This window comes from Elephas maximus, chromosome 13 (assembly GCF_024166365.1).
Source record: "Elephas maximus indicus isolate mEleMax1 chromosome 13, mEleMax1 primary haplotype, whole genome shotgun sequence".
Classification (NCBI taxonomy): Eukaryota; Metazoa; Chordata; class Mammalia; order Proboscidea; family Elephantidae; genus Elephas; species Elephas maximus.
Window position 1 is genome coordinate 23084775 of NC_064831.1, and position 243793 is coordinate 23328567.

Sequence of the window (243793 nt, forward strand, 5' to 3'; positions counted from 1 at the left end):
AATCGATAACAGAATAATCAGAGAAAAGAAATCAAACACTTGGAAACTGAACAATAACTTGTTCAAAAAAGACCAGAAGGCAGTAAAGATGGAATTTAGAAACTCATAGAATCCAATAAGGATGAAAACACTTCCTATCAGAACCTTGGACACAGTGAAAGCAGTGCTCAGAGGTCAATTTATATCAATAAATACACACATCCAAAAAGACGAAAGGGCCAAAATCAAAGAATTATCCCTACAACTTGAACAAATAGAAAGAGAGCAACAAAAGAAGCCCAGAGGCACCAGAAGAAAACAATCAAAATTAGAGCAGAATTAAACGAAACAGAAAAAAAATTGAGTTAAAAAGACCAAAAGCTGGTTCTTTGAAAAAACTAACAAACTTGATAAACCATTGGCCAAACTGACAAAAGAAAAACAGGAGATTAAGCAAATAACCTGAATAAGAAATGAGATGGGTGATATTACAACGGACCCAACTGAAATTAGAAGAATCATATCAGATTACTACAAAAAATTGTACTCTAACAAATTTGAAAACCTAGAAGACATGGATGAATTCCTAGGAACACACTACCTACCTAAACTAACACAGAGGTAGAACAACTAAACAGACCCATAAGAAAAGAAGAGATTGAAAAGGTAATCAAAAAACGTCCCCCCCAAAAAAACCCTGGCCCGGGTGGCTTCACTGCAGAGTTCTACCAAACTTTCAGAGAAGAGTTAATGCAACTACTACTAAAGGTAATTCACAGCATAGAAAAGGACGGGTTACTCCCAAATGTATTCTACGAAGCCAGCATATCCCTGATACCAAAACCAGGTAAAGACACAATGACAAAAAAAAAAAAAAAATTGCAGACCTATATCCCTCATGAATACAGAAATCCTCAACAAAACGCCAGCCAATAGAATTCAAAAACATATCGAAAAAATAACTCACCATTACCAAGTTGGATTAATTTTATGGAGGGATAAATAAACATTAGAAAAACAATTAATGTAATCCATCAAACAAATAAATCAAAAGATGAGAATCACATGATTTTATCAATTGATGCAGAAAAGGCATTTGACAAAGCTCAACACCCATTCATGATAAAAACTCTCAGCAAAATAGGAATTGAAGGAAAATTCTTCAACATAATAAAGGGCATTTATGCAAAGCCAACAGCCAACATCCTCCTAAATGGAGAGAATCTGAAAGCATTCTCCTTGAGATCGGGAACCAGACCAGATAAAGGATGCCCTTTATCACCATTCGTACTCAACATAGTGCTGGAGGTCCTAGCCAGAGAAATTAGGCTAGATAAAGAAATAAAGGGCATCCAGATTGGTAAGGAAGAAGTAAAAGTATCTCTATTTGCAGATAACATGATCTTATACACAGAAACCCCTAAGGAATCCTCCAGAAAACTACTGAAACTAATAGAAGAGTTCAGCAGAGTATCGGGATACAAGATAAACATACAAAAATCAGTTGGATTCCTCTACACTAACAAAAAGAACATCGAGGAAGAAAGCACCAAATCAATACCATTTACATTAGCCCCCAAGAAGAAAAAATACTTAGGAATAAATCTTACCAGAGATGTAAAAGACCTATACAAAGAAAACTACAAGACAGTACTGCAAGAAACCAAAAGAGACCTACATAAGTGGAAAAACATACCTTGCCCATGGATAGGAAGACTTAAAATTGTAAAAATGTCTATTCTACTAAAAGCCATCTATAGATACAATGCAATTCCAACCCAAATTCCAATGACATTTTTTAATGAGGTGGAGAAAAAAATCACGAACTTCATAGGGAAGGGAAAGAGGCCCCAGATAAGTAAAGCATTACTGAAAAAGAAGAACAAAGTGGGAGGCCTCACACTACCTGATTTTAGAATCTATTATGCCACCACAGTAGCCTAGTACTGGTACAACAACAGATACATAGATCAAAGGAAAAGAATTGAGAATCCGGACATAAATCCATTCACATATGAGCAGCTGATTTTTGACAAAAGCTCAAAGTCTATTAAATGGGGAAAAGACAGTCTTTTTAACAAATGGTGCTGACATAACTGGATATCCACCTACGAAAAAATTAAACAAGACACATACCTCACACCATGCACAAAAATGAACTCAAAATGGATCAAAGACCTAAATATAAAATCTAAAATGATAAAGATCATGGAAGAAAAAATAGGGACAATGCTGGGAGCTTTAACACATGGCATAAACAGTATACAAATCATTACTAACAATGCAGAAGAAAAACTAGATAACTGGGAGCTCCTAAAAATCATACACCTATGCTCATCCAAAGACTTCACCAAAAGAATAAAAAGATTACCTACAGACCGGAAAAAATTTTTAGCTATGACATTTCAAATCAGCACCTGATCTACTACAAAAAGACAACCCAATTAAAAAATGGGCAAAAGATATGAACAGGCACGTCACTAAAGAAGACATTCAGGTAGCTAACAGATATATGAGGAAATGCTCATAATCATTAACCATTAGAGAAATGCAAACCAAAATTACAATGAGATTCCATCTTACTCCAACAAGACTGGCATTAATCCAGAAAATACAAAATAATAAATGTTGGAGAGTTTGTGGAGAAACTAGAAAACTTGTACACTGCTGGTGGGAATGTAAAATGGTACAGCCACTTTGGAAATCGATTTCATGCTTCCTTAAAAAGCTAGAAATAGAACTACCATACGATCCAGCAATCCCACTCCTTGGAATATATCCTAGAGAAATAAGAGCCTTTTCATGAACATGTACATGCACACCCGTGTTCATTGCAGTAATGTTTACAATAGGAAAAAGGTGGAAGTAACCAAGGTGCCCACCAATGGAAGAATTGGTAAGTAAATTATGGTACATTCACACAACGGAATACTATGCATCAATAAAGAACAGTGATGAATCTGTGAAACATTTCATAACATGGAGGAATCTGGAAGGCATTATGCTGAGTGAAATTAGTCAGTTACAAAAGGACACATATTGTATAAGACCACTATTATAATAACTTGAGAAATACTTTAAACAGAGAAGAAGATATTCTTTGATGGTTATGAGAGTGAGGGGAGGGAGGGAGAGAGATTTTCAATGGTTAGACAGTGGATAGGAATTATTCTGAGTGAAGAGAAGGATAACACAGAATACAGGTGAGGTTAGCACAACTGGACGAAACTAAAAGCAAAGAAGTTTCCTGAATAAACTGAACACTTTGAGGGCCATTGCAGCAGGGGCAGGGATTTGTGGACCATGGTTTCAGGGGACACTAAGTCAACTGGAATAATAAAATCTATTAAGAAAACATTCTGCATCCCACTTTGAAGAGTGGAGTCTGGGGTCTTAAACTCTAGCAAGTAGCCATCTAAGAAGCATCAATAGGTCTCAAGGTACCTGGAGCAAAGAAGAATGAAGAACACCAAAGACATAAGGTAATTATGAACCCAAAAGACAGAAAGGACCACATAAGCCAGAGACCACATCAGCCTGAGACCAGAAGAACTAGATGGTGCCGGCTACAGCCGATGACTGCCCTGACAGGGATCACAACAGAGAACCCCTGAGGGAGCAGGACAGCGGTGGGATGCTGGTAAAAAAAAAAAAAAGAAAAAAGAAAAAAAACAGACTTAATGGTCTGACTGAGACTAGAAGGATCCCGGAGGTTACGGTCCACAAACCTTCTGTTAGACCAAGACAGGAACCATTCCCGAAGCCAAGTCCTCAGACAGGGATTGGGCTGGGCTATGGGATAGAAAATGATACTGGTGAAGAATGAGCTTCTTGGATCAAGTAGACACATGAGACTATGTTGGCATCTCCTGTCTGGAGGGGAGATGAGAGGGCACAGGGGGTCAGAAGCTGGCCAAATGGACACGAAAATAGAGAGTGGAGGGAAGGAGTGTGCTGTCTCCTTAGAGGGAGAGCAATTAGGAGTATATAGCAAGGTGAATATAAATTTTTGTATGAGAGACTGACTTGATTTGTAAACTTTCACTTAAAGCACAATAAAAATTTTAAACATATATAGTAAATACCAGAACAAAGTAAAAAAAACACACAAAAATATTTCGTTGGACTGACAAATACAAAGAAGTCATGAAGCCATATGAAATAAAAACTTGAGAAGAAAAAGCCTCCATAATTAAGCCAATCTGATTTCTGCAAATTGTCTTTCAACGAATTGGCTTTTGGCAAATTTGTCATTTGGTAAATTAGATGATTTCACTGCAATTTACTAACTGAGTCATCTTAGTCTAGTTACTTAACTTTTAGGTCTTGTTCTATTTTGTATGTTTTGTCTATTTGCTGCTAGGGTTAAATGAGATAAGTGAAATAGTACCCACAATACATCAGCTTCTCAACAATTTAGTCGCTCTTCAATTAGAGAAACATTATAGAGACCATGACAATAATAATATTTAGTACATGCCCACATTACTAACCTTAAGGTGAAGACTGATATAATAGATGCTAAAGTAGAAAATTTAAGTGTAAAATTATGTGTGAAGGAAAATAGAGAATCCTAAAAAGTCTTGTAGAGTTTGGTTCTGGCTTGGCCCTGAACCATAGATAAGAATTCCAACAAGGAAGGTGGAGTTAAAGAAATCCTATCTTAACAAAGTCAATGTTAACAAAGGCCATGGAGCTAAGGAAAAGAAGGAGAAGAAGAAAAAGGAGGAGGAGAGAATAAAAACAACAAAAGAACAAGTTAGCAAATGTGACAAAGATTCCTCTTTATCCCTCATTATCTGATTCTCCCTTTCTTTCATAGTACAGTGATACCTGTGAGAGCCAGAACTCAACAGGACTGCCTTATTTTTCTGAATCTCACAAGTTTTCTGCCTTTGACAGGGCACGGTCTTACTTTTCTTTCACTCCTTTTAGTGGAAAATACTTTAGTTTTCCTTCTCTGGCAGAATTTTAACTATGCATATATTCGACTAGCATAAAGATGATATTTTACAGTGTTCTCTGCAACCAGATAAGCCAAGTTACTAAGTTTTACATGGTGACATATGAAGGGAAATGGTATATGCAAATTCCAGGATGTTTTAAAGGAAGGGAGTGTGCCCTTCTTCCTCACTTCCTCTTTCATGCTGAGAGGGGTGGGAACGTGGTGATAGGTCACAATCGGTCGTGCTGAAAGGAGCAAAACACTTCAGATGGCAATGCCTGGGTTTCTAAATTACCTCATGGCCATCTACAACCACACTGTTATGTGACAATGTCCCCCCAAAAGATACGTTGACGTCTTAAACCCTGTACCTGTGAATGTGATCGTGTTTGGAAATATGTTTTTCTTTTGTTATGTTCATGAGGTCATATAGGAGTCAGACTGGACCCAAGTCCAATCCCTTCTCAGTGGTGTCTTATAAAAAGGGAAAACAGATTTGGAAAACATACACAGAGGGAAAACATCTTGCGAAGACCTATCTACAAGGAACACCTGTGGTTACTTACAAGGAAGGACAAAGACTTGATGCTTAATTTGGACTTCTAGCCTCCAAAACTGTGAGACAATAAATCTCTGTTCTTTAAAGCCACCTACTTGTAGTTTTTTCTTTATGGTAGCACTAGGAGCTAAGACAGACAGAGTAATATGGTTTTATATTGGTTCAGGCAGTTATCTAGGTTCTTTCTTACACAAAGACAGCTCTACACTGTAATTAATAGTACGGATTCAAGAACGTTAGTAGTCTGATATGGCTGCAATATAGGATGTATAGGGAGACATAGTTGAAATGAAAGGATAAGGGTGGAAAGTGAAACCCTGAAAGGCTAGATTGAGAAGACTGTGTGTAATGTTCTCTGTAATGGAAAGCCACAGGTTGTGTCTGAAAGGAGCACAACATAACCAAATATGTATTTTAAGAAATAAATAAATGAGTAGAAAACGAATAGTGTATAGATTATAGGAAGAAATACTAGACTAGGTCAAAGGCCACGTGCTCTGTGACACAGACTTATAACCACAGGAGGAAGAATAGGAATGAAGAAAAAACTCCTGATGTGGGGACAGAACTGATGGCATTGTGTAAGTATGTGACTTTAGTAAGAGAGGAGTGTTTGTGAGCAAGAAGGATACAGAAAAAATAAATGTAGTCAACACAATCTTAATAAAATTAAGAAATGTGAAAATGTACAGGAGTAATGGTGTTGTCAGGCAACAGTTGGATGATTTTTTTTTTTTAAGTGTTAAGTTCTAATCAAGTTTAGGTGACCAGCTGGCTATTACAAATCCAAGCGTTAACCAAGAGAAGATTCAGAGCTAAGTACCCACATTTAGTGCTGCTCCAAACAAGGATAGCAGTTGAAATTTTGGTAGTAAATAAGGAAGACCATACAGAGTGAAACTAAGGAGAACAGAAAACAGAATCACATTATGCCTTTCTTCCTTTAAATTATTTTAGCGTTTTGCTCTTCTGACAGGATGCAGGATGAATTTAACCATAAGATTCATCTTACCTTAGAACAGCATGTTGTTGTTAGTTGCCTTTGAGTAGGCTCCTACTCATGATGACCTTAGGTACAACAGGTCAAAACATTACCTGGTCCTGTGCTATCTTCATCATAGTTTGTATGTACGAAATAGATCAGAAGGTCTTCCTCCCTAGTCTGTCTTAGTCTCTAAGCTCTGCTGAAACCTGTCCATCATGGGTGATTCTGCTGGTATTTGAAATACTAGTGGCATAGTTTTCAGCATCATAGAAACATGCAAGCCACCACAGGGCGACAAACTAACAGATGGGTGGTCAATACCATAGAGTCTGTGAAATAATCCAGTAACAGAATGGTACAGTCATGAAAAGGAAACCTGGTAGTGAAATGGTTAAGCATGCAGCTGCTAACCATAAGGTCAAAAGTTCAAGACCACCAGCCACTCCATGGGAGGAAAGACCTTCGATCTGCTCTCATAAAGATTAGAGCCTAAGAAACCCTATGGGTCAGTTTCATTCTCTCCTATAGGGTAGTTAAGAGTCAGAATTGACTACACAGCACACTACAACTAGAGCCATAAAGAAGCTTGAATGATATGGGTCAACCCAATTTGTTATGTAAAGAGACGGGGCAAAGTGACTTGCCAAAGGAGGCTTCACTAAAATGAGAGAGGATTTCCCAGTCTCAGGGCAGCAGATGGTAATTTGATGTCCAATAATTTCCAAATCATACTGAAAATAGTCTAAAGGTTTTTCCCTTCCACTTTACTTCTTTATCTCCTAAAGCTTCTTCCAGTTTCTTTCTCCTTCATAACCACTGGGACCCTGAAGTTTGTTCTTAAGAATCAGTAATATTGAGGTTCAGCTAGGAAGATACCCTAACAACCACCTTTTGTTACTCTTCAGTTGTATTGGATAAAATTATTTATACAATATCGTTTAGTTTATTCCCATAATTAAGCTTTTAATTGAATAAACTACCTTCACATTTTCTCAGGTTAAAAGATTAATGGAGGGCGGGACCAAGATGGCGGACTAGGTGGACGCTACCGCGGATCCCTCTTGCAACAAAGACTCGGAAAAACAAGTGAATCGATCACATACATAACAATCTACGAACCCTGAACAACGGAGAACGAACAAATACGGGGAGGCAGCGATTGTTTTCAGAGCCTAGAGCCAGCGTACCAGTCAGGTGACTTTCGGCGCCCGATTTGGGGCAGAGCCCAGGGGGGCAGACAGCACAAACAAGGGGCCCAGCCCTGGCCCCCGAACTCATTCCGGGAGGAGGCCCAGCCGGTTCGCGCGGGCGGCGTGGCGACGCAGCCGGTGGGAGAAGTGCCCGGGAGACAGTGACAGGTCTTGGAGCGGGGAGAGCAGCGTCCCAGCCGGGAAGCCGTCCCACTGGGATTTTGGCAGGGGCGGGCACGGCATAAGCGCGGGGAGCTGCTCCACCACCCCGAACTAACCCCGGGAGGGGCCCAGCCGGTTGGCGCGGGCGGCGCGGCGACGCAGCCGGTGAGAGAAGACCCCGGGAGGCAGTGACTGCTCTTGGAGTGGGGAGAGCAGAGTCCCAGCAGGGGAACCGTCCTGCCAGAATTTTGACTGGGAACAGGCACGGCATAGGCGCGGAGAGCTGCTCCACCCCCTGAACTAGCCCCGGGGGGGGGCCCAGCCGGTTCGCACAGGTGGCGTGGCGACGCAGCCGTTGGGGGAGGTCCCCGGGGGGCAGCGACTGGTCTTGGAGCAGGGAGAGCGGCGTCCCAGGCGGGACGCGCGGTCGCAGCGCAGGCACGGGGAGCTGCTCCGTTCACCTGAGCTGACCCCGGGGGGGTAGCCCAGCCGGTTCACGGAGGCGGAGCGGCGATGCGGCTGGCGGGACGGGGAGTCCCCGGGAGGCAGCGACTGATTTTCGAGTCGGGAGTGCACCGTCCCAGTAGGGGAACCTTGACGTTGGATGCGGGGCTGGCAGTGGAGGATCTGACCATGACTCCAGCGGGCCAGACCCCCCGGGGGCAATCTCCACACAGCCAGCACACATAGGCGACGCGCCCCGCGGAAATCTCAGATATAATAGTCATTCCAAGCAAGACAAGCAACTCTGGCTATATTCTGAGGTGCTACTCTCCTATCTCTCTGATCCCTCCCCCACCCTCCCCAGGCGGCTTCATTAACATCTGAATAGCCTGAGCCAGAGGGAGAACTCTGATGGAGATCTGACTGCATTTTCTCTTTAGAGGATTTTCTGGAAAAACTATTTCCCAGTGATGGCTCGGAGACAGCAGTCCATATCATACCACATAAAGAAGCAGACCATGACAGCTTCTCCAACCCCCCAAACAAAAGAATCAAAATCTTTCCCAAATGCAGATACAATCCTGGAATTATCAGATAAAAAATAAATAAATAAAAAACTAATTTACAGAATGCTTCAAGACATCACAAACGAAATAAGGCAAACTGCAGAAAAAGCCAAGGAACACACTGATAAAACTGTTGAAGAACTCAAAAAGATTATTCAAGAACATAGTGGAAAAATTAATAAGTTGCAAGAATCCATAGAGGGACAGCATGTAGAAATCCAAAAGATTAACAATAAAATTACAGAATTAGACAGCGCAATAGGAAGTCAGAGGAGCAGACTTGAGCAATTAGAATGCAGACTGGGACATCTGGAGGACCAGGGAATCAACACCAACATAGCTGAAAAAAATCAGATAAAAGAATTTTAAAAAATGAAGAAACCCTAAGAATCATGTGGGACTCTAACAAGAAGGATAACTTGCGGGTGATTGGAGTCCCAGAACAGGGAGGGGGGACAGAAAACACAGAGAAAATAGTTGAAGAACTCCTGACACAAAACTTCCCTGACATCATGAAAGATGAAAGGATATCTATCCAAGATGCTCATCGAACCCCTTTTAAGATTGATCCAAAAAGAAAAACACCAAGACATATTATCATCAAACTTGCCAAAACCAAAGATAAACAGAAAATTTTAAAAGCAGCCAGGGAGAAAAGAAAGGTTTCCTTCAAGGGAGAATCAATAAGAATAAGTTCAGACTACTCAGCAGAAACCATGCAGGCAAGAAGGCAATGGGACGACATATAGAGAGCACTGAAGGAGAAAAACTGCCAGCCAAGGATCATATATCCAGCAAAACTCTCTCTGAAATATGAAGGCAAAATTAAGATATTTACAGATAAACACAAGTTTAGAGAATTTGCAAAAACCAAACCAAAGCTACAAGAAATACTAAAGGATATTGTTTGGTCAGAAAACCAATAATATCAGATACCAGCACAATACAAGGTCACAAAACAGAACGTCCTGATATCAACTCAAATAGGAAATCACAAAAACAAACAAATTAAGATTAATTAAAAAAAAATAATACACATAACAGGGAATCATGGAAGTCAATAGGTAAAAGATCACAATAATCAAAAAGAGGGACTAAATACAGGAGGCATCGAACTGCCAGATGGAGAGTGATACAAGGCGATATAGAACGATACAAGTCAGGTGTTTACTTAGAAAAATAGGGGTAAATAATAAGATAACCACAAAAAGGTATAACAACTCCATAACTCAAGATAAAAGCCAAGAAAAACGTAACGACTCAACTAACATAAAGTCAAACACTATGAAAATGAGGATCTCACAATTTACTAAGAAAAACGTCTCAGCACAAAAAAGTATGTGGAAAAATGAAATTGCCAACAACACACATGAAAAGGCATCAAAATGACAGGACTAAAAACTTATTTATCTATAATTACTCTGAATGTAAAAGGACTAAATGCACCAATAAAGAGACAGAGAGTCACAGACTGGATAAAGAAACACGATCCATCTATATGCTGCCTACAAGAGACACACCTTAGACTTAGAGACACAAACAAACTAAAACTCAAAGGATGGAAAAAAATATATCAAGCAAACAATAAGCAAAAAAGAAGAGGAGTAGCAATGTTAATTTCTGACAAAATAGACTTCAGACTTAAATCCACCACAAAGGATAAAGAAGGACACTATATAAATGATAAAAGGGACAATTGATCAGGAAGACATAACCATATTAAATATTTATGCACCCAATGACAGGGCTGCAAGATACATAAATCAAATTTTAACAGAATTGAAAAGTGAGATAGACACCTCCACAATTATAAGGAGACTTCAACACACCACTTTCGGAGAAGAACAGGACATCCAGTAGGAAGCTCAATAGAGACACAGAAGACCTACTTACAACAATCAACCAACTTGACCTCATTGACTTATATGGAACTCTCCACCCAACTGCTGCAAAGTATACTTTTTTTTCTAGCGCACATGGAACATTCTCTAGAATAGACCACATATTAGGTCATAAAACAAACCTTTGCAGAGTCCAAAACATCGAAATATTATAAAGCATCTTCTCAGACCACAAGGCAATAAAACTAGAAATCAATAACAGAAAAACTAGGGAAAAGAAATCAAATACTTGGAAACTGAACAATACCCTCCTGAAAAAAGACTGGGTTACAGAAGACATCAAGGAGGGAATAAGGAAATTCATAGAATGCAACGAGAATGAAAATACTTCCTATCAAAACCTCTGGGACACAGCAAAAGCAGTGCTCAGAGGCCAATTTATATCGATAAATGCACACATACAAAAAGAACGAGCCAAAATCAGAGAACTGTCCCTACAACTTGAACAAATAGAAAGTGAGCAACAAAAGAACCCATCAGACACCAGAAGAAAACAAATCATAAAAATTAGAGCTGAACTAAATGAATTAGAGATCAAAGACCTAAACTCCAAGTGGATCAAAGACCTAAACATAAAGACTAAAACGATAAAGATCATGGAAGAAAAAATAGGGGCAACCCTAGGGGCCCTAATACAAGGCATAAAAAGAATACAAAACATTACCAAGAATGATGAAGAGAAACCAGATAACTGGGAGCTCCTAAAAATCGAACACCTATGCTCATCTAAAGATTTCACCAAAAGAGTAAAAAGACCACCTACAGACTGGGAAAGAATTTTCAGCTATGACATCTCAGACCAGTGCCTGATCTCTGAAATCTACATGATTCTGTCAAAACTCAACCACAAAAAGACAAACAACCCAATCAAGAAGTGGACAAAGGATATGAACACACATTTCACTAAAGAAGATATTCAGACAGCCAACAGATACATGAGAAAATGCTCTCAATCATTAGCCATTAGAGAAATGCAGATTAAAACTACGATGAGATTCCATCTCACACCCACAAAGCTGGCATTAATCCAAAAAACACAAAATAATAAATGTTGGAGAGGCTGCAGAGAGATTGGAACTCTTATACACTGCTGGTGGGAATGTCAAATGGTACAACCACTTTGGAAATCTATCTGGCGTTATCTTAAACAGTTAGAAATAGAACTACCATACAACCCAGAAATCCCACTCCTCGGAATATACCCTAGAGATACAAGAGCCTTCACACAAACAGATATATGCACACCCATGTTTATTGCAGCTCTGTTTACAATAGCAAAAAGCTGGAAGCAACCAAGGTGTCCATCAACAGATGAATGGTTAAATAAATTATGGTATATTCACACAATGGAATACTATGCATCGATAAAGAACAGTGAGGAATCTGTGAAACATTTCATGACATGGAGGAACCTGGAAGGCATTATGCTGAGTGAAATTAGTCAGAGGCAAAAGGACAAATATTGTATAAGACCACTATTATAAGATCTTGAGAATTAGAAAAAACTGAGAACAACACATACTTTTGTGGTTACGAAGAGGGGAGGGAGGGAGGGAGGGAGAGGGTTTTTTATTGATTAATCAGTAGATAAGAACTGCTTTGGGTGAAGGGAAAGACAACACTCAATACGTGGAAGGTCAGCTCAGCTGGACTGGACCAAAAGCAAAGAAGTTTCCGGGATAAAATGAATGCTTCAAAGGTCAGCGGAGCAGGGGCGGGGGTCTGGGGAACATGGTTTGAGGGGACTTCTAAGTCAATTGGCAAAATAATTCTATTATGAAAACATTCTGCATCCCACTTTGAAATGTGGCGTCTGGGGTCTTAAATGCTAACAAGCGGCCACCTAAGATGCATCAATTGGTCTCAACCCACCTGGAGCAAAGGAAAATGAAGAACACCAAGGTCACACGACAACTAAGAACCCAAGAGACAGAAAGGGCCACATGAACCAGAGACCTACATCATCCTGAGACCAGAAGAACTAGTTGGTGCCCGGCCACAATCGATGACTGTCCTGACAGGGAGCACAACAGAGAACCCCTGAGGGAACAGGAGATCAGTGGGATGCAGACCCCAAATTCTCATAAAAAGACCATACTTAATGGTCTGACTGAGACTAGAGGAATCCCGGCGGCCATGCTCCCCAGACCTTCTGTCAGCACAGGACAGGAATCATCCCCAAAGACAACTCATCAGACATGAAAGGGACTGGTCAGCGGGTGGGAGAGAGATGCTGATGAAGAGTGAGCTAATTATATCAGGTGGACACTTGAGAGTGTGTGGGCAACTCTTGTCTGGAAGGGGGATGGGAGGATAGAGAGAGAGGGCAGCTGGCAAAATTGTCACGAAAGGAGAGACTGAAAGGGCTGACTCAATAGGGGAACAGCAAGTGGGAGTACGGAGTAAGATGTATGTAAACTTATATGTGACAGACTGATTGGATTTGTAAATGTTCACTTGAAGCTTAATAAAAGTTAATAAAAAAAATTAATGGAAAAAAAGAAAAAACTAATTAAAAAATTATATTCTGGTCTCAGAAATACAGCTGAGGCAGCATGATCCATGGTAATTTTGAAATTAATCCCACAGAGTTTCACACATGCAATAGTTTTTCACATTGCTATTCCTTGTATTTCTGTCACAAGACATCTACTACAAATAATACTTAGGGAAATCAGTCAAGGGCTCATTGATCTTTGTAAGCAGTTAGATCCACATTTCTCAGGCACATTCACTCTTTTGGGCCACAAAGCAGGAAAGATAAAATTGTCCTTTAGTGTGTGAAAAAACAAAATAAATCCATGGACACATAACAACCTGAGAAAATGATTAAACACTGCAAAGGAGAAAGCACAAGATAAATCTGAAAGCAACAGTGCACAGTAAAAAGATCATAAGTCTTGGGATGAGTGACAGATTCGATCCCAGCTTTTGTAGAGCATGTGACCCTGGAAAGTTACTCTCTTTGAGCCTCAGTCATAAGATGGAAGTAACAGTACCTGTGGGTATTTCCATGAGGAGAAAAGCAGATAGCAGCTGATAGGAGATGCTCAATAAACTTCAGGTCACTCTCACAAGCTTGTTTTAGAAGAGCTGCTAATATAACAAAGAGCATATATGAAGAAAAAAATGTATATTTCTAAATGTTCCTCACCTTCCTGGATAATAGTAAATGTGTAAGAACTCAGAAGATAACAGACATTGTCAGGAATGTTCCATCAACCCCTTTTGCCTAATTCATCAGAAATAATTGATAATGTTTCACAAGTGAATTGGTAAGTTGCTGATCATTGCTCTGCTGCTTCTGGAATTCAGTCCAGGATCTTCCTCCTAACTGTTTCCTAACAAAATCCTAATCGTTGTCCCAGGCTCAGCTCAATCTCGTCCTCCTCAATGCCTATATTCCACATTTCTCCATATATTCCTTCTCTGAATACACTGACAATTCACGTACTGTTGACGATTCATGGACTGCCGTATACTACTGCCTATATTTTTCAAACAGATTACCTCATATTAATATTTATTGTCTTAAAAAAATTTTATTGTCTTAAGATTTTATTTATTTACAATATTGAAATGTACCAGCATTTAATACATTATGGGACTCAACGATGAACAGGTCGTCTCTTATATGTATTTTTACGCTGTTCATAGAAACAACCACACCTCCTAGCATGGAACCAAGCCAGGCTGTAACTTTGGTTTTTGCTTTTGTCCTGCTCTATTCACTAATCTTATCTGGCATTTATCTGACATAGCCTTTATCTGACAAGTCCTTCTCTTGCTTTCCTTTGTGTTCTTGTGCAATTTTTTTTCCCAAAAGAGTAAAACTGTATTTTAAGGTACTGTAGAGGGTATGTGCTTCCTACATGTAGTCATTATATACTGGGATAGGATTAAATTCATGGTAGAGCTGATTCTTTTCAACTTGGATTAGCTTTTCTATGGCTCCTAAAACTGGAATAATAAGATTTCTATTAAAAAAAAAAAAAACTCTACTATGAAAAGAAATGTTTTCACAAAAACATCACACAAATATATCAAAACGTAAATCCCATTTTATGGATTACCTTATTAAGAATCAGGGATATAAGTGTTTTACAGAGCACAATTCATATTTGACTCTTTTGAGTTAAGAAGGAGAAAATAATTTCCCTTTCTACTAGGTCTTAGAGTTTACCCCTCATATTTTCTAGATATCAGGTCATACTAGCAAAAAAAAAAAAAAAAAAAAAAAGCTATTTCCTCTACTTTAAGTTAGAAATTTTTTCTGTGTTGCATTACAGGAAAGTTTAGAAATGATGAGATTGTAGCGGTCAGCTTTTCAATTCTTAGAAATTAATTAATTAAAAGGAGGAAGAAGTTCATAGAAGGTTTACTCCCTAAAACTCATTCATTTATACCTCAAATCAATTAATTCATTTGTACCTCAAATCACTGATTTAAGTTGTATCCACCTTGTGAATTGATTGTTTTCTAGGTAAATTTAACGAATATTTAAAGAGCTACTATACATTAACAACAATATTCAAGTAATGTGTTTATTAAGGATATGACTGTAATGTAATTACATTCACCACTAATACATGAAAACCCACTGCCATCGAGTTGATTCCAACTCACAGTAACCCTATAGACAGAGCAGAACTGCCCTGTAGTGTTTCCAAGGAGCACCAGTGGATTCCAACTGCCAACTTTTTGGTTACCTGCCTAGTGCTTAAGCACTGCTCCACCAGAGCTCCCACTAATACATACTCATTGTTTAAAAAGAAAAAAAAGGAAAGAAAAGAAAACAAACAAAAGAAAGAAAATAGCACAAGAAAGTAAAAATCTCTCATAACTGCATCCCCTGAGGTAAACTAGTCTAAATACTTTGGTGTACAGCCTCCAAGAAAACCTTTTATCTATGAAGATGGACACGTATTATACAAGCCCACATACACAAACACACATGCGGATATATATATACATATACCTTTATATGGATGCATACAGTCTTTTTATAAAAAGCATCATGGTATTTTTACACTTCACATGTGGTGAAATATTTCTGTCTCACTATATCTAAAACTACACATATTTTCATGTCTGCATACAAATCTGTCAAATGGATTTGGCATCATATATTTGACTAATCCCTGGTTGCTGACTACTTAGGTTGTTTCCAAATTTCTACCTATAAAAACAATGAGGACCTTGTACTTATGCAATTGAGCATATATATGCATACCCCAAGGATATTTTATTAGAAGTAGGATTACTAGGTAAGATATACATATCATAAAGTGTGCCAAATTACAATGCCACCAACTGAGTGCGTGGGCCTGTTGCAGATTTTGCACACACTTCACAATGGGCATTACCAATCTTCATATTAGTGTTAATTTGACAGATTATTCATAGGTTTGTTGGGCACTTGTTTTTACTTTTTCTTCAACATTAATTTGTTTTTGCCATTAATAGTATAAGATAAATTGCTTCCTGTCACCCTGAGTCGGAATCAACTCGACGGCAGTGGGTTTGGTTTTTCTTTGGGTTTTGCTGAAAGTGAGGAAAAGCAGAATGGTAACAAACACTGCTGACGCTGTCTCAGCACTGGCTAAAATTCCCAAGGAGATTATTTGCTGGATTAATATTGTGGAACCTGAAGAAGGAATAGCAACAGAGCCTCGATGAAAAGATTTAATTCTTATAAAATGCTATTTTTTCATAAATATAGCAATTTCAATGAACATTGGTGTGGGAGATTGGTCATTTTGAAGTTCCACTTTTATAAATACTGGTTTGTCTATTTGTGTCCTTGTCAAGATTTGGAGTCTTACCAGGAGCAAATCTCCATACACTGGGACAGTGGTTCTCAAAAGTTTTAGACTCATGGTCATTCTATACTCATAAAAATTAACAAGGACCACAAAGACTTAAATGCTAACAAGCGGCCATCTAAGATGCATCAATTGGTCTCAACCCACCTGGATCAAAGGAGAATGAAGAACACCAAGGTCACACGATAACTAAGAGCCTAAGAGACAGAAAGGGCCACATGAACTAGAGACTTACATCATCCTGAGACCAGAAGAACTAGATGGTACCCAGCTACAACCGATGACTGCCCTGGCAGGGAGCACATCAGAGAACCCCTGAGGGAGGAGGAGATCAGTGGGATGCAGACCCCAAATTCTCACAAAAAGACCAGACTTAATGGTCTGACTGAGACTAGAGGAATCCCGGCGGTCATGGTCCCCAAACCTTCTGTTGGCCCAGGACAGGAACCATTCCCGAAGACAACTCAGCAGTCATGAAAGGGACTGGACAGTGGGTAGGAGAGAGATGCTGATGAAGAGTGAGCTAATGATATCAGGTGGACACTTGAGACTGTGTTGGCATCTCCTGTCTTGAGGGGGGATGGGAGGATAGAGAGAGTTGGATGCTGGCAAAATTGTCACGGAAGGAGAGACTGGAAGGGCTGACTCATTAGGGGGAGAGCAAGTGGGAGAACGGAGTAAGGTGTATATAAACTTATATGTGACAGTCTGACTTGATTTGTAAACGTTCACTTGAAGCTCAATTAAAGTTAATTAAAAAAAAAAATTAACAAGGACCACAAAGAGCTTTTGTTGGTATGCTTTATATTTATCCCTATTTACTAAATTTGAATTAAAATGAGATGTTTTAAAATACTTATTAGTTAAATTTAAGATAATAAATTTATCGCAAGTTAACACTAATAACATTTTTTATGAAAAATATTTTCTTCAAAACAAAAAATATTGAGAAGAGTAGCACTGATATACATTTTTGCAAGTCTCTTTAATGTCTGGATTAATTAAAAAAAAAAAAGACAACTGGATTCTCATACATCACTTTGGTGAAAGTAGATGAAGAAATTTGTCCTCACATAGAAATGTAGTTTAAAAATGGCTAGTATTTTGACAGGCTTTTTAGATAATTGTGGATATTATTCTTTGATATTACATTAAAAGTTGGCAAATCATAGCTTCTTAAAGTTTAGTTGCAATGTGGGATCTGGAATTATACCAATGAATGTTTTGTACTTTGTTTCATTAAAATTCACTGGCCTATCCTACACTTTGAATCTTCTGTTGTTGTCCTTATCATCAAGCCAGTTCCTCCTCATGGCAACCTTATGGATAACAGAACGAAATGTTTCCCAGTCCTGTGCCATCTTCATGATCATTGGTATGTTTGAGTCCATTCTTGCCATTGTCCAGTACTACAGCAGACAATACTGTGTTGTGATCTATAAGGTTTTCATTTGCTAATTTTCATACATAGATCAACAGGCCTTTCTTCCTAGTCTGTTCTAGTCCAGATACTCCATTGAAACCTATTTTAGTCCAGAAGCTCCACTGAAACCTCCACTGAAGCTATACTGGTGGCATACCTTCCAGCATCATAGCAACTTACACAACACCACAGTTTGACAAGTTGACAGGGGTGGTGGTTTGAATCTCTCACCCATGCATAATTTTGTAATACTATGCATTGATCATTTGAAAATTACTGGTTCACTGAGTTGTGAAAATCTTCCAAATTTTCACTCATTTCATTTTACAATATCAAAATATTAACATTTCTTGATACTACCACTGATTTCATTGCAGAAGTCTTTAATTACTGGGAAGGTGATAACTCACAGTAGAGATACAAGTTTTCCAAAATTTTACTTTTAACTTAAGAGCTTCAATACTATAATTGGCACCAAAAACTTTCAGTTGTTTTTCTTAAACTGAGACTTACTTTGTTGTTGTCAAGAAAACATTGGGAGGGAGGCGGGGCCAAGACGGCTGACTAGGTAGAACTACCACGGACCCCTCTTGCAACAACGACTTGGAAAAACAAGTGAATCATTCACATACATGACAATCTACAAACCCTGACCGCAAACACAGAACTAAAGAGTTGAACTGAGTGACAGGGGAGCGAAAAGCTGCACCCTGAAGCAGCAATTGCTTCGGGAACTGGCGTACCATGCCACAGCCTTGAGTCCTCATGGTTCCCTGGTGCCAAGTGGTGGGGCTGATTGCGGCTTACTGAGACAGGGCAAGCATGGGACACAACCCTAACCCCTAACCCCCTGGGGTAAGCACAGTAGAGACTCAGCCAGCACAAGCAGGCTGCACGCTGATGCGGCTGACAAGAGAACGAGCAACCACGGGGAAGCAGCGACTGTTTTAAGAGCCTGGAGCCAGAGTCCCAGTCAGAAAACCTTGGCGCCAGGCTTTGGACTAAGCACAGATGAGCTGAGCACGGCTTCCTGAAACAGCACAAGCATGAGATACAGCCCTAGCCCCCTGAAGTAAACTTGGGGGAAACCCTGCCAGCGCACGCAGGCAGCACAACGACATGACTGACAGGAGAAGAAATCACCGGGAAGCAGTGACTTGTTTTGGAGCCTGGAAGGCAGCATCCCAGCCAGGAAACCTTGGCGCTGGGCTTTGGACTAGGAGCAGAGGAGCTGACCAGGGCTTCTGAGAAGGCACAAGCACAAGACACAGACGTGACCCTCAGAGGCAATCTGGACCTAGCCAGAGCACACAGGCTACAGGCCCCTCAGGAATCTCAGATAAAACAGTCATCACCAAGCAAGATAAGTAACTTTGTCTATATTGCTGGGTGCTACTCTCTCCTATCTATCTGATCCTTCCCCTCCCTGCCCCAGGAGGCTTCATTAACATTGGAATTTCCTGGGCCAAAGAGTGAAGTGTCCTGTGGGTTTTTTTTTTTTTTCCTAACCCATTCTCCTGCTCTGAGAGAAGCAGCTACTAACAACCCATGGATGAAAAATCTTTCCCTGACTTCCCTAAACTGGAATAAAAATACAGAACCAGCTCCAGCCAAGCATCTGAGATCCACAGTCTTTGGCTTTCATCCCTACAGGAACAAGGTGGCTATTATAACGCAAACACAATTCTGATAGAGATTTGACTGTAATTGTTTTAGCGGAGCACTGGAAAGATATTTTCCAGGTCTGGTATCTCTACCTATTAAACAGAGCCCTCACTGATCCACAGTGCAGGAACTGAGGGCTGAAGCTCCATCCAAACCACCTAGCCACCTGCCAAAGGGATCTGAGGATACTGAAATCTACCAGTCTGTAGAGCAAAAAGCACCTGGTGCCTGAGATACACCTGCAGAGCCCACCCACCAAAGTGCTTTAGGAATAGAGACACACCTACCTCACTGGCACATGGGAGAAGGCTGTCAGCCTCCTGACCTCTTTGGACTGTGACCCCTGATGCTACTAGAATTTGGTGCACACAACTATCACCACTACTCCTCTAAGTTAATAGGTGACACTCTACACCAAACACTTGGTGATCCAAAATCAGAATACCTAAGCTGATTCCATTCAAGAACAGTGAATGAACTCTTAGGCTTATATATCTGGTAACAGCCCAAACCAGCTGCTAATAGGACATAAGTGATTCAAAGGTTACAACAATCAAGACAGTGCAATCTAGTAGCCCATCTAGGTATATTGAAACAAAACAAGATAAGATTCAGTAAGCAAATATAAAATAAATCATTACAATACCTTAGAGATGGCTCAGAGACAGTGGTCGATATCAAATCACATAAAGAAGCAGACCATGATTACTTCTACAACTCCCCAAATTAAAGAATCAAAATCTTTCCCAAATGATGATACAATCCTGGAATTGCCAGACACAGAATATAAAAAAACTAATGTACAGAATGCTTCAAGACATCAGGGATGACCTCAGAAATGAAATAAGGCAATCTACAGAAAAAGCCAAGGAACACACTGATAAAGCAGTTAAACAAATCAAAAATATTATTCAAGAACGTAGTGGAAAAATTAACAAGCAGTAAGAATCCATAGAGAGACACCATTCAGAAATCCAAAAGATTAACAGTAAAATTACGGAATTAGACAACTCAATAGGAAGTCAGAGGAGCAGAATCGAGCAATTGGAATACAGAGGGGGGGAGTTAGAGGATAAGGAAATTGACACCATTTTAGGTGAAGAAAAATCAGATGAAAGAATTAAAAAAAATGAAGAAACCCTAAGAATTATGCAGGACTCTATCAAGAAGAATAACTTGCATGTGATTGGAGTTCCAGAACAGGGAGGGAAAACAGAAAATACAAAGAGAATAGTTGAAGATCTGTTGGCAGAAAACTTCGCTGGCATCATGAAAGATGAAACGATATCTATCCAAGATGCTCATCGAACCTCATATAAGATTGATCCAAAAAGGAAATCACAAAGGCATATTACCATCAAACTTGCTAAAATCAAAGATGAAGAGATAATTTTAAAAGCAGCCAGGGATAAAAGAAAACTCACATACAAAGGAGAATCTATAAGAATAAGTTCAGACTTCTCAGCAGAAACCATGCAGGCAAGAAGGCAATGGGATGACATATATAGAGCGCTGAAGGAGCAAAACTGCCAGCCAAAGATCATATATACAACACAACTCTCTCTCAAATATGAAGGTGAAATTAAAATATTTACAGATAAACACAAGCTTAGAGAATTTGCATAAACCAAACTAAAGCTACAAGAATTACTAAAGGAAATTGTTTGGTCAGAAAATCAATAATATCGGATACCAACACAACACAACGTCATAGAACAGAACATCCTGATAACAACTCAAATAGGGAAATCAAAAAAACAAAATGAGATTAATTTTAAAAAGAAAAAAATGCTCAAAACAGGGAATCATTGAAGTGACTATGTAAAAGATTACATTAAACAAAAGAGGGACTAAATACAGTAGGCATAGATCTTCCATATGGAGAGGAAAACAAGGCAATATAGGATGATACAAGTTAGGCTTTTACTTAGAAAAATACGGGTAAATATTAAGGTAACCACAAAGAGGTCTAACAATTCCATAATTCAAAATAAAAACCAAGAAAAACATAACAACTCAGCAAACATAAATTCAACTACTATGAAAATGAGGAACACACAATTTACAAAGAAAAACTTCTCAGCACAAAAAAGTAAGTAGAAAAATGAAATTGTCAACAACACACACAAAAAGGCATCAAAATGGCAGCACTAAACTCATAAAAAAAAACTCATACTTATCTATAATTACGCTGAATGTAAATAGACTAAATGCACCAATAAAGAGACACAGGGTCTCAGACTGGATAAAGAAACATGATCCATCTATATGCTGCCTACAAGAGACACACCTTAGACTTAGAGACACAAACAAACTAAAACTCAAAGGAAGGAAAAAAATATATCAAGCAAACAAAAAGCAAAAAAGAGCAGGAGTGGCAATATTAATTTCTGACAAAATAGACTTTAAAGTTAAATCCACCACAAAGGATAAAGAAGGACACTACATAAAGATTCAAGGGACAATTGACCAGGAAGATATAACTATGTTAAATATTTATGCTCCTAATCACAGGGCTGCAAGATATATAAAACAAACTTTAACAGAACTGAAAAGTGAGATAGACACCTCCACAATTATAGTAGGAGACTTCAACACAACACTTTCAGAGAAGGGTAGGACTTCCGGTAAGAAGCTCAATACAGACACGGAAGATTCCAATTGCTACAATCAACCAACTTGACCCCATAGACTTATAAAGAACACTCCAACCAACAGCTGCAAAGTATACTCTTTTTTTCTAGTGCACATGGAACATTCTCTAGAATAAAATAGATCACATAAAACAAACCTCTGCAGAATCCAAAATATCAAAATATTACAAAGCATCTACTCAGACCACAAGGCCATAAAAGTAGAAATCAATAAGAGAAAAATCAGGAAAAAGAAATCAAATACTTGGAAACTGAACAATACCCTGCTCAAAAAAGACTGAGTTACAGAAGACATTAAGGAGGGAATAAAGAAATTCACAGAATGCAACGAGAATGAAAACACTTCCTATCAAAACCTCTGGGACACAGCAAAAGCAGTGCTCAGAGGTCAATTTATGTCAATAAATGCACACATACATAGAGAAGAAGAGTCAAAATCAGAGAACCGTCCCTACAACTGAAACAAATAGAAAGCGAGCAACAAAAGAATCCACAGGCACCAGAAGAAAACAAATAATAAAAATTATTAACAAAGGTAAAAGCTGGTTCTTTGAAAAAATTAACAAAATTGTTAAACTATTGTCCAGACTGACTAAAGAAATACAGGAAAGGAAACAAATAACCCGAATAAGAAATGAGATGGGCCATATCACAACAGACCCAACTGAAATAAAAAGAATCATATCAGATTATTATGAAAAATTGTACTCTAAAAAATTTGCAAACCTAGAAGAAATGGATGAATTCCTAGAAAAACACTACCTACCTAAACTAACACAATCAGAAGTAGAACAACTAAATAGACCCATAACAAAAAAAAAAAGAGATTGAAAAGGTAATCAAAAAACTCCCAACAAAAAAAATCCCTGGCCTGGACAGCTTCCCTGCAGAGTTCTACCAAACTTTCAGAGAAGAGTTAATACTACTACTACTAAAGGTATTTCAAAGCATAGAAAATGATGGAATACTACCTGATTCATTCTATGAAGCCACCATATCCCTGATACCAAAACCAGGTAAAGACACCACAAAAAAAAAAAAAAAAATTACAGACCTATATCCCTCATGAACATAGATGCAAAAATCTTCAACAAAATTCTAGCCAATACAATTTAACAAAATATCAAAAAATTAATCCACCATGACCAAGTGGGATTTATACCAGGTATGCAAGGCTGGTTTAATATTAGAAAAACCATTAATGTAAAACAAAAGACAAAAACCACATGATGTTTTCAATTGATGCAGAAAAGGCATTTGACAAAGTCCAACACCCATTTATGATAAAAACTCAGCAAAATAGGAATTGAAGGAAAATTCCTCAACATAATAAAGGGCATCTACACAAAAAAAAAAATTTTTTTTTTTTTTTATACGAAGCCAACAGCCAACATCACTCTAAATGGAGAGAGCCTGAAAGCATTTCCCTTGAGAACGGGAACCAGACAAGGATGCCCTTTATCACCGCTCTTATTCAACATTGTGCTAGAGGTCCTAGCCAGAGCAATTAGGCTAGACAAAGAAATAAAGGGCATCCGGATTGGCAAGGAGGAAGTAAAATGATCTCTATTTGCAGATGACATGATCTTATACACAGAAAAACCTAAGGAATCCTCCAGAAAACTACTGAAACTAATAGAAGAGTTTGGCAGAGTCTCCGGTTATAAGATAAACATACAAAAATCACTTGGATTCCTCTACATCAACAAAAAGAACACCGAAGAGGAAATAACCAAATTAATACCATTCACAGTAGCCACCAAGAAGATAAAATACTTAGGAATAAATCTTACCAAAGATGTAAAAGACCTATACAAAGTAAACTACAAAGTACTAGTGCAAGAAACTAAAAGGGACCTACATAACTGGAAAAACATACCTTGCTCATGGATAGGAAGACTTAACATAGTAAAAATGCCTATTCTACCAAAAGCCATGTATATATACAATGCACTTCCGATCCAAATTCCAACTACATTTTTTAATGTGATGGAGAAACAAATCACTAACTTAATATGGAAAGGAAAGAAGCCCCAGATAAGTAAAGCATTACTGAAAAAGAAGAAAGTGGGAGGTCTCACTCTACCTGATCTTTTAACATATTATACAGCCACAGTAGTCAAAACAGACTGGTACTGGTACAACAACAGGCACATAGACCAATGGAACAGAATTGAAAACCCAGATATAAACCCATCCACATATGAGCTGCTGATATTTGACAAAGGCCCAGGGTCAGTTAGTTGGGGAAATGATAGTCTTTTTAACAAATGGTGCTGGCATAACTGGATACCCATGTGCAAAAAAATGAAACAGGGCCCATACCTTACATCATGCACAAAAACTAATGCCAAGTGGATCAAAGACCTAAACATAAAGACTAAAACGGTAAAGATCATGGAAGAAAAAATAGGGACAACCCTAGGAGTCCTAATACAAGGCATAAACAGAATACAAAATATTACTAAAAATGACGAAGAGAAACCAGATAACTGGGAGCTCCTAAAAATCAAACACCTATGCTCATCTAAAGACTTCACCAAAAGAATAAAAAGACCACCTACAGACTGGGAAAGAATTTTCAGCTATGATATCTCCGACCAGCGCCTGATCTCTAAAATCTATAGGATTCTGTTAAAACTCAACCACAAAAAGACAAATAACCCAATTAAAAACTGGGCAAAGGATATGAACACGCACTTCACTAAAGAAGATATGCAGGCAGCTAACAGATACATGAGAAAATGCTCTCGATCATTAGAAATGCAAATTAAAACTACGATGAGATTCCATCTCACTCCAACAAGGCTGGCATTAATCCAAAAAACACAAAAAAGTAAATGTTGGAAAGGCTGTGGAGAGATTGGAACTCTTACAGACTGCTGGTGGGAATGTAAAATGGTACAACAAATTTGGAAATCTATCTGGCGTTTCCTTAAAAAGTTAGAAACAGAACTACCATACAACCCAGAAATCCCACTCCTCGGAATATATCCTGGAGAAATAAGAGCCTTTACATGAACAGATATATGCACACCCGTGTTTATTGCAGCACTGTTTACAACAGCAAAAAATAAAGCAACCAAGCTGTCCGTCAATGGAAGAATGGATAAATAAATTACGGTATATTCACACAATGGAATACTACGCATCAATAAAGAACAGTGATGAATCTGTGAAACAGTTCATAGCATGGAGGAACCTGGAAGGTATTATGCTGAGTGAAATTAGTCAGATGCAAAAGGACAAATATTGTATAAGACCACTATTATCAGATCTTGAGAAATAGTTTAAACTGAGTAGAAAACATTCTTTCGTGGTTATGAGAGGGGGGAGGGAGGGAGGGTGGGAGAGGGTTATTTACTGATTAGATAGTAGATAAGAACTACTTTAGGTGAAGGGAAGGACAACACTCAATACAGGGAAGGTCAGCTCAACTGGCCTAGACCAAAAGCAAAGGATTTTCCTGAACAAACTGAATGCTTCGAAGGTCAGCAGAGCAAGGGCAGGGGTTTGCGGACTATGGCTTCAGGGGACATCTAAGTCAATTGGCAAAATAAATTCTATTAAGAAGACATTCTGCATCCCACTTTGAAGTGTGGCATCTGGGGTCTTAAATGCTAACAAGCGGCCATCTAAGATGCATCAATTGTCTCAACCCACCTGGAGCAAAGGAGATTGAAGAACACCAAGGTCACACGATAACTAAGAGCCTAAGAGACAGAAAGGGCCACATGAACTAGAGACTTACATCATCCTGAGACCAGAAGAACTAGATGGTGCTCGGCCACAACCGATGACTGCCCCGACAGGGAGCACAAGAGAGAACTCCTGAGGGAGCAGGAGAACAGTGGGATGCAGACGCCCAAATTCTCATAAAAAGACCAGACTTAATGGTCTTACTGAGACTAGAAGAATCCCAGTGGTCATGGTCCCCAAACCTTCTGTTGGCCCAGGACAGGAGCCATTCCCGAAGACAACTCATCAGGCATGGATTGGACGGGGCAATGGGTTGGAGAGAGATGCTGATGAGGACTGAGCTACTTGTATCAGGTGGACACTTGAGACTGTTGGCACCTCCTGTCTAGAGGGGAGATGGAATGGTAAAGAGGGTTAGAAACTGGCAAAACGGTCATGAAAGGAGAGACTGGAAGGAGGGAGTGGGCTGACTATTAGGGGAGAGTAAATGGGAGTATGTAGTAAGGTGTATATAAGTTTATATGTGAGAGACTGACTTGATTTGTAAACTTCCACTTAAAGCATAATAAAAATTATTTAAAAAAGAAAGAAAGAAAACGGCCAAATAACCCAAGAGAAAATCACCCTAGCTTGTCAGTTGTTCCTTCAAGTAAAAAGGTGGTCTATGAAATAAGTGGCCAACTCAGCTCTTAATCACAAAAGCTTTTGTTAGAGGTGCCCATCATATATCCATATAACACAAGTGCTATATACCTTTCATGCTTCACAGAATATAAACATACATCTGCTCAAGTGTTGATATTCAATAAAATCAGTAATTTTTACTAGTTTCTGCTGTGTGTGTGTCTGTGTGTGTGTGCATGTGTGCGCACGCATGGGAGCCCATGGCAGTGATGAATACAATGGCCACTCTAGACAGTTTGACACAACTGCCTTGACTCATGCCTATGGTTACTTTTGCAGGTTAATGCAAAATGTCACCAAAGTAGAAAAGACAAACAAAGCCTTGGTATTATTATGAACATAGTTTCGACTGAATGTATTTCTTAAAAGAGCTCAGGAGCCCCCGGGGTCCTCAGACCACACTTTGAGAATCACTGGGTTGTATGTAATGCTTCTGGCCTAGTAGCACTATTGACCGTATTTATCTTAAAACAAATAAGTAAATGAATGAATGAAAATTTTATGCTGAATTTCCATCCCACAGATATATGTAGCAAACAATCTTAAAAAACGAGCATTCTTTTATAGTAGCCTCTGCTGCTGTTAGTGGTATTATTGGAAGAGCATTCATCTCTGCTTGCTTTCCTTTATTACAAAGATACAGATCTTCATTGTCTTTGCAATCCATTCATAACGTCAGCATTAAAAGTGGGCATCAGGTGGCTGTCAGTGCCAAGAAAAATAGGGTAAAATTACAAAAGCGGGGGGGGGAAGCACTATGGGACTAAAATAACTACTAAGTTGAAGTGCTTTCATTGTGAACAGAGACTGATGAAAAAGCTTTATTCTTTACGTAAACAAATAAGTAAACAAAGGGGCTTAGCCCAAACCCCCCCCCCCCCCCCCCCCCGCAAAATGAAGGGGCTTAGAGAGTTTTCTAAAAACAAAACTAGCTTGGAGTTCATACTGTTTTTGTTCGGCCTCTCCCAGATACTAATATTGCATTATTTCTCTTATAATAAACCACTCTGTCAGAGAAAAAAAAGAATTCAAAGCTTTAAATGCTTTCTAAGAAACTTTCCATGGATTTCTTTTCTCTAAGACTCCCCACATCTCCTGGTACAATGGTATGAGTTTTACTCTCTCTCTTACTTGTTATGGTTTCCTTTATTAAAAATAACAATTTTTCAGGGAACATCTAGATCAACTGACATAACAGAGTTTATTAAAAAAATGTTCTGCCTCCCATTTTGGTGAGTGGTGTTTGGGGCCTTAAAAGCTAGTGAGTGGTCATCTATGATTCGGCAATTGGTCCCAACCCACCTGGAGCAAAGGGGAATGAAGAACACCAAAGACACAAGGAAAACATTAGTCCAGTAGACAAAAGGGGCCACATAAACCAATGGCTCCATCAATCTGAGACCAGAAGAACTGCATCGTACCCAGCTACCACCAGTGACTGCCCTGATAGGGAACAAAACAGAGTCCCTGATGGAACAGGAGAAAAGTGGGTTGCAGAACTCAAATTCAAGTAAAGACCAGACTTAATGGTCTGACTGACACTGGAGGAACCCCAGAAGCCATGGCTGCCACATTCTCTGTTAAGCCAGAACTAGAACCAATCCCAAAGCCAACTCTTCAAAGAACAGACTGGACAATACGATATAAAATGACACCCATTAAGAGTGTGCTTCTTAGTTCAAGTAATACATGAAACTAAATAGGTAGCTCCGGTCCGGAGGTGAGATGAGAAGGCAGAAAGGGACAGAAGCTGGTCAAAAGGACATGGGGAATCCGGGGTGGAAGGGAGGAGTGTGCTGTCACATGATAGGGAGAGCAACCAGGGTCACATAACAATGTGTGTATAAATTTTTGTATGAGAAACTAGAGCTGTAAACTTTCACCTCAAGCACAATAAAAATAATAACATTTTAAGTATATACTTGAAAGATATATAAGCTAAACTAGTGGGCTCAATAATGTATCAAATCCAGGTAATTAAAGAAATTAGGTTTCTGTTTCTCTTCCCAGAGTTCTGGTGTTCCTGGGTGGTGCAAACAGTTAGGGCATTCAGCCGCTAACCAAAAGTTTGGAAGTTCAAGTCCAACAAAAGATGCCTCAGGAGGAAGGCTTGGTGATTTGCTTTCAAAAAATCAGCTAATGAAAACACTGACGCATGGTTCTACTCTGACACACATGTGGATGCCATGAGTTGGAATCAATTTGATGGCAACTGGTTTTTTTTTTTTGTTTTTTTCCCCAGAGTTCTACTCTTTCCAACCCTATTACCTCAAAAGGATGAATGAAAGAAAATTTAGGAAATGGGACAAAAACATAGAAAAAAAGAAGAGGAGAAGAAAGTCCAGCTGCATAGTGGCAAGTACTTTTCCTTATTACCTTCTGGGAACTGTGCTGAGGTCCTAGGATGTCACCTGAGATCATGAAGTATATGAGTGAAGAGGATTTTTACTTTGAGAATAAGTTAAGAGGATTGTGGTTTTTTTTTTGTAAAAGGATATAGGAAAGACATTTTTGTTATATATCAAGGTTATCACATCCTTTTCCTGATGTGTTATTTTTCCTGGGAAGCAAAGGGTCTTCTTGACTTAAAGTTGGGTTTAATTTGAGAGTAGGGGTGTTTGTGTTTTTATATATTTATCACCTTTGCCTTCTATATAGATCAGAATCTTGGGAACATTATAAAGAACTGGGCCCACTGAAATCTTCAAAACTGGATCTTGGCCTGTATTACAATGAATAAGAAGGGAAGGTCTCTGGCTATTTATTTAATATATGCATTGTCTGGGTGAGAAAGAAGGACCCGCCATTATAACCCCATTTCTTTGACTGTGAAAATAAACCCTGCTCCAGGTATTTCTAACCAGTGTTTGTCTAGTCAGTTCTGACCCATGGTGGCCCCATGTGTATCAGAGAGAATTGTGCTCCATATAGTTTTCAACAGCTGGGTTTTTGGAAGTAGATAATCAGGCCTTTCCTCCAAGGACCCTCAGAGTGGATGTTATGGATTGAATTGTGTCCCTCAAAAATATTTCCAGTATTGTGTGTCTGCCCTCCATTTTGTGATTTGAAGTAATTATCCTCTATTCTGAGATCTAATGTAATTATCTTCTATTTTATGATGTTTTGTAAATCCTAAGTGGTAACTGACTCGATGGCAATGGGTTTTGGTTATATGTTAATGAGGCAGGATTAGGGCGGAGTCATCATCTTAGGAGAGAGTGTCACTCAAGTCACACCCTTACTCAATTCACACCCTTATCCTTACTCAAGTTGCAGCTTTATTTTTAGTCACATCTTTTATCTTACAAAGATAAAAGGAGAGAGAAGCAAGCAGAGACAGGAAGCCTTACCAACACCAAGGAAGAAGATCTGGAAGTAGAGCACATCCTTTGGACCTGGGGTCCCTGTGCGGAAAACCTTATAGACCCATTAGACAGAGTGCTATAACACCGGAGATGGTGCAAAACAGCAACAAGTGGCAGCAGAGAACTGGCAGTAGCAGAGGCAGGAGACTGGCAAGTGACGGTGCAGTGTGTGTGCTGACACAGAGTGAGAAAGCTGAGCGCCATCAGGCAGGAGGCTTGCTGGCTGAGTGGGGTGCCTCTATGCACTTGTCAGCACAGCTAGGCTTGCTGACCCACAGAGATATAAGGCTGAGCACCTTTTGGAGGAGGCTTACTGGCAGAGTAGGATGACTGTGGGCACTTATCAGTGGAGTTGAAGAGATGGTAACACTTGCCCAAGTCAGGCAGGGGCTGAGCCGGTGCAAAGGACCAGGTTGAGGGCCCAGGGGCCAAGAGAAAGAGAGTGGCTTGGCTTCAGGGATGGTTGAGAAGCGGCTCTGACCAAAGAATTGTATTCTGAATTGTAACCTGTTGTACCAAGCACACGGAAATCTCCAAGGAATGCTGGGCCCACAGATGGTGAAAGGAGATAAGAAACTTCCCCCAGAGCCCAGAGAGAAGGAAAGCTTTCTCCTAGATCTGGTGCCCTGAATTTAGACTTCTATCCACCTAAACCATGAGAGAATAGATTTCTGTTAAAGCCATCAACTTGTGGTATTTCTGTTATAGCAGCACTAAATAATTAAGACAGAGGACCTGAACCTCCAACCTTTCGGATACCAGCCAACCATATTAAACATTTGTACCATCCAGGGACTCCACTATAGCCCTGGAATACAACAATTAACCACCTGTACTTTTTTTACCTCAGTGACAGGAGTAGAACACAGCCCGATATTCTCTTAGTCTCCTAAGATACAATAATTTAAGTCTAGATGTACAATTCAGTAAGAGTCCTCAGCAAGTGAAACATTAATATCACAGGGCTTCATATTTCTATTTTTGTTTTCTGTGCAGCAATATCCGTCCTGAAGAAATATAGTATCTAAGCAGTTAAACTAGTGTATCGAATTTAAATCTCAGAGCTCTAAATATCTGTCAACAAATAGGGATGCATTTTCCTTCGATTTATGAAATGCAATGATTCTTGACAGTCCCTTTAATGCATAACCACTAATTCTAATTTAAGGAGGGCCTGCATAATGATAGCTTTAAAATATTTGCAGACAATGGCGGTGCTTTGAAAAATAATCAATAATCGCTTTTACTAGACTAGTGGCTCCAACATATGCCCATTGCTTGATTTTAAGGCTCAGGAACCGTAAGAACCATTAGTACTCTTTACAATAAAGACATAGTGACATTTGGCTGTTACGCTAACATGATGGCTCTCTTTCAGCATTTCCACCCCTTCTGCATGAACGCAATGGGAAAAGAGGTTTATATTGTCAATCAGTAAAACATTCCTAACATCCACAATGAGCTCAGCTCTGGGCTAGTATGTTAAGACATGAAATGGAAATTTAAAGAATACACTGTTCATAAAGAAATCACAGTCTAGTGGGGAGCAAGATTAGTACCTAGTAAATAATAGCCATCACTCATTGAGTACCACCTGCATCCAGGGTACTTTACTAAGTATTTGACTGATTTAAGAGTCAGAAGTCTTTGGTACAAATCCAGGGTCTTTCTGGAAATAGCTTCATGACCCTTAAATAAACCACCTCATTTTTCTGAGGAGGTTAATTTCTCTGTATATTACTAAGTGGTTTAAATAAATGGTCACTAAATTTGTTCCAGAGTCCCTTGATGGTGCAAATGGTTACGTACTCGAATATTGGCCAAGAGGTTGGCAGTTCAAGCCTGCCCAGAAGCTCCCTGGAAGACAGGCCTGGTGATCAGCTTCTGAAAGGTTACAGCCTTGGAAACCCTAGGAAGCAGTTCTACTCTGCACACAGGGATGGGGTCACCATGAGTCAGAATCAACTCGACAAATTTCATCCAGCTTCAATGAGTCTATAATTCTACACTACAATTAAAGTAATTTGAGTGCTCTTGAAGTCACTGGAACAGTGAGGATTACAGTGAGCCAGAAAGCTTCCTAGTGGATGAGAACTTCACATCTGGTATTCAAGGATGAATCTAATTTCTTGGATAGACAGAGGAGTATTTGAGACACTCCATTTAGGAAGTGCACAGCAATATAAGGCTTTGGAGGTTATATTCCACCCTCCTCAGACTGTAAATCGCCTGAGGGCAGTATCTTATCCCCAAGTACAACATCCAGCACCTCAGAAGTACTGAAAATATTTATGGAAAGAAAGGGGGGGAAAAAAAAAGACATACTGACTAGGGAATATAGTCTATTAACCAGAGTTTATATGATGTTAAGGGAAGCACTTACAAACTAGATAAGATTTATATTTGATAAAACAATAATAAATGATTTCTCAGGGAGCATGATAAAAGCCAGGATCAGGCATGTCTGTCCTGTAATCCAAAGTCATTGTGACAGTTTCCTCCAGATAAGAGTAAATGGCGCCAATATGACTCCATTTCTTCACTCATCTGATCCCAGAACTCCAACTCCTGAGCATACCCCTGCCTGTGCCGCCATTCTGGTTTGAAACTCTGAAATTCCCTTTAAATCAACACTGCACCCATGTCCCCATTTTGGATGGATACCTCCGATCTCAGATCCGCTCACTCAGGGCTCACAAGAACTGCAGGTGCCCCACCTCCCCCAAACGACCCTGCCACCAGGAGTCATCCTTGCAGGCTGCTCCAGGTGATGTGCTCACCATCCTGGCCTGGGTCCCAATCTCAGACTAATGTGACAAGTTCAGGTGTGTGATTAGGTATGTGCTACACGGCCAAAAGTAATCATTCCTTGAACTTCATCTCACATCCTCCATTGGATACCTTCTACATGCCAGGTACATTACTGGACATCTTACTAATTTAAGTGTCCCAAGTTCTGGCCATATTGCTTTTCTACTACTACCACATATTCACAAAATGCAAAGGTACTTCCCAGTTTCATGAATCACAACGATTGTTCCATTTTCTAAATCCATTTACCATATATAGTCAGTGACATACCATTTCATCTTTAAATCTTTAGTGTGTTTGTCTTTTTTCTCCAAAAATATTTTTAATATGCCAGACAAAGGTGAATCTGGGTTTTGCTTCACCAGAGAACTTGGCAAAAGGCTAGGTACAGGGAACACACCTGAAAAGTACTTGCTGATTATGGAACAGCACAGTGTACTCAGTGAATGTATTAGTAACCTGGCTGCTTTACAGTCGTAAGCATTTCATCTTTATCTAGATAAGGCAAAATAAAGGAATAGTCAAGAAAAATGTCCCTATCTATGAGCAAAAGAAAATGAATTAAAGCACACAAAAGGAAGTAACTTTCAACTTTTACTACTAGTTTTATAATAACATCGGAATCCAAAATAAAAATGGAGAGAAAAAGAAAAATTTAAACTTAATGCTTTCTTAAGTGAGAGTATGAGGACATGTTTCCTAAGACACTTACTGAAGCAATGGAAATTAAAAATAGTAACCTCTCATTATTTTTGTGAATAAAAAGCAGCCTATACAGATAAGAGGAGCTCTATAAAAAAAGTGGCACAGTGGTTAAGCACTAGGCTGCTAATTGAAAGGTTGGCAGTCAAATCTACCAGCTTCTCTACAGGAGAAAGAAGTGAAAGTCTGCTTCTGTAAAGATTATAGTCTCGGAAACCCTATGGAGCAGTTCTACACTGTCCTACTATGAGTCGGAATTGACTTGACGGCAATGAGTTTTAATGTAGTCAAGAAGTCACAATCTCTACAAAACTATCAAAAAAAATCATATAAATGATACATACATCATCTCAACTTCGATACCTGATATTATGGATTACATAATATGACATGCAGCTCAAACCATTTAGAAGGGTAAATTCTGAGTAGCTTCCAATGTGGAATTGTAGAAGGCAAACCAAACTCTGTGAACCTGACTTATATTCTATAGTTTATATGCTTGAAGAGAATGATATTGCTACAAAAATATGAAATTGAAATAAAGATAACCTAATTATGTCATAAAAATTGTTTACTAAATAAGGATAAAGTTTAACAGATGTCATGTTTCATATGCGAACAGACATGTTAATTGCTTATAGTATATGTAAAGAAAGAAAATGCACTTGGAAGAAAACTTGCATTTATTGAACACTTTCTGTATACCAAATATGGTCTTACAGATTTTTATAGAGACAGTATCATATTATTCAAATTTCATCAATAAAGTAATTGAGGACTAAGGAGGTTAAACCATCTGTCTAATATCACATAGCTAACAATTAGTTCTTATCATGTTTCTAGCAATACGATGAACCTTTCTAATTTTTTGATTTTACAAAGTTAATGGATTCTTGACAGCTCCCTCCAAAGAGACGGTTCTTCCCCATTTGGAAAACATAAATATCTTAATGAGGCAGACAGAAGAAGATACCAAGGGCCAGAGCTTAGGTAGGACTCCACTCCTTTGAGTGACAGGCAACTCCAAGTCTATTATCACTCAGATAAGTAGGAAGGCAAAGCAGAGTGTTTCTTACACAAGGAGGGCAGAGTCCATTCCACAGATGTAGATTGAACCTGGCAGCATGAACAAACCCTAAAGTATATGATGCCACCTTAATGATTACCTGGAAATAAATAGTAGAGCTTAGAGAAAACAGAAAGAACTATAGCTTCCCTAAAGGGCCTGGCATACTCAAAGCAGGACTTCACTCTGTAAGACTGCTACCATTTTGGGTATGAAAACACAAATTCATTGTGAGTAAATGCCTATTACTGTCCATTAGCCAATATATTCTGCACCACATAAACTTTTAGATAGTGACAATCATTCTGGGATTATTTTGTAAAAGTGGTGATCTTTTTAAAGAGTCTAATAAGATCATGTTTTGGCCAAGACAATGAGGACAGATCAGAAGATGAGAAAATTTAACTTCACATCCATTTCACCCTGGGTTTTAGAGTGGAAACTATTCATGCAGCCAAAGATTTGGCTATGGGAAAGGCCTCATTCATCCTCACAACTAGCAACTGCCAGGGCCTATGGAGCTAAAGGCAAACAATAGTGACCTCCAGGCCAGGCCAGCTCAGTCCATGATCTTCTATGTTTCTCACAATGAAGAGTCCGGAAGTTCAATCTGGCAGATGCATTATTCAGAAATTGGAGTAAGCGCTGCGAGACAAAATTTGGAGGACCTGAATTATAATTTAACTATAGTGTCAATGTCATTGTTGTTGTTAGCTGCTGTCAAGTTGGCCCCTGACTCATGGCAACTCCATGTACAACAAAGGGAAAGACTGCCCAGCCCTATATTATCTCCATGATCAGTTGCGATTGGACCATTGTGATTCATAGGGTTTTCACTGGCTGATTTTTTAGAAGTAGATCACCAGGCTTTTCTTCTTAGTCTGTCTTAATCTGGAAGCTCTGCTGAATCCTGTTCAACATTAGGCAGGTGATGGCTGTACTTGAGGCCCATTGGGTAGGGATTGAACCTAATCTTCCACATGGAAGACAAGAGTTCTACCACTGAACCACTCTGTCCCCACAGCATCAGTATCCTGATTTATATAGGGCAATTCAAGATGTAACAGACATTGCAACCCTGTTAACATAAAGCTAAATGCTGCCTAAAACATTTAAAAGCTGACTTACTAACCAAAAGGTTGGCAGTTCAATCTACTCTGAGGTGTCTTGGAAGAAAGGCAGGATGTTCTACTCCTGAAAGATCATAGTCACTGAAATCCCTGTGGAGCACACTTCTACTCTGAAACGCATGGAATTGTGAATCAGAATCGACTTGATGACAACTGGTTTGGTATTTTGTTTGTTTGTTCATACTGGACAGGTATTTTTAAAAAAACAAATCCAATCAAACAAAGATATTTTGTCATCCTGAAATGATTTTGTGAGTATGAACACAGCATTTGCTTCTTCTCATTGAATATTTTTACTGACAGTTGCTCTGATGGAGCTAAGTAGTTAACAGTTAAAAAGCTAAAAACCAAACCCGTTGCCGTTCAGTCGATTCTGACTCCTAGTGACCTTAAAGGACAGAGTAGAACTGCCCCATAGGGTTTCCAAGGAGCACCTGGTGGATTCCAACTGCCAACTTTTTGGTTAGCAGCCATATCTCTTAACTACTACGCCACCAGGGTTTCCAGTTAAAGGTTAAGTTCTTTTTATTCTTTATCTTCCATCCCAAGGTATATGTGAATCTTTAAGATACATAAACTAAAACTCACTCTACTTACAATGGCTTCCAAATAACTGTGTGCTTTACCACCCGCTGATTGCTCTAACTTCTTTTACTACCCTCCTGTTCTCTCACTATGTTACAGCCATAATAGCTTTCTTCCTGATAGTAACCACACCAAAACTTTCCTAATTCAGATCTTTTGTACTTCCTGTTTACTCTACAGGGGATGTTCCTTTCCCACTCTTCAATTGTCAAGTAACCAATTCTCATCTACCTGGTTTCAGCTCAAATTTCACCTCCTCCAAGAGGCCTTCCTCATCCATACGACATGCAATAGCATATTCACGTAGTTCCTCCGTCAAATGCACCTATTGATTCTCATCAAAGCTCATTCCCAATCTACAATAGTGCCTTTACTGTTGGTTTACTATTGAAAGCACCATGAGGGCATGCGCCTTTCCAGACTTCCTCACCACTCCCTCCTCAGTGTTTGCAACAATCCTTGATACAAGACAGAAAGATAACTGGATTCTGTTCAGCATAGGAAAAGCCTGACTCCACGCCAACGCAGAGCCCACAATGTGCACATTATACATGCAGTGGCCATCCTCACTTCTCTTTTCTTTATGTTCTTGGCACTTTCACGGTTCACTGGTGAGAAGACTGGCAAAACAAAAGTAAAAAAAACTAGGGCATACTGACTCACAAAAAATATTTTTTGACACCTCAAATGAGCTTACTTCCCTTTGGTGTTTTAGACTTTCTAATTTAGAGGACATTCACTGAAGAACAGGAAAATAAAATAAAGGGCTTTGTCCTTCAGCCGTGTCATTATCTGAATTTGTGAGAATAATAATTTTTATCCCCCTCTATTTCACCTGCAGAATTTAAACATCAGTTCTTATCTCTTCGAATCCAAGATGGTTTTTCAGCATTCATAATTATAAACATTTTAAAGCCAAATAAAATCCTTTAACCTCATTAAACCACATGAAATCAAAAGAAAGGTGTGTGAACTAAGAGAAGTGGCTCAAATCAAATAGGTCTTTTAAGAAAAGAAATATTAAATTCTTCAAAAGAATTATAAGAGACTTTTAATGACACTAACACCTCTATCATCAAAAAGCATACAAATCAATCTGCCTGAATTTCGTTAGAAAAAGAAATTATTTGGTAATCTACTCTTTCCGCCAAGCAGTAACATATCATTCATGTGGTGACCTGGTCAATATGCTTGCATCTTCTGAGGTTACAGATCATCTTCATTATCAGCAAGGAAAAAACCAAACCCGGTGCGATCGAGTCAATTCCAACTCATAGCGACCCTATAGGACACAGTAGAACTGCCCCATAGTTTCCAAGGAGCGCCTGGGGGATTCAAACTGCCGACCCTTTGGTTAGCAGCCATAGCTCTTAACCACTACGCCACCAGGGTTTCCCAGCAAGGAAGAGTTGATAATAAAAAATAAAATCTCTAAATCTTCAGAGCTCTGTTTCACTTGTCAATTACTTTTTTTTTTTTCTTATTGGGGACTACTCTCAGATCATTGGTGGCATAGCTGTTAAAACATAGGGAAAGCCTTAAACTGACTGATGTTTAGACTTAATATCCTAGAAAGGAAGCTTATCATGATCTTCACATTAAAAATTCAAAAGCCATATGCTGAGAGATGAAATGTAAAAAAGATATAAAATATTCAACTTGGGGTCAACATGGAAGAAACCATTTCCAAAAGGTGAAATAGCAAAGATGAAAGTTATGCAGATGTAGGTTTTGCAGAACTGTTACAAAGATGAAAGAAAGACAACTTATAGTTTAGTACAAGAAAGGGAATTACAAAGATAAAATCATAACCACTAGTAGAGAATTCACAAACAAAATCTCTCCTGTCATTGCTCACATTTGCCTACTTACGTGTTCCTCTCATTCTAATATCTAATCGTTTTTATATCAATTTTATCATCATTAAAAACATGCTTCTCTTGCTCCAATGATTGTCTCTGATGTCTAAAATTTCACAAAAATTATATTTTTAAATTGTCACACAATAAGTTGGAAGAGATAAAAGAAAATATTTAGTTCAGCGTTAGTTAGGTGTCATCATTCAAGATCAATAATCTCAGAATTGGTTAGGTGTTCTATATGGCCAAACAAACACTATATAGTTTATTTTAATGGCATTCTATTAGTACAAGTAATTTTTTAAAAAATTATTTATAGATGCTGTGATTATCTACCATTTAATCCAAGAAAAAATAGAGGCTACTTAAAAGAAAAGAAAAATGACCCAACATGAGTCAAGTTGGTAGTTGAAAAATAAATACAGGCATTTCTGTTATAATACAATAAACACGTTCCTGAAAATCCTCCTGTTTTGCAAAGCTACATTTTTTTTTAATTGAACTTTTGATGAAGGTTTACAGAACAAACTAGTTTCTCATCAAACTGTCAGTACACATATTGTTGTATGACATTGGTCAACAACCCCATGACATGTGAACACTCTCCCTTCTCAACCCTGGGTTCCATATTACCAGCTTTTTTGTTCCCTCCTGCCTTCCAGTCCCTGCCCCAGGGCTGGTGTGCCCCTTTAGTCTTGTTTTGTTTCTTGGGCTTATTCAGTCTTTGGCTGAAGGGTGAATTTCAGGAGTGGCCTGATTACTGAGCTGAAAGGGTGTCCTGGGGCCATACTCTCAGGGTTTCTCCAGTCTCTCAGGCCAGGACAGAGATTTAGAATTTTGTTCTACATTTTTCTTCAGCTCTATCTGGGACCCTTTATTGTGATCCCTGTCACAGCAGTCAGTGGTGGTAGCTGGGCACCATCTAGTTGTACTGGACTCAGTCTGGTGGAGGCCATGGTAGATATGGTCCATTAGGCCTTTGGACTAATCTTTCCCTTGTGTCTTTAGTTTTCTTCTTTTTTCCTTGCTCCTGCAGGGGTGAGACCAGTGGAGCACTGTAGATGGCCGCTCACAGGCTTTTAAGACCCCAGATGCTATTCGCCTTAGTAGAATGTAGAACATTTTCTTTATAAACTGTTATGTCAATTGAGCTACATGTTCCCTGAGACCCTGGTCCCCACAGCCCTCACCCCTGCAATTCAGGCCCTCAGGGAGTTTGGATGAGTCTGTGGAGCTACCGTGGCCTTGCCTTCTACAAATTGTGCTGGCTTCCCCAGCATTGTGTACTGTCTTACCCTTCACCAAAGTTACTGCTTATCTTTTGTCCATTAAGTGTTTTCCCATCCCCACCCCTCCCCTCCCTCATGACCATCAAATATTGTTTCTTTTTGTATGTAAACCTTTTCATGAGTTTTTACAGTAGTGGTCTCGTGCAATATTTGTCCTTTTGTGATTGACTTATTTCACTCAGCATAATGTCCTCCAGATGCATCCATGTTATGAGATGCTTCACAGATCCATTGTTGTTCTTTATTGTTGAGTTTACTGCTGTCATTTTATAGTGCTTTTTTTGTGTGTGTGTGGTGTTGTTGCCTTTGCTCCTCTTACTCTCCTGTGCTGAGTTCCTTTTGTTTGTGGATTTCTTTTTCATTTCTTTTGTTTTTGTAGACTCTGTTTTTATTGAGACTGTATGTTTTTCTTCTTTATTTTGATGAGTAGGTTTGTTAACTTTCTTTGTGGTTACCTTGAAATTTACCCTTATCTTCCTAGGTTTGAACCAGTCTATTATTACTTTGTATCACCTTGCCTTCCTCTCCATTAGAAAGTTCTGCACCTATACCATTTATTCTTTTATTGTTCTGACATTGTTGTCATTTACAGATTAATCTCTCTGGTTCCCTGTTGCAATTGTTTTGGTTTTGGATAGTCCTTTGAAAGTTAATTTTCTAGGTTGGTATCTGGCTGGTACAATCTTGCCCCCTAGATTCAGGCTGTGGTCTGATGTTGTTTGTTCTCAGACTGAAAGACTCCTTTTAATAATTCTTATAAGTTTGGTTTGGTTTTTATATAGTCCCTTTATTTCTCTTTACCTAGAAATGTCCTAATTTCACCATCATACTTCAACAAAAGTTTTGCAAGATGTATTATTCTTGACTGGCAATTTTTTTCTTTCAAGGTTTTATATATGTCACCCCATTACCTCCTTGCCTGCGTGGTTTCTGCTGAATAATCAGAGCTTAGTCTTATTGTTTCTCCTCCGTATGTGACTTTTGGTTTTTCTCGAGCTGCTCGCAGGAGTTTTTCTTTGTCTTCAGTTTTAGCGAGTGTGATTATGATGTGCCTTGGTGCTTTTTCTTTGGGAGTCTTTCCTATATACGGTTCGTTGAGCTTCTTGGATGGTCAACTTTTTATCCATGATGTTAGGGAAATTTTCTGTCAGCAATTCTTCAATGATCCTCCTTGTGTTTTCTCTCCCTGTTCTGGAACTCTGATCACTTGCAAATGTTTGTTTTTGATTGTATCGCACGTTATTCTCAGGGTTTCTTCATTTTTCTTTGTTCTCTCTAGTACAAGTAATTTTTAAAGTCATATTATCACTAGAAAGTTGATAGTGGGTCTATATGCAAATTTTTATGTTGTTAAACAAGAAGAGCTGAGGTCAACTACAAAGCTATCTTGGAAGAAATAATAAAGAAAATGGAAGCGGGTAAACCCCTTAAGAAATAATGGATAAGAATTTTGCAGATCCTAACGGGTTAATTGGTTGTCAAATTGTGTGCTGAGTAGAACAAATTTTAAAAAACAAAAATCCATTTAAGTACATCACTGTGAACTTAAAGGTAAAAATATCTAGAGAGTAAATACTAAATGCACAGAAGGAGGTACCAAAAAATTACACTTCTCAACAATAACATCTGATGATAGAAGATAAATGTGTAATTCCTTCCAAGTTCTAGAATTTTAATTCTAAAAATCAATATCTAGGCAAGCCATCAGACACATATAACAGGATAATTAAAACCTTTTCAAACATGCACAAGCTGAGAGTTTACTTTCAAAGCACTCTCCCTACTTTCAAAAGGAAGTCACTCTTACTGGGTGTATACTAGGAAAAAAAAAAAAGAATGAAAACAGAGAAGATGAAAGCCAAGGGGTTCAGGAACCAAGCCTCCAACTCCCGAGAGTGAAGGGAAGCCCCAGGCAAACTGCAGTGCAGTAAGCTTAGAGACTACAGATTTCAAACGGCAGCAGGAGAACAGAAAGCTCTAGTGGGTTGCTCTCCAGGCATAAAGTGGAGCAGTAGATTATATGAGCTGTGACTGGAATAACTTAAGTATATGATAAAGTCACAGTGTAAGGAAAAAAAATAAAATGACTAGAAACTCCACGATGTTTTTTAAAGTTGTACGGGGTGGGGGGGGGAAGTAACATAAATACAAATTAGTCCAAATTAGAACATAAGTGAACTTGAAGAAATATGCAATGCATTCTGAGCAGTAGGAGCTGAGATGATTAATAGCATTAAACACAAAAAGAAGAAAGAAGGGAGATACAGACTCCTAACGACCCTATGGACAGAGTCCAACGGCCCCACAGGGTTCCCAAGGAGCAGCTGGTGGATTCCAACTGTCAATCTTTTGGTGAGCAGACGAATGTTTAACCATTGTGCCACCAAGGGTCCACGTCAGGAAAAGGCAGTGACAAATTGTTTTTCATCGTATATTACTGGAAGTTTTGAACATATGCAGATACACTGGAAAGAAAAGAATTCCAAAAATAAACAAAAAATGCACATCTTTGAAACAATATAAAAGAATCCTACTTAAAAATGAAAGGAAAAAGAATACGAAAATAATTGAATAGGTGATGATGGGCAAAGGCGAATATCTGTTGTCTACATTGCTGATACTCACAATATACAATTCTCCTGCTCTGGACAAAGGAGAATGACAGTCTTCACTCCTTTGAAGTAGGACACGGCACATGAATATTTGCAGTTAGTGGCCTGTAAGCAAAAGTGGCATGGTTCTCGTCTGGTCCACTGCGTTTAATTGCTAGATGCTCAACTATCTACCTAACCCCAAATTCTCCTGTCACAGTGATCTTGGATAAATAGTTCACACAATTAAGTGGGTAAAAATCTCAAGACAGCAATGAAAATTGTGCAAAAGACCTTTGCAAACAATTCATGAAAGAAGAAACATAAATGTGTAATAAACATTAAAAAAAATTCATATATCAAAAAAGGACTTTTTCACTGTCACCTGTCTAAGAAATGTTTTTATCACAACAATGATGAGGGTCTGTGAGTCAGAATTTCCAACCGTTGACAGGATTATAAGCTGGTACGAATTTCCTTAACATATCATACTTCATCGTATCCTTGTCAGAAGCACTTAAGTAAATGCTGCATAGCTTTTGATCCAGTAATTGCACTTCCATCGACAGAAATGAGGTAAATACATACACAAAAGGATTTTCATTTGCACAATATTTTATAAAGGATAAAAAAGGATTCAAACAAAATCTGCCAAATAGGAGACGGTTAAATAGGATGTGATTAAATTATGGACATGAATATTACAAATTCATTTAAATTAGGTTTATGAGCAGCTTTAATGGCATCCAAAAATGCTTCAGGAATAATATTAAGTATAAAAAATTGGGTAAAGAAAATACCTATTGACAAGTGATTATTTCTTGGGTATAATTATTGATAACTGAAATTTTCTTCTGTTTTTTTCCAAGTTATCTACCTTAATATGTCACTTTTGTAACTAGAAAAAAAATTATAATCAACTTCAGAAAGCTTTTACATTCATATTGGAAGAAAATTTAAATAAACCTGTATGCTGAGTTAGTTTCAAAAAAAATCAGCATATATTATATTAATAAGAGTCCTTAAAAAAGACAGACAAATAAAAACATACAGAAATGGAGGGGAATAAGATTAAACAGTGCTTTGAAATTTGAATTTGACCAAAAAAAAAATTTTGGTTTGTAACATATAAATTTACTGAAATTAAAAAAAAAAAAGTAAATGGATACTAAATTCAAACTTCGCATCTGTAAATCAAAAAAAGTATCAGGGCCTATATTAGTATCCACTTAGATACAATAAAAGTATGGCAGAAGGAACTTGACAGTCAACCCTTGAACGAGAACAGAGTCCGAGGTCCATGAAAGAGCCTCCTCACAAAATCTGCCTTCATCCTGCTCAGGCTAATACCGGGGCTGCCTTAGGTGTCTGCTACATCACCCATCTACAGTTGAGCGGCCAACTATTGTTTCTTTTTTTCCTTGTTCACTCTCCTCTGCCTTTATGAGTTTTGGAGAAAAAAGAAGCTAAGCCAATGTTTAGAAAAATATTTACTTTTAAATGAAAAATCTGAGTATAAAAAAATTTTAGGGCAGCAGTTCTGCAGATATAAATTTAATTCTGTTTTCACCCAAGTAACATTTTTCTGTTCACCTAATGATACATTAAAATTATTTTTTTAAAAAATGATGCCTAGAGACTTACAGAAGTTTGATGAAATATATCTTATAAACCTACCCTGAAGGCTAAAGCATCCTTCAATTATAATGTTCATTGAAAAGCAGTGCGTTAGAAAATGCCTTCCAAAGCCCTTACGCATTGTTTGTCCCCATCAAGAAGCCCACATCGAGCTCATAGCTACACAAAATGAAGTTGTCAAAGATTTATGCATGTCTTTGATATTTGATAAAAAATACACAGTGGATGTCATGTACCACAAAGCAGGCTGAAAGTGTTTATTGATGCTAGCAATATTTTAGTACTTTATTTTGCATCCCAGTTTAAATCAGATTTATACCATAATCGACTCAATGGCACTGGGTTACTGGGTTTTATTTTGATATTCGGCTTTAGGTAGAGCACATAACTTGTTTTTAAGACTGTAAATTAAAATATATATTAGTTAATAAAGCTATGAGTAGCTGAGATTCATCTTTATTGTATATGAATTGCAGTCTTTAATTTTTTTTTTTTTATGGACTGTTAACATTGAATCAACTTCAGAGTGATATTCAAAAGCCAAGTCACAATCACAACCTACTGCTTCAGCATTCACATTTAAGAAATATGCAAAATGGCAGTCCTTTTAAGTGACATTACTGCTATGATGCAAGGGAAGGAAAAAAAAAGCAAATTATTTATCCCTCTGGACTCAGCTAATACTCAAATTCTGACATCCTCTTTTATTGATCTGAGATCCCAGTAACATAAAAGCACAATTTATAAATAAATAGCTCACTGCTCAGGAAACAAGTATCTTGCATAACTTTACATTCCTTTGCCTGTAATAGAGTTTTAATCTTCTTTATTTCATTTCCTGGAAAAATTCCCTGTTTTTAACTCCATGAGGAATATTTACTTAAGAAGTAAATTTGATGGCATTTTAAATCAATGAGGAAAAAAATGGATTTTTCAAAATGTGTGCGACAACTAGCTAACCCTATGAGGGAAAAAATAAAGTGGTATCCCTACTTTAGTGTTTAGACCAAATAAATTCAGATCAATCAAAGATGTACCTTGAATCATGAAGCCAAAATAGCATGAGTATTAATATTGCAGTAATTTTTTTCTTTAAATAATCTTTAATGGGAAAAGCTTTTCTGAGCAAGGAGCAAAAAACCTGAAGTCAGAAAGCAAACAATTAACTAAATAAAATTTAAAGAATATGTATACAAAAAAATCATAAACAAGCCAAAAGAAAAATAATAACCTAAAATGCTGCAGCACACACAACAGAGTGTTACTTTAACGTATGTATCAATAAATAATTTTCATTTTGCTTGGGTTCACAATCAATGCCTATCGAATCGGTGGTCAAGAAATCAAACGACACATTGCATTGGGCAAATCTATTGCAAAAGGCCTCTTTAAAGTATTAAAAAGCAAAGAGGTCACTTTGAGGACTAAGGTGCACCTGACCCAAGCCATGGTATTTTCAATCACCTCATATGCATGTGAAAGCTGGACAATGAATAAGGGAGACTGAAGAATTGACACCTTTTAATTATGGTGTTGGTGAAGAATATTGAATATACTACAACTGCAAGAAGAATGAACAAATTTGTCTTGGCAGAAGTACAGCCAGAATGCTCCTTAGAAGCGAGGATGGAGAGACTTCATCTAGCATACCTTGGACCTATGAGGTGGGACCAGTCACTGGAGAAGGACATCATGCTTGATAAAATAGAAGATCAGTGAAAAAGAGGAAGACTCTCAATAAGATGGATTGACACAGTGGCTGCAAAAATGGACTCAAACATAGCAACGATTGTGAGGATAGTGCAGGACTGGGCAGTGTTTCTTTTTGTTGTACTTAGGGTCATTGTGAGTTGGAATCGATTGGATGGCACCTAACAACGACCACAACTTCAATAAATAATATGCCCATAACCCAATAGAAAATTAGGCAAAGCTATGAGCAGAATACACATACACAGATACACACACACACACACACACACAGAAATGCTAATGAGATGTTAGGAAAGTAATTTGATAATGGATATTGGTGAACACTACACAATATGTTTAATGTAATTCACGTCGTTGAACTGTACACATAAAAACGTTGAATTCGCAAATGTGTTATTTAGTAGAAAAAAAGAAATTTTTACCAGTCAATCAAAATTTATAATTGTAAATTTAAACACTGAGATAACACTGGCAACGCTTTACAAAGTTTAATAGTGTATTCAGCCCATGAATGAGGCAGAAACTGTCACACTTATGCACCCGTGGTAGAATTGTAAATTATTTTGCCTTTTTGGTATATAGAGCAAATTTTTAAATGCATACATCTTTTGACTCAGTTATTCCACCACTAAGAACCTATTCTACAAAAACATTTGCACAAATAATTTAAAAAGAGGGTCAACAATGAAAGTAACCATCAACAAAGGACAGGCTAAAAAATGAAAGAATACTATGTAATAACCACAAAAAAGAGGACTATCTCTGTGTAGATATAAGAAGCTCTCTGAAAAGAAATCAAAGTACAGAATAGTGTATATGCTATACTACCAATGATGGTGACTATGTGAGAAAAGTGGGAAGACATTTTTTATTATATGCCCTTTTTTTGAAATTTACTATATGCCTGAGTTATTTTCATAATGACTATAAATCTCAAAATACAAAGGTCTTAATTACTTAAATTCAAAGTTTCTGCCTATTTTAATTTCCAAAATCTCCTTAATACCAAAATCCATAGTTAACAAATATTTTAATTCTTTTATATAATTTTATATGTTAAAGCTGTATTTGGAGTCCCAGAGCGGTGCAGATGGTTAACATGCTTAGTTGCTAACGGAAGGTTTGAGATTGGAATCTACCAGGGGTACCTCAGAAGAAAGGCCCAACAATCTACTTCTGAAAAATTGGTTATTGAAAACCCTCTAGAGCACAGTTCTACTTTGACACATGAATTGGAATCAACTTGTTAGCAACTGGAAAAAGCTGTATTAATTTTCTAATCAAAATTTTCCACTGAAAGGCTCAACCTGTTACAATAATCAAAGGTTAGATGATATAAAATCTGTCTTAACGTTGCAAGTAACAGTAACCGGGAGTGAGTCTCAGATAATTCAACATAGCTATATGATTCAATATTTTTAAACATCTTTGTAAAACTTAAAATGTAAAAGTTCTTTATTAACAAGCAATAGATAGCCTTTATTATAACTAAATAATAAAGTTCCCATCAAATTTATTTATATAAAAATTGTCCAGTTCTGACATTGAAAATCTTTTGACAATGAAAGAAAAAATTAAGGAAATAATATGCAAAATAAGATATAAATTGTCATCTCTAACATCTGATTCAAAATATTGAAATTATTTTTGACACATAGGCAATTCACAATATAATGTCATTAGTTTCTCACTTGGCCACCCAGTTTTTCAACAATGTGTTCTAAATCAGTCTATAAGTCATTGATTTTTAAGCTTCCACTAGCACCTTTTTTGATATTTTCTTACAATTTTTGGAATTATAAGTTATGCTCTTATGATACTTTCACTTGAATCTAGTTCCAAGGTATAGAATAATATTTATAAATTACATAGCAACAATGACTACACTATACATTCTAATATAATAAGAAAATCAACTAGCCTACCTAGATTTAAGTTCTCCTTTTGCCATTCAAAATAAAAAAGACTTTGCACCTGTGAAAAAAATTTCTAATACAGAAGCCTTGTCTTGTTCTTTATCACCCCAGACATTACTAAAGTGATTGGCATGGAACAGGTATCCACTAAAAGTTTGAGGAAAGAAGAAAACCCTGTGACACTTTTTTGGTGCATAGGAACAACATAGATATAAACACTTAGAGGATATAAATATTTAACTTTGATGAAATGTCTTCTACCTCATGTCTAAATCCAAAGTCTTTATATTGTCATTGTAGAGCTTTGCTTTAAAAGATTAACTCGGATCCAAGTGTTTACTACACTGAAGACTTCACATGGCTTCTGTTAACTGCAACAGGACACAGCAATCAGAATAAAGTCAACACAGAATGAGGTAGTGAATATTTTATACACTACCAAAAATTTTAGCCCATTTGTAGGACTTCCTTATTTTTACCCATTCTCAGTGGCTATATGAAAGAAAGAAGGAGGGAGAGGAGGAAGGGAGGGAGGGAGGGAGAAAGGAAGAGAGGGAGGAAGAGAGGGAGGAAGAGAGGAAGGAAGGAAGGAAGGAAGGAAGGAAGGAAGGAAGGAAGGAAGGAAGGAAGGAAGGAAGGAAGGAAGGAAGGAAGGAAGGGAGGGAGGGAGGGAGGGAGGGAGGGAGGGAGGGAGGGAGGGAGGGAGGGAGGGAGGAAGGAAGGAAGGAAGGAAGGAAGGAAGGAAGGAAGGAAGGAAGGACGGAAGGAAGGAAGGAAGGACGGAAGGAAGGAAGGAAGGAAGGAAGGAAGGAAGGAAGGAAGGAAGGAAGGAAGGAAGGAAGGAAGGAAGGAAGGAAGGAAGGAAGGAAGGAAGGAAGGAAGGAAGGAAGGAAGGAAGGAAGGAAGGAAGGAAGGAAGGAAGGAAGGAAGGAAGGAAGGAAGGAAGGAAAAGAGTCACCTCATTCCCAAAATGAAATGTAATCGCTAGACAAGTAATTATTTGAAAATTTTTCAGACCTTTCACACCTTTGCGGGAGAAACTCGTGAGGGAGAAGTGAAAAATGAGCCAACTAACCAGCAGCAAGATGCAAACAATCCAGGGAAGTTGCACCGAACCAGTCCCATGCCTAGTGTCGTCTTACACATACACATGAAATATCTGCCATCACTTTAATTTACTTAAATGTGTCCACGGTGGGAGGGGTAAATGAATAGTGTTAGATGTAAACAATAAGTAACAGAATCTACATATATATTTTTAACTTATGCATGATTTTCAGTTCTTACTGTTTATCTGTTGAATTTTATGCAGAGAGTTTGTGGATCCAGGCATACCAAAATTCTTGTAATCTGCATGTTCAAGAGTTTTTTGTTTGTTTGTTTGCTTTAATGATAATAAAATAAAACTCATCTCTAGTGTTAGCTTGAATGGTTTGCGATTGTATTAATGAAGCTTGTTATTTTGGAAGCTGTGAGAACGGTTAGCTATCTTCTCTCCCATGCCCCTAAATGCATAAAGCCAAGTATTTGTGACTAATATGCACTCAGGGGAATTGGAATCACTGAAATTAGCACCATGAGTCACTATATTATATTGGGCAACTATTATCATTTAACCCTGGCAATTACATTATAAGGCAGGTACTACAATTACACTTATTTTACAGAAGCAACAGGATTAGAAAGCTTAGCTGATTATAGTAGGTCACACAACTAGTACATTTTGGAGCCAAAATTTTAACCCATGTCTGCCTATTTCCAGAGTCTTTGGATGGTATAAATGGCTTGCACTTGACAACTAATCTAAAGGTTGGCAGTTCAAACTCGCCAGGCAGTGCCCTACAAGAAAGACCTGGTCGTTGTCTTCTGTAAAGATCACAGCCAAGAAAAACCCTCTGCAGCAGTTCTACCCTGTAACAGATGGAGTTGCCATGAGTCCAAACTGACTCAAACGCGAAAGGGTTTGGTCTGGTTTTGTCTGCCTGTTCTAATGTAATGCATTGCCTCCTGAAATCAAGAAAAGGCTCTGGCCTAGGAGCCAAAAGGCTTGTTTCCTAAATGAGAGGTCCTCCACAAATTTAGAGAACCTCAGAACACTTACACTATTGTTTGCTCATCTGGAAATGAGTATATTTTTAACTCCATAGTCCTATAAACTTTACAGAGCTATACTGAGGATCAAACAGATATGAAAGAAGTTTAAAAAGTTAAAATCTTCCTTAAATGTGAAGTGATAACTTCCATTTTATTCTTTTCTCTTTCTCTGAGCAGGCTGTTTAGTTCATGGTAAGGGGCTGAGATACAGGAAATAAAGCATTATTTGGATAATCTATTTGGATAAACTAGGCATTTATTTTCTCATTTAACGTCCCAATCATATTATCAGGCATGATGAAGAAACTGAGCCTTAGACTACAGAGTAAGAAACATGCCTTGCATCAAAAAGCTGCTAATTATATTGAAACCTAGATTTGCCTGATTCCAAAGTCTGTGTTCTCTTGACAGCTTTTTACTTAAATAAATATAATTTTATTAATTAAATAAAAGGAAATATTAGAACTCTATAATATGCACAGTTAGACAAAGTGTTATGATGTCTTAACTGTGTGCTTGAAAGATCTACCAGGGTAAGAGTTCCAAATTGTTCAAAATCCAGAAATACAAGAGATATGCAGCAAATGAAAAGACGTTAACACTACTCAAATTTCAGCACGTCAGCTTTGAAAGAATCATTCTCGAACTGCCGTGCACTAAACATGACTTTAAGTGGTTTATTTTGTTACTCTCTACTTTGTCATCAAACAGTATATGCCCTGCCGAGGTGTACAAAGAGTCCAACAAGAAACTAGAAAAGCTTTTTTTTTTTGTCCTCTGCTTGTCACAGCAATGCTTATCAAAGCTTTGCAAGAATTCCGACACAGGAAGTAATAAAATTAGCGAATTTTTGTGCACTTATATGCACCAAACAAAACATGGTGTCTTGCAAATAATGAGTGTCTTCCAAACAATCCTATAGTGCATGAGTTCCCTTTGTCAAAGTTGGAAAGTGAGACGCAGAATGATTAAACAACTTGCCTCACGTCACACATCTAGCAGGGGTACTACGGCTCAGTTCTAGTTGCAGACTCTTAACCAATGCTATTCTGTGTCCCAGGACACTGGTGCAGGAAATTGCAAACGATCAAAGGTTTTGCCTTGTGTATTCATCATTGAGATGCTAAACCTTAACTAATACATGTTCAGAGCCTGGGTGGTGCAGTGGCTAAGAGCTTGGCTGCTAACCAAAATGATCTGCAGTTCAAATCCACCAGCCACTCCTTGGAAACTCTATAGGGCAGTTATACTCTGTCCTATAGGTTTGCTATGAGTCAGAATCAACTCAACAACAATGCGTGTTTTTTGTTAAGTACATGCTCTGAGATATGAAGATTTTATGGTCCTTTTAAAGGACAAAAGCTAAATAAATCCTTGATATCTTCTCTGAACTATTGCCTAAATTTTAAAAATTTGAATAGATAATTGCATTGATAATTATTGATGATTGGAATGTGAAAGCTGGAAACAAAGAAGAAGGATCAGTAGTTGGGAAATATGGCCTTGGTGATAGAAACAGCATGAGAGATTGTATGACAGAATTTTGCAAGACCAGTGACTTCTTCATTGCAAATACCTTTTTTCAACAATGAAAACAGCAACTATTCTTGTGAGCCTCACAGGATGGAATACACAGGAATCAAATTAACTATGTCTGTGGAAAGAGACAATGGAGAAGCTCATCCTAATCAGTCAGAACAAGGCCAGGGTCCAACTGTGGAACAAACCATCAACTGCTCATATGCAAGGTCAAGTTCGAGCTGAAGAAAATTAAAACAAGTCTACAAAAACCAAAGTATGACCTTAAGTATATCCCACCACAATTTAGAGACTGTCTCAAGATATAATACATTGAAAACTAATGACTGAAGACCAGAGGAGTTGTGGAATGACATCAAGAACATCGTATGTGAAAAAAAAGCAAGAGATCATTAAATAGACAAGAAAGAAAGAAAAAAACAAAATGAATGTCTGAAGAGCCTCTGAAATTTGCTCTTGAACGTGGAGTAGCTAAAGTGAAAGGAACAAGTGATGAAGTAAAAGAGCTGAACAGAAGATTTCAAAAGTAAAGTATGATGAAATGTGCAAAGACCTGGAGTTAGAAAACCAAAAGGGAAAAACATATTCAGCATTTCTCAAGCTGAAAGAACTAAAGAAAAAATTTAAGCCTCAAGTTGCTTTTTTGAAGGATTCTGTAGACAAAACATTGAACGACTCAGGAAGCATCAAGGGAAGATGGAAGGAATACACAGAGTCACTGTAACAAAAGAAATTTGTCGACACTCAATCATTTCATGAGGTAGCATATGATCAAGACCCGATGGTACTGAAAGAAGTCCAAATTGCACTGTAGGCACTGAAGAAAAACAAGGCTCCAGGAATTGACAGAGTATCAATTGAGATGTTGCAACAAATGGATGCAGTGCTGGAGGTGCTCACTTATCTATGCCAAAAAATTTGGAAGACAGCTACCTGGACAACTGGCTGGAAGAGATCCATATCTGTACCCATTACAAAGGAAGGTGATCCAACAGAATTTGGAAATTGTTGAAGAATATCATTAATATCACATGAAAGTAAAATTTTGCTGAAGATAATTAAAAAATTATTGCAGCAGTACATCAACAGGTAACTCCCAGAAATTCAAGCCAGATTCAGAAGAAGATGTGAAATGAGGGATATCATTGCTGCTGATATTAGACGGATCTCAGCTGAAAGCAGAGAATAACAGAAAGATGTTTACCCATGCTTTACTAACTATGCAAAGGAATTTGACTGAGTGGATCATATCAAATTATGGATGGCATTGAGAAGAATGGGAATTTCGGAACACTTAATTGTGCTCATGGGCATCCCTGTACATAGACCAAGAGGCAAGCATCTGAACAGAACAAGGGCTACTGCATGGTTTAAAATCAGGAAAGGTGTGCATCAGAGTTGTATCCTTTCATCATCCTTATTCAATCTATATGCTGGGCGAATAATCCTAGAAGCTGGACTATATGAAGAACAACATGGAATCAGGATTGGAGGAAGACTCATTAACAGCCTGTGATATGAAGATGACACAACCTTTCTTGCTGAAAGTGAAGAGGACTTGAGCCACTTGCTGATGAAGATGAAAGATTACAGCCTCCAGTATGGATTACACCTCAACGTAAAGAAAACAAAAATCCTCACAACTGGACCAATAAGCAACATCATGACAAACAAAGGAAATATTGAAGTTGTCCAGGATTTCATTTTACTTGGATCTGCAATTAATGCCTATGGAAGCAGCAGTCAAGAAATCAACCAACGTACTGCATTGGGCAAATCTCCTGCAAAAGACCTCTTTACGGTGATAAAAAGCAAAGATGTCGCTTTGAGAACTAAGGTATGCCTGGTCAAAGCCATGGTATTTTCAATAGCCTCATATGCATGTGAAAGCTAGAGGATGAATAAGGAAGACTGAAGATGTATTTGAAATTATGGTGCTAGTTAAGAATACTGAGTATACCATGGACTGCCAGAAGAAGAAAAAAATCTGTCTTGGAGGAAGTACAGCCTGAGTGCTCTGCATTTAAGAATCAGGAGACTCCACTTCACATACTTTGGACACGTTATCAGGAGGGACCAGCGAAGGAGAGGAAGACCCTCGAGATGGACTGACACAGTGGCTCCAACAATGGGCTGCAACAATGGGCTCAAACATAGCAATGGTTGTGAGGATGGCAGAGGACTGGGCAATATTTCTTTCTGTTGCACATGGGTCATTATGAGTAGAAACCTACTGGATGACAACTAAGAGCAACAACAATAGGGAGCCCTGATGGTGCAGTAGTTAAAGCGCTTGGCTGGTAACCAAAAGGCCAGCAGTTTGAACCCACCAGCAGCTCTGAGGGAGAAAGATGTTGCAGTCTGCTTCTATAAAGATTTACAGCCTTGGAAACCCTATGGGGCAGCTCTACTCTGACCTATAGGGTTACTGTGAGTCGGACTTGACTTCATGGCAATGGGGATATGTAAGTTACTAGTGCTCCTGTAAACTACTGAAAGCCAAAGTGGTAAAGAAGGAAAATTATACATTGTGAAAGTTCTTGTAACTGCTGGCCTGTTGGTTACCAGCCAAGCTCTTTAACTACTGCACCATCAGGGCTCCCTATTGTTGTTGCTCTTAGTTGTCATCCAGTAGGTTTCTACTCATAATGACCCATGTGCAACAGAAAGAAATATTGCCCAGTCCTCTGCCATCCTCACAACCATTGCTATGTTTGAGCCCATTGTTGCAGCCCATTGTTGGAGCCACTGTGTCAGTCCATCTCGAGGGTCTTCCTCTCCTTCGCTGGTCCCTCCTGATAACGTGTCCAAAGTATGTGAAGTGGAGTCTCCTGATTCTTAAATGCAGAGCACTCAGGCTGTACTTCCTCCAAGACAGATTTTTTTCTTCTTCTGGCAGTCCATGGTATACTCAATGAAATGAATGTCTTCATTTCATACATTATCATGGATTGAATTGTGTCCCCAAAAAATATCTGTCAAATTAGCTGGACCATGAGTCCCAATATTGTGTGATTGTCCACCATTTTGTGATTTCCCTGTGTGTTAGAAATCCTATCACTGTGATGAAATGAGATGGATTAGTGGCAGTTATACTGATGAGATATACAAGATTAGATAGTGTCTTAAGACAATCTCTTTGGGATATAAAAGAGAGAAGTGAGCATAGAGACAGGGGGACAATGTACCACCGAGAAAGCAGTGCCAGGAGCAGGGCATGTCCTTTGGACCTGAGGATCCTGCACTGAGATGCTCCCATACAAAGGGAAAGAAGACTGATGCAACACAAGGATCTTCCTCCAGAGCCAACAAAGAGAGAAAGTCTTTCCCTGGAGCTGGCGCCCTGAATTTGGACTTTTAGCCTACTGGACTATGAGAGAATAACCTTCCTCTTTGTTAAACCCATCCACTTGTGGTATTTCTGTTATAGCAGCACTAGATGACTAAGACATACATGAACTAAAAATAAAACCAAAATCCTTCAATTCTTCATAAACAATATAAGACATGAACAGTAAAAAAAATGACACAAGTTAAAAGATATCTCCCAAGAAAAACTAGTACAACAGAGACCTTTCCCACCACCCCCAAAGATCTTCTCTTTCAGGGCCATCTTTGCCAAAGGCTTCCAATGAGTAGGCATGGTTTTGTCCAGGAATATACTCCCCTGACTCTAGAATTTTAAGAGCTTTTTCTGTGGGAGCAGTATCAGTGAAAACGGTCTCTTTAAATTAGGGCTTCTAACCAGTTCATTCCAGTTCTAACCCCTGCTGAGAATTTGCATTTCCACCCCAGATGCCTTGAATCAGATTTTACATTTTAAAAAGCTCCCCCAGGTAATTCTTATGCATAATAGATTTTAAGAACCACTGATCTACCAGTGGCTCTCAGAATTGGTTCCTAAGGTGGATCCCTAATCAGCAGCTTCACCAGGGAACTTGTTAGAATTGCCCTGCTTTAAACATACGTAAATCACAATAAATAGCTTGCATGAATTTCTGGAGGGATATGTTAAAACTGTTCCAAATTAGCATAACTAAAACGTCTATGACAGTGTTTTTAAATATATTGACCGAATTGCCACCCCACACCTTAAAATCAGTATTTTTCAGAATGAACTTACTCGTTATGTTCTATACTTCAGCCTCAAATAGTCTTTTAAATGTTTTTTGTGAATAATTAGCCTTAAGGCCAAAAAAAGAGATATTGTTTGAGAATTACCATTAATTTTGTTAAAGATTCTTGCAAGACATGCTAATTAATTTTATATATGTAGGTAGGATTGTTCAATGATTATTTAGATGGTAAAGATTAGAAAATACTACCACCAAATACAAAAAAGACAAATTTTTCTGTGTTCTACTGAGGTATTTATCAAGTTTTGTTGAGTATTAGGCATCTCAAGCAGAAGGCAAAGTTTACTATGATGAAATCCATGCTCCCCATAAAGCAGAGTCTAGTGGTATGTTCCACCACCATTCTGTTCTGTCAGTTTGTCCTACTATGGTGGCTTGTGTGATGTTGTGATGCTATGACAGCTGAGTCACCAATGGTAGACAGGTTTCACCAGAACTTGTAGACTAAGACAGGTCAGGAAGGAAGGCCTGGTGATCTACTTCTGAAAACTGTTGCTGTTACTAGTCAGCCCCTGACTCATGGAAATGAAAACCTTATCGATCACAACAGAACATTGTCCCACTCACTTGGTTTCGACACATCATCAGGAGGGATAAATCACTAGAGGAAGACTTCATGTTTAGTGAAGTAGAGGGTCAATGAGTATAGAAGACCCTCGGTGTGATAGATGAATGGCACAATAGCCACAATGTTGGACTTGAATATGCTGGCAATTGTGAGGACAAGGCATCATTTTGTTCTGTTGTCACCATAAATTGGAGTCACCTCCACAGCAGCTAGCTATCTACCTATCTACCTCTCTATCATCTGTCTATCTAGTGGTATGTTCCATATTACATATTTTTATTTCCAATGTTTTTCAAAAATTTTCAGTCAATATTTACTTCATAAATATGAAAGGGAAACCCTTGGTGGCGTAGCAGTTAAAACCTACAGCTGCTAACCAAAAGATTAGCAGTTCGAATCCACCAGGCGCTCCTTAGAAACCTTATGGGGCAGTTCTACTCTGTTCTGTAGGGTCACTATGAGTCAGAATATAAAAGATTTTTTTTTTCCTACCCAGAATGATAAACTGCCTTATATTGGTGTTTTCATCTAAGAGCGATGCATATTTCTTCCTCCTTTCCTTCTTGCTTCCCTCCAGAAGTAATAATTTGTATTTGCCAAATTCAATATTATGATTAGAATTCACTGCTTCCTAGTAGCTCAATGCTAGTGTAAGAGAAATTTCACCATAGACATGTAAACTAAGCAAACACCAAGTCAGAGAGAAGCTTAAACAAAAAAAAGAAAAAGAATTGTTTCAAATCCCTAATGCCTTGCTTAGCACACCCAGACATGCTGCTTTCTGGGGTTCTCACGTTCTTCTCCATAGCACTCCTTCCACACTCTAAGAAATCTGGCCATTTCAATTTGCAACAAAGGAATAGAAGTATTTTTTTCTTAGCTGGAAATATTTATTACAACATGCCTGTTCTACCCTTTTCCTCGTGTGTAAGAACAAAAAAACTATATAATAAAATGACGACATATTCATACTGTTATGGCCTGAATACTGATAGTAGAGAAACTGTAAAATGAATGCTAAATCTAAAACAGAATAGTATTTTAATACAGAGACTTTATGCCACCTGCAAAAGGTTTATGGGCCAAGGAAACCTTTTCTTATATCAAGCTATACAACTTGAGTTTCAATTAAATTTATGCTGAAGCTAGAAATGATTGACTTAGGCCGTAATCTGTTATGGGATGTTAGGTAATACTCTGCCATAGTTTAATGGTATGCTTACAGTATACCCAGATTATTATATAAACATATTTCTATTTCCATCATCATAATTGGGTGTTTAGAAAGAAATACTAGACAAAATATTTCTATTAAGGAGTCACTGAAAGGTTGAAGGTTCCAGTCCACCCAGAGGTGCCTAGGAAGAAAAACCAGCCGTTGAAAACCCTACGGAGCACAATTCTACTCTGAAACACACAGAGTCATCAGGTAAGGAAATCAAATCAATGGCAACTGGTCGCTGACTTATTTACATTAAAGAGGCACCTTCTGAGGTTCACTGAAATTCATTCAAAGTGAAAGTATCAAAGGACCATAAAACAACAGAATGTCAGAGGATTTAGGAGTTAAGATTGAATTTTACATGATGCCTTTTTCAAAGTACTTTGACCAAACTAAAATTTGGGCATTTCTCGATTCAACCTAGTCTGTGCTTGTATTTTAAATACTGTAATAATCAGGAGAAAATGTAGAAATTACCATGACATAATTACCATGACATAACCATAAATAAAATATTTAAAACTAAGAAGTAAAACTCTGAAAAACAATCCAAACAGTACAACTATGAGGAATACGTCATTAGTTCATTTGATATTAAGAAACACAAAAATTAAAGCAGTCTAAGAAATTATCTTCTCATAAATTCCCTTCCTATAATAAACCCTAGGTCTCCCAGTTCTGTCTGTTCTATTCAGCTGAAGATACTCATAAATTTCACAACTCTGAATTTCAAAGCTATCTGAAGCCACAAATTAGCAGTGAGCACTTTTGGTCATTTTTTCATTAACATATGATAAAAACATATAACAATATTTTTTGCATAAGCAAATTATCAACAGAATGAAAATAAGACAAAGCAAAACAATTGTGAAACAAATCCTAAAAAAGAGATTGAAGGCACCAAAAAAGGGGAAAAAAACATTAATGCAAAAAAAAAAAAAAAAAAAACCAGTCACACACATTAGTGCAAACAGTAGAACAAATGGCCCACTTAGAGAAGGGGGCAGCTTACATTCTTCTTGTGAATTTTAAAGGATTTCCATTCTATAAATTAAAATGATCAAAACTAACAAAATCCTTTAAATTAAATAATACTGGAAAATAATACTTACGAGCTGTTAAGACTCCTAATTAACAGCACTATAAGAACCATGGAGCCTTGATGGCACAGTGGTTAACAGCTTGGATGCCAACCAAAAGGTTCTCAGATATTCTAATTATGTGATTTCAGTTATAGCCTTTCCCTTTTTTGATTGTTGATGTACATTCCTAAATTAAGAAGTGAGTATAACTATAATCTAAGTTTGTATGCTACAGATAAAATGATACCTCCTAACTTTATCACCAAGAGTTCGTTTTAGTCTGTTAATAAATACTGCTCACTACCTATAAAAAGGGGTCCTATGAATTAAAATACATTTAGGCTTGTAAAAAGTAAATAAGAAAAAGAAAATAAGAGGGACGTAAATGAATATGTATATTCAAATGTTCAACGTAAAAACTAGTTAAATAAATCCTAATTTTTATTTAATCACTGTGATGTAAGGCACAAAAACTGATTTGAAAATATGTCTATTTTGAAATAAAAATTAAATTCAAAAAGAATAACAGCTCACAACAAAATAAAATTTGGGGAAAAAAAAAACCTCTTCAGTCATTTTTATCTTTTTTTCTCCACCCAATTTTTCCACAGTAAAAACTTCAATTTTATACAAAGCTACTTGGAATGAAGAAAAGAGAGAGAGAGGGAGGGAGAAAGAAAGAGAGAGGAGCTTGAATCTACACAAACAGTAAGTGTGGGTCAAGGTAAATTGGATTTAAAAATACAAGGGTGATTCTAAAAACTAGCATTTTGAATCCACTAGCTGCTCCTTGGAAACCTTGTGGGGCAGTTCTCCTCTGTCCTATAGGGTCGCTATGAGTTGCAATTGACTTGACAGCAATGGGTTGGTGTTTAATTTATGCACCACATTCATTTTTTTTTCAAATTAGTAAAACGTGCCCTGGAAAACATTTTGATGTTTGAAAATTTTTAAATCAAAATTGATTTTGAAATTTTAACTTTAAATTCAACAATTTTTTCTTAGTGTGCTGAAGCGCACAGATGTATAACTGATTTGGCAATTAGTCATTCGCATCATTACAGAAAACTTCAGCAATTTTGACTGAAACTTGCTATAATAAAAGAGCTAATGGTTTTAATGGAATCTGGGAAACCTACAGTAAACAGTTAAGGAAGAAGAAAGGATATATAATTGACCCAGTGTCCATTAACATCCAAATCAAATGTTTAAATCTAAGGTTTTAGCTCTTAGTGTAACGCACCCACTGCTCATTAAAAATAACAATACTAGTTCTCTGTTCCAATTTAGATTGTTTCCTATCACAGAATTTGCTCTGCAGATTAAATACTTCTACTGACTGTAAAAAGAAGAAAAAGAAGGAAGGAGAAGGGAAACACACACACACACTGTCTTGAAAGCTCAATCATACAGCAACATATACTGGAGCAATTAAGGAACAACTGTGCTTTTTCAATTTTCTCTAAAATATTCAGGGCTCTAAGAAAACTGAAAGTTGGCAAAGTATTATTGGAAGAGATGATGGATGAATCTGAGATCTAGGCATGAATCAGCACCCTCCGGTTATATTATCACAGAGAAATCAGCACAGCACTTTAAAGACTTGATGTGAAACCGAAATGGTCTATACTCTTCAGTAAGCAGAATGAAGCCTCAAGACCTTAAACAGAAACAGCCTAGGACTAAATCCTTATGAAATACTAAGATTCTACAGTTCCACATAGTAATTTTTATTTAAATGCTTAATTTTTTAATCCAAAAATAAATATGTCAACCAATGCCATTTGCTGATTCTCTGTTCAGTACAATGTGTCATTTTCTTGAAAATCTCTCGTGATAAGTGGAACATGGAAGTTTAATTACAAAAAATTCAATGACACATTCTCACATGCAAAATACTACTTCCTTCTTTGAAATCTCCTGTTCAATATGACAATATTTGCAATACCAGGTTATAAGGTACTGGGTTCACATAAATGTGCTCATGGTTCTCTTCATACCATGAATTCTTACCATTGCTTTTATAGTGTCCAAGTTGATTCTGGTTTCATTAAATTTTTACATATGTTGAAGTCAGTCACTTCAGGTTTCAGTAATTACTTCAAAAAAATAATCAGCAATATATACCTATAACATATATATGTGTATGTCATACACGTGGAATGTCACACATGCAAAGTACAGTAAGGGTTAGCAAACACCAGTTTAATCTCATGAACACAGAAACATAACCTCAATAATCCATGACTAAAATTCAATAATAAGAAATATACCTCAAAAACTATATACCAGGGCCATCAAGGTTTAAAAGCTGAAAAATATAATTTTAAAATGTTGTCTCTTCCAAGAGCGTTTACAATCTGTGCTGTTCCTGAATGTCTTTACAAATCAAGTTTACAAGAATATGTAAAATACGCTATTAAAAAATTCAAGGCACTCTGTTTTTAAGAAGCATGGACGTTATTTTTTTCAAACACAGCATTTTAAATTATTTTTTTCAAATTAGACATCATTTATATATTTTTCAATTTCTCTAAATAAATTTGTTTACAGTGTTTCCAAAGGTATTCAGGGTGCGCAACAGTTTTATGAAAGACCAATATTTTCTCCAACATCTCCATCTGCTGGCTTAGAGAAAAACTGGATTTTTATTTGCTGTTTCTTTACATTTAATATTCTTATAATTTATTTTAAGAAATTGAAATGCAAAATTATTAAATTATATTAAACTAATATAATTTATAATATAATATAAATTATAATTTATAATATAGACTAATAACCTTTTGTCAAAGTCATTCCCTCAAAAGGAACAAAAAGGAAAGATTTTGAAAAATAAATTTAATGTTTAATATTTTAATCCCCAAGCCTTGTGAGATCACAATCCTATCAATTTTATTTTAAACAAGTTTCAGTAATGATAATAGCATTAAAGCTTATTAGTAATTTTTTTTATTTTCTAAAACTCTGCTGTTTTTATACAATATAAATATGTGGTTTATACACATGTGTCAATATTAAATTTATTATTTTCACAAAAATCTAGATTTTTTAGTTACTTTATAAATTACTTGAGTATAAAAAAATTAGACTAGCCTCACATCCTCACATGAAAGTCTGGCTCTAGCCAGTGTCCACTGAAGGCATCAATGCTACAAGGCTTAGAAAATTATTTGAAACAACACAGAGGGAAAAGGTTAGAAAAAAATGAATTACATGAGAAAAACACTCATATATTCTTTGACACTTAGGAGGTACTATATAAATATTTATTGAATGAATGCATGAATTTTTGAGGTCCATCACTGTTTTCAACTGCTGAACACATCAGATTTTAGTCTCAATTTGTTTCTGGGCTTAGGCTTTGTAGTTTCTCATGTTGTTGTTGTGCCATGGAGTCGATTCCTACTCATAGCAACCTGATAGGACAGAGTAGAACTGCCCCATAGGGCTTCCAAGGAATGGCTGATGGATTTGAACTGCTGACCTTTTGGTTAGCAGCCTGAGCTCTTAACCACTTCACCACCAGGGCATGGGTTTCTCATAATGGAGTTTTATTTTTTTTAACAAACTTTCAGAACAACAACAAAAAAATCTCAGAGCTATCCCCATCTAATAGGAAAGGAGTGAAAAGAGAAGAGGAAGGGAAAAAGAAGGTGAAGGGGAGGGAGGAAAGAAAACAAGGAGGGAGAAAGAAATTGGAAATCTGTATTTCCTCAGGTACCCATGGAAACAAATGAGAAAAAATAGGTACTTTGATTACCCCGCTGTGTGACTGTGAAAGAGAAGGGCTTGAGAGTTGAGTGGGATGCTATGCACACCGTTATTTTACCAGGTTCAGAATACAACGACTGCATTTCATTAACCTATTCAGTAGATCTCACCGGATCCTTATATCAATGTCCAACTTGACAGTTTCAAGTAAATTCTCTTGTCTGAGGAATGAAATTAAATTAGTAAACTGATACCTTTTCTCTTTTGAAAATATTGTATTATTGAGCTATAAAATTCCATGGTCTTAATATATAAACTTAACCCTATACGATTTTTAGAAATTAACTAGGAAGAAGAACAAGCTACACTATGAGTGCTGGTTCATGATACATCATTTTAAAAATAGATTTAAAGAAAAAACGGCTCAGATTTATGGGAAAAAAGCTGTTCTGGCCTGAACTATCAAAATATTTGATCCTGCTGCTTCTATTTGGTATAGGAAAGAGTTGTGGACTCCCCTGAACGAAAAAGCAAGAAGACAAAGGATAAACTTTGGAATAAAACCTTGAACAGGATTTAAATCATCAAGACTCATTTTGAGAATTTTTCTGTTAGAGATTTCCACCCATTTCTTGACTACCGACTTTTTGATTGTGGCTTCCACAGGATCGCTCTCTCTGGAAAGAGCTAAACTAATTTTATGTTTTCTATTATTCTAAAAAAAAAAAAAATTTTTTTTTATTATTCTTAGGAAAACAACAAAATAAAGAAGGATAGAAACACTCCATTTCATGTTCACAATCTCTAGATTGTAAAATTCCTACAGGAATGAAGAAACTGAGCCACAAAAGTTAAGTGCCTTGCCCAGTCAATGAGTCAATGTCAATTCCAAGTGATTCTATCTAATGAGCCTCTCTTCAGTGACAGTATGTTGTACCAGGTCTCTTCAGCCACCGGTAAGGTTACTCATAACATGGGAGGTTCAAAGGCCGTTATTCTGAATTCCCATGTCTGCAATTTTTAAATACTTTATCCATCAAGCATTTGGAGACAGGCACAATTTTACTTTAGCTTAATTTTCTGAGAAAAATCCTGAGCTCATGCAATCTATGCAAAATGGATATTTGATGATCCTAGCTTCTCAGAACTATGGGCAAAGTGGTAGTTTTTGTTTGTCTTAATCCAATCCATGTGCTGAATATATGTGTTCATTCTGTGAAATTAATTAATATGTACATATATTTAATATTCATACATTTTTCTGCATATCTTATTTCAATAAAATTTATATTAAAAAATAAATCTGTTCACAAACATTAAGACTAAGAACCTAACTGCATCACTAGCCTAACCTAGCCACAATCTTTGATCTTTGCCAAGGCCCCAACATTGAAGATTTGTTAAAATCAAAGAATACTCATTTTGTTCAGTGGGCATTATCTGTTTTTTTTCTCAGTCATCTCCTTTCATTTTCACCAGTGGGTGAACTTCTCAATCATTGACCATCTTCAAAAAGTAAAGCTCGCGTACCTTCACTTTTTACATCTCCCTACTTTTTTTTTTTTTTACTTCATATAGCCATGGCAGTGTCTTTCCTTAAGATCCTCTGCTTTTCAAAGCTTTTTCATGCTAGTATACCATTAGATACAGTTAGATACTTAGCTCAGGAGCATGTCAAACTTATTATTCAGGCAAAAAAAGGAAACTCCCTGATATCAAATGAATGGTCAAAATCAGGTAAATAGGTCAAGCATAAGAGGATTAAAAAATTAACCTACAACTGTTTGTGTATATATATCTATACCTGCAAACCCACTTTAAGGCATCCTCTCTGTCTTTTCTTTCTTGGCATCATCATTTGAAGAAAACATACAGCACTGAACCTTTTTTATTCTCCATAAACAATTCCTGTTAGACATCTACAGTGATCACAGTAATGCCCCTGTTCTATCGGTCGAAGAACTGTTTCAGTTCTTCATTCATTCGGGTGACACTAGCTTCAGAATAGGCTGGTGCCCTTCCCGACTGTTACAAGCAAGCTAAACTATCGATGGATGATGAAGGCTTCCTATGGGGAGCGGGGTGGTAACTAATTGTCTAAAGTAGGAACACTGCAGTTGGGCTTTTCCTGTGGTAATCTTCTGCTCGCTTCTCTACACTGTAGCCAAGTGGTGGGCTGGGCCATCTGCAAGCCCCCTCCCCCAAATTGTTAGCTCTGAAATAAAAACTGCGAACCTCTGGGCAAGGTAGAATCGCCCCAGCCCAGCCGGCAGGAAATGGTGGCAGCTGCCGGGAAGAGGGCGGGAGGTACAGTGGCTCAGGCGGCGATAGCCACGCCGCCTGGGAGGGAGCGCCCGAGCGAGGGCCGGCGAGCCTTGCCAGTGAACCCCAAGACACCTGATTGCTGGGGTTCCGTTACTTTTTCTGAAGCCTTGACAGCTTCCTCGCGGGGCGCGGAAAACTGCGTGGAGTGATAGGGCTAATATGGAGAACTGCAAAGACTAAAATGGCTGATCAGCGACTTCTTCGGATTTTCAAACTCAGCCGGATCCCACTGCTTTCACATCAGACCTTCTTCCCCTTGCTGGCTGTGGGAGCCCGGCTCCCCGAGAACAAAGCGCGGCGCCCGGGTCGAACGGGCCCTCCGGATGGCGAGGCTGCCCCGAGCCGCGCCATCGCCAGCAACCGCCCCCAGCCCCGCCAGCCGGGCCGCCCCTGCTCAGCCTCGGCGTCCACCGCCCCGCGGCCCTCGGGTGGGCGTTATGTAACAGCCCCTGTCCCAATTCCAAGGCCATTTTAACCACTTGTCCCGTCAGGGAGGAGAAGGTGGGGCTCCAAGGGGCCGTGGGATGAGCCCCAGCCGGACTGCGGATCCCGCCTCGGGCCGCGGGCGCGGGCCGCAGCTGGGCGGGCTCCAGCAGGCAGGCGTCCCGGGTGGGACCGCACGCCCGCGCGCCCTCGGAATAGCGCGTTCTCTACGGGTACGGTGCCGACCGGCGTGCAGGCGGTGAGGGAGCGTGCGGGCAGGGTGGCTCTCGAGGCGCTCAGGCTGAGCGACCAACCCCGGAACCTGAGGAAGCCTCCGCCAGCCCCAGCCCCCACCCTGGCTCCCAAGTGCGCACACTCTTCAGTGCCACTCGCCCCCGCTTCCCCACCCCCACCAAGCCAGCGGGGGTCCCAGAGATTGCAGCCACCTCTTCCTTCTCCGTCATGTGCACGCGCGTGTGCAGTCACACTCCTACACTGGCACACACGCGCGCACACGCACACGCCACTCGCACTCACCCCTCGCACTCACCCTCCCCGGCTTTCCGCGTGCGGCACCGGAAGGGCATGAATATTCATACTTACAAGCGTTGGTGACGGCGAAGCTGTTTGCTACCTCCAAATTGTCAATGTGCGGTGTCAGTCTGAACTCCGAAGTGGAAAACTGAACCATCCCTACCCGAAAAGCACTGTATTCCTGATCAGCGCCCCTCGGAAATAGGCCCCCTGCAAAGTATAAACACCAAGCAAGAGAACAGTGTCAGTGCCCGGGAGGGAAAGGAATGCCCGACAGCCCAGGAGGCTCTTATTCATGCTAACGGTCCTAATAAACATGCACTCGGGCAGCAGGGGTCGAACGTCCAAATGGTAGCTGAGGGGTCAAGACAGTGATGAGAATCTGAGGGGCAAGGTAGGTGGCCAGAGACTGTAGCCTTTTCTCCTAATCAAAAAGCTTTGAGTTCAGATCCCTAGAGTATCTGAACAAACGCGAAAAACCTGTTAAGGCAGAATTAATCGAACCTGGGGGGTCAGAAACGAGCGGACCCTTTCCCATGTGTTGGAAAGGCATAGCCTTTTCCCTTTGCTTCATCCTAAGAATATCATGTATATTCTAGGCAGTTTAGATCTGGAATGCAGTCAAGGTATGACATAAGTCTACATGACAGGAATTAATCTGTCCATTGTGAACAAAGATTACCACCAAATTAGGCACAGTTCAAAAGCATAGCACAAAAGGTACCTACCTATCTGTATGCTGTTAGAGGAGACACCAAAAATCAGTCCCCAAAAAACAGGAGAAAGGAGGACAGTAATATGCATAATCTTTTGCATTTCCAAGAAAAGTGGAGCATCCACAAAATACCCTTTTTTTCCTTCTCCTTCTCTTCCTTCTTTGGCCGTTTTCCTCAGCAAATTAGATCCTCTGCATTTTGAGAGAACGATTTAGCACCCAACTGCTAAAAACCTGGAGTGAAAGCAGAAAAAGCCGTATTTCCCAGGTCCTGCTGGTGGCTGCTGCCCTGCGCCCTGTCCCCGCTCGCGAAGTCCTGAGGACTGGCTGGATGCGGTTTCAGCCGTGTGGCCGCTGTGGTCCCAGTGTCTCGGAATATTCAGCACCCTGCCTGCACTCACACACACTCACCCTCTCTCGCGCTCTCTTCCTCTCTCCTCTCTCACACGCGCGCGCGCGCACACACGCACACACACTCTCACACACACACACACACACACGCACACATACAGAGGCAAGTCCCAGAGAGGGGCCGGCAGTCCCGGGCGCGCGTGCGCGACTCGCAGCAGGCGGCGGGCTCGCGCGCTCGCCCCTCCCCCGGCCCGTGACCGGCTCCCCGCACCGCTCTGGCAGCGGGGCGCGCAAGGCTCAGAGCCTGGCCGCGGCAGTCCCTGTTTGAAACGGTAGGTCTGGGGAGCCGCCACGCCCACCGACCGCCTCGGTCTTTCAGCACCGAGGACAGCGCCTCACTCCAGTAAGGCGTTACCTTTGTGCCACCACATCTGCTGCCTACAGACGCTCAGGCCCAGAACCGAATGCAGCAAAGCTGATTTCCGGCTGCTGTTGGTGCAAGAGAAGCTGAACTGCTAATCGTTTGGCGTGGAGCGTTCTCTCCCCAGGCCCTGCTGTATTAAGTTAAGAGTAATTTTGATTTTCATCCTCTAGAAAACACACCTAGAAATCCACCTAGAGACGTTGCCATTTACCTCACCTGATTCGGCCAAAAAGCAAACAACATACCAATCGAAGGAGTGTTCCAAAATTTTGAACTTTAGCTTCATATATACTCAGGATCCAGGGAAAACCCAACACTATCTTTAAAGGTTCAAGCTGCACAGGAGAAGGTGAAGATTGAATATTTGAACTGCTTCGCATGGAAGTCCATCTTTAGAGTGTATTCCGTGAAGGCTGTCATGCAGACTGCTGAGCTACAGTGCGTGCAGATCTGTCTCACGGCCCTCCCTGCAGACCCCCTCTCGGGAGTTACAGACACGTGTAGACTTGGCTCCGGAGAAGCCTTTCTTTATACAGACTGAAAACTGGAGACTCCGTTTCAAGGAAAGGCTAACAGAGGGAAGAGATTAGGAGGAGCAAAGATAGAAAGGTCGCAGAGCTGCAAAATCTTTTCCAGGGATTTCGTTAGAAACTGGATACCTCACGGCGTTTGGGCTGTAAGTTTTGAAAAATCACTGCCCCAAGACAGCAAACAACCTCACCATGTCGAAACCGCGAGCTTGAGATCACTGGGCAGGAAACATGAGGTTAGGGATGAGAAGCCTGCGAGAAGGGAGTCGGTGGGGAGGACTGAAGGTTAGACTTCCTCCTGTGGAATTTATGCGTTTTATACCGCTTGCCACGCCCATCCCTGGGAACCTGTTCTGGCAATTCCCTCAGCTGTCTCAGAAATTCCTCACCAACGTTTATGGCTTTTGTGACTAAAACAATGAAATAAACGAGGATTGAGTGCAAAGGGCTGTTCGAGGAGGCAGGAGTTCGGAGTTCACAGTATCGAGGAAAGAACCTGCTAATACTCCAGCATGCCACGAGTGTAGGTCTTTCGTGTGCTTCCTGTGCCATCGTCACATTAATTTCATGCCTGCAGCCTTCTTGTTACTTGCCTGCCTTGTCTTCTACTTGCCCCTAATCACCCTGGGCCTCAATTCCCACGTTTTAAAAACGAGAAGGATAAGCAAGCTGCCTTCTATGATTCTCAGATATTCTAATTACGTGATTTTCAGTTATAGCTTTTCCCTTTTTTGATTGTTGATGTACATTCCTAAATTAAGAAGTGAGTATAACTATAATCTAAGTTTGTATGCTACAGATAAAATGATACCTCCTAACTTTATCACCAAGAGTTCGTTTTAGTCTGTTAATAAATACTGCTCACTACCTATAAAAAGGGGTCCTATTAGGCTTGTAAAAAGTAAATAAGAAAAAAAAAATAAGAGGGGCGTAAATGAATATGTATATTCAAATTTTCAACGTAAAAACTAGTTAAATGAATCCTAATTTTTTATTTAATCACTGTGATGTAAGGCACAAAAATTGATTTGAAAATATGTCTATTTTGAAATAAAAATTAAATTCAAAAAGAATAACAGCTCACAGCAAAATAAAATTTGGGAATAAAAAACCTCTTCAGTCATTTTTATCTTTTTTTCTCCACCCAATTTTTCCACAGTAAAAACTTCAATTTTATACAAAGCTACTTGGAATGAAGAAAAGAGAGAGAGAGGGAGGGAGAAAGAAAGAGAGAGGAGCTTGAATCTACACAAAGAGTAAGTGTGGGTCAAGGTAAGCTGGATTTAAAAATACAAGGGTGATTCTAAAAACTAGTATTGTCTTAAGTGATCTTAAAGTCAAAGATAGAGATGAATTCAACATTGACTTAGCTACATTTTATAAAAACAAATGATATAAATAGGAATTTGCTGAATCATAGAGAACTTTCCCCTAGTAAATATATAAGAACTCAGGGAAAATGTTATTGTCTAGTGACTAGTTTTAATTTACGTATAAGAAGGAAACAAAAATTTTAGCAGACATTACTTGCGATTCATTTGATACTCTATTAATTGTTTTTCACAAAGTAACTTTTACATACCTGAAAACTTACCACCTGCAATAGTAACATCATTGTATTAATGTTACCATCCATACGATTTTCCAAATTCAATACAATGTTTAAATAGCATATATTTCTCAAGCACAGAAAACTGTCAATTTATGTGTAATAAATTTAAATTAGCTAAAGTAAATGGGTTATACAAATAAATGGAATTATCCAGGAATTTATTTTTTGAGTGTCCATAGCTCTATTTTTAATACTTTAAAACCTCCTATTCAAGAATAAAAAAAAAAAAAATTTTAAAGAATATATACCTATATATACATATATGTGTGCTTGTATGTATCTATATATGTATATATATTGATATAGTGATCAGTAATAAAATCAATTTTGATAATTGAAAACTCCTAGGACTACAGTTGAATAGTGTACTCCAGAAACAGAATTTACTGTTTTCTGCCCTCTGCTGTTCTATTTTGGCAATTATCTAAAACGTCAGTACTATTTCTGAAAACAGGCTAAGTTACAGTAAAAAATGGAAGGAATGAAATAATATCTCCCTCATTATTTGTTTGGTTGGTTAGTTGATTGTTGCTGTTGTTGTTTTGTGTGTGTGTTTAAATAATGAAGATAATTTTTAACATTAAGGTTAGAAATAAGTATTCTGTATAAAAAATTTTTCATTTCTCCTTGAATCTCTTTGTTTCAATTTAGCAAGAATTAATTTGCTTTTTAATCTCCTTTGAAATATTTAAGGAAATATTAAAGGAAAGTCAACACAGGGGTTGGGGGTGAGATAATTTTGAAGTGACTGGCAGACAAACTTTTTTTTTAAATAATTTTTATTGTGCTTTAAGTGAAAGTTTACAAATCAAGTCAGTCTCTCACATATAAACTTATATACACCTTACTACATACTCCCATTTACTCTCCCCCTAATGAGTCAGCCCGCTCCCTCCTTCCAGTCTCTCCTTTTGTGACCATTTTGCCAGTTTCTAACCCTCTCTACCCTCCCATCTCCCCTCCAGACAGGAGATGCCAACACAGTGGCAGACAAACTTTTAGCTGACTTGATTACCAAAATTGTATCATAAAAGTCAGTGCCATTGTTCCTAGTGATGGAGTCTGACCGTAGAGGAGTTCACCTCCCCCCCACCTATTCATCCTCCTCAACTGTGGCAATGTAGGACATCTTAAACGATTAGCCGTAACACAGCATTAAAGAGAAGTGATGTCCATGCTAGTTTCATCAGAAGTTGGCAAAGGTAGCAATTCCTGTAGTAAGAGCTCAAGTTCCAAACCCGAGGCTCTGTTGACTGGGACAGAGCACAAGAACAAATAGAGGGGAAGCGTGGGGACTTTAATCACTCAGGGCTATGACTAGAAAGGGATATTCTTTCTGGAGAATTTTAGTTCTTCAAATGAGGTGAAGAACAGCACTAACATATAGAGTGGAAATGAGAACAAGTCCATGAAACCCAAAGTACGACCTTGAGTATATCCCACCTGAATTTAGAGACCATCTCAAGAATAGATTTGACGCATTGAGCACTAATGACTCAAGACCAGACGAACTGTGGAATGATATCAAGGACATCATACGTGAAGAAAGCAAGAGATCATTAAAAAAAAGAGGAAAGAAAGAAAAGCCCAAAATAGATGTCAGAAGAGCTCTGAAACTTGCTCTTGAACAAACAGTAGCCAAAGCAAATGGAAGAAACAATAAAGTAAAAAATGCTGAACAGAAGATTTCAAAGGACAGCTCAAGAAGACAAAGTAAATTATTATAATGAAGTGTGCAAAGACCTGCAGTTAGAAAACCAAAAGGGAAGAACATGTTTGACATTTCTCAAGCTGAAAGAACTGAGGAAAAAATCCAACCCTTGAGTTGGAATACTGAAGATTTCTATGGGGAAAATATTAAACGCCACAGGAAGCATCAAAGGAAGAGGAGAGGAATACCCAGAGTCACTGTACCAAAAAGAATTGGTCAATGTTCAGCCATTTTGGGATGTAGCGTATGATCAATAACTGATGGTGTCGAAGGGAGAAGTCCAAGCTGCATTGAAAGCATTGGTGAACGACAAGACTCCAAGAATTGATGAAATACCAACTGCGATGCTTCAACAAATGGGTGCAACAAATGGAGATGCTCACTGGTTTTTATGCCAAGAAATTTGGAAGACAGCTATCTGGCTAACCAACTGGAAGAGATGCATAACTGTACCATTTCCAAAGAAAGGTGACCTGAAAAAATGTGGAAATTATAGAACAATATCATTATATCACACACAAGTAAAATTTTGCTGAAGATCATTCAAAAGCAGTTGCAGCAGTGCATCCATAGAGAACTGCCAGAAATTCAAGCTGGATTCAGAAGAAGAAGTGAAGGGAGGGATATCAATACTGAAGCCAGATGGATCATGGCTGAAAGCAGAGAATACCAGAAAGATGTTTACCTATGTTTTATTGACTATGCAAAGGTATTCAACTGTGTGGATCATAACAAATTATGGATAACATTGTAAAGAATGGGTTTTCCAGAACACTTAATTGTGCTCAGGAGGAACCTGTACACAGATCAAGAGGCAGTCGTTCGAACAGAACAAGGGGATACTGAGTGGTTTAATATCAGGAAAGGTGTGCATCAGGATTGTATCCTGTCACCATAATTATTCGATCTATATTATTCCATATGGGCTCATTGATAAAACAGTAGTGTGACTGGGCTAAAAATTTAACTGTCATCCACAGGATTGGTCATCTTGCCCACCTGATTATTGGGAATCTCTTCTACCATGTATGTCCTCCGATTGGCATACTCTATTTCCATCCACATAACTTTCCATCCACATACCTCTTCCTAATATCTTCTTCCAGTTTGGTTCTTTTCAGTCCTTGGCAGCTGGAGAGCCCATTAACTATTAACCATAAGTTAGTATAATTATGGATTTCAGGCCATCTCTCATTTCACATGGAGTTGAAAAACATGATATACTACTTAAAGTACCTCCCACTAGGTCTTTCAGGGCCACTTTTGAGTGAAGTTTTGTGCAGAAGCCATCCACTTCCAGCTGGTGCTCACATAACCTATATATCCATCTTTAATCCACACTGGAACTTTTTTCCTCCTGGATTAACAGGGATCTGCACAATAAGTGTGGGCAGCAAATCTGTGGGAGCACCATGGGAGTTTGAGCTATTCATGCAATTTATTAATAACTTCTAGACATGAGAAGGCCCAATATTGTATATACCCTTTCTATTTTATTATGGTATGCTGTTGTGCATATCCGATTTCATGATTCAATGGATCAGATAATGCCCATGTATTCAGGATTGGAATATCAAGTTTCAGAGCCACGTGGTGTCTTATAGTCAGAAACTCAGTATATGTCAGGGGCCAGTGGCAAGTTAGAATCTGCTATTGAAAAGGAAAATAGTTGCCAGAAGAGGGGAACATGGTCTTACTTCAAAATCTAGGTGTCTGTGCCCTGCTTCTCTTATTAGAGCTTTCCAAGGCCCCTGTATAGTATCTTTATCTTCACCAGACACTTCTAATGTCATTGGGTTTACTCAAAGCTCAAGTAGCAGCATACGGGAACCTACTGCTGATCATTTTATTCCTCTGGGTTCAACTGCCAGCCTTACAGACAGGTTAACACTAATAAACAAGCCAGAGGAGTATATTCAAATGCGGTTTATATTGTCTGTAAAATGCAAAAAGCCCTACCAAGCATTGTGCTTCTTTTTTTTGTCATGAGTGGTATAAGGTACATCTAGGCTCGGATCACTAGATGCCTAAAAACATAACCTTCCAGGGGTTTTTCTCTCACCCTTTGTCACATGTATTTTTTATAAGGCATCAAGTGGGATTGCTACTTCTTCGTCATCAGGTCCAAGGGTATCAGTTTAGGTTTCAATAGAATATCTGGTACAGAGTAATTTTTGTACCTCTCTTAAATATATGTTGGGATATAACTCTTATTATGTACCTAGAGACAAAGTTGGGTTGGAGAAGAATTAGCTTCAGTTTTGGGAGCAACTGTCCCATGTGTAGTCATTATTATTATTAATTTTCAGATATGGGATGGTTCCCTCAGAGAGCTGAAAGAGCTGCCTCTTCTTGCACAATGAGTTTTGGGGACTTTGGAGTTTCAAAACCCTTATCCTAATCTGAATCTGTCTGAATGTCCTAATTCTATAAACGATTCTACTCCATCCCCACCAGGACACTTATATTAAAGGCCTGGAGGAGTACAGAATTTATCTGTCATCGCAAATTCTGGTCCCTTAAGATCAGAGCTTAGGTTTACCCCTAAGCTCTAAATGTGATGCAAGTACAGGACAGAAGTACTCATTCAAAGCTTTGAGGAGGCTTTCTGATTCCCCATACACATTGTTAATCCTATACTCATAGGTTTTTAGTTCTTGTATTCCCTATATTTTTTGTTTGTTCGTTTGTTTTGTTGTTGTTGTTTGTTCGTTTTCTACAGCTTTCAAAGAAGAAACTGAATAGGTTCAATATTTAAAATTGCTGCTGTTGACATAGCAGCTAAGTGCCAAGATTTCCTGATTTGCCTCCAGCTCCATTTCATTCCCGGCTACCGACAGAGAAAACTTTCATAATCATGATGCCACCATCTGCCATAGATTGCCCAGGTCCCATATCCCCCTTGGTAAGAGCACATCCCTTGCTCCTCAAATATTTGAGCAACCAAATTCCTAAATCCAATTGTAAAGCTATGTTTCCTAGGGCCACTTTGAGCACCAGTTACTGTATGTCTGGATCCCAAAAGAAAACAGATGGTACATTCAATTAGGATGATCCAAGAAGATTTTACTTACAAAAGTGTGTGTGAGTGAGGTGAACCACAAGAGATAGTGCAATAAGACAGGGATATTAGAGCAAAGATGTCAACATCCTTAGGGCTGAAAGGGGATGAGAAAGGTATCTGTTACCTGAACCCAGAAAGAGTGTCATATAGAAGAGGCCATCTTGCACAGTAATCTTTGGTTGAAGGACACAGATCACCTGAGGTGACCTATTAGGAAGAAAGCTAGAGGGAATAAAAATCCCTACCTCACTCTGCTTTATTCCTTCTGACTAGGCTTCCTATTGGCTGAAGTCAACTGAACGTCAGAGTGAAGGCATTCCATTTATGTAGTCTGTACAGGTCAATCTCCTGGGGCAGAAAGCAAGGTAGAGAAGGATACATAGTGGATTTGAAGAAGAAATGGAATATACTGGTCAACATGGTAATTCTTGCTTAAGCCTAAAATAAGATTCAGAAGAATTTTAGAATATAAGATGAACTGCTAGGAAAGACATCAAGAGTTGAATTGAATAACAAATATAGGATGGGGAAAAGTTGTTTTTCATTATCAGTGGTGGGTTGGTAGATTAATTGCTTCATTGTTTTGTTTTGGGAGATGTACCTGGACGAACGCAAGAGAAGAGAAAGACAGTACGGTGTCTGTCTTAGGTTCATATCTACTGATTAAACATTTAGAGAGAAGAGGATGATAAAGAAAATGATTTCACAAGGGTCTCAGGCAGATACTGTGGCACAATTCAGTTTTGGATCCTCACTCATCATACCTGCTTTGATCATGGTTTGACCATATCAGAATGAAGATCCAAGGAATTCTAGGCTACTCTGGCAGCTTGACATTTTACCACTATAGAAACACCTTATAAAGTACATAGATATTCTCACAGATGTCACCAGTATCAAGAGGCAGGGAAGATACAAACCTAAAATTACTTAATAAGAATAAGATATTAATGAGGGAACCAGAACAGAAAAACCGTAGAAGACTGTTAGTGAACACATGTGAGACAATTCCAGAGACTCCCAGGAGTATGAGGAAGAATTAGTTGGGGCTAAGTGTATTTTGCAGATGGGACCAAGAGCCAGTGAAATTTTGAATATTATCATTAAAAATTACCCTTGAATCCACACTCTGAGGAGACCTGAAGGAACTCAGTTGGCACGGTTGAGGTCAGTCTTTAGAGGATCTGGCTACCTTTCCTACAGAACAAAGCTAGAAATGTGCCTGGCCTTCTGACCTGACTGTCTATGTTATAACTTTATTAAGAATACAGTCTTAGTTTAACAGCTAGAAAAACCAAGACTTGTTTTCAAGTTTTTTCAAGTTTGTTTGCCTTGTTCTCAGCAATGAAGAAGCATAAAAAATTTACCCTTTCATAGATTTTTGTGGAATATAACAAATATTATACAAGTGAAACTTTTTTTTTTACAAGAACAGTTATCTTTAAGGAGTCCTAAAATAGCCAACCCCCAACAAACACAGGTATGTCTCTCTTAACATCCCCCTTACTTGCTGTGAAATAGGATGTCATGATTTGGATGTTGTGTGAACACCATATTATATATAAGAGAGAGGTGAGCAAGATGGTCATCAGTCAGGCCAGGGTCCACGTTGCCACCACCACACCGAGAACCTGCACAAAAACTTTGACTCTGCTGCCGATCCCGCAGTCTCCATCCGGTCTCTGATGGAGTGCACATTCACTGTCCAGCCATTAGAAAAATGCAAATCAGAACTACAATGAGGTATCATCTCATCCCAGCTAAAATGGCACTGATCAAAAAAAAAAAAAAAAAAAAATAGAAAACAACACATGCTGGGGAGGACCAGGAGAGATTGGAACCCTTATCCACTGTTGGTAGGACTGTAAAATGGTACAGCCACTATGGAAATTGACATGGCACTTCCTCAAAAAACTAAAAATAGAACTACCCTATGATCCAGCATTCCCACTCCTAGTTGTGCCCTAAAGATCTAATAGAAGTGACATGAACATATATGTACACACCTACGTTCATTGCAGCATTATTCACAATAGCAAAAAAAAAAAGGAAACAACCTAAGTGCTCATCAATGGATGAATGGATAAGCAAAATGTGGTATGTACGTACAATGGAATACTAAACAACCATAAAGAGCAATAATGAGTCCACAAAACATATAACATGGATGGACCTGGAGGACATAACGCTAAATGAAATAAGTCAGTTGCATAAGGACAAATATTGCATGATCCCTCTTTTATAAGAAGACAAGAATAGATATATATAAAGAGACCAAAGTTCACTGATAGTTACCAACAAGGGGTCAGGGGGAAGGAGGAATCACGTTCTACATCACAGACACTTGTTATTTTTGACGATGGGAAAAGTGGCTCCAAATATGGGTGTAGTGAGCACAGCTTGACCAAAGTAAATGATGTCACTGAGAAGTGCTCAAGAGAAAAGGATGCTTGTACTAAAGAATGTGACCTATATAATTTGGCAACAATTCCAACAAAGACCAAATAAAGAGTGAATTGTCACATATGTGCGTGCATTTGCATAGAGGATGTATGGGTAGGTACAGGTGTATACGTACGTGTGCACAGATCTGTATGTATCTATATATACTTGTAAATACAGATATGTGTGTGCTGGCGCATACATTCATATTCACACAACTACAGACATTCCTCAGAGATAATCAAACACCTTATGAGATCAATTTTCTAGGTTTGAAGGCTTAGGACATCAGTCAATTGGCATGATATAGTTCACAAAATTCTTGTTCTGCATCCTATTGAAGTGAGTAGTGTCTGGGTTTTAAAAGCTTGTATGTGGCCATCTGAGATACAACTACTGATCTCTACTCGTCAGGAGCAAAAGAGTAAGAAGGAAAACAAAGTCTCAGAGAAGAAGCAAGTCTACAAGGCTAATAGCCTCCATGAGCCTCGTCTATCCTGAAACCAGAATAACTAGATGGTGCCAGACTACCAAGCATTCTCACCAGGATGACAATAGACGGTCTTGGAGAGAAATAGGAGAAAAATGTAGAGCAAAACTCAAATTCTTAAAAAAAAAAAAAAAAAAAAGCCAGACTAACTGAACCAGTTGAGACCAGTGGACTCCCTGAGACTATTGCACTGAGATACTCTTTAAACCTTGAACTGAAACTATCCCCTGAGATTACCTTTCAGTCAAACAACAAAGTGGCATACAAAATAAAGGGTATTACATGTAAGTATGGAGCCCTGGTGGTGTAGTGGTTAAGAGCTAAGCTGTTAACCAAAAGGTCGGCACGTCAAATCCACCAGGTGCTCCTTGGAAACTGTGCAGGGCAGCTCTACTCTGTAGACTCAATGGCAATGGGTAACGGGTAACTCTCAAAAAAACCCAACGATGTGAATTATGTATATAGTTTGATATCACTTATGCAAATTTTAAAATACTAATCTTTGCATATTTTTCCTTTAAGGCATTTAAAAAAAAATGCAAAGAAGCTGAAAATTATGGATGTTTATAGGTATGGATATAGATATCAAGAGATTGGAGGTGATAATTTCAATTTTATCTATAAGGTTCTAATTTAAAAAAATAAGAATGCATTCATAAATATAGTGAGGAAATTTATTGATAAAAAAGTTTAATAATGAACAAAATTTAAAGCAAATATGCCTAAAAGTTAAAGTGGTTGAATTCTCTGTGTTAGAATATGGGTCATTATTATCTTTCCTTAACCATTTCTCTATTTTTTGCCACTCCCACCCATCACACACACTCACGTTTAAAAACATAATATAGGAAGATAGTTCAAGCCGCAAAAGAAAGAGGTTTTGCATAAGGTGGAGAAATGATCTGGGAGCATTTCTAGGGAGCAAGAAAATGCTGATTCTATCCCCATACCTCATATACAGTGAGGGAAAATAAGCAGGGGCCACTTGAAATAGATACAGTTCCATATCTATTTCAAAGTTTGATATGTATCTTAAACAGTTCTCTAGAGAGTTCTGTTTACTCACAGGAATGGAATACAGAAATATTAAGGATGTGAAGATTTTATTTATAATGCATAGGCATTCCAGAGGGCATAGAGAAAAACATATGGAAAGGTGGAAACTAGAGGAGGGTTGGGTCACAGGAGTGGACAAATTGTTACCGGAATGATTCTTGCCTCTCACTGGTCAAGAATGAGCAGGTAAGGCACGTAGAGTTTTCCACACAAGGAGGAAAGCTTTATTGAAGAGGCTTGCAAGAGGAAACAAGGAGGGCCTAGAGCAAAACTTACCCTCGTCTCCCAGAAGAAAAGATGGGCCTGGGTTTTTAAAAGTTCTCGAGTAGGAAAAGATTCATGTTTATTCATAGACACAGGCGGGGATATGTTAACTAAGGTGCCCGGCACAGCAGCTTTCCAACATGGCTCCTGTCTTGAAGGCTTCTGGGATTTGTAGCAGGACTTATTATGGGGTGTTGTGCCTGTGCAGTCTCTCACTCCCAGGGTTCGATTCCCCAGCTGGGGCTGTAGCCTCTAACTGCCACTGGTGGAAGGTCACACAGCGGTCACAGGTAGATGTTATGGGGCATGTCCCTGGGACTGGTTTTTCTCCAGCTGCTTCTGAAAGGCAACTTTAAAGAAGTTTGCAGGCTATTTTTTACCCCATTGTTCTGCAGAATGGCTTTGTTTCTGCACCCTGGCCCATTTCTTGTCACTTTGCAAATTTTAGGGTCTCTCTGTTTCCTGTCTTTAGTAAGTCCCTAGGTTCCACACCCAAACCCTTATTACCTCCTTGATAGTATAGCCTATCTCTCTTTTACTTGCTTCTCTAATCACACCAGTCTCTTTGCTATTCCTCAAACAGGCACCCTCTGATCTCAGGGCCTTTGCTCCCTGTCTTACAATGAATGGACAGGAGTACTTGGAATTTGGGGCTGAGATCAAGAATGGCAAGTCATGAATAAATACTAAAGTGAGATATGCTAACGAGATAGGCTATTCTGCACGTCCCAAAAACCCCGTGGAGCACAGGAATGAGAATGAGTTGGTCCACGTGGAAAAAATTAAATTCAGGCTGAATTCTGTGTTCATTCAATGTACTAGACTAGGTGAGTAGGGAGGACTGTTTCTCATGTGGGAGGCAGGAGGGATTCTCCACGTGTGGGATGATGGAGTGGGGGAGAGTATGGTTCCTTTTACGAGGAGGGGAAGAAGGAGCCTGGGGTATGTACAAGAAAGGGAGTATTTTTAAATGAACAAAACCACAAATAAATAAATGGAACAATCTGTTGAAACTAAGTTTTTCCCTGTGGGCTGTCTGGTTCATATCAATTAAAAAAAAAATATTAGCACACCGTTATTTTATCTTTAAATAGGCATTCTGTCAAAGAGCTTCTAAAGTAACCTTAACGTGAAACTGCTCCGCATATGCAAAAAATAGCCTGTAAAAGACTTCAAAAAGGGCAAAAACACAGTGTGTCTTAGTTTCAAATAAAACACTGATGAATATTATTGCACTGTATATATGTGTGCATATCTATGTATATATGTGAACATGATATGTGTGTGTATAAATACAGAGTCTCTATGAATCTGAATTGACTCCGTGGCAGCAAGTTTGTTTTTTTTGGTTTGTATCTATACAGTTATATATAACTTCATATATATTCACACACACACACACGAATAGTTGCCTTTGAGTCCATTCCCACTCATGCCCCAAGTGTGTCAGAGTATAACTGTATTCCACAGGGTTTAAATGGCTGATTCTTTGAATCTAGATCACCAGGCCTTTCTTCTGAGGTTCCATTCAGTCAATTCAAACCTCCAACCTTTCAGTTAGCAGCCTAGTGTCTATCTATCCACACGCCTCAACTTAATCTCAACAGGTTGACTACAAAGCAAAGCAGGGAAATAAATACATTCTGTCTATATGATATATACACACTGACATCCCTGAAAGATCTTAAGAAGCTAACATAACATTAGCTCAAATTGCAAAAACACTTTCAATGGTACAGTAAAATGATCTATTTTGGCATACTCTTTACATGAAGTAATTAAATTGCAGCTTCTCATCTGGCAGAGTTCAAATTTGTGAGGATAGCAAATACATTTTTTAATGAAATCCTTCATTAACAATTCTCTCATATCTTTTGGTGTTGGCCTCATTATTAATTATCATACAGAGTACATCTACAACTTTGTTCATTTAAGTTTTCCTTTGACAACAAGAAACACTTGAAGGCTTCAAAAGGCCTTATATGACAAAAATAGTTAACTATGTAGAGACCAATGGTTATTAGTGGTTACCAGGGGTGGGAGAGGGGAGGAAGAAGGAAAGAATTCTCTGGGAAGTAGTGAGCTTTTGTCTACCATGATGGGAAAATTAACATGGATTAAGGGCAATGATTACACAACTTGACTAATGTAACTGATAACACAAAGTGGTACACCAGAAAAAGGACAAAATGACAAAAGTTGTGTTAGCATTACTTTACAGCAACGACAAAACAAAACAAAAAAAAAAAAGTGTAGCTGTTGATACTGCTTAGGTATAACCAACCACTTTATGGAATTAGCTTTCTTAGTTCAGTGGCTTAGCATCATGATTTCTTGGGACAATTCAGTCAATTGACCTACTATATTTTTACGCAAAGAACACGTGCCTTCTACGTTTGTTTGTCAATAGCTCCGTCCCCCTCATGAGGTATTTTTGTAAGTATCATTATGTCAATTTTTTTTACATGTCGCTGTTAAAAAAAATTAGCATAGTGTGCTTATGAAAATACCTTGCAGGGGGAGGGAATGGTTGACAAACAAACATAGAAGGCACAGGTTATTTGTGTAAAAATAAGGTAATATTGTTTTTAGAATTTTTGTTCTGCCTCCTAGTTCAGCGAGTAGTGCCTGGGGTCTCAAAAGCTTGTGGGAGGCCACCCGAGATATAACAATTGGACCCTAATTACCTGGAACAGTAGAGGAAGAAAGAGGCCCAGGAATAAGAGAGAATTGGACTGCAAATGTAAATGTCTCCTTTGCCATGAGACCAGAAGAACTGGATGGTGCCCAGCTACATTACTGAACGTTTTGATCAAGGACTCAATGGTGGAAAATGTGGAACAGAATTTCAGATTCTCATGGAATCCATACTTAATGGACTCATTGAGACTGGAGAAACCTCTGAAACTTTAAATCTTGAATTGATATTGTCACCTGAAGTCATCTTTAAACCAAGAAACAGTTTAGCTCAATTAGTAAAAAATGTTTACCTTGAGCTTTGCTCTCTTTTGAAGATTATATGAGATAAAATTGATGACAGTACTCTAAAACATAGATGGTAAGCTTAGGGGGCAGTGAGCCTAAGTCAAAGGGAGTGAAATAATTTGGGTAGAGATTGCAACAATGGTGATATGATGTGAAGAATGTAAAAAAGTCACTGAATTAGTACATAGAAATTGTTGAATGACATACATTTCACTGTGTATATGTTTTCACCAAGAATGTTTTTCTTTTCAAGGCCTTTTAAAGGCCCTAAATATTTAGACTAAAATTTTAAAAATGGGACAAAGTGGTGCAGCATTTTCAAACTATCCATTTTTTCCATTCTTGAATTATGATGTTCTCTTCCCAGATCTCCTCCATCAAAGGGTATCCTTCCCTAGTTGAGACCCACTAGGTAGTAGATTAATTTATTTTTAATATCTGTCCAGAATTACATTTGTAATCTGTCAAATATTTAACAAATGTTTCTTGTATAAATGAATGCATATTGTGGCTGTACTTTAAAATATATTGAATTAATGAGAGTCGAATATGATTTGATTAGTCAGGAGTTGGCCACAGACACTCCAAGTATGAGTTTAGAATGCAACATATTATCATTTATATAGAAATGGATTAATTGTAAAATTTTTTTAATTGAAAATAACCATTATGTTCTGTAGTTGGATGACTGATCTTCAAAGGATGAGAACACAGTAAAACACATTATTACAATTATATTGAACACAATTTAGTATTCCCGTCATGTTTCAGAAAGGACTCCACAATCATGCAGTTTTCCAGGATAATAGTTAAGAGTATTAATTATCTTCTAATGGTACCATACGTGTGCAAATTAAAAGAGATAGAGTTCAATTTGTATGGCATGTTTAAAATATCGTGGAATATCATGGAAATTCATCATCTTTTCCTTATTCTTTCTCAAAAAGAACATGAAATAGTCTCATTTATTCACATTATTCTTTTTAGAGAATAAATGTAAAATATGACCCTTAAAATGTACATTCTGAGTTTTTGGAATTATTATATTTTATTTCCCAAAACCTAATTTTTTCTTTATCATGAACCCCAAATAAGAATTCCAAAGACTCCTTACTCATCCCAAGAATATTATAATGTGCAATTTACAGTTTCTTCTTATGCTCCCGTCCTTATTTTATATTCCAAATTAATATCAATAATTATGAATTCTAAGAGATCTAAAAAATAGAGGTAATACACATCTGTTACCAGAATGTCAGAGCACTTCACACTTAACGCCCGTTATTTCAGGAAAACCAGAAGGAATTTGAACAACTGAAGCACGTCGCTAGTAGCAGTTTTGATACTAGAAGTGGTAGTAACAGCAGTATCAGCAGCCGTTGCTGATAGTTGCCGTGGATTCGGCTCTGCTCGCGGAGAACTTAGGTCCGACCACACGTTGCGCTCTTGTATCATCTCCACAATGGCCAGCATGTTGGAGCCTGTTCTGCTAACCGTCTCACTGAGGGCCTCCCGCACCCTCCTTGGCCCTGTAACTCACAAGAACGGTCTCCTCCTCTAGCGATTGACCTCCCCTGATGACATACCGAGGACAAGCAGGTCAGACAATCTTCTGTTGTGGCCTATAAGGTTTTCATCTGCTAATTTTCTGAAGTAGATCACCAGGCCTTTCTTCCAAGAATATTATCATTTGCAATGTAGAATTCTTTATTATACTCCTCTCTTTAACTTATCTTACCTTCTAAATTGGTAACAGTGATTATGAATGTGAAGATATCTAAAAAGCAGAAGTAATATGCTGGCATATTAGTAGTAGTAGTAGTAAGAGTTAACGCTAGATAATAAAACCATAATTTATTGCCTACTTATCGTCTGCTGAGCGCAATATATATATATATTAATGCATTGAATGCTCACAATTTTGTTCTGAGATTGTCATTATTATACGCATTTTAGAAATAAGAACACCGAGGCTCAAGGATGTTATATAATTTGCCAAGATTTGCAAAACTAGTAAGTGGGTTTTAGCCTAGACAGTCTGATTCCAAAATGCTTGCTTTTAACCACTATAAAACACATTGTAAATGATCATTCTTATTTTCATTTCCTCCTTATAAATAGGATAATTGGGAAGAAAAGATTGGCATGATTGTAAATGGCAAACGAAGAACACTATCATTTCCAAACCAAGGGTCTTTCTACTATGCTGTCCTGCTTCCACATATGTTTACACATGACATTGGCTTTTTACTTAGTTGAGACTCAAACTATTTTGATAGGATGCATGTCTCACATATATTTCTTAGGAAATTTCACATTTTTATTTGAATATTTAAACTAATCCTTCTAAACATTTGAAGGCTTCTAAGATGCCAGTGGACTAATTGATTTTTGAATGAAGGGGCTTTTGAACCTACAAATAAATGAACCAGAAAAGTACAGCTATGTTTAGAAAGAGGCTTATTACAGTCCAAGGCAGAATTCATTCCCCTTTAATGAGTTCTATGTTATATTCTCCAGTTAATAGGCTGAAGATTATCTTTGTAATTGACAAGTCTGAAGATCAATATAAAAAAACACCGTAGTTTGTTGGTAAAGCAAGCAGATAGGATGCTGCTGCTCTGTGCCCGGTTCATGTCCTAAGGCACAGACTTCTGAAAGCTCTACATTGTGAGCTTGTAGTCCTCAAAGAGAAACCGACAAGGTGATTACTATTGTTACCTGCCATTTTCTTCCCACTACACTTTTAACTCTAGCAAACACTTAAAAGAACATTCCATAGGAACATACAACCGAGCAGAGCTTTACAAAAGCTAAAATAGTCTGCCTCTTCATGTTGTTTATCATCTCATAAAAAGGGGTTTCTGTCATGTGTCCTGAAGGGCACAGGAAACAATGCTAATTGACTAATAAAGCCCTTATTCAGTGAGATGATTGCTAAAGGACCTGTAATTTAACTGCAATTCTCACTAAACGATGGCCAGCACTGCCATGAGGCGGCCTCACTGTCAGTGACATTAATTGAACGGCAATTGCCTCAGGTGGCAAATTGGAGTTTACTGAAAACGGTTTCAAGTTATAGGATTAAGATCAGATGGGGGTTTTAGTTAAGAAAATAGCATTAGCTAAAGTGCATTACGGAAACCCTGGTGGTGTAGTGGTTAAGTGCTACGGCTGCTAACCAAACGGTCAGTAGTTCGAATCCGCCAGGCGCTTCTTGGAAACTCTATGGGGCAGTTCTACTCTGTCCTATAGGGTCACTATGAGTCCGAATCAACTCGACGGCACTGGCTTTGGTTGGTTTGATTAAAGTGCATTACATCATCAGCTGAGGAAATCTTACTTTACTGTTCATCATTTCCTCAGCAATGTTAAGGAGGAAATAAAATTTAAATAGCACTGTATGAATTTTTATTGCAATGTTTCTGTAATTTGCAGTTCATAATTGTTTTACTTTTAGTTGACTTCTAGGTAAATTTTTATGATCTGTTGTAAAACGGCCTTTATTTAGCTATATTAATGTGTTTCTTACATATTTTTTAATACAGATCTTTTTCTTGGAGACAAATAATTGATTTTGTTCCTTCCTATTATGTATTTTCTAATATTCATTATATTCTGATTCGCATTATAGTAGTTTGTATATTTATTCTATCTTTCCTTCTCACACTATTAGCTATATGTCATTTGAGGGTAGAGACTGCGTTTCACTCATCTTTACAGTTTTTGGCCAACACAGGACTTTCAACACAGTAAGGATCCAATAAACATTTATTGATCTAAATTTTTTTGATTTTCATTTTGTTTTACTATTCTACGCTGAGAAGGCTTAGAAAAGATTGGGAAGTAAATGTGATGTTTGAAAGCTCTACATACACTTAAGGGAATGAAAATGTAATTATTGTTTGAAGTACAGAAATTCCAACTAGAACAGAATTCATTAACTTTCTAATTGCTCTTCCAGGTTAAGGACATAATAAAATTATACATATATATGTGTATATATATATATGCATATACATAAATACATAATGAGACAGAATGCAAAATGTATTAGAATATAAAAAAATCAGGTTTACTCAGATGTATATATATATATACATACACACATTCTACCTACATACATGTACACAAATTGAGGTCTTGAATATGACATCCATATTTTCCACTGATAAAAATTACCTGAAAATTTGTATTTTTACTCCAGTGATGTGACTTACACTTTGAAAGAGCTTGAATCTAACCTCATAAAATATTAAGAGTAGCTTCATTTAAAAAAAAGGAGTAAATGCTAAATTATTTATATATTGTATATACATAAATGCTCAGTTGTTAACGGAATGCTCAGCCATTCGAAACCAATAGTTGTTTTACAGGAGAAAATACATGGTGATCTGCTTCCATAAAAAATGACAGCCTAGGAAACCTTATGGGGCAGTTCTATCTATCATACAGGGTCATTATGAGTTGGAATAGACTCAACGGCACATAAAAACAATAATAAAATAGAATGCATTTAATTTAAAAACATAATTTGAATAAACCTACTGTTCTAAAGCAAAGTAATAATATTCTATCAAGAGAGCCTTGAGTAAGAGATATTTAAAAAATTTCAAAATATTTCTAATTTAAGGTTTGGTTCTTTAAAATTTATGTCTATATGTAAGCTGAAATTTTCAGCCATATGTTGTTGTTTGGTGCACTCCAGTCTGCTCCAACTCATAGAGACCCTATGTGCAACAGAATGAAACACTGCTTGGTCATGCACAATCCTCAGAATTGCCATGGTGAGCCCATTGTTGCAGCCACTGTGTGAATCCATCTCATTGAGGGTCTTCCTCTTTTTCACTGACCCTCTACTTTACCAAGCATGATGTCCTTCTCCAGGGACTGGTCTGTCCTGATAGCATGTCCAAAGTATGTGAGATGAAGCCTTGCCACCCTCACTTCTAAGAAGCATTCTGGTTGTACTTCTTCAAAGACAGAATTGTTCATTCTGCTGGCAGTCCATATATATTCAATATTTGCCAATGCCATAATTTGAAGGCACCAATTAATTCTTCTTTGATCTTTCTTATTGATTGTCCAGCACTTGCATGCATATAAGGTGACTGAAAACACCGTAAGCATCTAATAAGGCACATCTTAGTCCTCAAAGTGATGTCTTTGCTTTTTAACACTTTAGAGGTCTTTTGGAGCAGATTTCCCCAATACAACAAGTCATTTGATTTCTCAAGTGTTGTTTCCATGGGCTTTGATTATGGATCCAAGTAAAATAAAATCCTTGACAACTTCAGTCTTTTCTCTGTTTATCAGGATGTTGTTTATTGGTCCATTTGAGAGGATTTTTGTTTTCTTAATGTTGACATGTAATCAATACTGAAGGCTGTGGTCTTTGATCTTCATCAGTAAGTGCTTCAAGTTCTCTTCACTTTCAGCAAGCAAGGTTGTGTCATCTGCATTTCGCAGGTTGTTAATGAGTCTTCCTCCAATTCTGATACTGCATTCTTCTTCGTATAGTCCAGCTTCTTGGATTATTTGCTCAGAATAAAACTAATAAGTATGGTGAAAGGATATAACCCTGTCATGCATTGAATTATGTCCTCCTAAAAATGTGTGTATCAACTTGGTTAGGCCATGATTCCCAGTATTGTATGGTTGTCCTCCATTTTGTGATTGTAATTTTATGTTAAGAGGATTAGGGTGGGATTGTAACACCACCCTTACTCAGGTCACCTCCCTGCTCCAATGTAAGGGGAGTTTCCCTGGGTTGTGGCAAGCAGAGAGATGGGGACCTCATACCACTAAGCAAGCAGCACCAGGAGCAGAGCACGTCCTTTGGTCGGTCACAGGGTCCCTGCGCCTGAGAAGCTCCTCAACCAGGGGAAGATTGAGGACAAGGACCTTCCTACGGAGCCGACGGAGGAAGCCTTCTCTTGGAGCTGATGCCTTGAATTTGTACTTGTAACCTACTACTATACTGTGAGAAAATAAATTTCTCTTTGTTAAAGCCAGCCACTTGTGGTATTTCTGTTACGGCAGTGCTAGATGACTAAGATAAACCCTGACACACAGCTTCCCTGATTTTAAACCACACAGTACCCCCTTGTTCTGCTCAAATGACTGCCTTTTGGTCTGTGCATAGGTTCTACACAAGCACAATTAAGTGCTCTAGAAGCCTCATTCTTCACAATGTTGTTCATAATTTGTTGTGATCCACACAGTTCAATGCCATCGCATAGTCAATAAAACACAGGTAAACAACTTTATGGTATTCTCTGCTGTCAGCCAAGATCCATCTGACTTCAGCATTGATATTCCACGTTCCATGTTCTCTTCTGAATCTGACTTGAATTTCTGCTGCAACCATTTTTCAATTATCTTCAGCAAAGTTTTACTTGCATGTGATATTAATGATACTGTTAAACAATTTCTGCTTTCTGTTGAAGCACCTTTCTTTGGAAGGGCACAAACATGGGTGTCTTCCAGTCGGTTGGCCGAGTCGCTATGTTCCAAATTTCTTGGCATAGATGAATAAGGACTTCCACTTTTGCATCCATCTATTGAAATATCTCAATTGGCATTCCATCAATTCCTGGAGTCTTGTTTTTTGCCAATGCCTTCCATGCAATTTAGACTTCTTCCTTCAGTATCATTGGTTCTCGATCATATCCTGTCTCCTGAAATGTTTGAACATCAGCCAATTCTTTTTGGTAGAGTGACTTTGTGTATTCCTTCCATCTTCCTTTGATACTTCCTGTTTGCCCATAAAAAAACATCAAACCAAACCTGTTGCCATAGAGTTGATCTGGACTCATAGTGACCCTATAGGACAGAGTAGAACTGCCCATCAGGTTTCCAAGGAGTGCCTGCTGGATTCGAACTGCTGACCTTTCGGTTAGCAGCCATAGCTCTTAACCACTACGCCACTAGGGCTTCCTGTTTGCCCAGAGAGCCCTTCAATATTGCAACTCGAAGCTTGAATTTTTTCCTTGGTTCTTTCAGTTTGAGAAATGCTGAGCATGTTCTTCCTTTTTGGTTTTCTAACTCCAGGTCTTTGTACATTTCATTAAAATAGTTTACTTTGTCTTCTGAGCCATGCTTTGAAAACTTCTGTTCAGTTCTTTCGCTTCATCATTTCTTCCATTCACTCTAGCTATATTACATTCAAGGGCAAGTTTCAGAATCTCATCAGACATCCCTTTGGTAATTTTTTTTTCTTCCCTTTCTTTTTAATGACCTTTGCTTTCTTCATGTCTGATATCCTCAATGTCATTTCACAACACATCTAGTCTTCAGTCATTGGTTTTCAATGCATCAAATCTATTCTTGAGATGGTCTCTAAATTCTGGTTGGATATATTCAAGGTCATACTTCGGCTCTTGTGGACTTCTTTTAATTTTCTTCCGCTTCATCTTGAGCTTGCATAGGATTAATTGATAGCCTGTTCTGCAGTCGACCCTTGGCCTTGTTCTGCCATTATTGTTGTTAGGTGCCCTCAAGTCAGTTCTAACTCATAGCAACCTTATGTACAACAGAGCAAAACGCTGCCTGGTTCTGGGCCATCCTCACAATCATTGTTATGCTTGAGCCCATCATTGCTGCCACTATGTCAGTCCATCTTGCTTTTTATTTTATTTTTTTCTTTTTCGTTGACCCTCTACTCTACCAATCGTGAAGCCCTTCTCCAGGGACTAATCCCTCCTGCTAACATGTCCAAAGTATGTGAGACATAGTCTCACCATCCTTGATTCTAAGGTGCATTCTGGCTATACTTCTTCCAAGACAAATTTGTTCATTCTTTTGGTAGTCCATGGTATATTCAGTATTCTTTGCCAACACCATAATTCAAAGTTGTCAATTCTTCTTCAGTCTTCCTCATTCATTGTCCAGATTCTGCATACATATGAGGTAAACCCTGATGACGTAGTGGTTAAATGCTGTGGCTGCTAACCAAAAGGTTGGCAGTTTGAATATGCCAGGCACTCCTTGGAAACTCTGTGGGGCAGTTATACTCTGTCCTATATGGTTGCTATGAGTCAGAGTCTACTCAACGGCAACGGTTTTATTTTATTATTATTATTATTTTTTAATGAGCTGATTGAAGACAACGTGTCATGATATTGAGCTTCTCCATAGTCTCTTTCCACAGGTGCAGCCAATTTGATTCCTGTGTATTCCATCCAGTGAGGTCCACATGTATGGCAGGAGCTTATGTTTTTGAAAAAATATATTTGCAATGATTAAATCATTAGTCCTGCAAAATTCTATCAGGTCATCTCTGGTGAAGGCCATATTTTCCAACTACCAATTCTTCTTCTTTGTTTCTAACTTTTGCATTCCCATCACCAGTAATTATCAATGCATCTTGATTGCGTATTTGATCAATTTCAGACTGCAGAATTTGATTAAATCTTCAATTTTTTCATCTTTCGTATTAGTGGTTAGTGCATAAATTTGAATAATCATAGTATTAACTGGTCTTCCTTGCAGGCAAATAAATATTATCCTATCACTGACAGTGCTGTACTTCAGGATAGATCTTGTAATGTTCTTTTTGGTGATGAAAGTGACACCATTCCCCTTCAATTTGCCACTCCTGGCATAGTAGACATATGATTATCTGATTCAAAATGGCCAGTACCAGTCCATTTCAGCTCACTAATGCCTAGAATATCAATCTTTATATGTTCCATTTATTTTTGATGATTTCCAATTCTCTTAGATTCTTACTTCATACATTTCACTTTTTGATTTTTAATGAGTGTTTGCAGCTGTTTCTTCTCATTTTGAGCTGTGCCACTTCAGCATATGAAGGTCCTGAAAGCTTTACTCCTTCTCTGTCGTTAAGGTTGATTCTACTTTGAAGAGGCAGCTCTTCCCCAGTTGTATTTTGAGTGCCTTCCCTCCTGAGGTGGCTCATCTTTCAGCACTTTATCAGACAATGTTATTTTTCACTAGCCAGTTTTTCAGAAGTAGATTGTCATGTCCTTCTTCTTAGTCTGCCGTAGTCTGGAAGCTCAGCTGAAACCTATCCACTATGGGTGACCCTGTTGATATTAGAAATACTAGTGGCATAGCTTCCTGTGTCACAGCTATATACAAGCCACCACAGTAGGACAAACTGACAGATGAGTGGTGGATTGGTCTTACAGATGATGATAAATTGAGCTCTTTCTTAGAGCACCTTAATCTAAACAACGTATATGTAACAAGAAATATTTTAACTTCATTATTCAATAGAAATAAAAACATATGAGTAAAAAATACTTAATGTTGAGTAAAATAGATATTGGTTACAACAAATACCTTTTAGAGAAATGGTGAAAAAAAATTAACCACTTATATAGAATGAAAGGGACTTAGCACTTTAATTATTGTTAAGTGATGCAGAAGAGTTACCCAAAGGTTAAAATTAGTTTCATTGGATTTTAGGATTTGAGTTGTAGTGAGCGGTAGTGTGAGTATAAACACAAAGATAAGCTGAAATTTTAATTGAGAGAGTATTACGTCAGAGAATTTTTTACCCCATTCATCTGGCAAAAGAGGGCACTAAAGACATTTGAGTAAGACAATGACAGCTCTATAGTGCTATCACAATTAAGTGAAACAAGTAACCCTAGATTGGATCCTGAACACCACCACCACCACAAATAGTAGGACAGCTGGAAAAATTGAATAAAGCCTTGTCCTTGTTAACTAGTGTTGTTGTAATTCAAATACCAAAAATGGGTGGCTGTAAAAAACAGAATTTTTTTTTTTCTTATAGTTCAAGAGGAAACCCTGGTGGCATAGTGGTTAAGTGCTACAGCTGCTAACCAAAGGGTCGGCAGTTCGAATCCACCAGGTGCTCATTGGAAACTCTATGGGGCAGTTCTACTCTGTCCTATAGGGTTGCTATGAGTTGGAATCAACTCAATGGCACTGGATTTGTTTGTTTGTTTTTTGGTTTTTTACTGTTCAAGAAGTTAAAATTCCAAATGAGGGTCTCAGTTATGTCATTTCTTTCTATGGGCTTCTCTCCTAGTCTGGTGATTGCTTGCAATCTTTGATATTCATTTTCTTGTCGACAAGTCCTCACATAAGCTCATTCCTCCTCATGTGTGTCTTTGTGTCTACTCTTCTCTTTCTATAACTCAGAACTGATTTAGGACCCACTCTTCTGTGGTTTGACCTTATTAACATAAAAGAAAACCCCTACTTCCAAACAGAATCACACCCACAGGCACAGGAGACAGGACTTCAATATCTAGTTGTGTAGTATACAATTCAATTAGTAACAGGTTTATAGAGTACAGTATTTTGTCAATTTTAATTTGCTGATGCGGCTATGAAAGAAAATGTCCTTGTTTTTTAGAAAAATACTAAAGTATTTTGCAGTAAAAAGACATCATATCTGCAACTTTATTTTAAATGTTTCAGAAAAAAAGTCGTATATATCTGTGTATGTGTGATATACATAGATATATATTTCTATATGTATCTATATATACATCTATCTCAGATTGGATTGTGTCCCCCCAAAATATCTGTAAACTTGGATGGGCCATGATTCCCAGTACTGTGTGATTGTCCACCATTTTGTCATCCGATGTGATTTTCTTATGTGTTGTAAATCTTATCTCTACGATGGTGATAAAATGGGATTAGTGGCAGTTATGTTAATGAGGCAGGACTCAATCTACAAGATTAGATTGTGTCTTGAGCCAATCTCTTTTGAGACGTAAAAGAAAGGAGTGAGCAGAGAGACAGGAGGACATCATGCCACCAAGAAAGAAGCATCAGGAGCATAGCATGTTCTTTGGACCTTGGGTTCCTGCACTGAGAAGCTTTTTGACCAGGGGAAGATTGATAACAAGGACCTTCCCCCAGAGCCAACAGAGGGAGAAAGCCTTCCCCTGCAGCTGGCACCCTGAATTCGGACTTCTAGCTTCCTGGGCTGTAAGAGAATATATTTCTGTGAGTTGAAGCCATCCACTTGTGGTATTTGTTATAACAGCACTAGGTAACTAAGACAATATCTATATATCCATATATATGTATGGAAACTGTGGTGGCGCAGTGGTTAAGTGCTACGGCTGCTAACCAAGAGGTCGGCAGTTCAAATCTGCCAGACGCTCCTTGGAAACTCTACTCTGTCCTATAGGGTCACTATGAGATGGAAACTGACTCCACGGCAGTGGGTTTGGTTTTGGTATATATATGTACATATGTAGAACTGCCCCATAGGGTTTCCAAAGAGCAGCTGGTGAATTTGAACTGTCAACCTTTTGGTCAGCAGCCAAGCTCTCAACCATTGTGTCACCAAGGCTCTGATATATAGATATATAGGTTAAAAAAAAGACTTATAGTGATGCTATAGGAATGAGTAGAACTGCCTCATAGGGTTTCCAAGGAATGGCTTGTGGATTTGAACTGCCAATCTTTTGGTTAGCAGCAGACAGCTCTTAACCACTGTGCCACTAGGGGTTCTAGATGGTTAGATAGATGATAGATAGATAGATGATAGATAGACGATAGATAGATAGACGATAGATAGATAGATAGATAGATAGATAGATAGATAGATAGATAGATAGATAGATAGATAGATAGATAGATAGATAGATAGATAGATAGATAGATAGATAGATAGATAGGAAGGTAGATGATAGATTGATAGATGATAGGTAGGTAGATAGATGATAGATTGACAGATGATAGGTGGGTAGATAGATGATTGATTGATTGATAGGTTGATAGATTGATAGATGATAGGTAGGTAGATGATAGATTGATAGATGATAGGTAGGTAGATAGATAGATGATAGATAGATTGATAAGTAGGTAGATAGACAGATGATAGATAGATAGATGATAGATTGATAGATGATAGGTAGGTAGATAGATGATAGATAGATACATAGATTGATAGATGATAGGTACGTAGATAGATAGATAAAAAAAAAATTTTTTTTTTTTTTAGAAATAGACATATAGATATGGAGTCCCATCGTGATGAAAATGGTTAAGCACTCAACTGTTAACCAAAAGGTTGGCAATTTAAAGCCACCCAGAGGTGCTTCAGAAGAAAGGTCTGGGGATCTGCTTCAGGAAGTTGACAGCCTTGAAAACCCTATAAACAGCTCTACTCTGCAACACACGGGGTCACCATGAGTCAGAATCAACTTGACAGTAACTAACAACATGAATACACACACACACACACACACACACAGAGAAAGGGGGAAGTGCGGGAAAATGTTAACATTCAGGGAATCTGGGTGAGAAGTACATGGGGTTACTTTGTATTATCATTGTGATTTTTTAAAGTCTAAATTCATATGAAAATCTAAAAAGTTTTTAGAAGAAAAATTTATGTATCAACTCTGTAAAGTAGGTGAAGAGATCACTAGACTGTGAGAGCCTGGATACATCAGTCTTTTTAGTGAGGAATCTTCATTAGCAGCTGTTTGGAGGGGAACCTGGGAGAGCCTACCTGGATTTAAGACATTCGCAGTGATTAATCCAGCAACTGCACTTTTGGGCACCTGCCTCATGCAAATATACACGTATGTACACAAAATACAACATTACTGTGTACTAGAATAAAATAAACCTAAATTTCCATTTGAAAAGATGTTAAATTATGGCACTTTGGTGATATAGAATAATAGGAGGTTGAAGATACATTTATGAAGATCCAACATGTCCTTGAATGGAAAGATATGCAAAACATATTTTAAAAAATTTCATAACTATAAAAAAAATCAGTAAAATCCTATTTATGTTAAAATATCTTTTATATTTAAAAATTACCTGTCGTTTTTGGCTGTAAATACCTATAAGAAGCTTAGATGAATACAAAACAGTAGTGACTTCTAGGGAGAAGAGAGGGCAGTTTGAAGGAAGGTATGACAGCTTACTCTAAATGCATATAAACATTCAGATATCATTATGGAATTAAAAAAATAAAAATCACAAATTTAGTTTAAAAATACATTGGATTATATTGTAGCAAGATTGTAGACTGGCAGCTGCAATAATCTGATTAAAAAGAATAGGAAACCTTATTAGGATGCTGTCAGCAAGAATGGAGTGGAGGTGTTAGACATATGAGGGAGAATCCACAGGACTTGGTCCTTGAAAATATAGAGAAGGAAGACACAGTACAGGTGACTTCAACAGTAATCAGTTTAACTGAAATAGGAAATTCAAGAGAACCTACTGATTTGTGAGGAAAGGACAATAATACCAATTTTAGAGGTATCAGAAGACCATTCGTGTAGATAACTTAGAAATACGTAACATTTGAAGTACACAGATCAAAACTACCCTAGGGGTAAGTGAATAAACCCTTGAAAGAATTACAAAACAAATAATATTGGACACTGACTGTAATTCTTTGCTATGATCCTTGTCCAGAATTTTATTTGTAGTTAGATATGAACACTTAATCCTGGGATAGCTATTTATATATATTTGGGTATTAAAATGAATCTTAAGAATCTACAACATTATATTACAGAAAAGGAATTCATTCACATTATTTTCTACAAATAAATTCCCATAGAATGTGACCTTTCTTCCATATGGTGTATTTTTCACTTAAAACACTGTATGTAGACCAAACCCTTCGATATGAATGAAAGTTTCCAGGATAAAGAAAGAAAACAGATTCTAAGCAAATACAGCCAACACGAATGAAAATTTTAAATGAATTAATTCCTATTCAAAATATTTTTCTCCTACTACAATTCAATTGAAATGTTACTGCCCTGGCTTCTTTTGTCATTGGTAAGATACTGAAAGCCAGCAATTGGGTTATTTGTACCTAAATCTCTCTAGATGGCTATATTTTTGCAACTAGAGAGTGCTGAAGGGCCTCGGAGGATTAGCTTGCATCCCATTTAGAAAATTTAATGAGCACAGTGAGAATTCTGAAAAAATATTTAGAGAAAAGTCTTCAATAAATTGAATCACATGCGGCAATTAGCAGAAACAATATTTTTAACACATTTTGAGTTGGCCGTACAAATTTTCAGCTGCAACAAAACACTGCAAATAATATGAATATGCTTGTTATCATGCTTATGGCTCTTTATGTTTATGTTATGTGAATTACAGACAGCTCTGATTGCAACTACAGCAGGAATAATAAAGCTGCACTGGCTGTGATATCCCCTGGCAAGTAGGGTCTCAGACTAGAAAGTGCTCATTTTGGGGCTGGAACAAGGTCAAAGTAAGGAAATCCCAGTTGTCTAGAATTTAAGAAAGAAAGAAAATACAAGAAGTGAGGTCTAATACTATTCCTGTGTTTTTCTTAGGCAAGAAGAACAGAAAATTATTATTATTCTTTAAATGTTTTATAACAAATCCCAAAATATTCAAATGAATAGAAAAAATAAATAAGAAAATTCAGAAAAAAAATTGGATATCTTTTCCAACTCAAGTTATTTATAGTAATAGGGTATTTTCTCAGCGTCTTAAAAATGATGTGGAAGCAAGAATCTATTACTGTGTTCCATATGAAAATATTTATGACTCTTCTTATGGCACTACACTTTTGTGGGCTCTCTAGCAACACAATGAAATCCATAAAAATGTTATTTAGATTTTAAGGTAGATTAAATAGAATTTCCTCTATCCTAAATATTCAATAAATGCATCTACTTTTTACTTAGTTTTATTTTTTAGTCAGAGGCCAGGATTCAGTAGACATTTATGTAAATCTCAAATTTCCCTTTGTTTCAAACATGCTTACTGTTTTTTGTTTTCTGACATTTTGACAGCATGGAACACTTTAAAATGAGCTGATTTTACAAACAAGTAATTTTCTGAACTTTATTTCGCCACAGAGCCCACATAATTATAACTGATATTTTTCTATTTAAAAAGTTGAAACTATATGCAATAGGGTATGCAATACAATATGTAATACAACTTTACTGAAGCTGTGATAATACCATCCAAACTAGACGAGAATAAAATGGCTTCTCAGGAAAGTTACAAAGAAGGAAATTTGAAATAGTAGATACATTAGAATGGTGACCACAGCAAGACTCAGCGTGCAGGGCATTTTATTATCTGAGTTATTTTAAGTATTTACAGTTTACACTAACTGAAGACAACTGCTTGGATTTGTATTATGTAGTATTTGTATCCTTCGTTTATGCCTAAAGCAGTATGTATGCTATACATATATATATCAATAGTAGAGCACAGACATTACAGGGTCATGCTACCATTCAATATTAAGATGTCACATTTTTATTACAATCGAATGGCATCTAAAATGCAATCTATTGCTATGAAAATGCAATTTTTTTCACAGATTGGCATTTAAGAATAGAGTTGGTCACACTGAGATGGGATATTATTGTATACAAATGGGAAAGATTTATCATAAATATATAGACCAATATATAACGTTGAAGAACAAGAAGCAGAAGGGAAACAACGCTCTTGCATAGAGATCAATTCGCTTTGCTGCCGTTGGAATAACAGGTTTGGCAGGAGGTGGCTTCTTGTTGTTCTTTGCCTGAGATTTCCCTAGTCCATTGTTGACTTCAATAGGTTTTCCATAGCAGTCATAATTGGATAATTCAAAATCTCTTGGTAAGCTTCCCACAATGCTGAAGTCATTAGATCTCAGATCAGACTTTGAAGTACAAACCTTTTTGCATCTGGTCTCACCAACCTGAGAATAAAAATTAAAGAGTATGTATTAGAATTTTTCCATTTCTAAAACACATCTATTCAAAAGGATATTTTTTAAATTGCTGGTTTTCACAACAGGGTGTTTGAAAATGCCACAAAGAACTAACAGAGATAACAATCACCTGATTAAACCATCAGGTTGTCTGGACATCTAGGACTCTAAAATGTTGCCTAGGCAACAAAGTTCGTGGCATGGAACAAATGTTTGAAGGGTTATTTTATGTAAGGGATCAAAGTGACAATTAGCATTTATATGAGATGCTCCCATCTGAATTATGGTGTTGGTGAAGAGTACTGACTGTAGCATGGACTGCCAAAAGAATGAACAAATCTGTCTTGGAAGAGTACAGCCAGAATGCTCCTTAGAAGCAAACGAAGGCGGTGAGACTTCGTCTCATGTACTTTGGACATGTTATCAGGAGGGATCAGTCCCTGAAGGACATCATGCTTGGTAAAGAAGAGGGTCACTGAAAAAGAGGAAAACCCTCAACAAGATGGATTGACACAGTGGCTGCAAAAATAAGCTCAAATATAGCAAAGATTGTAAGGATGGCGCAGGACTGGCAGTGTTTCGTTCTGTTGTGCATAGGGTCGCTATGATTTGGAACCAACTCGATGGCACCTAACAACAATAACAATATCATAGTTAGTGTAGTTTTTGGTTTATTAGTATACCTAACTAGTTCTGTTCATTCTATTTGCATTTACTGAATTATGAATGGGTAAAAACTATACTTAATGTAATAAATAAATAAAAATTAATAAAACAGTGTTTTAAGGTCCCTGGTGGTGTAGTGGTTAAGCGTTTGGCTGCTGACCAAAAGGTTGGCAGTTCGAATCCACCAGCCACTGCTTGGAAACCCTACAGGGCAGTTTTAGTCCATCCTATAGGGTCACTATGAGTCAGAATCAACTGGATGGCAAGGGTTTTTTTTGTTTGGGTAGCAGGAGAATTTCCTTTATCTTAACAAATGCCCTCAAGGTACTGATGCACATTTCCTGGGCAAGTGCCAGATGGCAGTGTTCAGAGATAAGCAGTAAAGATACCTGAGCCACACTGAGTGGAAAAGCAAGCTACAATGTCTTTACCCATCCTCCTATCATTAGACATTTAGATTATTTCCGCTTATTTTTCAATTATAATCAAGAATTGATAACGTTATACATTTTCAGCTGATATACAAGTGTTGGTTTTATTATTATACTTTATAACACGTAGTATAATACTTCCATCATACTTTGTAATACTACATAATACTTTACATTTGCATAATCCTACTGAGTAAGAACTTTAAAAAGATGTTCTTTTAAAAAGAAGTTGCCTTAATAAAACTGTAGAAAAATATATAATATTGACAGTTAGGAATGAGGACTAGAGAGTTAGAAAAGTTCACCCTTTTGAACTTTACGTATCTTTTGCCTTAAACATATGTTTATTTTGAAATTAAAATTTAGGAATATATGAATCAAGAGATATTTACCTATTTAGAGAATGTTCATTATAAAATAGCCGAAATAGAGACAAAATTCCATTCTGTTTTGAAGGAACTTTGTTTTAGCTGAGAGAGGCCAGCTTGAAGAAAAAGGACTCCTTCCCCCCGACCCCGCCTGCCTTTTTTAATGTGCAGTTACAATCTACTAATTGTCAGAGCTCAATTGAGCCTCAGAGAGTAACGAGCTTCATGAGATAAATATATCTGGGGTTACCAGAGTTCAGGTCTAGTCCACATCAATACATACTGTGTCTAGAAAAATATTTGGAAAAAAAACCCAAAAAACAAGAACTGGTCAAGGAGTATGAGAGAGAGCAAAGGTAGCAAGTAAAATCTAAATTATTTAAACATGATTTTGGGCAAACGGTACATATATATTTTAAATTTACTTTCAGGCCACCATTCCCTGCTCTACTTAAATTCCCCAAATTAAATTTTAAAAAGGCCATTTTTCTTTTGGTTTCCAGTCTAACGTATCAAGATCTTAGAAGTCATCGCCCCCATTCTCACAATAAGAAAACAGTTGAAAACCTACAACTCTTCTTAGATCCTTCAGAGAACTGAGGTCAGAGGGCAAACCACTGCACTGAAAAAATTGTTGAGACAGGTTGATACAGAGAATCACCACTTACCAGAAGCAGAACCTACCATGCTGGAGCCAGCGTCAGGAGTAGGATCACTTAAAGGTCAATTGACTAATTAATTGCTGCAGGCTCAGTGTGGACTAGTTTGAGAGGTAAAAACTCCCAGAGGTCCAGCTTTAGGGAGGCCCTCACACTTGTGTGAGTTTTACCTCCAGGAGTCCCCCTAGGTTCTCACTGTGAAGATCAGAGAAAAATCCCTAATGCTTCTGGCAGGGGAGGAAGAAAGCAACCATTCTGAATAGTGCTCAACTCTCTTTAACAGCCTGGCCTCAAGGGAAACTACTTTACCAGAGCCTAACATACTTGGGATTTACTGGAGATTGGCTGACATGGAGGAAAGGAAATATGAAAACTTCAGCCCTCTCTAACCTTCCATGTTGGGGAAGAGAAATACTGAACCCCAGCCTCCTTCTAGCCTTCAATGTGGGGGAGGGGAGACATCCAACTCCAACCTTGTCTAGACTTGGACACAGGGGAAATGAAATATCCAGCTCCACCACCATTTAGCCTTCCTGTTTCACCTAAGGGGTTAAAAAACAAAAAAGTTGAAAAACACTTGTGAAGGTCACAACCAAGGAGGAACAGGCTCACTAACTACTGGGACTTAAACATGGGATTATAGGACCCCTCTCGGAATCAACTCGACGGAACCAGGTTCGGTTTTTTGGGTTTTTTTTCTCCCCCCACCCCACACACACACCTTGCCACCACATCAACATCAATAGGGCTTTACAGCGTTTACAACAGAAGGAACAAAAAGTGCATTTTACCCTATACATCATATTTGGCTTTCCACAACAACAAAAAAAAAATATTTTAAGACATGTTAAAAGGAAGAACACACAGTTTGAAGAGACAGGGCAGACATTTTGGGATTATGAGGGAAAAGGGATTTAAAATCACTATGGAGTCCCTGGGTTGCACAAGTGGTTGGTTAAGCACTTGACTACTAGCGAGAGGTTGGCAGTTCAAACCCACCCAGAGGCACCTCAAAAGATAGGCCTTCCAGACTGCTTCCAAAAGGTCACAGTCTTGAAAACCCTACAGAGCAGTTCTATTCTGACTGGGATTGCCCTGAGTTGGAATGAACTTGATGCCAACTAACAACAACAAAAATTATTAACATACAAAGGACTCTAACGGAAAAGTACACAGTATGCAATAATAATAAATGGGTAACTGCAACAGGTTTGGGTTTTTGGTTTTTAATGTGAGCAGAGAGATGGAAACTCTAAGAAACAATCCAAAGAAAGTATTAGAAATCAAAAGCACTGTAACAAAAATGAATAATCCAAAGAAAATATTAGATATCAAAAACACTGTAACAAAAATGAATAATGTGGGGGAAAGGCTCATCAGTAGAGTGAATATTGTTGAGGAAAAAAATCAGTGAGCTTAAAGATATGTCAACAGAAACTTTCAAAATTGAAAAGCAAAGGAAAAAAAGATGGGGGAAAAAACAGAATATCCAAGAACTGTGGGGCAATTACAAAATGTATAATGTACTCATAATAGTAATATAAAAAGAAAGAAACAGAAGAAATAATAAAAACAACCCGTTGCCGTTGAGTTGGTTGTGATTGATAGCAACCCAATAGGGCTGAGTACAATGACCTCAGAGGATCTTCAAAGCTGTAAATCTTTACGTGAGTCAACTGCCACAACTTTCTCCGGCAGAGAGGCCATTGAGTTCAAGCCACCAGCCTTTTGGTTAGCAGCCGAGCACTTAACCACTGCACCACCAAGGATCCTTATTGGAAATAATAATGTCTTAGAATTTTCGAAAATTGTTGACAGACACCAATCCACACATCAGGAATACCGGAATACCAGAGAAAACCAACCATGATGAATGCCAAAAAATTTACACTTAAGCATACCATGTTCAAGCTGCTGAAAATCAAAGAAAAAGAGAAAATCTTGAAAGAAGTCAGAGAAAAAAAAATCACATTGTCTATGAAAAAACAAGAACAAGATTTTTCTTCAGAAATATTGCAAGCAAGAAGTGGAGTGAAATATTTAAAGAGTTGAAAGGAAAAAAAACAAACAATCAAAAAACCATGATCCCAGAATTTTATACCCAGCAATGAAATTAAATTAGAAAGTATCCTTCAAAAATGAATGAGAAATAAAGCCTTTCTCCAAATAAATAAATAAACCCATTGCTGTTGAGATGATTCTAACTCATAGTGACCCTATATAGGACAGAGTAGAACTGTCCCACAGGGTTTCCAAGGAGCGGCTTGGTGGATTTGAACTGCTGACCTTGTGGTTAGCAACTGAATGCTTAACTACTGTGCTACAAGGCCTCCTTATTTTTATTTTTTTGGTACTACCCATAAAGCTGTATAGGGTTATTTGAAAATGGACTTAGATAAGCTGTAAATGTTTATTGCAAACTCCAGGGTAACCACTAAAAAATTTTAAAAGTATTATTGATATGCTATGAAAAGAGAGAAAATAACTAAAATTATATAAAATAATTAAAAACAAAAGAAGACAAGGCAGAAAAAAGGTGGAAGAGAAAAAAATAACAAAGAAAGGCAATAGAAAACCATTACAAATATGATAGGCATTAATTCAGCTATGTCAATAATCACTTTAAATGGTCTAAATATATCAGTTAAAAGAGAGAGATTATCAGAATGAATTAAAAAAACAGACCCAATTATATATTGTCTACAAGAAACCCACTTTATATTTTAAAGGCACAGGTAGATTAAAAGTAATGGGCTGGACAAATATATACCATGATAACACTAATCAAAAGAAAGCTGCAGTAGCTATATTAATTTCAAGTAAAGGAGATTTCAGAAGAAGGAAGATTATTAGGGATAAAGTGGGGTACTACCTAACGATAAAAGCTTAATTCTCCAGGAAGACATAATTATCCTGAATGTGTATGCACCTAACGATAAAACGATAGGACATCAAAATACACATGGCAGAAATTGACAGAACTACAAGGAGAAATAGACAAATCCACCATTATAGTTGGAAATTTCAACACCTCTCTATCAAAAAATGACAGATTCAATAGGCAGGAAATCGGTGAGGAAATAGTTGAGCTGAAAAGCACCATCAATCGACTGGATCTAATCGACATTTATAGAATACTCCATCCAACAACAGCAGAATATACATTCTGTATTCACTAAGATAGACCATATCTTGTGTCACAAAATACATCTTCACAAATTAGAAATCATACAAAATGTGCTCTCAGGCCACAACAAAATTAAATTAGAAATCAATACCAGAAAGTTAAATAGAAAATCCCAAAATATTTGGAGATTAAGCAATACACTTCTAAACGATATGTGGGTCAAAGAATTCTCAAGAGAAACATATTTTGAACTAAGTGAAAATAACTAATCAAAATTTATGGATGCAGTGAAAACAGTGTTTAGAAAGAAATTTACAGCACTGAATGCATGTGTTAGAAAAGGAAGAAATATCTCAAATCAGTAACCTAAATTCCACTTAGAAAACTTGAAAATGACAAGCAAATTAAATTCAAGGCGAGCAGAAGGAAAAAAAAAAATCAGAGTGAAAATCAATGAAATTGAAAACAAGAAATTAATAGAGGAACAACACAAAAACAAAAGCTGGTTCTTTAAATAGGTCAATAAAATCTATAAAGTCTAGCCAGCCTCACCACAAAAAAAGAGAGAGAGAGCTAGAGTAAGAGATGACAAATTACTAATATTAGAAATAAAGAGTGGTCATCATAACTAATCCCACACACATTAAATGACAAATTTGATAAACTTAGCTAAAACGTACATGTTACTTGAAATATGCAATCTACAAAAACTCACAGGAGGAGAAATAGATGATTTGAATATACCTGTATCTATTAAATAAATTGAACCAACAATTAATAATCTTCCAAAAAGAAAGCACCAGGACTATAAGATTTCACTGGTGAATTCTTCCAAGAATTTAAACAAGAAATGATACCAGTTATCTGCAATCTCAACCAGAAAACAGATACAGCAGGACCACTTCCTAATTCATTCTACGAGGTCAGCATTACCCTAATTCCAAAACCAGACAAATATTTTCACTAAGAAAGAAAATTACAGACCAATATCTTTCATGAATACATATACCAAAATACTCAATAAAACATTAGCAAACTGAATCAAACAATATAAAAAAAAGAATTATATATCACAACCAAGTGAGATTTATCCCAGGTATGCAAAGCTGGGTCAACATTAACAAATAAATTAATGTAATTAATCATATCAATAGGCCAAAGGGAAAAAAAATCATGTGATTATATCAATAGATGCAGAAAAAGCACATCACATTCATGAAAAAAAAGTTTTCAGCAAACTGGGAATGGGGAGGTGGTTTCCTCAATTGACAAAGAACATCTATAGAAAACCTACAACTAATACACTTATTGGTGTGAAACTAGGTGCTTTCCCCCTAAGACTGGGAAAAAATCAAGGATGTCTCATCACTCCTACTCAACATCATACTAGAAAGTCTAGCTAATGCAATTTGACAAGAAAAGGAAATAAAAGGTATACATTTTGAGAAGGAAGAAATAAAATTGTCTTGGTTTACAGATAATATGATTGTCTATGTAAAAAACATCCCAAAGAATTGATTAAAAAAAAAAAACCTAAAACTAATAAGAATTATTAACACATACTGCATTGTTATAACAATAAGGTTGCAGGATAAAAAGGTTAATATAAAAAGCCAAATGCTTTTCTTTATACCGCCTATGAACAGTTGGAATCTGAAATAAAAAGCACAGCATCATTTGCATTAGCACCAAAGAAATATAATACTTATGTATAAATATAACAAAATATTACAGAATCTATATGAAGAAAACTACAAAGCATTCATGAAAGAAATGAAAAGAGATTTAAATAAATGGAGAGATGTCCCATACTCATAGATAGGAAAACAATATTATTAGGATGTCAATTATTCCCAAATTTATCTGTGGATTCAACACAATCTCAATCAAAATTACAAGTTATTTCGTGGATATGGACAAAACTGGTGAAGCAAAAGACCCAGAAGAGCCAAGACAAAACTAAAGAAAAATAAGAGTTGGAGAATGTCCATTATTTGACTTCATGTCTTATTATGAAGCTACAGTGATCAAGACAGTGTGGTGTTGGTGAAGGAACAGATAAAAAGACTATTGGAATAGAATACAGACCCTAGAAATTGTTGTTGTTGTTGTTAGGTGCCATCAAGTCAGTTCTGACTCATAGCGACCCTATGCACAACAGAACGAAACACTGCCTGGTCCTGAGCCATCCTCACAATTGTTGTTATGCTTGAGCCCATTGTTGCAGCCACTGTGTCAATCCACCTCATTGAGGGACTTCCTCTTTTCCCCTGACCCTGTACTCTGCCAAGCACAATGTCCTTCTCCAGGGACTGATCCCTACTGACAACATGTCCAAAGTATGTAAGACACAGACTCGCCATCCTTGCTTCTAAAGAGCATTCTGGTTGTACTTCTAAGACAGATTGTTTGTTCTTTGGGCAGTCCATGGTATATTCAATATTCTTCGCCAACACCACACTTCAAAGGCATCAATTCTACTTCGGTCTTCCTTATTCATTGTCCAGCTTTCACATGCACATGATGCGATTGAAAATACCATGGCTTGGGTCAGGTGCACCTTAGTCTTCAAGGTGACATCTTTGCTCTTCAACACTTTGAAGAGGTCCTTTGCAGCAGATTTACCTAATGCAATGTATCTTTTGATTTCTTGACTGCTGCTTCCATGGCTGTTGATTGTGGGTCCAAGTAAAATGAAATCCTTGACAACTTCAATCTTTTCTCCGTTTATCATGATGTCACTCATTGGTCCAGTTGTGAGAAATTTTGTTTCCTTTATGTTGAGGTGCAATCCATACTGAAGGCTGTGGTCTTTGATCTTCAAGTCCTCTTCACTTTCAGCAAGCAAGGTTGTGTCATCTGCATAATGCAGGCTGTTAATGAGTTTTCTTCCAATCCTGATGCCCCATTCTTCATATAGTCCAGCTTCTCGAATTATTTGCTCAGCATACAGATTGAATATGTATGGTGAAAGAATACAACCCTAACGCACACCTTTCCTGACTTTAAGCCAATCACTATCCCCTTGTTCTGTCCGAACAACTGCCTCTTGATCTATGCACATGTCATTATAATACTTTACTTTGTCTTCTCGAGACGCCCTTTGAAATCTTCTGTTCAGTTCTTTTACTTCATCAATTCTTCCTTTTGCTTTAGCTGCTCGACATTTCAGACCAAGTTTCAGAGTCTCCTCTGACATCCCTCTTGATCTTTTCTTTCTTTCCTGTCTTTTCAATGATCTTTTGCTTTCTTCATGTATGATGTCCTTGATGTCATTCCACAACTCGTCTGGTCTTCGGTCACTAGTGTTCAGTGCAATGAATCTATTCTTCAGATGTTCTCTAAATTCAGGCGGAATGCACTCAAGGTCACATTTTGGCTATCGTGGACTTGCTCTGATTTTCTTCACTTTCAGCTTGAACTTGCATATGAGCAATAATTGATGGTCTGTTCCACAGTCAGCCCCTCACCTTGTTCTGACTGATGATATTGAGCTTTTCCGTTGTCTCTTTCCACAGATGTAGTCAATTTGATTTCTGTGTGTTCCATCTGGTGAGGTCCATGTGTATAATCACTGTTTATGTTGGTAAAAGAAGGTATTTGCAATGAAGAAGTCGTTGGTCTTGCAAAATTCTATCATTCGATCTCTGGCATTGTTTCTATCACCAAGGCCATATTTTCCAAATACTGATCCTTCTTCTTTGTTTAAAACTTTCGCATTCCAATCGACAGTAATTACCAATGCATCTTGATTGCACGTTTCATCAATTTCAGGCTGCAGCACCTGACAAAAATCTTCTATTTCTTCATCTTTGGCCCTAGTGGTTGGTGCATAAATTTGAATAATAGTCATATTAACTGGTCTTCCTTGTAGGCATATGGATATTATCCTATCACTGACATTGTTGTACTTCAGGATAGATCTTGAAATGTTCTTTTTGACGATGAATGCCACACCATTCCTCTTTGAGTTGTCATTCCCAGCATAGTAGACTATATGATTGTCAGATTCAAAATGGCCCATACCAGTCCATTTCAGCTCACTAATGCCTAGGACATCAATGTTTATGAGTTCCATTTCATTTTGGACGATTTCCAATTTTCCTAGATTCATACTTCATACATTCCAGGTTCTGGTTATTAATGGATGTTTGCAGCTGTTTCTTTTCATTTTGAGTAATGCCACATCAGCGAATGAAGGTCCCAAAAGCTTGTCTCCATCCACGTCATTAATGTGGACTCTACTTTGAGGAGGCAGCTCTTCCCCAGTCATCTTTTGAGTGCCTTCCAACCTGGGGGCCTCATCTGCCAGTACTATATCAGACAATGTTCTGCTGCTATTCATAAGATTTTCACTGGCTAATGCTTTTCAGTAGACTCCCAGGTCCTTCTTCCTAGTCTGTCTTAGTCTGGAAGAGCAGCTGAAACCTGTCCTCCATGGGTGACCCTGCTGATATCTGAATACTGGTGGTGTAGCTCCCAGCATCACAGCAACACGCAAGCCCCCACAGTACGACAAACTTACAGACACATGGGGGGACCCCAGGAATAGACCCATACAAATATTGTCAAAGGGCTGTTTTGACAAAGAAGCAAAGGCAACTCAGTGAAAAAAGGATCATCTTTTCAACAAACGGTGCTGGAACAACTAGACTTCCACATGCAAAAAAATTAGTGAATAAATCTAAACACAGAGCTTACATACTTCACAAAAATTAACTCAAAATGGATTATTCACTCACATGTAAAACATAAAACTATACAACTTCTAGAAGATAACACAGGAGAACATCTAGGTGACTCTGGGTTTGGTGATTACTTTTTAGATACAACACTAAAAGGATGATCCATAAAAGAAAATATATATATATATATATAAGTTGGACTTCATTAAAATTAAAAAACTTCCACTCTATGAAATACACCGCCACATACTGTGAGAACATATTTGGAAGACACATATCTGATAAAGGGCTTGTGTACAAAATCTATAAAGAACAGTTAAAAGCCAACTGTAAGAAAATAGCCAATCCAATTATAAAATGGGATGCTTGACCAAAGAATATATACAGATGGCAAACAAGCATATGAAAAAATAATATCATATCATCAAGGAATTGCAAATCAAAACAACAATGTGATAACACACATATTAAAATTGGTAAAATCCAAAACCCGGACAGCAGCAACTGCTGGAAAAGATGTGGAGCAACAGGAATTCACGGCCATTGCTGGTGGGAATGCGAAATGGTACAGCCACTTTGGAAGACCGTCTGACAGTTTTCTACAAAGCTAAATCAGCAAACTAGATAAATCTATGATGCAATCTAGCAATCATAAAAAAAAAAATACCAGTAGGTATTTATTCAAATGGGTTCAAAAAGTATCTCAACATAAATCCAGCATGCAAATGCTTATAGTAGCTTTACTTGTAATTGCCAAAACTGGAAGCAAACAAAATGTTTTCCGATATGTGAATGGAAAAACAAATTGCAATACATCCATACAGTGGGGTATTATTCAGTGATAAAAAGAAATGATCCACCAAGCTATGAAAAGATATGGAAGAACTTTAAATGCATGTTACTAAGTGAAAGAAGCCAGTCTTAAAAAGATACGTAGTATATGATTTCGACTATATGACATTCAAGAGACTAAAAAACAGTAAAAATATCAGTGGTTGCCAGGGGCTCAGGAGGAAGCAGTAAGAGCAATGAAGGGGTAGAGCACAGGTCATCAGAGCGGTGACACTGTTCTGTATGCTATTGTAATGGTGGACACACAACATTATGCATTTGTCAAAGAGTGATCCCTAATATAAATTATGGACTTTAGTTAATAACAATCTATCAACATTGATTCATCAATTGTAACAGATACACCAATGGAATGCAAGATGCTAATAATAGGAGAAATGGTGTGTGTGTTGGGAGGGGCGGAGTTTAGGCATTCTCTGTACTTACTGCACAATTCTTCCGCAAACCTAAAATTCCTCTAAAAAATAAAGTTCATTTTAAAAAAGACACCTTTCAGCAATGTTTCCAAACTAAGCTCCACCACAACACACACACACTCATTCTCGCCCAAACACACACCTCCCTGTAATCATGCCAAACAGAAGATTTGACCACATTTAAGTTCTAGGTTTTCAGTGCTATTCTGAGGAATGCGTAGGTCTCAGCACGTATCCATGAACTTCTGTAAAGACTAAATCACTAATTTGACTGGAACAGAGGTTGACAACTAGACTCTACACCATCACGTTTCGTACTATCCTCCAACTCTCAACATAATATTGATATCCCAGTTTCTCTCCTGCCCTTTAGAATTCCCTACTCCAATGGCTTCGAATGCCCTAATTTTGCTTTAGAATCTACTTACCAAAACAATGGTGTACTCCAGCTTCTATCAAAAGACTTAGGAAGTTATTACTTATTTTTACTTTACAAACAAGGCCTAATGCATTTACTATAGAAGTACACTTACTATTACCCAGCCCAGTGCCGTCGAGTCAATTCTGACTCATAGCGACCCTACACTTACTATTAGTCATATTTTATGCAAGGCTTTAGGTGAGGTTTAGAATCAGTAAATAAACAAGTGGCCATATTTATGTTATATCCTAAGTTACACATAAATACTTCAAATTTTCTTATCTATTTTATTTACATATTTATTTACAAAGCTATATTCTTCAAGTAAGCCAGTAATCTAAGTAATTTTAGGATACTGACAACACAGTTTATTCAAAATGTACATTTACTAAAACCTCTTCTAGATTTATTTGAAGATTCTTATAGTCAAAAGTACAGTTATGTGAGTGTGCACGTGTGTGCATGCCTGTGTGTGTTGATGGAGAGAGCCTCTACTACAGAAGTGATTTTTAACAACGTAACCCAAAAATAAATATGATTAGGTTCCTTACTGCAAAGTTCTTACAGTTTCTCAAATAGTTCACAATTCATTAACTAGTTGGTTGGTCTCATTTTGTCCTATTCATCAAAAATTCTCCCCAAAGCTTTCTTTTTTAGTTAATACTCTCTATACCTAATTATCATTTCAAATACGTACATGAAGGAACAAAAGGGCTGACAGTATAATTACGATTTTTAAACAGTTATACTATCACATGAAGAGAGATTAAAGAAACTATAAATAAAATAGTACTAGTAAAAACCCTGCTTAACACACATTCTTAGAAGTGATCTTGACTCTATTAAACTCCAATTTATGATTTCTCAGTTGCTTTTTTTTTTTTACCTGATTATGCAAATGAGTCTTTTACTTTCATCATGAAAACTTCTGTCACTTCTGGAAATTACTGGTAACAAAAATGAAGGAGTGTGATAATGAAACTGTCAGGAATAAAAAATGATGCAGATAAAAATTTCCTAATGCTTCAGACTTTAGCCTCTAAAATGGTCTTTGTAGTCCCTTTCAGTTTGAGCCCACACGTATTTAGAAGTTAATCACCTCATGCGCTCTTTTGTTGACCAGAGGTCGTAGCATGACTTCGTGGTGGCAACAAGTCTTCTACAGATGATAAAAATTTGTTCAGAGGTGAATAATCTCTATATATTTTACCAAATTTAAATACATTGTTATTCTAAACAACATACTATTACTGTAAAGAAACAACTATCACATTCATATTTGAACAGGAGCTTTTAATTTTTAATTCATTCAAATTTATGGGCACAAATACTATTTTCTTTGTGTTTTATCCCAAAAATTTCTGTGGATGGCACACACTAAGTGTCGGGACCAGGATAACACTAACAGTAGGCTCGCAACTGTTTTGCTGAATTAAAAAAAGAAACAGATGAGTGAACAAATAATGACCAAAATATTGAAATAACTGAATAGTCACCACAGTTAGGGAAAAACAAAATAAAAAATAGATAATTACATATGTATGCTGACATATTTTTATATAACCAACCAAAAAAACCAAACCCAGTACCGTCGAGTTGATTCCGACTCATAGCGACCCTATAGGACAGAGTAGAAATGCCCAATTGAGTTTCCAAGGAGTGCCTGGTGGATTCGAACTGCCAACCCTCTAGTTAGAAGCCGTAGCACTTAACCACTACACCACCAGGTTTATGCAGGCCACAAATTATGGAAATATCATATAAAAACTGGATTAAATTATCATTGAGCTTCATTGTAATTTTTTGTTATCATTGCATGTCTTGGAAAATACAATATTATTAAAGAATCAGTTTCAAACATTTCCTACAATCCACATTCCATTATGGAATAATTACTATTACTATTATTATTTTGTTAAAAATAAATTACATATCTTCTGAGAGAACTTACTCAACAAAATGTTGTATTTCAAAAGTCAAACTACATTGGAACAAATGCATTTTGAAACCAAAAACTGTATTTTTCATGGCAAAACTGGTAAATTAAAAAATATATACAGTAATTAAATTTTTTTTTTACATTTTCGTATTTTCTTTCACGTCAATATTTAACAATCTTATAAATTTATCAAGCTTACACATTTGTTACCAGTCTGATGTATACATTAAAGATATTCTTGGACTTGTATTTTCATTATGAAGCCTGTATCAGGATACAAGTACTACATGGTGTCTTAGTCATCTAGTTCGGCTGTAACAGAAATATCACAAGTGGATGGCTTCAAGACACAGAAATTTATTCTCTCACAGTCGGGTAGGCTAGAAGTCCATATCAGGGCACCAGCTCCAAAGAAGGCATTCTCTCTCTGCTGGCTTTGGAGGAAGGTCCCTGTCATCAATCTTCCCCTGGACCAGGGGCTTCTCTGCACAGGGACCCTGGGTCCAAAGGATGCACCATGCTCCCAGTGCTTCTTTCTTGGTGGTATGAGGTCCCCTATGTCTCTCTGTTTGCTTCTGTCTCTCATATCTCAAAAGAGTTTGGCTAAGGTACAATCCTATCTTGTAGATTGAGTCCTCTCTCATTAACATAACTGCCACTAATCCCATTTCATCAACATCATAGAGATAGGATTTATAACACATAGGAAATTCACATCAGATAACAAAATGGTGAACAATCACACTATACTGGGAATCACGGCCTAGCCAAATTAATACACATATTTTTGGGGGACATGATTCAATCCATGACATTTCACCCTTTGGCCCCCCAAAATCCATGTCCTTGCCACATGTAAAACACATTCATCCCATCATATCATAACAAAATTTTAGAACAACTCCAGGCCCAAAATCCAAAATTCTTCCTCATCTGTGAATTCTAGAATACAAGTTATCTGCTTCCAAAATGCAATGGTGGAACAGGCACAAACTAGACATTTCCATTATAAATGGAAGAAACCTGAGGGAAAGAAGGGATAACAGGCACCAAGCAAATCAGCAGAACACATTACACTAGCCCTCAAGGCTTTGAAAATAATGCTCTGTTCTCTGAGACCATTTACACAATGGTTCTGCCCTCCAGACTCTAGGTATTGGCCACACTCTCCAGATTTTCAGGGGAGGCCCCCCCAAATCTAGGGTTCAGCTCCACCTTCCAGGCCTACTGCAGCTCTGCTCCCTCAACTTTAGGAGCACCACTCTCCTAGTCCATATGAGTGGCAACTCCACCCTTAGAAACACCAGAGACCATGGCTCCACCCTTTGAGACCCCAGAAGTCGTGGCCATACCCTTTGAGACTGAGGCAGCTTTGCTTCCTGTGTTTCTTGTCTCTTTAGCTTCTGCTTCTTGGTTCCCTGGGCTCTCGGCCTCTCAGCCCCTCGGGCCTCACCATCTACATCTGCTGGGGTAAATGTTCCGAAGTTCTGTATCTCCACTCTGTAGTGCCTGGAAGCACCCCATTCCACCAGTAAGATTCAGCCAGAAGGCACTCAGCTCTCTTACTCTGTGGGTTGGCAGGCCCAGATCCACTAATAAGTGCTCAGATGCACCCCACTCTGCCAGGAAGTCTCCCATACTAAGGCACTCAGCGTTCTCACTCCGTGGATCAGCTCCAGCTTTGTCTCACACTGGTCTCCTAGTTCTGCTGCTGCTACTTCTCTGCTGCACTGTATCTGGTGTTACAATTCTCCTCACTTCCTTCTGAGTCCTCACCAGAATTGTCTTAGGTGTCCATAATTCCACCAATGGTCTCTTCAAGGCAATATAGGCTTTTACTATTGCACACTTTAAAACTCTTCCAGCATCTGTTCCCTCACAGTTTCAAAACCTCTTCCACATTTTTAGCATCTGTTAGAGCAGCACCCCATTCCCAGTACCAAATTCTATATTGCTCATCTAGTGCTGCTATAACAGAAATACCACAAGTGGATGGCTTCAAGACACAGAAATTTATTCTCTCACAGTCTAGTAGGCTAGAAATCCAAACTCAGGGCATCAGCTCCAGGGGAAGGCCTTCTCTCTCTGTCGGCTCTAGAGGAAGGTCCCTGTCATCAATCTTTCCCTGGACCAGGAGCTTCTCTGGACAGGGACCCTGGGTCCAAAGGATGTGCACTGCTCCCAGTGCTTCTTTGTGGTATGAGGTCCCCTATGTCTCTCTGCTCACTTCTCTCTTTTATATCTCAAAAGAAATTTGCTCAAGACACAATCCAATCTTGTAGATTGAGTCCTGCCTCATTAACTTAACTGTCCCTGATCCCACCTCATCAACATCATAGAGATAAGATTTACAACACATAGGAAAATCACATCAGATGACAAAATGGTAGACAATCACACAATACTGGGAATCATGGCCTAGCCAAATTGATACACATATTTTTGGGGGACACAATTCAATCCATGACACAGAGTAAAATATTTATTTTGGAAATTGCATTTTTTTAAGGAATAATAATAGTGATTTACATTTATTGCTGGAGATTAAAATTTCTGGTCAATTTTTAAACTCTTCAGGCATTATTCTATGACTTCTACAGCAAAATGACATTGCACTTTCGAACACAGGTATGTGTATTTCTATCAGCAGCTATAAAAAGTAGAGAATTAAAATCCAGAATGTGTTTGAACTTTTATTCACTGTGTAATTATTTCAATGCTTAAAAACTAAATATAAAATAACACAACCGAGCCTAATATTTCATAAAAAAAATTTCATAGATCCTATTTATTCTTTACATCCATGTTGATAAATAATCTTAATATGTTGTATGATACCTTGAAAAGTTGTTCTAAAGAGTCTCTTCCATCATTACTTTATGCAGTGGAATATGTTAAGAGTCCAAGATAATTTTTGCATGGGTGTTTTTCTGTTACCAGGGAAGTTCTGCAGTTATCAAAGCCCCATAACATACCAGAGAATGGAGTTAATTATGGTACCACTGGAAATCAAGCAACTGTGCTATAAAACATCCTTGCTTTGTGTCTCCAGGTCACTGGGTTCAAGTTAGGGAGCTGGGGGATAAGTGGTCTGGAAACTGAGGAAGTGTTTGTTATAGATTGAATTATGCCCCCCAAAAAGATATGTTCAAGTCCTAACCCCTATACCTGTGAGCCTGTTTGGAAATAGGATTTTCTTATGTTATATTGATGAAATCATATCATAGTAGATACTAAACCTAATCCATTCTGAGTGATGTCTTATTTAAAGGAAAAATAGAGATGCATACACACAAGGGTAAGATGCCATGTGAAGATGGAGGCAGGTGCATTTACAAGCCCAGGACCACCCAGGATTGCTACCAGGTACAGAAGCTAAAAAAGACAGAGAAGGACCCTCCCCTAGAGCCAATGCCCCACATTCAGACTTCTGGCCTTCAGACCTGTAAGAAAATAAAGTTCTGTTCTTTAAAGCCACCCAGGTGTGGTATTTTTGTTATGGCTGCACCACATAACTAAGGCAGTAATAAAGAGAAGATGTAAATGGAGGGGTGGGTAATGAGAGTCAAAAACTCAGAGCATGAACATCTCCATATAACGTAAGGATCTAAGATATGTCTCCTTCCATTTCTGGAATAGAAGAATAAGTATATGTTTCAGAAGGAGTACCAGAGTTTCTCACAAAGAGGTAGTATACTTTGAATACCATCTCACTGTTGATCTTGAGCATGCCCTTACACGGTCCTTAGCTCTAGTAGGTACTACTTGACTTGTATAATTTTAGTGGTAACAGAGAAAAAAGAAAAATATCAGAAAGGAGACACAATTTCTCTGAAAGTTATGTGTTCCTAATGCATAAATGTAACGGATCTGAAATGGCCTACTAGGTAGATCATCTGGAATAGAAGTGTTAGGTAACAGAAGTGGTATGTGCAGCCCATTGATATGCTCTATTTGACCATTAGAGTGTGGCAGACAGGGCACTGTTACAATGAGGATGTCAAGGGCCTTGAAAAGCAAATAGGGGACTTCTCTTTCCAGGAAGATGGAGTAGACATACTTTTCCCTATTTCTCCCACTAAGTAGAGCTAAAAACCCTGGATATTATATGTTAAAAGTAACATATAAAGACTCTGAAATGTAGAGAGAAGGAGGAAGATGGGAGCCTCGAGACCTAGGGAACAACACAATGGGAGTTCCCTGGGTTTTCTTTGGCTTCATGTATTCCAGATTTGTAGCTGAAGCAGCTGGCAACTGGAAACCTCAACTGGCTCAAGCCAAAAACACCCTAACAAAAGCCTGATCTCTAGCTAAAGGACAAAAAAAGGGCTGGCCTAGCAAAACAGAAAACTTTTAGACAATAACTTCTCTAATCCAGCCAAACACCACAGAAAAAAAATGAGACCACATCCGCATGTATGCTAGCAAAGGCCAAGTGGTGAGCCTAAACTAACAACTTCAAGTGGCTGTAATGATGTATCCCAACACCCCAGCTGAAATGGTGTCAGAGAAGGTCAAGTAGAGAGTTAGTACCTTCATCACCAATGATCAGTTACAAGGCTCCCTCATGGCTGCAGTCAGTGGAGACCACACATGCAACTTCCACCTTTACAATAGTAATGAGATGCCACACCTCCTCCACACTGGGGTGGCTTCAAAGGAGGCTACTAGGTAGTCAGGGCTTGCACTATCATTAACAGTAATGAGCCACCCCACTCTGGTGTCAGTGGAGAGCACATAGGAACTGGGAACTTCCAGCCGCACCCAGCAGTAATGAGGAGCCCGTGTGCTCACACACTGAGGAACCTGAGTTTCTACCTCCACCTGGAAGTAATGAAGTAGCCAGCTAAAATAGAAGGGATAAGTAATAATCAATCCCATAACATAAAACGAAAATATCCAGGTTTCAATAAAAAAAATCACTCATCATACAGAGGCTGGGAAGATCTCAAACTGAATGAAAAAATCATTAAATGTAAATACCAAGATAACAGAGATATTAAAGTTATCTGACAAAGATTTTAAAACATGCACGATAAAAATGCACCAATGAGAAATTAGGGAAATACTTGAAACAAATGAAAAAATCAAAAGCCTGAGCAAAGAAATAAAAATACATAGAAAAATCAAAAGCAAATTTTAAAATTGAAAAATACAATAATTCAAATAAAAAGCTCAGTGGATAGGCTGAACAAGAAAATAGAGGGCACAGATGAAAGAATTAGTTAACCAAAAAATATAACAGTAGAAATTACCCTATCTGAATGGTAGAGCAAAAATAGACTAGAAAAAATCAACAGAGCCTCAGGGACTTGCGAGACTACAACAAAGGATCTACCATATACGTCATCGGAATCCTAGCAAAAGAGAAGAGTGCAGGGCTGAAAAAAAGTACTCAAAGAGATAATAGCTAAAAGCTTTCAAAATCTGGCAATAGACTTTAAACCTACATTTTCAACAAGCTAAGGAAATACCAAACAGAATAAACCCAAAGAAATCTCCACAAAGACACATCACAATTAAACTTTCGAACACTACAGACAAAAAAAGAAAAAAAATTAATAATCTTCAAGGCAGCCAGAGAAAAGGGTCTCAGTGATAAGTTATAAACATATACATAATGTAATACCTAGAGAAACTATTACAAGAGATATACAAAGAGATACACTCAAAAGCAATATACATAAAAAAAATTTTTTTTTTTTTAGATAACTCAAAATGGAATTTTAAGATATGTTGAAGTAGCCCACATGAAGTCAGAAAACAGAAAATAAGAGAAATAGAACAAGCAGAAAAGAAAAAATAAAATGGTAGATTTAAGCCCTAAGATATCAACAATTATGTTAAATTTAAAGATCTAAATATAACAATTAAAAGACAAGCAACTGGCAGAGTAGATTAAAAAACTCATTTCAAATATAATGATACAGAAAGCATAGAAAAATATATATCATTCAAAGAATTATTAAAAAAAAATGAAGCACTGGCATAAGGATAGCCATGTAGACCAAGTGAATAAGATTGAGAGACCAGAAATAAATTCATACATATATGGCCAGCTGTTTTTTCACAAGGGTGCCATGTCCATTCAGTGAGGACAGGGTGGTCTCTTCAACAAATGGTGCCAGAACACCTGGATCTCTACATGAAAAGAACCAAAGTGGAGCCACACTACATGATATATACAAATATTAACTCCAAATGGATCAACAACCTAAATATAAGAGCTAATACTGTAAAACTTAGAAGAAAACAGAGGTAAAGGTTTACGTCTTATTTTTGGCAAAGGATTCCTTGATATGACACCAAAAGTACAAGTAACAAAAGAAAAAATAGATAAGCTGGACTTCATCAAAACTAAACACTTTGTGCATCAAAAAATTTGGGGCATAATCAAGTGAAAAGACAACCTACAGAATGGGAGAAATTATTTGGAAACTATGTATCAGATAAGCATTTAATATTAAAAATATATAAAGAGCTACAACTCAACAACAAAAAGACAATTTTAAAATGAGCGAAGTACATGAATACACATTTCTCTAAAAAATATACACAAGTGGCCAATAAGCACATGAAAAGATACTAACATCATTAGTCAATAAGGAAATGCAAATCAAAACCACAAGATACCACTTCACATCCACTAGGATGGCTATTATAAAAATATATATAAAATAAAAACAAGTGTTGGCAAAGATGTGGAGAAATTGGAACTCTCCTTTTCTACTGTAGTGGGAACGTAAAACAGTGCATCCACGTGGAAAAGTTTGGTGGCTCTTAAAATAGTAAAATTTACCATACAATTCATCAATTCTACTCTGAGGTATGTACACAAAAGACGTGAAGAAGAACTCAAATATTTGCACACTGATGTTCACAGCAGCATTATTCACAACAGCCAAAAGGTGAAAATAACCAGGTATCCATCAATAGATAAATGTGATATATATATAATAGAATACCATTGTACGTGTGTATATATGTGTGTGTGTATATACTATTCATCCATAGGAGCCCTGGTGATGCAATAGTTAATGCACTCAGCGGATAACTGGAAGGTTGGTGGTTGAAACCCACCAGCCGCTCCATGGAAGAAAGATGTGGCCGTCTGCTTCCATTAAGATTTACAGTACAGTTCTACTCTGTCCTGTAGGGTCATTATGAGTCAGAATTGACTCGATGGTAATGGGTTTGTTATTGGTTTACCATATTTTACACAAATAACATGTTCCTTCTACATTTGTTTGCCAACCACGCCCTCTCCCTTGCAAGATATTTTCATAAGTGCTGCTATACCAATTCTTTTTTACATGTCGCAGTAAAAAAAATCAGCATAGCACACTTTTGAAAATACCTTATGGGGGAGGGCGTGGTTGGCAAACAAATGTAGAAGGTGCACGTTATTTGTGTAAAATACTATATTCATCTATAAAGACGAATGAAATTCTGATGCATGCTACTACATGGATGAATCCTGAAAACATTATGCTAAGTGAAATCAGCCAGACACAAAAGGGCAAATATTATATGACTGTTTATATGAAATATCTAGAATAGGCAAATGCATACAAGCAAAAGGAGATTAGTGGTTACTAGGGAATAAAAAAAAATAGGGAGGGGAAATTGGTAATTATGCTAAAAAAAAAACCCTCTAAATACAAATCAATCTATCTCTATATACCTCTATTTATAATTTAAAAATGGTAAGTAAAGAAAAAAGTATAGTATTGATCAAGGGATTAGCAGCTGAAAGCTTTAAGCAGTGTGCCACTAAGACTCGTTAACTGACAGGGCTAGATGGTTTCAAGCTAGGATACACCCTGTCAGTTCTCTAGTTGCTGGTTATCTGGCATGAAGTGGATAGTGAACTCAGGCCGCTAAAAGAAGCTAGCAAGCTGTGACTGGACTGGGTCGGGTGTCCAGGTTTAGACTGGTTGTTTTAGACTGTGAACTCCATTAAAATAAATTTCCCATGTCCAACAAAACCCTTGTTAACTAGTAATTTTACTCCAATAAATCATAACTTCCCTTGATGGCTCCATTTCAATATAAGCCAGAGTCAAGGCAAGAATAAACAATCCTCTTGGGTCAGAAGGCTTAGGACCAGGAAACTTCCTTCTCCTTCCTGAGTTGTTTTTTTTTAATTGAGAAGATTGGGGTAGAAAGTTAATGATGGGTTAACAGTAATTTAATGAAACCTGAGGCATCACCTAGTGTCCCTGATCATCCTGGAGGTAACCTGCTCAAGAACAGCTACCATCTGGCCAGGCGTCGTGTGATTACTTTGGCCAGAGAGCAGACGGCCCAGAAACGTCACCAGCAGGCCCAGGAACACCGTTTCCTGGTGACCACTGTTATGGGCACCCAGGAAACTGGGCTCAGACGTTCACAGTCTGTCAGTTTAGATAAACAGTGTAAAGTGTCATCCAGACAGATTAACAAAACCTCTGGAAACTTTTGGAAAATGATGAACATTTTCCTTAACTAGAAGACAGTAGGAGAACTACACATGAAAAAATGATTGAAATTATCTGAGAAGCAGCTGAAAATTGCTCCTCATCTTGCAGGGCTTTGATAAGAGCATGAAAGAAGTTAGATTTATGAACACAGAAAGTCCAAAATGCTGGTCTGGAATGTTTGGAAAATACTATGAACCTGTCAAAGTTTCAAGCCTGACTTCCTTAAGGCTATGATTGCTCTGTGTTAATGAAAATATTATATCTTGTATTAGGCTACAAGAGCGGTATAAGGCTTAAAAATCTTCCCACAAAGTAGCAGCTAAGGATTTGTATAGGGTTGTTGGTTTAGAGTCTCAGAATTTGAGTAATGGCTGAACAATAAAAAGAAGGCCACAGGCATGAGCATACAAAAGGGTTCCTTTACTTTTTGTATCTAAAAATGCACATATGGCATACTTGTTTAGAATTCCAGGTAAGGGAGTGGTGGTGGTCAACCAACTAGAAGAGTATTTGGGAGCAGGGATATAAGCAGAGCAAACAATATCTTCAAGACTGTAAGATGGTATGGGCCTATTGGTCTTTTATGGTACTTTTTTACCATGGATATGATCAATGAATATGATCTTCTGGTGGACTGGTCTTCCTGACCAGAGGGCATCAATCAGGGGTGCTCTTGGGGTAAGTGGATAGCAAACTTGAATCCACGAAGCAGTCTGTTGCTCTGTGATTGTCATTACCTGAGTCTAAAGACATTGTCTACTATTCTCAGACCCACAGGCATGTGGCAAGGCAAGGGTTAGGGGTTAAACTCTATCAAATACTTCTCCAGTCACCCACCTGCAGGATGGACAGAACCCCAAGTATGGTCCTACTTTCCCTCTCACCCAGGCATCCAATAAGTAAGTGGCTTGCCTAATGTGTGGTTTCATTAATGTGCAGCTCTCAACACTGGTGGGGAACAGGAGGGTGATTTAATCAAAAGCATAGTCCCCCTCCCCCATCCTTCAGTGTTGGCAGGAAGTCAGTACTTCCCCAGCAGTTTTCTAGCCTTTCACTAAGGCTTGTCAGATGAGAAAGACTAGGGAATTAAGTAGTTATGGCTAGATCTCCATATTCAGTGTTGACCATCAAAGCAGAGCTATATCCTTAAACTCAGTGGAAAGTCACCAAGAAATGTAATTAGGCATTGAATATTTTCTTTCCTAAGAAGTATCTGAACTAAGCATATTTAATGTTTTCTATTCCTTGTCCAAAAATCTGTGGTGCTCAGTTCCTTTTATTCTAGCAGAGAAAGTAAATGATGGAGTAGTAGAGGATACACGCAGATATGCCAATTCTATCAAACCCTTACTCTCATAGAAAAGTGCCTCTCTCCTGACACTTGCAGAAAGGGTGGTGGAAATTACTCAACTGGACATTTTCATTCTTACCTGCAAAGTGCTAATATGAACAGGAGTCCCCGTGCCATTCACAGTGTTCTTTTTAGCCACATTTCCACCTTTTCCATCTGCTTGCTCAGCCTTAGCAATTCTGGCTTTTTCTGCTTCAACTCTTTTAGGGTTGTTCAACATCACCTGGACAACAGCATACTCAACCAGTGAAGCGAACCCAAACAGAAGACAAGCAATAAGCCATACATCAAGAGCCTTCACGTAGGATACTTTGGGAAGTTCAGCAGCGAGGGTTGTGCACTCGGAGGCCAAACTGAGTACTGAGAAGATACCTAGAGAGAGAGAGAAAGGAATAAAGTGGCATTTTACCCCAACGAAAATGTCTGTATTCATTACTCTTCGACTAATTTTCTCTCCAGTAACTTTCAATGGACCATAAATAATCCATCAGTTCTCTTTAAAGCTTAAAGAGTAGCTAAAATAATAACCAATTGCTGTCAAAATAAAATAATGGGTATGTGTTTGGGTTAAAGGAGCATAAAAACCCAAGATGTTATCAATTTTTGCCTTAAATTTCCATTAATTATACCTATGCACATCTTTCCAAGTCAATTTTTCTATTCTTGGTCAAATTTTATTTGTCAGCCTATCAATCAAACACACACTCGTGCATGCACACGCACACACACACACACACACACACACTCCAGTTGCCACTGAGTTGACTGCAACTCACCGCGGCCCCGTGTGTGTCAGGGTAGAACTGTGCTCCACAGGGTTTTCAACGGCTGATTTGTCAGGAGTAGACCATCAGGCTTTTCTTTAGAGGTGCCTCTGGGTGGACTCAACTCCAACCTTTCAGTTAGCAGCTGAGCACGGTAACTTTTTGCACTACCGAGGGAATCCTAACCAAACAGAAGCTTTACACCTAATTCTTTGACATAGAATATATCAATACCATTCTCTGTGCTCCCATAGTGGCTTAGTTATCTAGTGCTGCTCTAACAGAAATACCACAAGTGGATGGCTTTAACAAAGAGAAGTTAATCTTCTCACAGTAAAGTAGGCTAAAAGTCCAAACTCAGGGTGTCAGCTCCAGGAGAAGTCTTTCTCTCTCTGTCTCATCATTCTTCCCCCAGACTAGGAGCTTCCCTGTGCAGGGACCCCAGGTCCAAAGAACGCACTCTGCTCCCGGCACTGATTTCTTGGTGGTATGAGGTCCCCCTGTCTCTCTGCTGGCTTCTTTCTTTTATGTCTCAAGAGATTGCCTCAAGACACAATTCAATCTTGTTGATTGAGTCCTGCCTCACTAACACAACTGCTGCCCATCCTCCCTCATTAACATCATACAGGCATGATCTACAACATATAGGATAATCACACAATACCAGGAATCATCGCCCAGCCAAATTGATACACACATTTTGGGGGGGGGGGTACATAATTCAATCCATGGTATATAGTATTTCATAATTATCAATAGCATAATCCATTGCCATTGAGTCGACTCTGACTCATAGGGACCCCACAGGACAGAGTAGAACTGCCCTACATGGTTTCCAAGGCTGTAGTCTTTATAGAAGCAGACCACCACATCTTTCTCCCACGGAGCGACTGGTGGGTTCAAACTGCCGACTTTTCGGTTAGCAGCCAACCCACTTAACCACTGCACCATCATGGTTCCACATACAATGTACCAAGTTGTATTAACTTAGCTGTATACCTGAATATGTATTCTGATATTGAAACTTTATGAAGAAATGGTGGCCTTAAAAGCAATTTAATGGGTTTTATACTATATTTGGTAGAAAATATAAAGAAACTTTAAATTGGGGTGAGAGAAAATGACATTATTCAAAGCAATGCCTAAGTAAAGTCTCTCTGGTAGGGGCATGCAGAACATACTAAGAGGGGGAAGACAGTAGTTAAAGAAAAAAAACATAAGGAAATGAAGGTCTAATGATGGTAGGATCAATGTAAAAGGACTTAGGAGAAAAGGTTCTGTTGCTGATTGAAGGGAAGAAGTAAAGACCAAATCAAAATTCTAAACAGAATAACTGGGAAATGCCCATGAGAGATGGTAAGAGGAGGTTCTGGAGAAAACATGATGACTTTGGTATGAAAACACTGAGTAAGGTCAGGTAAAGGCCAAGAAACAAAGAACAATGACCATGAGACAGTACAGCGCACATGAGAATTAGAAAGATCTTTTAAAAAGGAAAGTTTAGCAAATATATCATTCAGATGAAGGTTGTGTTGAAAAGAAGAGGGCTTTGTAAGGCAAAGATGCTGGAGTGTAAGAAAAATGGAACAGAGGAATAGATGACGGGATTGCCTTTAAAAGAAGAAATACAACTTTCATAGGCTTTGTGGGGAGTAAATAGGTATTCATAATTCTCTGGTGGGTTTTTTAAGTTAGAAACTATGCTGGTCAATTCTGTTAAGATTTTTATCACCTCAAAGATGTGAAAATAGAAATGGAGATAAAATAAGAAGAAAAAGAAAGTGAACATGCACTATGTGCCCCAACTTCAGGAAATCATATTACAATAGGAAATATCCACTTACTGTTTATTTTTAAAATAAGTTTTAAAATAGTATTTCTTTGGACAAATACCAAGTATTTTAGCAATATTTTAACATGAACTTCATAGAGTATTACTTCATTGTTAATGCTAGTAAAACTCAGTCTGTATTTTAATAAATTATAAACAAATAAATGTGAAGCCTATCATTCATAAAATGTAGATTTTTATAATTTTAATATTATGTTGCTAATAAATCACTCTCATATAACAGAGCTCCTCTTGAATAAATTCCAGGATTCCTGGGCATAATACTTCTAAAACATGTTTAAAATACATGGACTTTATTTATCAGAATTTCTCTTACCTAAAAAAAAAAAAAAAAATTTTTTTAATGTAAAAATAAATTAAGCCTAGATTTCAAATGAGGGAAAATGTCATAAAATTTATATCAATGATTACAAATAGATATGGGGTCTACATTTATTAAAAGTTAAAACTAACAAATAATATAAATTAGATCATTAATTAATTATGGTAGAATTGAACAAAAATCTCTATAAACAAGTCAGAGTGAATGATATTTTGCTCATCAACATGCACACGTGATTTTATAATGATACAATTGTCTTAATTATTCAAGAGGTCAGTATGTATCATGAACTGTATTATTGACAATGGAACACCCAGAGATTGCATATTCCACTAATCTCAGAGGAAGAGTCTGCAAAATAATTCCTTAATAGCATATATGTTAGCAACGTATTAACAAAATGAGGAACTCTTCTGCTGAAGACCAAGAAATTTAAAAAGAAGAAAGAAGAAAAGAAAGGGGGGAGGAAAGGAAAAAAGATGCAGGATAGGAATAACATGGCATTTGTTCTTAATACCAAATGCCATGAACGGGAGAAGCAGGTCAAGGAGAAATCACAAGGGTACAAACATCAACTCCTGCGTAAACTCAAAACAATTTGTCTCACACAAGTGTTACCAAATTATTTTAACATTTTAATCAAAGACTACTAAAAGAAAAACTACTATCATGTGAGAATCCATGAATACTTCTTGAAATTTTTTAAAGAGGTCCTTAGAATAAAAAACATTTTGAACCACTGATCTAGATGATAAGAAAATAGTATAAAAGGAAGGATAGGTCTGTGTGGTCTACTATTAGGTCTGAATTGTGACTTGAATTATTCATCTTTTTATATTTTTATTGAACGCTTTTTGTTAAAAAAAAAAAAAAAGTTCTATTCCCTGGTAGTAACAACTAAAACATTTTTTGTTCAAGAAGAAAAGGTATAATAGTATAGCTAAAAAACTGCAAAAAGTTACACTCTTATTTACTTGTATAATTGCTTCCAAAACTTAGAGAAATAAAGACAAAGTCTTTACCCACAATTCATAGAAGATTTGATGTTTGTTAACAATGAAGAAAGCAAATTAAAAAAAAGGGGGGGGAGAAAAATAAAACTAGGATACAAAACTAATAAAATTAAACCCAGGGAAAATTAAAATAATTCATGTATGCTATATGTATTTCTCCTAACTTTTATAAAATATGGATCATAGTAGAAAGAGATTGGTAAACAATCTTTTCTTTCAATTCTTTGGAACAACAAGTAGGAAAAAGAAATGTTGAGTCAACTTAGCTATTTCAAATGGATATCCTAAAATTTAATAAGAGTCAGTAAAATAATTTATTTTTAGGTGAAATTATACATATATGTATATAATAACAGAGTTTCAAAATAACTGAAGAATAAATTGACAGAATTAAAAGGAGGAACAGATTACAGTTGGAGATTTTAACACCTCTCTCACCAACAACTCAAATAACTAGACAAAAGAATTAGCAAAGACAAAAAATTTCAACAACACCATGACCCATTTTGACTCTAGCGATATTTACAGATCTCATTTGTCATTTAACAATGATAAATTGCACAGTATTTGCAAGTGTGCATACCAGAAATAACCATATGCTGGGCCATCAAAAAAATAAGTCACAATAAACATGTAAGGCTTCATACAGGATCTATACAAAAAGAAAACATGGAGTATTTTCTCAGGCAAAAATTGAATTAAATTAGAAAGCAGTAATATTCAGGTACCTGGGAAAACCCTAAATATTTAGAAATCTGTCTACAAATTTCTAAAGTATCAACAGGTCAAAGAAGAAATCACAAAGGAAATTAAAAGGCATTTTAACTGAAAGGTGATGAAAACACATCAAAATTTGCACAATGCAGCTAAAGCAGCACTTACAGGGAAAATTGTAACTTAAAATGCTCATGCATGAAAAGAAGATCTAAAATCAATTATCTGAGTTCCCATCTGAAGCAACTGAAAAATAAGAGCAAAGCAAACCCAAGCTAAATAAAAAAAGGAAGTAAAAAAGACAAGAGCTAAAACCAATGAAAAAGAAAATTATCAAACAGAGAAAATCAACGAAATCAAAAGTAGTGCTTTAAAAATATAAATAAAATTGAAAAGATAGAATTCACAGGTAATATCAGCAATGAAGGAGGGGATATAAGGACAGCCAGACATTAAAAGGATAAGGGAATATCATGAATGATCTAGTGCTAATAACTTTCCCAATTTATTTTACAATGTCACTAAGTCACTATCTTCTTGAAACCAAAATCAGACAAAGACCACACCAGAAGACTACATACCAACATCCTTCATAAAAACACACACACATAAAGAAAAACCCTGAACAAAACTTTAGCATACCAAATCCAATGATATATAAAAAAGATAATATATCTTTTTTATATATTTTATATAACTGGTGTTTATCCAAAGAACACAAGGTTAGATTAACATCTGGAAATCAATCAGTATAATTTACAACATTAACAAAATAAAGAGGAATACTCATATAATCACGTAAATACATGCAGGAAAAGCAACTGACAAAATTCAACACTCACTCGTGGTAATAACCCTCAGCAAATCAATCTGTTGGAAACATCTACGAAAAATTCTATAACTATCATCACACTTTAACAGCAAATGGTTCAATTATTTCTACCTACAATCAGGAATAAAGCATCTTTCAACAATTCTATTCCACATTGCATTAGAGATCCTGGGAATTACAATACGACAAGGAAACTAGTGTTGATGAGGATGTGAAACAAGTGATAGGAATGCAAAACGGGACCCCCATTTTGATAAGTTCTTAGGCAGTACACCCATGCCTCATTTATCCACCACATCATTACCTGACATTTTGCATTTACAACAACAGTAAAAAAACTACTGTTTTACTATCCAATTATTGGCAACATACATCTGGCAGTGACAAATGCTGAGATGCAAGGTGAGACTAATGCTGGCTGTGATGGTTAAGGTTATGTGTCAGTCCTTGGATGGGCCATGATCCTCAGCGGTTTGGCAGTTTTGCAATAATGTAATTTGGCAGTTATGTAATGTAATTTGGCAGTTATGTAATGATGTAGTCATTCTCCATTATATGATCTGATATGGTCATCCTCCATTTTCACATAATGCCTATTTTCACATAATAATCTAGTCTTTGGACCCTAACCATGTTGATAAGTGAGAAAGGCGTATTTATTTTATAAAAAGAAAACAGACTTTGCCATACAACTCAAAAGTATCATTCCCAGGTATTTACCAAAGAGTAATGGAAACATGGAGTCCCTGGGTGATACAAATGGTTAACACGCTTGGCTGCCAACCAAAAGATTGAAGGTTCAAGCCCACCCAGAGCTGCCTCAGAAGACAGACATGGAGATCTACTTCTAAAATATTAGCCACTGACAACCCTATGGAGCACAGTTCTACTCTGACATGCATGAGGCTGCCATGAGTCAGAATCAACTCGACATCTGTTTTTGGTTTTTGTTTTTAAATAAAAACATATATCCATGTAAGACTCATTCACAAATATTCATAACATATTTATAACACCTAAAATATGGAAATAATCCAAATGTCCATCAATTGTTGAATAGAAACAGAAACTGTGGTGTATCATACTATGAAACACTACTCAGCAATACAGAACCAAATAATACCTGCAAAAACATGGATAAATATCAGAAACATAAATACGCCCCTATTCTCCAGCTTTCTTTTAATGAGTGTGGCTAGAGAAAAACATGCCACCATGATGACAAGTATCACTTTAAATTTATAACCACTAACCTCGAGAAGTCCATAATCCTGTCATGCCATCATGGTGTATTTCCCTTGTCCATTCACTAATTTTTCCCTCTTCAAACTCACAAAAATCTACCCCATCTAACTTGAAACTCATGGCCTTACTTGCTATTTTAATGATGAAAAAAAAAAAAAAAATTACAAGCCCACACCACCATATCTACCCATTTATCCTGTCTGTGCCCATATCCCATAGCCAGAGGTCAACAAACTATGGCCTGTAGGCCAGTCTTTTTCAACACCTGTTTTTATAAAGTTTTATTGGATCACATCCATACCTGTTCTAGCGCACATTGTCTATAGCTGTTTTAGTGCTATGACAGCAGAATTGAGTAGATGTGACAAAAACCATATGGCCCATCAAACAAATATTTACTATCTGGCCTCACAGAAGGTACATGCTGACCCTGGGACAAATCCACAGCGTTCCTAACAAAGGAGCACTTTGTTATTTCTACCCAAAATCTCCACTCTCTGGATTTCACCCCCACTCACTGACTCAAAGATACTGCTCCTATTCTTCTCCCTCTTTTCTGTTTTTTTCTTCATTACTAGTTATTTTTCATCAACAAATAATCATGCTGTGATTCCGGCCACCTTAAAAAATAAAATATCAATCTCTCTTCCCATCACAGCTACTTCTCTATTCTCTTTTACAACTAAAAATCCCCAATAAGATGTCTCTAGTTCTTTCCCTTCTGTTCTGTATTAAAGCCATTCTAATTAGACTTTGCAGGGTAAAAAAAGGTATTTTCCTGGTTCCTGAGAGATAGGTCTAAGCCCTTGCAATCTCCTGAGTAACTGAAGGACCCTTGGTGGTGCAGCGGTTAAACTGATCAACTGCTAACCAAAAGGCTGGTGCTTCAAAACCACCAGCGGCATCATGGAAGAAAGGTGTGGCTGGCAGTCTGCTTCTGTAGAGATTTATAGCCTTGGAAACCCTATGGGGTTGCTATGAGTTGGAATCAACTCGATGGCAGTGGGTTTGATTTTTTGGTTTTTTGTTATCTGTGGACCTCCACACCATACCTGAGAGTTTATGCTAATGAGATGACTCAGGTGGAGCTGCCCAGGCCAGAAAGACCATCTCCTGATCTAAGCCCACTTTGAAGGGGTAGGGGTGGAGATGCTGGGCAGGATTCCATCAAGTATGCCTATGAAATGAGGCCCAATAAAGGCTCTGGACACAAAGTTCCATGGGCTTCCTGGTGATAAAAAAACATCTGTTCTCAGGATGGTGACCTACCTCTTTGGGACAAGGGAACTCCCTATTGGGAACCCATCCATGTCTTGCCCTTTGCATCTCTTATTTACGCTGATCCTGATTTTCATTCTTTATAATAAAACCTGTAATCACAGTATAATCAAAATATAGCACTTCCCATGAGTTCTGTGAGTCATTCTAGTACAGTGAGAAACCTCAGGGAGTAGGGGGAGCCAGAAGGTCAGAAGTGAGAAGAGGCAGGGAACCTCCGAGCTTATGGTTGGTATTCTGAGGGGATAGTCAGAAGACCCCAAATTTGTAGCTAGCAGGTCAGAAATGAGGGCGTTGTGGGGATTCCCAAGTTTGTGGCTGGTGTCTGAAGTCTTGGGCAGTTATGGCAGCCTGGAGGACCGACCTCCTCAGGGGATTAACATCAGAGGTAGGAGTGCTGTGTGTGCAGCCAATGTCAGAACAGAGGGCACAGAACTGACAGTGAACTGGTCTGTATTAAACAACACAGTATGGTGTGAGAAGTGGAAATTTGATTTTTCCACACAGACAGGGACTTGTTCTCTGTGATTTTTATTAGATGTAAACCACTAAATTTCTTATTCAGATAAAATTAACATCTTCATGCTTTTTTCCTAGTTTCCAACTTTTTAAAATCTGTGTTTCATTAAAGTCCTCTAGTAAGTCTGGAGGGGGATTTGCACAAAGCCTTTTTGATGGAAAATAAAATAAAATTCAGCCACCAATCACTCACAGAGAGGTCAGATATATCACAGCCTTACCTATATGAGTTCCAGGTGATACTCAGAAAACATACACATTCAAACACACACACACACAGAGTAATAAAACGTCTGAAATTCCAATCAAAATTTACTGTCACAGTGTTCTTATTTTGAAGTTCACTCACTTTATCCATATGGAAGGTATCTTTATTATATCCCCAAGCAAAGACTATTTAACTTTTATACAGACAATTCTCAAAAATGGGCTAATGGTATTTCTATGTCACAAAGCGTTAAAAATTAACTGGAGAGCACCGGCATGGGGGGAGGGGGCGACCAGCCTGAAGCACTCTAGCCACCCCTGACGATACAACACACAATAGCTGATGTTTATGAAAACAACGCTAAGTAACATTTTAAAAAGATAAATTACGTTACATAGTCCCTAATTAGGAGCATAGGGTAGTATATAATATTATTTAGAAAGATTTTTGTCAAAAATCATTACTTGTTTTAACTTTGGCACTACTGAAAATTTTACATTTCATTTACCTGTGAAAATCCCTTACTAATACTTATTTCATGACAGAAAAGGTAGGATACATCAGGTGTGGAGATTTAAAATACACCGAGGACCAGAAAAGAAAAATGTGACTTAATTATAAAGTGCAAAAATACAGAGAATATCTTGTTCAACGTCAAGTATTGAAGAAAGCCTAAAAAAGAATTAAAAAAAAAATTTTTTTTATACGTTGCCATTAATTTCAAAATCCATTTTTTCAAAATAATTAATTATACGTTAGTTGTCTTCAAGTCTGCTCTCTCTCACTCATGGCAAGCCTGTGTACGACAGAGCTGAAACACTGCCCAGTCCTGCACCATAATTGATTATATAGGCCACAAACGAACAAATAAAAAAACAAACCCATTGCTGTCAAGTCAATTCTCATTCATAGCGACCCTACAGGACAGAGTAGAACTGCCCCATAAGGGTTTCCAAGGAAAGGCTGGTGGATTCGAACTGCCAACCTTTGGGTTAGCATTTGGGTTCTTAACCACTGCACCACCAGGGCTCCTATATAGACCAAAGATAAAACAAATTGCTGACATGAGAGAGAAACATGCAAATCTTTACCTAGGGGCACTCTGGCAGCACTAGCATCCGGGTTGATCCAGAAGGAAAGCCAGGAGAGGACCACAATCAGTAGGGTCGGCGCATAGACACCCATCATGTAAAACCCAACCTGTCTCCGCAGGGTGAAGATGACTTCTACACACGTGTAATAGCCTTTGAAAACACAAACATGTTCACGGTATGAGGTCTTCACCCACAGCCATTTTCAAGATCAATAACGTACCTGTAAATTGTAAGTCACTTCTCTTTGAGGCAATTTCACCAAATAAACTCAGCAAAAAAAAAAAATTTCCCTTAGGTATATATAATTTATATGATCTAAAAGGGTAACATTAGCGACCCTGCTTCCCTGACCTTGCACAGCTTCACTATGACTTCGAGAAATAGATACCAAATGCTGGTCCACTACGTCAGTGTCTAGATTTTTATGTCTTTGTTCAGGGATTTTGCAATAGATTTAAACTTTTCGTTACCCATGGGTACTCTGAGGGAAAAGGATCTAACAGAGTCATAGAGGGAGCAGTAAATCAAAGAGGCACAAGTCTAACAGGGACACTCCAGGACGGTACATCGTCAGCATAACTCTCCAGCCACCCGGACCACTTGTTATCTGGAAAGAATGGCAGTCTACAATATCTCATATGTATATTTAGACCTTAAAAATTTAAGAAAGTGCTGGAAGTAAACATTAGCAAGGATAAAAGTTAAATATGTTCAGTCTATTGGGATAAAAGATCTCCTAGTGCAAACATCTGACATTCCTCAGTTCTCTCTCCGGCCCTACTCCAGGCCTTTTAATGTACTTTAATTGGAGAATGAGGGAAAGGATTTTCACTTTCACAAGCTAAGGCAAAGGCAGAAACTGCTTTACAACATAATTCAGAGCTGCCAAGACATCAACTTCTCCCCATGGAGATAAATACATTTTAAAATTAATCACGAATTATGGAAAGCCTCATGATAGCCTTTGCTGACTTGAGATAGGAAATAAGTAACATGATCATTCTCATAGCAGTCATTATACAAGAGCCATTTCCACATGTTTCAGGTTGGTTTTTAAGTATTTTAATGCTGAAAATGCTTAATTTAGATACAAATGTCTTTTAACAAAAATAAGATGATTCATAAATATCAGAAAGTTAAAATGCCTTCCTTTGTGTTCAGACTAAGCTGTACATAATTATTTAAAAGATGTTGAAACAAATAAATGAATGGTTGAATGACCAGTATACAAATAATTACAGAGAAAAAGGCAATGTTACTTTCTTACTATTTTATAGGTTACAAGTAGTATTTACTTATTTTCCCTTATTGTGAAGAATATACATATATACTTTTGACACTAGAATAATCTTAATATTTACTCCCAAATGATACCTAGAGCAGTACTTGCACACAATAGTGTCTTGGTAAGTGCTGAATAAATGAATGACTATTCACATCCTCTCATCAAATAAGTAAGGTTAGAAGTTCATCCTTTCTTCCAGTGTAAATTATAATCATAGCTACCTCTAAGAAATTAGAAAGGTACTAGGGCTCATAAGTAACAAAAACAATTAATTGATTTGAACTGAAGTAAATTCCAAATTATGTCACATATATCCTTGTTACATAACAAACAAGAAGTGGAGGAGTTTCCCGTGTTTATTTCAATTTCATCAAAGCTACATAATTCATTTAAATCATTGAAAAGTTTTCTAAAGTTATAAAAGGCAAAACGATGAAAAAAATTTACCTTTTTTTCTGTTCCTTGACATTCAACTTCCTGCCTGGACCAACAAGAACATGTGTCTGCAACTAACAATCGTGCAATATTTCCAAAGTACAGTCTTTGGAAACTCCAACTGCTGCAACTAAGGAGTTCACGGTGTTTCCCAAAAGTGGTTTTGAAAAACTTCACTTACTAAGAGCATCACTTACTCAAGTTAATTGTATGTTATCGGATGTCCATCACTTACTCAAGTTAATTGTATGTTATCGGATGTCCATAGTGCATAGGAAATGGAGAACACAACGTATGTGCTCCTAAACAAATTACCCATTTCTAGGTAGCCTCAGCTGTGACAAATCTTATAGCAATTACCATAAAGTTGCTCACATTATAATGAATTTTTCTATCCATCCAGTGATGTGTAAGTGACAGCCTAAACAGCATGAGTCCTGTGTTCTAAGGCAGCTTTCAAACACTTGCCTTTTATGGGGCACCCACTAGGGGAGCTTTGGGAGCCTTGGATGCATTTAGCAGTAAAATACATGCTTGATTATTGTAGTGATTTTCTCTGTAAACTTTTATGAGAAATACTTCTTGATCTTTTTTCAGTACTGTTACATTTATGAGAGACAGGTGGGCAGCTAATTGATATAAATGTTCATTGGGCACATTCAATTTACCTTCTATTTCCTGTTAGATTTTATTTCATTATTACTCACTTGGGTTTCCAATTTAAGCATTTTTGAAGGCTTGTTTTTTTATACATTCTCCACTGTCACAATTTCCACAATCATAGAAAAGCATAATTTTTAATGAAGTTAAGCTGAGTCATTATTTCCACAGAATTAAAGAAAATGTTGGTCATCATTTGTCACTATGAGTTGAAATCATCTCGACGGCAACGGGTTTGGTTTGTTTGGTTTTATATACCTTCTCCACTATTTTATTCTTAGGCATTCCACATATTTTCAATTTTCGGATTTTCCGATGAGATTTCTAAGTATTATCCAAACATTAAAATGTTTTACTTATATTCATATGATGATTCACGTAAATGCTAATAAAGTACCTGAAACATAGTAAGTGCCCGATAAATATTATGTTCACAGAGTTTTTTGTTATTTTCTGTAGCTAATGAGATAACAATGATTTTTATGATAACAAAAAATACCACTGGGGGGAACTTTACATATTATAACTCTTGAGTAAACCCACAAGTCCTCTTTAACACAACGCTCCTTCTTCTTTCTTTATTAGACTTAAAAGAAATTACACACATTGTTTGTTTACTTATTTACCACAAGGAATCTAGAACATAGCTCTTTAAAGGGAGGGAACCTGTTGTTTAGTTACTGCTGAGTTCTCAGATGGAGATTTTTAAAACACAGGCTTAAAAGTAAAAATAAATAAATGATCACCCTCCAGGATTTCAGTCCTATATCATTTTATGCTATTACGTGAAATTAGAAATAAAATTACTTTTATCTCTAAATGAAATAAATGATTTTACTAATTTTTTATAATTTCTGAAATTACTTTCATCTCTAGATGAAGTTTAAAACTTCAGTTGGGTCTATATCGAATTTCTAAAATCAGTTTACAGACTACTCATTTGTAAATGTTAAACATATTGGTAATTATTTTCCATATATAACAGGACTCCACAGGCAGCGTAGCAACATCTCCGGTTTTAGACTTACTATTCCAGTGCCAGAGCTTAGTAACAGTACGGCTGTGGGTAAGTTACTTAATTTCTTTGCTTCCTTAAAAGGGGACAATGAAAATACTTAATTTAAAGGATTTCTGTGAAGATTAAATGATACAATTCCTGTAAAACATTTACTAAGCCAATGCCTAACACATAGCAAGTACTCAAAATGTCAGCTACTAAGTATGTGTTCCTAAACAAGAATCTAAAAAGAAGTTCTGGTTTCAAGATTATGTTTTCATTACCAAGTGAGCTGTAAAAATCCCTAAAAATTACAGTCAATCTTCTTGAGTGAGGAGCACACAGGGGAGGAGGAACACTAAATTGGTTCCCGTGGCTGACACTAACTTGACTGGTGACATTCAATAAGTCACTCGGCAAGCCTGGGCCTCAGTTATTTTATGTGTTAAATAAGGGAGCTGGCTCAGAAATATCAGTAAGATCACTTCCATATCGAACAACTATGTATCCAAAGTACTCACTGAGTACTTTGATGGTCATATTTTTAAGAACTCTGTTTGTACTTTTTAAAAAGTTGAGAATTCTTTTACCAGTGTGTGAGTATTTGATTGTTATCTCTCTTGTCTCAATAAACTATAAAATTACAAGCTCTAGAAAAGGATATATATAAACACCCCCCCAAAAAATATGTACACCAAAAATTCATAGGCATCAAGTCGATTCTGACCCATAACAACCCTATAGGACAGAGTAGAACTGCCCCATAGAGTTTCCAAGGAGCAGCTGATGGATTCGAACTGCTTACCTATTGGTTAGCAACCATAGCTCTTAACCACTGGGCCAACAGGGCTTCATGTATTTTATATATGTTAATGTATCTGAAGGCAAACACAACAGATGCTTATACTAACTTTATCTCCCAGTTGCCTAGTGATGCCTTTATTATGTCACTGTAAATATCCAAATATTCAGCCTATCTTTTATTTTTAATATCAGCAGGAATGTTTTAAATTATATTTTGGCCCTTGATGATGTCACCTTGGAGGCATTTTAGTTCAAACATCAGATCTTTCTAAATGCTGTACATTTACACTATATATTTTTACCATTGCAAGGTCAACATAAATATTACACTCAACCTAAACTTTCAGTATATCTATTCCTGAATATCTTTGTCGTGATTTCCTTCGGTGTTACTGAATTACACTGTGTGGTAATTTATACACTGAATTGATTATTAACGTAACAATCAAAACTCAATCATCATTTTTACTTATTATTACTAAGTTAAACAACACTATATTTAATGTTCAAGACTCTTAATAACCTATAACTACCAGGTTTTTTTTTTACTAGTAAAGACGCAAAGGTTGAATACTGATCATATTATGACAGTATTAAGTAATGAGTACTGTGCTTTCATTTCTGCAAAAGCTTGATGGAATTTAATGAATGAGGTCAATTTGTTCTGCTTTTCAGAATTGGCTATTGTCTGACACAGGTCAAGAAGATTTTTAAAAGTAATATTTACTGATGATCAGTTGCTTCACACTCAATGTTTCCTATACAGCATAAATATAAATGCTTTTATAAAATTAAGAATATGGGTCAACTACCATCTAAAAACTGCCCCAAATCCTCTGGGTATATATACATGGACGATGTTGTCCATATCTATAATGTTTGACCCAAAATTAAATCTTGCCAAAAGAAGAATTTCTTCACAACATCTAAGAAAGCCTGGGAGATGCCTGGGAGGGCTCAGGTTCCGAAAATAAAAAAAATTAAAATCTCTTGCTACCAGGATAACATAAGAAAAGCATAAATATCCAGTGATGAAAAGTTCAAAAAATGTTAGTGAATTTCAACTCTATAAAAGATTTAAGTATATATGCGCAAATATCAACTAGTTAGAAATAGTGAACTTATTTTAATTAGTTTTCTTTTTCTCTGCCTTTAGCATATATTAATATTAAAAAATGAATCTCTGAAATAGGACTTAGCTCTGTTTAATTTAAAGACTATTACTTACCAGTGCCTTTATAGTATTTTGTACAGTTCCCATATTCAATATCTTCCTTTTTAATATCAAATTGAGGCAAGGCAATTTTTTCTAACTGAACAGGATCCCCTGACTGCCAGATAAACCGTAAATCATCAGTTGTGTAACCAACTATAAATAAAAATAAATTATAAATAAAAATGTTAGTCTGAAATATAGGTAATTTTTAAAATGCTTTCTTAATATTTTAATATACAAATATTAAACACAGTAAAAAATGACAAAAATAGGGACTCTTTATACTAAATCATTGCTGAGAAAATATAAAGAGGTAAAATTCTATGGCTACTAATGAAAATATTACCACAAGAGTTATAGACCATAAAGAAAAAAAAAAAAAAAAAAAGACGAGTTAAAATAATCAGCTTATTTCAAATAGGTAAAATCCTATCTTGTCACAGGCAGTAGTCCATTTCTCTATATCGAAATTCTAAATTGCCACTAATAAAAAAGTTACAAACAAGTGGTTAGCTTTCCAAATGTATATTTATAGTAGTGCAATAAGCCGTTGCCGTAATATGCTATGTAAAATTCTTTTTGAAAACTATTCTAGGCAATAACTGTTCTACAGGAGCTGTATTACCATAGAAGAGCAAGAAACCATCCCTCAAATACACATCCTTACAGCAGCCTTTAGCATCCTGAAGTACACATTTTGCTTAGGTCACGCAGCTACAACGTAATGATCCGATAGGATTTTACAGCATATGATAGTCCACTGTCCAACTCTAGTGTGCGTTTTTCAAAGCAATACTTCAGTGCATCTGGTAGTAGAATTAGATGTTGGAATGTAATATATACAACCACACACACTCATGTATATATGTGTATACACAACACACACACAAACATACACTCATGCAAACTCTCACTTTATAGGTAGAAGGCAAAAAATACTGTTAAAATTTAGGATCCTTTTCAGCAAGGTTTTGAAAAACAACAAAAGTCCACTAGGTAAGAAATTATACCATCTAGTAAGCATGTACAAGACATTTTACAAGATATTATGCTTCACTGTTTGTAGACTTAGCTCATGGTATATAGATATTTAGGCTAAAGATCCCTTATAACATTGGTGCTAATTTTTCAAGGTTTGTTTCCTATTCTATTTTCAAAAGATGAGCATAATAACAAATTAATTAATATATCTGCTTTATAGATAAATAATTAAAATTAGTAATCTAGTTCATCTCTTATAAACTAAAGATATATAGTCATAAAAACATAAAAAATACAATTTGGAAAAACACTTTTTCTATACATCCAAAGACAATGACTGCTTGGTAGGATACAGCGGATATTTTTCAAATTTTCTACTATGAAAATATGACTTTTAGCATCATAAAAGTTACTTAATTTAGGGTACCATATTCTCCTTTACCTTGCCTGTATTACTAATTAAAATGAGGATGGTAGTTGTAAATAAGTTAGAAATGTACACCTACATCAACTGAATTGACATCAAAGACTAGTACAAAAAGGGTTTGTCTATCTTAACACAAAGCAAGATAGTAAACGAATAACCATAATTTCCTTAAAAAAATTATTCTAATGACTATTTGCAATCACATGCATTAGTTTTACCATTGTTATCTAAGATACTAGTAGAATGAATTGCCTAGAAATTTTAAGCATTTTTATTGCCATAGTCACTTATAGGCTTATTTACATACAGCTCTCAAGTTGCATCTTGCAACGCTGTGTGTCCATGGGAAACAAGGTCAAGTCCAAAGGGCAGGAAAGAGTAATAGATAACCTGAAAGTAGGAACAGGGGTGTTAGAAATCATCTTAAATACCTCTATGTGATCTAGCGGTTTTAAAAGGAAAACATAAGTATACAAACATGAAACATGAAACAGTACCTCATGCTGACCAGGACATCTCCATCCCGAAAAATAAAGAGGAGGATATTTTCCTGTGTCACATCATGAAAATTGGCACTTTTTTCATTTGCAAAAAATAAATCAGGCTTCCACAGACACTTGTACATTGTAGGATCCACTGTCAGTGCATCTGAGCCCCTAAAATCACTAGGGAGCTTCAACCTGGGATCATTCCATTTTTGTCTCAGAAAGATGTTCACTCTATAGTCCTGGAAAAAAAAATGTGTATGTTTATTGCTATTTTTTAAGTATGTGTTCAGCAACAGAATAAAGAAAAAAGCTTTAATGATTAGCAACACATGGTTTTGCTCTTCTAACATCAAGCAGGATCGCAACAGCTCAGTCACTAAATAAGACCTCCATCAACCATGTTAATAAAACTGTTGTCTCTAATTGCCATCTACAAACATTTTCATAACACTTGCTAGCTCAAACATCAGAATACAATTTTACCAACAATTGGATCACCTTATAGAAAAACCAATTACTTCAATTGGTTAGATGGTGGCATTGTAAAAGCACAAGAATTCCTAAATGGTACCATTATTCTACTCAAAAATGTAGAATAAAATTTTGTTTAAAAAATAGTTAAGAAGCTAAAGCTAGAAATTAATAACAGGAAAAATAAGGGAAAAAATTAAATACATGGAACTAAATAACACTATTTGGTCACAGAAGAAATAAAAAATAAAATTAACAAATACTTAGAATCAAATGAGAATGAAAACACAACAAACCAAAACATCTGAGACACAGCAAAAAGTGTGATCAGAGGAAAATTTATAGCAATAAATGGATACATCCAAACAGAAGAAAGGTTCAAAATAAATAACAACCAGACAACTTAAATATAAAAGGAAGAGCAAAAGAAGACCATAGTTACCAGAAGAAAGGAAATAACAAAGATCAGAGCAGAAATAAATTAAAATAGAAAACAGAAAAACAACAAAACTAGAAATAGGTTTTTTGAGAGAATTAATAAAATTGACAAACCTTTGGCCAGAGAAAAGAGAAGATGCAAATATCCAAAATAAGAAATGAAATGGGTGACATTATTGCAGAACCAAATGAGATAAAAGGTATTGTAACAGAATATTATTAAATATTGTACTCCAAGAAATATAAAAATGGGCAAATTTCTAGAAACACACTACCTACCTAAACTAACACAAATAGGGGTAGAATATCTGAACAGACCCATAACAATAGAGGAAATTGAAGATATCATTAATAAATAAATAAAACCTCCCAACAACAAAAAAGCCCCAGCCAGATGACTTCACTGGAGAATTCTATCAAACATTCAGATAAGAGTTGACATCAATTCCACTCAAACTATTCCAGAGCATAGAAGAGGAAAGAATTCTCTCTAATTCATTCCATAATCCAGCATAACCCTGATGCCAAAGCCAGGCAAAGACATCACAAAAAAAGAAAATTACAGGCCAATATTCTTCTTGAATATAGATGCAAAAATTCTCAACAAATTCTAACCAAGAGGATTCAACAGCATATCAAAAGAAAATAATGCATCATGATCAACTGGAATTCATACCAGGGATGCAACAGTGGTTCACATTAGAAAATCAATCAACGTAATTCACCATATAAATAAAACAAAGGAAAACAATTCCATCATCATCTTAATGGATGCAAAAATGGCATTTGATAAAATCCAACACCCTTTGTTGATAAAAACTTTCACCAAAATAGGAATAGAAGGGAAATTCCTCAATATAATTAAGAGCATATACACAAGAGCAACAGCCAAAATTATTCTCAGTGAAGAAAGATTGAAAGCATTCTCCTTGAAAACAGGAAAGAGACAAGGATGCCCATTATCCCCACTCACTGGGAAAAAATCTTTGGCAACAACATATCTGACAAGCATCTTATCTCTAAAATATACAGAAAACATCGACAACTCAACAACAAAAATACATGAAATCCAATCAAAAAAAGGGCAAAGGCCATGTAAAGACACTTCACCAAAGAGGACATTCAGGTGACCAACAAACACATGAAAAGATGCTTGTGATCACTAGCCATTAACCCAAAAAAACCAGTGCCAGAGAGATGCAAATCAAAACTACAATGAGATTCCACCTCGCCCCTGCAGAAAACAGCACTGATTATAAAAACAGAAAACAACGAATGCTGGCAAGGTTGTGGGAAGACTGGATCTCTTACACACTGCTGGTGGGATTGTAAAACGGTACAACCACTATGGAAAAAGAATGGCTTCCTCAAAAAGCTCGAAACAGAAATACCTTCTGATCTAACAATCCCACTCCTAGGTATATAACCTAGAGATCTAACAGCAGTGACACGAATAGACATAGGAACACTTATGTGCATTGTAGTATTATTCACAATAGCTAAAATAATGGAAACAACCCAAGCGCCCATCAACAGATGAAGAGATAAACAAATTGTGATACATGCATTCAATGGAATGCTACACAACTATAAAGAAAATGAGTTCAGCAAACATAACATGGATGAATCTGGAGGATATTATGCTGAGTGAAATAAGTCAATCACAAAAGGACAAATATTGTAGGTCTCACTATTATAAAAGGTCAAGAATAGGTATACACACAGAAAGCAACATTCTCTGATGGTTACCAGGGATGGGAGGGGGAGGGAATGGAAATAACTTTTAGATAGTTGTTGTTATTGTTAGGTGCCGTTGAGTCAGTTCTGACCCATAGCGACACTATGTACTATAGAACGAAACACTGCCCTGTCATTTGCCATGCTCATAATCGTTGTTCTGCTTAAGCCCACTGTTGTAGCCACTGTAACAATCCGTCTCCTTGAGAGTCTTCCTCTTTTTTGCTGACCCTGTACTCTACCAAGCATGATGTCCTTCTCCAGGGACTAATCCCTCCTGACAACATGTCCAAAGTAAGACGCGGTCTCGTCATCCTTGCTTCTAAGGAGCATTCTGGTTTTACTTCTTCCAAGACAGATTTGTTTGTTCTTTTGGCAGTCCCTGGAATATTTAACATTCTTTACCAACACCACAATTCAACAGCATCAATTCTTCCTCAGTCTTCCTTGAGCATTGTCCAGCTTTTGCATGCATAAGATGAGATTGAAAATACCATGGCTTGGGTCAGGAGCACCTTAGTCTTCAAGGTGACATCTTTGCTTTTCAACATTTTAAAGAGGCCTTTCACAGCACAGTTACTCAACGCAATGTGTCTCTTGATTTCTTGACTGCTGCTTCTGTGGGTGTTGATTGTGGATCCAAGTAAAATGGAATCCTTGACAGCTTCAATATTTTTTCCTTTTAATGGAGGACTTCTGTTTTCTTTATGTTGCAGTGTAATCCATACTGAAGGCAACAGTGTTTGATCTTCATTAGTAAGTGCTTCAACCAACCCCTCTTCACTTTCAGCAAGCAAGGTTGTGTCATCTGCACAACTCAGTTTGTTAATGAGTTTTCTTCCAATCCTGATGCCCCATTCTTCATACAGCCCATCCTTTCGGATTATCTGATCAGCAAAGAGATTGAATAGGCATGGTGAAAGGATATAACCCTGACACACACCTTTCCTGACTTTAAACCACACAGTATCCCCTTGTTTTGTTTGAACAACTGCCTCTTGATCTATGTACAGATATCCCATGAGCACAATTAAGTGTTCTGGAATTCCCGTTTTCTAGATAGTAGACACTTGTTATTTTGGGTGATGGGAAAGGCACACCAAATGTGAGTGAAGTCTGACAACTCGATCGACATTTAGTTTCTTCATTTTCTTGAAGGTAAATGAAGACACTAAGAAATACACAAGAAAAAGGGACCATTATGGTAAATACATATACAATTTTGTGACAACAGTAATAACAACCAAAAAATATGTGTGTAGTTACATAGGTAGATAAGCATGCATGTATGTGTATAGGAAGGCATTTGTGAGTACACATGTGCATGTATACGTGTATCTGTAGACATATGTACATACATGTTTATGTGTGCTGCATATGTATTCGCTTATATAATAAAGAACTTAGAAGGCACAGTTATGGAGACACTCTAGACATATCCAAACACCTCGTGGGACTGGTTTACTGAGTTAAAAGGCTTAGGGCCACAGTCTCATAGATGACTCAATTGGCATAATATAGTTTTGTTCTGTGGCACATAGGGGTGCTATGAGTCAGAACCGACTCAACAGCACCTAACAACAACAGTTCATAAAGATAATGTCCTAGATCCTAGTTTGGTGAGTACCGTCTGCAGTCTTAGAAGCTTACAAGTGGCCATCAGATACAACTATTGGTCTCTACTCATCTAGAGAAAAACAGAATGAAGAAAACCAGACTCAAAAAAGAATCTAGTCCACAGCACTAATACCCTACATGAACCACAGCCTCTTCTAGCCTGAGACCAAAAGAACTAAATTGTTCCTGGCTACCACTACCAAGTGTTCTCTTCAGGGACACAACAGATGGTCCCTGGTAAAATGGGAGAAAAATGTAGAACAAAATTCAAATTCCTAGAAAAGGCCAGACTTACTGGACCAATAGCTACTAGAGGAATCCCTGAGACTATGGCCCTAAGATAGCCTTTGAACTTGGAACTGAAGCTACTCCTGGAGGTCACCTTTCAGGGCAAATAATAGATTGGCCTATAAAATAAACAATATATCATCTGTGAATAATGTGCTCCCTTAAACCATCAACTACATGAGAACAAACAGTCAACATTTACCCAAAAGCAAAGATGAGAAGGCAAGGAGGCGAAAGGAAGACAGATCAATGGAAAGAGAACAAACAGAATGGAAATAATGAGAATGCTGACACACTGAAGATTGTAACCGATGTCATGGAAAAGTTTGTATAAAAATTGTTAAATGGAAACTTAATTTGCTGTGTAAACTTACACCTAAAACACGATTAAATATTTTAAAAAATAGACAAGAAGCAAAAAGACTATATTTCTATATGTCTTTTACTAATCAGCATGCAAACTATAAAAATAATATATTTATATATATTCTTGACAAGGAAAAAGAAAACAGTTCTTGATTACTCACCCATGAAATGAATATAGAGTTTGAGACAGTCAAGTTAGGTTTTAATTATGCAAAATATATGAGTAGATGCAAAATGTTCAACTATCATAGAAAATAATTTAAAATTTATTAAATGGCTGATTAATTTATTTGTCTATTGTCAATAATTACAATTTTAAAACTTCGTAAAAATTGAATTACATCAAACCATAGACTTTCTAAGAGCGTATGAACTTAAGAACATTTTTAATACTTTAATACATTTTATCTTTTCCAGTAAAAATGAGGTTCTGGTGTAAATTGAGGTGTCAATTATAGAGTTAAATTTAGCCTTGAGGCATCATCCTCAGGTCTTTGGATTTTAATTTTTTTTCCACTGAACTCCAATTATGCACAAAAGCATTCAATGGCATAAATTATATTTCCAGCTTTCCTATTTTCAATAATCCAAAATTCATGTAATACTAGCCATCCAAAGAATTGCCTTATTATTCTTCAGCCTTTTGACATGGCCGAAATGAATTAGAGCACAAACTTCAAATCAAATTCCAAATAATTAAACAGGAGAGGACAGGTCATCTTTTATTAAATAGTAAGAACTAATATCTCTCTAAATCAAAACCAAACCCACTGCCGTGAAGCTGATTCTGACTCATAGTGACCCTGCAGAACAGAATAGAACTGTCCCATAGGGTTTCCAAGACTGCAAACCTTTTCAGAAGCAGGCTGCCACATCTTTCTCCCGTGCAGCAGTTGTTAGGGTCAAACCACTGACCTTTCAGTTAGCAGCCAATAGATACACATACTTTACCTCTGTATAAAATATAAAATAAGCAGAAACAATGAGAAATGACTCTACAAAGGCTTGGGGAATTTATCTTCTCTCTCATGTGATCTTTTTTTATGTCTAAATTCTGTATAGTAAATGGAGATGATAAAAACATAACAACCATACGTATTTACTGTAGTACTGGCAGTGAAATAAAACTTAATCAGCATACGTCTTGCAGCCTCTGTAAACTAAAGGTTTCCAAAACCTTCAACAGACGATATTGATTCTTAAAGATCACATGAAGCTATTTTAAAGTCCCAGAGCCAATAAATTAAGGATTATACAAGCTGACACTGAACATATCTGCCATCTCAGTAGAACTAATGGAAAGAAAGATTCCGTTTTTCTAATTCAATGAATTTGGAATCAAGGACGGAGCAAAAGAGGCCGATAACCATAGAAAATCTTCATCACATCATATAACTACATGAGCTTTTTGTCACAAAATACATATATCTTAAAGTTGGTAACAAGATACTATTAAGTGACTAATTAATACCTGATGTGATTGTGTCAACTCAAACCTATCCAGGACAAAAGCTTATCTACTCTGACCTGTGACATACCATGCTGGGACTGCCAGCAAAAACAATGCTGCTTCCTGACCAAAGTTTTTTTCATTCCATGCAGGCATGCATAGCCTGCCACTTATGAAGGAACTCAAATTAGGTTCAATCATTTTTGAATAAAATATCAATTAGGGCAGGTTATCTAAAGCCCATGGTTGACTTACACTTGACATCACTTTGAGCACTCAACTGTATTCAATTTCAAAGTGTTTGCTAAAAAGCTTTCTGGAAATGATCTGCCAAAAGCATTGGTATTCTAAAATTATATACACTAAAATTTATTTTATTACTTTCTCTAAGTACTGTGTCTTAAGGTAGATCATCAGAAAATTACATCTTTAGATTGCTGTATTTATTATCTTAAATATGCACTCACAATAGTATGATACAATACAAGGTCCTTAACATGTGGTCAGAGGTTAGTATAAGAAATAACCATATGAAGATGCATAAATATCTTTTAAAGTTTTGTTATTAAAGCCACTGCCCTTCATTTTAGTCAATGGCCCTTATATGAAAATACATAAGGTGAATTCTTCTTGTTTTATTTTTTTATTCACTCATTTATTCATATATTTTCATATCCTATATAGGTATTTGCTATATGCTAGATATACTTAATCTAAATGCTTTACTAAAACACATGTAGTTTTCAGAGTTTCTCATAAAAATTAAATCAGAGAAAACAATAAAAAAATAGAATCAATAAAAGAAGAAGTTGGTTTTTTGAAGAGATCAATAAAATTGACAAACCTTTAGCTAAACTGACAAAGAAATAAAAGGTGGAAGTAAGCAAAATAAAAAATGAAAAAGGAGACATTACACCTGACCCAATAGAAATAAAGAGTATTATGACATAATATTATGAACAACTGCATGGCAAGAAACTGGAAAACTTAGATGAAATGGACAAATTTTTAGAAGCACACAGTGTACACAAACTGACACAAGGGGAAATAGAAAGTCTCAACAGACCCATAGGTAAAGAGATTGAATCAATAATAAAAAAATTCCCAGCAAAAAAAAGTCCTGGACCAGATGGTTTCATGGGTATTCTGCCAAATATTTAGAGAAGAACTGACACCAATACTGTTTAAGCTCTTCCAAAAGATACAGAAGGAAAGAATATTCTCTAATTCATTCTATGAAGCAGCCATAACCCTGATACCCAAACCAGAAAAAGATGCCACAAGAAAAGAAAATTGCCGCCCAAGATCTCTTACCAATATAGATGCAAAAATCCTCAACAAAATACTAGCAAACAGAATCCAACAACATAATAAAAAAGTCATAAATCATGACCAAGTGGGATTTATTCCAGGAATGCAGGGATGGCTCAACACTAGAAAATCACCAATCAACATAATACACCACATCAATAGAACAAAGGATAAAAATCACATAATCATCTGTCTGGATGCAGAAAAAGCATTTGACAAAATCCAACACCGTTTCTTGATGAAAGCCCTAAAGAAGACTGGAATAGAAGGGAAATTCCTCAATATGACTCAGGGCATATACAAAAAGCCAACAAACTACATTACAACTAATGCAGAAAGACTGTGAGCTTTGCACTTGAAATTGGGAACAAGACAAGGGTGCCTGCTTTCACCACTTCTATTCAATACTGTATTAGAAGTCTTAACCAGAGCAAGAAGACAAGAAAAAGAAATAAAAGGTATCCAGATTGGAAAAGAAGAAGTAAAATTATCTCTATTTGTGGACAATATGATCCTATATATAGAAAACTCCAAGGTCCCACAAGAAAACTTCTAGAACCAATAGAGGAATTTAGAAAAGTTGCCAGGTACAAGGTCAACAAACAAAAATCGGCTGGGATTCTATACATGAGCAATGAGAAATCTGACAGGGAAATTACGGAAATAATTCCATTTACAGTAGCATCTGAGAAAATAAAATACCTAGGAATAAATTTAACCAGCAATATGAAGGACTTATACAAAGAAAACTATAAAACACTGCTGAAAGAGATTAAAGAAGACTTATATAAATGGAAAGATTTTCCATGCTCATGGGTTGGAAGACTTACCATTGTTAAGATGTCAATACTACCCAAAGTGATCTATGAATTCAATGCGATTCTGATCAAGATTCCAACAGCCTTCTTTACAAAAATAGAAAAACCAATTCTCAATTTTATACAGAATGGTAAGAGGCTCCGAATAGCTAAAGCAATGGTGAAAGAGAAGAACAAAGGAGGAAGACTGACACTTCTATATTAAAACATATATACAGCAACAGTAATCAAAACAGCCTAGTACTGGTATAACGATAGGTACATAGGCCAATGAAATAGAATTGAGAGTCCAGAAATAAACCCACACCGATATTTGACAAGGGTGCTAAGTCCATTCAGTGGGGAAAGAAAAGTCTCCTGAATAAATGATTACGGGAAAATTGGATTTCAACATGCAGAAAAATGAAACAGGAACCATGCCTCACATCATACACAAAAATAAATTCAAAAGGGATTAAGGACCTAAACGTGCAAACTAAAACCATAAAATTCTTAGAAGAACAAGCAGAGGCAACCTGTCAGGCCTAGCTTTCAGTATCAGATTATCTAATACAACAAAAGTACAAACAGCAAAAGACAAAATAAATGGGACTCCATAAAAATTAAAAACTTTTGTTCATCAAAAGACTTTATCAAAAAAGTGGAAAGACAAGCTACTGACTGGGAGAATATCTTTGGAAACCATATATCTGACAAAAATCTAATAACCAAAATGTATATAAAACTTCAACAACTTAACCACAAAAGACAAATAACCCAATCATAAAATGGGCAAAGGATTTGAATAGACATTTCACCAAAGAGGACATTCAAAGGCCACCAAACACATGAAAAGACACTCACTGTCATTAGCCATCAGACAGATGCAAGTCAAAACCACTAGGAGATACCATGTCACTCCCACTAGAATGGCTAAGATAAAAAAAACTGAAAATAACAAATGTTGGCAAGGATGTGGGGAAATTGGAACTCTTATCCATTGCTGGTGGGAATATAAAATGGTACAGCCATTGTGGAAAACAGTATGGCAATTCCTCAAAATACTAAAAATAGAAAACTACCATATGACCCAGGAATTCCACTCTGAGGTACATACCCAAAAGACTTGAAGACTGAGACTCAGAGACTTGTACGCCAATGTTCATTGCAGCACTATTCACAACAGCCAAAAAGTGGAAACAACCTAAGTGACCATCAACGGATGAATGGATAAACAAAATGTGGTACATACATATAATGGAATACTCTACAGCCAGAAGGAGAAATGAAGTCTTGATATACGCTACAGTATGGCTGGAGCTTGAAGACATTATGCTGAGTGAAATCACAAAAGGACAAATATTGTTTGACTTCACTTATACAAAAAGATAAGTAAATAAAAAAAAAGTTAAATGCATAGAACCAAAGTTTATTCGTGGTTACCAGAGGTGGGAGGGAAGGGGAAAAGGGGGTTAATGCTGATGGAAAAATTGCTTTGATTAAGGGCAGTGTTGCATAGCCCATGATTGTAATTGCTGTCAATAAGTTGTACACCTATAAAAAGTTGAATTAGCAAAAGTCATGTGATATTTTTACAACAACGACAAAGAAAAAGAGTAGCTGCTGAGGCTGCTTATGCACAAACACTTCACAGGATTTGGTTCCTTGGTTTGGAGGTTTAGGGTCATGGTTTTATGGGATATCTCAGTTAATTGGCCTAATAACATGTTTAGTGCTTCTGTTCTGCCTCTTAGTTTGTTGCATACTGCCTAGGGTCCCAAACGTCTGCAAGCAGCCATTCAAGGCACAACAATTGGTCTACAGAGGAACTACAGAGGAACAAGGAGAGTTAGGAATAAGAGGAGGATATGGAATGTGTAGCTAATTGCCTCTGTGAACAACTGCCTCCTTTGTCATGAGACCAGGCGGCTACCGTTACTGAACATTTTGATCAAAGATTCCATAGAAGAATCCTGAACAAAAGGGGAAAATTGCAGAACAGAATTTCAAATTCTCATTTCAAATTCTCCAGACTTCTTGGGGCCATGAAAGTTGGATGAATCCCTGAAACTACTGCCTTGTGATGGTTTTTAAACCTTAAGCCAAAAATTTTTCCTCAAGTCTTCTTAAAACCAAACAATAGTTTAGCTCAACTAGTAAAAAATGGTCTGCCTTAAGCATTATGCTCTTCTAAGAATTATCTATATGGGATCAAATTGACGATAGCAACTAGAAAGGAATCTTAGGGGGTAGTGAGTTTATGTTAATGAGGGAGGAACAATTCAGAAAAGGAGGGCAAGAATTATTGCACAACTCAAAGAATGTGGTCAATGTCACTAAATTGTACATGTAGAAACTACTGAATTGGTGTATGTTTTGCTGTGTATATTCTCAACAACAACAAAATAAATAATTTTCGGGAGAAAAAAACAAATCAGATGCTGTAACTAAATCATTACACCAGGCACAAAATGAGCTCTCAAAAAAGTTAATTTCATTATATGTATTATTAACACTATTATTATCATTATATCACTATCATTGCTTTGAAAATGCTGGCAATTTCTATTAACAGCATTCCTTTTCTACTTCTGTAAAGATGCTACCTAGAAATTTTAATTGGTGGTTTAACATTATTGAAACTAATGTTAATTTTATTAGGCCTTCAAAAGGGTTTTAGAAACAAATTTTTTTGTAGTAGATATTAAGTGCTATGTTAGATTAAGCCATACAGAAATCAACACAATACAGTACTAGAAGTACATCTGAGATCTCTGGACTGTTACTGATATTTTGCTGTCTAAGGATACGCTAACTAAAAATAAACAAACTTCTTTTATGGACTAACATGTCAATGCCGTTATGATGTTCCACACTATATTTAATGACTACAAAAGAGGTGAACAATTGGTTTCGCTATGCAACCTTAAATATTCATTTCTTAATTTGTTCATTCATTCAAGTTATTCATTTAGGGCTTCCTATGTGTTTTTTTTTTTTTTTATGTTCAAAGTCGGAAACTCCGGTGGCACAGTGGTTAAGTGCTACAGCTGCTAACCAAAAGGTCAGCAGTTCAAATCAACCAGGCACTCCTTGGAAATGCTATGGGGCAGTTCTACTCTGTCCTACAGGGTCACTATGAGTTGGAATGGACTCAACAGCAATGACTTTTTTGTTGTTGTTGTTATGTTCAAAGTCTGATCTACCAGCCCGAGGGGGATAAAAACTTATGATTCATTATCTCAGGGAGTGGTGGTTAAACAAGTGAGGAAATAATCTGTAAGGACCCCACGGGTGGTAAGAACAAATTGATACACTTGTTGAAAGGGTAAGTGATCACTTCAGTCACCAAGCATTAAGAAAGGCTGCAGAACATGACTTGAAGAGGATCTTGAAGAACAGGCAGAATTTAGGAAGGTGGTGATGTGAGTGACGGGCAGGGTTAAAGGTGGAAGCAAGAAGTGACTGTTTCTTAAGCAGTTTCTTCAATGGCACAAAAGAATTGTGTTAAATACCAAGACACAGAAAATGGCAGAAATAATTGAAATCAGCACTACAAAAGATGCCCAAGCAAGATACAAATATTTTGGGAGTTATAAATGGAAAAGAGGGAGTTAAACCAAGACTACCGAAGAGTTCATCCAAAGTTATTACTTTGAGTAGGAATACAGAGGCAAGATAAAATCCTGGGGAGGGCAAGCATTGAAAGGGCTGACTAGAAGACTGAGAAAAAAGAGAAAACCTTGAGGATGCGATTCCATCAAATCAAAGGGCAAAAGGCTTGAAGACGGCCAACACCATCAAAGCCACAAACGGCTGAGTACAATCAACATGCTTTTGGTTAATGAGGTCATTGAAGATTTTAGCAAAAACATTTTGGCAGAGTGGCATATCAAAATCAAGAATGCAGAAGATTCAGGAGTGAACACAGTGCAACCTTTCCTTATCTGTAAAATGGGGATAATAATAATACATCTACAACACAGGGTTTTTATGAAGATTAAATGAGATAATACATGTATAGTATGAGAAAAATGCCCGGCAATAACAAGAGCTAAATAAGTATTTGGTCTTACTAGGGTATATCTTTTAGGTTGCTGTTATTCCTTTATAATATTGGCAATAGCAATTAATATGTGACTTTTGCTTTAAAAAAATTCTGCATATAGTGTAGTTAATTCTATTTGCTCTGTACTATGGTGATCAAACTACAATTATTCTCTCACAGTAATCCACTTCTAGGTCACAAATATTGTAACAGTGCTTGTTGTTGTTGTTAGGTGCCACCGAGTCCTTTCCTATTCATATTGACCCTACGTACAACAGAACAAAACATCTTCTGGTCCTGCTCAAGTCTCACAATCATTGTTATGCTTGAGGCTCTTGTTGTAGCCACCATGTCAATCCAACTCGTTCAGGGTCTTACCCTTTTTCACTGACTCTCTACTTTACCAAGCATGATGTCCTTCTCCAGGGACTGGTCCCTCCTGATAACATGTCCAAAGTACATGAGATGAAGTCTGGTCATCCTACTTTCTAAGGAGCATTCTGGCTGTTCTTCTTCCAAGACAGATTGGTTTGTACTGCTGGCAGTCCACGGTACATTCAAAGTCCGTCACCAACACCATAATTCAAATGCATCAATTCTTCTTGGGTCTTCCTTATTTGTCATCCAGCTTTCACATGCATATGAGGCTACTGAAAGTACCATGGCTTGGGTCAGGTGCACCTTAGTCCTCAAAGTGACTTTTTTTTTAACACTTTAAAATGGTCTTTTGTAACAAATTTGCAAATGCATTACGTCATTAAATCTTTGTGTGTGTGTGTGTGTCTGTGCTTTAGGTGAAGGTATATAGAGCAAATTAGTTTTCATTAAACAACTAATACACTTACTGTTTTGTGACATTGGCTGCCAACCCTGCAACGTGTCAACACTCTCACCTTCTCAACCATGGGTTTTCCATTTCCATTTGTCAGCTTTCCTGTTCCTTCCTTCTTTCTTGTCCTCGCACCTGGGCTGGTGTGCCCATTTAGTCTCATAAACTTGGTTGAGCTACATGTCGTGGGCCTGTCTAATCTTTGGCTGAAGGGTGAACCTCAGGAGTGACTTCAGGACAGAGTTAAAAGTTGTCCGGGGCCATACTCTCAGGGTTTCTCCAGTCTCTGTTAGGCCAGCAAGTCTGGTCTTTGTTTTTGAATTAGAATTTTGTTCTACATTTTTCTCCAGCTCTGTCTGGGACCCTCTACTGTGATCCCTCTCAGAGCAGTTGGTGGTGGTAGCCAGGCACCATCTAGTTGTGCTGGACTCAGTCTGGTAGAAGCTGTGGAAGTTGTATTTCATTAGCCCTTTGGACTTATCTTTCCCTTGTGTCTTTGGGTTTTCTTCATTCTCCCTTGCTCCAGATGGGGTTATATCATTTAATTTTTTAACTGCTGCTTCTATTATTTACTTACCAGTATATGAATATATATTATTATGATTCAATACAAGCTACAGCAAACTTATACATCTTGTAAGAAAACATTGTTTTAAAGTTTTACAATTTAAATTAATACTTTGGATTCAACATTCATTAAAAGATAACCATTAATTAGTATGCTTTAGTTTTATGAGTGTTTCCAACAATAGCTAGTTATTGGAATTTCAAGGAGAGTTGTTGGTGCTATGGTTAAAGTGCTTGGCTGCTAACCAAAACGTCAGAGGTTTGAACCCAGCCGCTACTCCACGGAAGAAAGATGTGGCAGTCTGCTTCCGTAAAGATTTACAGCCTTGGAAACCCTCTGGGGCATTTCTACTCTGTCCTATATAGTGACTATGAGTCAGAATTGACTCAAAGGCAGTGGGTTTGGTTTTGGGGATTGGAATTTCAAATGCTCTGTATTAAGATTACTATCTCTGAAACCTATTTATTTTCATTTTCAATTATTCAATCACAATAATTATAGCCCTACCTTTATTTAGCAATGAAAAAAATTCCATCCCAAATAGGCTTTTTTTATCAGCGGGAAATTACTTAATTGTTTTTAAAGTACTTGATGACAAATACTACTCACCATTCATTCCAAAGAGTGCCCTATTGGTCATTATCTGGAAATGGATGTTCTCCAAAAATTTCAGTACCAATTAAGGCCCAAATTAAACTATTTCTTCAAGGCAATAATACATTTTGCAAGAAGACATTACAAGCAGTTAAGTTCCATTAATGATACTTTAATATCAAGAATTGTATGTGAGTATTTTCTAATGTTGTTAGGATAGCTCTTTTGGTTAATTTTTATGTAACTCTCACCTATGTAATCTTTAACTCATTTGTTTTTTTTACACTACGATTATGAAAAAATTAGCACTCCAGGAAATAAATCAGGTCTCAGCATACGGTAGTGTTATAATTAAAGTTCTGTCAGCAGTGCTGTTATAAACCTGGTTTGAAAAAGATTTTAAAACTGAGCCTTTAGTGAGGTTAGCAGATTCATGTAAGAACTGCAAGTTAACAAAATGCCAACATAAGCTCTTGGGTTATATTTTAGTTATTTTTTTTCCTCAATAAATCATTTTTTTAAAAGTTTTTCATTAAATATTGTTAATAATACCTTGTGATAGTTAAATATTTCCAGACTTATGCCTACAGTCTATTTTTCTTAGGAATATCTGCTTTGCGGTGCCATGGTACCCTGTACTTCCTTCCTCTTATCACATTTTAATGTTATTTTAATGATTATTTAACTACAGTGTTAAGAGCTTGGCTGCTAACCAAAAGATTGGCAGTTTGAATCCATCAGCTGCTCTTTGGAAACCCTATGGGGCAGTTCTACTCCATCCTGCAGGGTTGCTATGAGTTGGAATCGACTCGATGGCACTGGGTTTGCTTTTCTTTTCTTTTTTTTTTTTGGTTTAGCAGTGCAGTGTTTAAGAGCTTGGCTGCTAACCAAAAAGGTCGGCAGTTCAAACCCACCGGCCACTCCTTGGAAACCCTATGGGGCAGTTCTACTCTGTCCTATAGGGTCGTTATGAGTCAGAATCAACTCTACAGCAATGGGTTTTCCTTTGCTAGACTGTGCGTGAGAGTAGCTAGCTGCCGTGGGTGTTTATATAGGAGGGACCCGATAGAAATCTATTAAATGCAGGAACAAAGAAATAACTTCTGCCACAAGTTGACAGGCTAGGGTGTTTGTGTAGTATTATTTATACCATTAGTTTAATTTTGTTCCTATATCAACTTATAAAATGACCAAATTAATGGAATTAAGAAAAAAAAATAGACACATCTCATCCTTCCTCATTGCTTAATACAGTACTCTTACTTGTGAAGTTCAGTCCCCAGTTTCTGAACACTGGAGAATAAAGAGAAAAAAAAGTTAAAGAGTCAAGTATCCATGATGAATGATATCACTCCTCAAATTTAGAAAGATATACTAAAAAAATAACTTTAACCAAGAAAAGAGACAGAAACAGTATATTTTCGACTATTATAAACATAGATTCTCTTTAAGATTACATTTTGGATTATGATTAACTTTAATGAATAACAGTTTTTAGTACTCAATTACAAAACATCTGCTTAATTTTGCAAAAAACTATGGAAAACGTTATAACCCTTCAGCAGGATTTAGAAGAAAAAACTATTAATGAGTATGCATCAGGGTGTTTATTAGACTCTTATTGCTGCTGTAACAAATTAGCAAAAACTTAAAACAATACAGATTTATTATCTTACTCTTCTAAAGGTCACAAGTCCAAAATCACTTTCACTAAAGCTAAAGTCAAAGTTGCAGCAGAGATGGTTCCTTTTGGAGGCTCTGAAGAGAGAACCCACTTCATTGCTTTTTCAGCTCTTAGAAACCACCTGTACTGTTTGGCTTCTGGCCTCTTCCTCACATGACTACAACGTCTTCATTTTGTCTTCAAGTCTCCTACCAGTGCCTCTGATCCTTCTTCTCTCTCATAAGGATCCTTGTGATTACACTGGGCCCACCTAGATAATCCAGAAAACAATCTTCCCATGTCAAAATCCTCAGTTTACTCATACCTGCAAAGTCCCTTTCATGGACTTTGGGAATTTGGATGTGAACACCTCTGGGGTTCACCATTCAGCCTACCACAGGGGCAGACCCTGAAGATGACTAATTTGAAAATAAATGAATACAAAATTATTTTAAGGATTATTTATCCAAAATGTAAAATAGTGTAAGAAAAAAATTAGGACAAATAAGTCTCTTATTATTCTATAATAAACAAAACCATGATGGAACAGTGATATCAAAGCAAGAAAATGCAAAGACTAGGAAACTAAGCCAAGTTTTAAGGAAGGGATTCTAAACCTACAGATAGAAGTAAACATACAAAATAAAATTGTTTTTAAGGAACAAAGAGGAATAATTGTCAAGAGCTAGAATTAGACTCTTTTTTTTTTCTAGATATCAAATATGTTTTCATTTCCTTGGACTCAGGCACAACTGTGTTGCCCAAAAGGGGTGGAAGTTTATTATTAAAAAAACCCAAGAAGTCACGGCATGGAAAGGCATAGAAAAGCAGACAGGATCATGAAATGTACTGCAATAATAATTCAATATAATTACAAAGCATGTCTGAACCAAAGAAAAAATGGACTGTGTAAGCAAGCTTTTATTTACATAAAAGATCTCTTATGCATTTCTGATGAGGCAAAGTGACTGTGTATAGATTATTACAATAAACCATAATATTCACTTTCCCCCTATGTTTGTAATAGTTCACACTTTCAATTATGAAAAGCCAACTGATTTAAGCCCAGGATAGAAACTGGATGGAAAAATCAACAAAGATAAGTATAACCGTAAATCAGAAGACACCTGACTTCTATTCTTCTTTCTCTTTTTTTTTTTTTTGCATTACCGAGTTTTTTTTTTTTATTGTACTTTAGATGAAGGTTTACAGAGCAAACTAGCTTCTTTTTAAACAGTTAGTACACATACTGTTTTGTGACATTGGTTACCAACTCCAAGATAATACTCTCCCTTCTTGACTTTGGGTCCCCTATTATCAGCTTTCCTGCCCCCTCTTGCCTTCTAGTCCTTGCCCCTGGGCTGGTGTGCCCTTGTAGTCTCACTTTGTTTTATGGGCCTGTCTAACCTTTGGCTGGAGGGTGAACCTCAGGAGTGACTTCTGTACTGAGCTAAAAGGGTGTCCAGGAGCCATGCTCTCAGGGTTTCTCCAGTCTCTGTCAGACCAGTAAGCCTGGTCTTTTTCTGTGAGTTAGAATTTTGTTCTACATTTTTCTCCAGCTCTGTCTGGGCACCTCTATTGTGATCCCTGTCAGAATAGTTGGTGGTGGTAGCCAGGTACCGTCTAGTTGTACTGGACTCAGTCTGGTGGAGTTTGTGAATGTTGTGGTCCATTAGTCCTTTGGACTAATCTTTCCCTTGTATCTTTGGTTGTCTTCATTCCCCATTGCTCCAGATAGGGTGAGACCAATGGAGTATCTTAGATGGCTGCTCAAAAGCTTTTAAGACCCCAGATGCCACTCACCAAAGTAGAATGTAGAACATTTTCTTTATAAACTATGTTATGCCAATTGAGCTAGGTGTTCCCTGAGACCATAGCCCCCACAGCCCTCAGCCCAGTAATTCAGTCCCTCAGGGAGTTTGGATGTGTCTCTGGAGCTTCCATGACCTTGCCTGGTACAAGTTGTGCTGGCTTCCCCAGTATTGTGTACGGTCTTACCCTTCACCAATGTTACCACTTATCTATTGTCTATTTAGTGTTTTAAATGTTCTTATTTCAGATGTCACAAGCAGTAGCATTTAAGCTACTAAGCTATTAAGATAAAATTAGAAGTGAATGTTCTAGCAACTTCAAATTAAGATGATTACATTTATTTGACAATTTTTTTACTATTAATGTCAGAAAATATCACTTATAGTATAAATAATAACATCTTACAAAAATGTAAGGTAGCAGAATACAAAGAGCACACAGATATGAGAAAAAGGGACCATAAAACTATAAAATGAGACTAGAAAACAAGCTGAAAGGGTATATATCTACAGAGATGTAGAGGAGTGGCTTATGGAATATTAATATGGCTATAGTTTTCCTCCACTACACAATGATGGTTTGTGAAGAAACATGAGATTACTGTAGTTTAATCTAGAAACACTTAGCATCTTAAAAAGAAAAAAAGAACAGAAAGAAATGTTTTCCAAAATGCCAATAACTGCAATTGCTTCCATATTTGACAATCAGCTATTTAAACTGCAGGAACGAGCTGCTCCCTCCTCTACAAGTCCCCTACATCTGTCTGTCACCTGACTTCCAGCTAGCTATGTTATGTCGCCCCAGGCTCCTGTTCTACTTTGCGCTTTCTGGAATAAGCAACTGCCAGTTTAAAGGTTCGAACTAGAGAGAAAATTGTTAAGCATTATTGAACTTTCTCAATTTTTCGGACCTACATATGCCCATAGGGAAAATTTCCGGGAAGCTCATAATAAACAAAACTATGCAATGGGGCTACTAATAAGCTTATGAATGGTTCATTTTCTTTAACGATGATATTCTATTGTGAAACAGCCTGTATTTCAGATATTACATTAAACTGCAAACACAGGACAACCAAAGAGTTACCAAAGGGGTTTCTATGCCAGGCACAATGTTGTTGTTGTCTGCCATCATCAAGTGGACTGCACTCATAGGGCAGAGCAGAATTGCCCCATAGGGCTTCCTAGGGTATAATCTTTAGTGGAGCAGATTGCCAGGTTTTTTCTCCTGCAGAGACGCTGGGTTTCGAACCACCGACGCTGATGTTATCTACGTATCTAGGATAGTTTTTTGCCTTTCCTAGCTATTAAGCAACAAGCTATTAGAGCATTTGTCTTTGAAAAGATTGAGTAAATCTATAAAATTTGACAGCCTCAAAAGACATGCCAACAAAATTCTGCTCTATGGGGGCAAGTGAAATAAACATTGCTGAATGCAAAAGGGAATAATAAAGTAGAATACATACATGATTTGATGAGTGTGGTTTGGATTCTGAAAATTTAGGCTATGTCTGCATGGCACAAGTAAAGGGTAGACTGGTATCCATCCACATTATTTGATCAAAAGAAATGATAAATAGAAATCCTTTGGCTCTCCTCAGAGAAAGCCCTTCAAAATTTCCAAAATGACCCCTTTATAAAAGCATTAGTCAGTCAGTTATCTAACCAAGATGAATGTCCCACATTAGTCCGCTGTTTAAATTTGCTCTCCAAATCCTTATACTTAACTAAGCAAAGAAAATTTATTTGTTAATTTATTCACTCAATATTAGCTAATATATCAAACAATTTATTTATGTGTTCATTATTTATTGAGCGCTTATTGTCTTTTATGGAGAATTAAGAAGTAGAGTATATAATCCCTGACTTTAAGGACTTTGTAGTCCATTAAAGAATAAAAGAAATACATACAAAAGAGTTAAATTACACTAAAGATCCGTCCTGTTGCCATTGAGTCAATTGTGACCCATAGGATAACACAGAAGCTGAGAATTAAGGAGCAAACAAAAGGAGATGAAAGCCCTGGGCTGAAAAGTGAATCAGAGTAGCCATAAAAGCCTTGATGAGAAAATAAGAGATGAGAAGGAAAAATAGCAGAGTCCAAAACAGGGCTTCAAGCCAGATCATTCTGGTTCTAACCGCTGCTGAGAATTTCCATTTTTTAACAAGTTCTCTCCTGAGAACTTGCATTTCCACCCCAGATATACTGAAGCAGAATCTACATTTTAACAAGATCCCCAGGTGATTCTTACATATAACTTCCCAGGAACTCCTTAGAAATGCAAATGCTCACCAAGGGGTCAGACCAGTTTGAAGCCCTGGTCGAAAATTTCATGGAAAGAATTGGTTTAATCTGACCCCAGGAATAAGTACTTTGGGCTAGCGACTGTTAAGGATCTGTGCAGGGGAACAATAGGAGAAGTGGTTGGGAATTATGAAATATTTTCTTATAATCTTCAAATAATCTGAAAGAAAGCTCTTCACCATTTTATAACTAAACATCCTTTTTTCCCCCCACATGCTTTCAACTCAATACAATCAAGCAATTACAAATGAGACCTAGAGAAGTTTAGGCGTTGGGTGAGAATAGATACATTGATAGCTGCTGAACTAGGAAATGTGTGTAATCTTTATTCAAATGAGAAAAAAAAAAAAGGATTTAGACTAGCTGACCCACAACTCTGGGTTTAGGGTCAGATTACAGAGGTTTTCAGTGCAAAATAAATGAGGATGTTTTCAACACCTTGTTACTGATGTTTTAGGATTAGCGTAGTGGTGCCATGCCAGATAAACAGGATGCAGAGGGGAGTATAGAGACCACCTAGATCCCCTTAAAGTGTCACCTAGAGAAAATGACATCTATTCCTCTTACAAAGTGAAGTTCTTAAAGACTAAACACATTTTCAATTAATGAGAGCCCTGGTGGTGCAATGGCTAAGCGCTCAGCTGCTAACCAAAAGGTCAGTGGCTCAGTGGAGAAAACACCTGGCACTGTGCTCCCTTACAGCCTAGAAAATCCTATGGGACAGTTCTTTCTACCAGGGTCACTGTGAGTCAGAACTGACTTGAGAGCGTATAACAACAACACTTGTCTCTGAGTGATATATGTCAGTCTATACCTACCAGAGGAGCTCTGGTGGTGCAGTGGTTAAATCACTTGGCTACTAAGCAAAAGGTGGATGGTTCGAACCCACCAATCACTCCAAGGGAGAAAGACCTGGCAGTCTGTTTCCATACAGAACCTTGGAAACTCATTTGTGTAGTTCTATTCCATCCTATAGGGTCACTATCAGTCAGAATAGACTTGAAGGCAATGGGCTTGGTTTTAGGTTTGTATATCTACTAGCATTCAACTTTTAGCTGAAAAGTTGATGGTTCAAAACCACCCAGCGCTACCTTGGGAGACAGGCCTGGCAATCTGCTTCCAAAAGGTCACAGCCTTGAAAATGCTATGGACTTGAAGAAACACTTCACCAAAGAAGACATTCAGGAGACTAACAAACACATGAAGAGATGTTCACGATTATTAGCCATTGTTGTTATTGTTGCTGTTAGGTGCCATTCACTTGGTTTCTACTCATAGCGACCCCATGTACAATAGAACAAAACACTGCCCCATCCTCACAATCTGCTATATTTAAGCCCATTGTTGCAGCCACTGTGTCAATCCATCTCCTTGAGGGTCTTACTCTTTTTTGCTGACCCTCTACTTTACCAAGCATGATGTCCTTCTCCTGGGGCTGATCTCTCCTGATAATACTTCCAAAGTACATGAGACAATGTCTCACCATCCTTGATTTCAAGGAGCACTCTGGCTGTATTTCCTCCAGAACAGACTTGTTCGTTCTTCTGGCAGTCCACAGAATATTCAATATTATTCGCCAACGCCATAATTCAAAGGCATCAATTCATCTTTGGTCTTCCTAATTCCTTGTACAGCTTTCACACGCATTAAGAGGCAACTGAAAATATCATGGCTTGGGTGAGGTGCACCTTAGTCCTCCAAGTGACATCTTTGCTTTTTAGCACTTTAAAGAGGTCTTTTTTCTTTTTTGCAGCAAATTTACCCAATGCAATATGTTGTTTGATTTCCTGACTGCTGCTTCCATGGGTGTTGATTCTGTATCCAAGTAAAATAAAATCCTGGACAACCTCAACCCTTTCTCCATTTATCATGACATTGCTTATTGGTTCAGTTGTGAGGATTTTTGTTTTCTTTATGTTGAGGTGTAATCCATACTGAAGGCTGTGGTCTTTGATTTTCATCTGTAAGTACTTCAAGTCCTCTTCGCTTTCGCGAAACAAGATTGTATTATCTGCATATCACAGGTTGTGAATGAGTCTTCAACAATCCTGATGTCACATTCTTCTTCATATAGTCCAACTTTTTGGATTATTTGCTCACAACCCTGACACACACTTTTCTCAATTTTAAACCAGGTAGTATCCCCTTGCTTTATTCAAATAACTGCCTCTTGGTCTATGTACAGGTTCTGCATGAGCACGATTAAGCGTTCTGGAATTCCCATTCCTCAGAACGTTATCCATAATTTGTTACGATTCACACAGTCAAATGTCTTTGCATAGCCAATAAAACACAGGTAAACATCTTTCTGGTATTCTCTGTTTTCAGCAAAGATCCATCTCACATCAGCGATGATATTCCTGGTTTCATGTCCTCTTCTGAATCTGGCTTGGATTTCTGGCAGTTCCCTGTCGATGTACTGCTGCAGCTGCTTTTGAATGATCTTTGGCAAAATTTTACTTTCATGTGAATATTAATGATATTGTTTGATAATTTACACATCCTATTGAATCGCTATGAGTCGGAAACGACTTGATAGCACTATTTTTTTTTTTTTATTGAATCGCCTTTCTTTGGAATGGGCACAAATATGAATCTTTTCCAGTCGGTTGGCCAGGTAGCTGCCTTCCAAACTTCTTGGCATAGACAAGTGACCAGCTCCAGGGCTGCATTCGTTTGTTGGAACATCTTAATTGGTATCCTGTTAACTCCTGGAGCATTTGCTTTTCCGCCAATGCTTTCAGTGCAGCTTGGACTTCTTCCTTCAGTACCATTGGTTCTTGATCATATGCTACCTCCTGAAATGGTTGAACGTTGACCAATTCTTTTAGGTACAGCGACTCTGTGTATTCATTACATCTTCTTCTTATGCTTCCTGTGTGGTTCAATATTTGCCAGTAAAATCCTTCAAAATTGCAACACAAGACTTGAATTTTTTCTTCAGTTATTTTAGCTTGAGACATGCCAAGCAAGTTCTCCTCTTTTGGTTTTCTAACTCCAGATCTTTTCACATTTTATTATAATATTTTACTTTGTCTTCCCAAATTGCCCTTTGAAATCTTCTGTTCAGCTCTTTCACTCCATCAGTTCTTCCATTTGCTTTAGCTACTCTATGTTCAAGAGCAAGTTTCAGAGTCTTCTGACATCCATTTTGGTCTTTTCTTTCTTACCTGTCTTTTTAAATGACTTTTTACTTTCTTCATATATGAGGTACTTGATGTCATCCCAGAATTCGTCAAATCTATTCTTGAGATGGTCTCCAAATTCAGGTGGGATACACTCAAGGTCATATTTTTACACTCGTGGACTTGTTTTGACTTTCTTCACCTTCGACTTGAACTTTTGTGAGAGCGATTGATGGTATGCTCCACAGTTGGCCCCTGGCCTTGCTCTGACTGATGATATTGAGCTTTTCCATTGTCTCTTTCCACAGATGTAGTTGCTTTGATTCTTGTGTTTTCTATCTGATGAGATCCACCTGTACAGTCGTCCTTTATGTCGCTGAGAAAAGGTGTTTGCAATGAGTAAGTTGTTTGTCTTGCAAAATTCTATCACGCTATCTCTAGCGTCATTTCTACCATCAAGGCATATTTTCCAACCACCAGTATTTATCATTGCATTTTGATTGCATGTTTGATGAGTTTCTGACTGCAGAAGTTGGTAAATATCTTCAATTTCTTCATCTTTGGCCTTAGTAGTTGGTGCACAAATTTGAATAACAGTTGTATTAATTGGTCTTCCTTGCCAAAGTATGGATATTATATCAATGATGGCGTGGTACTTTAGGAGAGATCTTGAAACGGTCTATTTGACAATGAATATGACACCATTCCTCTTCAATTATGCTTGTCGGATTCACAATGGCCAGTACCAGTCCACTTCAGCTCACTATTGCCTAGAATATCAATCTTTATGCATGCCATTTAATTTTTGACAATTTCCATTTTTCCAGATTCATACTTTGTACTTTCCACATTCTGATTATTAATGGATGTTTGCAACTGTTTCTTCTTATTTTGATTCATGCCACATCAGCAAATGAAGGTTCCAAAATTTTTACTCCATCTACGTCATTAAGGTCAATTCTGCTTTGAGAAGGTAGCTCTTCACCATTCACATTTTGAGTGCCTTCCAACCTGAGGGGCTCATCTTCTGGCACTGTATCAGACAATTTTTCACTGCCATTCATAAGGTTTTTTTGTTTGTTTATTCATAAGGTTTTCACTGGCCTTTTTCTTCCTTCCTTCCTTCCTTCCTTCCTTCCTTCCTTCCTTCCTTCCTTCCTTCCTTCCTTCCTTCCTTCCTTCCTTCCTTCCTTCCTTCCTTCCTTCCTTCAGTGGACTGCGAAGTCCTTCTTCCTACTGTCTTATTCTGGAAGCTCCACTAAAACCTGTCCACCAAGGGTGACCATGCTGGTATTTGAAATACTGGTGGCAAAGTTTCTAGAATCACAGCAACACTCAAGCCACCACCGTACGAAAAACAGATAGACGTGTGGTGGCATTAGCCATGAGAGATGCAAATCAAAAACTACAATGAGATACCATCTCACCCTAGCAATAATGGCACTGACCAAAAAACCAGAAAACAACAAATGCTGGCAAGGTGTGGGGAGACTGGAATTCTTTACACTGCTGGTGGGAATGTAAAATGGTACATTATGGTGCTTGTTTAAAAAAACTAGAAAGAGGATTATTGTATGAACCAGCAGTTCCATTTCTAGGTATATATCCCAGAGAAATAAGAGCTGTAACATAAATAGACATATACACACCCATGTTCTTTGTAGCATTATTCATATGGCAAAAAGATGGAAACAACCTAAATGCCTATCAATGGATGAATGAATAAAATATGGTATATACACACAATGGAATACTATGCAAAAATAATAATGATGAATCCAAGATACATCTCACAACATGGATGAATCTGGAGGGAATTATGCTGAGTGAAATAAGTCAATCACAAAAGGACAATATTGTATGAGACCACTAATATAAAAAGTCAAGAATACGTTTATACACAGAAGGAAACATTCTTCGATGGTTAAAAGGGATGGACGGGGGTGGGAGGGAGAATCACAAATTAGATCATAGTGTTAATTCTCGTGAAGGGTAAGGCAGTACACAATATGGGAGAACTTAGCACAGCGTGACCAAGGCAAAGGAAGACACTGAGAGGTAATGAAGAATAAAGGGCCAAAACCAAACCAAACCCATTGCCATTGAGTTGATTCCAACTCATAGAGACCCTATAGGACAGAGTAGAACTGCCCCGTAGAGTTTCCAAGGAGCACTTGGTGGATTCAAACTGCCGACCATTTGGTTAGCAGCTGCAGCTCTTAACCACTACGCCACCAGGGTTTCTGAATAAAGGGCAGCTACGGTAAATGCCATAACACATACAATCCTGCAACAACAGTAACAACAATCAATAATTTGGGAGTGGATACATGGGCTAATAATATGCATGCTAAATAGGTAAGGGGGGTCACAAAGGAGGACACTTGTGTACATACATAGATATGGTTGTGTATATTTCCATGTTACATATTTGTAAGTGCTGCGTGTATACTCATATACATAAGAGAGCACATAGCAGGCACAGTTACAGAAACTACTTAGACATCGGGACTGAACTACTGAACTTGAAGGCTAAGGACCATAGTCTCCCGGGACATCTAGGTCAATTGGCAAAATACTGTTCATAAAGAAAATGTTCTACATCCTAGCCTGGTGAGTAACATCTGGGGACTTGAATGCTTGCGAGCAGCCATCTAAGAAAAAAATATTGGTCTCTTCCCGCCAAGAATAAAGAAGAATGAAGAAAACCAAAATCCAATGAAGCAATTAACCCAAAGGACTAATGGCCCACATGAACCACAGCCTCCTCTAACCTGAGACCAGAACTACATGGTGCCTTGCTACCACTACCGACCACTCTGACTGAGATCACAATAGAAAGTTCCAGGTAGAACGGGTAAAAAATATAGACAAGAAATCAAAAAAAAAAAAAAGACCAGACTTACTGGTCTGAAAGAGACTAGAGGAACCTCCAAGTCTACTGTCCCAAGGAAATCTTCTAACTTAAAACTGTAGACACTCCCAGAGGCCACATTCAACCAAATAACCTATAGGGCTATGAAATAAACAATAACACCCATGAAGAATGTGCTCCTTAGAACAATCAATTATACAAGACCAAAAGGGGAACATTTGCCCAAAACCAAAGATGAGAGGGTAGGGAGACCAGGGAAACTGGACTAATAGAAATGGGGAACCGAGGGGGCAAATGGGGAAAGTGCTGACATATTGTGAGAATTTCAACCAAGATCATGAAACAATTTGTATAAGAATCATTGACTGAAAAATTAATTTGCTATCTAAACTTTCATCTAAAACACAATAAAATGGTTAAAAAAAAAAACTATGCAGCAGTTCTATTCTGCATACATGGGGTCACAATGAGTTGGACTCAGCCCTATGGCAACTCACAACAACATAGCTACTTCAGAGCAGTTGTCTAGTGATCTGTGCTGCATATCTACGCCATTTAGGTAAGCTAAAACGTCATTGGAAGTGAACCTTGTGCTTGATACCAAAATCTTCTTTGAGATAAAGAAAATCCACATATAAAAACACCCACATACTGGCTAGGAGAAGAGCCCTGGTGGCACAGTTGTTAAGAGCTCGGCTGCTAACCAAAAGGTCAGCAGCTCATGTCCACCAGCTACTCGTTGGAAACTCTATGGGGCAGTTCTACTCTGTTCTATAGGGTTGCTTTGAGTCAGAATTGACTCGATAACAACAGGTTTGGATTTTGGTTTGGCTAGAAAAATTTAGTGACTAAATATATGCTTCTATACATTTTTTTTATACATATGTGTATATAACCAAAACCAAACCCATTGCCATTGAGTCGATTCCAACTCACATACATGTATATGTGTAAACCAAAAAAACCAAACCCATTGCTGTCGAGTCCATTCCAACTCACAGTGACCATATAGAACAGAGCAGAACTGCCCCATAGAGTTTCCAAGGAGCACCTGGTGGATTCGAACTGCCAACCTTTTAGTTAGCAGCCATAGCTCTTAACCACTACATCACCAGGATTTCCTGTATATGTATAAACACATAAAATAACATTCTCATCAAAATTAGACATAGAGATATTTGTCATAAATTAAATGCGCTATGCAGCTGCTATTATACCACAATATGTTTCTACTAGATTCATACTTCATACATTCCAGGTTCTGATTATTAATGGATGTTTGCAGCTGTTTCTTCTCACTTTGAGTCAAGCCACTCCAGCAAATGAAGGTCTTGAAAGCTTGACTCCATCCATGTCATTAAGGTCGACTCTACTTCAGGAGGCAGCTTTTCCCCATTCATATTTTGAGTACCTTCCAACCTGAGGGGCTCGACTTCTGGCGCTATATCAGATGATGTTCTGCTGTTATTCATAAGATTTTCACTGGCCAATTTTTTTAGAAGTCGACTGCCAGGTCCTTCTTCCTAGCCTGTCTTAATATGGAAGCTCTGCTGCTACCTATCCACCAAGGGTAACTGTGCTGATATTTGAAATACTGGTGGCAAAGCTTCCCGTATCACAGCAACACACACGCCACCACAGTATAACAAACACACACACATGGTGTTGCTACTAGAAATAAAGGAGCAAATATTTTAAGTCATTTTTCTTTGTTGTTATTAGGTGCCATTGAGTTGGTTCCAACTCATAGCGACTCTATGTACAACAGAGCAAAACACTGACCAGTCCTGCGCCATCCTCACAATCATTGTTATGCTTGAGGCCATTGTTGCAACCACTGTGTCAATCCATCTTGATGAGGGTCTTCCTCTTTTTCGATGACCCTCTACTTTACTAAGCATGATGTTCTTATTTTCAATTGCTTCATACGCATGTGAAAGCTGGGCAATGAATAAGGAAGACCTAAGAAGAATTGACGCCTTTGATTTATGGTGTTGACGAAGAATATTGAATATACCAGGGACGGCCAGAAGAACAAACAAATCTGTCTTGGATGAAGTTCAGCCAGTCCCTGGGGAAGGATTCTTTCTCTGAGATAATTCCTGAGAAATTATACTGTGCTATTTTTTTTTTTTTTTATAACAATTGTTAGAAACTCTGGTGGCATAGTGGTTAAGAGCTAAGGCTGCTAACCAAAGGGTTGGCAGTTTGAATCCACCAGGTGCTCCTTGGAAACCCTATGGGGCAGTTCTACTCTGTCCTATAGGGTTGCTATGAGTTGGAGTTGACTCGACGGCAGTGGGTTTGGTTTGTTTTTTTTTTTGGTATAACAATTATGACTAGGTTTGAAATCCAAATCCTATACTACTACTTAATAAAAATATAAGTATCTCAAAAGGAAAAAAAAAAACCCTGGGTCTTCTGTCTCACACCTGAAGTACCATTTCAGTATGTGGTTGGTCAAAAGGGCTCAAATCTAATATTCTAAAACCCTGAAATGCAGGTAGATTTCATTGAATGCCTTTTGGTCTTTTGAGAAGCTGAGAGAGGTAATTATATCACACATCACTCAGGGAGTCTACTGACACTTTATATATAAGGTGTCTATACTCAGTTTGATACTGATACTTGGAAACCTTGGTGGCGTAGTGGTTAAGAGCCACAGCTGCTAACTAAAAGGTCAGCAGTTCGAATCCACCAGGTACTCCTTGGAAACTCTATGCAGGGCAGTTCTACTCTTTTGCTCGAGTCGGACTGAACAGCAACTTTTTTTTTTTTTAATACCGATACTCCAGAGTACCTGGGTGGCCAAATAATTAAACACTTGACTGCTAACCAAAAGGTTTGCAGTTCAAACCCAGCCAGAGGTGCCTAGAAAGAGAGGCTTAGTGATGTACACAGCCTTGAAAACCCCACGGAGCCTAGCTGTGCTCTGAAACACACATCACCATCAGTCCAAATCAACTTACGGCAACTGGTAATACTGACACTTTTTTCCCCTGGACTCCAACTAGCCACTTTTCCAAACCTCTTTTTTCTGTTCCTTTCACAGTTTTTGCCTGCCTGCCACTCCTTCCCACTCTTCACTGGCCTTTCTCTTCCCTTCGCCCCTGTTGCACAATCTTTACAGACAGCTCCACTGCTCTATTTTATTAAAATCAATTTTCCTCTATGCTTTCTACAATTCTCTGCTCCACACATCACAAAATTACCACAACACAGAAAACAACTCTCCCCAGGAAACTGGAAGAAGAAAAAACTATGAATACTTAAATACTAGGAAAAAATATTGCCCAAGAATCTGCACTACATACATTTTTCCCAGGTAATATTGATTAGATGTTCAGGGGGAGTACATTAATTTTTCCAAATTTTTAAGATTTAATGCAGCATTAAGACTAAATTTGAATTGAAAAATTACATGCACACTAGAAATCATTACTTTAACTAAACCTTGCAATTTAGATATTTTATACTATGAAAGAATATGACTTTTCCTTAAACTTATTCTTATTTTTCAGTTTTAAAGTTATTTTCACTAACCTATTTATGGTTAAAATTTTGATAACTGAAAATATTAAACTAATAGTAATCTTACCATTGTTGTTTCTTGAATGGATCCAAAACTGTTAATAAAAATGTTGACTACAACATCAACTGGAATGCCTACAAATAAAAATTTAAGAATATATTTAGTAGCTGTAAAAAACATGGCAGAATCTGAACATTTCTGTGGTTTATGCGTTTAATCTGATATTTTTTCCAAAATCTACATGGGATATAAAATTGTAAATCTTCTCAGTATGCCATGTTTATAATCACTAGTGACTTACATTTCTAAATTGGGACCATAATACAAATTAAAAATAAGTTAAGTTGTATTTTATACTGTACTCAAAAATATTTATTCCTTAAATTGTAAATACTTTGGGAATAACATGATTACCTTTGAAAAATCTTTAAATTATGTTGATGCATTTACTTATTTCTACCTTTTTAAGAAAATGTAAGTTATTCTTAAAAAAAGTAAGTTTTAAAAATATGATTTTTTTTCTTTTGCATTTTTCTAATCACACTTCAAATTCTTTCTTGGTAAAGCTATGTTCAATAAATTTTGCTTAACATTACTCTAGGTAGGCCACTATATTTTAATTTCTAATTCATGAAAATTCAGAATTAATCAGACATGTAACAGGATCATTATGAAGGTTTTGCCTGACCTGTTTGAGGATAATCTGAAAGTTCATGGAGTGAGAACTAATGTATAATGTTGCAAATTTCTTTCTTGCTTTCTTTTTTTAATTAATTGTCGGCTGCTGGTTGGGGCAACAAAGGGAAAAATGTGAAGTTAGCCTTTTAGCCACAGAACTACTGACTGATGAAGAACAGGTGGTGAGTCAATAGACTGTAGACACGTGACAACCCAGACGATGGCTGCTGTTGAAAGTAACCGAATAGGTTCTGGTAATGAACAAAACCCCCTGCTTTTACAACATAGCTGTATAGCTTCAGTTGACTAGAAGCAGCTGCTGGCCTTTTTTTTTTTTTCCTGTGATGGAAAAAAAAAAATCAAGCCTTATAATGTTAATCTGACATACTTTAATACCTGTCTTTTAACCATGCAACAAGGATTACTGTTTTCCAGCGAGAGTTTTCATATAACCTTTCCTAATTGATCAAGAAGGGGGAAAAAAAAAACAAAAAAAAGGTCTGTGCAATTTGCTCACAACTTTTATTTTATTGCAAGTATGGCTTTGGTTCCTGAAAGTGTGATAAATGGTAATATTTGGTTGGAGCAGAAACAATCTGTGTTGTAGAAAACATGGTCACTTTTATTCACAAAGTTAACACGCTTTTAAAAACCAAACGACCATTTTTATTCCGCAGGGCAGTGAAGGGAAATTTTTATCAATGTAAAATGCGAACACAAAGTAGAAAAGAATCTAAGGACATATCACAATGGTTCTTTATCCCTAAATGAGTAAATGGTCGTTTGGCTGCAAATTATAACTTTTTTGTCTGCGAATGAAAGCCAGAGCTGTATTCTGAGCCTATATTTTAAACCACTGAAGAATTCTCAGTATTGAGAACACTCATTACAGAAAAAAGAAATTACAGAGGTACTCTATTAATTCACAGTAGATCCTTTCGTTTTTTAAACTAAGAACTCTGAGAATTAATATTTTATCACTGAATGTTTTTGGTATTAAATTACTCTGAACTGAAGAACGTTACAGCACGGTTACACATCGATCTGAAATACCACTTTCCATCTCTTTTTCTTTATAATATCACCAAGCAATGACTTTATACCGATCATACTAATTTTTAAACTTCAAAGAATGAAGATCTTTGTGGGAAAAAAAAACCAACCTTTGAAATTTGGCCTTATCCTAGGGTCGTAACTGACCAACAGCCGATTCAGGATATTGCTAGTGGAGTTGGCAGGTACTCGGGCAAGGTCCTCTGCTGACTGCTGGCTGTAAGAGAAAAGAAAACTCTGCTAAGTATTTAGAAAAGGAATGAGTAATTTTTGTTAGAAAAGGCTATGTGTTTTGAGACAAATCCACAACTTTAAGATGGCTTTTCCAAACAGGATTAAATGAAAAGTAGTGGACATTGTCAGGACCCCAAAAGATATTTGTCATAAAAAATAAAAGCAAACAAAAACATAGTATTTTAGCACCTAGTTTTACCAAATGCATGAAATACTGTTCTAAAAACTCCACGTTATTTTATTTTACCAAATGCATGAAATACTGTTCTAAAAACTCCACGTTATTTTATTTTAAATAAAAGTAAAGAGACATTTTACTTGTTCAGAAGCAGCCTGCAACTGGAAATCTAGACAGATGCAAAGCAGTACAGACAATGAGACAAAACGAGCAAAGAACATTATCTGAATAGTGTACAATGTTATCCTTGTGCCTAAGCAAAGGAGTGTGGGAATACTAAACGATAGGGCCAGAGAGACAGTCTAAGGATAATTAAAAAAAAAAACAAAAAACTAGTGCCATCGAGTGATAATTAGGCTGACATTTATAAACTGATTTTTTCCCAAGAAACATACAGCGTATGTTCTCCTCCTGGACGGGGCAGGGGGGTGGGGGGACAAGAAAAAAGAGGTAAAACAAGTTTCTGTTATCAGATGAATTAAGTAAGTAACATATAGAGCTATAAGATACAACTACCTTTTCCTTTTCAGTATATATTATTGTCACTTTTTATTTACAAGAGGAAAATTTACCATGTTTCATTCTATTTGACTTTAAATAATGAATCTTGACTAAGTTCGTAGCTGGTTAAGAGTACTTTTTTTTTTTTTTTTAAAAGCACTTACTTGAAAGCCAGTTGAATGTGTTGTGTTGCCTTTTGTTTGTTTGCTTTTGTTTGGTTTGTTTTACTATGCATAAAGTCTTACCATCAATAAGCATTTTCTCAATACATTAAAAAATCCATTACAATTACAAGGAAGAGTAAAATTATACTTAAGCGTCTACCATCTGTTTCGTATCAATGTGGTAAAACTGTCAATTTCTTGAATGATATTAATTGTATATACAGCAAACTCACATGCAACAGGCTTGGATTTGTATTGAAATCACAACTCTTATCTACCAGGAAGTCTTTTCTGAGTTAACTATCATATAATCCGCTGATAAAAGAGCCGTAGGCGAGACATGACAGATAGTAAGAAGTTCATGAAAAATTTACAAATACTATGAATTGATATTGAAAACCCTTTCAAATAGAAATCGGTCAAAGTCCAAAACATTAAAGGATAAAATTAAAATCAATTAGCTGAACCTTCCAAAGGTGCAGGAGATTACACAGATTTTTCAAATGGCTTCTCATAATGTTATCAGCTCTAATATCAGCTGCAGGGACTTGAGGACTGGTAATGAGATTTTCCGTTTCACTGCAGGAGAAACTGTAACCTCCTTAGAGCCAATAGAGATCCCTTTTCAAAATATGAAAACTCTAAAGAGAATGAGTGTTTACGTGGGAAGACTGAGTATTAGGATGCAAATTAGTGTTCAAACCTGCCTACGAGTTTTCTCATCTAAGTCAAGAAAACAGAATTGACTGATTACAAAATAAACTTCCTTGGATCGATTAAGGACTGCTATTATTGTGTCTCTTGATATAAAATTCTTTACAAGTACATTCTTCCTAAGCAATGAAATGACAACACTAATTTTTGTCATTTTGAAATTTCCAGCCTGATTTCTTTCTTCCAGCTTTGAGCTGTATGTGTCAATCAACACCATTTTCTAGCCCTCCCTGCAAAAAAAAAAAAAAGCAACTACCAAATTTTATCATGCCTCCATCCACTGGTTCAAAATCAGTCCCCCTTCCTGGAATATTCTTTCATTCCTCATTCCACTAATGTAAACCCAACCTGTCCTTTAACATTTGATTTAAGCTCACCTCCTATCAAAAACCTTGTCTCAAACACCTCACCTTACTCTCATGAACACAAACTAATAAATATACTGTTTGGCAATTATTGTATAGCTTTTCATATCTATGTGTATATTTCCAACTAAGCTGAATGCAGACAGCATGATTCTTGAGGGAATAATATCTTCTGTATTTTTGTAGTTCCCAACAACTGCTTGTACATTATTAGATTCACATTGTTTCAAGCAGGGCTTCCAATCAGTTCTAAGCTGTTCAGTCATGGCCGGCAGAAACAAGGGCAGCATATGCTTTGTACAGCAACCAAAGCTCTTGTACCTTGGCTTCTGACCGAGTAGAAAATAGGCAGTGGTGGCCTGCTCAAAGATGGCAGCCATCGCACTGCTTCCAATGTGTGTTTCTCTCCACAGTCCTGCAAATAATCCAATCTTTGCATCACACTCCTGAAAACTTCCTGATATGGGAGACTGGATTACTGGCAGGACCGTGGAGAGAAAGACACACTCAAAGCAGAGTGGTCAGCCGCCATCTTCTAGAGGGGTACCACTGCCTGTTTCCTACTGGGGTCAAAAGTCTACATGCAAGAGATCTGGTTGCAAACTGACCACCAATTTTATATGGAAAGAAAAGGGGACCCAGATAATTAAAGCTTCATTGAAGAAAAAGAACAAAGTAGGGGGCCTCACACTACCTGATCTCAGAACCTACTATACAGCCTCAATAGTAAAAACACCCTGGTACTGATACAACGACAGAGATATAGACCAGTGGAACACAATTGAGAATCCAGATGTAAATCCACTCACCTATGGTCAGTTGATCTTTGACAAAGGTCCAAAGTCCATTAAATGGGGAAAAAACAGCCTCTAACAACTGGTGCTAGAAAAACTGGATGTCCACTGGTAAATAAATGAAACAGGACCCATACCTCACACCATACATAAAAACTAACTCAAAATGGATCAAAAACCTAAATACAAAATCTAAAACTATAAAGCTCGCAGAAGAAGAAAATAGGGATCTTTCTAGGGGCCCCAATACTTGGCATAAATAGAATACCAAACATAACTAAAAATGCATAAACAGCAGATGAATTAGATAAATGGGATGTCCTAAAAATTAAACACGTATACTTATCAAAAGACTTCTCCAAAAGAGTAAAAAGAGAAACTACAGACTGGGAAGAAAAATTTGGCTACAACATCTGACAAGGGTCTAATCTCTAAAATTTATAGAAAACTTCAACACCTCAAGAACAAAAAGACAAACAATCCAATTTAAAAAATGGGCACAGGATACGAAGAGACACTTTAGCAAAACTTCACCAAAAAGGATATTAAGATGGCTAACACACTGAGGAAATGCTAACAATCATGAAAAACCAAATCTGTTGTTGTGGAGTTGATTCCAGCTCATAGCGACCCTGTAGGACAGAGTAGAACTGCCCCATAGGTTTTCCAAGGAGCAACTGCTGGATTCAAACTGCTAACCTTTTGGTTAGTAGCTGAGCTGTTAACCACTATGCCACCAGGGCTCCTCATTAGCCACTAAAAAACCAAAAGTAAACCCATTGCCATATAGTCAATTCTGACTCCTAGCGACCCTATAGGACAGAGTAGAACTGCCCCATAGGGTTTCCAAGGAGCGCCTGGCTCATCTGACCTGCTGACCTTTTGGTTAGCAGCCATAGCTCTTAACAATTATACCACCAGGGTTTCCCATTACCCATTAAAAAAATTAGAGAGATGCAAATAAAAACTAAAATGAGATATCATCTCACCCCAACAGTACTGCACTAACAAAATAAATAATAATAATAAATGCTGGAGAGATTGGAAATCTTATACACTGCTGGTGAGAATGTAAAATGGTACAACCACTATGGAAAATGTTACAGTGCATTCTTTAAAAAAAAAAAAAATAGAAAAACCATATGACCCAGAAATCCCACTGCTAGGTATATGTCCTGAAGAAATAAAAGCTATGACACAGACATATATTCATTGGAGCATTATTCACAACAGCAGAAAGATGGAAACAACCTAAGGGCCCGTCTATAAGTGAATGGATTAACAAACTGTAGTACATACACACAATGGAATACTACATAATGATAAAGACTAATGATGAAGCCATGAAACATCTCAGAACATGGATGAATTTGGAGGACATTACCCTGAGTGAAATAGGTCAATCATAAAAGAACAAGTATTGTATGAAACCACTATTATAAAGAAACAAGAAAAGGTTTATGCACAGGAAAAAAAAATTGATGGTTACCAGGGAATCGGGGTCGATATTACCAAATAGATAGCAGGCACATGTTAATGTTGGTGAAGGGAAAGGCAGTACACTATATGCGGAAAGTCAGCAAAACAGGACTAAGGCATAGGAGGACACTGAGAGGAATGCAAGAACAACGGCAATTACTATACCATAGACAATCCTGCCAGAATAGTATTAACGAACACTAATTGACGAATGGATACATAGGCAGATAGATAAACCAAGAGGTGAGGAAGGGGCTAAGAGAACACACCCACCTGCAGATATAGGTTTTGTGGAAGGTATTTCTACATAAATAACTATAGGTGCTGCTTATACATCAATACAGACAATAGAGCACACAAGGGCCACAATCAGGGCAACCCCTTAGACATAACCAAACACCTCATGGGATGAAGTTACCAGGCTCAAAGGCAAGGGACCATAGACTCGGGGGTCACCTACATCAATTGGCACAACATGGTTCATAATGCTCTGCATCCGACTTTGATGAGTGGCATCTGTGGTCTTAAAAGCTTACAAGCAGCCATCTAAGATACATCTATCAGTCTCTTAGCTTACAAGCAGCCATCTAAGATACATCTATCAGTCTCTTACCATCTGGAGCAAAGGAAAGTGAAAAAAAAAACAAAGACTGTAGGGAGCAAATAGTTCAAAGGGTTAATGGACCACATGCCTCATGACCCTGAGACCAGAAGAACTAGATGGTGCCTGTCTACCACTACTGACTGCTTTGACAGGGATCACACAGTATATCCTGAACAGACAGGGAGAAAAACTGTAAAACAAAAAAAAAATTCAATTCACAAATATTACCAGAGACTGGAGGAAACCCCAAAACTATGACCCTAAGACATTTCTGAATGGGAACGGAAGCCATTCCCAGAGACCATCTTTCAGCCAAACCATAAACAGGTCCATAAAATAAACAATAACACCTGAGAGGAATGTGCTCCTTAGAACAATCAATCATACCAGATCAAAAGGGTGACATTTGCCCAAAAGTTAAGATGAAAAGGCAGGAAGGAACAGAAAATCAGGACGAAAGGGAACGAAGAAGCTAGGACAGAAACGGGGGACGTGCTGACGCATCGTGGGGAATGAAACCAAGGCCACGGAACACTATTGAATGGGAAACTAACCTTCTCTGTAAACTTCCACCTAATACACAATAAAAATTAAAGGAAAAAAGTGACATTTGGTTGCTATGCAGCTCCTGTACTGCCCCTGTTTCCATCGGCCATGACTGAACCACTTCGAACCAGTCTGAAGCCCTGTCTTGCTTCTGTCAGCCATGACTGAACTGTTTAGAACGGGCTCAAAGCCCTGGTTTCAAACACTTTCCACGTGGCAGTGGACTCCAACTTCACGTTGCCTGTGCTGTGGTGGTAGCAGTTCCATGCACTGTTTCCAAATGATAAAGGATAAAGAGTATTTCTTCCTGAGGTACTCTTTTATGTGAGAGGACTTTCGTGCTGTTCTTTTCTTCAGAAGTTTCACAGTATTGACAATTTCTGAACAAATCAATCATCTGGTATGGAATGAATATTGAGGAGTCAACCAAAATGTCCAACACATTATTCATTTCATGCTCACAAACACCCTCGTGGTTACATAGGAGAGATACCAACAGCACAGAAAGTTGTTTTTCAGTATGTGTGATTGGGGGGCAGGAGGACCAGACTGGTAGAAAAATGAGTAGAAGGTACGCAAATGGAGTCACAGAGTATACTGCATTTGAGGAAACTAGGAGACAATAAGGTTAAGAGATTTTTCTTAGATGGTATAACCAAGAATGAAACCTGGTTATTATAATTCCACCAAAAGCTGTCCATAATAGAAGTAAAACATTATCTATCTTCTTATGACCATTCATACATATATTACTATAAGGTATATATACTGCATCTTAGGTTCTTTAAGCCTTGCAAATTATATCTAAAAACCATTTATCCTGGAAAATATGAATTGGCCTTTTCTACAATTTATCAGGCACTTTTCCCTCTAGCCATCTCCACATTCCTTTATTTCTCTCTACAGTAAAAAAAAAAAAAAAAAATCATATTTGTTAATAACAACAGTGTGGGTTGACAAAAAACACATGAAATGCACACCAGGAAGAATGCGAAGATATCAAATATCCCCTGGCCTCTTTTCTTCTATTCTCATTTGTGTCAATATGTGTTTTCATGTCTGTGCTGCAGGTAACCTAATAAGAACATTTAATTAATAGTTCACTTTTCTCTACATTAGGAATTCAAAGACATTTTAAAATTTAAAGACATCCCATATAGTTTATGCTCATGTGCTTGAATTCAGGGATTTTTCCCACCTAAAAAAATGGAAATTATATTTTTAGCTTATCCAATAAGCATTAAATTTAGTCATCTCTACACATTAAAATATATTTAAGAGCTCTGCTGGATATAGCCACTTTCTTCCAAGGAACCAAGGAACTAAAACAATTAGCACATAGCATGGTTTCTTCTGTCTGTATTTTAAAAATATGCAATCTTATAATTTGGAAAGAGAGCATCACTCATACAAAACAAGCAGAATAAGAAGGGTTAAATGATGTTAATTAGGTCAGGCACTTAATGCCAGTATCGATATTAGAATCTTCATATTTTTATCTCATTCCAATGTTTTATCCATTTGTCTATGCTATTTTGTTTTACTTCAAGAAATCTATCAATGATTCCAATACATAAGTATATTATTTTTTGTTTCTTGGAAATTTGATATTAATTTAAGAAAGTAACTCACTCCACTTACGCAAAGTGATCAAATGACTAAAGAAAATAATGTTTTATATCAAATGTCTTTTTACAACCAGCCTTCTATTGTTCACTTGCCTAAACTTGAACCGATGTCATTACTAATATGGGAAGATATGCAAGGAATGTACCAGGCTATACAGCTGTATGATGTAATGTTTTCCAGCACTAAAGGAAAACTCCAGAAATTTCTTTCTAAAGAGGGAAGCTCAGTTTTCCATTAACTGTAGAACATAGTCTTATTTTTACATGACCCTTTAGAGGCCACACTGTCAGCACAAAGATAGCAAGTTCCATTTTAAAACAGGTGTGTTTGAGCATATTGTCTTAATCTTCTCTCTCAAATCAGGAATCCGAGTCCAAAGTTTTTTTTTTTTTTTTTTCTTTGCTTAGTTGCTCCATGTTGAAAATACAACAACAATGCTCAAAGGTTTGCTCAGACCTGAATGCAGTTTGGCACACGCCAACATGAGTAATGCATGGGGCCTGCACCACTTTCAGCTGCATGTGGACTAAGCAAGTACAAAGGTCTTTGACTCTGAAATGCTTTGATTACAAAATTCTCCTTCCTAGACATAACCAAGATACAAGAAAACATAAAGGATCAGTGTAGGATGATGGGATATTCCTTTCTTTCTGAATACTACACTAAAAAAAAAAAAAAAAAAACACTATATAAGTGGAATTTTATCAAAGGAAATAATGTAGTTATAAATAGTAGCAACAAATATACTTTATTTGTTGTTGTTATGTGCGATCCAGTCACGTCCCACTCATAGCGGACCCTATGTAAACAGAATGAAATGAAACAATGCCTGGTCCTGTGCCATCCTCACATGTTGGAGTCCATTGTTGTAGCCACTGTGCCAATCCATCTCTTTGAGGGTCTTCCTCTTTTTTGCCAACCATCTACTCTATGATGTCCTTCTCCAGGGACTGATCCCCGCTGATAACGTGTTCAAAGTACATGAGATGCATTCTCACCATCCTCGTTTTCAAGGAGCATTCTGGCTATACTTTTTTTTTTTAGTTTTAGGTGCAAGTTTACAGTGCAAAGTAGTTTCTCATTCAAAAAATTTATACACGAATTGTTTTGTGACGTTGGTTGCAACCCCCACAATGTGTCAGCACTCTTCCCCTTTCCCTTTCCACACCAGATTCTCCAAGTCCATCCCTCCAGTTTTCCTGTCCCTTCCTGACTTCTCTTCTTTGCTCTTGATTAAGTATTGCCCATTTGGTCTCCAATACTTGATTGAACTAAGAAACGTGTTCCTCACATGTATTATTGTTTGTTTTATAGGACTGTCTAATCTTTGGCTAAAAGGTGAACTTTGGGGGTGGCTTCAGTTCTGCGTTAGCAGGACGTCTGGGTGCCATGGTTTCAGGGGTTCCTCTAGTCTCTGTCACGCCAGTAAGTCTGGTATTTTGTTGTTGTTGTTTTGTATTATTAATTTGAATTTTGTTCTACATTTTTCTCCCACTCTGTCTGGGACCCTCTACTGTGATCCTTAAAAGAGCAGTCAGTGGTGGTAGCCAGGAACGATCTAGTTCTTCTGGGCTCAGGACGGTGGAGGCTGTGGTTCACGTATTTACTTAGTCGTTTGGACTAATAATTTCATCGTTTCTTTGGTTTTCTTCATTCTCCTTTGCTCCTAACATGATGGGAACAATAGATGTATTTTAGGTGTCTACTCACAAGCTTTTAAGACTCAAGACACTACTTACCAAAGTAGGATGCAGAACATTTTATTAACTATGTTAAGCCAACTGACCCAGATGTCCCCCAAGACCATGATCCCACGCCCTCGGCCTCAGTAACTCGGTCTCTCAAGGTGTTTGAATGTGTCTAGGAAGCTTCTATGGTTAGCCTTGGTAGAGTTGTACTGACATCCCCTTTAGTGTATGTTGTTTTTCCCTTCACCAAAACTAACACTTTTCTCCTATTCAGTTAGTGATTTCCACTCCCAGTGCTCCCCTCCATCTTAACCATCAAACATCATTTTCTTCCCATGTGTTAACTTTTTCTTGTTTTATAACAGTGGTCTAATACAATGCTTGTCCTTTTGTGATTCACTTATTTCACTCAGCATAATGCCCTCCAGATTCATCCATATTTTGAGATGTTTCACCAATTCATCATTGTTCTTTGTCATTGTGTCGTATTCCACTGTGTGTATGTACCATAGTTTATCAACTCATCTGTTGATGAGCACTTTGTTTTCATCTTTTTCTTATTGTGAATAGTACTACAATGAACATGGGTGGGCATTTGTCTATTTGTGTGACGGCTTTTATGTCTCTAGGATAGGATCCTAGAAGTGGGATTACTGGATTATATCATATTTCTATTTCTAGTTTCATAAGGTGGTGCCATATTGTTTTCCATAGTGGTTGTACCATTTTACATTCCCACTAGCAGTGCATAATGAGTCCCAATCTCTCACAACCTAACATTTTTTTATTTTCTGATTTTTTGATTCAAGGCATTAATGTCAGGGTGAGATGGTATATCATTGTAGTTTTGATTTGCAATTCTATAATGGCTAGTGATCATGAGCATTTCCTCACATGACTGTTAGCCATCTGAATGTCTTCTTTGGTGAAGTGTCTGTTCATATCATTCCCCATTTTTTAATTGGATTGTTTGACTTTTTGTTATTGAGGTGTTGAAGTATTCTATAGATTTTATAAATTAGACCTTTGTTGAATATGTCATAGCCAAAAATTTTTTTCCGCTCTGTAGGTTCTCTTTCAATACTTTTGATGAAGACCTTTGATGATTATTAAGTGTTTAATTTTTAAGAGCACCCAGGTATCTAGTTTATCTTCTGGTATTTGTTCATTGTTAGTTATGGTTTGCATTCTACTTATGCCTTGTGTTACTGCCCCCAGCATTGTCCCTATGTTTTCTTCCATTATCTTTACTGTTTTAGGTTTTATATTTAGATTTTTGATCAATTTTGAGTTAGTTTTTGTGCATGGTGTGAGATATGGGTCCTGTTTCATTTTTTACAGATGGACATCCAGTTTTGCTAGCACCAATTTGTTAAACCGACTGTCTTTTTCCCACTTAATAGGCTTCAGTCCTCTGTCAAAGATCAGCTAACCATAGCCAAATGGATTTGCATCTGGGTTTGTGGATCGGTCTATGTGCCTGTCACTGTACCAGTATCAGGGTGTTTTGACTACCGTGGTTTCAGTGGTTAAGCGTTCCACTGGTAACTAAAACGCTGGCAGTTTGAATCCACCAGCCACTTTTTGGAAACCTATGGGGCAGTTCTACTGTGTCCTATAGGGTGGCTATGAGTTGGAATCGGCTCATTTGCAATGAGCTTTCTTTTTTTTTGAAGATCAAGCAGACCTCCTACTTTGTTCTTTTTGTTCAATAATGTTTTGCTTATCCCAGGCTCTTTCTTTTCCATATAAAGTTGGTGATTAGTTTTTCCCTCTTGTTAAAGAACGCTGTTGTTCTTTGGATCGGGATTGTGTTATAGCTGCAGATCGCTTTGGGTAGAATTGATTTTTTCACAATGTTGAGTCTTCCTATCCATGAGTATGGTATGTTTTAACATTTATGTACGTCCCTTTTGGTTTCTTGCAATAGTGTTTTGTACTTTTCTTTGTATAGTTTTTTCACATTACACCTCTGGCTAGATTTATTCCTAAGTTTTTTTATTGGTTATGATAAATAGTATTATTTTCTTGATTTCCGTTTTGATGTTCTCTTTGTTGGTGTATATGAATCAAACCAATTTTTCAATTGGTTTGACTTGATTTTGTCAATCTAGTTGATTGACTTGATTTTGTATCCTGCTACTCTGCTGAATCTTTCTATTAGTTCCAGTAGTTTCCCTGTGAAGTCTTTGGGGTTCTTTATGTATAGGACCATATCAACTGCAAATAGGGATAGTTTAACTTCTTTTCCAACTTGGATGCCCTTTATTTATTTATTTATTTATTTGCGTTACTGCTCTACGTAGGACTTCCAGCACAATGTTAAATATGAGTGGTGATAAAGGACAATCTTGTTCCCATTCTCAGAGGGGATGCTTTCAGGCTCTCTCCACTGACAATGATGTTGGCTGTTGGTTTTGTATAGTGTCCTTCATTCAGTTGAGGAATTTCCTTTCTATCCCTATTCTATTGAGGGTTTTTTTTTCTTTTTTTTAAATCAGGAATGGGTGTTGGCCTTTAACAAACGCCTTTTCTGTGTCAATTGAGATAATCATGTGATTATTTTCTTTCCTTATGTGGTAGATTTGTTGATTGACTTACTAATGTTGAAATATCCTTGCATAGCTGGTATGAAATTTGCTTGGTTATGGTGTACTGTTTTTTTGTTTTTTTTATGGTGCTGATTTCTATTTGGCTAGAGTTTTGTTGAGAGTTTTTGCATCTATATTCATGAGACGTATTAGTCTGTAATTTTCTTTTTTTCTGCTATCTTTGCCTAGCTTAGGTATCAGGGTTATGTTGGCTTCAGAGAATGAATTCAGGGGTATTTCTTCCTTTTCCATGCTCTGAAATAGTTTGAGTAGTACTGGTGAAAGCTCTTCTTTGAATGTTTGGTAGAATTCACCAGTGAAGTCTTCTGGTCCAGGGCTTTTTCTCTCGGAAGTTTTTAAATTACCTCTTCAATCTCTTCTGTTATTATGGGTCTGTTCAGATTTTCTATCTCAGTTTATGTTAGTTTAGGTAGGTAGTGTGTTTCTAGAAATCTTTCCATTTTCTCTAGTTTCTTAAATATGTTGGAGTACAATTTTTCATAGCATTCTGTTATGATCCTTTTTATTTCAGTTGGGTCTGTTGTAATGTCCCTCATCTCATCTCTTATTTGGGTTATTTGCTTCCTCTCCTGTTTTTCTTTGGTCAGTTTGGCCAGTGGTTTGTTGGTTTTGTTTATCATTTCGAAGAATCAACTGCTGGTCTTGTTGATTCTTTCTATTGTTTTTCTGTTCTCTATTTATTTCAGCTCTGCTCTTAACTATTTCCTTTCTTCTGGTGCCTGTGGGCTTCTTTGGCTGCTCTCTTTCAATCTGACTGAGTTATTGGGCTAACTTTTTTATTTTGGTCCATTCTTCTTTTTGGATCTGTGCGTTTATTGCTATAAATTGACTTTTGAGCATTGCCTTTGATGGACCCGAAGGGCTTGGTATGATGTGTATTCATTCTTATTTGTTTCTAGGAATTTTTTGATTACCTCTCTGATTTCTTCTATTACGTAGTTGTTTTTAAGGAAGGTGTTATTAAGTTTCCACACGTTTGATTTTTTTTTTCCTTGCTCTTCTGTTACTGATTTCTACTATTATGGCATTGTGAACAGACAGAATGCTTTGTATTATTTCAATGTTTTGGATTTTATTGAGGTTTGTTTTGTGGCCTAAAATGTGGTCTTTTCTGGAGAATATTCCATGTGCACTGGAAAAGAATCTATACTTTGCTGCTGTTGTATGGAGTGTTCTATATATGTCTATGAGATAACCTTGGCTTATTTTGACCTTTAGATCTTCTGTATCTTTCTAGATGTTCTGTCCTTTACAGAGAGTGGTGTGTTGAAGTCTCCTACTATTATTGTGGAACTGTCTTTTTCTCGTTTCAGTGCTGTAGAGTTTATTCTACATATTTTGTAGCCCCGTCATTGGGTGCATAGATATTATTAAGGTTATGTCTTCCTGGCAGATTGTCCCTTTAATCACTATATAATGCCCTTCCATGTCTTTCACGGTTGATTTTGTCTTAAAGTCTATTTTATCTGAGATTAGTATGGCTACTTCTTCCCTTTTTTTGGTTACTGTTTGCTTGATATAGTTTTTTACATCCTTTGATTTTTAATACATTTATGTCTTTGTGTCTAAGGTGTGTCTCTTGTAGATAACATATTGATGAATAGTGCTTTTTTTATCGATTCTTCCAGTCTCTTTTTCTTTACAGGTGTATTTAAGCCATTTACATTCCATGTGATTATCAGTAGGTATGAGTTTCTTGCTGTCATATTGTTGTGCTTTTTTAAATTTTTTATTTATTCTTTTTTTTTTTTTGGTGCTGACATTTTCTTTGTTCCTCTTACTTTCCTGTGCTGAGTTCCTTTTCTTTGTGGATTTTCCTCTATTTTCTTTTGTTATTTTGGCTAGCAGCCAAGCTCTGAACCACTGTGCCATGGGCTCCTTTGTCATTACATATTTTGTGTTTACTGACACTTAATGTTTTTCTTCCTTTTTATTCTGATGAGTAGGTTTGTTAACTTTCTTTGTGGTTACCTTGAAACTTACCCTTATCTTCCTAAACTTGGACCAGTCTTTTATTATTTGATATTACCTTGACTTTCTCTCCATTTGAAAGGTCTACACCTAAACCATTTATTTCCCTTCTATTGTTCTGACATTATCGTCATTTACAGATTGATATCTCTTTCCCTTTTTTAAGTCTTTTGGCTTTGTTTTATTGTTGAAAATTCTTTTCCTGAGCTTGTATCTGGCTGATGCTGTCCCGTGTCTTAGATTCCAGTTGTTGTCTGATGTTATTGATTCTCTAACCCTTTATATTTCCTGTGGGTTTGGTTCTTACAAAATCCATTAATTTTTTTTATCTGGAAATGTTCTAAGTTTGCCATATTTGAGAGAGCTTTACAGGATATATTAATCTAAGTTTGCAGTTTTTTTCTTTTAAGGTTTTATAGATGTCCTCCCATTGCCTTCCAATTGTTTGTTTATTTTGATGTTTTGCTCCTGTATTATTTTCTTGAATTCTTCTGTTGCTTTATCTGTGTTTGCTTGATTTTGGCTATGTTTTCATTGGTTTTGTCTGTGTTTTCCATGATTTTATCTACTCTATCTTTACCCGTTCTCTGTTTTCCATCAGTTTCTTTTTTCACTTGGTGTTTGACCTTGTTCTTTATCCCTTCGTTTGATGTTTAGGGTTCCAGGATTGATATTTGTATCTGTTTTACTTAGTTTTTGGGGGGTCTTCATTTCAGAAGGTCAGCATGGTGCATCTGTGTAAGGCGCCATGTACACTCTGTCTCAGGCTGTGCTTCTTCCAGAACAGATCCATTCATTCTTCTGGCAGTCCATGGTATATTCAATATCCTTTGTCAGAACTAAAATTCAAAGGCATCAATTATTCTTTGCTTTTCCTTATTTACTGTCCAGCTTTCACATGCATATGAGGCGACTGGAAATACCATGGATTGGCTCAGGGGCACCTTACTCCTTAAAGTCCTTTTTAACACTTTAAAGAGGCCTTTTGCAGCATATTTGTCCAATGCAATACACCATTTAATTTCTTGACTGCTGGTTCCATGGGCATTGATTGTAGATCCAAGTAAAATGAAATCCTTGACAACTTCAGTCTTTTCAATATTTGTCATGATGTTGCTTATTGGTTAAGTTGTGAGGGTTTTTGTTTTCTTTATGTTGAGATGAAATCCATACTGAAGGCTGTGGTCTTTGATCTTCATCAGTAAGTGTTTCAAGTCCTCTTCACTTTCAGCAAGCAAGGTTGTGTCATCTGCACATCATGGTTTGTTAATAAGTCATCTTGCAATCCTGATGCCATGTTCTTCTTTATATAGTCCAGCTTCTCAGTATACAGTATACAGTTCAGTATACAGTTTGGATAAGTATGATGAAAGGACACAACCCTGATGCACACCTTTCCTGATTTTAAACCATGCAGTATCCCCTTGTTCTGTTTGAACTACTGCCTCTTGGTCTATATACAGGTTCCTCATGAGCACAATTAAATGTTCTGAAATTCCCATTCTTTGCATTATTATCTGTAATTTGTTATGATACACACAGTTGAATGGATTTGCATAGTCAATAAAACACAGGTAAATATCTTTCTGATATTCTCTGCTTTAAGCCAAGATCTATCTGCCATCAGCTGTAATATACCTTGTGGCATGTCCTCTTCAAATCTGCTTTGAATTTCTGCCAGTTCCCTATCAATGTACTGCTGCAAATGTTTTTGAATTACCTTCAGCAAAATTTTACCTGTGTCTGATGTTGATGTTATTTTTAGATAATTTCCACAATCTCTTCCAGTCAGTTGGCCAAGGAGCTGTCTTCCAAATTTCTTGGCACAGACGAGTGAGTGTTTCCAGCATTGAATCCTTTTTTTGAAACATTTCAATTGGTATTCTGTGAATTTCGGAAGACTTGTTTTTTGCCAATGCCTTCGGTGCACCTTAGACTTCTTCCTTCAATACCATCAGTTCTTGATCATATGCTACCTCCTGAAATTGCTAAAACTTGACCAATTCTTTTGGTACAGTGACTATGTGTATTCCTTCCATCTTCTTTTAATACTGCCTGCATCGCTGAATATTTTACCCATAGAATCCTTCAATATTGCAACACGAGACTTAAAGTTTTTCTTCAGTTCTTTCAGCTGGAGAAATGTCAATTGTGTTCTTCCCTTTTGGTTTTCTAACTCCAGGTCTTTGTCCATTTCATTATAATACTTTGTCTTTTGAGTCACCCTTTGAAATCTTCTGTCAACTCTTTTACTTCATCATTTCTTCTGTTTGCTTTAGCTACTCGACCTTCAGGAGTAAGTTTCAGAGTCTCTTCTGACATCCAATTTGGTCTTTTCTTTCTTTCCTGTCTTTTTAATGACCTTTTGCTTTCTTCGTGCATATCCTTGTTGTTGTCTCACAACTCATCTGATCTTTAGTCATTCGTTTTCAAGGCATTAAATCAATTCTTGAGATGCTCTCTAAATTCAGATGGGATATACTCAAGGTCATATTTTGGCTGTCGTGGAGTCGTTTTAATTTTATTCAGCTTCAACTTGAGTTTCCATATGAGCAACTGATGGTCTGTTCCGTGGTCGGCCCCTAGTCTTGTTCTGACTAATGATATTGAGCTTCTCCATAGTCTTTCCACAGATGCAGACAATTTGATTCCTATGTATTCCATCTGGTGAGATCCATGTGTACACTTGCCATTGATGTTGGTGAAAAATGGTATTTGCAGTGCAGAAGTCGTTGGTCTCGCGAAACTCCATCACGTGATCTCTGGTGTCATTTCTATCACTAAGGCCATATTTTCCAACTATTGATCCTTCTTCTTTGTTTCCCACTTCTCATTTCAATCACCAGTAACTATTAATGCATCTTGATCGCATGTTTAATCAATTTCAGACTGCAGAAATTGGTAAAAATCTTCAGTTTCTTCACCTGTGGCATTAGTGGTTGGTTCATAAATGTTACTAATAGTCGTATGAACTGGTCTTCCTTGTAGGTGTACAGATATAATCATACCACTGAAAGCACTGTACTTCAGGATGGATCTTGAAATGTTCTTTTTGATGATGAATGTGATGCCATTTATCTTCAATTTGTCATTCCTGTTTTTGGTACAGTAGACCATGATTGTCCAATTCAAAATAGCCAATACCAGTCCATTTCAGTTCACTCATGCCTAGGATATCAATGTTTATGCATTGAATTTCATTTCTGACAGCTTCTGATTTTCCTAGATTCATACTTCGTACATTCCGTGTTCTGATTATTATGGACTTTTGCAGCTGTTTCTTCTCATTTTGAGTCATGCCACATCAGCAAATGAATGTCCCGAAAGCTTGACTCCATCCATGTCATTAAGGTTGACTCTACAGTAAGGAAGCAGCTCTTCCCCAACTGTATTTTGAGTGCCTTCCATCCTGAAGGGCTTATCTTCTGACACCATATGAGAAAATGTTCTGCTGCTATTCATAAGGTTTTCACTGGCCATTTTTTCATTTTTAAGAAGGAGATTGCCAGGTCAATTTTCCTAGTCTGTCTTAGTCTGGAAGCTCTGCTGAAGCCTGTCCATCATAAGTGACCCTGTTAGTATTTGAAATACCTGTGGCATAGCTTTGAGCATCACAATAACATGCAAACCACCACTGTATGACAAACTGACAGACAAGTGCTGGAAATTTTATTAGTTACATAACTATATTTTAAAGAGCTAGTATCTTCACCTAACATGAGGGGTGGAAGAAGAAGAGATTTAAATAAACAAACAAACAAAACCCATCAGGAATCTCGTAGTGGCAGGATGGAAGGAACTGCTCAAAATATAAAAATAAATAAACCATGATGGGAGTATGTCAAAAGGACCCAGGAGCCAACTGAAACAGGTCCCCATGGCTAAAGCTGAAACAATTTGAGCAACAAAATAAAGTAGTATTGAATTATAACCCAAATATAACATAAATAACCATACTGGTATAAATTACTTAATTAAAAATAAATGGGAAAGAACATACACTTCTCCCATGCACAATAATTCCAAATAACTTCTGTAGATACTCTGCCCCTTAAGTGTGGGCTGTGCATAGTGACTTCTTTCCAATGAGTACAGTGTGAAAAGGCAGGTGAAAGAGTACCTTTAGAGTGGAGAAAACTGACAACACTACCTCACCCAGGTGATCAAGCTTAACATCAACAGTGTCAGTCCTACCCCTGACATGGTATGATGGGAATGGCACTTTACTTACATGGTCTTCCTCCCAAAAAGCCATAACTCCAGTCTAATCATGAGAAAAACATCAGACAAATCCCAAGTGAGGTGAATTCTACAAAATACCTGACCAGTAATCCTCAAAATGTCAAGGTCATCAAAAAGAAGGAACGTCTCAGAAACTGTCACAGCCAAGAGGAGCCTAAGAAGACATGACAACTAAGTGTAATGTGGTGTCCTGAGGGGATCCTGGAACAGAAAAAGGACAACGGGCAAAAAATACAGAAATCTGAATAAAATATGGACTTTAGGTCATATTAATGTATAAATATTGTGACATATGTACCAGACAAATGTCACAATATCTGAACTAATATGAAAGATATTAATGATTGAGGAACCTGTGTATACAGTATAGAGAAACTCTGAACTATGGTGGTAATTTTTTTATAAAGCTAAAACTGTCCTAAAATAAAGTGTTTATTTATACAAAAAAAAAAGAAAAAGAAAGAAGTTCAAAGAATCAGAAGAGGCAATCATGCTCTATTACTCCAAAACCCATAGCTTTAACTGGAAACAAACTGTATATGATGAGGCCACACTGACATCTTGGTTACATGCTAAGGCTGTGGCTTATGAAAAAACACTGCTACAAGTCTGTGCATGTCAACTTATTAAAAGTTTAGCCTCCAGTTCCATGTATATAGAAGGATTAATCAGACAGACAGATGAACAAGTACTTTTTATTTTCAGGTAATAAATTAAACCAGTAGTTATTTATGAATCCAGATAATTTGGGGGTTATTATGGATTATTTAGGAGTCCCTGGGTAGCACAAATGATTAAGTGTTTCACTACTAAACAAAAGACTGGCAATTTGAACCCTCCCAGAGGTGTCTCTTGAAAATCCTATGGAACAGTTCTACTCTGAAACACCTAAGGTTTCCATGAGTCAGAACTGACTTGACAGCAACTGGTAGTAGGTAGGTATGGGGTATTATTTTCTATTTTTCTAACCATTGTGTAATTTATTATCACCTCTTGGCAGCTTCTTTATTTATTTTCCATTCTGTGTTTTCACAGATTAAATCGTGAATACAGTGAGTGATACTTTTCACATGATTAGTTGAGTTTAATGAGTTTTTTGAAAAGAATGTGTTTATGTGTATATATGCATGTGTGTGCCAAAATCTGTCATGTAATTATGGGCCAAGAATCATAATTAAGAACAGTGTTCCACAACATTCATTTTATTTATCCCCTCAATTGGGCTTAAGGGACTACTGGAGTCTGTGGAAACATTTTCAAACCTTATCTACCTCAAATTATACAATTACATAACCCATGGCTCGAAGAAAAATATTTTTCACAAAATAGAAGCATCTACTTAAAGAGATGCTGGATTTTGGATACCAACAATTTTCAAATCCCTTCAAAGACTGTCCACTGGTCACTTTACATTCCACGCTGCGTGCAAGAGTACTCATTCTATGAATATCATAATATAACTATCTTCTATTTATGGTATGCCTCTCAAACAGGGTAAGACATTACACATTCTCATTATTCTTAATTGGTTTACTAATGAGATACAAACTTCATGACATAAGGAATTAAACTTAAACCTCAATCCAATCATAATGTTTATCGTGCAATTACTTTCCATACTATGCAGAAATATGCAATCTTAGTAATACCTTTAACTCTGCTTGCAACTGGGACATTACTTATCTTTTCTCAATGTTCTATATATAATATAAATATAAAAATTTCCCCTCTGGCCTAACAGAAATGTTTATTAAGATAATCGATATTGTTATGCTGTTGAGTCGATTCTGACATATGGCAAACCCATGAGTTACAGAGCAGAACCGCTCTATAGGATTTACGGAAGCAGATTGTCAGGCCTTTTTTTCCATGGTGCCTCTGGGTAGGTTCAAACCACCAACATTTCAGTTACCAGCAGAGTGCAAACCATTTGCACCACCCAGGAACAAGATAAAAAATACAAACACAAAATAAAGATGAGTATCAGTATGGGTATAATTAAAGAAACACCATCTAAGCACAAGAGACTGATATTCTGGCCCCAGATAAACTGGAAGGTTGCCACATAATAGCCAAATTACCTATCCTCTCTCATCCTCAGTATAAACCCAAAGCCAAACCCATTACTGTCAAGTACATTCCATACTCATATAATAAGACAGAGTAGAACGTCCCCAGAGGGTTTCTAAGGCTATAATGTTTAGGGAAGCAGACTGCCACACCTTTCTCCCATGGACCGGCTGGTGGGTTCAACTTTTCAGTTAGCAGCTGAGTGTTTAACAACTGTGCCACCAGGGCTCCTTGGTCTCAGTGTAAAAAAACCCATTTTCTTTGAGTGAATTCAGATTCATAAACACTCTATAGGACAGAGTAGAACTGCCCCAAAGGGTTTCCAAGGAGCAGCTGAAGGATTTGAACTGCTAACCTTTTGGTTAGCAGCTGAGCTCTTATCCACTGCACCAACAGGGCTCCTGGTCTCAGTATATTCATCTTTAAATCAAAATTTAAATTAGTAATTTATACGGTCCTATTGAGGAGCCCTAGTTACGCACTCGGCTGCTAATCAAAAGGTTGGTGGTTTGAACCCACTAGATGCTCTGCAGCAGAAGGATGTGGCAGTCTGCTCCCATAAAGATTTACAGCCTTCTACTCTGTCCTGTAGGGTCACTATGAGTCAGAATCAATTCAATGGCAATGGGTTTGGTTTTGGGTTTTTGGTAGCGCAATGATTAAGTGCTTGGCTGCTAACTGAAAAGTGGGCGGTTCAAACCCACCCAGTTGCTCCATGGGAGAAAGGCCTGATGATCTGCTCCTGTAAAGATTATAGCCTAGAAAATCTGATGAGGCAGTTCTAGTTGTCACATGGGGTTGCTGAGTCAAAAATCTACTTGATAGCACCTAACAACAGTAACAACAATACCATTCAGTTGATAGTTTATGATTCTACCTATAGCGTGTACTGTGGTGCTGCACCACCCAAACTCTCCCTTCAGAATTGAGACTGCTGTCAGGAATGTGGGCTGCTGAGGTTCACAGTTGGGTCTCTTCTGAACTAGCCTTCAGCTGAAGGAAGGTGTCTTCCCAAGACAATGCCCCCTCCCTGGAGGGATACAAAGGCACTAGGCTCCCTTGCCACAATTAGAGACAATTCCTGAAGGACCATCTCAGCTCAGAGCTTCCTGTGGTATCAACTGAGGTCTTAGTTGTAACTGCATTGCCATTCAACTTCTTCCTTCATTTGAACCTGCTTTCCTCACTTCCTTAGAGGTGTTGTTCCCAAGTGCAATTCCTTTTGCACACAAATACCCATCTCAGAGTCTGTTTCCCAGAGAAACCAACCTACAACATCAACTAAATACTAAGATACCTTAGAGAACAACAGAAACTTAACCATCATACAATCACCAATAGCCTAACTCTTTTACTTTCATCATTGTTAATTCGTTTATTACAATTTTTTGAGCACCTACTATGTGCCATGCACTGTATCATGTGCTGGTTATGCATTTGAGAATCAAATGCACATGTTCATTATTCTGATAAAGAAGAGGTATTTAAAGCTATGGGTTTGGATGAATTTGTCCAGTGATTCTCATCATTGCCTATCCATTGGATTCCGCTGACGAGCTCTACAAGATACTGATGCTTAGGCCCATCCCTTCCATCCAGATTCCGATGTAATTAGTTTAGGACACGGCCCAGTCATCAAGATTTTAAAAGCTCTCCAGAGGCTTCTAATATGCAGTCAAGTTTAAGAATCACTTGTTTAAAAAGAGCGTTTGCAGTGAGAAAAGGACGTAAAACTGAAGCAGGCAGAACTCCAACATCTAACGAGCAGATAGAGGAAGACAAGACAACAACTAAGAAAAAGAATGAACGGCTCCAGAGGAAGGAGAAAACCCAGAAGTGTGTGGTGTTAACAGAAGTCAAGGAAAAGAATGTTTCCTGGAAAATTTGGCCAACAGGACTGAGAGGTTAAGGTGAGAACTGAAAATAGTCTGTGAAATTCACCAAAAGGGGAAACTGTTTTTCAGCAGAGAAAGTGACAAAAACCAAATTGGGGTGGATAGAAGAGTGAGTAGGAGGTGAGGAAACGGAGTGAGGGAATACCTCTGACTTTCTGGGAAGATGGACCATATGCACTCTGGAGAAGGAGACAGAGTGACAACCAGGGGTAGATGTGCAGTTAAGAGAAGAGCAGACGTTTTTCTTTTCTTTAGTCTGTAGTGGAAAACCTGAGTATAAGAGATCCAGTTTAGCAAGAAAGCTTTAAGTACCGATGATCTCCAATTTCAGATTCCCTCAGAAAACCAGGAGGGAATGAGGTACAAATCATGGTTCAACTAGCCTTTAGATGGAATAAGGAAGGGCTCCTCTGTGGTAAGGAGGGTGAGGAATAGGGCTAGAAGGCCGTATAGGCAGTGTGTCCCCGGTAGTGGACTAGCAAGTCAGACAGATTGGCTTCTTCCTTAAAAGTTTCAAGCAAGCAAGCAAGGGAGAACAATTTTCTCATGTACCTGTAAAAAGTCAGAAGTTCTTACATGATCATCTAGAAGATAAAAAATAGAAGAGACTACATTGTATTTTAAAACCAGTGAGACCCTTAAAGTTAATAAAAAATGTATTAATATGACTAATTTTTAAATTTATGTTTTAAATGCATGATATAGGATCTAATACAGTTACCAAAAGATTATTGACATGAGAATATCTGGGATTATTTGTAACTTTCTGTATTTTGTTCACACCCTTTCTGAGAAAAGAATGTTTCTTAAATGCAAATTTTCAAGAGTTGAAACTATTTCTACTTCAGAGAACTCATACTTAAATAACAACTACACATTCTGAACACTGAAACATGTATGTAGATTCATTCATTAGTTCAACAAATGTTTAGTGAGTGCCTACTATGGCCAGAGAGTTTTCTAGGCCCTGGAAAAACAGCAGCAAACAAAACATATGAAAATACCTTCCCTCATAGAACTCAATCCAGATTGAAAAGATTCTGCCAGACAGCAGAATCTAAAATCCCCAAATTCCCATTCCTTAAAGTGAACTTTATGGTGCTATGGTTTGTATTTCATATGGTTTCAAATAACCATTATTCCAGGTCCAGCCATGTTTATAAACATATGGTTATTCCCAGGTTAATGTCATTGTCTTAATTCTCAATTATTCTATGTTTTCTTTGCCTTTTTTCCTATTTATGATTTTTTTTGCTTTTTTTTTTTTAATATTTGGATACAAGCTAGAAACAAAATTGAGTCCACACTATGCCAATGAAAATCCCTGCGTGTCTGTGCACGCAAATTGAAAAGTTTATTCTAAACTTTATATGGAAACACAAAGGCTTTAGACTGGGCAAGCTGTGTTTGTTTTGCCAGCCACACCCTCCCTCCTACAAGGTATTTTCAAAAATACATTACGCTAATTCTTTTTTTTTTTAACAGTAACATGTGAAAGAGCATTGTCATGGCGGCAATTGTGAGGTGCCTCACAAAGAGGAGGGCTCAATCGGCAAACAAACACCATAATTTTGGGTAAAATTATGGTGTATATGTACTTTTTCTATATGGTTTTATAATAATTTTAAATTGTCAGCATATCATTTTGAGATTTTTCTAAACCACATAGCAAAGGCAAGATCTCCTTCTCATCTAATAAAAAAGATATGTGCAGCCCCCCTAGCTTGAGAGCCTCTATTAGTGATTAAGACACTGCTTCTGCTAAAAAAAAAAAAAAAAAAAAAATTTTTTTTTTTTCTTTTTCTGCAGCCAGACTGCCTGGTGTGAATCATGGTTTATGACTAACTAGCAGTGTGGATTTGGACACCTAATCTCCGTGCCTCAACTGGCTATTTATAAGCTGGGATAATAATCCCGGAAAATCACTTCTTTATATCAGGCCTGTTTTCACAGTTAGGTAGTATATGTAAAGAGTTTAGGCTAGTACCTAACACGTGTTCTTGCTATGTGTCATTGAGTCAATTCCTACTTAATAGTGACCCCGTGTGACAGAGGACAACTGCCCCACAGGGTTTTTTAGGCTGTAAAAGGGAGCAAGTCCCTGAGTCTTTTCTCCAGCAGAGTGGCTGGTGAGTTCCAACCGCCAAGCTTTCAGTTAGCAGCCAAGCATTTAACCATTGTACCACCAAGGCTCTTTGCCCAACTTAAAACCAAACAAAACCAAACCCGTTGCCGCCGAGTCAATTCCGACTCATAGCTATCCTATAGGACAGAGTAGAACTGCTCCATACGGTTTCTAATGAGCTGCTGGTGGATTTGAACTGCCGACTAACACTTAATGTACTGTAAATGCCAATTCATGGTAACATATCCTGCTTTGCATACAAAGGTGGAGAAATCTGCTACAAAACTAGCCAGGAAAAAAAAATTAATTTATTCCAAAGCAGCTGGAAGTCCTTAACATGGTAGTTCAGTTAAATAAATATGCAGAATACCCTGATTTCTTACATACACTTGTTGTCGTTAAGTGCTGTCGAGTCAGTGCCATCGAGTCAGTTCCGACTCATAGCGACCCTATGCACAACAGAACGAAACGCTGCCCGGTCCTGAGCCATCCTTACAATCCTTGTTATGCTTGAGCTCATTGTTGCAGCCACTGTGTCAATCTACCTCGTTGAGGGTCTTCCTCTTTTCTGCTGATCCCTCCTGACAACACGTCCAAAGTAAGATGCAGTCTTGCCATCCTTGCTTCTAAGGAGCATTCTGGCTGTGCTTCTTCTAAGACAGGTTTGTTCATTCTTTTGGCAGTCCATGGTATATTCAACATTCTTCGCAACACCGCAATTCAAAGGCGTCAATTCTTCTTCGGTCTTCCTTATTCATTGTCCAGCTTTCACATGCATATGATGTGATTGATAACACCATGGCTTGGGTCAGGCGCACCTTGGTCTTCAATGTGACATCTTTACTCTTCGACACTTTAAAGAGGTCCTTTGCAGCAGATTTACCCGATGCAATGCGTCTTTTGATTTCCTGACTGCTGCTTCCATGGCTGTTGATTGTGGATCCAAGTAAAATGAAATCCTTGACAACTTCAATCTTTTCTCCATTTATCATGATGTTGCTCATTGGTCCAGTTGTGAGGATTTTTCTTCTCTTTATGTTGAGGTGCAACCTGTACTGAAGGCTGTGGTCTTTGATATTCATCAGTAAGTGCTTCAAGTCCTCTTCACTTTCATTCAGCAAGCAAGGTTGTGTCATCTGTATAACGCAGGTTGTTAACAAGTCTTCCTCCAATCCTGATGCCCCATTCTTCTTCATATAGATTATTTGCTCAGCATACAGATTCAATAGATATGGTGAAAGAATACAGCCCTGATGCACACCATTCCTGACTTTGAACCAATCAGTATCCCCTTGTTCTATCTGAACAACTGCCTCTTGATCTATGTAAGGGTTCCTCATGAGCACAATTAAGTGTTATGGAATTCCCATTCTTCACGATGTTATCCATAATTTGTTATGACCCACACAGTTGAATGCCTTTGCATAGTCAATAAAACACAGGTAAACATCCTTCTGGTATTCTCTGCTTTCAGCCAGAATCCATCTGACATCAGCAATGATATCCCTGGTTCCACGACCTCTTCTGAAACCGGCCTGAATTTCTGGCAGTTCCCTGTCGATATAATACTGCAGCCATTTTTGAATGATCTTCAGCAAAATTTTGCTTGCGTGTGATATTAATGATATTGTTCTATAATTTCCACATTCGGTTGGATCACCTTTCTTGGGAATAGGCACAAATATGGATCTTTTCCAGTCAGTTGGCCAGGAAGCTGTCTTCCATATTTCTTGGCATAGACGAGTGAGCACCTCCACCACTGCATCTCTTTGTTGAAACATCTCAGTTGATATCCCATCAATTCCTAGAGCCTTGTTTTTGCCAATGCCTTCAGAGCACCTTGGATTTCTTCCTTCAGTACCATCAGTTCCTGATTATGTGCCACCTCTTGAAATGGTAGAACATCAACTAATTCTTTTTGGTACAATGACTCTGTGTATTCCTTCCATCTTCTTTTGATGTTTCCTGCTTCGTTTAATATTTTCCCCATAGAATCCTTCACTATTGCAACTCAAGCCTTGAATTTTTTCTTCGGTTCCTTCAGCTTGAGAAATGCTGAGTGTGTTCTTTGCTTTTGGTTTTCCATCTCCAGCTCTTTGCACATGTCATTATAATACTTTACTTTGTCTTCTTCAGAAATCTTCTGTTCGGTTCTTTTACTTCATGAATTCTTCCTTTTGCTTCAGCTGCTTGACATTCTAGAGCAAGTTTCAGAGTCTCATCTCACATCCATCTTCGTCTTTTCAATGACCTCTTGCTTTCTTCATGTATGATGTCCTTGATGTCATTCCAGAACTCGCCTGGCCTGGTCTTCGGTCACTAGTGTTCAATGCATCAAATCTATTCTTCAGATGGTCTCTAAATTCAGGTGGAATATACTCAAGGTCATATTTTGGCTCTCATGGACTTGCTCTGATTTTCTTCAGTTTCAGCTTGAACTTGCATATGACCAGTTGATGGTCTGTTCCACAGTCGGCCCCTGGCCTTGTTCTGACTGATGATATTGAGCTTTTCCATCATCTCTTTCCACAGATGGAGTCAATTTGATTTCTGTGTGTTCCATCTGGCGAGGTCCATGTGTATAGTCGCCATTTCTGTTGGTGAAAGAAGTTATTTGCAATGAAGAAGTCATTGGTCTTGCAAAATTCTATCATTCGATCTCTGGCATTGTTTGTATTGCCAAGGCCATGTTTTCCAACTACTGATCCTTATTCATTGTTTCCAGCTTTCACATTCCAATTGCCAGTAATTATCAATGCATCTTGATTGCATGTTCGATCAATTTCAGACTGTAGCAGCTGATAAAAATCTTCTATTTCTTTATTTTTGGCCCTAGTGGGTGTGAAAATTTGAATAATAGTCGTATTGCCTTGTCTTCCTTGTATGTATATTATCCTATCACTGACAGCACTGTACTTCAGGATAGATCCTGAAACGTTCTTTTTGACGATCAGTGCGACACCATTCCTCTTCAAGTTGTCATTCCTAGCATAGTAAACTATATTATTGTCTAATTCAAAATGGCCAACACCAGTCCATTTCAGCTCACTAATACCTAGGATATCAATGTTTATGCGTGCCATTTCATTTTCGACAATTCCCAATTTTCCTAGATTCATATTTCGTACATTTGAGGTTCTGATTATTAATGGATGTTTGCAGCTGTTTCTTCTCATTTTGAGTCGTGCCACATCAGCAAATGAAGGTCCTGAAAGCTTTACTCCATCCACGTCATTAAGGTTGACTCTACTTTCAGGAGGCAGCTCTTCCCCAGTTATCTTTTGAGTGCCTTCCAACCTGGGGGCCTCATCTTCCAGTACTGTATCAGACAATGTTCTGCTGCTATTCATAAGATTTTCACTGGCTAATGCTTTTCAGAAGTAGACTCCCGGGTCCTTCTTCCTAGTCTGCCTTAGTCTGGAAGCTCAGCTGAAACCTGTCCTCCATGGGTGACCCTGCTGGTATCTGAATATCGGTGGCATAGCTTACAGCATGACAGCAACACGCAAGCCCCCACAGTACAACAAACTGACAAACATGTGGGGGTTACATACATTAAAAAAAACATACATTACGTACTGTTAATTCACACATCTTATTTTCTAAATCAATACTCTACTTGCTGCTCTCTAAAGATTTATGGCACCAAGCTAATAAAAGGGAGTGTCTTCCTTGTTACTACAAACCAAAACTTAAAACAACATAATAAGTGAAGAGAGGCTATACCAGCATTTAAGAACTGAGATGAGTATTTACATTTCACAAGCCTTTAGGATAGATCACACTTGGGGCACCTGCAAGCCTTTGGATAAAGAGGCTTTGCTGCTGTCTGGGACCCTAACGAACTGAGTGAAAACACTTAACAAGGCCGCAACTAAGTTTTTTAACCTATCCCTGCTTCTTTGCAGCTTTTCTTTGTACAACTTCTTATGTGTAAATCTATTTGTAATAGAGAGACAAGTAAACCATCTTTTTTAAATTATATCTTCATTAAAATATCCACAGGCACATATGTCTGATTCATGATACGTGTCCTGAACCAGAATCTCACTGTCAAATACATAGGCAAGAAGTGCAAATGTCTTTCTGAGTGATGCATTGCTTCCTTGTAACATGAAAGCAGTGGCAACTGGATAATGAAAAACAAGCCTTTTTCCTCTCCATCAACCATGTTTGGAAGCCCATGTAACTTTCTATTGAAGGAGCTAGAATCTTGAGGACTCTGTTACATAGAAATTCTATTATCCTCACACACCCATACCTGTTCTGTGAGCTCCTACTACCACTGTATTTGGGTAAAATCTCCAGAAGATGTCATCACATTTTCAGTCACTCCCAGATAATATAAAGTCCCCCTGGCACTTTCGGTTCCATTAAAACTGGAAAACAGTCCCTTCCATAACTAAGATGTCCAGTCCTGAGTGATACCCCAAACTAAAACAGGGGGCAGTGAAAGTCTGCGAAGTGTGGATTGCAGAATGCTTGAGGCCAAAAGCTAGACTCAGGAGTTGCCAGCTGGAGGAAAGCCCTGGCCATTTCATATAATTGAAACTAGAGGCTCCTGAAGAGGAGATTCTGAGAAACCCACAAAGATGTTGTAAACTTGTAAGGCAGGGGAAGCCAGCCAAAGCCAGTCTGCCCAGCTCCACTGGGGCTTCCTTGTCTGAGGAAGGGCTGATGGGGAGGGGGAGGCACTTTCGTCTTTGAATCAAGCTCAGAGCTTTGGTTATTACTCAGGACTGGACATCTTAATTACGGAAGGGAATATTTTCCAGTTTTAATGGAACTGAAAGTGCCAGGGAGGCCTTTATATTATCTGAGAGTGACTGAAAATGTGATGACATCTCCTGGAGATTTTACCCAAATACAGTAGTAGTAGGAGCTCACAGAACAGGTTTAGATGGGAGAGGGGGGATAAAATTTCTTTATAGTTGACTCCATCACCCTCTGACTCTTAAGTTTTTTGGGACAATTTCTTTGCTTTAAGTCTTAAACTCTAGGCTAGCATACTCTTTCTCCCTCCTCTTCTCTCTTTCCCTCCTTTTCTTCCTCCTTTCTCCCTCTCTGTCTCCTTCCTTTCTCTTTCTGGGTCCCCCAGCCCCACATGTCAACCACAGTAAATAAACACTCAGACATTCTTTTCCCTGACAAGTTGTACATATGGTCCCTTCCCGCCGCAGCCCTCTTCTCTCTGTCCCACTGCCTCTGACCAAAACCACAGCCACACCTTTGACTCCGCCAGTATGACTCAGATACCAGTACACTCTCAGCTTCCCAAAGCACAGGAGCAGATAGGATGCTGCCTTTAAGTTTCTCTCACTATGGTGGAGGATAAGGAAAACATTTCCCCTCATCCATACGTGGCGAGCCTAGTTGCATAGTGGTTAAGAGCTATGGCTGCTAACCTAAAGGCTGGCAGTTCAAGTCCACCAGGTGCTCCTTGGAAGCTCTATGGGGAAGTTCTACTCTGTCCTTTTTGGTCGCTATGAGTCGGAATTGACTCAAAGGCTACAGGTTTTATGTGGTAAACGGGGAAACCAGCAGTGCAGTCCCACAACTACTCCAAAAAATTTCCCCCACTTGATCACTTTATTTAAGATACTAAGGAAAATGATGGGCTAAAGGTGAAAATGCCAGTTTTCAGCCACCTTTTTGTTCCAAACTTTCATAAGAAGTCTGGTTCTTCATTTTGGTATGTAAGCCTTCTTGGCATCTATTGTTTTGTTTTTGGCCTTTCGAACTTCAGTCAAAACTGAGACAGAAAGAACCCCATTTGAACTTCCTAATATACTAAGCCTAACTTTTAACACTGGTGGTGTAGTGGTTAAGTACTACAGCTGCTAACCAAAAGGCTGGCAGTTCGAAACCACCAGGCACTCTTTGTAAACTCTATGGGGGCAGTTCTACTCTGTCCTATAGGGTTGCTGAGTCGGAATCTAATCGACGGCAACAACTTGGTTTTTGTTTTTTTTTTTTTAATTTTTAACTGTCCTAAGTGGTAATTGGGGTGGGAAGTGGTAATTTCTAACAGAAGATATAAGTAATCATAGATTAGTTACATGAGTAGTATAAGCAAATGTTAACATTTACTTAAATTTTTAAGTAATTAAGATGCTCCCTAAGAGTAAATCCTCAAAGGTACTTTATTTCTGCATTTTAGATTCTGGCAGAACATAATATAAAGATAAAATTCTTTCAGTCACAGAAACAAACAAAAAAGCCTGCTGCCGTCAAGTCGATTCTGACTCACAGCGACCCTACAGGTCAGAGTATAACTGCCCCATGGAGCTTCCAAGGAGCGCCTGGTAGATTTGAACTGCTGACCTTTCGGTTAGCACCCACAGTACTTACCTTCTATGCCACCAGGGTTTCCTTCAATCACAGAAGGTAATTACAAATAAAGAGCAGAAATATAAGGATTTCCACAGAAGCTCATGTTTAGGAATGATGAGCATGATCAATTAGAATTCTAGTAACCTCCTTTTTTTTACAATTCTATAAAAGTTCCTTGACCTAATTAATAGTTGAATCAGCAAGTATTTCCTACAGGAGGAGCTAAGAAAACCTCTGTGTCAAAGGCCACTTTTCACTTCCATGTAAAGAGTTCAGAATGACGTGTAAGAGGGAGTAGTTTGTGTCCTGTAAATTCTAGTCCTTCGTCCGCAAGGTCATTGTAAGAATTCCATTCGTTATCACTAAGGAAGTCTTAAAACAATATTCCTGTTGAGGTGGAATTTTTCTCCCTAAAATTTCACATACTGTTAAAAGGTGATTTGTACGTATTGCTTAGAAATAAGGCTCCAAAGACTAACAGGCAAGTAAGGAAACAATTTACACCCCATAAAGCAGAGAAGGATGGACTGCAAGCAGTCACCTCTTGCATGGCACTGAGGTGTCAGTAAACTAAAAACTGCACAGTTTAAGGGTCCCCTATGCTTTTTTTTTTTTTTATGCTTATACAATTGAGACTTCAGGAAAATGTAGTTGATGTTCTATTATCCAACAGAAGATTTAGACTCTGAAAACTTACTGAGCAAAGTATTTCTCTTTTAATCTGCGTCCCAGTGCAGAATAAATGGCAAGGTTAGAAGGTGCTGATATGCTCTTACCACATGAATAACTACAAAATCCTTTATATATTTCCTAACTTAATGTGGCTTTTAAGCAAAACAACTCCTTATCTAATTTTCCTCCATCTATCATTGTGAACTTCACAGATAAGCTGGAAAAAGAGATAAAAATGCGACCAAAGTTACACTTCCCGTTTATCTGAGAGATTCCGTTATTGTAGAAGCCCTCAGCAGTGGTCTCCTCTGCTCACATCATAAATTTTCTCTCTCTTCAAAAACCTTTTCATCAGCTTACCAATGTACTTTATTGTCCCCATCTGTAAAAACACTTCTCTTGACCCCATATCCCCTCCAACGAGAGCCTCATTCTCTGCTTCCCCCTACATCAAAATCCTTCTAAAGGATATCAACACCTGCAGTCTGCTGCTTCTCTTCCTCTTCTTTTTGAGTCCAATCTAGTCAGGTTTTTGCACAGAAACAAGTCTTGTCAAGGTCAACAATGTTGTCAAGTTCAGTGGCTAATTCTCAACCCATCTCTCGTGATCTAACTGTGATACTTGACATTATTGATCCCTACTACCTTCTTCAAAGATTTCTTGATTCACTCAGTTTCCAAGTGAAGGACACTGTCCCTTTAATTCTGATTGTAATTCACAAGCTGACCCTTCTCATTGTCTTCTGGTTCCCTGATTTCTCCAACCTCATCCCTAAAGAATCATTTCTCAGACTTTTTTTTTACTTTTCTAGGTCACTTTCTAGGAGCCCTGGTGGCACAGTGGTTAAAATGATTGACTGCTAATCCAAGGTCAGTGGTTCAAAACTATCAGCGGCTCTGTAGGGGATAGAGACATGGCAGTCGGCTTCCTTAGAGATGTACAGCCTTGCAAGCCCTACGGGGTTGCCATGAGTTGGAATCGATTCAATGGCAGTGAGTTTTCAATCACTTTCTAGTGAATTCATCCAGTCTCAGGATTGTTCACAACTCTCCAATTTATCTCCAGCCCAGGCCATCACCCGGAGTTTCTGACTCTCTATTCAGCAGATTATTGGACATTTCCTGTTTGATGCCTAATGGACAAGTCTAACTTAAAATGTCCAAAGCCAAACTCCTAGTGTCCCCTCATCTCCACCCTGGTCTTACTGCAATCTTACACATCTCAATAAATAAGAGCATCATTTTATCTGTTGCTCAGGCCTAAAACATAGAAATCATCCCTGGCTCTTTTTATCCTTACACATCTTACACCCACTACATCTACAAATTCTGTTAGCTCTGTCTTCAAAACATACCCAGAATCTAACCAATTCTGACCACCTCTTCAATCGCTGTGCTTATCCCAAACAGCTGGAATACTACAATACCTTACTAATAGGTCTTTCTGCTTCCATTCTTGAATGCCATATACTTTCATTTTCAATACAGTGACCAGAGTAGACTCTTCAAACCTTAAGTCAGATCCTCTGCTCAAAGCTTCCAGTAAGTTTCCATCTTAAATCAGGGTAAACTCCCAAACCCCTACAATGGCCTACCAGGTTAACGTGCTTCCTGACCTTATCTCCTATCAGCTTCCCGTCTTCACTCCGCCCCTGGTCTCCTTGCTGTAGTCTGAACACATAAAGCCCACCTCAGAATGTTTTTATTTGGTATTGCTTTCCCTGAGGTCCTGTTCCCCTAGAAATCTCCAAGCTGCTTATCTTCCCTTCCTTTAGCTGCCTTTTCAGAAAGGCATTCCTTGAGCATCTGCATAAAACAGGAACCCTCTCCACTCTCCACCTTCTTCTCCTGCTCTGATTTTCTCCATAGCACTTATCCCCAACTAACATATTAAAAATTTGTTTATTTACTTATCCTGTCTCCTACTGCTATTAAACTTCTTGAGGACAGGGACTTTTGTTCACAGCTACCTGGCCAAGTTCACCGCCAAAAATTGGGCCTGACACAAAGTAGATGCTCAGTAAATCGCAACTGAGTGAACTGAGTGAGTTCCTTCCCAACATGAAATGATAAGTCATCACTACATCAGTTACCACTCAGACTTCTCGCCTTCCATGCTAGAGACCCAGGTTGACTCCTGGCAATGCGCCTCAAGCACAGCCACCACCCTTCTGTCAGTGGAGGCTTGTGCTGCTAGGATGCTGAGCAGGTTGCTACAGAGCTTCCAGACTAAGGCGGACTAAGAAGAAAGACCAAGACAAAAGGCCTGGCAATCTACTGCTGAAAATCAGCCAGTGAAAACCCTACAGATCACAATAGTCCGATCCTGCTGCGCATGGACTCACCATGTGACAGTAGCTAACAACTATAAAAAAAAAAAAAAAGTTAATAGTTCAAGGTCAGGAAGTCAGAGATCATTTTGTTTCCTTTAAGTAGGAATTTTCCTTAAGGGTTGTGAAATCCCAAAACATTAAATTATAAAAGCATTCAAAACACTAATGATACTTTAGAACTCTCTATAGAAAAAAAAAAAAAAATTTTTTTTTTTTCTTTTATAGGACTACTGGGTTTTGGGGGATAGGACTAGTAACAAGCCCTGGTGGTGCAGTGGTTGAAGCGCTTGGCTGCTAACTGAATGGTCAGTGATTTGAATCCACCAGCCACTCCATGAGAGAAAGATGCAGCAGTCTGCCTCTGTAAGAGATTTACAGCGTTGGAAACCTGTGGGGCTATTCTATTCTGCCCTATAGGATCACTTTGAGTCAGAATTGACTTGATGGCAATGGGTTTGGTTTTCCTTGTTTATGGGACTACTCCCTTCCTTTCCATTGATGATCCTAGTTTTAACAAGCAAGAAATTGCAAGATATTGGCAGAAATAGCTTAAAGAAGGAGTCATTCTTTGTAATGGATATTTCCATTACAGTTTCAAATGTCAATTGACATTTTTCATAGAATTCTTAGCCATTCAATCTGTATCAGTACTGTCAAAGCTCTAGCTTTCCAACCCATATGTTGCTAAATATTATTTTAGTCTGAAAAATCTTGAATTCTTTGAATCAAAAAAGCACATCCAAGTTAAAAAGAATGATTTATATTTTTAGGAGCCTTGGAGGTGCAAGAGTTGAGCACTCAACTACTAACCAAAAGGTTGGTGGTTCAAACCTACCCAGCAGCTCTGTGGGAGAAAGACCTGGCGATCTGCTTCCATAAAGGTTACAAACACGAAAGCCTTAGGGGGCAGTTCTACTGTCACACGGAGTCACTATGAGTAGGAGTTGACTTGACAGTACACAACAACAGCAACATCTACATTTTTGGCAATTATAAATGGTGTGACTATGAGTTTTTTTATCACTGATATTCTTTTATTTTTTAATTGTGCATTTGGTGAAAGTTTACAGAGCAGATGAGTTTCTCATTAAATATTTAATATACAAACTGTTTTGTGAAATTGGTTGCCAATCGTGCAACGTGCCAACACTCTCCCTTCTTGACCTCTAGTTCTGTATTTCCATTCATCCAGCTTTCCTGTCCCCTCCTGCCTTCTTGACCTTGCCCCTGGGCTAGCATGCCCATTTAGTCTAGTAAACATGGTGGAACTACGTGTGTCATTGTTTGTTTTATAAGTCTGTCTAACCTTTGCTGAAGGATGAACCTCAGGAGTGACTTCAGTACTCATACTCTTGGCGTTTCTCCAGTCTCTGTCAGATTAGTAAGCCTGTTGCTTTTTTTTGTTTGTTTGTTTTGTGTGTGTGTGTGCGTGTGTGTGTGAGTTTGAATTTTATACTACATTTTTCTCCACATTCTTTTACATGTCTTTCGGCAAACATGTGCACATATTTCTCTTGGCTATACACCTAGGAACAGAATGGCTGAATCATAAGATATATGGATTTTAAGTAGTAGTAGATATCACCAAATGGTTTTAAAAATGCTTATGCCAACTTAAATTTTCACTAGCAGTGCATGAGAATTCTAGTTGTTCACATTTTCAATAACACTTCGTGTTTTCCTTCATTTTCATTTTAGCCATTCTGGTGGATGTGTATCACATTTTGCTTTTCATTTGCATTAATAAAGGTGACTGCCTTTTTATATACTTATTGGCCATTTGGCTATCTTCTTTTGGTCATTTTCATCTTCTTTTGGTCATTTTCAACTAGGCTGTCTTCTTCTTAAGGAGTTCTAAACGTTCTTTATGTATTCTGGATATGACACTTTGTTTTAACATATAACAATATTATTAACAACAAAATTATCTGGAAACACCCCAACTATCTATCAACTATAGAAGAGAAAAACAACGGGTAGCACACTCATATAACGGAGTACCATGCAGCAATGACAGTGAATGAACTACTGCTACATTTAACAGCGTGGATGAGTTTCACAGATACAATGAACAAAAGAAGTCAGTCATAAAGCATATATATACACTGGATTGTTCCATTTATATGCTGTTCAAAAATAGACAAATTTCATCTACCTTATGCTAATTTGGGGAGAAGGCAATGAGTAATTGGAAAGGAACATCAAGTGGCTTCTAAAGTTTCAGTAATGTTCTATTTCTAAATCTGGATGCTGGTTACATGGGAACTTTCAGAAAGTTGTATCCTTAGGATTTGAGCACTTTTCTGTATGCATCCTATAGTTTAAAATGTTTAAAAACAAATACACGCAAAAAACAAATATACAAGAACTCTTGTGTTAAATTATACGTATGTGTGTATACACACACATGCACACACACAAACACAGATACATGCGCTGAGAGAGAAAGAGATGTCAACTGCACAAAGCAACTTAAATCATTAATCAGTTAAAGTTAAAAGTCTACAATATCTGACATGAGAGAGTAAACGCATCTACCTAAATTTGTTACGGTGGTTTAAAATATAGCTCGCTTTTCTCTCTCCGAAAAAATGAGGGGATTGCTTTTTATCCCTTGAAAGCAGAGCCAAAGGGAACCATGTGTTTTATACTTCACTTCCTTTTCAGATACACCTTTGTAGATTTTATCGTGTAAGTACCTGTAGTACGAAGAGGTAATAAATCATATATGGTTTTTTTACAATAGTACCTCAGAGTGAATTATTATTTACAAAACTCTATTAGTAACTAACTCCCAACTTGAATTCTATTAATCAAGTTATTGTCTAGTCTTTATGTGGTAGGACATGTCCACAAACAGAAAGACTATAAGACTGGGGCTGACAGGGTGACATTTCGCCATTTAGAAAGAGCTTCGATGAGTTTTAAATTTAAACAAAGGCCTACCAGAAACCCAATATGTTGCTTGAAAACAATAAAAACATAATAAAGGTAAGTGATAATTAATATAAAGAAAAATATGCTCTATAGTGAGGATAATAACTATCATAAATATAAACACAGAGGCAAGAATGCCAATAGACATGATTATGTAACTAGTGTCACTGAATGTTGAAATATTAACATTCACGTTAACATGTTAAAAATGTTGAATTGGAAAATGTTGTTATCCATATTTTTTCAACAATTAAAAAAAAAAAAAGACTTGGGCTTGGGAATCCGCAGATCTAGGTTTTCCTCTCAGCTCTGTCACTAGCCAACTTCAGAAAGCCACTTTACCGCTTGTGACCTGAGATTTCTAATCTTCCATATGAAAAGGATTGACTATGCCATGTGCTATACAACAACAGTTAGCCTACAATAACCAAAAAAAAAAAAAACCAAACCCACTGCCGTCGAGTTGGTTCTGACGCATTGGGCCCCTACAGGACAGAGGAGAACTGCCCCATAGTTTCCAAGGGGCACCAGGTGGATTCTAACTGCCAACCTTTTGGTTAGCAGCTGTAGCTCTTAACCACTACGCCACCAGGGTTTCCTAGCCTACAATACCTACCTGAAATGGAAAACTAACTACTACTGACTAAATTTATAATCTTAGGAAAGCTACATAAAAAGTCTCCATGTCACATGTTCCTCATACATAAAGGGTGATACTGCTTCCTCCTGTACAGATTCATCGTGATGATCCAGTGAGGCCCCATATGTCAAGCAACTGTCACCCACCTCATACAGAAAAGGTGTGCCACAAATGTACCATCTACCTCAGCCCTAAGGCTCTAAGTTTACGAAGAAAGCTATGGATAATAAGTTGACTCAGAAACTTTTCCAATAATTAGGTCTTCAGTCTGTAAAAATTATCCTAAATAATGATAGCAGAAGGAGAACAAGAATGATGATGTAAAATATGTGAAACTCCTCTGAACTCTTAAGAAGAAATTCTCATATCAAATATATGCAATCTACTTTGTAGAACTTTTAGACTTTAGAAAATACTTTCATATTCAATTTCAAATTATACTATCAGAAAAGGCTTATGAAATGGTAGAAATTGTTATTTCCATTTTACAGATAAGACCACTGAGATTTGGAGTGGGAAATGATTGCTTATTCAAGGTCACAGATTTGGTATTGATGGATACTACAATAGAACCAAAGTCTTCTGACTCAAGACAAGCCTGTTTCCACATACTCAAGTCCAGAATATACTTTTCCTCCAAGTACTCTGAGAAATTAATCTTACCATTGACATCTCACTTTACAAGTTAGAACACCAAGGGCCAAAGAAGTGTCACTGAAGATACGCAATGAGTTGGTAACTGTAATGGTTAAGATTGTGCGTCAATTTGGCTATGCCATGATTCTCAGTGTTTTGACAGCCATATAATGTTGTGATCACTTCCATGTAGAGATCCGATATGCGATCACCCCCATGATGGAATCAGCTGTGAGTAGCCAACCAGTTGAAAAGGGATGTCCCCCCAAAATATCTGTCCAGTTGGCTGGGACATGATTCCCAGTACTGTGTGATTGTCTACCATTTTGTCATCTGATGGGATTTTCCTATGTGTTATAAATCCAATCACTGTGACGTTGATGTGATGGGATTAACATCAGTTATGTTAATGAGGTAGGACTCAATCTACAACATTGGGTAGTGTCTTGAGCCAATTTCTTTTCAGATATAAAAGAGAGAAGAGAGCAGAAAGACATGGGGACCTTATACCACCAAGAAAGCAATGCCAGGAGCAGAGTGTGTCCTTTGGACTGGAAGTTTCTGTGCTGAGAAGCTCCTAGATCAGGGGCAGATGGATGACAAAGACCTTCACCCAGAACCAACAGCGCAAGAAAGCCTTCCCCTGGAGCTGGTACCCTGAATTCAGACTTCTAGCTTCCTAGACTGTGAGAAAATAAATTTTTCTTTGTTAAAGCCATCCACTTCTGTTATAGCAGCACTAGATAACTAAGACAGTAACAGAGTGAATTAGAACCAAATTCTTCTCCTGAATTTCAACCTAATACTTCCCTCTCTGTATTAATTAAACTAATTTCACTTTAAATTTGTCAACAGTAATTTTCTCAATTTCCAAAATTTATTAAATTTATTTTCATTTAATTGCACACAGAGTAAGGATTTCATGAAATGAAACCTGTTGCCATTGAGTTGATTTAGATTCATAGCGACCCTATGGGACAGAGTAGAACTGCCCCATAGGGTTTCCAAGGAGCATCCGGTGGATTCGAACTGCTGACCTTTTGGTTAGCAGCCAACCTTTTAACCACTGAGCCACCAGAGCTCCAGAGACTTCATAGAATAGATTAATTTTGACCTTGGACTAGAAGGAAAAAGAGGGATGTCACTGGTAAAGGAGAGAAGAATTGAGGAAATTCTACGAAAAGGTTATGGCGTATATAACAGAACAGAACTCATGAAGAAATCTAGCCACCCAAGAACACTAAGGACTTCAGCAAGGCAAGAGAAGATGCTGGAGGCAGGAAGCAGAACTGAAAAGAGAAAAGGTTGGTCACAAGCAGAGAAGTAAATGATCAGATCTGTACTGGGGACCTTAAATCTGTTGAAAGTCAGGAGCAGCAGTTCTCAAAGTGTAGCCCATAGAAACTTTCAGGGAGTCCATAGAATCAAAATTATTTTCTTAATAATAGTAAAATATGATTTAATTTTTTGACTGTGTTGACATTTGCACTGATAGTACAAACACAATGGGGGATAAAACTGCTGGTGCCTTGGCACAAACCAGACAACAGCATTAAATGTATTCACAGTCATTGTAGTCTTCACCACCACACACTAGCAGAAAGAGAGAGAAAGGGAGGGAAAGACAGGAGGAGGGAGGACAGGAGGTTCTTAAAGAAGCAGAAATAGAATAATTTTATTAAATTTTAAAACTTGAATCTATGTCTTTTCAATATTCTGTGTGACAAACTGGGAAGTATGCCTAAAGCACTTTCTAGGAAAAGCTCTTGGGCGACTGTTTGACCTCCTAACTGAACTAGACACTTTTCACGGAACATCATTTTTATTTAAAAGAATGACTGATGGAAAAATGACGGTAATTCAGACTTCAATATTTGATAGATTTTTTCCAAAAGTGAATGAAGCTTGTAACTTTGTAGAAAAACTACTCAGAGTATTTGCTGCCAATATAAAATTTGAGCTTTCTATCAGATATTACTATTTTAGAAAATGTGTATTCGCCACCACTAAAGTGACAGCTTCCCAATACTCAGACTTTTCTGATGAGATTGGTAGTAATATTAATGGGTGAGGTTTTATATATATATATATATATATATAATAAGATGTGTCAACATTTAGAAAATCTGCAAAATCCAGTCAAGCAATATTTTCCAATTTACCAATGCATGATGTTATAAAATCATGTTTGGGCAAAAGATCCATGCAAAGTGCAAGATAGGCCAATGAATTCTAATACAACAGAGAACAAAATGTTCACTGATCTGACGTCAGATTTCACACTGCAACTAATCTCTAAGGAACTACCATTTGTTGAGTTTTGGCATGACAGTAAGGAAGAAAATTCACAACTGTCTGAAAGGCTGTTAAAATGCTCTTCCTTTTTCCAGTTATATGTCTATATGAGGTTATACTTTCTTCATATACTTCAACCAAAACAATAAATCACAACAGACTGAAAGCAGAAGCAGATATGAGAATCCAGCTGTTTTATTAAGCCAGATATCAAAGATATTTGTAACAATGTAAAACATGACATACATTTTTTTTTTTTTTTTTGCTTACGACAATAGAGTTAATTTTCATAAGATAAAAAAATTATTCATATTAACCTGCAATGGGCATATTCTAGTTATTTTAGTAATTTAATGAGTATTTTTAATTTTTGTTTCAATTTCTAATAAGGTGTGTGTGTGTGTGTATATACATATGCTCCACATAAACTAAAGCTCTTTGGGTTCCTACAAATGTTTAAGATTGTAAAGGGTTCCGGAGACCAACGGTTTAAGAACCACTGCAGAAGAGTATGAACTAAAGCTGTTGTTATCGCTATCAAGTCAATTCCACCTCATGGTGACCCATGTGTGCCGAGCAGAACTGCTCCATAGGGTTTTCAAGGCTGTGATCTTTCAGAAGGAGATCGCTAGGCCTGTCCTCAGGGCACCTCTGGGTGGGTTTGAACCACCAACCTTCCAGCAAGCAGTCTAGCACTTATGCATTTGTGTCACCAGGGACACCTAAAGTATAGAGGACTAAATGGAGTTCAGGAGTCTAAATAAGTAATTGTAATATTAGATTTAAGTGAAATGGTTAAAACCTGACAGAGATCACAAAAAGTGGAGATCAGAAGAAACAGCCAGATGATGAGATGATCAAGGTGAAACGGCATGAACGAAACATTTTTCTGAATTTTCACGCTTACAAAGTAGAATGCCGAGCTGGGAAGGCAGATGGTAAAGCTTGTTTAATATGCTAGATATGGTAATTTTGAGGATTCAATGAGCCATCTGGGCTATAACATCTACAGGGAAGTTGAAAATAGTTACCAGAAGCTTAAAATAACAGTTACATGTAGAGATAAAGGTGTGAGAATATCTACAGACATAAGTAAAAATTACTCAGGGAAAACTGATCAGTAAGAAGCTAAAAACCACAAGGATGAATATCCAGTAAAACCCAAGATATAATACCTGGTAAAACCCAACATTTAAGGCAAGAGAAAAAAAAGGAATAGCCAGTGAATGTAGTTAAGTAGCTGTAGTCAGGGAGAAAAAAAGAAGAGGAATGAATAAAGTTCTGGAAGCCAATGGCAGGCACATGTGAAGAGGTGGGGAGGTTTGTCTCAGGATGTAGAAGGTGGTCAGGAGTCCTTAGTAAGTAATTTAAGAACTCAAAAGAAGTCACTAGATTTGTGTGAAATGAATAACTGTCATTTTCAAAATACGTTTTAGTAGAAGAGTGACAGAAAAAGTCAATTTTAACAGAATGAATAAATTATCTATATTGTTTCATTTGTTACTACAATAAATGTATCAGTTGTGTGACTGAAAGAAATTCGTGTAAATGGAAAGAAATAGTGAATATGAGCTGAGGCAGTGTAGGCCACTGTAGGTTATTAGTTCAAGAAATATGGAAATTATTAGAGAGGAAAAAAATAGAATTAATGGAATAGGAATATTAAAATCATATGTATTTTTTTTCAGATGGGAGACCCTTCAGTATGTGTGTGACCCCTGGGAAAAAGGCGCCAAAGAAAAGGAAACTAAAACATGAGAGAGCAGAGGTAAGCTGATAGAGACATGTCTTAGAGGAGGCCGGAGGGGATGAGATCAAGGACCTAAACAAAGGGGAAGCTCCTTTTTCCTTAAGAAAGGGTGATGTTATAGGTAACTTTAGAGAAGACAGAGAGACATTGGGGAAGTTCCTCCCCAATTACCTTTATTTTTTTCTTTAAAGTAGAAGTTAAAATTTTATACTAAAACTGAAAAGGGTAGGATGAAGGCCTGAAGCAGTTATTAGGGAAAGAGAAAAACAGATCTGCTAAGGGACAGGTAAAGGAGCCCTGGTGGTACAGTGGTTAAACACTTGGCTGCTAATCAAATGTTGGTGTTTGGAGCCCACCAGCTACTCCATGGGAGAAAAGACCTAGCAGTCAGCTTCTGTAAAGATTACAGCCTAGGAAACCCTATGGGGCAGTTCTACTCTGTCCTATAGGGTTGCTATAGGTTAGAATCAACTCAATGACATGCAACGACAATAACTGTTATGTAAAGCGATTGAGGAGCTGCACTGAAGGCCCAACCAAAACTAGATCAAGACACTAAATAAATCAATAAGGATTCAGGATAACTGAAAACCTCGACATTAGTTGAATTAAACCGAAAAATTTATAGATTTTCTGGAAAAAATGAAAACAGAATTTATAAAAAAAAAAAAAAAAAAAAACCTGTTGCCACCAAACAGATTCTGACTCATAGCTATCCTACAGGACAGAGTTGAACTACCCCGTAGGGTTTCTAAGGAGCAGCTGATGGATTTGAACCGCTGACCTTTTGGTTAGCAGCCAATGCTTAACCACTGCACCATCAAGGTTTCATAGACGTTCTGGATAAATGGAAACAGAATTTACAGATGATATTAAAAAGTGTTGCAATAAGGCATTTGTATTATCTTGTCAGACATGTCCATAGTTTCACTGAGAGTTAAATATCAATGCAGAGAACATTATATACCTACTAATCAGTAGGACTGCCTTTCTAATAGGTTATTCTCAGGAATCTGAGCAGTAAACTTTCCTGAATAATCAAGAATTCCTACTACTGTCTTCTTACGTGAGAACCAATAAAGGTCAGATGTTTCCAGTTACCCAGCATATTCTATCAGTGACTTAATCAGTGTTTTACTGTTATTCCAATCAGAGCTCTAGAAATATTTTTTCATATTTACATCATTTCTCAGAGGAACTATTTATATGTACATAAATTTGAATAGTTGGATTCATGAATTCTAAGTGTAAATTTCAATTAACTGCCCCTGGTAAAGGGACTCATTTATAAAAAAATGTCTGCTAGCCTCCCTGCTCTCTGGAGCAGAGCAGTGCTGTGCCTATTTCAGACAGCAGTGCAAGCAGTGGCAAATCTAACTCAACTGTATTACAGAAATTACTCACCTCTAAAAGAAAAGGCACATTCCTGTGTGTCAAATTCCTTAGCTTCTTAATTTTCTATTTTCAAATTCTTTAATTTTTAAGAATTTGTTAGGCTGAGAATGCAGAAAAAAATCACCTCATACATACATTATTCTTCTACTTTGGTATACAATTAAATACCTATATTTTGATAAGTCAACTTTGAAATTAGATTCTCTAATAATTAATTTGATTAAGAAATAGAATTTGGGAAGTAGAGTCAATATGGCACCCAAGACAACACACCATGCTGTCCCTCTGCAGCAAAGATCCAAAAACTAACTAAAACAGATACAAACATCAATCCCGGAACCCTAAGCATCAAATAAAGGAATAAAGAACTAGATCAAACACTAAATGGAAGAAGAAACTGAAGGAAAACAGAGAAGGAAACAGAGAGATACGGAGTTTAGGCCCCCTACCAACTAACACAGCACAGCGTCACCACCTTGAAACACAGCCAGCAATGACGCCAGACAGGGAGTTCAGGAAAGCAATTTCACAGAGCTCCCAACAGGAGACAGAGCACCCAGTAACCAGAGAAACATACTCTCTCACCCCTCACCCTTCTGATGAGTAGAAGCAAGAACCGCCCCCCGCCCCAATCCCGGCAGTACCCACTGCTGGGGTCCAAAATACAAGTCCCCTTCCCAGACCCACTCCACCCCTGCAGTCACACAGCAATTTGTTTCTTTTCTTTCTCCCTCCCATCTAGCCCCATATTGCACCTTGTCCCTCATCCTACTGGCCCCACTGTTGTGGATAGAGCGTCACCAGCATAAGGGCCTACTGTTGGCCTGGGTCCACCCTGCCCCCATCCACCAGCCTCCACCGCACCATCATTTAATATTTTTTCTTTTTCTTTCATCTTTTCTTTCTACCTCTCACCTACCCCTGTATGCCACCAACCCCCTTCCCACTGGCCCCCAAGAGCACCCAGCCCTCACCCACTGGCTACCCTATGTTTTCCTCTTTCTATCTCTTTTTTTCTCTTTCTCCCTTCCGCCTACCCCGTACACCATCTCCCCTCCCCTTCCCACCAGCCCCACCACAGCATCAAGACTAAAGCATTCCTCGTACTCAGGCCTGCTGTTGCACTGGGCATGCATCAACCCCCTCCACCTCCATTTGACCAGCTGCTAAATGGTGGGAAACAAGCCCGTAGCCGTCCTTCTTCAAAACCTTGACTCATCTGCCAATGGACTATGAACACTTCCACACCACTGGACCAACGTTGGGAGGCAGAGAGTCCCTACCCCCATCCACCCTCAGCAACCTCACAAAACCAGTGTACAGGGAAGTGGGCTTGTCCTGGTCCTGCCTGCTGCTGCCCTGCCACCTGGGCAAGGTAGTGAGAGCTATCATGCCCACAAATGAGCAAGCCGCAAATCATGCCTGACCTGCCTTCACTCACTAATCACAACAAACCAACAAACAGGATGAAACCAATGAACATACAATCAATAAAAAAAGAAAATAATATCTTAATGTCTCAGAGACAGCAGACAATATCGAAACATAAAAAAGAAGGACAAGATGACTCCAGCAAGTGACCAAAATAAAGAATAAGATAACCTTCCTGTAGAAGAAAAGTCACTGGAACTACCTGATATGGAATTCAAAAGACTAATATTTAGGGCTCTCAAAGAGATCAGGAAAGAGATCAAGAAAAACACAGGCAGAACCAAGGAAAAAATAGCAAAAGCCAGGAAAACACTGGTAAAGCAATTGAAGAATTCAAGAAAATAATACAAGAACAAAACATAAAAATAAACAAACAATTAGAATTCACACAAAAACAGAAACTAAAAATCCAAAAGATAAACAACAAAATTTCAGAAATGGACAACTCAATAGAGGATTTTAGGAGGAAACTTGAAACAATGGAAGAGAGAATAAGCAAGATTGGAGATAAATCCATTCATGCCACTTTGAAGAAAGATCAGAGAAAAGAATGAAGGAAACCTAAGAATAATGTGGCACAAAATCTAGAGCAAAAGTTTGCACATGATATGAGTTCCAGAACAGGGAGAGGAAATAGAAAACACAGAGAAAATTGTTGAAGACTTACTGGTAGGAAATTTCCCAAATATCATGAAAGATGCAAAGCTGACCATAAAAAGCTCAATGAACTTCATACAGGATAGACCCCAAATAAAAGAAACCAAGACATATCATAATCACACTTGCCAAAACCAAAGACAAAGAAGGAATCCAGAGAATAGCTCCAGTCACTTACAAAGAGAAAACAATAAGACTAAGCTCCTATTACTAGCCAGAAACTATGAAGGCAAGAAGACAGTGGAATGACATACATAAAACTCTGAAAGAAAAAAACTGCTAAACAAGAATAATATATCCTGTAAAACTCTCTCTCAAATATGATGGCAAAAATTAGGGTATTTCCACTTTGGAGAGTGGCTTCTGGGGTCTTAAATGCTAGCAAGCAGCCATCCAAGACACATCGATTGGTCTCAACCCACATGGATCAAAGGAGAATGAAGAACACCAAGGATACAAGGTAATTACAAGCCCAAGAGACAGAAAGGGCTACATAAACCACAGACACCATCAGCCTGAGACCAGAAGAACTAGATGATATCCAGCTATAACCGATGACTGACCTGACAGGGAACACAACAGAGAACCCCTGAGGGAGCAGGAGAGCAGTGGGATGCAGACCCCAAATTCTTGTAAAAAGACCAGACTTAATGGTCTGACTGAGACTGGAAGGACCCCGGTAGTCATGGCCCCTGGACCTCCCGTTAGCCCAGGACAGGAACCATTCCCAAAGCTAACTCTTCAGACAGGGATTGGACTGGACTATGGGATAGAAAAAGATGCTGGTGAAGAATAAGCTTCTTGGATCAAGTGGACACTTGAGACTATGTTGGCATCTCCTATTTGGAGGGGAGATGAGAGGGAAAGGAGGTTAGAAGCTGGCGGAATGGACACAAAAAGAGAGAGAGTGGAGGGAAGGAGTGGGCTGCCTCATTAGGGGGAGAGCAATTAGAAGTATATAGCAAGGTGTATATAAATTTTTGCATGAGAGACTGGCTTGATTTGTAAACTTTCACTTAAAGCACAATAAAAATTTTTTAAAAATTATGGTATTTTCATGCAAATGTAAAGGATTTAGTAAAAGCCAAACCAACTTCACAAGAAATACTGAAAGGAGTCCAACAACTTGTTAGACTTGTTGTTGTTAGAGAGCCAACAACATCAGACAACAGCTAGAGTCCAGGACACAGGATAGCTTCAGCCGGATACCAACAGGTAAGGAACTCTCAATAATTTTAAATAAAGCTAAAAGACATGAAACAGGCAAACAGAGATGTCAATCTGTAAATGACAACAGCATCAAAACAATAAAAGGGAGAATAAACAGTGTAGGTATAGAACTTTCAAATGGAAAGGAAGTCAAGGCAATATCAAATAATCAAATACTGGTTCAAACTTAGGAAGATAAGGGTAAATTTCAAGTTAACCATAAAGAAAATTAACAAACCTAATCATCATTATTACCTAATTCAAGCTCTGGCAGCACAGTAGTTAAAAGATATGGCTGCTAAACAAAGGGTTGGAAGTTCCCATCCACCAACCACTCCTTGGAAACCCTATGAGGCAGTTATACTCTGTTCTATAGGGTCACTATGAGTCAGAATCAACTAGACAGTAACGGACTTGTGTTTTTTGGGTTTTAATCATCAAAACAAAAAAGAAGGAAAACATAAAGAATCTGTAAACACAAAATGTTTAACAATAGATAACCCACAACAAAAGGAACTCAGCACAGAAAAGTAACAATAACAACAAAAATGTCAACACCACAAAAAAGCACTACAACATGACAGCAATAAAGTCACACCTATTGCTTATCACACTGAATGTAAATGGCTTAAATGTACTGGTTAAGACACAGGGAACAGCAGAATGGATTTAAAAAAAAAATCAATGCTGCCTACAAGAGACACACCTTAGACAGAAAGAGTTAAATATATTAAATATCAAAGGATAGAAAAAATAGATCAAGCAAACAATAACCAAAAAAGAGAGCAGCAATACTAACCTCAGATAAAATATACTTTAAGGCAAAGTCAACTATAAAAGACCAGGAAGGACATTATACTAAAGGGGCAATTCACCAAGAAGACATAACCTTAAAAAATATCTACACACCCAACAACAGGGTTTCAATGTACATAAAACAAACTCAATAGCACTAAAAAGAGAAACAGACAGTTCCACAACAATAGCAGGAGATTTCAATACACCACTTTTTGTAAAAGATAGACATCTAGAAAGAAACCCGACAAAAATACAGGTCTAAAGGACAAAATCAACCAACTTGACCTAATAGACAGATACAGAACACCCCACCCAACAGCAGCAAAGCATACATTCTTTTCCAACACACATTAATCATTAGCCAGAATAGGCTACATTTTAGGCTACAAAGCAACTCTCGCTAAAATCCAAAACACAGAAATAATACAAAGCTTTCTCTCTGATCACAACACCATAACAGTAGAAATCAATAACATGAAGGGCAAGGGAAAAAAATCAAATACTTGGAAACAGAATAATACCTTGCTTAAAAACAACTGGGTAACTGAAGAAATCAAGAAATCAAACAGAGAGTAAAAAAATCCCTAGAATCAAATGAGAATGAAAACACATCATACCAGAACAATGGGTCACAGCAAAGGCAGTGCCCAGAAATCAATTTATACCAATAAACACACACAGTAAATAGATGAACAGACCAAAATCAAAACGTTGCCTTAAAACTCAAACAAATAGAAAGAGAACAGCAAAAGAAGCCCACAGGCATCAGAAGAAAGGAAATAATATGGTTAGAGCAGAAATAAATGAAATAGAGAACCGAAAAACAGTAGAAAGAACCAATAAGACCAGTTGGTTCTCTGAAAGATGAACAAAATCAACAAACCATTGGTCAAAGGGACAAAGAAAAAATAGACAGGAAGCAAATAACCCAAGTAAGAAATGAGATGGGGGACATTAAAAAGACCCGTCTGAAATAAAAAGGATCATAACAGAACACTATGAAAAACTGTATCCCAACGAATTTAAGAACCTAAAGGAAATGGACAAATTTCTAGAGACACATGACCTACCTAAACTAACACAAACTAAGACAGAAAATCTGAACAGACCCATAACAAGAGATTGAAGAGATTAAAAAAATAAATAAATAAAAACTCCCCATAGAAAAAGGCCAGGCCCAGACAGGTTCACTGGAGAATTCCACCAAACATTCAGAAAACAGCTCACATCACTACAACTCAAACTATTTCAGAGCATAGAAAAGGAAGAAATACTCCCCAATTCATTCTATGAATGAAGTCAACATAACCCTGATACCAAAGCCAACGACACCACACAAAAAAGAAAATTACAGACAAATATCTCTCATGAATATAGATCCAAAAATTCCCAACAAAATTCTAGCCTGTAGAATTCAGCATCATATCAAAAAATAAAACATCATGACCAGGTAGAATTCATACCAGGTATGCAATTTCAACATTAGAAAATCAATCAGTGCAATCCACCTCATACATAGAGAACAAAAGTAAAAAAATAACACGATCATCTCAATGGATACAGAAAAGGCATTTGATAAAGTTCAACTTCCATTCCTAATAAAAACTCTCAATAAAATAGGTATAGAAGTGAAATTCCTCAACTTAAATAATGAGCATCTACACAAAGCCAACAGCCAACATCATTCTCAATGGAGAGAGGCTGAAAGCATTCTCCCTGAGAATGGGAACAAGACCACTTCTATTTAACATTGTGCTGGAAGTCCTTGCTAGAGCAATAAGGCAAGAAAAAGAAATAAAGGGCATCTAAATTGAAAAGTAAGAAGTTAAACTATCCGTATTAGCAAATGATATGATCCTATACTTAGAGAACCTGAAAGATTCCACAAGTAAACTACTGGAACTAATGGAATGATTCAGCAGAGCAGCAGGATACAAATCAACATACAAAAATCAGTTGGATTCCTATATGCCAACAAATAAAACTTCAAAAAAGAAATTAGGAAAATAATATCATGTATAATAACCACTAAAAAGATAAAATAAGAAAAAAAAAGATAAAATACTTAGGAATAAATCTAATCAGGAATATAAAAGACCTATAAAAAAAAATTACAAAACACTTGTAAGAAACCAAAAGGGACCTACATAAATGGAAAAATATACCATGTTCATAGGTAGACTCAACATTGTAAAAATGTCAATCTTGCTCAAGGTGATCTACCGATACGATGCAGTACTGATCCAAATACTAACAGCATTCTTTAACTAATGGAAAAACTAATCACCAACTTTATATGGAAAGGAAAGAGGCCCCGGATAAGCAAATCATTAGTGAAGAAAAAGAACAAAGCTGGAGGCCTAGCACTACCTGATCTCAGAACCTACTATACAGCTACAGTAGTCAAAACATCCTGGTACTGGTACAACAGACAAATAGACGGATAGAACACAATCGAGAACACAGACGTAAATCCATCCACCTATGATCAGCTGATCTTTGACAAAGGACCAAAGTCCATTAAATGGCGAAAAGACAGTCTTTTTAACAAATGTTGCTGGTGATACTGGATGTTCACCTGTAACAAAATGAAACATGACCCATACCTCACATGATACACAAAAACTAACTCAAAATGGATCAAAGACCTAAATATAAAACCTAAAACAATAAAGATCATGGAAGAAAAAATAGGGACAAGGCTAGGGGCCTTAGTATTTTAAGTAAAATACTAAACATAACTAAAAATGTACAAACAGCAGAAGATAAACTAGATAACTGGGAACTCCTAAAAATTAAAAATGTACGCTTTCCGAAAGACTTCTCCAAACAAGTAAAAAGAGAATCTACAGACTGGGAAAAATATTTTTGGCTACGACATATCCGTTAAAAGTCTAATCTGTAGAATACTTCAACACCTCAACAACAAAAATATAAATAACCCAATTAAAAAATGGGCAAAGGATATGAACAGACACTTCACCAAAGAAGACATTCAGGCAGCTAACAGACACATGAGGAAATGCTTGTGGATCATTAGCCATTAGAGAAATGCAGATCAAAATTATGAGATACCATCTCGCCCCAATATTATTGGTACCAATTAATTTAAAAAAAAACAAAAAATAACAAATATTGGAGAGGTTGTGGGGAGACTGGAACTCTTATGCACTGCTGGTGAAACTGTAAAATAGTACAATCACATGGAAAAGGATATGGCACCACCTTAAAAAGTTAGAAATAAAAGTCCCACTTCTAGGAATATATACCAGAGAAATAAGAGCCATCACAGGAATAAACAAATGTACACCCATGTTCACTGCAGAATTATGCACAATAGCAAAAAGATGGAAACCACCTAAGTGCCCATCAAGAGATGAATGGACAAACCAATTATGGTACATACACACAGTGGAATGCTATGCAATGATAAAGAACAATGATCAATCCGCAAAACATCTCACAACATGCATGAATCTGGAGGGTATTATGCTGAGTGAAATAAGTCAATCACAAAAGGACAAATATTGTTTGAGAACACTGCTAAATAAACCCAAGAAAAGATTTGCACACAGAAAAAAACCAATCTTTGATGGTTAAGAGTGAGGAGAGGGTAGAAAGGAAATCACCAACTAGATATTAGACAAGTGTTAATTTTGGTGAAGGGAAAGACAACACACAACATAGGGGAAGTCAGCACAACTTGACCAAGGCAAAGCCCTAAAAGCTTCACAGGCACATATAAACTCCCTGAGAGACTGAGCTATTGGGCTAAGGGCTGGGGGCCATGGCCTCAGGGGACATCTAGCTCAGTTGGCATGCCATAGTCCATAAAGAAAATGTTCTACATCCTACTTTGGTGGGTAGCATCTGGGGACTTAAAAGCTTGCAAGGGGCCATCTAAGATACATCTATTGGTCCCATCACATTCGGAGCAAAGGAGAATGAAGAAAACCAAGACACAAGGAAAATATCAGTCCAAAATACTAACGGACCACATGAACCACAGCCTCCACCAGCCTGAGCCCAGAAGAACTAGATGGTGCCTGGCTACCACCACCAAACCCTCTGTCAGGGATCACTATAGAGGGTGTTGGGTCAGAGTGGGAGAAAAATATAGAAAAAAATTCAAATTCACAAAAAAAGACCAGACTTACTGGTCTGACAGAGACTGGAGGGATCCCTGAGACTATGGTCCCCAGGCACCCTGCTAACTCAGAACTGAAGCCACTCTTGAGGTCCACCTTTTAGCCAAACATTAGACAGGCCTATAAAACAAACAATAACACGTGAGTCAAGCATATGCAACCAAAGGGGCAACATCTGCCCAAAAGCAAAGACAAAAAGGTAGGAAGGGACAGGAAACCTGGATAAATGGATACAAGAAACCAGGGTGGAAAGGGAAAGCGGAAGAGTGCTGACACATTGCCGGGATTGCAACCAATGTCACAAAACAATTTGTGTATAAATTTTTGAATGAGAAACTAATTTGCACAGTAAACTTTCACCTAAAGCACAATAAAATAAAAAAATAAATAGAATTTTCTATATGCTTTTTCATTAAGCCTGAGTCATTCAAAAAAATTAAAAAAAATCCTGGCAAACACGAAAAATAGTTAATACTAACTATAAAGGTACTAAAACAATAATATACAAATATTTATTTTACCATAAAAGATATACTTGCCATAAATGAAATAATTCTATTATGAAAACATTCTGCATCCCACCTTGAACTGTGGCATCTGGGGTCTTAAATGCTAACAAGCAGCCATCTAAGATAGATCAATTGGTCTCAACCCACCTGGATCAAAGGAGAATGAAGAACACCAAGGTCACACGATACCTATGAGCCCAAGAGACAAAAAGGGACACAGGAACCAGAGACTTACATCATCCTGAGATCAGAAGAACTAGATGGTGCCCAGCCACAACCGATGACGGCCCTGACAGGAAGCACAACAGAGAACCCGTGACGGAGCAGGAGAACAGTGGGATGCAGACCCCAAATTTTCATAAAAAGACCAGACTTAATGGTCTGACTGAGACTAGAGGAATCCCAGCGGTCATGGTCCGCAAACCTTCTGTTGGCCCAGGACAGGAACCATTCCCAAAGACTACTCATCAGACATGGAAGGGACTGTACAATGGGTTGGAGAGAGATGCTGATGAAGAGTGAGCTACTTGTGTCAGGTGGACACTTGAGACTGTGTTGGCATCTCCTGTCTGGAGGGGAGATGGGAGGGTAGAGAGGGTCAGAAACTGGCAAAATGGTCATGAAAGGAGAGACTGGAAGGGCTGACTCATTAGGGGAAAGTAAGGTGTATATAAGCTTATATGTGAGAGACTGACTTGATTTGTAAACGTTCACTTAAAGCTCAATAAAAATTATTAAAAAAAAAAAAGATACTTGCCATAAATGAATGAATGAATGAATAAAATTAGACCATTGAGATCTAATTTTTCGCCATACAAATGACAAAATTGAGATCTATACAGATTAAGTGACTTACTGAAGGTCATACATTTAATCGAAGGCCATCAACAGCACTGACGGAGATACAGTGGTGTATCTTTGGTTCTTTCTCCCCATGATAATGACTTGGCCATTCATGATTCAGTAGACGTGCAAAGTAAACCTTAAACAATATTTTAGGAGGAGGTATTGCCTCTCTATGGTCTTAATGATCCACTGACCCATCAAAAAACTTACATTTTTTAATACATAATCAGTCACCTATTTAATTCTATTTGATTTAGCAAGTATAAATGCAGCTCATACTTTTTTAAAGAGTTTTGAAATAGGCAGAATATAAAAATATGCTTATTCGTCTCACCCAAAGTATTTACAATTTTGAGAGCACTTCACACTGGGTTCCACTAGAAAACAAAAGACATTATGTAAATGGTACTTAAACCAGTGGCAACATATGCAGTATGGATGCAAAAGGATACTGGGAGATCCAGAGGAGGGAGTTTAACTAATCAAAAAAAAAAAAATCATAGGCTAATGGAATATTGGCGTGAAAAGAACTTTTAAATTCACTAATCTAATTTCCCACCGATGATTGAATTCTCTCTAAAAGTCTCTACTCAATCTATGTTCAATCTCTTTGGCGATAACCTCTCAAGGAAATGCATTTTCTCTTTGAACAATTCTATCATATCCTTTACAATTGAGCTTGTCTTCCTCTACATTTCTCTCTTTGGTCTTGGTTCTATGCCTTGTGGTTTAGACCAGACTCTAGGCAGAGGAAGGTTAGTTCACCTTATATCACAACCCCGCAGGTGATTTCTCTTCTAGTCGTCAAAGAATAACAACCACAGTGCTATTATTCAAACAACAAGTGACTGACTTCTACGTTCTTTCAAATCATTTTCATGATTCTCTGAACAAACTCTCATGTAATTCTGTCATAAACTATGGCAATGAGAATTTAACAAAATCTTCCAAGTGTGGTATACCTGCCAAGAGACTAACACTTTTTTTCCTTTCTGAACATTGTATTGCTATCAGTGTCCAAGACCTCAAAGTTTTAAAAAGTGGCAGCATGCTATTTACACATCATAATCTTATTCTCAACTGACATTTCTAATTATTAAAAAAGGTTCAGAAGCCAAGATAATGTCTGAGATAAGATCTGGTCAGGTCTGAATAGATTAAGCAGAAAGCTGTCCATTCTACACATAAACATGCCTAAACATGAGCAATGGCAAGAGAAGGCTAAGCACAGGAGGCAAATCAGCCTTTCTAAAAGAAGAGGGTGGTTTCCAATAAAGCTTGGAATGCAAAACGAAACCCAATGAGAGGAGACCTTGAAAACTAGGGTAAAGAGTTTGCACTGGATCCATCAGGCAATGGGGAGACATTGTGGGTTCTTCAACATAAAAACATGAATCAAAATGGAAACTGTATATTAAAATTGATTATAATGAGAAAAGAAAAACAACAGGATAAATAGTTAAGAAACTACTATAACAGACATGTTGAGAGTGATGGTAAGAGGAAATGTTGTTGTTGTTGTTAGGTGCCGTAGAGTCAGTTCCAACTGATAGCGACACCATGCACAACAGAACGAAACACTGCCCGGTCCTGCTCCATCCTCACCATTTTTGTTACGCTTGAGGCAATTGTTGCATCCACTGTGTCAGTCTACCTCGTTGAGGGTCTTCCTCTTTTCTGCTGACCTTGTACTTTGCCAAGCGTGTCTGTCAGTTTGTCGTACTGTGGGGGCTTGTGTGTTGCTGAGATGCTGGAAGCTATGCCACTGGTATTCAGATACCAGCAGGGTCACCCATGGAGGACAGGTTTCAGCTGAGCTTCCAGACTAAGACAGACGAGGAAGAAGGACGTGGCAGTCTACTTCTGAAAAGCATTAGCCAGTGAAAACCTTATGAATAGCAGCGGAACACTGTCTGATACAGTGCTGGAAGATGAGCCCCCCAGGTTAGAAGGCACTCAAAAGGGGACTGCGGAAGAGCTGCCTCCTCAAAGTAGAGTTGACCTTAATGACGTGGATGGAGTAACGCTTTTGGGACCTTCATTTGCTGACGTGGCAAGGCTCAAAATGAGAAGAAACAGCTGCAAACATCCATTAATAATTGGAACCTGGAATGTACAAAGTATCAATCTAGGAAAATTAGAAATCGTCAAAAATGAAATGGAACACATAAATATAGATATCCTAGGCCTTTTTTTTCTTTTTTTTTTTTTAGGCCCTAGTGAACTGAAATGGACTGGTGTTGGCCATTTTGAATCAATCATATAGTCTACTATGCTGGGATGACAACTTGAAGAGGAATGGTGCTGGCATTCATCGTTAAAAAGAACATTTCAAGGGCCAAGATGGCTGACTAGGTAGACGTTACCTCGGATCCCTCTTGCAACAAAGACTCAGAAAAACAAGTGATTAGATCACATACATGACAACCTACGAACCCTGACCATCAAACACAGATCTAAAGAGTTGACCTGAGTGGCAGGTGAGTGAAAAGCTGTGCTCTGAATCAGCGACCGCTTCTGGAACCCACGACCCGCTCCACAGCCTTGAGCCCTCGCGGTTCCCTGGTGCCGAGTGGCAGGGCCAATAGCGGCTTGCTGAAGCGGGGCAGGCATGGGACACAGCCCTAACCCCAGCCCCCTGGGGTAACCTCTGTAGAGACTCAACCAGCGCAAGCAGGCTGCACACTGATGCTGCTAACCAGAGAACGAGCAACCACGGGGAAGCAGCAACTGTTTTCGGAGCCTGGAGCCAGCGTCCCAGGCAGAAAACCTTGGCGCCAGGCTTTGGACTGGGCGCAGGGGAGTTGAGCATGGCATTGTAAGATGGCGCAAACACGGGACGCAGCCCTAGCCCCCAGAAGTGACCTTGGGGGAAGCCCAGCCAGCGCACGCAGGCAGCGCAGCGACGCAGCTGACAGGAGAAGAAGTCACCGGGAGGTGACGACTGGTTTTGGAGCCGGGAATGCAGCGTCCCAGCCAGGGAACCTTGGCGCTGGGCTTTGGACTGGGAGTGGAGGAACCGACCACGGCTTCTGAGACAGCACATGCACAGGACATGGGCCTGACCCTCGGGGGCAACCTCCACCCAGCCAACAGCACACAGGCTACATGCCCCTCGGGAATCTCAGATAAAATAGTCATCTCCAAGCAAGATAAGTAACTTTGTCTATATTCCGGGGTGCTACTCTCTCCTATCTATCTGATCCCTTCCCTCCCCTTCCCAGGCGGCTTCATTAACATAGGAATTTCCTGAGCCAGAGAGTGAAGTGGTCTGCGGTTTTTTGGTGTTTGTTTGTTTGTTTTCTCTTTTCCTAACCCATTCTCCTGGCCTGAGAGAAGCAGGTACAAAAAATCCAGGGACCAAAAATCCTTCCCTGACTTTTTGAAATTGGACTAAAGATACAGAACCAGCTCCAGCCAAGCATATGAGATCCACAGTCTTGGGCTTTCATCCCTACAGGGAACAAGGTGGCTATTATAATGCAAAGGAAATTAGGATAGTGATCTGACTGTAATTGTTTTAGGGGATTACTGGAAAGACAAGTTTCCCAGATCTGGCATCTCTACCTATTAAACAGAGCCGTCACTGACCCACAACAGGGAACTGAGGGCTGAAGCTCCACCCAAACCTCCTAACCTCCTGCCATAGGGGTCTGAGGATAGTGACATCTACCAAACTGTAGAGGTACATGCATTGGGTGCCTAAGGTACAGTTGCAGAGCCCACCCAACACCTCACTGGCACTTGGGGGAAGGCTGTCAGCATCCTGCCCCCCCCCGGAGTGTGACCCCCTACTGCTACTAGAATCTGGTGAACACAACTATCACCAATACTCCTCTAAGCAAATAGGTGACAGTCTACCCCACACACTTGGTGACCCAAAATCAGATTCTACTCAAGAATAGTGAATGGACTCTAAGGCTTATATTTCTGGTAATGGCCCAAACCAGCTGGTAAGAGGACATAAGTGATTCAAAGGCTACAACAATCAAGACAGCGCAATCTAGTAGCCCTTCTACGTATATTCAAAGAAAACAAGATAAGACTCAGAGAGCAAACATAAAACAAATCATTACAATATCTTATAGGTGGCTTGGAGAGAGCAGTCGATATCAAACCATATAAAGAAGCAGACCATGATTGCTTCTACAACTCCCCAAATTAAAGAATCAAAATCTTTCCCAAATGAAGATTCAATCCTGGAATTGCCAGATGCAGAATATAAAAAACTAATTTACAGGATGCTTCAAGACATCAGGGATGACCTCAAAAATGAAATAAGGCAATCTACAGAAAAAGCCAAGGAACACACTGATAAAGCAGTTGAAGAACTCAAAAAGATTATTCAAGAACATAGTGGAAAAATTAATAACCTGCAAGAATCCATAGAGAGACAGCATTCAACAATCCAAAAGAAGAACAGTAAAATTACAGAATTAGACAACGCAATAGGAAGTCAGAGGAGCAGACTCGAGCAATTGGAATGCAGAGTGGGAGAGCTGGAGGATAAGGCAATTGACACCAATATAGTTGAAGAAAAATCAGACAAAAGAATTTAAAAAAATGAAGAAAGCCTAAGAATCATGTGGGACTCTATCAAGAAGAATAACTTGCGTGTGATTGGAGTTCCAGGACAGGGAGGGATAACAGAAAATACAGAGAGAATAGTTGAAGATCTGTTGGCAGAAAACTTCCCTGACATCATGAAAGATCAAAGGATATCTATCCAAGATGCGCACTGAACCCCACAGAAGATTGATCCAAAAAGAAAATCACCAAGGCATATTATCATCAAACTTGCCAAAACCAAAGATAAAGAGAAAATTTTAAAAGCAGCCAGGCATAAAAGAAAGGTCTCCTACAAAGAAGAATCAATAAGAATAAGTTCAGCCTACTCAGCAGAAACCATGCAGTCAAGAAGGCAATGGGATGCCATAGAGCACTGAAGGAGAAAAACTGCCAGCCAAGAATCATTTATCCAGCAAAACTCTCTCTCAAATATGAAGGTGAAATTAAAACATTTACAGATAAACACAAGCTTAGAGAATCTGCAAAAACCAAACCAAAGCGACAAGAAATACTAAAGGAAATAGTTTGGTCAGAAAATCAATAACATCAGATAACAACACAACACAAGGTCACAGAACATCCCAATATCAACTCAAATAAGGAAATCACAAAAAAATTAAGATTAATTTTAAAAAGAAAAAAATGCTGAAAACAGGGAATCATTGAAGTCATTATGTAAAAGATCACAAAAATCAAAAAGAGGGACTAAATACAGGAGGCATAGAACTGCTGTATGGAGAGGAAAACAAGGCGATATAGGATGATACAAGTTAAATTTACACTCAGAAAAATAGGGGTAAATATTAAGGTAACCACGAAGAGGTCTAACAATTCCATAACTCAAAATAAAAACCAAGAAAACATAACGACTCAGCGAACATAAATATGACTACTATGAAAATGAGGAACACACAATTTACAGAGAAAAACATCTCGGCACAAAAAAGTAGGTGGAAAAATGAAACTGTCAATGACATACACAAAAAGGCATGAAAATGACAGCACTAAACACATTCTTATCTATAATTACACTGAATGTAAATGGACTAAATGCACCAATAAAGAGACAGAGAGTCTCAGACTGGATAAAGAAACACGATCCATCTATATGCTGCCTACAAGAGACACACCTTAGACTTAGAGACACAAACAAACTAAAACTACAAGGATGGAAAAAAATATATCAAGCAAACAACAATCAAAAAAGAGCAGGAGTAGCAATATTACTTTCTGACAAAATAGACTTTAAAGTTAAATCCAGCACAAGGGATAAAGAAGGACACTATATACTGATTAAAGGGACAATTGACAAGGAAGATAGAACCATATTAAATATTTATTCACCCAATGACAGGGCGGCAAGATAATTAAAACAAACTTTAACAGAACTGAAAAGTGAGATAGACACCTCCAGAATTATACTAGGAGACTTCAACACACCAGTTTCGGAGAAGAATAGGACTTCCAGAAGAAGCTCAATAGAGACACGGAAGACCTAATTGCTAGAATCAACCAACTTGACCTCATAGACCTACACAAAACACTCCACCCAACAGCTGCAAAGTATACTATTTTTTTCTAGTGCACATGGAACAATTCTCTAAAATAGATCACATATTAGGTCATAAAACAAACCTTTGCAGAATCCAAAACATCAAAATATTACAAAGCATCTTCTCAAACCACAAGGCCATAAAAGTGGAAATCAATAACAGAAAAATTAGGGAAAAGAAATCAAATACTTGGAAACTGAAAAATACCCTCCTGAAAAAAGACTGGGTTATAGAAGACATTAAGGAGGGAATAAAGAAATTCATAGAATGCAACAAGAGTGAAAATACTTCCTATCAAAACCTCTGGGACACAGCAAAAGCAGTGCTCAGAGGTCAATTTATATCGATAAATGCACACGTACATAAAGAAGAAAGAGCCAAAACCAAAGAACTATCCCTACAACTTGAACAAATAGAAAGCGAGCAACAAAAGAATCCATCAGGCACCAGAAGAAAACAAATCATAAAAATTAGAGCTGAACTAAATGAATTAGAGAACAGAAAAACAATTGAAAGAATTAACAAAGCCAAAAGCTCATTCTCTGAAAAAATTAACAAAACTGATAAACCATCGGCCAGACCGACTAAAGATATACAGGAAAGGAAACAGATAACCCAAATAAGAAACGAGATGGGCCATATCACAAAAGACCCAACTGAAATTAAAAGAATCATATCAGATTATTACGAAAAATTGTACTCTAACAAATTTGCAAACCTAGAAGAAATGGATGAATTCCTAGAAAAACACTACCTACCTAAACTACCACAATCAGAAGTAGGACAACTAAATAGACCCATAACAAAAAAGAGATTGAAAAGGTAATCAAAAAACTCCCAACAAAAAAAAATCCTGGCCTGGACAACTTCGCTGCAGAGTTCTACCAAACTTTCAGAGAAGAGTTAACACCACTACTACTAAAGGTATTTCGAAGCATAGAATATGATGCAATACTACCTAACTCATTCTATAAAACCACCATATCCCTGATATCAAAACCAGGTAAAAATGCCACAAATAAAGAAAATTACAGACCCATATCGACTCAACGGCAACGGGTTTTATCCCTCATGAACATAGATGCAAAAATCCTCAACAAAATTCTAGCCAATAGAATTCAACAAAATATCAAAAAAATTATCCACCATGACCAAGTGGGATTTATACCAGGTATGCAAGGCTGATTTAATATTAGAAAAACCATTAATGTAATCCACCATATAAATAAAACAAAAGACAAAAACCACATGATCTTATCAATTGATGCAGAAAAGGCATTTGACAAAGTCCAACACCCATTCATGATAAAAACTCTCAGCAAAATAGGAATTGAAGGAAAATTCCTCAACATATTAAAGGGCATCTATACAAAGCCAACAGCCAACATCATTCTAAATGGAGAGACCTGAAAGCATTTCCCTTGAGAATGGGAACCAGAAAAGGATGCCCTTTATCACTGCTCTTATTCAACATTGTGCTGAGAGGTCCTAGTCAGAACAATTAGGCTAGACAAAGAAATAAAGGGCATCCGGATTGGCAAGGAAGAAGTAAAATTATCTCTGTTTGCAGATGACATGATCTTATACACAGAAAACCCTAAGGAATTCTCCAGAAAACTACTGAAACTAATAGAAGAGTTCGGCAGAGTGTCAGGTTACAAGATAAACATACAAAAATCACTTGGATTCCTCTACATCAACAAAAAGAACATTGAAGAGGAAATCACCAAATCAATACCATTCACAGTAGCCCCCAAGAAGATAAAATACTTAAGAATAAATCTTACTAAAGATGTAGAAGACCTATACAAAGAAAACTACAAAGTACTACTGCAAGAAACTAAAAAGGACCTACTTAAGTGGAAAAACATACCTTGCTCTTGGATAGGAAGACTTAACATAGTAAAAATGTCCATTCTACCAAAAGCCACCTGTACATACAATGCACTTCCGATCCAAATTCCAATGACATTTTTTAAAGTGATGGAGAAACAAATCACCAACTTCATATGGAAGGGAAAGAAGCCCCGGATAAGTAAAACATTACTGAAAAAGAAGAAAGTGGGAGGCCTCACTCTACCTGATTTTAGAACATATTCTACAGCCACAGTAGTCAAAACAGCCTGGTACTGGTACAACAACAGGCACATAGACCAATGGAACAGAATTGAGAACCCAGATATAAAGCCATCCACATATGAGCAGCTGGTATTTGACAAAGGCCCAGGGTCAGTTAATTGGGGAAAAGATAGTCTTTTTAACAAATGGTGCTAGCATAACTGGATATCCATTTGCAAAAAAATGAAACAGGACCCATACCTCACACCATGTACAAAAACTAACTCCAAGTGGATCAAAGACCTAAACGTAAAGCCTAAAACGATAAAGATCATGGAAGAAAAAATAGGGACAACCTTAGGAGCCCTAATACGAGGCATAAACAGAATACAAAACATTACTAAAAATGACGAAGAGAAACCAGATAGCTGGGAGCTCCTAAAAATCAAACACCTATGCTCAACTAAAGACTTCACCAAAAGAGTAAAAAGACCACCTACAGACTGGGAAAAAATTTTCAGCTATGACATCTCCAACCAGCGCCTGATCTCTAAAATCTATATGATTCTGTTAAAACTCAACCACAAAAACAGAAACAACCCAATCAAAAAGTGGGCAAAGGATATGAACACGCACTTCACTAAAGAAGATATTCAGGCAGCTAACAGATACATGAGAAAATGCTCTCGATCATTAGCCATTAGAGACATGCAAATTAAAACTACCATGAGATTCCATCTCACTCCAACAAGGCTGGCATTAATCCAAAAAAACACAAAATAATAAATGTTGTAGGGGCTGCAGAGAGATTGGCACTCTTATACACTGCTGGTGGGAATGTAAATAACCACTTTGGAAATCTATCTGGCGTTTTCTTAAAAAGTTAGAAATAGAACTACCATACAAACCAGAAATCCCACTCCTCGGAATATACCCTAGAGAAATAATAGCCTTTACACGAACAGATATATACACACCCATGTTTATTGCAGCACTGTTTACAATAGCAAAAAGCTGGAAGCAACCATGGTGTCCATCAACAGATGAATGGTTAAATGAATTATGGTATATTCACAGAATGCAATGCTACGCATCGATAAAGAACAGTGAGGAATCTGTGAAACATTTCGTAACAAGCAGGAACCTGGAAGGCATTATGCTGAGTGAAATTAGTCAGATGCAAAAGGACAAATACTGTATAAGACCACTATTATAAGTTCTTGAGAAATAGTATAAACTGAGGAAAACACATTCTTTTGTGGTTACAAGAGGGGAGAAGGAGGGAGGGTGGGAGAGGGTTACTACTTTAGGTGAAGGGAAGGACAATACTCAATACAGGGAAGGTCAGCTCAACTGGACTGGACCAAAAGCAAAGAAGTTTCCGGGATAAACTGAATGCTTCGAAGGTCAGCGGAGCAAGGGCAGGGGTTTGGGGACTATGGCTTAAGGGGACTTCTAAGTCAATCGGCATAATAAATTCTATTATGAAAACATTCTGCATCCCACCTTGAACTGTGGCATCTGGGGTCTTAAATGCTAACAAGCGGCCATCTAAGATGCATCAATTGGTCTCAACCCACCTGGATCAAAGGAGAATGAAGAACACCAAGGTCACACGATAACTATGAGCCCAAGAGACAAAAAGGGCCACATGAACTACAGACTTACATCATCCTGAGACCAGAAGAACTAGATGGTGCCCGGCCACAACCGATGACGGCCCTGACACAGAGCACAACAGAGAACCCCTGAGGGAGCAGGAGAACAGTAGGATGCAGACCCCAAATTCTCATAAAAAGACCGGACTTAATGGTCTGACTTAGGCTAGAAAAATCCCGACGGTCATGCTCCCCAAATGTTCTGTTGGCCCAGGACAGGAACCATTCCCAAAGACTACTCATCAGACATGGAAGGGACTGGTCAATGGTTGGAGAGAGATGCTGATGAAGAGTGAGCTACTTGTATCAGGTGGACACTTGAGACTGTGTTGGCATCTCCTGTCTGGAGGTGAGATGGGAGGGTAGAGAGGGTTAGAAACTAGCAAAACGGTCACGAAAGGAGAGACTGGAAGGCAGGAGCAGGCTGACTCATTAGCGGGAGAGTAAATGGGAGTATGTAGTAAGGTGTATATAAGCTTATATGTGACAGACTGACTTGATTTCTAAACTTTCACTTAAAGCACAATAAAAATTATTAAAAAAAAAAAGAACATTTCAAGATCTATCCTGAAGTACAATGCTGTCAGTGATAGGATAATAGCCACACGCCCACAAGGAAAACCAGTTAATATGACTATTATTCAAAGATACGCACCAACCACTAGGGCCAAAGATGAAGGAATAGAAGATTTTTATCAGCTGCTGCAGTCTGAAATTGATCGAACATGCAATCAAGATACATTGATAATTACTGGCAATTGGAATGCGAAAGTTGGAAACAGAGACAGAAATATGGAAAATACAGCCTTGGTGATAGAAACAATGCTGGAGATTGAATGATAGAATTTTGTAAGGCCAACGACTTCTTCATTGCAAATACCTTCTTTCACCAACATAAATAGCAACTATACACATGGACTTCGCCAGATGGAGCACACAGAAATCAAACTGACTACGTCTGTAGAGAGAGACGATGGAAACACTCAATATCATCAGTCAGAACAAGGCCAGGGGCCGACTGTGGAACAGACCATCCACTGATCATATGCAAGTTCAAGCTGAAACTGAAGAAAATTAGAGCAAGTTCATGAGAGCCAAAATATGACCTCGAGTATATTCCACCTGAATTTAGAAAACATCTGAAGAACAGATTTGATGCATTGAACACTGGTGACTGAAGACCAGATGAGTTGTGCAATGACACCAAGGACAGCATACATGAAGAAAGCACGAGGTCATTGAAAAAACAGGAAAGAAAGAAAAGACCAAGATGGATATCGGAGGAGACTCTGAAACTTGCTCTTGAACATCAAGCAGCTAAAGCAAAAGGAAGAATTGATGAAGTAAAAGAGGAAATGTAAACAAAGAAAAACTTGAACATGATAGATGCAGGAGATCATTTCAAGAGAAAGGAACGCAGGTTCCACTTAAGTTTCACGCCTGAGTAACTGGAATAACGAGGTTGCCAATTTCAAAACCTGCGGAATTATTTAGAAAGGGAAGATCATTAATTCAATAGACTGCAAAATAAAAGCATGCCATTGAAGTGGAACTTTAAATGATCAATTCAAAAATATATGACTAAACATCCATTAAAGATTAGCTCTGGATATGATACTAACAATATAGGCAATCTTCAACCGTATCCGTTTTATAGATTATCCATACCTCTTTCAATAAACCTTTCATCTTCTGGCCTATGTATTTGTCTTGACTATTTCTATTAGAAAGTAAGAAACTGACACTAAGGTAAAACCAATCTGCCCTAATAATTAATAGTAGGTAGTTTTTTTTAGAAGACTCAGAATAAGAAGAGGGTTAAAACAATACTTAAACAGTGTGTGACTGTGAATATTAAATTATTATGATAATTAAATTATCTAAGGTTATCAAGTTGTATCCCGACCTTTCTTACCATATAGAAATGATGTGCAGAAATGCTATCATTTAATAGTACAACATCTCTCTGTTGGAATCAAAAAGATTTTCTCATAACATGTATCAAACACCTTTATATACACACATACAATTTTTTGTGTGTGAACAAAATAATAAAAAGAAGTCACATTGAGAAGATTTTGTTTGAGAAAATCATTCTCTCTGCATTGTTCTGCTATTGGATAATCATAAGGCTGTAATCAAATGCAATGCAGCAGAATCACAAAATCTTAAAACTTTCACAACTTAAAGTGACTTTAAATATCACCATCTGGTCTAACCATCTATCCCATGCTCAAATCTTCCCTAAAATGCGTCTGCCAGGTAATTACCCCACATGCCTGAGTGCCTCCAGTTACAGTGAACTCCACTTCCTCCTTCCCAGTCAATTATATCTAGGCAGTAGGCTGTTAGAAAGTTTTTCCTAATCTAGAGCCAAAAATAGCTCTCCCCATTGCTACTACTCATTAGTCCTGGTTTTATCTCTTGATGCCAAATAGCAAAGTATACTTTCTCATCCACATCACAGTTATTCAAAAATTTGAAGACCAGCTTTCAAATATCTCAGTTCCTTCAGCTCTTCCTAATAGGACATGATCTCAATTACCTCAACTATCCTTATTCCTCCCCCTGAAAATATTCTGACCAGCATAATCCAGGTATCTGCACAGCTTGTCTTAATACAGTTAATCCAGAATTAGCAAAACAAAAACACTTAATTTCTTTCTAAATAGCCATTATATCTATGTTCATTCATGTCATGCTTACAATATTGCCTAATATTTATTACTATATTTATTATCTAATATTTCCAAATGCGCTTCTGCCAAGCAATTTACATTTGGTCCAGAAATCACTTGCATGAGTGATTTCTGGACCAAAGTGCAATTTAAGATTTATCTTTGTTAGATTCAGCCAATCCCTTTAGCCTTTCAAGATGATATGGGATACTAATTCTATCTCATATGCTCACTAAATGTCACAATACCTCACTATACTCAGTTTGGATGCCTGTTTCTTCTGTAGATCTTAGCTTAGTCATTGACTGAATGCTGAACATGATGAGGTCAAATTCTCACCAGGAAACATCATCCAGGTTAAAAACATTCTAATAACTACCTACTTTCTAACTTACTTAGTTTTCCTTTCACTGAAATCATATTTATAAATATTCTCCATAGAGATCATGTAAGTTATTCTCAAATACCTTGATAAAATCCAGATATAATGACTTATAATAGCCAAAATAGTTAGGTTTTTATTCATTATTTAAACAAAATTTCATCATATGTATATTTTGTGCCAGGCACTATGCTGGACCTTGGTTATCGAGTCAAATAAGGCACTCTTCTCAAGAAACTTACAATCTAACATCTATGGTACATACACACAATGGAATACTATGCAATGATAAAGAGCAAAGATGAATCTGTGAAACATCTCACAACATGGATGAATCTGGAGGGCATCATGCTGAGTAAAATAAGTCACTCACAAAAGGACAAATACTGTATGAAAAAAAACATGAAAAGGTTTCCACACAGAAAGAAACAATCTTTGATTGTTACAAAGGAAGGGAGGGGTGGGGAGGGAAAGACACTAACTAGATAGTATGTAAGTGGTAACCTTGGTAAAGGGTAAGACAGTACACAATACTGGGGGAGTTCACACAACTTGGCCAGGGCAAAGTCATAGAAGCTTCACAAACATATCCAAATGCCCTGAGAGTCCAAGTTACTGGGTTGAGGGCTGGGGACCATGGTCCTGGGGGACATCTAGCTCAACTGGCATAACATAAGTCTATAAAGAAAATGTTCTACATCCAACTGTGGTGAGTAAAGACTGGGGTCTTCAAAGCCTGTGAGCAGCCATCTAAGACACATCTACTGGTCCCAGCCCGGCTGAAACAAAGGAGAATGAAGAAGACCAAAGACACAAGGGCAACATTAGTCCAAAGGACTAGTGGGCCACAACTACCACAACCTCCAGCAGACTGAGCCCAGAACAACTAGATGGTGCTCAGTTACCACAACTGACTGCTCTGGCAGGGATCACAATAGAGGGTCCTGGACAGAGTGGGAGAAAAATGTGGAACTAAACTCAAATTTACACACATACACAAAAATACCAGGCTTGCTGGTCTGACAGAGACTGGAGAAACTCCAAGAATAAGATCCCTGGATACCCTTTTAACTCACTACTGTAGTCACTCCTGAGGTTCACCCTTTAGCCTAAGATTAGACAGGTCTACAGAGCTAAGAATAACACACATGAGGAACATGTTTCATAGTTCAATCATGTATATGAAATTAATGGGCACACCAGCCCAAAAGCAAAGACAAAAAGGCAGGAAGGGACAGGAAAATTGTATGAATGGAAATAGGGAACCTAGGGTGGAGAAGTGGAGAGTGTTGATCCATCACGGGGTTGGCAACCAATGTCACAAAACAAGGTGTGTATTAACTGTTTAATGAGAAACTAACTTGTTCTTTAAACTTTCTTCTAAATCATTAAAAAAAAAAATAAAGAAACTTATAATCTGGTAGGGAAAGGAAACCATTACAGTTGATGATTACCTTATAGTGTTGTAATCACTGTAGACAATTAGGGAGATATGGAGACACAGAGTATGATTATCTAAATCAGACTGTCAAGATTAGGAAAAGTTTCCCAGAGGAAATAATACACAGTGAAACCTCTGAAAGCCGGAACTTGATGACATTGCCTTGTTTTTCCGAGTCTCAGTTTTCCGCCTTTGACAAGGTGCAGTCCTACCACTTTTCTATCGCTTGTTTTAGTGAAGAATGTTTGAATTTTCCTTCTCTGACAAGTTTCCACCTTACACAGGTTCCAGCTTTTGCATGTTTTACTCTAACAGAGTTTAAGTTGTGTTTGAGGTCATTATGACACAGCTAGGTTGAAATGCTGAATGTATGGGTACGGAGATCTTCAGAGAAAGAAGGGTTAAAGTCAGCAATGAATAAATGGTAAATATAGTCATGGATTTGGACAAGACCTCTTCAAAGGAAGAAGGGAAAGGATGAGTATTTCAGGTGAAAAGATAAATACCTGAGGAGGTGTAAAAGAGTAAATGTGTATGAGACTTCATCTACGTGTGGATTGGGTGGTGGTGGGACTGGGATGGGGAAGATACTGCTAGAGGTGTCAGGGACCAGTTCAGCAACAGTCCTGTGTGCTGAACCAAGAAATTAGAGCTTTATTCAGAAAGCTACAGAGTCCCTTAAAGGGTTAGAGCATTGAAATGACTTGACTAGATTTAAGATTTACGAAATACACTCTGGGGTCAGTAATGGAATATGAATTGGAAGGAGGGATTCAAGAAGCAGGGAGGCCAATTAGGAGTCCACAGCAGATGAATGGAGGTGGGTAACCAAAGCAGTGTCCTGGAGATGAAAATGAAGGATATATTCCAGAGATGGTAAAGGCTCTGAATTGACGCATCTTGGGGATTACTGATCAATAGCTAAGGTAGAAAGAGAAGTCTACAGGACCACCCCTCGCCCCCAGGTTTTTAGCTTGGATGGCAAAGGAAATGGTGGTGTCATTTGCTGAGAAAGGAAACACTCTATTAGGACGGGAGGCGTTCTAAATGTAAGCTTTATCATTTTGATGGAGTTTAAGGTCATTGCGGGACAGACAGATTAAAATGGTGAATGTATGAATGCAGAGCTCTTCTGAGAGGACTGGAATGGACATATAATTTAGGAATCAAGAATGAATAAATGCCCTGGTGGCTGCTAACAGAAGGGTTGGCAGTTCAAACTCACCCAGTGTCTCTGAGGGAGAATGACCTTTAATAAAGATTAAAGCCAAGAAAACCCTACACGGCATTTCTGCTCTTTCACATGGAGTCCTTATGAGTCAGAAATGACTGGATGGCACCCAACAACAGCAGTGAATGAATGGTTGTTACAGCCATGGATTGGACAGACCACTCAGGCAGAATACATAGAGTCACGATAAAGATCAATAAATTGATGTTAAAGTGAAATTCGAGCTGCACAAAAAAAAGAGATAACTGTGCCCATGAAAAAAAAAAAACTTGTTTAAAATATTTTTTCTAAAGTTTATTTCTTATTTATTAATACATATTATTAAATTTCTAAAATTTCTGGAAGTAGATTTAGTATGTAGTTTGTCAACCTGCTATTGTTGCTTCATATATACACCAAAAATACAACCAATAATTTTTTAGAATATCAAAACAATGTGAATTAAAAAAAAAAAAAGTAAAAGCCAGGAAATGTTTATGATATACCTCAAGCTGAACATCAAAACTATACCCTCCTTGAGTATTAAGTTTTGTTGTTGTTGTTTTTTCTTCTCTTACATTTAAAATAATTTTTCCTTTTTCTATGAGTCTTTTGGGGAAAAACATTGTTATAACAGTAAAACTTAATGATTTCACTCACGTTGCTCTGTGGCCACAGCACATTAACTTCATACGACTGTATACAGCCACTGCCTTCTCAACTCTGCTCTAAAAAAAAAGTTTTAAATGTATCAAAATAGCACTGGGCAAGAAGTTCACCGTATTGAAGAGCAGTATGGCAGTCTGTATTGAACTTCTGGGCTCTATAACCTCAGTTATTAATGAAGATGTTTTACACTTAATTGCCTTACATACGATAAAAAAACTGAATCATTTTCTAAGATACAAAAAATTTACATGTGCCTTCACCGTACAATGTTGTTCAGAGATCCTTACTCTGTACATCCCATGGAATTTGATATAATGGAGCCAGTTATAGACAGAGAAACCCTAGTCATAAAAAAAACATACGATAAAAAAACTGAATCATTTTCTACGATACAAACAATTTACATGTGCCTTCACCGTACAATGTTGTTCAGAGATCCTTACTCTGTACATCCCATGGAATTTGATATAATGGAGCCAGTCATAGACAGAGAAACCCTAGTCATATGATATCCATAATTCAGTGATAATCAGATCAGAATACTTTTTAATGAAATATTTATTTTATTAATGCTTATTAGTATTTATTATACAGTAAGAATATTTTAATAATAATATTATTATCACTTATTAAAAATACAATTAGATATACAAATCTAATTTTCCAAGTACACCTACCTTTCGTTTAATGGGTTAGATTTTTGGCAGCATCACCATTGAAAATATTAATATTTTAAAAATAGAGTTATACAATCTTTAGTCTCTTAACAATTAAAAGTAAATAAAATAAAGTTGAAAACACTGATAGAAATTATCAAAAATAAAATTGTAATGAACTACTCAAGATATCTAAAATACTGGATATGGGCTTAACAGGTATATATATTGGGCCTTACAATTGAAGATTTCCTTATTTACCAAAAGAGAACCTTATTGTTTCACTCTTCACCCACTAAATTTCACTAAAAATTCTGTCTTAAGTAGCTACAGACGCCATAAGTACCTCACAGAGTCACTATATTCTGTCTCATGGATTCACTGTTATGTCAGATACAGTCAGTCTGCATGTAAGGCAATCATCATGTTGTTCTAAAAAGGGACAGAAGCATTCTCTCAAAGACTTTTGTAAGATATACGGTAGTGATAAGACTTGCTCTTCCCCTCTTTAAAAAAGAACTCTTTAATTCATGAAATTTGATGAGGGGGAATAAAAAAAAGAACATGAGCCCTCTGGGCATCCTTATATAGAGAAACCTGTCTGACTGAAGATGGCTTGACTCCCCACATAGAATCACCATGACTACAAGACATGTACACCAGCTTGTGTCAATATGTCAGCATTCATAAAAGGTTAATAGGAAGACTAGCTGAAGCATGAAAACATGTCCTCTCACTTGGGAAGAGTAAGGTTTAATAATGTCATGTTCCCTGAAAAAACTAAGCTAGTTGCAGCACAAAATCTGCACCACTGAGGAGAGGTGACAGCTGCAGACTGTGGTCATTCTGAACCTGCCCCAGTAGATGCTGGATGCCTAGCTGGGAAGACGGCCAAGCAGGAGCACATGAACACCACTCAGGGCATGCATGTCATGCATCCAGAAATTTGGCCTTGACATCAGACTATGCAGCACTGGAATAAGCAGGACTGCTACATGCAAATCAGGAGATATTCCTTAACATGGAACTCCAATGCTAGACTTTATGTGGATCATGAGGCGGTCTCACATTAGCATACAAATACCCACCCCAAAATTCCAATTCCAAAATGTCTTTCTTTACGATATATACTTCCCAGAACATCTTTACAATAACCTACATTTAAATAATGATGATGCTGGAATATCTTACTCATCACCAATATGAAATTTAACAAGTCTTAGTAATAAAGTCTCTTGTAACAACAATTTAATTTTTATGCCAGATTCACTGCACATGTTGCATTATTACCTAAAAGCACCTTATAGTTGGTGAAAGTTATTTATTTATATACTGGTCAATTGCTTTAATAACTATCATTCAGTAGTAGTATCAATCCTTCCTATAAAAAAAATCAAGCAAAACATCTAAACCACAGAACTTTATCTCTCATTTGTTTTTGTTTTTTTTGGTGTTACATGTGAGAGGTGGGATTTCAGATTTAGATTTTGTTTTTACAAGTAACTTCAAGATTTAATGACATGGTTTTTTGGATAAATATACCAATTTCCCAGTACAAGTCCTTTAACAACAACAACAAAAAATTAAAATAGAAAATTGATCTACCATGTGAATTCTCTTCTGACATGCATTGACATAAAATAAATAGATCTAAGATCAGAGTTTAGATATCTTACTTTTTAAGGATATTACTTTTTAGGACTCAATTTTTACAAATCAACTTTTTGAACTGGAATTTGCTCAAAACATGGACTCTCAGTATCCAACTAAAGTGGCACATTAAGGATAGAAAGAAATAGTAAGCTTTTTTCTAACACTATAAAAGAAGTGTAAAAATTATATAAGCCCATGGCATGAACAACCCTTTATAAAACACTGAGAGTTAACTATCACATTTTAAACTGCTCTTTACCCTGTCATTTTCCGCTTATACCACAAATGAGTGCATGCTGTCATAAGAAAAGCTTTGCTGATATGTATTTCAACAAAGCACCTTACTTTTATTAAAAATGCAATAATGTACTTCTCCATATAAAAATATAAGACATGAAGAACATACGATGGGCAGAGATACTGCTTCTTTTTCCCTTTCCCTTTCTTTGAAGACTTCTCTTTAGAATAGGCTTCTTCAACCCACAAGGAAAGCAAAATAAAAAAGGCCATCGCCAAGATGAACTTCATCTTGAAAAATTAAGTTTCAGCAGATGGATCTACAAGAAAGAACAAGAAAATTATTTATATCTATGAAAGAACTGATATCTATATGATTATCCTTTTAAGGAGCAGGATCATTACAACCCAAAGGGCAAGTACATTTATATCCTTACTGCTTAATCCTGCATGGTTACATTTCAACAATATATCCAAGTATTTTGTTTTTGTTTTGTGATGGTTTAGTAGTGAAAATTAGTTGAAATAATGGCTCAAAAAACAAGACCTCAATGAGGTAGGAGTGGTTACTACGCAAAATTTCTGAGTTATATAAAACTAAATTTATATGTAATTACACAGTCTATCAACATACCTAGCCCACTGCCATCGAGTCGATTCTGACTCATAGCAATCCCACAGGACAGAGTGGAACTGCCCCACAGGGTTTCCAAAGATCGGCTGGGGGATATGAACTGCAGACCTTTTGGTTAGCAGCCGAGCTCTTAACCACTGCATCACCAGGCCACCTAGAAGGGTGTTCAACAGTATTAAAATGGTTATCTCTGGCTAGCATATTTGAGGTATTTTTGCTTGTTTTCTTTTTAATTGTGTTTTTAGTTATACAAGCAAAATTTGCACTCTATCTTTTGCCCTAAAAAGGTGCACATTAATTTACCTTTTAGCTTCCCCACTTATGTGATACAAACATTTATCTTCAAAAAGATTACTCCAGAAATTCTAGGTAACGTTATGTGAAATGAATAGCAAGTGTGGTCCTACTCTTGGAAATAATCTTCTTAGCCCCATTTTAATAACATTTTCCATGCTCAAATGAGAATTATATTCTTGCCAAAATCTCCTGCGTCAAAAAAAAAAAAAAAAATCTGTAACCGTCTACTATCCATAGAATATTTACACCACTTCTGCATCCTTTATTTCCAGCTTATAAATGTTTCTCCTTCATTGTTTTCTGCAGAGTAAGAGATCTGTCATGTTTCTCAACACTTACTTCCCATCTCAACCTTCGGAATTTGTTTCTCCTATGTCACGTCGTTTTTCACCTCCGTTTTTCCCAGTAATTCTTTTTTCTCACTTTTATCCTTTACACCCCCAAAGCAAGCCAGGTCTTCTTCCTTGGCCCTACACTGAAGGCTATGGGGCCAAGGGGTGTGCTTCTCAGACCCGTGGCAACACAGTGGGCTCTCCTCTGCCAACTTACAGCACTGGAGGCTCCCTCCCCCATCCTGTAGTGCCACCTGCTTCCAGACACCTTTGCCCACAGCAGCAGGTACTTCTCCCACCTTCGTATCCTTCCCCGAGAAAACAGGGGGGCCGTCCTAATGGTGGGAAGGGGCGAGAAATTCAAAGCTCTGCTCTCGTCTTCACGCCCACCCTTTCAAAGGGGGCAGCTGCAGTGACTGAGGGGTCTTCCCAATCAGAGCAACACAAGAAGCCCTCCCCGCCAACCTGGCGTCCGCAGAGTGCCCCGGCCCTCGCCATCCCTCCATCCATCCCTCCATCCGAGCGTCTCCGCGGACGCCAGGGCGCCGGGGGCCGCACCGCCCCGCACCGTCCCCGCGCCGCCGGGCAGCGCTCGCTTCCTCCCTGCACGCCGCAGTACCCCCGGCGCCCCCGCCAGCCCGCTCTGGACCCCGGCTTTCCGCACAGGCTTTGGTTCGCGTCCCCAGATCCCCCGCCCGGTCCTCTGCCGCGTCGCCCTCCTAAATGGAGCTCCTGCGCTTACCCGGAGGTGTCTGTGCCCGCAGCCGCCAGGCCAGGACGCGGGACCCCGGGCCGAGGCGTCGGTGGCTGCGGGGGGTGCGGCGGGCGCAGAGCCGGAGCAGCTGCGTCCCCGCCGCCCGCGCCACCGCCGAGCCGGGCTGACGCGCCTGCTCGGGCCCCGGAGCCTGCGCCGTGGCGCGTCGCTGCCGGGCGTCCGCAGCCGCTCTCGGGGCTGCAGCGAGGACCTCGGGCCGCGCCGCCGGGAGCCGGGACGGCGGGACGCGAGAGGCTGGAGGTATCTCAAGGGAGCAAGGGAGGACGTCACACCTTCCCCTCGGTGCACTGGAGGTGTTTCAGAGCAGAAATGTACGCTCTTCCCCCTTAAGGGCACTAAACGGGAGAGGGCTAGGTTAAAAGCAGGATTGGTACAGAAAAAAAAAAAAAAGCTTTGAATGAGCAGGGATTTAGGATGAGCTTTTGACCACTAGCAAAACATGAGCAATAAGGGCGACAAATGACCTTCTTGGGCCAGAGCAGGCAAAATGCGGTTTCTGAAATTTCACCATTTGCCTGGAATCTTGGCATCTGAGTTCATTTGAGTCTTGCTCGTGTTTCTAAAAGCCTGACCTTTCTAAGCAACCTTAAACTGGTCAAAATTATTAAGACCGTATAGCCATGCAAAACAAACAAACCCATTGTGCTCAAGTAGATTCCGAATCATAGCAACCCTATAGAACAGAGTAGAACTGCCCCATAGAGTTTCCAGGGAGGGCCTGGTGGATCTGAACTGCTGACCTTTTGGTCACTTAACCACTACACCACCAGGCTTTCCAGATAGTCATGCAGGTAATATGATTTTACCATTTCTAACATAATTAACATTTGTACAAAAATTTAAGGTATTCAGAGCTATTTCACTTGCATTGTCTTTTTTGGCCCTCCCAAAACTCCTCTGGGAAAGCTCTATGTCATCATTCCATTTTTACAGATGAAGAAACTGAAGCTTAGACATATTAAGAAATTTACTTAATGTTACAAATCTAGATAGGAATTTAGCAGAGAGGCAAAGCCAGGATTTTCACACTTGTGAGCTAGATTTGGTCTCTGACTTCTGATAGCAACGCGTGGCCCTCTTTTAAAAATTAGCCCTTCTTTTGTACATACAACTCTTGAATAGTATAAGCAGACAAGGCTTTCCCATTAAGGTACCCCTTGAATACCTGACTAACTTTTGATTAAGAAAGCACATTGTCTCAGGTTTACAATCACTTAGTGTTATAATGCGGACCTACAGATGTATCCATTAAAAGGTTTTTCAGCCCACAGACTCTGGACGTAGGAGGCATGCTCTCTCTATATGACCATGTTCTATAAACTAGTCTGCTGCCTAAGATTAAAACTGATCATTAATTCTTTTAAAAAGCTGTCCTATTTGGAGCCCCCAATGGGACCAGGCTATGACTTTGAATTTTAAAGATATACAAAGGAGACAATACTGATGATATAAATTATATATGTTTTATAAGACATACATTTGAAGAATATTTATGAAAGAAAGGATAAAATAACTAGTTTAATGCAACCAAGGGATTTTAGAAGTTAAAAAAAAAACCTTTCTTTAAGTAATCAAGGAATTTTTAAGAGTTTGGGGTAATTAGATGTTTAGATTCGTGCAATAAAATAGACTTGTCTTTACACATTCACAAGAATTTTTATACTGGAAATACCTGGAATTTACTTGTTCGCTTTCCTTCCTATTGTCTCTAGTTGTGCCACCTATGGATAGTATATTGGAAAATAACAGTATTTATAAGAAAAGCATGCACAGCTGTTTGGATGGGTTTGGGCTTTAGTTTTGTTTTTGCCCAAAGGTTGGAAAATACAGCTGATGACCTTAAATGACCTTTTCCAGGCCTGTGAAGCTGTGAGGTTCAGTATTTTGAGTATTTTCTATGAAGGTGATCCACCCGTTGTTGTTGTTAGGTGCCCTCAAGCCGGTTACAAGTCATAGTGACCCTATGTACAACAGAACAAAACACTGCCCTGTCCTGAGCCATCCTCACAATTGTTGCTATGCTTGAGCCCACTGTTGCAGCCACTGTGTCAATCCATCTCGTGGAGGGTCTTCCTCTTTTTCGCTGACTGTCTGCTTTACCAAGCATGATGTCCTTCTCCAGGGACTGGTCCCTCCTGATAATATGTCCAAAGTATGTGAGATGAAGTCTTACTGTCGTTGCTTCTAAGGAGCATTCTGGCTGTAC

General features: G+C 37.7%; 2 protein-coding genes across 3 annotated transcripts in view; both read right to left on the reverse strand.

The window, feature by feature from the left end:
* Positions 1-66209, reverse strand: part of GRIA2 (glutamate ionotropic receptor AMPA type subunit 2) — a 225583-nt gene extending 159374 nt beyond the window's left edge. For both annotated transcript variants that reach the window (XM_049906178.1, XM_049906179.1), the window contains exons 1-2: positions 65712-66209; positions 65053-65193 (exon numbers count right to left, since the gene is read on the reverse strand). In XM_049906178.1, the coding sequence (XP_049762135.1) occupies positions 65053-65193; positions 65712-65799 (229 nt within the window). In that variant the 5' untranslated portion in view covers positions 65800-66209. The remainder of the gene's footprint in view (positions 1-65052; positions 65194-65711) is intronic.
* A 29764-nt stretch (positions 66210-95973) lies between these two features.
* GLRB (glycine receptor beta) lies at positions 95974-241670 on the reverse strand. Its single transcript, XM_049905738.1, has 10 exons — positions 241555-241670; positions 239719-239869; positions 168496-168602; positions 166721-166788; positions 136839-137068; positions 136649-136731; positions 134946-135086; positions 129534-129686; positions 119775-120067; positions 95974-96306 (listed from the first exon to the last, which is right to left on the reverse strand). Exons 2-10 carry the CDS (start codon positions 239838-239840, stop codon positions 96010-96012), a joined length of 1494 nt encoding a protein of 497 aa, XP_049761695.1. The 5' UTR covers positions 239841-239869; positions 241555-241670; the 3' UTR covers positions 95974-96009.
* Positions 241671-243793: the final 2123 nt, after the last annotated feature.

Bases quoted from the DNA above. Each gene is read 5' to 3' on its own strand.
- GLRB (XM_049905738.1), bottom strand. From the start codon at position 239,840: ATGAAGTTCATCTTGGCGATGGCCTTTTTTATTTTGCTTTCCTTGTGG. The intron at 168,603-239,718 runs GTATGTTCTTCA...TTTCTCTTACAG, and splicing joins AAGCAGTATCTCTGCCCATC to CCAGCAGTCAGCAGAGGACC. The intron at 137,069-166,720 runs GTAAGATTACTA...TTTTTTTTCCAG, and splicing joins CCATTCAAGAAACAACAATG to GACTATAGAGTGAACATCTT.